A 286,908-nucleotide genomic window follows, 5' to 3' on the forward strand; every position below is an offset into this window, starting at 1 on the left:
GGAATTCTGGTGATAACTTATCCTCAGTGTTGGAGACGTTTTAAGGGTGCAATCTCGGGCCTGTATGGCATGCTTATGCAACACCTGAATTCCCAACCTCAAGTAGAGAAGCTATGATCGGTTTCACTGGGCCCCATATTAAGTTCTTGATACCCCTACCTATGGTATGTGGTAGTTACTGGGGTATCAACAGTGGGAGCATTCCCAGGAAATAAGTATACTTTGGAAGCACCACCCTTTTTTCATCCCGAGTTCTGCCCCAACCCGATACATTTAATTATGACCATTTGGCATAATCGAGGTTGGTGCTTTCTACGAGTGGCTCGCGGTTATCCTGGATAATGTGGTTCAGCCCCATGCTGATGAATATCCCTAGTATTTGAGGTGGGACCATTTCCCCTGAAATTGATAGCCTCCTATGGATGCCTTGCTCATCAGTTGTGACATGGGAGGGATTCACTTTTGCTACAATTTACCCTATAACCAGACCCCCCAGGATATAGCGGCATGGATTAGCAAATTTAGCGGCACAAAAATGGAAATTTAGCGGCACAAAAATGGAAATTTAGCGGCAATTTTGCGGCATTTTATTTGGCCCTGGACCTTGATAAAGTGGCCTCCAGTGACCCCATTTGTCACCCGTCCTTCCTTACACTCTTTCTGCCTCCCATTTCTCCCTCTCTTAGTTGTGTTTTGCCGCTTTTAGCTCCTCTATCTCCCTTCCTGTTACACTCTTTCCACTGTCCCATTCAGCTTTCTGTTTCTCATGCCCCTTCCTTTCTGTGCCTCATTCACTCATCCCCTCTCACACACACACATCTTTCTCTCCTTATCGATATCTCTCTCATCAGCCCAGTCTCTTATCCCCTGTCCCTCTCTCTTTCCATCTTCGGATCTCTCTAGCACCCTGCCTCTCTAGTTCTCTCTTGTCTCCCTCTCTCCCTTCCTCGCCCTCTCTTCTCTCTCTAACTCTCATACTTTCGTTCTTCCAGACACTGTCTTTCTTCCCCTTCCTCTCTCGCCCTCTTTCTCGCGCATTCACCCTCCCTCTTTCTCTCCTGCTCACTCCTCTCTACTTTTCTCCACCTTTCAGTTTCATTCGCCCAGTTTCTCTCACCCCATACTACCCTTTCCTTCTTTCCCACCTCTATGACTTCTTTGCTCACCCCCCCCTCTCTTTCACCCCTTCTTTCTCGTCTCACCTGCCCCATACCCTCAGTTTTCATTCTTGCTCCTCCTCTTTACCTTTGCACTCCACCTTTCACCTTCATCCTCCCAGTTTCTCTCACCCCTACCCTTTCCTTCTTTCTCCATCTCTGTGACCTCTTTTACTCACTCCCCCTTGGACCCCTTCTTTCTCTTCTCACCTGCCCCATACCCTCAGTTTTCATTCTGGCTCACCCTCTTTACCTAGCGCTCCACCTTTCACCTTCATCCTCCCAGTTTCTCTCACCCCTACCCTTTCCTTCTTTCTCCATCTCTCTGACCTCTTTTACTCACTCCCCCTCTCTTTCACCCCTTCTTTCTCGTCTCACCTGCCCCATACCCTCAGTTTTCATTCTTGCCCCCCTCTTTACCTTTGCGCTCCACCTTTCACCTTTATCCTCCCATTTTCTTTTACCCCTTCCCTTTCCTTCTAAACGCCCCACTCTCCCTTGCTTTCACCCCTTTCCTCACACATGTGCCCCCAGCCACTCCTCCTTTCTTTCACCCCTTTCTTCTCCTCACACGTACCTCCAACCCCTCTTTCTCTCTCCCTCCGGTCTGTGATCCTCCGTGCAGGAAGCCGACTGTCTGATGAAAGCTTGCACCACGCAAGCCCCTGACACCTGCCAGAGCCGAGGATAACAGGCGGGGGCGTGAAAAACTAAGCCTCGTTAACAAGTGAAAGGTCTTTAAATGACCTGTGAAGTACTCGGGTGCGGCTGGCAGTTTTGAACTGCCAGCCGCACCCGAGTACTTCACAGGTCATTTAAAGACCTTTCACTTGTTAATGAGGCTTAGTCTGACTCTCTGTGTGTGTCCCGGGAAGCTGCTGACACACACGAGTGGGGGGGGGGGCGCGCACAGCCAGGCATTCTTTGTTTTGCTGTCTCACTTGTTAATATCGCGGCCAATATGGTTTTTATCGCGGCCATCGCGGTAATCTGCCGATTTCGCGATTTTTTCGTGAATCGCGAAATCGCGATAAACTGGAGGGTCTGTATAACTAGCTATTGCCGCAAAGTCAGAAATAATTTGCAGTAGGGCTGGTAGGGATGTGGTGAGGGCAGTGAGTGTCAGTAGGATGCTGTCCATATACAGGTATAGATAGGGCTGAGGGTCTTCCAGGTGGTGTTATTCTCATTATTCTCAACGAATATTTTATCGCTACGCATCGCCGGAAATATTAGCAACGTTTATCTCCAAAGCGATACATTTTCCGGAGATAGCGTGAATATCGCTGAGAATACAGCGATATTCACGCATTAGCGACAAAATGCTCTTAGCCATGTTATCCACCTCCCATTGGATGACATGGCTAAGAACTGGTCTGAGCAGGCGTTAGTTTTTGGAGATATTCGCGCTTAGCGTGAATATTTCCAACGCTACGCCTGCCGTGTTAATAGGCGATAGCGACGTTATCGACTGCTTTGAGTCGCTAACGGGTTGGGTATGCCCACTTTGCATGTCATTAGCGATAAACATCGCTGACATGCAAAGCGGGCCCCAAACCGCTCGCTATCGCCTAAAAGCTGTCGCTAACATCAATTAGAGACAGCTTGCTAATAGGGCGATAGAATTATCGCCGCTTAGCGGCCGTCCATGTTAATATGCCCCCTTGTTTGTTGTTGTCTGCTCCCAGGGACTGAAATCAACTCTGAGAGATGTCTTGATCTGTCACCCTGACCCTCAGTTGGATGTCTTCCCTCACAACTGCTGTCCCTGGGGGCAATATGCAGAATGTAAGCTCGAGAGGGTGCATATTGTGTGGCCTCCACTTCCAAGCATGCCCCTTAGTTGCTTCTGCAGAGCTAGAGGGAGGGTAGAGATGAACCTGTGCCACCAGCGGCGAGCGTTGTACTCTGACCATAGACACTGCCCTCGGCTCTTACAGAGAGGGTCTATTATAAAAGCTATGGGACTCCATGTCCAAAGCCCTTTGGCCCATTCGCTGTTTCTGCCTAGAGTCCAGTCTGCATGGGAAATACCCCACTATGTGCCTAGTAACCAATGCCCTGGTTGGGGACAGGAAAGCAATATTTTCTGACTTTTACCTTTGTGTATGAACCTTTAAACTCACCACCCAATACTGACTGAAGAAGGTGTGTGATCCACAGCAATAGTGCGAGAAAGATAAGAAGCAAGAAAAAAGTAAGAAGTGAATATAGGAAAACTGGCAAATGAAGAAAGAAAGAATAAAAGGAACCTGCAAGGTTGAGGTAGAGAGAAGCATAGGGTGTTGGAAGATAGAGACATGACTCAAGGCTAGGTAGCCATGGTTTTCAGCAACTCCAGCATGCGGCTTACATGCCTGACACGGTCCTCTGATTTCTGCCAGACAGCCCGCTGGAGCTGCAAAGTCTCTGCAGCAGTCCCGACTTTGGGGCACACATAGTAGAATTTGAGCTACTTTTGGACTTCCCACCCGTGAATCTCCATTTCGAATGGAGACTTCAACTATGTGCCCTCCAGTTGGCTGTTTCCTCACCTATGTCCTCTTAGAAGAGTTGTAAAATCAAGAGAAGGACTTGCCGTAAAAGCTCGGGCCTCCCTCCAAATCCAATCTAGCCAATTATATCTGGGCGCCTGAGTTCGGGGGTCTCACCCCCATAGTCTCTTTCGGAGCCTAAAGTAAGTAGTCTCACTAGATATGGGGGACTATCAACCGCTTGATTATGATGACCTATGTTGAGTATGAGGAGGACCCTTCAAGGCTTGTGGTAGAGAAACATTTAGTTGATGGCCTGGACAATTCGGTGCAGGATTCTGTGGATGTATGACGTTACAACGCATGCTTTTACCACGCATGCTGTTACAATGCAGTTTTTACAACGCATACCATTACAACGCATAGCGCTTTGGGGTGCTGGATAGTGAATAGTTTAATTTACTATTCCAACTCCAGTCCCCGTGAACACTAGGGAAGGTTTTGGATAGTAAATTAAATCTATTCCCTATCCTAGAGCGCCCCCCAGCGCAATGCGTTGTAATGGTTTTCGTTGTAAAACCTGCGTTGTAATAGCACTGCGTGATAAAAGTTGCGTTGTAAAGGATGTTTCCCGATTCTGTTAACCAAGCCTTAATGGTGGCACTTCGCCCATTCGTGAGACTACCTAAAAAATACGCTGTGAGCCAAAAGAAGACGGAGGCAATCCACTACTCTGAATTAAAAGTAGGTAGCAGGAGAGGGTCTACGGACCCATCTCAAAATGACTCGGGCTGCCCTCAAGCGACAACCATGCAATAAACCTCCACTAACATATTGGTGGACCATGGCTATGGTGCCCCCGACATGCTTGGCCCTTCGAGCAGGCGCGGTGCGTCCATTGGGGCGTAGGGGCGAAGCCCCACTAAGCCCCATGGACCCACCACGTCCTCACTAGAAGCCAAACACAATTATTTTTAAAAATCGCGCTATCTGCCGGCCGGGAACCGGGAGACACCCGACCTTCCCGGAGTGCGCAAGGGGGGGTGGGGGTGGGGGGGGGAAGGATCGGGCTGCTGCAGCTGCGCAAGTGTATTTTTGGGCACAAACATGCCCGCGCATGCGCAGATCGTTTTCTTGTGAATTCCCCCTTAGAGAGAGGACCAGGGGGCGGGCCGCAGCCCCCGGGGTTACACAGGGCGACTGGGCGAGGAGTCATGGTGCCCCCCCAGCCAATCCTGGCGCAGGATTGGCTGGTCACTACATAGCCCGGTTACATAACCCCTGACGGATAGCACGGCCGACTTTGGTGCTGGGAAACCAGGTTCGAGCCTCTTATCGAACCATAAAAATGTATACATGACTTACTTTGGTGTTAAATTAATAGATATTTTAAAAAACAAAAAAAAATGATGTTCCGACTAAGGTGTGAAATTGGTGTCGAATAAATACATGTTTTTAAAAACAATTAATATTAATCATGTATCATTGGTGCTGGAGTACAGGGTTCGAGACTGGTATTAAACACTGACAAGCTGTGTGCAAGTTATATGGTCATAACAATACATGAATGATGGATGCAGGATGGGTGGATGCATGAATGGATGCAGGATGAATGATGGGTGCATGAATGGATGGGTGGATGCATGAATGAATGATGGATGCAGGATGGATGCAGGATGGGTAGATGAATGAATGATGGATGCAGGATGGATGCAGGGTGGATGGATGGGTGCATGAATGCATGATAGATGGATGGATGGATGGGTGGATGCAGGAATGGATGCAGGATGGATGATGGATGGGTGGATGAATGAATGAATGGATGCTGGATGGGTGGATGGATGGGTGGATGAATGAATGATGGATGCAGGATGGATGGATGGGTGCATGAATGAATGATGGATGCAGGATGGGTGGATGGATGGGTGGATGGGTGGACACATGAATGGATGCAGGATGAATGATGGGTGGATGAATGGATGGGTGGATGCATGAATGAATGATGGATGCAGGATGGGTGGATGAATGAATGATGGATGCAGGATGGATGCAGGGTGGATGGATGGGTGCATGAATGAATGATGGGTGCATGAATGAATGATGGATGCAGGATGGGTGGATGGGTGGACACATGAATGGATGCAGGATGAATGATGGGTGGATGAATGGATGGGTGGATGCATGAATGAATGATGGATGCAGGATGGGTGGATGAATGAATGATGGATGCAGGATGGATGCAGGGTGGATGGATGGGTGCATGAATGAATGATGGATGCAGGATGGATGGATGGGTGGATGCATGAATGGATGCAGGAATGGATGCAGGAATGGATGATGGATGGGTGGATGGATGGATGGGTGGGTGGATGGATGGATGCATGAATGAATGATGGATGGATGGATGGGTGGATGGGTGGATGAATGAATGATGGATGCAGGATGGATGGGTGGATGGATGCATGAATGATGTATGGATGGATGCAAGGTGGTTCGGGCTCGCTCGCTGCGCTCGCTGCGGTGCAATATGCAAATTAGTTTATGCCTCACCACTTTCAAATGTCACCAGCCGCCCCTGCCTTCGAGATCTAAAGACCCGACCCATCATGTCTATGACTCCTCCTCCTCTCACTCCTCACATTCAAACTCCTCTCAGGACGAGCAAGGCTCGAAACAAACAAAACACAAGCGCAAAACTTGCCACATTTAACCTCAAGATCAAACCGACAGTCAAGCAAAGGTGCTGCATTTCGATGAAGAGGAAATAATTCACCCTAGATCCACTGTCTTCTGAGGCCTGAAATAGCAGAATATGTACATATGTGGCTCTGATAAGGCTTCGAAAAGGAGGTCAGAACACATCTACATGCAGAGTGCTCACATCCATCTTTGGTGTGCAAAGTGGCGGACACCCCTAAAGTGGACCCACACAAGGAACTGTTCATACCGAAGTTTTCAAAGGACCCCAAAAAAGGTATAGAAGGCGCCTGGCATGGCTGCCAGGATACAATACTACATATATCATCTCCACTGATCAAGATAATATAATTGTCATACAAAGCCAAAGAATTGGCTACTCTTATTGACACTGATGTCCTAATAGGCATCTCTTTGGAGAAATGCAAATCCATTGTGAGGTGCATTGATTCCAAATTGGCTGACCTAGTATCGATCAAAGCGGGTCCCCTCGCGAACAGACTCCTACTCGGGGACAAACTTGTAAAAGACCTGGGCGGATTCTCCAATGTCAACTTTACAGGTAATGATTATTCCTGACTCATTTGCCACCCTAGGGGGCAGGTTGCAAAAATGTCCTCGCAATTGGCAAATACTAACGCGGGATGCATGGCTGTTAGAAACAATTGACGGTTACAAATTGGAATTTTATGGGAGCCTGAGACAATACTCATCCTCTCTTTTTTTTCCCAAGACGAACAAACCTTTCTACATCAAGGGGTTCCGCAGCGGTCGGCTCTAAGCCCAACCCTTTTTAACATCTATATTCAACCTCTGGCAGCAGTAGCCAGGAACAGAGGATTAGCTGTGGTATCTTAAGTGGATGGCACACAGCTGGTGGTAGTACTATCTAAAGATCCTGGGCAGGGCACACTCAAGTTTAAGGAGGATCTAACAGCCATTGCAGATTGGATGACGGTCAACTGTCTCCAACTTAATGCCAACATATCATAGATCTTGTTGGTGGGAAAAGACATCCATCTGTGGAGCGCTCATTGGTGGCCATCATCTCTAGGTCTACCGCCGGCTCCTAAACCAGCAGTAAAAAATATGGGAGTCTGGATAGACTTGCTCTATCTTTTCAGACCCAGACTAAGGTAGTAGCCGGGGTATGTTTCGGGCTCCTAACCAGGCTTAAACCTCTGCAGGGTTTCTTCGATCCTACCACCCGCCAGGTGATCATTCAGGCCACAGTACTCTCTAGATTGGACTATGCCAGCCCGCTATATATTGGGGCCAATAGGGCACAGATACTGCATATATAAAGGGTACAAAATGCGGTGGTCCGGGTTCTCCTAGGCACACATGTGGAGAAACTTATTCAATTTAAAACCCTCTGTATCACCCACAGTATCATGTTTCTTCAATCTCCCGCCATTCTGTCCAGTCTCATGACACCCTACATACCCACCCGACAGCTACGCTCCATGGACCAGAACCTGGCTGTTGGCCCTCGGTTTAAGGGAGTACGGGCTGGAGGATGCTCCTTCTGCGTATGTGCTCCTAAGCTATGGAACTCCCTTCCCGCCCTTATTAAAATATCATTTAGAATCATTCTCTCTTCCTTAAAGCCATAAAAACGTACCTCTTCCCTGCATAACTGGTTTCTGCGTGTTTCCTGGTTTGTTTTGACAGTTGCATTATAGCGCTGGGACGCCACAAAACTCCATCCCATAACATAACATATAAACTGCCTAGAACTATCAGCAGGTTCATTTGCAATCAAGAGCCTCTCCACACACAAGACGAACTGTTGTATCCCGTACTGAGGGTGGACAATATCTCTGCAGTCCGATACATCAACAAAGTTGGGTATACAATCCCGCCTGTTGGTGGAGATGCCAAGAATTTCTGGCATTTTTACCAGCAGAATCAAATCTCAGTGGTGGAGGAATGCATTCTGGGCCAACATAATGTGGTTGCGGGCTGGAACTCTCGCTTCCTTCAGGATTACAGCGACTGGAGACCCCACCCTCACATCTTTCAGACTGTGAATCAATTTTGGGGTCTTTATTCGATGGACCTTATCTGACGCCTTGCTGGAGTTGTGTCAGAAACATAACGCAACTCCAGCAATGCAGCGGGGAGAGCTAAGAATATAACACTGCGTCACCCTTAAGCTTGCTATGAGGCATGCGTAAGGATTTGACGCAATGGCATCCTAGAAGTGGCGCATTGAAATCTTATAGATTTCACTGCATCACTTCTACAAGGCTTGGATGCGGGGGAACGCCCAACCCGCATACATTATACTTGAATTAGGTATAATGTGATACAGGGCTTTACAAAGTGACCCATCTGCCTCGATACGTCACTTTGTAAATTGGGCGCAATATGGTGCATATATTATGCCGCTGCTACATCACAAAAAGTGACGCAACGGCGGCGCAAAAGTGACACAGAGGCTCATAAATAAGCACCTAAATGTTTAGAAATGCAAAGAAAGAGGAAGGACTATGGTGGCTGAGGCATGTATATAGCTTGATTGGAGGTGGGGGGCGCGGACATGTCATGCATAGTATTCATGGGACATGTCGTATTTCTGTTAATACTGTTTTAATTGGTTGCTTCAAATTTTGATCAATAAAGATGAAAACGTACAATCATCGCCTTTGAGTTATTAATAGAATTGAAAATTCATGATGCTTTAGATAGAAAAGTTTTATGGGGCGTGGCTTGGACGCCGATGGGACCGGCTGCGTGAGCTCTGAGCTCCTTGCACAATCCCTGCAGTAATCCTGTTTTACATCCCTTACCTGACCCTCCTGGCGACGCCCAGTGTGTTGGGGACGATGCAGAGCTGGTCTGGAGCGAAACCGGAGTTTTGCCGGGCTGCAAGCGGAAGTTCTGGCCGATAATCCAGGACGGAGGGGCTGCCGCCGAGGGAAACAAGATGGCGCCGGCCGGTAAGCCCTGAATTTCAGCGCTGAGACTGGTGGAGATCGGCACTGCTGAGAGCGGAGTGCCGCTGCCGATGAACAAATAGCACCGGAGCGGTGAAGCTTTGACAGCGGTCCGGATCGGGACCGCATGCACAGGGTCCGAGATCTACTGCACCCGGGTGAGTCACAGCCCGGGCTAGAGTTTTCCCGGCTGCTGGAGCGGCTCGGGGGCCGGAGACTCGGTCCCGTGAGACCTGGCCTGTGGGAGTGAGAACGTGTTCTCGCAGCTGGGGGAGCAAGGCGACATTAAACACTGTAGTGCCTGAATAGGTGCATGTGAGGCATACGGGCCACAAGGCACAACGCGATTGGGCCAGGGTCCCTGAGTGGGCATATGGTGGAGTGCGAGAGTGCGGCGGACCGACGGAGGGACTGGCGGAGAGGGGGTCACCCTCAGGGCGCAAACCTTTGATGTGGCTCTGGTGGAGCTCAGATTGGCCGCGGTGAAGAGGAAATAGGCAGAGGACCTGGCCGGGATCTGCTGGTGGAGCACCGCGTCGTAGACGCCGAAGTAGGCTCAGGGAGAGACGCACGCCCCAAGAAGGCATAACAACAGGGCGGACAACAGGCTTGAGTTTAGTTGGAGGCTACGGACCGGTGATGGAGCTATTTAGTTGTGGACACGACTGTGCATAGAAGGCGCTGGGATTGTTATTGCGCCGGCATAGCTGGGACCTTGCCCTTAATGTGGCGGACCTGCGACCCCTGAGCACTGTCATTGCATTGTGGATGGATTAGCACGAACTGCTAGCGACGGATCAGCCTAGGGAGCGGTGCTGCCGGCCTTGTTGCTTCACGCTAGGATCTTCTATCAGTGACTGCAATGTGGTTGGGAACCTGTAAATACCGGAGGAGGGCTGGAGGGCCACATTATGGCGAAACCCAAGGGGAAGAAGGATGGAGCGCACCAGCTGTCAGACGCAGAGACTCCCTCCCGGATGGAGCAGGGGGCCCAGGAAGCGCCTCAAGACCCTGGGATGCAACAACAGTTTGATCGCATTTTAAAGGCCATAGCGGACTCTTGCACCGCCCTACAGCAGGACATTGCGCAGGTGGCGACGGGCCTGGGTCTCTTGCGGGCGGATTACTCGAAGCTGGTAGACAGGGTAAAGCAAGTGGAGGGCGTGCTCCGGGAGGTGGTGCCGGCCCAGACTGCGCTGGAGAAAAAAGTGACGGATGCGTTGGAACGTGTCCAGGCGCTGGAGAGGAGAGCTGAGGATGCGGAAAACAGGAACCGACGTAATAACATTTGCGTGGTGGGCCTGCCTGAAAAAGAAGAGGGGACTGATATGGTGCAATACCTAGAGAACTGGCTGAAGACGGTATTGGCCCCTGAGGGACTATCCTCCTTCTACACATTAGAATGTGCGCATAGGGTGCCTGCGAAGCCGCCGCTCCCAGGTCAGCTGCCCCGCCCGGTAGTAGCCCGTCTGCTCCATTACAGAGACAGAGATTTCTTGCTCCAGAAGGCACGCACTGAAGGCCCGTATCAAGTCGGCAACGACGAAGTAACAATATTCCCGGATTATACTCTGAAAATATAGCGCCACCGTGCGTCCTTCCTTTCGGTTAAGAAGGAATTGAGAATGGAGGGACTCCAGTACTCCCTATTGTTCGCAGCCAAGCTGAGGATAATTTTGGATGGAAAAACTCAGGTCTATGATACCCTGGATGAGGCGTGGCCGTGGTTGGAAACTTACAGAGCTGGGACAGACCAACAGGGACTTCAGGTCTCGGAATTTTCGAAAGAACATCAACTCCGCAAATCACAGTGAATACGCCGCAGATGGCGAGGGCTGCAAAAACCATTGACGTCACAGACTGAGGTGGGACGACGAGGGGTACTGGAAATTATATCGGCACTGTCGGGAAACCAGCTGCCCAACTCACGAAAGGGCACGGACTCGGAAAGGGAAAAGGAGAAATCCGACACTAGATATCTGAAACGGACAGCCTCCGGGGACCGACGGTCATGCCGCTGACAGCGGACGGACTACTGTATGAGTAGGGGGCAAGCGCTTTGGGGGGTTGCTGTTGGGGTGTTGGAGATCTCTGATGAGCTTGAGGATATTGTTGTAGCTGCAGGGAATGGGAAGTTGGTTGCTTACAAGGGGCGGGCATTTGGAGATAGCTTTGTGGAGCGGAACTAGACATGGATGAGAGAGCCATGGTCCCTGGAAAAGTGAGCAGGAGGGAAGAGGATTGTGTGCTTTTATAGGGCATTTAGGCGGGATGGGACCAGGAGTTTGCGTGCTCGCCTCTTGGCACCGAGCACCCCCAACTGCCCATAAGGCATGCCTGCAGTGACTACTGGTGGGCTTAGTTGTGTGTTAATTGTTGGTATGGTTTGGATGGGGATAGGCAGTTTTGTTCTAGATCCTGTTCTTGGGGGGGTGAGGGGTTTGGGGAGTTGGGGGTTCTGGTTGGGAAATAGGGGTCACTGGGATGTGTGGACATGTGCGGAGCGAATGGTGGACTTTGCTCAGCTGTAATGGGGACGTTACCTGAATTGCGTTGCATCACTTAGAATGTGAGGGGTCTGCATTCTATGACAAGGTGACAAAAAGTTCATGCATACCTAGTCAGGAGGGGGGTACACATAGCATTGTTACAGGAAACCCATCTTACAAAAACAGAGGGTCAGGCACTGCAGCGCGGATGTACGACATTACAACGCATGCTTTTACCACGCATGCTTTTACATCGAGAGTTTTACAACGCATACCATTACAACGCATAGTGCTTTGGGGCGCTGGATGGTGAATTATTTAATTTACTATTCCAACTCCAGTCCCCGTGGATAGTAGGGAAGGTGTTGGATAGTAAATTAAATATATTCCCTATCCTAGAGCGCCCCCCAGCGCAATGCGTTGTAATGGTTTGCGTTGTAAAAGCTGCGATGTAAAAGCATTGCGTGGTAAAAGTTGCGTTGTAAGTGATGTTTCCCCTGCAGCGCAGGTGGAGAGGACAGGTTTTCAATACATCATATTCGGCATTTGCACGGGGGACATTAATTTGGGTAAGAGCAGGGGTCCTTTTTCAGGTCACGAAACAGACAATAGACCCGGAGGGCAGATATTTGGCAGTGGAGGGGCGGTTGCACGGTAGGGACATAGCGTTGTGCAGTATATATGCGCCAAATGTGGATCAAGCACGCTTCCTTAACCGCATTTCGGGCATATTAGCACATTATTTGACAAGCACTGTGGTGATAGGGGGGGGGACTTTAACTCCATTGTAGACATATCACTGGACAGGTCACACCCTCCACTTGCAGATTCCCCCGTCCGTAGGTTGGCCAAAGGCAGGTTGGAATGTCAAAATAGGTGGTACCTGGTGGACGTGTGGCACAACCACCACCACGAGACTGGGACTACTCCTTCTTTTCGGCGACACACGAACTCCACGTTAGGTTGGACGCAATTTTATGCTCAACGGCGATGGTGCCCACTGTAGTGCACTCTGAATATTTAACTAGGACACTGTCTGATCACAACCCATTATTAATTACTGTGAACTGGATGACAGTAAAATCTGCCATTCCCACTTGGCGATTGCGGCCGGAAACGTTAGAGGATCTGGTTTTCCAGGGGCAAATTGGGGAAGACCTAGAGCACTACTTTACTGAAACTGAAAGGACGGCCTCTACTAGAGCAGTGGAGTGGGACGCCTTTAAAGTGGTGATAAGGGGGCTATGTATTAGCAAACATCTGCCAGGTATAGTACCACTCAGGCGCGTAGGTGCGGGATCCCAGGCTCGTCAGCCCGCTGCTCAAGGGAGCTTTAAAGTTACCAATGGGGGTGGGGTCGCACACTACTCACACACCGGCGGTGTCGCCCCTAAGGACTCCGGTCAATGTAGCAAAGTGTTTGCGATGCATCATCTTTCGATCTTCTGCTATCTTCGCTGTCTTCGCCATCCCTGGACACGTGTTTCGGGGTATTACCCCTCATCAGCAGGGATAGGGCGTGTACTGGGGTTGCCGATGGCTGCCAATATCTGCCAGGTATAGTACCACTCAGGTGCGTAGGTGCGGGATCCCAGGCTCGTCAGCCCGCTGCTCAAGGGAGCTTTAAAGTTACCAATGGGGGTGGGGTCGCACACTACTCACACACCGGCGGTGTCGCCCCTAAGGACTCCTGTCAATGTAGCAAAGTGTTTGTGATGCATCATCTTTCGATCTTCTGCTATCTTCGCTGTCATGAAAGTGCTCTGGTGGCGGGGAGGCAGAAATCGAAGCCTATTTGGAGAGTGTGCCACTTCCGCAGCTGGAAGAGGAACAGGCGGACTCCTTAGGCCGGGACATTACTCTTGAGGAGATCAGGAATGCAATTAAACATATGGCTCGAAATAAAACTCCAGGGGTGGACGGCCTGCCCATAGAATTCTACTCACAATATGTAGATATGCTAGCCCCGCGGTTGTTAGAAGTCTATAAAGAAGCACGAGAGCTGGGTCACCTTCCTTTGTCCATGAGGGAGGCACTTATTATGCCTTTATTAAAACCGGGGCGGGAGGGTACAGATATGACAGCTTACAGGCCACTGTCAATGCTGACCACGGATTATAAAATCCTAAGTCGGATCTTGGCGACCAGGCTCTTGCAACACATGACTGCCCTAATACATGGAGACCAGGCTGGATTTATCCCGTCTAGGAACACGTCTAGGAATATACGACGATTGCTGAGGATTATGGGGGATGACCAGCGGGGCTCACATATGCCCATGATTCTATCGGTGGACATAGAGAGAGCCTTTGATAGTTTGGAATGGCCATACCTATACAAAACATTGGGACAGTTTGGATTGGGTGATGCGTTTGTGGGCTGGACTAAGGTGTTATATTCTTCCGCGGTGGCAACAGTGCGAGTGGGGGCGTTAATCTCGACCCAATATCAAGTGGCACGAGGAACGAGGCAAGGTTGCTCTTTGTCTCTGCTTTTATTTGTTCTAGCAATAGAGCCTTTGGCGGCTAGAGCTAGATTAGGGCAGAGTTTCGAGGGCCTGCGATTTAGAGAGGAGCCGCAGTACATATCACTCTACGCGGATGACCTACTGATGTTTTTGGCAGACACAGAGGGAGCATTGCAGGGGGCAGCTGACTTGTTGTCAAAGTTTGGCGACATTTCAGGACTGAGGGTGAATTGGAACAAGACGTGCTTGTGCCCCGGCGAGACCGAGTGGACTACCGCCTGAGCTTTCTTGGGATGTGCGTTGGTAGCCGGCGTGCCTGACCTTCTTGGGGGTTCGTATTTACTATGAAGCCGCTGATTTGTTGGAGGGGAACATAGCGAGATGTGTGAGGGCTTTGAAGGGTAGCATGACATTTTGGTCGACGCTTCCATTGTCTGTGATGGGTCGGATAGAACTACTGAAAATGGTAGCCCTACCTCGGCTGTTATATTTTTTTAGGACATTGCCCATTTGGGTCCCGTCCTCGGTGTTCAGACTAATGAAATCCATGGTAGTGGGGTTCCTCTGGGGAACTGGAAGGCGGAGGGTGGCCCAAGCGACACTAATGAGACTGAAGGCTAAGGGTGGGCTAGCAGTTCCAGATTTCGAGCTCTATTATTTAGCAGCGCAACTCCAGGTTTTGACACAAGCAATTGCAGTGGAGTTCAGAAGCCCGGAGCACCTGAGAGGCAGGGGAATCCAAAGACATATACTGTCATTTATAGTCCTGCAGCAAAAGCTTACCCTCAGGGATCTCTCGTTAGAAGAGAAAACGCTGAGATTATGTTGGAACCGTAGCCAGCGCAGGGCTGGAGTACTGCATCCCTATGCTCCTGAAATCCCATTGGGGATTGTAACAGCATTATCTCATGGTGGAGACTGGACGCCTCTGATGGAATGGGAACAGGTAGGGATTCAGGTACTGGGGGATTTATACAAAGGCGGCAAGTTACTGCCCTATCAGGCGCTACAAGAGAGATATGAGCTAAGTGGAGGTGGATTTTTGATACACGCGGCTCTGGTTGCTGCAATTAGGGAACACTGGAGGGAGGGATCTGTGGAGCCCAAAACAGCGATGGTATGTCAGTATGTAGCGATGGCGGCAGGGACCTTCAGGGCGGTTACATGCCTTTACTCCAGGATGCTGAATGAGGGACTAAAACCACTAGACATGTTACAACAAAAATGGGAGGCAGGCATCGGGAAGCCAATACCGGAAACTACATGGGGACATATCCTCCGCAGGGCTTGGAAATATTTTCAGGGGCAAGATGCAGCGTGTCCTAGATGTGCAGGGGGAGGGGTGGAGCTGGAGCACATGTTGTGGGAATGTCCAAAGTTAGGGGGTTATTAGAGAGGAAGTGGGGGACCTGTTGAATGCAATCACTGATCGACAGTTAGAGTTTGATATAGCCACATGCTTGCTGCATTGGTTTCACCACACGTTAAAGACGAAGGTGACATTAAATTTGTGGATTTGATGTTATTATTAGCCAAAAGAGAAATAACATTGCGCTGGAAATCGAAGGAGGGCCCCAACAGTAAGAGATGGAAGGTGCAGCTCAACAAATGGGCCAGTAGTGAAAGCGCTATTAGATTCCAGCAAGCACGACGTTCGAACAATGAGAAAGCACCGGAAACGGCGACAGCGTGGGAGATGCTGGTACAATCGCTTATTACTCAGCAGACAGAGAAAGAGTGAATGGGGAGTGTGGCTGATAGAGGAGGTCATGTACACAGCAGTCATGGGATCGCTTGGGTTGCAGTTGGGCCTTGAGTTATAGCTTGTATTCTGTACCTCATGCAACACACACCAGTGGCAGGGGGAGGGGGGGTGGGAATTAGGTGGGGTCAGAATTTGTTTTGTAAGTAGGTTGGATTCACATAGAGAGAAGAGTGGGAATCATGGGTAGTATACAGTGCCACTATCAAGTTGAAGAACTGATGCAATAATCGATTACGTTTAATATGATGTAAAGTAAAGTTCTAGGTATTGACTTGGAGTATAATGGTGATGCTTTGGACTGTATTGTGCATTTTGTTACAGCGCAAGCAATAAAAGATGTTTCTAATAAAAAAATCAGATAGAAAAGTTTTACTGATCACAGTCGGTCCCCGATTCCCTTTCGAGAACAGGAGAAAGCACGTCACACCCAACCAAAAGCCTTAAAAGCACGCAAGCCTTTATCGGTAGGCTCTTTCTCCAGTCTTTGAACCCATAAGTGGAGGTCCCAGTTAGAGGTAGGCTCGGCCACAGATGAAAAGCATGGACTGCTGTCATACCATTGCACTGAAAGGTAGGTAGGGCCTATGTACAATCTGTCACATTACATGCTTCCGAAGGGCAGGCTAAGCCAGTCATGTGACTGACTCTTTCAGAGCCTTATTGGCCTTACAGAAGCACAAGCATGTTGGGAAAATGTCTGACTTCCCTTAATCCTCTAGGCTAGGAAAAGAGGAGGACAGATCGCCATTTAGTGAAGATTCCTTAAAGTCAACTTTTTTAGAAAAGTTACGAAAATATTTTGCATTTGCAGAGACACACCTTGTATTAAAAAAGCATAAACATTTTAAAACAACTGAATCAAAAATAATTTAATGCTGAAATGCAAATACAATACATTATCACACGATCCACGTGCCTTTAAGTGTGACAAAACTGAACATTCATCCAAATCATTAGCCAAACGAAAACATATTTTGTCCGTCGTTTTGAAAAACAGTAAATCATTTCAACTGGTTTACCAGTGGAAAAACAATATTTTAAAAAGTGTAAATCCTGTTAAACATGGTTATGCTCACAGCTTTCTGCAAGGACGATAATTGACCCAGGTTGAACATGAACTTCGCCATTTAAAAACATGCATTGGCAAAGTTAATAGGTCTCAACATTGGGACCTATTAGATTTGGAAATGGTTTTAGGCATGAGGCACAACATTCCAGAAGCTATGCAACACAACTAAAGAATTAAAATTAAAAAAACTTTTGTAGATGAATGCACATTGCATGTGCCTACAAATGACCCGCCACTCTTTTATTTCCTTTTAGTTAAAGATCCAAGTTGGACTGGTCACTAAAAAAAAGTACAAAAGTTTTTTTGGTTTTTTTAAGCGGGTGGGGGGAAAACTACAGTGGTGACGCAACATGTGTGGATAGCAACACAAGAGCACAGGGAGGGGGTGGAAACAACGCAAGGGCGAGGGGCAGAAGCAATACAAGGGGCACTGGGTGGGTCCAGGAGCAAAACAGGGGGTGCAGGTGGGAAGGAAGTGACACAAGGGTGCAGGTGGGAGAATCAAACGGGTGAAAAACAGCAATGCAGAGCTGGTGGGTAGAAATCACCACTAGTATTTTGTTGTAGCCCCATCAGTTTTATCTGTGACCTAAAATATAATTCTAGAGAAGCAACGGGTAACTGTTATGCAAAATGAACATTTAAGCCTTGGTTCCACTGATCTTTTACATTTATTGTCACGGTTGCTCTCTGACCCGACACAATCATACAGATGATACTATTTATATAATTTTTTATCTAAAAAATATTTATAGCATGGCTCTTCTGACAATGGCTGCAAACCGCAGTGCAAAAGCAGTGATGGCAAGAAAACTCCACGCGGAAGCTGTGAGCATATGTAATTGTTGATTTCATTGGCAGAAAAAGAAGAGGGGACATGGATTATAAAATCAGGTGATTGCCACTGACAACCAGTTTCTCAATAGACCTATAAGGGGCAAACAGGTCTGCAACAGAGTTCGAAGCATTCAATGCCTTAATAAATTTCTGTCTTGGGAAATCTGATTTCTCTGTGGAGTATTGTATCTAAGGCATACATGTTAAAACATTGTGAGCGCCATATCACTGTGGCAAGTCTGGGATTATCGCTCCAGCCCTTCCTTCAGCCTCCGACTAGCTGTTCTGACCATTAGGTAGGTTTGCCAAGAGGGCAATAGTGTGCGGAGTCCATAAGGTGATTTGATTTTTGGGATCCGTAGACTCCATATCATGCTTTTTCCTGCGAGGGGGAGCGGATCCTACTGGGCATTGGCACACTTTTGGACTGATGAGGTCTGGGTGCGTCCTCTCTTGTACTCATGGAGTGTGTTTGGCATGTGCATCTTAGAATGTTCGCACATGGCAGAAAACAAAACAAAATCCTCTATGTGCATGTACATTGAGTGTTACTCTGGCCACCCTGCTTCTGTGTCATAAGTTTTCTGTGGATGCACAGGCAGCAGTGCTCGCTTTAGAGGCACGCGGCCTGTGTTGTCAGTGCACCGTCGTTGCCTGGGGATCATTGTTGTTGTCAGCCGCCTTAGCTCCATTCTGATGCAGAGTTCCATTGTTTCCCTGGGATACAGAACCAGCCTTGCTGTTTCCATTTGGAAAGGAGACTCTTTTCTGGGGAAGGAGCAGGATCAGTAGTAGAGCAAGAATGTGGAAGATGTACCACCAGGACCTGCATGGAAAAAACATAGAAACATCAGTGTCACAAGCTTCCAGATGGGAACCTTGGCTCAAATATCAGGGAACTGCTTCCAGTCAAATGCCAGAGCTGTTTCAGGCAAACCCCAGTGAAGCTACTGGCAAATGCCAGACTTGAACAAAATTACAGATAGGGTGCACACAAAAATCCAATGCAGTTCCAGGCAAGCCATGGACAGAGTAACGTCACAAACCTGAGATGGGATAAATACAGACAGACCCAGAGTAGCTTAAAGCAACACAACACAAAATATAAGGGCTGATATAGGAAAACCTCAGAGGAGCATTAAACAGATAAAGCAGCATCAAACTCTACATAGATGTGGGGCAAACTCTAGAGTGGATGGCGACAAACACCAGACCAGATAAAAGAAAATAGAGTCAATTCAGGCAGGACAGAACAGCTCCCTGTCAAATTCAGGAGTGGATTCAGCAAGGACCAGACTTACTTCGAATTAAGCCAGAGATGCTTCATGCTAAACTCAGAACAGTCAGTCAAACCATAAAGGAGCCCCAGACAATTCCTAGATTGACTTCGGGGAAAATCAGACAAAAGCTGGGGCAACGTATAGGAAAACTACAGCGTAGCTTCAGACACGCCATAGTGCTGCTTACAGGCAAACAAGATCGGGATCACTGAGAGACATACTCTGCAAACTCCAGGGAAGGTCCCAGGCTAACCTCACTGCAGCTTTAGATGGATCACATTGAAACAATGTGTTGAACAACTTGACCCCTATGTGAACTGGCCCTCACCTATGCCTGCAAGCCAATAACTGCACTCGGACAAGGAGATAAATAAAAGGTAGCAGGACTGGTAAAGGCAACTCTCCGGATACAGACTGATGCGTCTGTGATCTTTCTTGCGTACAATACAGTGCGCTGGCCTACTACTTTACAGTGGTGATAAAGGATGGGCACTTATTGCAGGACAATACTTTCTATGATCACCTTCTGCCTCACCTCCGAATGCAGCAATCTGCTCGCATGCTCTGGGCCGCACATGATTGCTGGTGCGAACCGGCTCTGCCTGCGAGACCCCTGAAGTAGAGGTTGCCGGCAGCTCTATCAGTCCCGGCCTGTCCACCTCATGGAGCCTGTACGAGTCCAGAAGCACATCACCCTCACCTTCCCACTGCGCTCCTCCTGCACTGGCCCATGAGCCCGCAGCGGCGCTACAGTCCATAGAAAGGGGACACCAGGAAGGTGCAATTTTTCCCTTCAAACTGGAAGGGTGCCCCTGTGTGTCTGCTTCTTGACACAATTAAAATGGGACACAAGGTCCATAAGCTACCTACCTAGGACACCCCAGTGAGGGATTAGGTGTCCCTGCTACATCTCCTGGTTGTCAAATTGGATGGTCATGATGTGAACCAGCAATACTAACTGTGTCAAAGAGAGAACCATTGAGACTCATAGCTGCTTTACCAGCTGAGCTGTAGCACACACATCCATGACTGCATTACGCCTGTTTAGCGAGGCTAGGGAACTAGCTACTGCTGCTCCATGCTGGAAGACCTGAGCGAGCCATCGCAATAATTACTTATGTGCCCTGAGAGAAGCAGATGTGACGGTGAAGAGATCACTCCTGTTATACTTCGCAGGGTAGGACCTCCATAAAGTCTTTGAGAACCTTCCACATACTAGGGCTGTTGACCATGATTATGATGACATTATCGCCACCCTCAATCCCTCAATGCACACTTTTGCCCACAGCTGAACCTGGACTGCCACCAAACTCCCCCAAGCCTCAGGCGAGTTTGGTGGCATCGACGGAGAGTGCGGTGCCTCGTATACCTGAGCACGGTCCAGGTGAGGTGAGGTCAAGTCCCCGGTCATGTTGGATCACGTTGAGCGTCCACTGACAAGGAGGATGTGTATATAACTGTAGGTACAGGTTGTATCGTTCCTACTTATATCTTTTTTCACCCATTTGATAGATGTATTATTGATTTCACGTACACATAACAGTAGCAACTTTCTTTAGAGCAGTGGCCCTGATGAAAGCCAAGGGACTAGTTGCCCGGTAGGCAGAAACATGTTGGCCCGAATTGCGACAGTCATTTGTTCCATACTGTCGTTTGCGCTGTTCCTATTTTTTAATTAGGGGATGTGCCTAGTTCCCATTAAAGTGTTTGTTTAGACTTATCACCCTATTTTAGACTCACCACTTTATTGTATGTTGCACTGTATTTTTACCACTCTTCACTAACCATCATAATCAGACCAACAATTGGAGGCTCATTTCACTGTAGACCGCATCCAGTACTTACTACGACTGTGTGGCATGAGGTCTAGATGATCGAAGGACCCGCCAGGTCACAGTGTGGACGGCAAAATGATAGGACTGATCACCTGGCATGTTTGATGGTTATCCACAAATAATGTGTACTGGATCTGGTTTGACCAGTTTTCCAATTGAGTCTTAGACATCACTACTCTCTCTCTTTTTTCTCACACATGTGTCTCTCGCTCTCTTTTTATTTTTTAGACACTGTTACATGGTGACTGTAGCACCAACTGACATAGCGATAGACTTGCCAGTTTCGCCATGACTATGGATTGGCCTGTCATTGGCATGATATAGTATGAATGGTCTGTCATTGTATATCATGGTATGATATGGAATAGCCTGTCATCATATATTATGGTATGGTTTGGTCTATCATTGTATAGCATAGTAAAGTAAAGTATGGCAAGTCATTGTAAACTAGGGTAAGATATGTCCTGTCATTGTATAGTATGGTATGATATGGCTCGTCATCTTATAGGACAGTCTGGACCCAGCACGTGGATACCCAAATGGGCAATTAGCACACTCTATAAATCCTGTTTGATTGATTGTATAGTATGGTATGGTATGGTATGGCTTGCCACTGTATAATATGGTACGGTGTAGCCTCTCATTGTATTGTATGGTATGTCATTGAATGGTATTTATTTATTTATTTGAAGAGTTTTATAAAGCATGAACATGAACCAAGGGTATCAGAGCGCTGTTCAAAGGAGAACCCATCCCATTACAAGAACTAATAAAATGCCTCAACAAGGTATAGATACAAATATAGTATTTCGCAAAGTTTGTTGGCCAATAGTATTACACAAGATTTGTTTGCGAGGCTCACACTCCTGTTTTTTTTTTGTTTTTTTTAATTAATCTTTTTATTAACAGAAAGAAACCAAAGAAAACATCAGGTGACTTTAACAGTTTTCACACTTGTCAATGTTACCTTCTCAAACTTGCAGAATAATAAATACAAAATATAAGTAAGGGATCATGGGGATTTATGTACCTCCACATCTTCCAGACTAGCCAGGGGCATGCAGATATCTCCTCGGTATCGATTCAAGGCCTCCCATACTTTCCCCCACTTCTCAGGACACCCCCTGGCTGTATAGACCAACCTCTCCCTGAACACGCACCAGTCCAAGTCTTCCGCCCATTTCGCAACCCGGGGGGGCTGAGTGGCTCCACACAGCTGAGCTATGTTTTGTTTTGCAATCAGACACGCCAGCGTAACACATTGTTTCCCATATGTACTCAGATCTGTGGGTTTCCAAACGTTTAGCATGCACCTGCGGGCCTCCGGTCATATCTCCACCCCCAGAACATCTCGCAACACATCATGGATCTTCACCCAGTAGTCATGCACCTCCGCACAGTGCCACAAAATATGCATAAAGGTGCCGAGCCCTCCGCACCCCCTCCGACACTCCCCACTCTCCACTCGTCCCATCCTGACCAGACGAGGCCCCGTAACATACGATCTATGTAAAATCTTCAGTTTCACTAATCTGAGCCTCATCTGTATCGCTACCACCCTAGGAGAGGAGACCGCCTCTCGCCACTCCTCTTCGTCCAGTTCCAACCCACCTGCGCTCCAAGGCGTTCTGATAATTACAAACGGGTCCTCCATATTATTTATGAGCTTTTTAGGTGTCCATCCAACAATCAATCTTCAAGAGGGGAAGCGTCGTGTCTCTGGGGATATGTGTAAGTAGAGCATGCCTAACCTGGAGATAACGGTAATGCTCACTCTCATGAAGGTCGTATTGCTGCTGGAGAGAGTTGAATGTGTGTATTGTGCGCGCCCCCCGCACGTCTTTAATCTGTGTGATCCCTATAAGGTCCCATTTATCGAACCCCTTGGACTTCCACAAACTTCCCAGCCTCTCCGAACTCCATAAGCGGGTGGCAAGCGTAAGCTTCCCCTCCCACTTGAGATATCTATTGGCCGCGTGCCACACTTGCACAACGTGTGCTGTTGGTCCAGCTAGGGAAAACCGCCGAGGTCTGGCATATAGTGCCCTAGTGACCTGCCAGCGGTTCATAGCATAGCCCGGATCCCCAGGGGGCCCGTATATGACATGATTCACTGCCGCAAGCTGAGAAGCCCAATAATATTTCCGGAGATCCGGCAGTCCTATCCCCCCGTCATACCAGGGGAGAGTGAGTTTAGGAAATGCTATTTGGGGTCTACCGTCCCAGAAAAGCTTCCTCTGGAGGGCCTCTACTTCCTTAAAATAGAATGCCGGTACCAGGTCCATTGTGTTCTGGAGTGCATATAAGAATCGGGGAAGGGCCATCATCTTAAATAGCACGGCTCTGCCCAAGAGGGAGAGCGGTAGAGCCTTCCAACGCTCCACGTCTCTCTTAAAATGAGTCAAAGGGGGGCCCAAATTATTAGCGTACCTTAACTTTGGGTCGAGTGTGACATAGATACCGATGTACCTGAACCCTACTGGCTCAATTTGTATTGGGCATGTATGCAGACTTTCTGGCAGATCACACCTGAGGACGAAAAGCACTGATTTTGCCCAGTTAATAGCGAAGCCGGAGTATCTTCCTAATATAGCAAGTATATCCAGAAAGCAGATCAGGGATCCCCTAGGACTGGTGAGGTAAAGCAGGATATCATCGGCGTATAATGAAATTTTGTCCTCCCAGTCCAGCGTCCACTGTAGGCCTCGTATCGATCGGTCCCACCGAACCCACGCCGCCAAGGGCTCTAAGGCCAGAGCAAAGAGAAGCGGAGACAAGGGACATCCCTGTCTCGTGACCCTACCAAGGGGAACGTCAGCAGATTTGCGATTATTTACAACCACTCTGGCTAGGGGATTTGCATACAGTAAATGTATCCAGCTCACAAACTCCGGTCCAAAGCCCATCTTTCCCAACACAGCGAATGGGTAGGACCACTCGACCCTGTCGAACGCCATGGTGGCGTCTAAGGACACCGCCGGCTCCTGGATTGTTAGGGTCTTGCACAGTATCCCGTGAAGTCTGCGCAGATTGAGGGCCGTGTTCCGGCACGGCATGAAGCTGGGTTGATTCGGGTGTATCAAAGTGATGATTACTTTGACCAATCTTGTCGCGAGCAACTTTTCCAGGATTTTAGGCTCAGCATTAAGTAGCGAGATTGGCCTATATGAGGAACAGAGCATCCTAGGTTTACCCGCCTTGTGGATGACACTATGTTCGCCACTCGCTGGTCATACGGGAGCTGACTCCTCTCTACTCTCTATGAACATGGACCGGATAAACGGAGCGAGTCTATGAGCACTCAGTTTATACAATTCTATAGGGATTCCGTTTGGGCCCGTAGCCTTCCCGGGGTGCACCCCTCTGATGGCCTGCTCCACCTCATCGTCCGTGATAGAGGAATCCAAGTACTCCCGATTTTCATTCGATAGCGTAGGCATCTGTATATCCCGAATCATTGCGCTGTTTTCTGCCTCTGTGTATCCTGCCACCAAAGTGTACAGCCCGCTATAATATTCAGAGAATTCATCCGCTACTACTTGTGGGTCCGTGACTATGGTGGAATCCGCTCCCTGTATTTCCGATACCTACCTCGATGCCCACTCCCCCCTCTCGAGTCACACTCCTGTTTTATAGTAGAAGGGAGTCAAGTGGACCTAGGACCATTGTTGATCCCGGGCCTTACGGGAGGATTCTGTTTAGTAGTAGTCTTTAAACTTCTTTCTTGAAGGCTATGGTGGAGGGTTTCGTATGAATCTCAGGTAGAAGAGTACTTCAAAGTCTCGAGGACGAGAGTAAAACTTTAACTTTCTGTATCTCAGGGTTTCAAGACGTAGAGACTCGCAGTCCTAAGGAAGCGACTACCTCCTGATATTGTGCGCTTTTGTTTGCGGTATTATGAAGTATCGCAATGTAAGGGTTTGCATGTGAGACACACAAGTTTTAGCTGGATCCTGGATTTGAAACGGAGCCAGAAAAGAGTCTTGAGAAGAGTGATATGGTTGATGAGTGACATTAAGGGTTGACTTAAGAGGAGCTGTTCGTGATTTTGTTAAACCAGTCAGGGTGGCGCTCCCATAATCCATTCGGATTACCACTAGTCAGTGTACTGCGGTTTTGAAGTCTGTCATTCTGTAGTCTGGTATAGTATGTCCGGTTATTATATAGTATGGTTAGTTATGGTTATAGCCTGTCACTTGATAGTATGTAATGGTATGATCTGTCATTGTATGGTATGTAACAGTATGTTATGGTATGGTAATTCTATAGTGTGTGTGGTATGGCATAGTATGGTATGGCTTTTCATTGTATTGTATGGTATGGCCTGTCGTTGTATGGTATGGTGTGTTATGGTATGGTATGGCTTGTCATTGTATAGTATCATATGGTATGGGCCTGTCCTTGTAGAGTATGGTATGGTATAGTATGGATTATCATTGTATAGTATGTTATGGTGTGGTATGGTAGGGCATGTTATGGTATGGTATGATATGGTCAGTCAATGTATAGTAAGGTATGGCATGGTATGACCTGTCACTGTATAGTATGGTATGGTCTGTCATTGTATGGTATGGTATAGTATTTCATGGTATGGCCTATCATTGTAGTGTAGTAGGATACAATACGGTATGGTATGGCATGTGTGGTATGACTGTTTAATGTATGGTATGTCATCCTTATATAGTATGGTATGATCTGGTTTGTCATTTTTTAATAGAGTATGGTATGACTATGGTAAGGCCTGTCATTGTATAGTATGGTATGATATAGTATGGCTGGGCTGTCATTGTATAGTATAGTATGAAACAGGATGGCCTGTCATTGTATAGTATGGTATGGTAGTGTCTGTCACTGTATAGCATGGCATGGTATGGTATGCCATGGTGAGATATGGCATGGTATGGTATATCATTGTATGGTATGGTATGGTATGATATGGTGTTCCTGTCAGTGTATAGTATAGGATGCTAGTATCATACGGTTTGGCATGGCATGTCGTTGTATTGTATGGAATGTTAGGGCTTGTCATTGTATGGTATGGTATGGGATATTATGATATGGTATGTTATGGCCTATCATAGTATGGTATGGCCTGTCATTGCATAGTGTGATACAGTATGGCCTGTCATTGCATAGTATGGTATTGTATGGTCTGTTATTATATGGTATGGTACAACCTGTCATTGTGTGGTATGGTATGGTATGGCATTGTATGGTATGGTATTATACGGTATGGCCTGCTATTATGAGGATGGTATGTGTAGTATGGTATGGTGTGGTATGGCCTGTCATTGTCTCTTATGGCATGGAATGGCTAGTCATTGTATTGTATGGTATGGTATTATATGGCCTTTCATTATATAGTATGGTATGACATGTCATTATATAGTATGGTATGGTGTGGTCTGGTCTCTCATCATACAATAAGTATGGTATGGCCTGCCATTGTATAGTATGATATGATATAATATGGTCAGGCTCTCATTGTATAGTATAGTATGGTATGCTGTGGCCTGTCATTGTATAGTACTGCATCGTATGGCCTGTCATGTTATAGTATTGCATCGTATAGCCTGCCATTGTATAGTATTGCATCATATGGCCTGTCATTGTATAGTATTGCACCGTATTGCCTGCCATTGTATAGTATAGCATGGCCTGTCATTGTATATCATAGTATGGTATGGTCTCTCATCGTATAGTATGGTATGGCTTCTCATTTTATGGTATGGTATTGTGTGTATGGTAGGCCATTGTATTGTTTGGGATGAAATGATACGGCATGGCCTGTCGTCGTACACTATAGGATGGTATGGTATAGTTTGATATGGCCTGTCACTGTATGGTATGGTATGGCATGGCATATCATTGTATAGTATGGTATGGTATGGGCTGTCATTGTATGGTATGGTATGGCCTATCATAGTAGGGTAGGGTATGGCCTGTCGTATAGTATTGCATGGTGTGGCCTATCATTGTATGGCATGGTATAGTATGGTATTGCCTGTCATGGTATGGTATGGTACGATATAGCCTGTCATTTTATAAAACGGTATGGTATGACTATTGAATTACCAGTCATTGTATATTATGTTATAATGTGGTGTGGTCAGGCGGGCATTGTATAGTATAGCATGTCATTGTATTTTATGCTATGATATGGTCTGGTCTGTCATTGTATAGCATGGTACGGTATTGTATGGTCATTCATTGTACAGTATGATATTGTATGGTATGGCCTGTCATTGTATAGTATGGTGTGGCTTGTCATTGTGTGGTATGGTATGACCTGTCATTGTATGGTATGGCCAGCATGGTATGGTATGCCATTGTATGATATAGTATGACCTGTCACTGTATAGTATAGCATAGTATGCTATGGTATGGTATTATATGGCCTATTATTGTAAATTATGGTAAGGTGTGGCCGTCATTGTATAGTACGGCATGGTTTGGTGTGACCTGTCATTGCATACATTGTATAGTATGTATGCCATATATGGTATGGCCTGTCATTGTGTGGTATGGTATGTATGGTATGGTATGGTACGGGCTGTCACTGTATAATATGGTATGGTCTGTCATTGTCTGGTACAGTATGGCATGGTATGGCACATCATTGTATTATGTGGTATGGTATGGCAATGTCATTGTATTACATGATTTGGTGTGGTATGTCCTGTTATTGTATAGTATGTATAGATATGGTATGTCATGATATCGGATAGTATGGTCTGGTATGGCATGGCCAGCCATTGTATAATATGGTATGGCCTGTCATTTTATGGTATGGTATGTTAAGGTACGGTATTGTTTGACCTGTCACTGTATAGTGTATGATATGATATGGTGTGGTATTGTATGGTATGGCCCGTCATTATGTGGTATGGTGTTGTATGGTAAGTGTGGTATGGCCTGTCATTGTATAGTATGGTATGCTATAGTATGGCCTGTCAATATATGTTATGACCTGTCATGGTATAGTATGGTATAATGGGCGAACAAAGCAAACACAAGGAGACAATGGATGGAGCACTGAAACTTTTCAGACACTCACCCCCAGTCACAGATCTGGGTTGAATCCATCATCGTTCTTTAGCTCACTTCTCTTGATCTCACTTTGCCTCCCCAGTTCAGACCAAGCCATATGCAAATCAGTCTTGACCCTGTCCCAGCCCAAACTGCCAAGCCAAGTCTTCCATGGACCAGAAACGAGCATTCTGGGACCGGTTTCAGGGTATTACCCTTCATCAGTCAGGTTAGCTTGAATCCAGTGGCAAAGTCAGTAAGGGACACATGTCTAGGCATACCCTGCCAACTCAGGGTGAAAAAAGCAATATATAGTGGTATAGTGGGGCCTGTCGTTGTATGGTATGGTATGGTATTGTAGGTATGGGCTGTCATTGCATACTGTGGTATGTTATGGTTGTATGACTGCTGTTTTGTGAAATTTGAATAAAATACCCTTTTAAAATGCGTCATTGCTGTAATACAAGTAATTATTTTGTCAGCTGCTTTCAAGAAATAAACAAAGTGCTTAATTCTATTAAATGCCGCTCAGGAAGAGACAATCATTCAACGGATCGCTATGAAAATCAGCCAGTGAATGTTACAGAATTCACTTTACAGCTAACCTTTGGCCATCCTTAGAGATCCGAACCAAACACTCTTCTCGACTCCCTCAGAGACAATCAAACGCCTTCCTTTGCCACCATGTAGAAGTACCAAGTCCCTCTCCTTGCACCCTCAGCAAGCTGAACCTAGTAACCTTGCTAAAACTTTCAGGGAGCAGCAAGAAGCCTAGACTTAGCACCACCAAGGAGCTGAACCAGGCACCGCCCAGTCAAAGACCAAGTACCATTTCTTTCAGCCCCAGGGTGCAGAACAAAGCACAACTCTAGGCATCCTCAGTGAGTAGAGCAAGGTAACATCCTAGCACCCCTGAGAGATGCATCCCGCAACATATCATCACCGCAAGAGAACTAAACCATCTACCCCTTCAAGCACCCAAGAAGAGCACTACAAAGCCCCTACCTGGCATCATGAGAGAGGAATCCCAGAATAATGGGGACCTCGAACTCCTGGATAATGCTCATGTAGGCTAGGTTAGAGTACTGGCTAGTGAGAGGAGTGTCTAGAAGGTAGGTCATGAGCATGATGCTTTAGATGATTTAGAGCTCCACCAAAGATATGTTATGGAATATCCCTTAATTCGCATAAACTTCCTCTCGCTACTTACCCCCCTTGTCTCTTTATTCTCTTCCTTTTTGTTTTATTTTATTACGTTTCCTTTTGCTTCTGTTCATTCTGGTTTTCCTCCCTCGCCTTTCCTCTTTTTACTTATTTCCCCATTCTCTTTCTCTTGTATATTGTCCTTTCTAATCACCCAGCATCCTGCCATCCCTTCCATTCCTGTATCTCACCTGTAAAACCTGAGGGAGGGCTCCAGGGAGAGAAGAATGAAAGGAGCCAACGAATAGCTGTTGCTGACTTGTGTGGCCATCCAGGTGAGCACGTCGTAGAACCTTTTGTGGACCAGAGAGTGGGTGAAGTGATGCCGGAGATTCCTTCTGACCTGAGAGGGGAGAAAAAAAAGTTGAGAACTTATTGTTGTAGTTAAAAGATACTCTCTTGGTAGGCAGGAGTCCGATTGCCAGTTCATGAAGAAGTTATAGCTTAGGTTACAGGTTAAAAGTTACATGGCAAATACCCCACCAGGAGCAGTATCCTTACTACTCAGCCCACTCTCTCTGACTCTCTTACAGTCAACATTCCATGACATCACACAGTGGCTTAGCAGCAAGTAACAAATAATCTATGGAGAGAATGCATTACATCTACCAGCAGGCTATAACACATCCCCTCCTCTTATAAAAACAACAAAAATACAACAGGAAACATAACATAGCATAGAATACAATCAATAAACGTCACCACTTGCTCCCTGCCGTGGACACTCCCAAGACCAGGGGCATACAGCTAACGCACCCCCCCCCCCCAACTGCACACTTTTGAATATAGGCAGGACCAGGTAAATACATGGCAGGACCAGGGAAAGTCAAAAGGGAGTGTGCAGATCCTGGCTGGAAGAGGGGGAAGGACAGGTCTTTCTTCGTGATGCCCTCACACACTCCGAGGGATGTCATGCTTCATCATCGGGCGTTTGCCCCTCGTCAGGCCGGCGCTGCACTGCCTGACGGGCTCCTGTAAACGGGGCTCTTTATCGGGGATCTTTTTGTAGAAGCCGTTGGGTGTGTGTGGGTGTGGGGGCTGGGTTGTGCAAGGAGGAGTGTGATAAGTAAAATAGGTCTGGAGCAGTCCTACTTGGGTCAAGTTTTACTGTTTTAGGTAGCTGTAGCCTGGTTAAAAGCGGTGTGACTGCCCCTATGTGGAAATACTGTTCCTAAAGGGCTGTCAAGGTGCAGTTGGTCAACTTGTTTCGTGCCCAGTTTGCCCCTAAGAACAATAGTTACTTACCTGTAATCTGTGGTTCTCCAGTATTGGTGTCTTTCATAGATTCACATGCCTGAATCATTCCCCGTCGTCGGAGTGTGAATCCCACGGTACATAAAAAAGCAATAATTTGTATATAAGAAACCAAAACCCTTGGTACTAACCAACCAGGAAGTAAAGTAGCCCTAAGCTACAGTGGAAACATTTCCACACTCATGACTATCCTAGTCATTTTGTATAGACCAATCTACAGCCAATCAGGCGCCAGCACCCACCAGAATGTTCTCCCCAGAGATTCAGGCTCTCAGATTTTCTCGCACAGGAGTGAAACCAGTAATATCGCCTGAGGTGCCTCTGAGGGGAGGTGGGCGGGTGCATGTGAATCTATGAAAGACACCAATACTAGAGAACCACAGATTACAGGTAGGTAACTATTGTTCTTCTCCAGTATTGGGGTATCTTTCATAGATTCACATGCCTGAATCAGAGTAAATAGCAGTACACACCATCCTGCTCATAGACACTTTTTTGCATTCCTATGCATATGTACACTTTGCAAACAATATTACATGAAACATATGCGTCTAGAAGAGCTTAGAGGAGGAGGGAGAACAGAGGCTCACCTTACTTAAAAAGATTGCGAAGCACTGCTTGTCCCACTGAAGTATCTGCATCGCTGGCAGCATCCAAGCAATAGTGCTTGGTGAAGGTATGCATGCTGGTCCAGGTTGCCGCTCTGCAGATATGATGGAGAGGCACTCCAGTGAAGAGGGCTGTTACGGAGGAGACCGCTCTCGTAGAATGCGCTCTTGGCAATGATTACAATGGCCTTCCTGCTTGCTGGTGACAGAGACTAATTGCTGAGGACACCTATCGGGCTATGGTCTGTTTAGATACAGCGTATCCTTGACGTATCCTTCTGTATGCTACAAAGAGCTGATCTGTTTTATGCAATGTAGCAGTTCGTTGAAGGTAAAGTTTAAGACATCTCCTGATGTCCAGGGAATGCAAGGCCTTCTCCGCTCTCGTTTGTGGATTAGGAAAGAATGTCTTTAAAAGCACCGGCTCATTAAGATGAAAGTTGGATGGAACTTTAGGCATGTAGCTTGGATTGGTACGTAGTACCACCGAATTTGAAGTGAACTGTAAAAACAGAGATTTGATGGTGAATGCTTGAATGTCACTGACTCTACGTGCCGATGTTAGAGCTAGAAGGAGAGAAACCTTTCAGGAAAGGAATTTGAGATCCACTTTATGAATAGGCTCAAAGGGGTGACGCATGAGTTGACAGAGCACCACATTCAAGTACCAGGAAGGAGGTGGACGCCGAACAGGTGGGAACATTCGAAAAGGCCTTTGAAGAATTGCTAAATTATTCTAGTCAAATACAGAGAATTAGAGCCATCTTGACGGAATCTGGAGATGGTCGCTAAAAACACTTTCAGTGTGGAATGAGACAAGCCAGACTTAGCCAATTGAAGAAAGAACGGTAAGATCTGTTCTGGTTTCACATCGAGTGGATGTAAATTGGCTGTGAGACACCAGGCACAAAACCTTTTCCATTTAAGTTTATAAGTCTTAATAGTAGCAGACGCTCGAGCATTGGCTAAAACCTCTTTACAATCCTCTGGGATATCTAGATGGGTGAATTAAACGTGTTGAGGAGCCAAGCTGCTAATTTCAAGTAAGCTGGGTCCGGATGACAAATTTGACCCTCTTGCATTGTTAGAAGATTTGGTAGTGCTTGAAGTTGTATGGGATTGCACTCCGAGAGAAGTAGGAGCTCGGTGAACCAATATTGGCGAGGCCACCTGGGCACGATGAGGATGAGGCGGCATGGTTGCTGTTTCATTTTCCGGATGACCCTGGGAACCAAAGGAATCGGCGGTAAAGCCTATGCAAATATCTGAGACCAGTTCATCGAAAGTGCTTCTCCGCATGCATCCTTGTGGGGAATCCAACTTCCAAAGTATGGGCATTTGTGGTTCTGCTTCGTCGCAAATAAGTCCAGGTCGGGATGACCCAACTTTTGAAAAACTCTGTCCAGAATCGGCTGATGAAGTTCCCATTCGTGATTTGTCGCTGTCGCTCTGCTGAGAGAATCAGCGAGCACATTGAACATTCCTGGAACGTGCGTTGCTGACTGATTTATCTTGTGACGCAGAGCCCAACTCCAAATCTCCTGGGCCTCCTGAGAAAGAAGGGCCGACCTTGTGCCCCCTTGTTTGTTCAAGTAATGCATACTTGTTGTATTGTCTGTCCTGATTAGAACTGTGGATCCGTGTATCACCGTCCGAAAAGATTTCAGGGCCAGAAAAATTGCTCTCAACTCAAGGAGGTTGGTGTGCCACTTCTTTTGATGTGTATTCCATTTCCCATTGACGGTCATTTCTTGTAGGTGTGCCCCCCATCCTTCCAGGGAAGCATCCGTGGTGATGGTATAACTTGGTATCTCCGTTAGGAATGAACGCCCTATTTGCAGATTCTCTTTTTGGGTCCACCATAGAAAAGCTTCTCTCATACGGTAGGTTATGGCTATCCTGTCGTCGAAGACCCTGACACTTGAACCCATTGGAGACTGAGTTCCTCTTGGAAAGGCCTCATCCGGAGACGGCAGTTGGGTATGAGAGGGATGCAGGGTGATAGCATCCCTAGGAATGACTTGTACATTCGTACTGAAACGTACTCTTTTTGCCACAAGTTGAGGGCCATCTTGCAAATCTTGAGTTGTCTTTCTTTTGAGACAAAGGCTTGGGTGAGGCGAGTGTCTAATGTTGCTCCTAGAAAATATATCTTTTGTGACGGAACAAGATGGGATTTTTTGAAATTTATTGAAAGCCCCAGAGACTGGAAGAGCGAGCGGCATCTTTGGATATGTACACTTGCTGCTCTTAAAAAACTGGCCTTGATAAGGCAATCGTCTAAATACGGGAAGATTTGAATGCCTTCCAAGCGAAGATGTGCCGCCATGGGGGCTAATATCTTTGTGAATACTCGGGGCGCTGAACGAAGCCCAAACGGGAGAACCTTGAATTGAAAGTCCCTGTCAGCCACTCTGAACCTCAGGAATTTCTTGTGCCTGGGGAGAATGGGCACATGAAAGTAGGCATCTTGAAGATCTAGGGTAGCCATGTGATCGCCTTGGGAAAGAAGCTGGAGGATTTCTTGAAGTGTTAACATCCGGAAGGACATCTTCTTGAGGTATTTGTTGAGGGCGCGTAGGTCGAGAATGGGGCGCCATTCTCCTGTTTCTTTCGTATGAGGAAGAACCTCAAATAGAAACCTCTTCCTCTTTGTAATTGAGGAACTTTTTCGATTGCACCCTTCCGAATCATTATATTTATTTGGGAAAGAAGCTCTTTGAGATGAGCTGGTGGCGGACCTTTTGGAGGTGAATTTGGAAGGATTTTGACAAATTCTAAAGCGTGTCCTCTGGCCACTACATCCAGGACCCACTTGTCCGTAGTAATCTTGGACCAATTTGATAAGTAATGGGATATTCTTCCTCCAACTTTTGACCTTGGTACTGGCAGAGGTGGTGGCAGGTGGCAGTTCTCATTGCCTCTTAGAGGAATCTCGTCCCCGATAGGAGGACTTTCTTTTTCCTTGCGAAAAGTTGTTGCTTCGCTGTCCGTATGTTTGTTGTTTATATGGCTGATATAGCTGGTTACCTTGTGATGATTGGTACGAGCGTTGCTGAGAATATCCTCCTCCATTTGAATAGGACCCGCGTCCTTTTGCACCACGAAAGGACGATTTACGAAACTGCAGGTTTCGCAGCGACCTTGCGGTGTCTGTATATTTCTTTATGGTCTGCAAAGCCTCATCAATGTGCTGGCCAAATAGATATTCTCCATCGTAAGGCATATCTATTATCTTTGCCTGGACTTCTTGCCGGAAGGAAGTTGACTTCAGCCAACCCTGTCTCCTTAGTACTGCCGCGCCCGCCAATTGTCGGAAGCCTGTGGTTGCCACATCCAGAGCTGCGTCAATCATCTCTGCAGAGATGCACTCCCCTTCATGTAACACCTTCTTTGCTTCTGACGTCTCCGGTTCCGGAAGCTTTTCGAGATATGGAGATATATCTGACCACATCTGTCTATCATATTTACCTAGGATTGCTAGGGAATTTACTGCCCGGATTGTAGTCGCAGCTATCATTGACACCTTTTTGCCGATGGAGTCGAGACATCTTCCATCTCTGTCAGGTGGGGGGGGGTCACCTGCGAGGAAGGGTTTCTAGCTCTTCTCTATGCCTCTTGAGTGACAACGGACTCTGTCTTAGCTTGTCCGATAAGGCATGTAAGTGATGTAATGGGCGCCTTGTATTTTTTCTCAATTCGAGGTAAGACTGCGGGTAAAGAATTTGGAGTGGACATGACTTTCAGGCCCTCCTTCCAAATGAAATCTATTATCGGGATTGTCCTCACTTGTTTGTGTGGCTGATCACTAAAGTCATATAAAAAACAATCCTCCTGTTTAGCATCCATAGTAATCTGAAACCTCTTCGTTGCTCTTTCCATTACTAGATGGAATCTTCCAATATCAACAGGTGGAGAGTCCGCAGTATGAGGAGCAGTAGGTGATGGGGTCTGCGTCTGATAATTATCCCACTCCGACAGTACGGATTGATCGTCCACCTCTCCTTCCTCTCTGTCGTCATCAGTGGTGTTACAGACAGTCCTGCATATGGTGGGATTGTGCCGGAGAAGGCGGAATTGAAGAACGTACCTCAGGTACTGGTGTCAAAGGAGATTGTCTTGGGACTCTCAAGGCTGAAGCAGGTGCTTGAGGCATGGGTGTCGCCGGAAGCGACTCTGCCGAATCAGACGGAGGGAACCGGCGGTAATAGTCATTTAACATATATTGTAAAATGTTAAGGAGGTCTAATGGCATATGTGCTGTTGGTACTGCAGCAGGGGCTTGAGCAACTGGTGCAGGAAAATGTTCGTCCTCTTCGTGATCTTCCTCCTGCATCTTTATCAATAGTTCTGATGGACTTCTAGCCACTCGGAAACTGTCATCTCATCAGATTGCTCCTGATTATCATCTTCCTCTGAATCCAGAAGCTGCTCAGGCAACTTTAGGGGTGAAAGAGGCGGTAGGGTAGAGTCTCTTCTTTGTAATAAGAAAGCCCCCGTCAAAGGTGAGGTAAAAGAGGCACCAGGCGGAGCAGCGGACCAAACCTGTAGATCCGTACATGATGACAGAAGAGGCGTTGACGGACCCACCGTCGACGGTATCGTCGACGGGATATTGCATGCTTTGTCGACGGGGCTTTCAATGTCGACGATGTTGTCGACGACGAGGTAAGTTTAATCGACGAAGCCCTTGACGACGATGTAGTCTTCGTTGACGACGAAGCTGTCGACGACAGTAGAATTCTCGTTGATGAGGTACTTGTCGACGACGGTGGAATCTTCGACGATGATGTACTTCTTGTTGACGGTGCCGTCGTCAACGGCAAAGCTGCTTCCGTCGACGAGGGACCCGTCGACGGGATGACTTTCGTCGACGGCCTAATCTTCGTCGACGATGCACTCGTCGACGATATCTTCTTTATCTTCGACGACGAAGGAACGTCGACGCTTGATGGTTGAATCTTCGTCGACGGGATGGGTCTCACTGAAACCAAGACCATCGTCGACGGTGAAGAAGCCAACGACATCAACATCTGAGGCCTTGGCGAAGAGAAAGTAACCGTCGACGTGGAGGAAATACTGTAGACGGGACCCGTCGACGGAGAAGCCGTCGACGATGAGGTCGTCGACGAGGTCTTTTTCTGATGTAACTTTTTCTCTGACAGTCTTTTAGATAGTAAAGACTTAGCAGACTTTCTCGGGGGCGAATTAGGTCCAGATTTAGAAGGAGGGGAGCCTTTTTAGCGGTAGAAGAGGAAGGCAAGCTAGAATCCTTAGCTTTTCTCAACACCTTAGCCCCAGGAGAAGATACCTCTTCCTCAATCTTTCTCTTTCTGGAAGATATAGAAGACCCCGAAGCCAGACTTCCCACCTCAGATAGAGGATCATCCTGGTCCTTAATCTTCTGCAACCATAGTAGAAGACGACCTTCCCTGTCTCTGCGGGTCTTCTGAGGAAAGGTCCTGCAGATTTCACAATCCTTTACCTCATGGTCTGGATATAGGCAATACATGCACTTTTTGTGTGGATCATCTTTAAAAAACTTAAGCTTCCTACAAGACTCACATGGTCTGAAGAGAGATTTTGAAGAAGACATTCCAAAAATAGGAGGAAAAACCAGTCAGGTTGAGAAGTACTGAGCAGAGCTCAGGGAGAATCCCTTTCACATGACGTGCCTTAGAAAATCTGAGAGCCTGAGTCTCTGGGGAGAACATTCTGGTGGGTGCTGGCGCCTGATTGGCTGTAGTTTGGTCTATACAAAATGACTAGGATAGTCATGAGTATGGAAGTTTTTCCACTGTAGCTTAGGGCTACTTTACTTCCTGGTTGGCTACCACCAAGGGTTTTGGTTTCTTATATACAAATTATTGCTTTTTTATGTACCGTGGGACTCCCACTCCGATGTCGGGGAATGATTCAGGCATGTGAATCTATGAAAGACACCCCAATACTGGAGAACGGGTCAATTGGCACTTCATCAGGACCGAGGGAACTAAATGTGAAAGGTGCACTACCATCTGGTATTGAGGTTATGTGTGCTAATTACCAGATACAGTAGGGAGTGCCCTAGTAGACTTGTACTGGGGAGTACTGTAGACCTCTAGTAACACAGTCTAAGGCTGACGGGGAAAACCAGAGCACGCCGTTGCTCCGGTAGAAGTGCAGTCAGCCAACTAGCATTCGTCCTACCCTAGCTCCGGACCCCGTAGAGGCATTACCAGGTAAATACATGGCAAGACCAGGGAAACACACCCTCGACTGCACAGACTTTTGAGAAACATTCTATATGCTCCCCCTCAACTGCATACTCTTGCAGAGCCAGGTAAATCATGGTAGGTCCGGGGAAATCTACATACACTCTACTGCACACACTCCTGGGAAACATACTACACGCTTCCCATCAACTGCATAATCTTGCAGGACCAGGGACCCCAATTTCATACACTCACCTTCTAATGCTTACCTTGCAGGACCAGGAAACTCAAGTCTCACCCTCTACAGCATACCTTGCAGGGCCCAAAGAAAACTTGTTCACCCCCTACTGCATAGTCTTGCAGGACCAGGGATCACTCAACCTCTACTGCATACCTTTTGAAGCCAGGGATAATTACACTAAAGCGTGCCTTCTACTGTGTACCCACACAGAACCATGGTCACATTTCAACCCTCTACTGCATACTCTTGCAAGACCAGGGACATTACACACTCTCACCCTCGACTGCATACGTTAGCAGGGCCAGAGAACAAATAGACATAATATACTGAATGCTATCCATACATAACAGCATTTTCCTGACACACACCACTCAAACTGGAGCAAATTAAACCATACTCTCTGCCGCAAATACAACATGGCATTCAAAAATAACCAATATTAATACACAAAACCCTCCACTCTGGTGTGCAACCTCTCACCCGAACACATCAAAAATACAAAGTCCTCCACTCTGGTGAGTGACATCTCACCTGAACATCTTCCTAGAAATCTGCTTGTAGATCCAACCCACACAGTACAGATGAATAGAAGTGCTCAAGTCAATAGAATTGAGGTGCTTAAGTCAACGTAAACCAGTCAACAAAGGCCACTGCAGCGCCTTTACGAACGTTATCCTTGCTTCATTCAGATAGAAATGAATCGTAATTACTGGCACAACTGCTTCTGAACAAGTCTCTCAATTTAAAAAAAAAGATCACTTCTTCAGTTCACTTTTTCATTACACGATGCAAGAACAGCATTCACTTCTTCATTAAGCAAAGCAGTATTCTTAACCTGGTGCCACCATGCCTTTGTTTACAGAGGTTGCTTGGATACAGTGTTCACGCTTTAAAGTATCACGCGGCACAAAGCTCACAATATCCTATATCGTCATTGCTAAGTGGCACTCACAGGGTATGTCCATGACAAAGCTCGTTCAGTACTCTTGTGGGGTGTTTACTGCCATTGCCAAGTTTTCACACACACGTGCCGACCAAACATTGCCTACAGCGAGTCTCAAGGGAGATGGTGACTCTAGCGTTGCTTTCTCGAGCTGACACCCGGGCTCGCTTCTCTACTCGCGGCGGCCACCTGAGAAGTCCTCTCGCTCCTCCGCTTGAGCTGACACCAGTAAGGTACCAAATGTACATTTTTCAACTCTGTACACATGGAGTTCAGCAGACCATTTATTCAGTATTCATAGCCATTTAATCAGGCACATCAGGTCTGGTTCTGTGTACAGTTAAGCAGACCACCCTCTCAGTCTACAACCTGTCTGATGGGTTACAACACTGGTGGGGTTCTGGGCATCTACTTTTCCTCTTCTTTTGTGTCTTTTTTCTCCAGTGCCTTCAATGTTCCTTCATTCCTTTGTTTCATGAGTTTCCGTACGAGTAGGTTCAGTTTCTGATCGTCACCAGTGTTGCAATTACAAGATACCCTCTTGGTAGGCAGGAGTCAGGTAGTCAGTTCAAGTGGATTAACAAGTTGCAGGTTTAATGAAGAGTTACATGGTAAATACCCCACTAGGATCAGTATCCTTACTGCTCAGCCCATTCTCACTAACTAACAATCTTCTTACAGGTGCACATCAACATTTCATGACATCACACACTGGGTGAGCAGCAGGGAACCATTGGAGGGAATGCATTACAGCTAACAGCAAGCTATAACAGGTGCCCCTTCCAAATACCGAATCACATTGGTATGTATGAATGTTTTGCAATCGAAATGCAGTCACAAAATATTCACACTTTACTACCAACTCAAAGTAGGTGGTAATGCATTCACAAACTGGAAGTGTTCCCCATGGGACTCCTCCCCCTTTGTGAATGTTGAGAAAACATTTTTTAACAGCAAGCAGTGCCCCCACAGACCATTGCCTCCTCTTAAAAATGAAAAAAAAAATTCATTTTTTATAATTGAAACACATCCTGTTTTTCTTTAAGGAAAACAGGTTGCATTTCAACAACAACAAAAATCCCTTTATTCAAAGGCAATCACAGACATGGAGGTCTGCTGACCTCAGCGGGCCACTATCCCTGTGATGCTGTGATTCCTAATGGGTCACAAACTGCGGCCTACCTCATTAATATTCATAAGGTAGGTTGATTTGCAATCCAGGAGCAATCGCAAGTATGAAACAAAAAGTTTCATGCAAAAGGAAAAGTGATTTCAAAATAAAAATTCGGATGAAATCGCAATTTGGAAATCACTATTCCTATTCTTTATAAATCTGGTCCATTGTGCCTTGATTGTGGTTTGTGGTGGTGTAGAAGGTAGTAACGATGCAATTATTCTTTTATAGGAGTCACTGGAGGGGTTTTAATGCCATCATGATGTGGCTGTGATGCCAATCATCCAACACTTAAAGAATGCCAGATGGACATGAATCCATTTCGAAGTAAGGGTACACCATTGTCTGGCACTAAAGTTTGTTAGATTTGGGGTGCTATACAATCCCCTTCTGTTGTGTCTAAGGAACACCATCCCTTGAACCAACCAACTTGCTACCAATGCCCTCATAAGCACTTCTTGTACACTTTCCCTACTACACGCTTAACCTGCTAGGCAGTTGTCTTGTTACTGATCCAGAATCTGCATAAGGCTAAGCAGTTTGGTAAAGTCCTCAATTCTCATCCCATTAAGCCCTCAATTCTTTAAAGCTGCTCATTCACCTATAGAGATACATCATCCACTCCACTGTGGCATTTGGCAAAGATCCTTATCTATTCGCAGGCACTTGTGACACAAAGTTCCATTAGCCAAATGAAAGGCCTGGTCTCTGGTGCTGAGAACTGGAGGAAGATGTTGAGTGACCACTTGGAAGCGATATGTAAGATGGGAAATAAGGAGTTGACTTACTTTGGATTATTGAAAGGCTGGTTATCATTCCATTTCCATTCCACATGTAGCACACATGTCAAGTGAAAAAGTCAATTTCTGACTAATGTGAGATTAGACGCTCTTAATCACACTCTCTGTTAACCAGAATAAAAGTTAATCCATATAAAACAACACTCTGGAGTTAGACGGGAGACAGGAATTTAGTATCAAACAATTATGAAGTTATAACTTTTATACACTTAAAATAGCCACCCCCCCCCCAATGCAATTTGATGGGGAGATTGAAGTCCCACGACTTATTAGCATGCTTTCCTGCAGACAGACCATGAACATTTTAATTGTGAACTGGTTGTGGGCATAAGGTCTGACAAACTAAATCGGGGGAATAGTAGACCTAACCTTTAAGCCTTCAAAGGAGCCCCCCGCCCACCTGAGACAGGTATATATATCCAATCTAAGGCTCATTCATGTAGCCCCATTTCCAGTCTGGTACATCTGTGTGAAAGATTGTTTGGGGAGGCCTGTCCAGGTAAGTCAGATACATGCCCACTGTAAACACACACACCGAGGATCTACTCCAGTTCTCATTATGTGAGACCATAGAGTGACGCCAGTCCAACAGACCAAACATGTGAGTGTCTATAGGATCACTAAAGTAAAATGTCCTCCACCATGTGCTACTTCTGGCAACAGAGCAGTGGTAACTCCAGAGTGAAGAAAAACCAAAGGGCATTATTTACGAAAGCCTGTAACACTTTTACGCGTCCGTTGCGTCACTTTTTGTGACACTACTTGATGCTGCGGTGGTGTAAGTAATGCACCACATTGCGCCATATTTACAAAGTGAAGCATCTAAGGAGATGCGTCACTTTGTAAAGGCATGTGCTACATTATACCTGCATCAGGTATAATGTGTGCAGGGTGGGCTTTCCCCCGTAATAAAGGGTCGTAGAAGTGGCGCAGTGAAATCTATGAGTTTTCATTGCAACATTTCCAGGACTCTACTGCGTCAATATCTTACGCCTGCCTAACAACAGACGTAAGACTGATGCAGGCCCTTTCACATGGGGCAAGTCCCATGTGAAAGGACACATTGCTGGAGTTGTGTCTGTTTTCAGACACACCCCAGCAATGCGCCACTTTTGCGCCTACAAATATTTTAGAAATACTGACGTATCTGTAACTCCTTGCGACATGGAGTGCCGTGCATTAAATACGGTGCATCCAGCCTGTCACAAGGGGGCCCAGTGAAAACTGTTGCATTGCTGTTTTCACGCAGCAATGCAACAGTTTTCAAAAATCAGATCCTAAGTGTCCTTACTAGCCTCCATTCTGGCTGGAGTACCTTGTTCAGCTGAGCTAGCCCTGCCGATCAGTGCAAATCAGAGCATAAAACAATCATGAACCATAATCATATGGTTCTTAAATATAGATATTTTGGTTTACCAGAAAAATCAGTAACTCTTATCAGGAGTGACTGCCAACATGTCTGCTAACATCTGCCATTTCTTTCAAATGCCAGAAAGACTGGAGATCACCCGGGCACTGTATGCGTGACCAGCTAAGGGAGGGGTATGCTTCAAGAGTGGATGTCCTGGCCGGACAATATGCCAGGTTAAATTTTATGTTGGCAGGTCAATAGGTACACTCACCGCTTGGCCTGCAAGGGACATGATTAGTGATGAGAGGAAAGCGAGGTAGTATCCGGGGAACACTCCATGCCACAGGGCAGACAGCAGGAAGGTGGCCAGCATAGGGTGAACGGGGCAGCGTTCATAGCAGATCCTGAGAAAAAGAAGGTGAAAGTCAGCCATTGCCAATCTCTAAAACCTTATATAAATATTCTTCTCTTTTAAACAGACACACACATTTAGGATAAGAGTGGGAGCCGTCGGTGTCTCTTTTGCGTAAATCAGTACAAGCTCTGAGTCATGTCTGATCCGATTACACCTCATCTGGGCAGTGAAACCAGGAGTATGTTACCTCCCTGGTCCAGTCCAATCACCGTCATCAATCTCCTGCCTGAGGCATTATCTTTTGTAACAGTGTTGGGAAATGGGCCCCCCTGGGATTAGTTAGTGCCCACCCTCCCAGTTTAAAACCTCTTTTCTTGAGGGTCACTGGCTTGAGATTATTACTGGTTCTCCTAATTTTCAGTCCATTTGGTAACGTGGAACATTTTTGGATCATACTTCTCATGTACCCTTTTAAGAGATCATAGAGATAAAGGCTCCTCTCTTTTGTTTCCAATGTTCTTTTAGGAGATTTTGTTGACCACCTAGGTAAGGGTGCTGCACAGGGGCCTTATGGCCAGCTACCTGTCTAAGAGACAGTGTTCTACACATGGAGCATACAGACCAGGGACGATTTTTAGATTCATTAATTAATGAGTTCAACCTTTTTCTCCCTTTTGATATGCTTGGTTCCTAGGTTCCTATGCTATCTTGCCCATTTAACTGGTCGAGGATGTTCTACAGTTGTCGCCTTTATTATTGTATCTGCCCTTCTCAGAAACCTTGTAAACTCCATTGAAATACCTATCCTAGCCCTTTAGTGATCATAACCCAATATTGTGTATTCTAGATAGGCCAAATAAAGTCAATAATCTGCCTCATCATGGGAGGGGTTTTCTAAAGACTATGGGGCCGATTAGGATGGCGGACGGACTTGCGTCCGTCCGCCACCCCTGAGTTGGAGGGACCATCCGCATGGGCAGCGGCGGTCCCTCCATAGCAATTAGGATGTGACCGCCACCCTGGCGGTCACATCCTGTATGTTTTACATTGCGGCGGATGCTGCTTGAAGCAGCATCTGCCGCAATGCAAAAAACGAAAGGTGTGCATTTGCATGCACAAAGCGGCAGGCACCGCGCGGTGCCTGCCGCTTCGTGCACGCAAGGGCAGGGGGGTACCATAGGTACCCCCCATGTGCACCCCCCACGCAACCTTCACCCAGGGGGCCCGCAACGGGCCCCCAAAGTGACTGTCCGTATGCTTTTCCACGGCGGTGACGCCGCGGAAAAGCATGACTCACCCTGCATCCTAATATGGCTGGCGGTGTCTGATAGACACCGCCAGCCATGTTATTGCTTTTCCGCCGTGGTCGCCTTCCGACCACGGCGGAAAAGCGGCGGACGGATTGGGAGACCCACCAGCCATCCTGATTTGGCGGTGGGTCTTTCAGGCCTCCTCGGCGGATTTCCCGCATACTCCGGGCCGGCGGTGGCTTTCGCCGGCCCGGAGTATGCGGGAAATCCGCCATCCTAATGACCCCCTAAGGGTGTGGGTCGGCATTTGAAATGCATTAAGGTAAAAGCGCCTGATTTTAACGTCAACATTTGTTTACTATGACACTAGATTTTAAAATTTGTCTTACTGAGGATTCAACTGACTCAAATATACTTATTTTTTTAATTCTAATTTCGAGAGAGCTGGTTGGCCTGCTGGCTGTAACGTATGAATGGTCCTCTATTTAGGTGGTTTGATAGTAAATGTTCTAGGGCACACCAGGAGCTAATAAAAACACTTAAAGCTCCCCCTAGGGATCAAAACAGGGTCTCCCACTTCCGAAGTATCTACAAGGCAGAGGTTAGATATTGTCAGGAAACCCTTAAGGATGATGCTTGGCTTCAGCTCCATCATGTCAGTTGTTTGTCCTATAGAGCTATATTCTGGATGATTCTCAATCGCCCACTTTTTTTCAATCTGAAGAGGCTATATTGTCCTGTCATATCTCTTCTGTGGCCTGGGTTAAGCATTTTAGGGCCATGTATAAAGGACTGGTGTCAGATAATTCTCTTGGACCTCTGTCACAGTTAGTGGGTGCCTTAAATATAGTTTTTTTCCCATGAGAAGGTGTGGGAGGCAATTTGTCAGCTGTCTAAGAGTAACACCCTGGGACCCAATAGGATCCCAACTGATCTAAATGTTTCATAACTTCAGGTTGGGGTGCCTCTCCTTACTCAGGTTTTTAATACATCAGTTATGGGGGGGGTCATTCCTTACCCTGGCCAAAATCGGTTAAACTGCCAGGTTTTAAAAAAGGTGACATGTCTGACCCTGGTTGTTATAGGTGAATATCTTTGATTCACTCTGTCAAAGTTATAGGGAGGTGTGCTTTTAAACGTACTCATGATCTGGGCCGATGATAGCCATGTCCTTGTCAATCTACAATATGGTTTTACACCCCGACTGGGGATACATGATCAATGTTTGAACTTGTATCTCCTATTGAATAAGTATGTGGGGTGCAAATAGGGCTCTGTTCATATGGCATTTATGGCCCTCACCTTAACCTTTGATCATGTGAACAAATACAAATTAGGGCCTATTTTGATGTCACTGCGTGTTGAGCAAGACAGTCTTTTTCTTGCGAGACCTACACGCACATGTTTTGGATGAGGTGGGGTACAATAATGATGGCTCTTGCACTGAGTTTTTCCCATAAGAAGAGGGGTCAGGCAAGGGTGCATCTGAGCCCCTTCATTATCTAGCCTATATTCTAATAAATTGGAATCTGTTTTATTGCAGGGTAGTGTTGATCATTCTTCTTTGAAGCTTGCCAGCCCAAGGAGACTAATCAGCAGGTCATTCTGTGGGAGGGGGTGTTACACCTTCTTCCCGGTCAGGCTTTTGTTCTGTGCCCCCTGAGAGCAGAGGCTCTCACCATAGGAGGTCAGAACAGTGTCTCTGGTGGCATGCTGGCAGAAACCAGCCAGGGAGGACACCAGAGGGTGGTAGGTTTTCAGGGGGCACCTCTAAGGTGCCCTCTGGGTGCCTGTATTGGTAAATCCAACACTTGATTTAGTGTGGGTTTACCAATATGAGATGTTTGATACCAAACATCCCAATCTTTAATGAAGCCATCATGTAGCTGGTGAACTCATTTTCACCAGTGTCCAACACATGTTTTAAAATGGCTTCCTTGGTCACTTGTCCAGGGAGTTATTGGACTGACCAGCAAAGGGGCATATCTGCTCATGCAGGTATGCCCTCACATGTAATATTCAGAACCATGCCTCAGTGCTATCGGGCCTGCTGCAGGGGTGACTCACAAATATTACATGCAGTGTTAGGGCACATAGCACACAGGGATGTATGACATGCCGTGTTTTCACTTTTGTGTGCACCAAGACACGGAGCCTGCGATAGCAGCTCTGCATTTGCTTTGGGAGGGTTACTTTAGAGTGGCACAATTTGTGCTGCTTTCCTTAGGGACTCTCTTTATTAACTCAGGCCCTAGGTACCAGGGGTGCCATTTACTAGGGACTTACAGAAGGTGTTTTGCCTTGCGGTGTGTATTGCCTTGTTTGTTTACTTTGGATGAGCTTTATTTTTGATGCTGTGTTTCCCCCTATAGGTGTGACTGTCCCCTGTTTTCACATTGAGGAGCTTTTTCCTTCTCTTTGCAGTGGTGGCTGGTAGGGGTCAGTGGCAGGGGTGGGGAAGGCATGGGGGGGTTAGCAAATTTATAAAAGGAAAACATACCTTCTGGTTGCCGTAGCCAGCTGCCGCCTCTCCTCGCAGGACCATGGAACAGGAAGCACCCAGGTTTCCCGGTTCTCCGGACTAATCACGACGCTGCTGATAGCAACATTGTGATTGGTCTAAGCGCGGTGGTTGGGCACTGAGAGAGCGAAATGGAGACTGCACATGTTCTTCACCCAGGCTATAACGCAGCCTTGGGTGGAGAACATTTTAAGTGTGCATGACTGTTTGGCCAGCCCAAGACAGCGGCCAAACAGTCAAGTGCACTTTAGGTGCAGCAGCAGCCACTCCTTCTCCCCGAAGTCACGTGACCCCAGCCATGCCCTGCCCTAACTTGGCAGTAACTGGAATATGAAAAATAAAATGATAATAACTTCAGTTATCATCATCTTATTTTTTCCATTGCAGTGCTTTAAAGTAGTGAGGCGACACTCCTCCGCCTTAGCGGAGGAGCCGCCACTGTGTCTTTGGCACCTAACTATCCTCCTCCACATTGCTACCTACCATCTTGTATTAGAGAAAGGACAAGGTGGCATATCTGGAAGGTTGCCCATCTCATTCTCTGAGCTAAGAAGTTTGAACAGAAGTTCAGAAGCTCTGGGGGGTAGAGTACCTTTCTTTGCCCACATATTTTCACCTTATTTCAAAAGGAGAAAGTGCTCTGCCTAATTACATTTGTCCCAGAGTGCCTGCGCCCATATTTCCAAGGCGTGGGAACACTAATCCAGTTTCACTGGCCTGAAAATATGGGGCCTCATTTATGAGAAATGACGCATCGCTGCGTGAAAGCAGCGATGCGTCACTTCTCAGTGCGCATTCCTTGCGACATACCTGATGCGTCATATTTAATATATGACGCATCATGTCGCAAGGAGTTACAGATACGTCAGTATTTCTGACGTGTCTGTAAGCGCAAAAGTGATGCATTGCTGGAGTGTGTCACAAAAGTGACGCAACTCCAGCAATGCGTCCTTTCACATGGGGAAAGCCCCATGTGAAAGGGCTTGCGTCAGTGTTACGCCTGCTGTGAGGCAGGCGCAAGATTTTGACGCAACAGCGTCCTAAAAGTGATGCAGTGAAATCTCATAGAATTCACTGCGTCACTATTACGAGGCTCTTTGCGGGGGAACGCCCCCTCTGCATACATTATACCTGACGCAGGTATAATGTAGCGCAGGGGTTTACAAAGTGACGCATTTGCTTAGGTGCGTCACTTTGTAAATAGTGCGCAACAGGAGGCATGTTTTACGCCACCGATGCGTCACAAAAAGTGACGCATCGGAAGCGCAAAACTGACGCAAGGCCTCATAAATGAGGCCCATGGTGGGTAAAATCACATGTGAAGTGGGTGGCAACTGGAGACGGCCCCAGCCCCTGACTGACCCCTCATAATGTACAAAGGAAGCACAGAATACTCTCCTAGCCTGAAAATAGTATCTCTGCCCCCCAATGCCCTTTCAGATGAGTGCAATGGTACACAGGCCGTCATGCTTTCAACTACTAATTGCTCCTCGCAACGCAAGTGGTAAGTAGGGGCAGATCTGTGCTTGGATTGGGAACGCCAAATGCAGATTTGGACTCCTTAATCTAAGGGCAGGGCTATGGTTCAGCCTGCACTCTTTCTGTCATTTATCTAGGCCTGTGGATTGGGTCAGATTTAAAATGGCTGCCATTAGAGCTTGGTCCTGATGCTGTGAAGTAAAATGCGCTGCTGTTCAAAGTTAATGCAAAATTAAGCTTTCACTCTGATAAGCACTACTACCATTAGGCCGGATTTTTGCGTGGTTAAATGGGTATTTGATGTGCTAATTTTGATTTAGCACCTCGTGATGGGGACTAATTTTCCACATTTGTTTTTGGCAGCTGTGCGCTCCATAAATGTTTTTTGATTGATTGCTTGATGTCAGATTTCAGCCAAAAGACACATTAAAACACCACCACCAACCAAGCTGGCACATAATACAGTAACTAGACAAAACATTAAAATAGTACATCCCACAGTGGTAGATAAAGAACATATACAGTTTCAGAAGTTAAATACTGCACTTGTGTGATTCTCTACATTGGTAAATTAGTTTAACTAGTTTGAGTGATCGCTGTTGGCATTTGTTTTGTGGCTCAGCTTTGTCAAACTTGTAGGCTTCATATTTTATGAGTGAACCTGCCCCCCAGGTGGTAAAAGTTTGAATGCTCTTACTCTTTCAGCCATGCAGAGGTGTGGATATTCCAGTTGTCAATTAACATTTTTAGGCTTGTAGATGTCTGTGAAGAAAAATAATAATATATAATTTGAAAAACAAATATTGGGAAAATTGACATTTAAGCTATGACACCATCAGCAACCAAATACAGGAAGGTGCAATGAGGGCATGTGGTGTACAGGTCAGAGGAAGGGGCAATGTGGAGATATGTGTGCCAACTACTGGAGAGAAGTGTGGCCTAGGGTGGGATCCTCTTCTCACTGTAACAATATTTTCCCGTAGATGGCTGTCTTTGGGGTTGCCAGAGAAGTGTGGCTCAGGGGTTAGAGGCAGCAGACCCGGAAGCTGAGATCGGTCCTGGACCAGGGTTCAATTCCCCGCCTCGGCGGGTCTTGGGCTAAAAATTCCACGGACTCGATAATTCTTGCCCCGGTGCCTCCTCGTCTCACGGGTTCACACTCTGCGACTCTGGGCAATAGCTTGCTTAATCTCCACAACGGCCCCTCGCGGCGGGATGCCTGACTTTCACCTTGTGGATACCCTGCTATCTCACAGGGGAATACCAGGAAGGGTTCCCTACGCAAGCGCCGGGAAACCCACTGCGGGTAGCTGTGCGCTATATAAGCTCAACTACATTTACATTTACATCTCTCCATGTCAGCAGTGCACCATCTTGCCAGACCTGACCCTTCATTTAATTTAGCAGTGCCTACAGTACCCTTTTTTACTTCGATTGTGCCCATTTGGGAAATGAACGGATGAAAACAGTTTAGGATAGCAAAGCCCAGGACCGGAAGCATGGTGCCCAACCATCATGGAATACCCCAGAGAACCCAGAATAGTGCTTTCAGGGGATGAGCACATAAAACGGTGATTTTAGTTTTTCGGAGTAGGGTTGAATTTCCTCTCTAACCCCACTTTCATCTTCTCAGTTCACCAGGCAACATTGGAATCTGTCACTATAGCTGATGAAGCTGGCGTGTATTGCAAAGATGTTCTCAGTCCTTCTTTGTGTAGGGTGCAATGATTTGATCGAAGGAAAACAGGTTTTTATTTTGATCAAATACAGGACTTAATATCGAAAGAAACTGGGGCACGTGTATATCTTTATCGATGCAAGCTGTACACCTGGAGTAAAGCGGCGAAGTTCATTGAATGGGAAAATGTGCTGAACAATTGGGAAATTGAGCAATCTTCCACTCTGCCACCTTATGAAGCCATATAGGTAATAAGGTAATTAAGAACATTGAAAGTTCCATTTTGTCTGCAATGTTAGTGGATTATGTATAAAGTGATAAATGGAGTTCTAGATTGTGAATAAGCTAGGCCATGTTTCCTTGAGGTACTGAGAGACACAACCTGCTGCTGGAGTCTAAGGGTTTGTGTGTGTTGTTCCACACTTGGCTTAAATATTAACAACTTGCTTTATTCCACAAATAGTGATGACAAATGACTACACATTTTGCTCAAGTTAAGGCAATTACATCTCCTTAATATTACTTAGTGATGGAATCTGTTGAGGTTTGGCTGCTAAATTGTTGTTTGTGTGTAAGTTTTAAAGAGACAATGTATCATTTTTTCTATTCCAGCGTCGTAACCTTAGCAAACTGAGGGCCATATTATCAAGAAAGGGCGATACATTATCTCCGGTTTTATCGGCAGGAAACTGCCGCTAAAGCGGCGATAAAGGGGCTGATAATATGCCCTTGTGAATTCCCATAGAAGCCCAGGTTAACACCAGAACCTGGGCTTCTATGGGAATTCTGAAGGGCATATTATCAAGCCCATTATCACCGCTTTAGTGGCAGTTTCCTGCCTATAAAAGCGGCGATAATGTATCGCCCTTTCTTGATAATATGGCCCCAACAGTAGGAAGGTTGGGGGGAAATAGTTGAAGACATTGGAATAAGACTGTTGATAAATTTGACATTATGCAAAGATCTACCTATGCTGATTTTATTTATAAAATGCTTGTCTGATAATAATAAATTATGATAGGTTTCACATGCAGTGGATATATTGATTATTAAAAGTATTTGTTTTTCTAACCAAATTAAACTTTAAATTAAATAAACCATAATGTTCTGTGTGCCACTGCCTTTCAAACTATTCAACAGGCGATGAGCAATTACCTAAATGGAATAAAGAGGTTTTTTTTGTGCTATTTTTTTTTTACCAGCAGTCAATCATCATAGTTAATTTGTATAGCTAACACAAGCCACTTACAAGATATATGCAAGTAGCATAAAGTGTTTCATAGAAAGAACAGTTGAAAAGGTATGAGTACATGGATGAGGATGGAGGTATTTTTCCACCTCACTCTTTTCCAATCAAGAGGAGTGGGGGGGGGGGGGTGTCTGGTGAGTTTTTAGGGCTTGGGCCGGGTTTGTTGGGGGGGATAGTTTTTAAGGGTGGGGTCGGTTTTAGGGCTTAGGGCAGGGAGGATCGGGCAGTCTTTTCAAAAGGGGGCAGGGTTTTAGGTCTCAGGGCAGTGGGAGGGAGTCGGGGTAGTTTGAAGGGTTGGGTTTGGGAGTGTTTTTAGGGGTTGGTGTCAGATTTAGGGCGAAGGGGGTCGGGTAGTTTTTTAAAAGGTGGGCAGGGTTTAGGCCTCAGTGAAGGGATAGTTATTAGGAAAGCACAGGGTAAGTTTTAGAGCTCAGGACGGGGGGCTAGGGTCGGAGTCGTTTTTGGTAGGGGGCAGAGTTTTAGGCCTCAGGGCGAAGTAAGGAGGAAGGGGTAGTTTTAAGGGCAGGGCGGGTAGGTTTTAGGCCTCATGGCTCGGTAAGGGGATATGAGCTTATGTCTAAGGGCCGGGAGGGGTGTTGGGGTAGTGGTGAAATTGCATGGTAAAGGCATTCATGGTAAAGGAATGGGTGGTGAAGGCGCATTTGTGGTTGGGACTGCTTTGTAGAGGCACACGTGGTTCAGCCATGCGTGCCTCTATCAAACAACCACTGTGAAAGCACACTAAAAATCCTTAGGTAACAGGTGGCTCTGTGGTCTAGTTGCTGGTAATGAGATAAATGCAATCTCTCTTCTTTAGGGATGGCCTGCTTAGTGAATCACAACCCTTAACATACCTCGCTTTTGTACTGTTCCACGATTAAGGATTTTGGGTCACATCTGTTGTTTGCTCACTTACCTCAATCTTCAAGATATTGAGGTTGGTGAGCAGGTCCCAGCATGGTTTCCCATCTTTGTCATAGCCGCTGAACCCAAAGCCTGCCGCATTGTTGATGGCATCCGCTGAAAAATATGATTGGCCAAGATAAGTTGGTACTTTACGATGAACCTGCAAGGAAGGGTGTGTAGCAAGATGCCTCATGGACAAGTGCATGTGCCTTTTACCCTTGGAGGACCTGCTGCATTAAAAACATTTGGTTGTTACAGCACTACCAGGTGGGAGATGCTCTGGCTGCTGAAACTGCGGGATGTCAAAGAACAGGGTTTCTGCCACATTCACATCAGAGAATGGAAGAAAGAAACAAGGTAATAATAGTAAATGCAGTTTTGGCCAGGTTCTGTTAGAATCATGCCGTCATATGCAAAATTTTGAACCAATTTTGCAAATTTTCCTTCAAGAATTAATTTCCGACTGCCATTCGCTCACTTTGCTCGATTAATAACATACACAATGTGCGGGATATTTTATTTTCCTACCTACTCTTTTGGCTTTAGGCTTCCCCATGTGCATTCCTGGACCTCAGCCCCCCCCAAAATACACACACACAGCCACACCCTCCCCAATAACATACCTTTTATTATAAGAACCGGCCATTGACCGTAATGAAGTGTGAATTTACTAATCTAACTCCACGCGTGCTTTGATAGTAGAGTAGGTTATAAAGCAGACCGAGGCAAATATAACTGCACTTTTAGTTTTTTGATACACGCACTCAAAAGTACCTAAACACACTACAGGGACCAGTACTCCTATCGCACCGGTTCTCGCAAAGATAGTGTATGTCTGGTTCTGTCAGAATTTCAAAGCCTGCAGGGAGCAGTTTCACTGCTAATCAATCTCTTTATAGGTGATTACTGCATTTGTTATGCATTTCAAGAGTTCTATAAGGCTCCAGTACAATAAACATGTTGTGTCCAGACATCCTGAACCTCTGAGTTCTCACCCATGGTCCAGAGGAAGTAGTACTTGGGCCGGCAGGCAAACATGGACAGATACATATAGCCAAGGCGCTGGGGAAGGTGAGCTGCCGCCAGGAAAGACTCATCCAGGTTGTAGGTGACAGGGAAGGCCTTGGATAAAGTGAGGTGTAGGCCCAGGAGTAGACAGCAGCGCCCAAGCTTATCCATCACTGCGCTCTGAAAACAGCAGCAGAAAGATCAGTAACCGTACAAGTATCTTCATGTATTCTACAAACATCACAGAGTCTTACTAGCATGTGTCCATGCTCACAGGGAGGCTCCATTACAACAGTTCACAAACATACCATTGATAGAGCCAGAGGCCTACTTCAAATGCTGGTGAAACTTGTGTGACATTCAATAGAAAAACAGACTACACACTCTGTGAATATGAACATGAAGCTGTTACTACAAGCATGTTCATAGGGATTGGATGTATATATATATATGTACACACATATATATATGTAATTCTTCCACATCAATAATAATAAGTAAAACACGTATATGTGTTTATGTTATATATATTACTATGCGCATAGTTAGATCCAAATGTGTGGGTATGTCTGTAAATAAGTTTTTTTTATTTATAGGAAAAAAGGAAAATTTCTATATATAACAACATATGTACATATTTTGCACTACATATATATGAATGTCATATTATGCAATAAGTCATAGTATACAATAAATACATCTTATTTATGTAACACACAAGTGGAGGAGTGTGTGAGTATGGCTTCATGTATTTTTCAATGAAAACACATATATGTCACAGTATGCAAATCTGATTATAAGAAAGTATTAGTAAATAATTAAATATAAAAAACAGTCCATATGTCTCTCTCTCTCTCTGTATATATATATATATATATATATATATATATATATATATATATATATATATATATATATGGCGAATCTTGTCACTTCAGAACAACAGATGTCCAAAATACTCTGTAACAAAGAGCCGACCCAGAAAGTGCTGGTGAACGGTGTTTTATTTCGTGAAAGCCAGCGCTGCCGCCATGACGCGTTTCGCCTCCGGGGAGGCTTGATCACATGACAGACAGCGAAAGTAAAGCAGGACTTTTAAAGTGACAATGCATTGGATTGTGTCATGGAAATGAAGGAAATACTTCATATCATAATTGCTGCATATATATACAACGGAATAGTTAGTAGTGCCCAAGTGGGCCACCATGAATCACAAATAAGCAATTTACATATTCTCAATCAAATGTATGCATGAATTCATAAATACAAGATTAAAACATGTAAAACTGGTACAAATTGATCAATGGTAAAACACTGTTACATATATGTACATGAAAAGTAAATTCATCTATGTACAATATAAAGTGTTAAAAAATCAATGTATTCCGATATGTATAAAGAAATATATTGTTTGCGAACAATAATATAAGTATCGAAAAACTAATAGCAGCAAATGGATGACACAATAAATATGTGCAAAAAATAGGGCCCAAGTGGGCAAGTCACAATAGCTGTCACAGGCATATAAAGTGCATGATGTAAAGTGCAAAGTTAGCAATGTGCAAAATGAACTTAATCAATAATTCCAAGGTTAAAATCAGAATCAGTTGTATACTGAGACTAAGAAAAGGGGAAGAAAAATTCATCATATGTACAAAAGGAAACAATTATGCAGGGAACAGCTAGTTAGTTATTGACAAATCCGGACAGGCATAAGCAGGCATGTTTATTAATCCTAAAGACAGGTATAAAGATCTTCCCTATCGTTGAGACCATTAGGATTCTTGGTGTTAAGTTCCAGGATGTATCTGGTCTCAAGGAGACGGAGTTTGGCCTCTCGGTCACCTCCTCTCCTTGAGGCCTCGACACAGTCAATAAGGAAAAACAAAAGTAAATCAGGAACACCAAGATGTTTGTCCTGGAAATGCCTGGCAACCGGATAGTTTTGATCATGCCCAGAAATTGACCGTATGTGCTGGAGTATCCGTTTGTGGGCGGGCAGCTTAGTACTGCCCACATACTGAAGCCCACACGGACACTCCAACACATAAACGACAAATTCTGTTTTGCATGTAAGCCACTTAGAAATGGCCGTGGGATGCTCAAAGAAAGGACTTTTAAAATGAGTCCTATTGCTGCCAAAGCGGCAGGCTTTGCATTGGGGGCAAGTTTTAAAACCCTTCTTTAATGCTGACCAGGTAGTGGAAGTCTTTGGTTCCAAGGTGTTATTGACCAGAGCTTTGGACATTGAGGGGGATCTTCTAAAAGTAAGAATTGGTTTGGTGTCCATCATGTGACCAATTACAGGGTCACTGCGAACTAAATTCCAATTTTTATTAATAATCTTTCGAAGAGCCCCATGCTGTCGATTAAATGTTAAAATAGCTCTTGAGGAACAAATTTGAACATCCTGGATCACAGTGTTGTTCAATTGAGCATTTCTTATTCTGGGTATCAGTGCCTCCTGTCTGCTAACTGAATTGGAACGTATGATGGCCTTGGTTAAAATTTCAGTGGAATAGCCCCTTGCCAGGAAGCGTAATCTGCATGTCTCCTGCGCAGCTGCGCATTCGGCATCTGTGCTGCAGATTCTTTTTATTCGGAGCATTTCCCCAAAGGGAATGCTCCGAATTAAGTGTGCTGGGTGTTGACTATTAGAGTGCAAGATGGTATTGCCCGCACTTGGCTTCCTGTATAGTCTGGTATTAAGCTCAGTGCCCTCCACAAATACCTCAACATCTAAAAAACAGATTGATTCAGTGCTGAAGTTCGCCGTAAAATTAAGATTAACAGTGTTTAAATTAATCAAATCAACAAACCTCCTGGCCTCTTCCTCCCCACCCCTCCAAATCAAGAAAACATCATCAATGTAACGCAAATATAAAACAATGTTGTTAGAGATAAAATCATGGTGTTGACCGACTAGGACCTGTTCCTCCCATAGCCCAACGTGAAGACACGCGTAGCTAGGTGAGAAACAGGCCCCCATCGCCACACCTCTGACCTGATGGTAAATTGCGCCATTGAAAATGAAGAAATTTTGTTCTAGGCACATTCTGGTCATATCTACCAGCATTTTATTGTGTGCTGTTGGAAGAGGTAAGTCTTTATTTAGGTAATGGTCCAAAGCCCTGAGTCCGTCCTCATGTCTGATTGAGGTATAAAGGGATGAAACATCCAAAGTCATGAGTACCATGTTGTCCTCCCAGATGAAATGTTCAATCTTAGTAAGGAAATCAAAGGAGTCCTTAACATAAGAGTGGAGACTTCTAACATGGCATTGCAAAAAAAAGTCTATGTATTTGGACACATGTTCCAAAGAACTGTCAATAGCCGAGATGATCGGACGGCCCGGTGGTACATGGGTGTCCTTATGAATTTTGGGGAGTAAGTACCATGAGGGAATAACAGGATGGTCTTTCTTCAGATATTTAAATTCCTCATGTGTGAGTAGCCCCGCACTTCTCCACACCTGTAGTTTTTGGTGTTGAGCAATCCATGTGTTTTTGACAATCTGTATGTTACTTCTACGGTAACATGAAGTATCATTCAGTTGTAAATCCGCCTGTTTTAAATACATGTCCCTGGGCCACAGGACCACATTACCGCCCTTGTCGGCCTGCTTAACAATGACATTATTGTTCTTCTTAAGTTTCACAATTAGTTGTTTATAACATTGGTTTTGTTTCGAAATGTGAAACTTTTTTCTGTTGATGGCAGTATAAAGATGTTTAATATCACGGACCACACTTTCCTGAAACGTATCCAGATTGTCATGTACCATGATTGGGTGGAAGGTGGATTTGGGCTTAAAAGGTGTAACTCGCTGTTCAATTGGTTCTAGAGGAACATCCCTCAGATTCCCCTGCGAGGACTGGTTTTGCAGATCCCAAATTGTATCAAAAGTGGCCTGGCTTTGGCTGCTGGAAAACGTGGGACTGGATGAAGTTTCAGGTTCAATACTCCTTTTCTTCGGATGTTGTTCGAAGAATTTTTTAAGTTTAAGTTTTCTAGTGAACCTGTAAATATCCATGCGAGTGTCAGCATAGTTCATATTGCATGGAGGGCAATATGAAAGTCCCAAATTAAGTACCGCAGTCTCAGCTGAAGAAAGTTCTACATTCGAGAGATTGACTACTGATTTTGTTTTGGCTTCCGCGTTTTCCTTTGATTGTATTTCCAACGTCCCGGTTTGCCCGGATTGTCGTCGTTTGAGCTTCCGGGCACGGCATTTCCGCCGCTGCCAGCGTTTGTTGTTTGCCCGCTGTTTTTTGGTACACGGGGCTTGTGTGATCTTAGGGTTTCGCGACGATCCTGGCACAAACAGTCGACCTCCTGTGCCAGGGTGAGCTTGGTAAACCCCAAAGCTGTTTCACGATTAGAATCCAGTTCTGGGTCACTCTCCACAGCTGAGGTTAGGCTGGAAAAAGAGGTAGCGGGTAGCAATATACTCTTGGGTCGAAATGCCATTGACGCCTGTTAGACCTGTCTGCCTGTGGGTAGTCCCTCCAACTTATTATTTATTTTGTCCCCTTTTTGCCCCTCATACTTCTTGATTTTTATGTCCACTGGATATTTTTGTGGTGTTGGTAGGGGTTAGATGCTCTTTTGCCCTCATAGTTTTTTTACCTGCGGCCTAGTTGCCTTCCCTGACTAGAAGTAAGGGTTACACAAAATGGTGGTTCTCAACTGCCATAACTGTCACTCCTGAGATAGACCCATAGGAGAACATAGGGACGCTCTAGAACCTTCCAGCTGGTTCTGGAAGCCTGGGGCTAGCCTATAAATGGGTCACCGCTAGGGCAGCCATTTTGAGATGTAAGACGAACCATTGAGAGGCCAGCTAGGAGTCTAGACCACCGGTCAAGGAGGATAGTGCACTGAAGGCGGGTTTATGGTCATTGGGGCTGTTTTCCCCTACTGTTGACACATCCCCGCGAGTGGATCTGACCCGGCTTGAGTCCTCGATAACTGAAGGCTGTACCGGGACCCCCAAAAGATAGGAGCCGCAAGACGCCCCGATTCCCATCTCTCACCTTACCCCCAGTGGTGTTAAAGTCACGGCGGGTGCTGCAGGGGGTTACCACACTTCTGCCGTGCGCACTTCCCAGTCATCGGCTTGCCATCTACCAGTGAAGTGGTGAGGGGGCTTGAGGAAGTCGCTGAGCGGTGGTGTTGCTGGTTCTGCTACTGCGCAGAAAGAGGAGAGCAGTGTTCCCCTTCGCGCAGGCTCGGTGGAGGCGTGACCGTGAGGAGAGTCCTGGAGAGGGAGCGGCATGAAGCGCCAGCCTAGAGGTGAGAGGCGGCAACGTTGTACAACTCCCACGCAGGACCGGAAGTGCAGCGCTTCACAACAGCCCTTCGCGAGTGAACGGTGAGGGGAGGCACTGACAGAGGTGCCGCGGTGTCTCCTTTCCGCGCAGGTCCGGCGGGAGGAGCGAGCACCAGGAAGCGTGGGCGGAGACCTCCCTGTTCCTCGGGGGACCGGCCCTAGAAGCCTGTGCATCCAACAGAGAAGCGCAGGGAGGAGACTGGATCCTCCGGTCAGCTGAGTCCTGTCCCGCTTGTTCCCCTCAGAAGTACGAAGTAAGTGAGGAGGGGAAGGCGGGTCAAGCGACGAGAGCTTTCTGACACACAAGCTAGGTTTGGCCAAAGCGGAAGCAGAGGAGCTGGGTAGGAAGAGACCCCGAAGGAGAAATAACGATACAGTGAGCTGGCTCCAGTGTGTGGGGGAGGTGTAACTCCTCAACTGTTATTTACTCTGGGCCAACTAGAAGGTGGGAGTACTGGAGAGAACCTAACGGAAGCATTGACTGTACTATCCCAGATAGTAGGCAAGGATTCTAGATGGTACAGCGCCTGTTCCTCTATTGAGTGGGTAAACTCAGGAACCTGCCCTCTTAGAATAAGAAGCTTTCCCAAAAGCTTAAGCCAATTCTTAGGGGATTCCTGAACTGAGGATTTAACAGTAGCGGAAAACTGAATGTAAGGGAGGAGTTTAGGGGTACATACTGACTTGCAATTACCCTGCTGGCTAATGACTGCCTGAATTCCTCATTAATATTTACAGTATAGTTTCTCTTTTGCTTCCTACTGAAATGTGATGAGTTTATGAAGTCTTATCTGCTTTGATAATCTAAAAAGTGCCAGAGAAGAATTGCTTTTGTATTTTTGGTGCCAATAACTTCATAAATGTGTTCAGGTATTTATGTGTCAGAGGAACAACCTTGATGTTGATTTAAAGAATTATATGCAACTACAAAACTAATTTAAGAAAGGATAAAGCTTTTCTACTTTTATAAAAAAAAAAGTGTAGTGTCATTTTTGAGTGGATGGATGGAGTGTTACTGAAGGGTGTGACGCAAACTTAACGCATGTTCCCTGGAGTTAGGCCTTCCCGCTTAGTGCCAAGCTACTGTATGTGACTTGGGATTCCCTAGGTCCAACATAATTGGTGTCCAGCAGTGGGATGAAAACTGTGTTTGCGTCTACTCTGAAGTAACAAAGCATACCCCACAGGCCTACACCTGGAGTTTTCTCCTGGCGGACTTCCTAATTACTACTTTTGTTTTTTCTAAATTTATTCCTGGTGGTGGGTGGAGGTGACCCTCAGAGTTTCCTATCCTTGTAACCTACTTCGGGGTGGTTGTCCACACTTTTCACTGACAAGATGGAATTCGAAATGTCAGAGCTGGAGACCTATACTGTGGCACAGCTCAAGGATTTCTGTCAGGAAAGGGGAGTGTTCGTTAGGCGAGGGGCCAAAAGAGAAGAGCTCCGTACTAGTCTGCGAGCCTGGGTGGAAGCGCACACGGAGGGAACGGTAGAGGAGGAGGAGTCAGACAGAAGTACTGTCATTGAGAGGCTTGCAGAATGTCCCCGGGGATGGGTGAAATGTCAATCAGCCCCAAGGTAGCAGGGAGGGCAGCAGTGTGTCATCGAGAAGATTGTCAGAGACCGAGTTAGCTGACAGGAGAGAGGAAAGACAGTTAAGGTGGGAGATGGCCAAACTGGAGATGGAAGGGAGGAGGATGGAACACGAGCTCAAGCTACGAGAGCTCGACCTCAAAGCCCTTAACATCACTCCAAATGGTGGCAGCGAAATCAAAGAATTAACCAGGGAATCCAGACCCTACCTACCTAAAGACATAGTTGCCAGCTACAGCCAAGGGGATAACATAGCCAAGTGGCTGGCTGCCTATGAGGTCTCCTTAAGAGCCCATGGGATCCAGGAGAAACACTGGGGGGGTGGATTATATAAGTATATGCCTCCCACTGGTCGGGACACATTATTGGCACTAGAACAAGAGAAGCAGACCCACTACCCCACCATGAAGATGGCGTTAATCAAAAAGTTTGGGCTAACCCTGGAGAAGTATCGCCAAAAGTTCAGGGGGAGCCACAAGTTAAGCACCCAGAACTGGGTGGATTTCCTGGACTATGCAAGAAAGGCATTGGAGGGCTGGGTACAGGGCAGCGAGGTGAAGGACTATGAGGGGTTATATGACCTTTTTCTTAAAGAGCATCTACTCTAGAAATGTTTTCCCGAGCTGCGCCAACACCTGGTGGATAGCAAGCTGACCAACCCCCGGAAGCTTGCAGAAGAGGCGGACATCTGGGCAAGTACCCGGGCGTCCTCAAAGGGGACTGGAGGGGATTCCCAAAGGGCCGGACAGGGCGCCCCTCAGAAGAAGGAGGGGGGAGATAAAAAGCGGGAGTTCTCTAAAGGTCCCCAAAACAGTTTCCAGGGAAAGGGAACAGGTTTCACCCCTTAGGCTAACCCGCCCAGAAACCCTCATCCTGGCCAAAGCCAGCAGCCAAGGGTTGTCCACTGCTTTGAGTGTGGTGGTGTTGGACATTATAAGGGAGATGTCAGATGCCCAAAGAGACCACCCCCTCCCACCGGAGGAAAAGCCCCGGGAGTAGCTAGTGTAGCGCTTGGGGAGGAGTTTCCCTTAGATAAGGGGGGTGAGTGGGCAGGTGTCACCTTAGTGTCCCTGGGAGATCGGGAGATGGTTCCTAAGATCCAGGTGCCCTCAAATACTGTAAAGTATGGGCAATGGATCACCATCAATGGCCAGAGATGGGAAGCTCTGAGAGACACAGGAGCCAGTATGACTATGGTAAGGAGTCAACTGGTGTCTCCGGAGCAGGTGATTCCACATGTACTCCACCCTGCCGCGATGGCTGACGGCAGAATGGGCCACTACCCAGTGGCCGAGGTTCCCTTTGAGTGGGAAGGGGTTGCAGGTTCACTTAGAGTTGCCGTAAGCCCTGCCGTGCCAGTCGATTGCCTGCTGGGGAATGACATGGAGCACAATGCTTGGAGAGAGGTGGAATACCAGACTCATTCGGAGATGCTGGGTACACCTGACTGGGCCTGTGTAAGCACAAGGTCTGCGACTGCCCAGAGAGGGAGTTCGCCCGGGTTGGAGCCTGGAACAATGGCCCAGCCCGCTGCCAAAAAGGGACAGACCCGAAGACAGGAGAAGCCTGCTTCGGCTTCCACGCCCCATGTGACAGATTGGTCACCTGCGGTGGTGAGCCAGGAGTCCGTGGAGGGGGAAGTAGTCTCCCTGGAGGACCTACCCATCCCTGCTGAGTGGCATGTGGAGGGAGGGCCTACTAGGGAGGAGTTTTGTAAGGGCCAGAAGGAGTGCCCTACCCTTGAGGGACTGAGGCGACAGGCTGAAGCCCAGGCAGCAGGGAACGTTGCAGGACACTACCATATTTACTGGGAGGATGGACTCCTCTACAGTGAACCCAAAGTACCTTTACCCGGTTCATCCCGGACCTTGGTAGTTCCTCAACGATACCGAGCCTTTCTGTTAGAATTGGCTCATGAAATACCCTTGGCAGGACACTTCGGTCAGGACAAGACCTTTGCTCGGCTTGTTCGCCACTTTTACTGGCCTCAGATGAAAGTGGCATCTGACACCTACTGTCGGACATGTGTATCCTGTCAAGCCAGTGGGAAGACAGGGGTGAAGCTGAAAGCTCCCCTGGAACCACTTCCTGTCATTAGCACCCCCTTTGAAAGGGTGGGCATCGACATTGTGGGGCCATTGGATCCACCAACTACAGCTGGTCACAGGTTTATCCTGGTTCTGGTGGATCACGCCATGCGGTACCCAGAGGCCATTCCTCTGAGGACTGTCACTGCACCTGTAGTGGCTAGGGCCCTGATGGGGATCTTCACCCGAGTGGGTTTCCCCAAGGAAGTTGTGTCTGACAGGGGGACCAACTTCATGTCAGCATACATGCGGGCAATGTGGAAGGAGTGTGGAGTGACCTACCGGTTCACTACTCCCTATCACCCCCAGTCAAATGGACTGGTAGAAAGGTTCAACAAGACCTTGAAGGGCATGATCAGAAGTCTGCCTGAAAGCCTGCGGAGGAAATGGGACGTCCTCCTACCCTGTTTGCTATTTTCCTACAGGGAAGTGCCACAGAAGGGAGTGGGCTTTAGCCCCTTTGAGCTTCTGTATGGGCACCCTGTACGCGGTCCTCTCAGCCTGGTGAAGGATGGACGGGAAAAGTCTCCCAGGAAGCCTCCCCAAGATGTGGTGAGCTATATGCTGGCCTTCAGGAGCCAAATGGCAAAGTTGTGGAAGCAAGCTTCTGACAACCTGGAGGCCAGCCAAGCAGTAATGAAGGAGTGGTATGACCACAATGCTCACCCGGTGGATTTGGAGCCTGGCCAGAAAGTGTGGGTGATGGAGCCTGGAGAGCTAAGTGCCCTCCAGGACCGCTGGACAGGCCCCTTGAGGTGTTAGAGAAGAAGGGTAAAGCCACATACCTGGTGGACCTTAAGACCCCTCGACAGCCCCTACGGGTGCTACATGCTAATCGCCTCAAACCCCACCATGAGAGGCCAGAGGTCATCTTAATGATGGTGACTGATGGAGGAGAGGAAGCGGAAAGCGAGCCTCTCCCGGACTTGTTTTCGTCTCAGGAAAAGGATGGGTCGGTGGAGGGAGTGATTCTCTCCCCATCCCTAACTCCGGAACAGCGGGAGGACTGTCGCCAGATACTGGAGCAGTACTCTACGTTGTTCTCACTTGTCCCGGGAAGGACCCACCTATGTACCCATGATGTGGACACAGGAGACAGCCCACCAGTGAAGTCAAAGACCTACCGACTGTCAGACAAGGTGAAGGCCAGCATCCACGGTGAGGTTACCAAGATGCTGGAGCTGGGAGTTATTGAACCTTCCAGGAGCCCCTGGTCCAGTCCGGTGGTTCTCGTGCCAAAAGCCGCTCCACCAGGCACCACTCCAGAACTGAGGTTCTGTGCGGATTGCCGGGGACTGAACTCAGTTACCAAAACTGATGCTCATCCGATCCCTAGGGCGGATGAATTAATTGACCGGCTGGGAGCTGCCCAATACTTGAGTACCTTTGACCTCACTTCAGGGTACTAGCAGATCTCCCTTACAGATGGAGCAAAAGAAAGGTCAGTTTTCTCCAAGCCTGAGGGACACTTCCAATTCTGTGTGATGCCCTTTGGGCTCAAGAACGCCCCTGCCACTTTTCAGCGGCTGGTGAATCAGGTCCTCTCCGGAATGGAGGGTTTCTCCGCTGCATACCTGGATGACATTGCTGTCTTCAGCAGCAGTTGGGAGGACCATTTGCAACATTTGCAAGCAGTTCTCCAGGCCCTGAAACAAGCTGGCTTGACAATCAAGGCCAGCAAATGTCAGATTGGGCAGGGGTCGGTTGTGTACCTAGGTCACTTGGTGGGTAGGGGAACAGTGCAGCCCCTCCAGGCAAAGATTGAGGCAATCATGGCCTGGGAACCCCCCAAGACCCAGACTGAGGTCCGAGCTTTCCTGGGCCTCACAGGTTACTACCGTCGCTTTGTGAAGGGGTATGGCACTATTGTAGCGCCCCTCACAGAGCTCACATCCAAGAAACAACCTCGACGGGTAGTTTGGACTGAGGCTTGTCAGCAAGCCTTTGAAAAATTGAAGCAGGCAATGTGTGCAGCACCGGTCCTGAGGGCCCCAGACTTCTCCAAGGAGTTTATTGTCCAGACAGATGCACCAGAACATGGCATTGGGGCAGTGTTATCGCAACTCAATGAAGAGGGTCTGGATCAGCCGGTAGTCTTCCTGTCCAGGAGACTGCTTCCCCGGGAACAGAAGTGGAGTGCAATTGAGGGAAGCTTTTGCGGTGGTGTGGGCTCTGAAGAAGTTGCGGCCATACCTGTTTGGCTTGCACTTCCTGGTTCAGACTGACCACTGACCCCTTCGTTGGCTAATGCAAATGAAGGGGGAAAATCCCAAGTTGTTGAGATGGTCCATTTCCCTACAGGGAATGGACTTCCGGGTGGAACATCGGCCTGGAGTGGACCACGCCAATGCAGACGGTCTCTCTAGGTATTTCCGCCTTAGTGATGAGGACTCCCAAGGGGTTGGGTAGTTCTCCCCACTTTCAGCTGGGGGGGACGCGTGTTAGACCTGTCTGCCTGTGGGTAGTCCCTCCAACTTATTATTTATTTTGTCCCCTTTTTGCCCCTCATACTTCTTGATTTTTATGTCCACTGGATATTTTTGTGGTGTTGGCAGGGGTTAGATGCTCTTTTGCCCTCATAGTTTTTTACCTGAGGCCTAGTTGCCTTCCCTGACTAGAAGTAAGGGTTACACAAAATGGTGGTTCTCAACTGCCATAACTGTCACCCCTGAGATAGACCCATAGGAGAACATAGGGACGCTCTAGAACCTTCCAGCTGGTTCTGGAAGCCTGGGGCTAGCCTATAAATGGGTCAACGCTAGGGCAGCCATTTTGAGATGTAAGGAGAACCATTGAGAGGCCAGCTAGGAGTCTAGACCACCGGTCAAGGAGGATAGTGCACTGAAGGCGGGTTTATGGTCATTGGGGCTGTTTTCCCCTACTGTTGACACATCCCCGCGAGTGGATCTGACCCGGCTTGAGTCCTCGATAACTGAAGGCTGTACCGGGACCCCCAAAAGATAGGAGCCGCAAGACGCCCTGATTCCCATCTCTCACCTTACCCCCAGTGGTGTTAAAGGCACGGCGGGTGCTGCAGGGGGTTACCACACTTCTGCCGTGTGCACTTCCCAGTCATCGGCTTGCCATCTACCAGTGAAGTGGTGAGGGGGCTTGAGGAAGTCGCTGAGCGGTGGTGTTGCTGGTTCCGCTACTGCGCAGAAAGAGGAGAGCAGTGTTCCCCTTCGCGCAGGCTCGGTGGAGGCGTGACCGTGAGGAGAGTCCTGGAGAGGAAGCGGCCTGAAGCGCCAGCCTAGAGGTGAGAGGCGGCAACGTTGTACAACTCCCGCGCAGGACCGGAAGCACAGCGCTTCACAACAGCCCTTCGCGACTGAACGGTGAGGGGAGGCGTTGACAGAGGTGCCACGGTGTCTCCTTTCCGCTCAGGTCCGGCGGGAGGAGCGAGCACCAGGAAGCGTGGGCGGAGACCTCCCTGTTCCTCGGGGGACCGGCCCTAGAAGCCTGCGCATCCAACAGAGAAGCGCAGGGAGGAGACTGGATCCTCCAGTCAGCTGAGTCCCGTCCCGCTTGTTCCCCTCTGAAGTACGAAGTAAGTGAGGAGGAGGAGGCGGGTCAAGCGACGAGAGCTTTCTGACACACAAGCTAGGTTTGGCCAAAGCGGAAGCAGAGGAGCTGGGTAGGAAGAGACCCCGAAGGAGAAATAACGATACAGTAAGCTGGCTCCAGTGTGTGGGGGAGGTGTAACTCCTCAACTGTTATTTACTCTGGGCCAACTAGAAGGTGGGAGTACTGGAGAGAACCTAACGGAAGCATTAACTGTACTATCCCAGATAGTAGGCAAGGATTCTAGATGGTACAGCGCCTGTTCCTCTATTGAGTGGGTAAACTCAGGAACCTGCCCTCTTAGAAGAAGAAGCTTTCCCAAAAGCTTAAGCCAATTCTTAGGGGATTCCTGAACTGAGGATTTAACAGTAGCGGAAAACTGAATGTAAGGGAGGAGTTTAGGGGTACATACTGACTTGCAATTACCCTGCTGGCTAATGACTGCCTGAATTCCTCATTAATATTTACAGTATAGTTTCTCTTTTGCTTCCTACTGAAATGTGATGAGTTTATGAAGTCTTATCTGCTTTGATAATCTAAAAAGTGCCAGAGAAGAATTGCTTTTGTATTTTTGGTGCCAATAACTTCATAAATGTTTTCAGGTATCTGTGTCAGAGGAACAACCTTGATGTTGATTTAAAGAATTATATGCAACTACAAAACTAATTTAAGAAAGGATAAAGCTTTTCTACTTTTATTTAAAAAAAAAGGTGTAGTGTCATTTTTGAGTGGATGGATGGATTGTTACTGAAGGGTGTGACGCAAACTTACCGCATGTTCCCTGGAGTTAGGCCTTCCCGCTTAGTGCCAAGCTACCGTATGTGACTTGGGATTCCCTAGGTCCAACAACGCCTTAAAACGTGGCCTAATTAGGAGAGGACACAAATGTTACATTGTGTATTTTTTTGTTATTTGGTGTTTCATGTTTTTTCTCTGCCACTGTTTGTTCAGTCTACACTTGTCAATGTTAACTATTTCATCATTGTGTAACTGTCCAAGCGCCCTTAACATTTTGATTTTTCTGTGTGTAATATTGAATTTTATTAAAAATCGTTTTTTCTAAGATTTCTTATGTACATGGTCCTTGTGAAATTAAGTCTGTATAGCCTTTGCTGTGATCATCCACTATTTATTTCTTTCCACTACTCCAGTCAGTATGGAAATATAGCATGGCTCCTGACAAGAGTAAATCCCTTGAACTTAGGTTCCTACACACAATGTTTTTTTTTCTGTCCTTCCTTTTTCTGACTTCTTGCTGAAGCCCAGTTTAGAAGGCGCTATCCTGGTTTGCTCTTCGGTGTCACTGACCCTGCACTCGCTATTTCTGATTTTGAGTGTCAGGAAGTTGAGACACGAAAAAGGTACAGTGCTCTAACAGCCATGTATATTGTCTGTAGTTTCCTCCTTCTGCTCTTCTCCTGGCATCTCATGATCAACAAGCATTTACAATGCAACGGTCTCGCCATTGTAAATGACAACATTTTTATAAATAAATGGCATTGTCATTTACAATGCCAATAGCTTAATCTCTCGCAAATGCCACACACAAACACACAGACCCATACAGACTCCCACACACATACATACATACCTACACATATCAAATTCCTACATCGCGCACATAATTACAAAGCACACATAAGCAGTAATTGGAGCCGATCACACACGAGTTTATGGTGTAAACAAGCTCGACTTTTTTCCCAGTTATCTTTGAAGAGTACCGAGGCACTTAAAAAGATGTTGTACTTTCATGCCCTGTTTAAATGTCTAACGCGCGGAAACTGAGCTCAGTGAAATAGATTGTTGGGAAAGGAGCATAAATAAACTTGAATGGAGAGATTCCTGTTAGCCTTGCGCTGACAGAGGCTGGGAGGGTGAACTGGGCACTGAGGATGAAGTTCTCATGAGGTTTCCCTGAGCGGGGGCGTTGCGGTTAAGTTGGGAAGGTGGGGTGAGGGGAGTAGAAGGCAACCCCCCCGCTATGTACTTGTTTAAGAACAGAACCCACGTTATCGCCTTCGCCCACCCACTGCGTCAATACCTTAGGTAAGCGCAGGTCTGCATTTGAGCTACAGAATGTGAATTTTAAAAAATCTGAAAAGACTCAGGTGAGGAACGCAGGATATGAGCCAACTCTGGTTGGTGCAGCTTTGAGCAGCACAGCCTTCTCAAGGTTCAACAATCGTCGTTAAACGTGATCCGCATTAGCAACGCTGCGGGAACGGAAAGGGTGGAGCTCGGCTCGCCCTAGACATATCTGATAACATCTCTCCTTCCCTCCACGACTTGCCCTCCCAGCCCCAGACAGGATATGGGTGTGGAGGTGCCCATCACGCAGCACAGAGGGAAAAGTTTAAATTAAGTGTAGGGGAGATGAGGTGAGGGCCATGACATCACCCTGTGCTGGCAAAGGAGAATCACCTAACGAGCTCCGAGCCGCGCTGGGCCGTGCCTGATAAGGGGGTGATTGATTGCGACTGTTTCACAGGCCGACCACCAGCTATCGGACACTGAGCAGTGCCCACGCTGCGCCACAACAACCGCACCAGGCAACTATCAGAAGACAAGTAACATTAGACGGCCATTGGCAGAAGAGTCCAAAGTACGGTCACAGTGCGGGAAGTCAGCTGGGCAAAGATTTTTGAAATGGGCCCATAGAGCAGAACAATGGGGTGCGGGAGAGGCTTCAGAGGGGACCGGGATCGGGACCGAGCTGGCACAGACTGACGAAAAAACAGCCCTGGAAAAAAAAAAGGAAACACCCACAATGGGCCCACCTCTGCATGACATAAAAAAGGGGCGGGGCTTAAAAAAAGACAAACGCCCACGAATCTGCTCAAGTCGGGGACAAACACTAATTGACACACATCTCTTCAATGGCTAGCCTCCATTTATGGAGCTAGCCAATGGAAGAGAGAGGCGGGTTAAAGCCCCGTACTGAAGATCAAAAAATGTCGCCTGCACGACACTGCTTGCGCAGTGAACGCCAGGCGAAACCTAAAAAGGAGGGTCTCTCGAGACTGGTTGAAATAATTGTTTAACCCAGTGACACAGTCTAGGGCATGGGTACTCACAAACATTTGCCCAGGGGACACAAAGTACCTTTTGTAGTGTGCCCAAGGGCCGCATTGATGCCAAGAGGGTGGTGGAAGGGTGTCTGGGTGGGTCATGGATTGTGTAAGGAAGTTCAAGAACATGTCAAATAAACGGTAAAGCATTTATTTGCAGGTTAATAAATGATTGCCCATTTATTTAACATTTTTTTTAAATATTAGTGCTAGCAAATAAACAGCAGCTGGTGCTGCTATTCAACAAGGGGGTCGCATTTAAAGGTCAAGAGGGCCGCAAGCGGCCCTCGGGCCGTACTTTGAGTATCACTGATCTAGGTCGTCAAAGGGTATCTGGTGAAATGACCATCTCCGGTGTGTATCCTCACCAACTTTACCCTCCCTGGGCTGCTTGTGGAGCTGAAGAACTTGCATCATGAAACTCAGTTGGAAACTCCTAAAGGGGGTGGGTGGGGAGGGTTAAAGGAGCGAAGGAGACGCTTTCTGGACAGCCTCCCAGTCGTTTATGTAACAAGGGGATGGAGGAGAGATGAGAGAAGGCTTTGATGAGCAAGATATGGGCCACATTTTTCAAGGGCTTCAATCAAATTAATCCCCTTAATACATGCCCATTTAAAAGAACTTTGTGGATTAAAAAAGCAGGGCAAAGAGAAGTAGTTCTATAAGTACCACAAATGCTCCTTTCCATCACTGTGTACCTTAAGCACAAACTGTCTGAGCTCCCAAATACACATTATGCAAAACTCAACCAGGGCTGTAAGTGGTCCGGGTCCTGCCTGTGCTCAGCACAAGCAGTTCTATAAAGCAGGTGCCGAGACGGGTCTCTACCGGGCTCTCCATTTTTGCCCTCAGGGTGTTTTTTTTTTAAACTGCAGCAGCACCACCCTTCACTGACTTTGAGGTAACTTCAAAGAAACTCGTTATAGTTCGTTCACACTCTCATCATTCCAGAACGGAATCCTTTTCAATGTTATATACAACGAAGCCATAGTTGATGCTTATTTATCTTACACAACTAACAATAATTGGCAAAGACAAGGGCCCTGACTTGTTGTAGGTGTAAAGTTTCTTGTTGATTTATATTTCTGGATACAATGACAGAAGCATCAAAATACCACTCGGGCGGCACACATTTTTAGCTTATGCATTTTAAGCCACGCCCTCAATTACCTCGGCCACGCCCCTTTCAGAGACCCCCTAGTTTTTTCATTCCACTTAAAGCCCTACCCTCAACCATTTTTTTGCCTCCTTTACGCCTGCCCAAGACTCTGCCTTGAGTGAATCGTACCTCTCCCACAGTGTCTTCCCCAAAATCTCAACGTTTCTGATCCCAAGTTGCAATTGCAGGGCAACTATAATTTCACTAATGATTTTATTTGTTTTCTTATTAATTCCCGTTTGTTAATGATAAATAAATTCGAATTCATTGACTTCATTCAGTCATATAAACATGACTGTCTTTTTATAACGGAAACATGGACCCGAGAGCACTCTAGTACAGATGTACAGAGGCGGTTCCAGCGGGATATGCCCTCCTCAGGCTGGATCATGGTAATAAATCTGATGAGGGACTCACAGTAGTCTTCCAAAATAAATGTCAGTGTAACATTGCTCCTTTTACATTTGCTCTCTGTGAAGCATTTTCTTTTTACCTAAAAATGTATGACACCTATACCTTTTTAGGCCTACTCGTCTACTGTCCCCCGGGGCCAAAGGCAAGCTTTACTTTGTCACTGAGCTTTTTTTTAGAACCTTTTCTGCTCAAGTCTAATTTCACGATTTTGGGGGACTTTAATTTCCATCTTGAAGCATCTGTTTGCAAGGGCACTGGCCTGCTTATTGACATCAAGGCGAGCAGATGTATGCAATTGGAGCATGCCCCGACTCATACAGCCGGCCATATACTCTTGATCGTATTTTTTCCAACAACTCATGTATTCAGATCAGGAGCGGAATCCAGTTTAGGTGGTCTGACCATCAGGCCGTCTTAAAAGCATTTTAGGCCCCCAGGCAAAGCAGTGCATAGGGCACGGCCTACACAACCGCTCACAGGAATAAAAATATTTAATGGAAAATTTGGGTTAAATTCTGGTTTGCATGAGGCCCCTATTCTCGTGGGGCCCCTGGGCAACTACCCAGTGTGCCCATGCGTTAAGATGGCACTGCTGACAATTACCTATTTTTTTCTCTATTACAGTTCCAGGGCCAAGAGTTCATAGCAAAGCTTCAAATTTGAGCCTTAACGTCACACATGGAGTAATGTTTCTGATACAAACTTAAGTAGGGTGGTTAGCCAGCCACCCCACATTTTATCCGGACGCGGACTTGATGGATGCAGAATGCTCACTATGGCTTAGAATTGCTTTCGACACTGTAGCCCCTTTTAAATCTGTAAATCATCTGGCCTCAGCCACGCGTGCTCCTACATCTCAAACGTAACTATGCAAGCCTTAACCACGCATGTGCATGGTTAAGGCAGGGAGCGGTCTAGCTGCTGGGCGGAAGCAGGAAGATCTCGCCAGCAAGAAAGCCAGAGGACGCGGTAAGGTTAGTGGAGCTGAGCGGGGGGTCGTTTTCAGGGCTGGGGGGTCAGGGTAGTTTTCTTAATTAGGGGTTAGGGTGTTAGGCCTAAGGGTAGTGGAAGGGGTTGGGGTAGTTTTAGGGACAGCATGGTGGAAGGGGTCGGGTAATGTATGTTAAGGGGCAGGGTTTAAGGCCTCAAAGCAGAAGGAGGGAATGCGTAGTCAGGTAGTTTTTAGGGCTTAGGAGAGGGCTGGCTCAGGGGGGGTCACTTAGTTTTTTTAATTAGTTGTTAGGGGTTTAGGCCTAAGGGCAGTGGACGGAGTAGTTTTAGGGACAGCGCGAGGGGTGGGAGGGGAGAGGGGTAGTGTATGTTAACAGCAGGGCTTTAAGTGGGGTGAAAAAACTGGGGGTTCTCTCAAAGGGGCGTGGTTGATGTAATTAAGGGCGTGGCTTAAAAACACATAAGCTAAAATTCTGTACTTAGTGTGCCGCCTGACTTGTAGTTTTCTGTTTCTGTCATTGCATCCAGATAGATGATACAACAAGTAACATCATACCTACAACAAGTCAGGACTATTGGCGTTGCCAATGGTTGTTAGTTGCATAAGATAAATAAGTAGCAACTATGACTTCTATATAATATTGAAAAAGCTTCCACATAAAACCTGATGACACCACAGCAATATTGCTGCTCCTGAGTTTCAAAAAGAGAAGGGAAATCAGAGAGAAAAGGACTCTCTTTAAAGGATTTCCCTTCCCCAACAACGCTCACCTGGCATGACGTCATGCCTGTAGTGACCTGACGCTAGGGACAGAGGACACTAGGACCCTGTGGGTCATGAGGGAGGTGACCAGGTCACCAGACACCACATCCGGTCAGGGGACAGGAAGAGGGCAGTCTGGACGGGAACGAGGACGGGGACGGACATGTGGGAACAGCGTGGAAAGGAAATAAAGAATAAAGAGTAGTGTTTACACCCACCTTGTGTCCAGCGTGTAATTGGATGTATGGTGCCTGCAGCGGGGACATGACAACTGGCGACGAAGGTGGAAGAACTGCCACGCGTGCAGGACATCGACGAGGACGGCCAAAAAGACGCAAGGAGCTACACGGGAGCCCACCCCGAGAGCGTCCAACGGAGCCACAGCAGAACGCGGTAAGAAGCGTTCGAGGCACAGCGCGAGTGCCAGAAATCAAAAGCGCGAGGTCCTTGCGCTCGAGATAGGAGATCTCGCGAGAGCAAGTACAGATCACGGCGCCCATTAAACAGTCAGGCGGGGAGAGCCAATGAGAAGATAGAAGAAACGAAGGGGCCATCGCAGGGTCAGGCGAGCGAGATTTCAAGAGCGAAATCTCGCGAGAAGAGAGCGGCCATTTTGGAAAATAGGACAAAAGGAAAAAGGCCATAGGAATAAACAGGGCGGCCATTCCAGAGTCAGGCGAAGAAGAAAAAGAAGCAGAAAAGGAAAGAAAAGGACAAGGAAAGCCTAAAAAAGGCTTAAAGAGACAAGGAGAGCCTAGAAAAGGCTAAAAGAGACAAGGAGAGGACAAAGACAGCCCAGAAAAGGCTAGAAGAGACAAGGAGAACACCAAAAGGACAAGGAAAAGGAGCAAAAGGACAAGGAAAAGAGGACACCAAAGGGACACAAGAGCAAAGGACAGAGAAGCCTAGAAAAGACTAAAAGAGACAAGGAGAACAACAGAAGACGAAGAAGAATTAAAGACAAGAAAAGGACAGAAAAAGCCTAGAAAAGGCTCAAAGAGACAAGGAAAGCATAGAAAAAGGAAAGAATGGCAGACTCAAAGCCCAGCGCGCAATACAGGAGCCCACTACCGTTCAACTTATCGGAGCCACAGGCAGGAATAAGGTGGGAGAAGTGGATCAGACGGTTTGAAAGATACGTAGAAGATACAGATGTAGCAGACGGGAAGAAACGAGGGCTACTGCTGAACTTAGCAGGGGATGACGTCGAAGAACTTCTGGTGACACTGCCTACTGAAGAAACGAAAACATATGACCAACTAAAAAAATGCCTAACAGCCAAATTCGACCCACAACGAAACATTGACTTCGAACGATACACATTCACGGTTGCGTGTCAACGAGCAGACGAAACACTAGATGACTTCGCGACAAGATTGAGAAAATTGGTGACACATTGTGAGTTCGACAAATTCGATAACGAGCAGGCAATAAGACTAAGACTCATAGAAGGCTGTCGCGACACAGGATTCAGAGCAAGAATACTCAAGGAGCCAACGTCGTTGGAGAACATCCTGTCACTGGCAAGAGCAGAGGCGAGAGCAACGGAGCATGCCAAGGAAATGGAAAGAGGGAAAAACGTTGAAATAGAAAACGCGCACTTCACGACAAACAGAGATCGCACAGGCCGAGGGAGGAATGACTGGAGGGAACAAAAGGAAAGGAGGTCGCGCGAAGGAACATGTTTCCAGTGCGGAATGGGATTTCCTCACAGAGGCGCATGCCCAGCGTTTGGCCAGACGTGCCGAAGATGTGGTGGAAGAAATCATTACGCCAGTATGTGCCATAGTGCACAAGTCAGAGGCGACAAGGAAAGAACAGGAAGAAAACAGGAGTCGACAACAAGACACGTCAGGTATATCGACAACGAAAGGAGAAGTATGTCACGAGGGTCAAGCGAAGAAGAGGAAGAAGAGAAAGTGCAAAGACTATACAACATGTCGGAAGTACAGACAGAGCCAGCAGACAAAAGCAGCCGAAGGAAGACAGACAATGCAAAGATAAGAGTAGGAGCGCACGAAGCAGACTTTATTTTGGACAGTGGTGCGACATGCAACGTCATGTGTGTATCTGAGTACGAGAAAATAGAAATGAAGCCGACACTGAGAGCGTCCAAGGTGAAAGTGTTCACCTGGGGGGCAAAGAAAGAGGTAACGAATTTGGGAAAATTCACAGAGGAACTGAGGTACGAGGACAAAATAAAGAAGGAGGACATTCACGTTCTAAAAGGCGATGCCCCTGGACCATGCCTGATGAGCAACAACACCGCTAAAACGATGGGCCTGATAACGATGACATATAAAAAAGAAAAAGGATATGCCGATAGCAAACAAAGAGAAGAAAGAAAAATTAGTGAAAAAAAAAGCACAGCAAAGGGCGGACGTAGAAAGAGAGGAGCAAGAAGAAAAGTGGAGGGCAGAGAACAACGATCAACACGAAGAGAGGCTGACAGAAAGAGAGCAGATGGAGAACGACTAAAAAGCAGAAGAAAGGATGATGGCAGGAAACGACGACAAAGGAAGGGGTACAAAGGAACGATGAGAATACGTAGAAAAAAGTAGGAACCAGAGACTGGGGAGAAGGGTCGACGAGACTGACACTCTCTCTCTCTCTCTCTCTCTCTCTCTCTCTATCTATCTCTCTCTCTCTCTCTTTCTTTTTCTTTTCTTCATGACGACAATGAGCAGGAGAATGGCACCATGAACATTTGTTTGCAACAAGGGGGGAGATGTAGTGACCTGACGCTAGGGACAGAGGACACTAGGACCCTAGGACCCTGTGGGTCATGAGGGAGGTGACCAGGTCACCAGACACCACATCCGGTCAGGGGACAGGAAGAGGACAGTCTGGACGGGAACGAGGACGGGGACGGACGTGTGGGAACAGCGTGGAAAGGAAATAAAGAATAAAGAGTAGTTTTTACACCCACCTTGTGTCCAGCGTGTAATTGGATGTATGGTGCCTGCAGCGGGGACACGACAATGCCGTAACTTCTCCACTAGTGAGAAGTGGGCAGTGTGAGCAGCACACATCGATGGGCCTGCTGTCATTGCAGTCCGGACAAAAACAAAAACAGAGCCCGATAAAAACCCGTTTCGAGCCCCCCTTTAGAAAGCTGCCAGTACTCAGCACCAGTGAGACCCTGCCCACTTAAAGCCCTGTTTAAGGGTTATTGACAGCACGGGGTGGGAGGGGGTATCCGGGTAGTGTATGTTAAGGGGCAGGGTTTTAGGCATCAGGGCGGGGGAGGGGAATGGATAGTTTTCAGGGAAGGTTCCGGGACTCGGGTGGGGGAACAGGTAGGGTTTTTTTAATCTTAGGGCAGGGGAAGAGGGTCAGAATAGTGGCGACCTTAGCCAAGCATACCCCTTTACCATTCATGCCTTTGCCACGAAATTGTGTGGTAAAAAAATGTGTGGTTAAGACGCATTCGTGGTTGGGGCTTCGTAGTAGAGACGCAAGAGGTTTAGTCATGTGTGCCTCTATCATACAACCAAATCATCTCAGAGGTAAACTTACTGCTCCCTGCTTTTCAGAAGACTTCAGGCGCTGGAAACAAAAGTGTTGCCGGCAAGAATTTTAACAGCAGGCACGTTCTAATACTCTTGAAAGAGTAAAGCATAGGTCTTTAATTCTTCACTATAAACGTGCTGTTCTTGAGGCAAAATCTAAATATTGCTCTTGTGGAAAGAACTGTTTAAACTGTTAGTATGCTCTGCTGTCCCAATAATCCAGCTAACCTCGATGGTTCTCCGTATTTTTGTGACAATTTAGCTGCTCTTTTCAAACCAAGATAAGTGAAATTTACTCAGAATTCGCTGATATTAATACTGATGATCAACTGGACCAAGTCAACTGTACTGTTTCTGCGTAATTCAATATAACATGATCCTTAAAGAAAATCTTGTCTTACATTCCTATTACTTCACGCAAATAGGTAACACTTGCTCTGGTCCCTCCTGACTAGATTACTGCAATGTGTTTTAGCTCAACGCCAATCAAAGTTCTCTTAATAAGCTCCAAGGGGTGCAAAATTCAGCCATGTGGCTGATTCTTGACATTTGTAAATATCAGCCACTTTCTCAGGAGATTAAGAAACTGCATTGGCTCTCAGTAAAGGAAAAGAACTGTGTTAACGGCTCTGTGCCTTGCACACAAGGACTTGCGCAATTTCGGTCCTAAAATCTTTAGAGCTAAGTTTCAATGGCATGTACCTAGCAGGACTCTCTGCTCGGCCACTAGTAAGTCTGTGGTTGTGCCCAGAATTCGACACGCTAGATGGAGTGGCAGATCGTTCTCAGGCCCCACAGCTAAACTTGCTTCACTACATCACACTTAAATACAACCAATCACCTGTCGTTTGGGAGAAGTCTTAAAACATGGCTTTTCACTCTATAACTCTGTTCAGCTGTATGGGTCTTCTGTTCTACTTCTCTCTATTGGGCTGTGAGCATTGAGCACCTTGAAACCTTTGGGTATTTGTGTGCTTCTAAAAATTGCTTTCATTCATTCACACTCACCACCTTTAGTTTCTAGAATGCCTCAGGTGTGTACATTATTTTCTAGGGTACCACTGTAACTAATTCCAGGAATAAATCCCTTGAGGGGGTGGAGTCTAGCAGAAACTCTGAGACTGTAGTTGGCGCTTCCGAAAGCTATGGCTGAAGAAGATGTGAAGGCCAGATAGTTCGAGAGGGCGAAGCTAAGGCTAGCTCACTGTGAACAAGAGGAGAGGCGGCGAGAGCGACAGTAGCCCAGGAGTAGAAATTGAGAGAAATGGAGGAGAAACAGAGAGCAAGGGAGGAAAAACAGAGAGAGTGGGAGGAGAAACAGAAGGAAGAAGAAAGAGAGCTGGAAATTGAAAAGATAGGTCTTGAGCGAGAGTAACTTAGGATGGCAGCAATGACAATTCCATCAGAGATAAGAGACTCTGCAACCAGTTCAGACCAGGTTGTGGCCAAGGTTCAAAAGATTTTGTGCATGTGTATGTGGAAGGTCAGGACATTTTGGAATAGTTTGTGAGCTTTGAGATCACTTGCAAGATGCAGGCCTTTAGTTAGGTGTCTAAGGCAGCTGCCTTAAAAGGGTGCATATATATGTATAAATATATGTGGTTAGTGGTCGCGTTAGGAGTACACCTAACCTGTAAGGATGTGCGCACTCTTTCACTTGGAACGCTCTTGTTCCTACAGTCTCTATTCAAAATCAAACTCTGACAAAACTTTGTGATGAACTTGTTCGAAAATTAAATGTATTATTCTTTGTAATTCCGCGATTCCTTTAATTCATTGTAGCTCATGATGATGCTTATATCAACACCCAATGCATTTTGGGTCTCCAAAGTGACCCTACTTCAGGGGTCTATATAAATCAAAAACAAGAAGCCAATTGATTACCATCAATTCCATTACCAGCAGGTCATAAAAAATAACATGATTGCACATCTAATACATATCCCATTCTGATATTCTGAATACAATTTGTGGCTGCTGTCTGTTCTTCACGCAAATTAATATTGTAACCACAAATTCCAAAAGATGGAACACATAAAAACCTTAAAACATTCAAAAACTCAAAGATACCTTATTAAAGTGCGCATATTATAATACATGAATTAGCCGCATATTTCTAAAAACATCTGAGCAATGTCTTTTGGCACTACAGGAACACCCACACTCATTACTAGCTTCGATCACAGTTTAATCGTTATGCTTAATGATTTGTAATCGAGTGATCTGAATTACATACTCAAAGCGCTTTACAAGCTGACAACTAAATGGAACTTAGTGCAAAATATCTCCTAGAGAATACAAACACAGTCTTACTTGCAATTCATGAGCGGATTAACTCCGATTCTGCCGGCATTTCGCCATTACGCGTCAAACACTTCTACTTCAAAAGAAGCGCCGTGTCATGATCACGTGTTGTTCTACGTCGCATTATTTAAAGGAGCCTCCTCTCTTTTAACCGCGGCGCCACCTTGCCAGCGCGCACACACATTAATAAAGTTATACCTTTCAAAACCAACATTCAATAATAAACGTAACTGTGATATATGCACAAAATAACGAATCATCTACTATTGTGAGTCTTAGTCATTCATCTGTGGATCATGAAAAAATTATAAAAAATTAATGAAACAATTATAAGAAACATGCTAGTTCAATCCGGTCATTAAGCCCCAAGGGTTGTAGGGTATTGAGTTTTTTTATCCAAAAATATTCAGCCTTTAGCAATTGTTTGTGTGGATCAGTCCCCGTGTCAATTCTCACAGATTCCAGTAGAGTGAATCTCAATTGGGAAATGTTATGCATGCATATTATGTTATGCATCTAACCAATGCATGGCCACTGTTGACTTGACGTTCTTAAGTCGAACGGAACTTTTATGTTCTGTTATCTGAACTTTTACTTTTCTTTCAGTTAAACCTACATACATTTTGCCACACGGGCACTTTATGGCGTAGATTACATTTTTAGCATCACAAGTGCTGTTATGTTTCATATTGATTGTGTAGCCTTTCAAGGGATGTGTCAGTTCCTTTCCTTTTATGACATTGTTACAATGGGCACAGTTCCCACATATTTGCATTCCTTTGCCATATGACAGACTTTCTTTTTTAGCTTTTTTTATTAACAGTTCTTTTAGATTTTTCGATCTTTGAAAAGCAAATATAGTTTTTAGATTTCTAATGCATCCTAATTTGGGCTCGTTCTCTATTAAATGCCAATGTTTTTTTATGATGTTCTTAATTCGGTTGGCCTCCGTAGAATGTTTCAGAATACATATATTGAAACTTTTCTCTTTTTTCATCCTCGGATTTAACAAAGTTGATCTTTCAATTTTCTCAACTTTTTCAATTGATTCCTTCACCAACTTTTCAGGATATCCTCTTTCCATGAATCGTTTCGCGAATATTTCAATGGTTTGTTGTGTCTGTATTTCTGTGTTGGTAATCCGTTTGAGTCTAAGAAATTGTGAATACGGTAAATGACTTTTTAATGACTGACGGTGAAAACTTTGGAAATGTAAACCACTGTTACGATCTGTGGGTTTTTGATACACTTTGGTCCTTAAAGTATTGTCTTTCAATTCAATCTCCACATCCAGATATGCTATGCTTTGATGACTGATGTTGTATGTGAACTTGATATGTTGATGACATTGATTCAAATTTCTTATGTTTTCCAAAAGGTGATTTTTTTCTCCATCCCAAATTAAGAAAATGTCATCTATGTACCGTTTATATGAGATAAGATGTTCGGTCCATGTTTGTTCTTGGAGGATGTTTTCGTGTTCAAACTTAGACATAAACATATTTGCATAGGTCGGTGCCCCTGCAAATCCCATCGATGTTCCGTTACACTGCGCATTTTTTTTTTATCCCATTTAAAATAGCTATGCTATAATGCGAAATGCATGAGTTCTAACTGAAAGATCTTATTTGCTCCTGTGCATTCATTATTCAATAAGAACCATTCTAAGGCTTCAAGTCCCTCATTGTGGGGAATCGACGTATACAATGCAGTTACATCTATAGTACATAGAAGCCATGTTGATGTATCATGTCGTGGTAGTGATTCCAAGTGGTTTAGAAGTGCTGTAGTGTCTTTTAGGTATGACTTCCAATTTTAGACCATTGGCTGTAGGAAATGATCTAGGTAGCCTTAGAATGGTTCTTATTGAATAATGAATGCACAGGAGCGAATAAGATCTTTCAGTTAGAACTCATGCATTTCGCATTATACCATAGCTATTTTAAATGGGATAAAAAAAAATTGCGTAGTGTAACGGAACATCGATGGGATTTGCAGGGGCACCGACCTATGCAAATATGTTTATGTCTAAGTTTGAACACGAAAACATCCTCCAAGAACAAACATGGACCGAACATCTTATCTCATATAAACGGTACATAGATGACATTTTCTTAATTTGGGATGGAGAAAAAAATCACCTTTTGGAAAACATAAGAAATTTGAATCAATGTCATCAACATATCAAGTTCACATACAACATCAGTCATCAAAGCATAGCATATCTGGATGTGGAGATTGAATTGAAAGACAATACTTTGAGGACCAAAGTGTATCAAAAACCCACAGATCGTAACAGTGGTTTACATTTCCAAAGTTTTCACCGTCAGTCATTAAAAAGTCATTTACTGTGTTCACAATTTCTTAGACTCAAACGGATTACCAACACAGAACACAACAACCCATTGAAATATTCGCGAAACGATTCATGGAAAGAGGATATCCTGAAAAGTTGGTGAAGGATTCAATTGAAAAAGTTGAGAAAATTGAAAGATCAACTTTGTTAAAGCCGAGGATGAAAAAAGAGAAAAGTTTCAATATATGTATTCTGAAACATTCTACGGAGGCCAACCGAATTAAGAACATCGTAAAAAAAATTGGCATTTAATAGAGACCGAATTAGGATGCATTAGAAATCAAAAAACTATATTTGCTTTTCAAAGATCGAAAAATCTAAAAGAACTGTTAACAAAAAAAGCTAAAAAAAGAAAGTCTGTCATATTGTAAAGGAATGCAAATATGTGGGAACTGCACCCATTATAACAATGTCATAAAAGGAAAGGAACTGACACATCCCTTGAAAGGCTACACAATCAATTTGAAACATAACAGCACTTGTGATGCTAAAAATGTAATCTACGCCATACAGTGCCCGTGTGGCAAAATGTATGTAGGTTTAACTGAAAGAAAAGTAAAAGTTCGTATAACAGAACATAAAAGTTCCATTCAACTTAGGAACGTCAAGTCAACAGTGGCCATGCATTGGTTAGAGGCGGGGCATAACATTTCCCAATTGAGATTCACTCTCCTGGAATCTGTGAGAATTGACACGGGGACTGATCCACACAAACAATTGCTAAAGGCTGAATATTTTTGGATAAAAAACTCAATACCCTACAACCCTTGGGGCTTAATGAATGGATTGAACTAGCATGTTTCTTATAATTGTTTAATTAATTTGTTATAATTTTTATAATTTTTTCATGATCCACAGATGCATGACTAAGACTCACAATAGTAGATGATTCGTTATTTTGTGCATATATCACAGTTACGTTTATTATTGAATGTTGGTTTTGAAAGGTATAACTTTATTAATGTGTGTGCACGCTGGCAAGGTGGCGCCGCAGTTAAAAGAGAGGAGGCTCCTTTAAATAGTGCGACGTAGAACAACACGAGATCATGACACAGGCTTCTTTTGAAGTAGAAGTGTTTGGCGCGTAATGGCGAAATGCCGGCAGAATCGGAGTTAATCCGCTCATGAATTGCAAGTAAGAGCGTGTTTGTATTCTCTAGGAGATATTTTGCACTAAGTTCCATTTAGTTGTCAGCTTGTAGAGCGCTTTGAGTATGTAATTCAGATCACTCGATTACAAATCACTAAGCATAACGATTAAACTGTGATGGAAGCGAGTAATGAGTATGGGTGTTCGTGTAGTGCCAAAATACATTGCTCAGATGTGTTTAGAAATATGCGGCTAATTCATGTATTATAATATGCGCACTTTAATAAGGTATCTTTGAGTTTTTGAATGTTTTAAGGTTTTTATGTGTTCCACCTTTTGGAATTTGTGGTACACAATATTAATTTGCGTGAAGAACAGACAGCAGCCACAAATTGTATTCAGAATATCAGAATGGGATATGTATTAGATGTGCAATCATGTTATTTTTTATGACCTGCTGATAATGGAATTGATGGTAATCAATTAGCTTCTTGTTTTTGATTTATATAGACCCCTGAAGAAGGGTCACTTTGGAGACCCGAAATGCATTGGGTGTTGATATAAGCATGATCATGAGCTATAATGAATTAAAGGAATCACGGAATTACGAAGAATAATAAATTTAATTTTCGAACAAGTTCATCACAAAGTTTTGTCAGAGTTTGATTTTGAATAGAGACTGTAGGAACAAGAGCGTTCCAAGTGAAAGAGTGCGCACACCCTTACAGGTTAGACCAGTAACTACAGATTTGGAGAAGGCACTGTGACTCAGTGTAACGGATGTAGCATCACTACAGAAACCGTGAAGGAACGGAACAACTTAGACAAAAGTGTTGTGTGCATGGAGCACCGGTAGTAATATAAATATATGTGGTTGTCATGTCAGTGTCCTTTGAAACCCGGAAAATTGATCCATGGTTTACTTAGAAGATGACCAATGACTCACCGTGGGCGATGGCTCCAGGGACCCTGGACTGCTTTTCTCCTTGCTCGAGTAGCACCTGCCCTCGATGAAGGATACATAGTCCTTGAAGGAGCAGAGTGGACCAGCCACAATCCCCAGGAAGTTGAAGTGGTAGCTCAAATACTCCAGTGGTCCAGGGAGTCTCCTAGAAAGGGGAATAGGAGAATCAAAAAGCATGAATCAGCAAGGACAGCAGACGGGACGAAAGAAGAAGAAACAGGTCAGAAGTGAAGGATGTTATGGAAGTTTGATTTACAATCCCTGGAAGAGGGTAGAGAGGAAGAAAGAAGATAGAGATATGAAAGAAGAGAAGGTGTGAAGTAGAAAGGATAGACAAAACCTTTGCAGGATAAGAGGAGAACTCAGAAGAACACACCACGGTAAAGCGCTCAGAGAGTAAGAAGGGTTAAAAAGAAACGGGAGTGGGATTGTCTGGGAGGGGAGTGACACAGAGCTGTAGGAAGAGGGTGGGTGGATAGGCTGAGAAACTAAAGGAAGAGATTGTCTGGTGCTAATGCAGCATAAAGTCAAAGACTGAGCATAGAAGGAGCAGGAGCACCAAGTAGAAGAAAACAGATGTATGGGTGGGGACAAGGTATAGAACGAAAGAGAGACAGACTAGGGTGAGGGTTTCGGCTTAAGGTCATCAAGAGACTACAGAAGTGAGAAAAAAGAGGAGCAGGCAAAGAAGGAAAGAGAGTGTCAATGGAAAAGAAAGACTAAGAGAGGACAGGGAGATGACAAAATTATGATGCAGCAGCTGTGACGTTTTAAATTCATGCAAATAAAACTATTTTAAACACATTTTACTATGTTGTAGCTACTTATTGAGAGCAAATAGTCTTTCTAACATGTTTTGGCTGTCTAACAACTATGTTTACCTCATTCCCAGGGAATTGGTGCAGTCTCAATAAACAAGCTGCTAGAATCTTCCTTAAAAGGGAGGAGTGTTTGATAAGATATTGGCTCTCAAGTGTCAGGGAGATCCATAAAGGCTATGTTGGAGCCATGAAGCGTAGTAAATTGTGGTTCATGGAGAATGGTGGGGGCTGTTTAGTAACAGCATCACATACTGCTGACTGTGGAGGAGTAGGGGACCACTCTGACCAGAACCCATCTTCACCCTGGCAGACTTTGTAAAATGTATTCAAAGGTACAGAGACTGGACACACTATGTACCAAGAGTCTAAAGATAAACAGGGAGCTTTTATAGAGAATCTGTCAGACATGTTTTAGGCATGTAACCAGTATGTTAAGGCTAATGTCTAGTGGGCATATCAAAGCAAGTAGAGTTCAACCTGTGCATGGAGTGAGCATTCTCAACAGGGTGGGTGTGATGTAGTGTACATGTTAAATCTAAACCGGCCCCTAGCTACAATTAGTTTCTTAAATAGTGGACATTACAAATAAACAAGGTTGTATATGCACGGCTGACAACAATTCTTTATAACCCTGCGTAATGCTCAGTGATGTTTTGCGGTGAGTGATGTTCTAGTCTGAATGTGGTGTGGTGCCGCTGAGGCTGTCGGCACCCTGACTCTGTGAGAGCCATGTACCGTTAGGGACCTTATCAGCCTGCAGACTTGTCGAAGTGTAGTTAAGGCGGCTACATTGGAGTGTCTGGGCCCCGGATCAGACTAAGGGTTATCGGATTGTGAAGGTTCCCCACCAGGGGGTTAGGCTAGCTAATCTTACCCAGAGTCTAGAAGAGCCATGTGCACTGTATTACCTGTTGCAATGGCAATGCCTCTTTCAGGTTCCAGGCAAGAGGTTCTGAGCAGTGCCTTATTTGTGAAAAAAAATGTGTTGGGGCTCTCGTCCTATTAGCACCGCCTAAAACAGGGCAAACTACAAACCATGAAAGTGGGCAGAGGATGTGGCATAATCGCCAGAGCTGGCGACTTGGGAGCTGGGGAACCAGGTTCTAGTCTAGGCATCAGCTCAACTTCTTGTGATTCTGGGCAAACCACTCAATCTCCCTGTAAATTAACGTGTCCTTAACTGGTGCTCATGGAAAGCGCCAGTGTTGATGATTAAGTGCCGGCGCTGAGCACCGGAAACCACTGGCTCAAATTAAGCAGTGGTTCTGAGGAGCTTCTGCCTCGACATGACTGGTTAGGTTAAGTGTTTCTATACAGATTGGGCAGAGTTTAAGAAGTTGTGATTCCGTTTTCATCAAAGACTTAACAAAGACCCTGGGGGTTCTCCTGTGCCATGCCACCCAGGGTTTCTGGTGCTGCATTTGAAACAGTTTGAAGCTTAAGAAGCAAAGGCCTTCCTATCCAAGGCCTTCCAACACTAATCGAGATATCCAGAGCTCCAAGGACGTCAGATAGGCTGGGGAGGTGTTTCAGAAACGTTAACACCCACACCAAGCTGGCCTGATATAATTTATGGATTCTATAAGCCACAGAAAAATTACAATACCTCCGTTTAGAAACATGCAAATTGAAAAGTGAAAATCCAAAAAAAAACAAATTAAAATCAAATAAATTAATAATCAGCTGTGCTTAAATTATATGTTCTAAGTAATCAACATAGCTTGCAGATTACAGTAATAAACAGTCCAAACCCAAGGATAACATCCTATCTAGGCCTGAACAAATAATATTCGAATGCATTATGAGCTGTACGGAGGCAGGCAGCTTTAAACAAAGGCTTTACGTTTTTTCTTTGCGCCCATGTAACAGGACTCAAAGGAATAGACTGTTTACATTTTTGTTAGTGACGCTATACTGTGAACCCCACTTACTTACCTAATGGCCCGGAGCTTTTGTCCTGGGTTAAGTGACTCTGCCTTCTTGGCTGTGCCTGGAGAGAGAGGAGAGTGGCATTTAGTGAATTAAATTACGAGTGAATGTAGTGATGAACGGAAATCAATTTTACAGCAAAGTACCTCTCGAGCACCCCCCTCATGGTTGTCTCTTATTGACTGTTGGAGGTCATGAAAGGTTTTGGGAAAATGCGAATGCTTTCACTGTTTTGTTAAGCTTAAGAGGTTTATCTTGGTGTATGTGTCCACAAAACACATGGTTCGTGAGCAGCGGTGCAGTGGTTATGGTGAAGGAGAAACCAATGTCAATGGCCCCTGTATGCCCTAAAACCAGACAAACGCAGCCAATTCAAACTTCTCACCACACATACAAAGCCCTACACAACACAGGCATGAATACCAGAACACTTTCACCAACCCACCAGACACCCACGCTCTGCCTCACTAGCACACATTCAGAGCATCCGCAAAAGCAAAATTGGAGGTATCTCATTCTCCTACATCGCACCCAAGACACGGAACAACCTCCCTCAACATATCAGAGCCGCCTCCTATCTTCTTGAGTTCCGTAAGAATCTGAAGTCTTGGCTCTTTGTATAAGCACCTTGGGGAACACACACCTACACATCTACCCAAGTGCCGGCATACCCTCTCGGGTGATTGGTGCGCTATACAAATCAATATAATATTACATAACACCAATGCCCCAATGCACCAGTAAATGATTTCTGCCTGTGACACCACAAGAACTGACCACACTGCATGTTTGAGATATTTGGGACAATATCTGAAATCAGGGGCCTTATTTGCTCTGAGTCAATGCAGAAGGGATCTGTGCTTTCCTTTTTTGTGTCTACAGAAAGGGCGGATGGTGACATTTGAAAGTGGTGAGGCGTACAATTATTGTCCTAATGCACCACAGCGATCGAGCGTAGCCAGCGAACCGGAACAACCTACGGAGGGTTCGGGGGATTCCCCCCCCCCCCGAGAAAATTTTGAGAAAAAGAATGGCAAATGGTGCATTTTCAAGCAAATTTGAGAAAGCAGGAAGGTTAATAAAGCAATTGTCATCTTCTATACTAATATTATAAAGAGAGAGCCCAAACCTTTGAGGCGGGTAATCTCAGGAACCACAGCACCAATCACAACACCCAATACAGCATTGGAAAGGGCAGTTACAGCAGAAGGACATAGGCTATACAGATGCCCACCAAATACATTTGAAAGGTAAAAGAACCTTACGTGTGCGTTGTGCTGTGTGCGTGAACAAGGCCAATGGGCGCTGCAATTGCACGGCAGCAAGGGGTGTGGCCAATGGGCGCGACAACCGGCAACAATCGCGCGGCACATCCCCCCCAAAAAAGTGTGCCTTGAGGGCGTGTGGAAATTGACGTGTGCGTTGGGCCGGGGGCGTGGCCAAGGCCAATGGGTGCGGTAATTGCGCAGGAGCAAGGGGCTTGGCCAATGGGCGCAGCAATTGCTGGGGCTTAGGCGGGGCCAGACGCGACTGATCGTGCCTGCGGGGACAATAACTGCACAGTATCCTGCGTGCTGTCACACACTCAACTCTCTGCATAAACGAATTGACACCAGGCGCACAACATCAACCAGGACTGGAGCCGGGCTCAGGCGGCGGATGACGTGACTAAGCGCGCCTGCTGGGACACTAATCTTTTAACTGACTGCACTTTCCCACACGCGCAGCGTCTCCAGCGCACGCTATCACCCACTCAACTCTCTGCTCCAACGACTTGACACCACAAGCACAACATCAAACAAAACTGGAGCCTTGCCTCAAGCAGAGGATGATGTGATTCGGCGTTCCTGCGGGGACACGAAATTTACAACTGAATGCACTTTCACACACGATTACCTACGGAAGTGGAGTACATACACACTAGAGACATCTGATAATATTTCTTACTCCGAGGTACACACAGTATCTGCACACACATGCCTAACTATTGTGACAATTCATGCTAAAAATGTTCTTTAACGCGAGATTTTAAAATACATTTCCCTTGCCTATTACACACATTCTATTTCATACCCGGACAACGTCGGGACGGGCTGCTAGTTACATTAATAAAGAGATATCATATAAAATAGGTAGCTGCTTATTCAGTATATGTGTTTTGCTCTCCCTGTGCCACCTACTGCCTACACTAGAATCAGAGGGCCCGGGGTCTGCAGGGCCCTCTCCTTCCGCTTCATCTCAGGCATCTTGAGAACTGCTGAGAACGGGTTCTGACACCGGGGTAAGCTCATGGTCAGTTGCCGGTACTTAGCTTTATGCCAGAGAGTCCAACCCTTGGATCCCCAAGAATCTGTCCATCTTTCAAGAGCTGGCACCCCCTCCTAGCTGCGGCCCTGAAGGCTTTTGTTTCCTCCTACCCACATGATAGGATGGGTAGGACCAATGCACCGCAGGGCTGTACCACTGGAAGTTGACCTGAATCTTATCGCTCCCAGCCAGTCCTCAGTATTACCCCCACAGCTGGACCTCTTGGAACCTCCAGAGCATCATAGATGCTCTCAGCAGTCACTTCTCCACAGGAACATACCAATCACAGCACCGCAGGCAATGTCACTCGCTCGGCACACCTGATCATCTCATCCTTCCTCCCCTCCCCTGCGGGTGACTGTTCAGAAGCCTTAACACTTGTTCAAGACTTTTCAGTAAACTCACAGCTTTCTCTGTCTGTCTTATATTTCAAACTTCTGCTCTGCTCCTCTCCGCGCCGGTACACCACATTGGTTTTTGGTAGTCGAGTGCATTATCAAATAAATGTATCAAATGAATACATGACAAAAAAAGTATATATGCTGCAGCCACCCATTGCATTTCACATTGTTGTATTTCAAGGTATGGGCTGCAACAATGCATGGGTAATGCAGGCCGGACACCATGGGGCTCATTTGACATAGTGACGTACGCCGATGATACGCAACTAGTCGTATCTATGAACCAGGCGGACTCCTCCTCTTCTAATTTAAGCAACTGTTTGGCAGCGGTTGCTCAGTGGATGGCCACCTCGCATTTAAAATTAAATGGCGAGAAAACGGAGCTTTTGATGCTAGGCAACTCAGTCATTCCCAGCCCTCTACTGGACTGGCCCTCGTGTATGGGCCCCCCGCCCCAACCTAAGTCCCATATAAAGAGCCTAGGCATTTGGCTGGACACTAACCTCAGCTTTCTGCAGCAAGCTACCACTCTGTCCGCCATATGCTTTGGGCTCATGCGTATGCTGAGAAAGGTGTTACCACTGCTCCCTTTTGAAGCTCGCAGAATAATGGTGCAAGCCATTATTTTGACCCGCTTGGACTACGGGAACTCCCTATATTTAGGGGCCCACACCGCCACAATAAGGAAGCTGCAGGTGACACAAAACGCTGCAGCCCGCCTTTTACTAGGCCTTAACAAACGACAATCAGGTACTATGGCCCTGAGGAAACTGCCCTGGCTTCCCATTAGGGCCAGAGTGTTGTTTAAATCCCTGTGTTTCATGCACAAAGCCATGTGGAAGACTGCCCCCACTATGATCTGCTCCCTAGCGGAACCCTACCTTCCTCACAGATCTCTGCGTTCCAGCACTGCTTTCTTAGCTACTGTCAATAAGATCAGACGCACTAGATGGGGTGGACGTTCCTTTTCCTGGAATGCTGCTAAGGAATGGAATTCCCTGCCCACTCTCCTTCGCAGTGAACCTAGCCTTTTAAAATTTCGGAAGGATCTGAAAACTCACCTGTTCATCTAATCTTTCCTCCCTTCTCATTAGTATGACGGTACATAGCGCTACGAGGCCTCCGGGTTGTTTGCGCTTTATAAAACCCGATTAATAATAATAATAATAATAATAATTTATGAGCTCTTGCGTCATTTTTACGCCGCCACATTTTTTACTCCACTGGTGCGTCACTAAAAGTGACGCACCAGTGGAGTAAAAAATGTGCCTTGTTGCACCACATTTACAAAGTGACGCATCTAGGTAGATGCGTCACTTTGTAAACCCCTGCACCACATTATACCTGCGCCAGGTATAATGTATGCAAGGGGTGCGTTTTGTCGCAAGAAAGAGTCATAGAAGTGACGCAATGAAATCTATAAGATTTCACGCGCCATTTCTTGGACGCTAATGCGTCAAATTCTAACGCCTGCCTCATGGCAGGCGTAAGACTGACACAGGCCCTTTCACATGGGGCTTGCCCCATGTGAAAGTACACATTGCTGGAGTTGCGCCACTTTTGTGACAAACTCCAGCAATGCGTCACTTTTGCGCCTACAGATATGTCAGAAATACTGACGTATATGTAACTCCTTACGACATGATGCGTCATACTGTAAATATGACGCATTATTAGTGTCGCAGGGTGAGCGCAGTGAAAAGTGACGCATCGCTGTTTTCACGCAGCGATGCGTCACTTTTCATAAATGAGGCCCCCTGTGTTAACATGTCCGCTCACCCTGAAACAATGAGAATATGTGCCCAAAAGGCCACTAAATATAAAGAGCTGCGGCAGGAACTCTGCGGCAAAGGGGCACGATTGTTCCTTACTTTATAATCCTAAAGGCCTTGAATGATTGGGCATCCTAATAGCCAGAAAATACAGGGGAGTTAAAACTGGGACACGGAGCAGACCTTCCTTTGCAGAATACAATGAATGAGTAGATGTTGTAGGTACTGTTAACTGTGCTCCCCTCGAGCCACAAAGCACACAGAATGTAGCCGAGTTAAATGGATGTGTAGAGAACGCTTTATGTAAGGGTGTGGACAGCTAATCAATACGATATCCCATTACTTCTCTCAAGCGCCTCCCTTTCTCTGGAAGAATAATGGTGCAATACACGGAATGAGAATCCCCGGTATTTTCCCCTCTTGGAACATGTTTCCTTTTAATTCTCCAGAAACCTGCATTTACTCAAGCAGATCCCGGCGGCGCCCTCTTGAGCGCGTGGCACGACAGGCACCGGTAATGGGACAGCATATAATGAATGGGGCGAGCCTCGGTGCAGGCCCGGCTGAATTACTCTCTGTGCCAGGAAAAAATGGGCCGACGCTGCCCACCGGGCCCACTGCACGCGCCTCGAAGATGTGAAATATACGACGACGCTGCTGAGGGACCTATCTAAGACCTGCACACCATTCCTAGGGCGGGAACCATTGACATTACTACTGCGGAGGGCGGCGTCACTTTATCACCTATTCAATACTGCACGACAAAATATTGCATCCATCATCTCCACTGCCACTGTAATACCATGGTTAATAATGGCTTAATGAAATTTGCTTTCGATAAGTGTTTTCTATTTTTGCATACACAGTTGATAGCATTTGAAGCTATGTGCATTATAAGTAGATATAATGCACATAGCTTCAAATGCTATCAACTGTGTATGCAACATTAAGTTGTATGTACAACTTAATGTTGGGTGAGGGTGACCTGTATGAAGGTTTAACTACCTATAGCGAATAGGTGAAGTACTTTGGGGCATATTACCAACAGTTAGCGATATTTATCGCTAACTGAGCTTAGCGTTAGTTTTCGCCCAATATTATCGCTGAGATAACGTCCTATTACCAACGTTTATCTCAAAAGCAATAATATTGCAGGCGTTAGCGTGAATATCGCTGGAAAACCAGCGGTGTTCACGCATTAGCGTGCAAATGCTGTTAGCCATGTTATCCACCTCCCATTGGATAACATGGCTAAGAACTGGTATTTGCAGGCTTAGCGTTTGGCGATATTCGCGCTTAGCGCGAATATTTCCATCGCTTCGCCTTTCTTGGTAATAGGCGATAGCGAGGTTAGCGACTGCTTTCAGTCGCTAACCGGTTGGGTACGCCCACTTTGCATGTCATTAGCGATAAATATCGCTGACATGCAAAGCGGGCTCCAAACCGCTCGCTATCGCCTACAAGCTGTTACTAACTGGTGTTAGCGACAGCTTGGTAATAGGGCAATGGAATTATCGTCACTTAGCGGCCGAAAACGGACGCTAAAGTGGCGATAATTCAATATCGCCACCCTTGGTAATATGCCCCAATGTTCTTCGCATGTTTAATGGATTTAGTCGTTCTAAATAATCAATGGAGTTTCGGCCTTTCCCTTAATTTCTGTGCGTCAGCCTTCACTTCTTCCTAAGGGAAATTACTGAGTCATACAACTGAACTCCCGCTTCATCCCGCAACTGAACTCTTACTCACATACCCCGTCAGACCTGTAGTCATCCTGTCCTGTCGGTTGAATGCATGAGAATTTCCGCTCACCTTCTGAACCCTTGTCCTCAGTTGTGAACACGCAGCTGCGACAATCAGCGCATGCGTGAGCTCTGGTGGTTTTCGTCACGCCGTTGACACTGATTATCATAGGACCTGCCACAGCCCCAAGTTAGGGAATGAGAACTCCGATTAAAAGACTAAAGGGCTCTAAGGTATAAGCAGCAAAAATGTTGTCACAAACATTTAATTGCAGATACTGTTACAGAGGCACTGGTAGATTTAATGATATGCACAAAGCCACATAGTTTGTTTAAGTAGACAATCCATGATGATAACACGCACATACGATCCATGGCTTCACAAATGGCCCTGAATCACCTCATTACTTGTAAATGAAAAGAGCGTGGACTATCTTTAAAGCACAGGATTACTATATAGGGAGTAAGTACAATGGTGCAGGGACATCGCGGCTCACATGCATCGCAATACTAGGGGGTGTTGTCGCGCGGGGGTGGGGGCCGGGGAATTTCTGAATTAAATATAAAACTTACCTTATCTCACAGCCGGTCCGCGTCACCTCTGCTCCCCTTGGCGCCTTCACGAATGGCACTGGTGTAGACTGGCAAGTGGCAACCCCTTTTAGCCAATTCTGGGGCTGGTCCAGCAGCGCCAGGATTGGCTTAGGGCACGGTTACTACTCGCCCGCCTGCCCATTAGGAGACCGAAGTTTGAGCCTATGGTTAACCCTCGCTCTCCTAATGGGCATGCGCAAGCCGGAGCAGACACTAGTGCGCATGACTGGGCACGGTGCAAACATTTGCTGACCCTCCCCACTCATATGCACTTGTGCTGCTGCCTGGCTGTTGCCCCTGGTCAGTCTGACAATCATGTCAGTCAACATGAGGCGGACCGCCCACCCCCTTCAGACTCTGATGGGGGTGGGCGGTCCGACGTCATGCTGACTGACATGAATGTCAGTTCTCCCTCGGCGTCTTTGAACTTAAGTACACTGATTCAGTTTACTTAAGTTCAGAGACGCCGAGGGAGCTGCGGGCGGGAGGGCAATGCCCCAACGCCCCAATGGACGCACCGCGCCTTGCTCTGCAGCGTATACATTATCTCAAAACATTTCCAAATTAATGCATGGGCTGCAGATAGCTGAGCTCGGAAACAAAGGGCAGTAATTGCTCCTACTTGCCATTTGTCTTCCTAAAAGTGATTAAATAATGTTTCTCGACTCCTGCTGCCACCCACCCCAGCAGTCATTTCACTGCAGCCCCAGCCGGCAGTGCCACTCACCGTCATGGAGCTCGAAGGCCACTTTGGTGATCTTTTGTGTGATGATCATGATGGCTCTGGACAGGGGGAAAGGAAAGGGGTCTCTGGTTAATCGAAAAATCCAGCTTCAAATAAATACATGCGATCTTACCTTTGTCAGAGAGGGAATGTTGACGTCTGGTGACCAGCTTTATAACTGGAGTGCATCTCTTATGCAGGCACTTATGATATAACTAAACATATCATTCTTATGTAAGGAAACTAATGATATTTTACAGGGTGTGAAAGTAGACATTTGTTAACAGAAGGAAATTGCAACATGTATAATTCTGTTTAGTGCAAGGATGCTAATCAGCTGTATAGAATGTGTGGAAGGAAAATGCATGTTTAGGAAGACTGTAAAAGAGGAAATTATCATTTTTGTTTGGGGCACGCATATATGCTGCATTTTACAGTATTTGGAAGGTAAAGAGGCACACAGCTTTAATGTCATGCGCCAGGAACCTAGGATTTTACAGACTTGCACGCCTCCACAAAGCAGGCAGAACGGCCCAGGGAGTTAAAATCTCGCTGCTGTCATCTGCTGCACAAGTTAAATTCTAGGCATGTCTGAGTAAGCCGTCTATCCTATGGAAGCTGATAAACTGGTTATTATTGTATTTGGGAGCATCAGAACCTGTTATTTACAGTGCTTAGGACAAAAGCAAAGGGACAAAGTCTATATATGTAAGAAGATATAACAGTTATGACGTAGGCTCAAGTGCATTGTAAAGGCACTTCATACCATAAGTATAGTGCACTCAGAAGGCGCTGCAGCTTCCTACAGTGGAGACACATATCTTTCTATGGGATGGCTAGTTGTAGTCAGAAGGGCAAAGGTTTAATTTAGATTATTTATATGTGCATTTATCCTGACAATCTGGCATGGATCTGGCACTCGTTGTCCAACATTTGTATTGTATTGTAATGGCATTTATATAGCACTTACTACCTCTGACGAGGCGTCAAAGTGCTTTTTCAGCGAGTAGCATACTAATCCGGAACCCACAAAGTATTAGTGTTGAATTAGTATAGTGAAATATGAAAGTAATTTGAATGGTGGATAAGTTATTCAGTTATTTGGATTGAGAAGAATAGCGGAGGGATAGAATAGGGGAAAATGTTTGCATTAATATAGCGCTGGTTACCCCTGATGTTGTATTGATAAGCTTTTTTGGCGAGAGGCATGCTACTCCGGAACCCATAAAGGATTAGTGGTGAATTAATATAGTGAAATATGAAAGTAATTCGAGTGGTGGATAGGTTAGTCAGTTATTTGGATTGAGAAGAATAGCGGAGGGATAGAAGAGGGAAAAAAGTTTGCATTTATATAGCGCTGGTTACCCCTGATGTTGTGTTGATGCACTTTTTTGGCGAGTAGCATGCTACTCTGGAACCGATAAAGGATTAGTGGTGAATTAGTGTAGTGAATAAGAGTGGTAGATATGTTAGTCAGTTATTTGGATTGAGAAGGATGGTGGAGGGATGTTTTGGTGCTCATAGCAGTAGGAGGAGATTTGGGATGAGTAAAAGGGAGGTGGCGGGGGAAGAGTCAAAGGGAAGGGTTTAGAAAGGCTTGTTTGGGAGATCTAGTAGTAAAGAGATACGAGATGATGTAAGGAGGGGTAGAGTAGGGAAGAGTCTAGAAAAGGCTATTTTGGGGATCATAGTAGTGGTATGGGGTTCTGAGATGAATGAGAGAGTGGATGTAGTGGACATATTGATTGAGGTATAGGGTGAGAAATAGGGTAGTGCATTGGAAAGAGTAGTAGAAAGAGGTTTGCAATGAATATAGGCCCCGTCCTGTTACTCTCAGTACATGTGTCGGTGCTGCTTTGCCATATTAAAAGGGCAAGCGACACTCCATGTTATGAATAGAAATCGCACTGCCCACTAGTGCGACATGAACACATGACACCTGCACTGTCTATCTTTACACCTTCAAATACATATTTACAAGTTATATATATATATATATATATATATATATATATATGTGTGTTGCTGAAGCATCAGATGTCAGCAATTGGAATATGGCACAACACGTTACATGAAAGCATACAGTGTGGATGCCAAGGGGTACTGTGATGTCATAGTGCTATGCCTTTGTATAGTGATGCTGTGGGGGACACGTTTTATAGTGATGCCACAGGGAATGACACCTTTGCTCATTGATGGAATATAGCGCCACCTCGACCCAAAGGTATCAGAGCACTTTACATGAGCACCAGTTGCGTTACAGACAGACATATTCATTTTGTTAGGCACAGGAAGATTAAGTGATTTGCCCAGAATCACAGGATGTTGAGCTACCCTGTCGAGACTTGAACCTGGTGCCCCATGTTCAAGGTCCACGCTCTATATGTTAGGCCACATCTGGGGTATGCCGTTTCATATTGTGAGGACATAGGGTCAGATGTATGTCCGTCTTTAGCGGTCACAAACGGAAAATTGGGCAACTTATTACTGACTCGCAAAGTAGTGTTTGCGAGTCGCTATTAGGAAGGGGCATGCCAAGGGTGTCTCTTCCTCATAGGGAGTTGCAGGGAGATGTACAATTGTCTTGCGACTGAAAATGCAGTCACAAAACAAGTGCAGTTCCCACCTACTTAAGTAGGTGGTATGCCAGTCGCAAACAGGAAGGGGTCCCCAGGGGACCCCAACCCCTTTGTGAATGCATACAAAAATATTTTTTACGAGCAAGCAGTGGTCCGGGACCACAGCCTGCCCTTTAAAAATTAAAAGAAAAATATTTGTTTTTTTTCTCTTAAACGCACGCTGTCTTCCTTTAAGGAAAACGGGCTGCATTTGAAAAAAAAGTTGGTTTATTTAAAAAACAAACACAGACATGGTGGTCTGCTGTCCCCAGCTGGCCACCATTCCTGTGATAGTAGCCCATTTCCAATGAGTCGCAAATTGTGACACGCCTCATAAATATTGATGAGGTAGGTCATTTGCGACCCTATTGGGAATTGCTAAATCACATTCCATTTTGCGAGTTGCAAATAGCGAGTCGCAAAAAATTGCCATTTGCAACCTGCAAAACGGAATGGCTGCACATCTGGCACATAGAGTACTACATCTTGCATAGTGATGACTACTGTGCCACCCCTTCTTGGAGTGATATGATAGGGTTTGTATAGTGAGGTAGGAGGGTAGAAGACCTCCATCTAGCAATCCCATTGGGTAGTTCACGTTCCATAGGACCCGGATCCCCCAGCGTGCTCCCCGCCCGCCAAGACAACCATACAACCCACAGATAAATCATCCACAGAGTTTGAGTGGGTGTAAAACGGCCATGTTTAATATCCACATTTCATAAACATGACAAAACATTTCATATTCATCATTAGATAAATAAATGACACCATTTTATTATTGACATTCCAAGTTCTCATTCTGCAAGATCCTTATCCCCCAGCACTAAGGGCCCATCTGGCTCGCATCTCCCAAGTTGAGCTTCCCACGCAAGGCGCAACCCGCCTGCGCCCTTGAGTGGTGGGCCCCAACCCTCTGGTCCTTGTCCTTGCCCACCCCATGACCACCAGGCTGACCAGGAACCCAGGAGGCTCGTAACCTGTCGCCCTAGCGTCCCCAGCCGGGGGCCACATTCTCCCTGCGGAGAGCTTACCGTCTCTCCCCTCAGTGCTGGCCTAGGGAGTACGCAAGGTGGACTCCCGTCCATTCTGTAAGTCCATGTCACTGTTCTAAGGTCTCTTTACTGCCACAAGGGTGACCCGGGCCATAGGGTATCTCACCTTCATATAGTGATATCATAGGGCCCTACACTATTTTACTGTGATGCTCTGAGGTCATACAGTTTCCTTGAGTAACTCTATGCTATCAGACTTTTGTGTGTTGATGACATAGGTGCTATATCTTTGTCTAGTTATAATCAAGGCCACTGGAATTATGTGACAGTTTGTTTCTAGCTCAAATGGTCCAAAGGTTACTGAAAATAGCGACATGTGTTGCTGAGCAGTGAACGGGCCTTTTCAAAGGTTGACTGCTCACCTTTCTGTTGCCTATTACTATATTTGGGTGTTGAACTGGTACTAATGAGGTGCACCAATGCCAGACAGAGTTAGCAAGCATAAAAATGACAAAATATTGATATTTTCAGCAAAAAAGGTGCCACAGTGCGCCGCACAATTTGGGTTTTTTTGCCGCATAATTTACTCAACCCTGCCACATAATTTAGCACTCTCTTTGCCACATAATTCCAGTGGACCTGGGTACTTTGTATGTAATGGCTTAAAATGGCAGGTGAGAGTCCACACACTAATGAGTCATGTGAAGACCTGATTGGCATGCTTCACTTAATTGGCATTTTGTTGGCAGCAAATTGCGAGAAATCTGAATGACATCATGTTTAGGGCATTCAATATATGAAGTTTTTATCACGCGCTTGTACATACGTTTTGCCACGTCATCATAGTGCCTTAATTAAGAGGTGCTACTCTCAACCAATTGAATGGTAACCCCGTGTGATGGTGTTGGCTGAGCTGCCGGTGACACCACAGTAACAAGTGCTAAGAAAACATTCACTGGAGTACGAGCGCTATCTGAGTCGTCATTAGTGTGATTCCTTCTCCATTCACATTCTATGCATTGATTATAGAGAAGAATCTTTTACGGCACCTGGCCATGAGAGCAAGGAGGTAAAATGCATAGAGCTAGCGGACCAAAGAGGAAACCCTCCTTGACAACCAACACTGAATACTCGCCTGAGGTGGAGAATGACAGCCAAATCTAGGTCAAAATGGTGACACTTCTGCAACACAAGGAGTTCGAGGCTCTGAGTCATTCTGCACTACCACAAAGCTCGGAGTTGAGTGAACTGGGCGACGACCGACCAGACATCAAGTTGTCCATGACTCCGGAGCTGCGTAAAGAGGAGCAGAAAGAAGTCTTCAAATATGAGGAGGACGAGCCCATCGTGATGTAGAGGCCAGGATAGTTCGACAAATGGCAGGATCTCAACACTGAATCTCCCTAGGAGGTGTAGGAAGATACCCGGTGATTTTCTCAGATAGCCTAGCCTTTCCATGTACGATGGACTAATTGAGAGGGCACCAGTCACAAATGTGGTCCAGTTTGAGAAAGTTGAAGCAATCTTGCTTCTCCTAGAGACCCTGAGGCCATTGCAGAATGCAAACCTGTACTTAGTCTTGCTCCCCAGCATACTGCACCAGGGTAAGAAAGCTTTGAAGGGACTGATCACACCCAGTGCAGAATCCCCTCAAAGAAATATATAAACATTCCAATAGACTCCCTATTTATCAAACAAAACCTACTTGCAGATTCCATCACAGTGACGACTGCCAGGAAGAGGAGCAATTCCCTCATGTCAACCAGGCCACCAGCAGAGAAAGAATAGGCTGGACCTCGTAGATGGAAAGAGAAGCAGCAGTGCCATTGAGAATTCTGAACTCCAATGCCATCCTCCACAGGTGTGGCCAACAGCAAACTGAAGAAATGGGAGGGCTCCTACTGCACCCCGCCAGAGTTCAAAAAGAAAGGGTAGTCCGTCATGCAGGAACATCACCAACTCCTTCCTCAAATTGCCTCTGGGTGCAACAGATACCACCAGCAGACTAATGTGCACGGGCATTACTGTGTTTGGGGGTAGGGGGTGGCAACTTATTCATGCCTGAGGTGCAGGCATCCTTCATTAACCCCTTCGACGCTCATGACGAGCTGGGCTCGTCATGAGGTAGCCTCCTCGCACGCTCATGACGAGCCCAGCTCGTCATGAATAATGGGCTTTACAAATTCTCAGCGTGCGGGCGGAAATCATGCCGCACGCATGCGGTTAACAGAACCTTGTGGGAGCAGCAACTCTTCATTTATGATAAAAGGTCAAGTATCTTGTCAAAAAGCAAGCCAGCGTCCACCTTGCCCCCCCATTTTCAAGGGAGAGACAGTGGTGTCTACTAGGTGTACTTCCTAGTACCAAAACAAGACTTGACACCGACACCAATTCTCAACCTCTGGTATCTAAACAAGATCATACAAATGCAACACTTCAAAATGATAGTGCCACATAAATTCTGTTACTAAGGAAAGGAACACCCTAGACCTGAGACACCTACCTACATATAACAATGAACCAGAGGTACAGGAAGTACCAAAGATTTGTCTTGGACTACATACACTACCAGTTCAGAGTTCAACCCTTTGGCTTAAAATCTGCAGAGTTCACGAGTGCCTACCGGCGGCAGCACACCTGGGAAGACTGCTGATACAAGTCTACCCATACCTGGACAATTAGCTGGTAATGGCAAACTCGAAACAAAAATGGCGGTCATCACACACTACAGTGCCTGGGGGGTTCACCATAAACCATGAAAAAATGCCACCACTCGAACAGGACAATGTGGTCCTAGGGGCAACACTGGTCTCAGGATCAGCGTGGGCATACCCAGTCGCCAAGAGGGCAACAGCAATAGCAGATCAAACTCTTCTATCAGAAGGGGAAGTCTGACAGTGAGGACTGTCATGAAATTAATGTCCTCATGCAGCCTCCTTATACCGCATGCAGGACTGCACATGCGAACCATACAGGAATGGTTATGAAATGGATGGTCACAAGCCACAGGGAAATTAGTGTATCTAATGATTGTCTAGGAAAGGTTGTGAAGGAAATAAAGTGGTGGAACCCAACAAATGTGAGTATGGGGAGACCTTCAAAAATTCCTGCTCCCATGATGACCATACCAACGGACACATCCCACAAGGGTCATGGATAAGCTGATGCCCGGAGACATCTGGTGCCCTAGGGGCATCGTAAATTTGTTGTGAGCCACTCTCCTAAATCGAGGCTATTTCAATGGGGCAACAATAGTCCCCAAATCCCAATGAGCACTAACGAGGTAGCAAAGAATTATACACCGCACCCCAGAAAGTTTCCACGGGAAGGGGGTGGGATAAAAGAAATACTAGGTCTTAAATGATTCAGGTTTACCTGCGTCCGATACTACTGGGTTCATGATAGTTTCACCAGATACCAGGACTGCTCAGGATTATTATGCTCTGCAATTGAAATGCACCTGGATATGGGTCAATGCAAAACACTTGGAACAATACTTGTCTGGTTAAAAATCAATGTGCCAACTAGTGCTTAACGCACAACAACTTTCTCTAAGAATGGTCTTCTATGTGAATTACACTGGGATTGATTACACATGGAAACTGGTATTTAAACCTGGTGCATACAGTCTTCTATGCTATGCAGAAATTGTCATGCTGAGATGATTCTGTCCAATAACTCAAGGCTGCTTACGATACTTAGCTCCATCGCATAGCCCATTCCTACTCGTGTACTAAGGTTATATTGAGCTGTTGTGTTTGTACTAGTTGATTCAATACCCATTAGATTCCCAATGTTAGACTAATGTTCTGATTTGTTACCTTTGCCTCAAATTGTAAAGCGCTCTGATATCCTTCGGGATCAAGTTCGCGCTATATAAAACTTTATAAATACATAAAAAATTTGTAAACAGTGAACACGCGCCTAGCGGTGAACAAAGGAGTCCCTTAAGTTCCATACTCCCCAAGGCCATGTGAGGGGAAATGCAGGCGCTTCCGGTGACAGCTCTGGTGATCTCCAGTGGACACCAATGACTTTATTTTCAAACTTTGACCCAAGGCAGTGCTCTAGGCTGACATCCCTTTTACCTTCTTCGAGACAAGAAGGCAAACGCAGTTACGCGCATTTATCATAGTTTTCACCAGTTATTTAATTCCATTATTGTTGAAGGCGATGAGGTGATTTAAATTGCACACCCTGTCCATTTCGGAGAGGAATTCTCAATTCTTCTTCGGTAGGCAATGGTTACATTGATACATGCATAATTAAACAGGCTCGGAGAAAGATCCGAAATTTGAATGCAAGACTTGAGATCGGATGGGAGCCGGGAGCCTCGAACACTGTGATCTAAGTTTGAAAATAATGTAATTGCTCTGCACTGGGAATCATTCGGGATAGTGCAAGGAAGCTGTTTGGCGCCCCCTGGCGGTTTCGGCATTTTTAGCAGCAGGCAAGTGAATTTACTTGTAAGTGTGGCCACCTGTGTATTCAAGCGCCATCCTCTATCTGGCGTTTCTGACAAGACACGGTGCCCGTGACATAATGTGGGCAAGCTGGGTGTTTGTAATTGAGGGGCCTCTTGGCGGGTGGGGGTTGTCTACGAGCGGGCACTTCTGGTAATTCGGTGGACTAGTGAACCCATCGTAAGCGTCTCTGTTTAACCATGTAATAACAGGTTTAAATGCTTAGGGGGGCAGAGCCAACCATTCACCCTTCCAGGGTCGATGCAAAGTGTATCATTGACTAAGTACCTTTAAACATCTGATAATGGCGCCAACAATTTCTTTCTAGGTGAATGTGTGCTTAATAAATCGAGTGCCCTGTTATGCTGTGCGTGCGAGTCCAGCCTCTCATCCTTTCTGAGGTCGATAAAATGAGTACCGTTGAGTTGGGTAACAGTAAACATCTGTTATTCGGCGCCAAGCTGCCTCTTACAAATGCACGTTATGCTTTAGGTTATGCCTGAAGATGTACAGCTGGTTAACACCTCTTTTGATGCCAAACACGCGGCGCAGGGGCGCAGTCGGGCCCTTTCCTTGAAGGGGAGCCAAGGTGCACGGCAGCAGCACAGTTAGCACGCCTTGTGCTCTGACCCCGCTGATAAGGGGGCTTCACCCTCCAAGAGCTGGGGGGGCTCGCGGCCGAGGGTCCCGGGGGTCAGCACGGAGTGTGCTGAGCTCACCTGTGCCAGAGGACAAGGGCAGGGCAGGTCTCTGCTGAGGAACAGAGTGTCTGAGACAAGGTCCCGGCCCTCCCGCTTCAGGGGGTTTCTCGGAACGCACTGTGAGACCAGCAGAGGTGTTAATAACACGACGCCCTACCCCACAGGCTGGGGCCACCCAAGCCTTGGGAGAAGGGGCCCTCCGTCGCGAGGGATGTTATTACAAGGTGCGGGCCCCGGCTCACATAGGTTCTGAGTAATTTACTAATCTTTGCTAATTCGCAATACATGTTCTTGAGCCTAAATTGGTTTAAAACGTCGATGGAAATGTATACAATTCACAAAAAATAAAAGGCCATACCGCAAGTCCGGAATTGGCTCATTCCTAGGAATTCAAACATATTTTTTTTACATTAGTTTCTTCTTCCAGACAAACTTTTTAACCCAAAAGTTCACTTTTTTTGTGCAATTTTGTATAGCGCTAACTCGGCCCGAAGGTATCAAAGCGCTTTACAGGAGCACCAGTTGCTTTACAGAAGGACACATTCATTTTTAGGCACTGGGAGATGAAGGGGCATATGTATGAAGCCCATTTCCCGTTCGGAAACGGGCCGATTCTCAGAATTGGCCCATTTGCAAACGGGAAAAAGCTTTTTGGGATGTATCATCCCAAAAGGTCCTTGCAAAATAGGGAATCACAAAATTTGCGATTCCCTATTTTGCGAATGCATTTAAGGAATCACAGATTGCGATTCATTAAATGCGATGTAGAAAGCACTCAGGTTGTGCAATTTCTTCTTAAGAAATCGCAAATTACCACCAACTTCAAGTTGGTGGTAATTTGCGATTTCTTTGAAAAATGCACATGCTGTGAATCTGGGCAAATCCCTTAAACTCTCCGTTAATGAATGTTTCCTTAACTGGTGCTCCTGAAAAGAGACGGTGTTGAGGATAATTTGCGGGTGCTGAGCACCTGAAACCACGGGCTCAAATTAAGCAGTGCTGGCAGCGACTACACAGTGGGTCACTCTGGCAAACCATGCTTGGAACAATTCACCAGGAGTCATTGTTCATTAGGTAGTGACTTCTTATTCATAGGTAGTGATTTCCTCTGCTTTCTTGGAATATTGCCATACGCCAGTAGATTCTGGAGTAGAGTGGCTTTGAGGCAGTGGCGGCTGGCACAGGTAAGATCGGTAGGCAGGGTGGGGGGAGATCGACAGACACTGGGATAGGTAAAATGAAATAAAAGCACTTACCTTGCACTCAGCACATCACTGAGTTGGCGATCCGGCAAGTGCAAGGTAAGTGCATTTATTTAATTTTACCTATCCCTTTGTCTGTCAACTCCCTCCACATCCTGCCAAAACCGCTCTTACCTGTGCCAACTGCCACTGCTTTGAGGACTTATCATTATCAGTTAATCCAGCTCCAAGATGACATAGTAAAGGTTGCAAAAGTCCAGGCTTTGAGAAGAAAGACTCTGAGGGTGGCAGCCCCTATTGGCCAAGAAGTAGAAGGAGTTGCTTGCAAACAATTGCCTAGTGGTAAATTAGTCTTCATGCCACCTGGGCTAATCTAAATTCTGAACTACTAAGTGAGGCTGAAGAAATTACTGACCCAGCCTATTACCACTCTTTGTTGATCCCTAATATGGCCTCCCAGCGGTATGATGTGGACGGGAAGTTGATAAACTTCCTGCTTTCTTGAAGACTGAAAACCAGAATATAAGGTCACCAAGCAGAGGATCCTTGGGTAACAACCATGGCTGCTTGGGGGATGGGTGTGATTTTGCACAGTCGTATGGCCCACAACTTCACATAGCTTACTTAATTTGAAACTTCGAAACCTTATTAAACTCAAAGTTTCTCAGTTTCTTTTAAAGGGAGTCCTTTGCGTTAGCTGAAATCTAAACTCACAGCTGCTCAAGGAAGAGAGGTTAGCAGGTGGACACCTATGTCCAGCAGCCATATTCAGCAGTCCCATGCAGTGCTTTAAATGGGCCGGTACTGTCCGGCACGGAGTACCAGCACTTTTTTATTTTCGGAGGGAGAGTACTGGCACTTCTCAAGAGAAATGCTATACTTTTAATTGGAGAGTACCGGCACTTCTCGGAAACAAGCAGGTTCTCTGATACAGAGTACCTTCACTTCTATCTTTCCATTTAAAGCCCCATTTCAAGTCCCATGCCATCAGAAGTCCTGCCCTTAAGGGAGCAAAAACTTTGGCTCCTAGAGGTGTTGGGTGACCTATGAGAAACATAGGCGGCTTGCTGTTGAACAGTGGGTGTCTAGTCACTCCCGATCTTTGTCAAACCAAGTCCTGAACAGCAGTGGTATATTAAACCTCCACCTCAGAGCCCTACTATATAACAGTCGGTTGTATGATGTTACAACGTGATCAAAATGATCGAGGTACATCACAACGCATCTTTTACAATGCAAGTCGTTACCACGACTTGCGCTGTAGGGTGCTGGACTTAGGAATAGTAAGATTTACTATTCCAACTCCAGCCTACGTACAGTAGGGAAGGTGTTGGAATAGTAAATTTACTATTCCTCAGTCTAGAGCGCCCTCCAGCGCAAGTCGTGGTAACTACTTGCGTTGTAAACGATGCGTCGTAATAGCACCGCGGTGTGTTGACCGCGTTGTGATGGATGTTTACCTAACACTCTACCACTCCCAATCTTGACACTATCTGCAAAAGGATGGCACAACGGAATGGGCGAGACATCTGGCTGCAGGAAATTATCACCTTTGGCCTACCCATCAAACGAAGTTAGTGAGCTCTGCCTGCTTCTGTCAAGTGGAACTTTTCTGACTTCCTGGAGGAAATAAGTAGCTTTGTCCCCTTCAACAGTGGTTGGGGCTCAAGTCTTTCCGTACATATTTTACACTTTCAACAGCTGAAAGCCCTAAAACAAGAAAATGCTTAGTTTGATCCCAGATGAGAGAGCAGCCACTATCCCACAACCTGTGCATGCAAATGGAAAAATGTGACTATTTACATGTGCCAGTTCCTAAGGATACTTTATGTTGACAAGAATGGATGCGCCACAGTATGTGCCAGAGTCTGCGGCACTACAGAAAACTATGCTTCTGCCATAAGCCAAGAAACAGTGGGCTAAGATAATACAAACAGCTGTGCCCACTGAGACCATAAAGTGACATGCACTAAGCTAACAAACCTTCTAACTGACCCTAATATTGAATTAAAATTTTCGGAAATAATTATCTTTGAAAAGTAAGCGTCACCTGAACTCCACCATTTGACCCTGTTGCTAACTGAACAAGCATTTGAAATGAAATAAGTCTCGCATTTATGAGAGTTTGAGCTATTGGCATTGTAAATGACAATAGCTTAAAATCTCGCAAATGTGAGACCTATTGCATAGCAAATATTTTGTTTTTTCTTTATAAGCGCTCCATGCCGTGCTTTCAGGTTAATAGAGGCCGCGTCCGCTTCTTTAGACAAGCCGCGTCTAAAGAAAGGTCTGCAACCGCTATTACAATGAAAGCACAGTATGGGCTGTCTGTGCATTTCATATATGGCAAACACCACTAACAATAACACTATTGGGACCTTATGCATGTCGTCTGCGGACATTTAGTAAACAAAGGTGGCAAATTAAGTTCTGTACGTAGAGGGGCGCTGCAGAGTGTAACTAGGAGATATGTGATGTTCACGAGATGCATAAAGTTAGCGACCTCCTAATTCATTAAAGAGCATCCTCCAGAAGCCTGGAAAAGAACCAAGTAAGGAATCAGTGACGACAAAGAGTCCTTCGGCTGGATCAAATGCAGTGGGACCCGTGAGAGCTACCTAGTTTTCAGCCGAGATTTGTGCTTGTGTGCCGCCATCTTTAACAAGTGTTGGTCAATGGCGGGTGTCCTCATTAGGTAAGGAAGAAGGAGCACACAAAATGTGCTCCAGGAGTATAATCTCTGTCCCCTGTGCTAAGCACTTGCCCCTACCTTGAGGCATGCTTGATTGACACTTGCATTTCAGTAAGGCTATCTCTTCCCTGCCAATCATTTCGGAAAAAGACATGATGAGTTTATTTATGATTCTTGATTCCACGTTGATATGAACTGAGATGTATGGATTTGTCACCTAAGTGATGAACATGTATGATGACTATTTCCTTGAATTTTGGCTAGGCTTGTGTTACACAAGTAACATTATATAAAACACACAGGTTACCCCATTGAGGATGTCGCACCTGAAGGGGTAAAAGCTCACACTCCACCGGCAGCAGCAGTATCAGCCTGCCCTACGATTCCCAAGACGTGACTGCCAAACGCGGTTCGAGCAATGTGTTGCTATTGATCACTGGCTTTACTCAAACAAACGGGGACAGCGGATGGTTGCGGAAACAAACTTTATTGAAATTAAAGCCCCGCCCACTTGGGCGTCAGCAAAACATGGCCTCATGGTCGTTGTAGTTTAGGCCCATTGTTGCTTGGACTCTGTTCCATTCATGCCCGATTGGGTGCCGCAAACCCCGGTTGGGTAGTTCACACAATGTCTTACCACAGTGGGCTGGAAAAACAAAAAGTTGCTTTTACCTCTGCCAATACATCCCGGCAGTCAGGTCCCCTTCCCTCCTGTCAACGCTCATCCTTCCTGAGCGCTGTGGACCCGCCTGACCAGAGGCAGGACATCCACACGACCGGATTAGCCGCATACCATCAAAAACACACAGGTTACCCTATATATATATATATATATATATTCACGAGCAAGTGTCCCAAGTAGGGGGAGCGTCTCTTAGCTGGCGCTGGCAGCGAGGATCGGGACAGCCTCGCTAAAAATCACTTTAGCAAAATTTCTTCATTCAAGAAGACGCCGCACACCACTTCAGTTTGGATTTCGTTTCTTTATTCTCCTGTAGGTTTTTCCCACCTAAGTCCCTGGTCACGGTTTATAAACATTTGTCCTTTCTTTATGTTGCGTATTTATACTGATAACTCCACCTAGTACATTAAGATGCATTGTGGGAACAGTAGACAATTTCAGTTGCTCGCTATTTTTACTAGCTTTATCTTTGTGTTTGCGGGCTGCTTGATGGTGCCTGGCAATGATTTAGGGTATTTTACCCCTGGGAATACTCCTAGGGCAGAGGTCTTCAAACTGTGGGGCGCGCCCCCCTGGGGGTCCGTGGATGGTTTCCAAGGGGGGCACGAATGCCTCTGCAATTACATGTAAATGAAGATGGCCTGGAACTGCAGCCTTATTTATCTGCTTAATTTCCTGGATGTCTTCATTTACACGCATCCTGAAGTGCTGTGAAGGAGGTCACCGAGTATCAATAAATTGCCTAAAGGAAATTAATTAACTAGTCTGAGTATTTAGTTTTTCCGCTGTCAGCTAACTACATATGAAATAATGAGCAAACGATTCCCTGAAAAATAAAATCAAGTTGCATTACACACAGTCTATCATAGGCTACTTCAAAATCATGCAGTGTTTGAAATAAAAACACTTTCCTACAAAATATAGCCTTTAGTCATACATGATCAGACGGTCCCTAATTTAAGCATTTTCTGAAGTATTACACCCTTACAATACCTCTAAAAAAATAATTGTCACTTTGACGCATTAAGAAGGGCCATTGGAATTATGTGGCAAGAGAGGACTAAATTATGCAGGAAGAAAAGGTAAATTATGCAGCATAATCTGTCACATTTTGGGGTTAGCTTTATTTCATTTTAGTCATGGTAACACTGAGGTGAAATATGATACCTCTTTAGTACCAATTTGAGACCCAAATATATCAATAAGCAACTGCAAGATGACCAATCAGCTTTTATGAAGAGCCTTCTACTGCTCTGGAACATGTCACCAGCCACGTTTTAAGTCATTGTTGATACCTTTGAACTAGAATCACATTTTTTCATTAAAATCTGCAGATTATGCAGCAGATGATGGGTTATGTAGCAAATGTGGTACATCCATAGCAATGAAGAAAACACTTCTGCCTCAGAAACGTATAATTCCAGTGGCCCTGGAATTAAGTGAGTAATCAATTAACGGTTGGTAAGAGGATGTAGTGTAACAGCCTTCTTTGCATTAGGGCCCACTATACACTTGTCAGTGTTGATTTGGGCCTCAGCGCAATAGCCCATAGGAGGGGAAAAATTAATGCAGTGGAGACACCTTTGTTTGGCCTCAGAGAGATGGCAGATAAGGGTGTGTGGCTAGATGGGAGTCCATGGGCCTCATTTATGAGGCTGTGCGTCACTTTTACGCCACCGGTGCGTCACTTTTTGTGACGCACCAGTGGCATAAAAAATGCAACTTGTTGCGCCATATTTACAAAGTGACGCATCTAGGTAGATGCGTCACTTTGTAAACCCCTGCGCAACATTATACCTGCACCAGGTATGATGTATGCAAGGGGGGCGTATTGACGCAAGAAAGGGTCTTAGAAGTGACGCAGTGAAATCTATTAGATTTCACTGCGTCACTTTTAGGACGCCGTTGCGTCAAAATCTTGCGCCTGCCTCACAGCAGGCGTAAGACTGACGCAGGCCCGTTCACATGGGGCTTGCCCCATGTGAAAGGATGCATTGCTGGAGTTGCGTCACTTTTGTGACACACTCCAGCAATGCGTCACTTTTGCACTTACAGATACGCCAGAAATACTGACGTATCTGTAACTCCTTGCGACATGATGCGTCATACATTAAATATGACGCATCAGGAATGTCGCAAGGAGTGCGCACCTAGAAGTGACGCATCGCTGCTTTCACGCAGTGATGCATCATTTCTCATAAATGAGGCCCCATGTTTTTAACAAACGGCAGAGGAGACTGCCCGCCTTTGCCAGGCAGTAGCTAACATTAGTGAACCAGGGGTCAGAGGGGCTCACTTAAACACAATAATGACTGTTTCACTTTAAAAAAGGTGCATGGGAGTTTATTTTCTAACATTAGGACCAAGGGCCCTATTGCAGATAAAGGAAGACCACATGTGGTAGCTCTTTTTTTTCTGAAAGGGCCTGTTTTAAGAATAGAATGATGGTCCGGCATAGTGGCGAAGGGGTATAAGAGTCAGAGGAGATAGCCTGCTACTCAGGACTGAAGTTATCATTTGTGCAGTAAGTGTAGTTGCTTTGAGGTCCAGTAGTGCGAGGGGCTCACAACACCTCAATTATAGGGGGCAGTATTTTGGAATCAATAACTGTTTTTGTTTGTTTCATTTGCTGTTTTTGAAGTCTCATAATTAGTGTGGTTCATGAGCTATCGAAAAAGTACTCCTGAAATGATTTCATAATCCATGCCCCCTACTCTCAGCCCTCTCCCTTCCACTCACCCAATCCTTGCCGTAAAGTTTTGGAGGGCGGGCTTGACATTAAAACATTATGCTTAGGGGGGCTCAGAGCAAAAAAGTTTGAAGACCTCTGTCCTAGGGTAAGGTAATGCCTGTAACATTGGCGTATAGTACGTCAAACATCAATTAATGCTAGCGTGTTATATTGAAAATATGCTTTAACATTGTTGACTAAGTGTCATTATGTGATTTGAGGCTGAGTGCCTTAGTAATGCTATCCCAATTATGCATGCACCATGCTTACAGCCCACCCACACTCTGATAACCAATAATTTAATTTCAACTGTTTTACTTCTATCGCATGTATTCCTATTGTTTCATTTGAAAACCTCTTAAATTCCAATTTTACGTCCTTTGTTGTTCAAGTACATCATATGTTTCAACAGCATTTAGTAAATTTTTCAGTAATTAGATGTTAGTTGAGCTGTGGGATTGTCAAAGATGCACATGCATCTCTTCATCCCCATTCAATCCCATCGGGGTTCTGGTTTTAAATCTGATTATTAATTTTGATTTGAGACGTCTCAGTTTGTTAATTTGATCACCACCTCGTTCATTTTCATTTATCATAGCTATGCCTGCATATTTGACATCCTTCCAGGTTTTGCCAGGATGAGTTTTTAACATAAGTGTGGCTCAATGGTTAGAGCGGCAGACCCTGATGCAGAGGTCTAGCCCGGGACCCGCCTCGGTGGGTCTTGGGCTCAAAATTCCACGGACCTGATAATTCTCGCCTCGATGCCTATTCCAATCATGGAGTCCCACTCTGCAACTCTGGGCAATAGCTTGCTTAATCTCCACAACGGCCCCCACAACGCTAAGGATGCCTGGCCTCCACCTTGGGGGTGCCCAGGAGTGGACACCTCACAGGGAAAGCCAGGATGGGTTCCACAGCGGTATTCGTACAAGCGCCTTGAGACCCTTGCGGGTGAGTAGTGCGCTATACAAGTATCAATTTACATTTATATAGAGCAAACTCGACCCGAGCACCAGTTATGCTACATAAGGACACATTCATTTTTGTTCGGCATGGGGAGATTAAGTGATTAGCCCAGAATCAAAAATGTTCAGCCGACACCGAGACTCGAACCTGGTTCCCCAGCTCCAAAGTCAACAGCTCTTGCTGTTACGTCACATCTTCTCCTTACTTACTAGAAAGAATTTTCCACACCTGCCAACATTTTGTGACCAAAAAGAGGTAGGATTTTATCAGGCTATGAAATGGCTAATTACCACAATGATGACACCCCCGCCACGCGCACCTCCACAGCAGATCCCCTTTTGCGACTGCCTCTTTTGAAAGCTTACCCCGTGATCTCGGAGGACTCCTTGTCGTCATCCACATAGTACATGACCTGGACAGCCACGAGGCAGCACATGGCAACCGCAAGCGAGTATCTGCAAAGGAACCAAAGAGAGTAAGATTTGACATGCCCTTGGGTGTACCCAGAAATCAGGCAGCTCGTATGCCTGCTCTCTCTTCGGCCCACAAAGCGCCTACTCCCCATATCTCACATGGCCCAAGACTCATTTTGTCCTCTCAGCACATTTGACGTTCAAAGCTCCTATGCCCATACGTCCTACTTACCCACAGCACCTTTTCACCCACAGTTATAACCAATAACTCTCATGGTATCACATCTCCTATATGCCCTAATTCATATACCCCAAAACAACAAGGTCCCCTTTGATTCTCTGCCACCAAACATGTATGCCTCTATACCCCAAACCTAAATATCACCTATGCCTGCATGCTTATTTAAATACATAGTTCATGTCACATATGGCTCCTTTAGCCTCCTAGCACCTATGCACCATAGCTCATCTGCCCCCCATTGCACCCATGTCCCTCACAGGCCCGCACAGTGCCTATGACCCATGAGTCATATGCATCATGGCTATCATGCCTTCACAGTTCATATGCCCCCCAGCAGGCTTTACATCTATTTATTTATTTGCATTTATTTATTTTGTAGCATAATATTTTAAGTATTTTTTTTACAATAGTGACAGAATGCAGCGTCTTAGGTGGGTAGGTGATTAACAGCAAACCTGGGTTCAGAGCAAGTGTGTGAGTAATCCCGACTGTGTCTGAGCATCACCAGCAAGGACATACTTACAAATATAAAATTAAATCCTATAAAAAGTTCACAGGCAAAAGAAGCAGGCATTCATGGGAATGTACGTATTTGCAAGGTGCATAGGCTTCAGGAGTGTAGATTTACCCTGTGACTTCCAATGGCAGGAGTTGGTTCTTTAGGGCTGTTTAAAATTCCTGGTGGAAAGGCTTACCCTATTGGTTGGGGGAAATGTGTTCCAGTGGAGGGGACCAAGTAGGTAGAAGGACTGGTGTCTCAAGATGGCGCAGGGTGGTTTGAACGAGGTAAGCAGATTCTGGGTGGCAGGTTATAACTTCTGATTCATCTTGTAGAATGTGAAGGGGTGAAAGGTAGGTCAGTGGTTCTAAGCCACGTGGTTCTAAGCCACAGGCAGCTTTCAATGCAATTGTTAATAACTTGGAAAGGGCAGTGCTTAATTTGTAAATGAATAAGTGCCAGGGCTATCATCAGAAGGCCACTGCAGCTTGCACCGCTCAGTGCCCCTGCCAGTGCTGCCAATGATAGTAACAACACAGCTACTAACCACCACACTCTTACAAGTGTGACAATTCAGACTATTCCATCCCCCTAAGCTATAAGAATGGCTTGGGCGGCAGGTAATAGTAATTTTTAATTTATATTGAATTAATAATTAACTGTTGTTGTGGTCATCATTAGCCAGACAGCACCACCTTGTGGCAGACTGGCATAAGTGCTGGGGTTCACAATTAAGTGCCAGTGCCGAGCACTGGAAACCACCTCCTCATATCAAGCACTGGTAAAAAGCTCTTTTTTGGCAAAGGGCCATCATGCCAGGTGGTGGTAGGAATAGGTGGGAGTGTGCCTGGGTGGATCGTTGAATGTTTTGTGGCAAAGTGTAAGTCCTTGTCCAGTGGGGTGAAGACATAGTGAGGGAGGCCTTAAAGCAGACTGTTAAAAGTATCCAGCTTGCAGAGGAGGAGAGAACGCTGCAGGCCATTGGCTGTGTGGAAAGAAAGAGTGGACATATGAAACATACATTTAATACCTGGTACCTAGCTGCAGTTGCATTGATCATGGTGAAAGATTCCAACCACATGGTATGGTTAAAGAGAGGGCCAAGGTTTCTGGCAGTTCAAGTTCAAGTTCAAGGATTTATATAGCGCACTACTCACCCAGAGGGTCTCAAGGCGCTTGGGGAGGGGGTTCATTATTTATCGAATAGCCAGGTTTTAAGTTCTTTTCTGAAGGAGATGTGGTTCTGTGTAAGGCGGAGGTGAGTGGGGAGTGAGTTCCAGGTTTTGGCCGCCAAGTAGGAGAAAGATCTACCTCCCATGGTGGATCTATGGATACGCGGAACTGCGGCGAGGCCTTGATTGGAGGATCTTAGTTGGCGGGGGTGTGTGTTGAAGGAAAGTCGAGTGTTGAGGCATTCGGGCCCTAGTTCGTAGAGGGCCTTGTGCGCGTGGGTGAGGAGACGGAATGTTATTCTCTTGTTAACGGGAAGCCAGTGGAGGTCTTTCAGGTGGCTGGTAATGTGATCTTGGCGAGGGACGTCCAAAATGTGTCTCGCCGATGCGTTTTGGATACGTTGGAGTTTTTTTTTTAATTTGGCTGTGATTCCGGCGTAGAGGGTGTTTCCGTAGTCTAGTCGACTCGTAACCAGTGCGTGGGTGACGGTCTTTCTTGTCACGGTGGGGATCCAATGGAAGATTTTTTTGAGCATACGAAGTACGTTGAAGCAGGAGGATGAGACGGCGTTGACTTGTCTTGTCATCGAGAGGGAGGAGTCTAGGATGAAGCCTAGGTTACGTGCGTGGTCTGTGGGTATGGGTGCAGGAGGAGGCAACAGGATGTAAGGAGGGATGCTGATGAGAAGTGGTGCAAAGACCCTTGCAGCAGAGGAAGGAAAGTGTTGTACTTCAACCTTGAAAAAATTCAGTACAAAGGACTGAAGGGAAATCCAGTGTTGAACAGCTGGGAGAGAACCCAGCATGGAGGAGAGCAGCAAGGAGAACAAAGTTGGAAAAGAAAACAAATGGGTGCCATCTGTGTAGAGATGACAAGGGAAGCCAAAGGAGGAGATGTTGCCACCAAGGGAGAGGGTGTTTGGGAAAAAAGAAAAGAAGACTGTCCTAGGAGCGAGTATTGCAGACCACGCACAGCTGGCAGAGCAGTGGGTGAGGGTTTCCTGGAAGCCCAGGTAACTGAAACCGAAGAACCAGAGATACAGGAGGAGGCCCAGCTCCTGGCAGGACCAGTGATGTCCAGAGCATTTAGGGACAAAAGTAGGTTAGAGTGATCCACTGTGTTAAATGTGAAGGAAAGGCAAGGGCATGTAGATGGATACTAGCAGACTTCGATGGGCTGGTGTGATGGAACCAGAAAAATGTGTTCATGACGTCGCTGCGGAATGCATGGACGTCAGGCTGAAGGGGGCTGAGGAGTTATTAGAGGACAGATGCAGAGTGAGACAGTCAAGCACAGGATGCTCCAACCTTTAAGGGGGGAAAAAGAGGGGAGATAGTGGACGGTCGTGAGTGAGAGAAGTAGGGTAAGTGAATGTGTTTTTTAGAGGCCGTATTACCACTGCTGACTTGTAGCCCTGTGGGTTGGTGCCAGGGATGGGGAAGGGCTTGAAAACAGAGCAGAGCTTCAGGGGAGACCACGAGAGATTTCACAATTTCAGGGATTAAAGGAACAGAAGAACACAAGAAGCTTTGTCATGTGATCAGAGTATAGAGATATTCATTGTTTCTCAAGCAGTATTAAGTTGGTGAACTGAGTTGGAGTGAACCTGGGGAGTAAGGTGAGTGTAAGACAGGGCTTAAAGTGGGCCAGGTCCTGCCGGTGCTCAGCACAGCAGCTCTAAAAGGCAGGTGTTGAGACGGGTCCCTATCGGGCTCTCCATTGTTGCCCTCATCCTCAGAGTGGAAAAAAAGAATATTAACTCTGCCGCAGTACCACCCATCTCTGCCTTTGATGTAACTTCAAAGAGACTCGTTATGGTTCTTTCACAGTCTCATCATTTCTGAACACTCTTGAGTTTTGTTTAGCGCCAAGGTATTGGAGCACTTTACACGAGGCCTTGTTACATCACACAAGGACACATTCATTTTTTGAATCGCAGGGTGTTGAGTTGACACGGAGGCTCGGGCCTGCTTCCCGAGCTCCAAAGTTGGCAGCTCTACACGTTATCCCACAATCTATCCCACTAGAACTGAGGCATTTTAAATATTATATAAAACAAAGCCATAGTTGTTTCTTTTTTATCTTATGAAACTAACAACCATTGACAAAGCCAATAGACCCGGCTTGTTGTAGTTGTTATGTTACTTGTTGTATTATATATCTGTATGCAGTAACAGTGGCAACAATATACCAGATAGGCAGCACACTATGCTTAGCACAGATTTTTAGCTTAAGTGTTTTTAAGCCACGGCCTTAATTACTTCAGACATGCCCCTTTGAGAGACCCCCAGGGTTTTCCTCCCACTTAAAGACCTGGTGTAAGAGATTGGAACAGTTTTGGATGAGGTTCAAGGTTGTGTGCAACACACATAAGGGGGGAAAGTGCACCAGAAACAGTATGGATCACAACCATGTGCTAAGACATCCTAACAAGATGATGATGATGAAGAATGTGGCATAGGTGAGAGACGGTGCTGTGCTGGTGGAGGAATGCTGGGAGGGAGGTCAGAGTATATTTCCTTTTGGAAAAGAGGGGGGGGGGGGCTCGAGGTGGATGGTGCAGGAGACATATTGACCAGAATGTTCAAGATGGCGTGGATAGATGGCGACAAGTCGATATGTATGGGTTGACGAGTTGGTGAGGGTGTCTGAAATTTGTTTTAGATCCAGCAGTTTTTATTGAGTGTGTGGATGAGGACGGTATGTTGAGGAGTGAAATGTACGATAGGAGCTGGGAGACCTAGGTACCCTGTGTGCTATTGTCAAGGTTTATATTCAAGTCCATGAGTATGCTAAAAGAAGTGGTAGTTGGGATAGAATCAAGGGCATTATCAAGGGCTCCAAAGAATGGAAGAGGTGTGGCACCGCGGCCAGGGCGACTGACTCTGGAATCTGGGGATCATGGTTCGATCCCCGGTGCTGGCGGCAGATTAGCCCAGCACCATGTGACTCTGGGCAATAGCTTGCTTAATCTTCCCGATGGCCCCCAGCGCCTATAGACTCTTACGGGTGATTGTTCGGGCTTTACAAATGTGGATTATTATTATTATTATAATGGCACCCAGAATGTTGGCTCTAAAAGGGGCACTAGCTGAGTTGGCATGATATTCAAATGAGGATGGGGAGCAGACAATATATTCATACCCCACATACCCGAAACATTCTATGCCCCATAACCATTATGCCTTCAAACATCTATGTTGACATAGCTCTAACCTGAAAAGCTCCTATACAGGAACTATGACCGCCTAGATGGAGTATCTTCATGGAACCCACATCCCTCCCAATTCACCTATACATCCATAGCCCATACACATTCACTGCCCCTTCCTCTCCACACAGCTGCTTCTTCCTCACCAACTAAGCCCCCACAGCTTAAATGCCCATGGCCCACATGCCCCTCATACTGACTATGCCATTATAAGAGCTATACCCAGTCTGGTGACATAGTGGACTAATGTGTCCATGGTAGGGGCCTTTGTTTGACCTCATGGTCTCAGGTTCAAATCCCCATGGGTCCATTCACCCTTTCATCCTTCTGAGATCAATAAAATGAGTACCATTGAGTTGGGAAACAATAAACATCTGTTATTCAGCACCAAGATACCCTCGGGTGAATGCGCGCTTTACAAATACACACGTTGTTACTCCCATACCTCAAAACCTCGATACTACCTATGTCTCCACGACCACATAGCTCCCATGCCTCTACGTGTTGACAAGGAAGCGGAGCGAGCTGATGACTGTTGTGAACATCCACAGTGATGCGAAGATCACCGGCTCGAATCCTACCAAAGCAGAATTCGCTTTCTGCTCCTCTGAAGTGGCAAACTGAATAATTTTAAATCTGGTAATAACATCCGTTACTTTACAGCGCTTATAAACTGCAGAAGTGCTGTATGCAGCACTTTATGAAGCAAGTTATTATTATCATCATCATAGCTATATAGAACCTTTGCCGTCATGGCTTGCACACGCGTGTCCCCTATACTTCAATTTTTCATATAACTTCATGGTTCACATGTAATGTTTAATGAAATGGAGCTCGTATAAGGACTGAGACATTAGAAAAAATAGACTGCCCGTTGAGTACGACTCTGTCAATATCAGGGACATCTCAGGGGTCCTCTCCATGGACACTTGGGTCGAAAGTGATATGCGTACGTTTCGTGGTGAATCGATGCCACTGAAAATGGCCTTTTTTGTCTGTTATCTTAAGAATCTACTTTTCCCTTGTCATAGACAGGCGCTCAAAGAATGCACTGCACCCACTCCACCTACCACTGTTCCAATCTAAGCCCAGCCTAACACTTCCCAGGCCTGCCTAACTCTGAGCTCCTCTTTAATACCTCAAACGCTATCCTCCCATCCACATCAACCCATTCTGTGTCTTTTGCTATAAATCTTTCTTTGCTGGTGATCATCAGACACCATGCAGAGTGTTGGGAACAGTGCTTCAATTAATCTCAGCCACTAGTAAGAAGTCTGGGCCACACGTTAGTCCCTTGGTTTGAGCTCTTCTGTACCATTACAAAGACCTTACATATGCAAATCAGAGATTAATTCAAACATTCAACCCATCACTTTTTGTACCATCCAAGTGATCTTCCAAAGTAGGAGTGGTGTATCCATATGTTGATCCTGAGCTTGCAATGTAGGCGCCTTGACGCCCATTGGGCTTAGTCCGCGCATGATAAGACTCCTTTCATTTCATTTTCATTTCATTTCATTTCATTTCAATGCCATAGGATTCAAGCTGCAAATCAGTGTTGATGCCAAACAAGGCTGAGACTGGTCTGGGGTTGCTGACATTCCCACTCAGTGAGAACATGGCCTGGCAGTTTAGTCTGCACTGTCCTTTGATTGGCAGCGGATATTGACCGGCATGTAGCGCCTCTCTTTAAGTAGTGCCACAGATGCGCTGAAACAATGGCTGGAATGCAGCCCAGGTGATTACTAGCACTTGAAAGTAATCCAAGCATCCCACCAAGAGGTTTATGTGCGATCCCAAAAACGAGAAGGTACTCAAACCTTCTGGAACTGTGCTTACTCAACTTCAGGCATCAGCCTTTTGTTTACCAAAAGCTGGCCTCGTCCCGGGTGTCACAAACGGACTTAAATGTTGTTCAGTAAACACTTCATTGAAACTTCTTCCTAAACGGCGATGTGAGTCCACACCACTCCCACACCCCTGTGACTACCACCAGCTCTACACTGTTTCCTTCACATCCACTATGCAACACCCTGGTGTGTGCCGTGACTGCAGCACCACACCAATAATCGCCAAAGCAGCTTTCTTCGCTCCACACACGAGCACCGGATCAAAATAATATTGATTTCACCTTGAAGTTGAAAGAAAATTACAATCAAGCTTTCTTAAATTGTTTCCAATTAATTTTTGCTCAATACCATTAATAATTGGTAATGTTTAGTTTTGTGTGATAAAATTGGCTTTTTAAAATTGTTGGTTGGTAAAATAAAAACATATTAGGAGATAATTTGCGAGGGGGACCCTGACATTTTGACTGCTTTGGGACTTCCACAGGGTTTCATCCGGCACTGGTAGCGTGGCACTTATACGATACATAGATGACATGTACAATAGAAGCAAGCATTTGGGGCCACCAGGCACTTGTAGACAGACCTTTTAAGTGAACAAAAGAGATGAAACAACCATCTAATTCAAACAGTCTGACTCAAACACACTGTATTGCTTAGGAATAACCCTGTGGGTAGGACTTAGAATCCAGTACATGGCAGGGATAGCAGCTACAAACGTCAGTTAGGAACATTTGTAGATTATGTGGTTCCAGTGTCGTCATTTCCTGTGCCAGTACTGGTTCCGGTGCCCAGCGCTCTGAGGGTCAGCCCTCCAACTTCATGTGTTGTGCTGTCCAGGGATGATCTTCTCGACTCTCACCTTTGTGAAAACAGGGCTCCTGTGCTAAAGATGTTTCATTGCCTTAGGAAGGCTTAAGAAAGGAAACATGCTCCTGATTTACGAAGAGTTTTGTTATGGCTTCAGACCGCCTGGAGACAGTCTGAAGTGTGTCTTTTCTGCACCAACTATCTTATTTTTTTGTTTAAAATGCCTTTAACCAAGGAGCCTCCTTTCAGGCCTATTTTTTAGGTCTCGCCTAGGCAGCGCGCATGCGTTGCTCTAGGAGGGCATTTGGCCATCGAGCTTGACTTTTCAAGCACTGCACTCATGCTTGTGGCGGCATCCACCTTGCGGGAGCGAGCAGCGGTGCCCCACAAGCACGAGTGCAGTGCTTGAAAAGTTAAGATTGCTCTCCCAAGCACGCGCGCACACACCACTCGCGGGCTCACCTCCTGCTCCCCCTCTCACAACCTCTTCCTCATCGTAAATCACTCCCTCCTTCTGGCCCGACTTATTTCTCTGTTTCCCCAACCATGCACCCCTCTGACTTTGTACTTGTACTTTTTTGTAAGCTAAGTCTGATGCCCCCCTTTACCACTCGACTTTTCTATCTTGCCAGAGATTACTAAACTGTCTCCTCCTGCTCCCAGTCCCATCTCTTTCTGGGCACCATACCCTGAATATCAGCCCTTCTTTACTCCCCAACATATAATAGGATACCAGAACACACCATGTGACAAACTGCAGCAAAATTCGTTTTCTACCCTCATGAGGAGTTCTCTCCTCTGAGACTGTAGTGTATTTCTCACTTTTCCATTAGACTGTGCCCTGGCTAGGTCTGTGGTTTTCTGCCTGTTGCCCGTGCCTTTAACTTAATGTGGTTTTCATTCCTACGACTTTCAAAATGTTATCTCCGTGGCATGTTTAAATCATCCCCCAATAAAATTGTCAAAATGTGTACTCCACCTGTAAAGCAATTTGTAGTTTTTCTAGACTACATCCACACTATATAAACACAAAATAAAATAGGCATTTAAATAAACTATTTAAAGACGGTATGGGTGGAATAAATTGCTAGAAAGACTAACTTTTGATAATCCCCAACGAGAAAACGTACAGTTTATTGCAGCCGTGACACTTTCACTTGTCGGTTACACTGGGTGAAAAGAAAAACACATACATGCAGATGTAGCCCTAGACACTCATGCATTGGAGTGAAAGAAATGAAAGGTGAAAAACAAAGTGAAAGACATCATGTGGCAAAAAACATCGGCTTGACCGAAACCTGCCTCATTTGTGCACAAATATCCCAATTTCTGTAACAGAGCAGATTGAGAAATTGAACTACTTTCTCCTGGTGAACACACTAGCAGCTATTTGCTTGGGATACGACTTACAGTGTCTCTGTAGAATAGCACAAATGTAATGAAAACTTTAAAGATCCAAGCAGGGTTCCAAAACCTTGGTTCTCCTGCACAGAGCTTGTGCCATCACACAGAGCGCAGCAAGGCCTACTAAAAGCTTGTTTATTATAGCATTTGAAGTAATGAGCAAGGAAACCTGCTTGCAGGTAGAGACAGAACTGTGATACAGGATTAGTCTCGCACACTTAGGGTTCAGAGCCGCAGGAATTACAAGTGGACTTTTATGGCAGCTCCTTGCATGGGCACGTTAAGGTGCTGTTTGCACTGCATAAGAGAGCAGGTACATTCGGCTTCGAACAGTTAATTATTAAGTTACACAAAAATGTCTATTGTACCGTGGTTTAAAAGGAAAACAGCAGGCTATGTAGAAGTCCAGAAGTGGCAAACAATGGCTTATTGATCCTGACACAGCTGTCCAAATGTCAGCTAATTGGCAGGTGATAAATATATGTTTTTCCAATGCAGTGTTTTTTTTAATGCACAACTTTGCACAGCATTTCACCATCTCAATGCACTTTGAACAAGCATTGGCATAGCCAATAGGTTTCACCTCTGGGACCTTATAAGTGTTTAGTTATCCAGTACAATATTCTTGGTGCAACAACATCAAATTTTCTTGGGTGACTTTAATCCCCACTGGAACAATGCAAATGATCATGGAGTAGGCTGTCTTAAGGAGTTTTTGTCAGAACAGGAGCTATCTCAATTCTGCGACAGCCCAACTCATAACAAGGGAGAGGCACTGGACGTCATCATTGCAAATACTAACATCGTCCTACTAGAATCCATCACCCCATGCGACTGGACTGATCATCACTGCATCCTCTTCTCCATCAATATCGAAGTAACTCAAAAAAGGGGCCAACCCTCAAAAACAAAACAATGGAAAAGAAACTTACAAAACATCACCTTGGTAAACCGATGCAACTCCGCCCTGACCCACATGACGGACATGACTGATGTACATGACCCCACAACCTTCTACAATTCTACTTAGCTTGAAATCCTGGACTCTACGGCGCCCCTCCAAGAAAAAAAGTCTCCTCCAAAATTTCCAAACCTTGGTTCAATGAGACCCTGAACTTGTAGCGACGCCAGCTTAGAGTTGCGGAGCCACTATGGATATGCACACACCACTGATAACCTTGATCACCTTAGAAGGTTAAGGAACTCATACAAAAGGAAGATTCTTAAGGCAAAGGCAGACTTTTTCAGAACCCAGCTGAACCAAGCAATCAACCGTCCCAAAAACTCTTTGAAATCGTCAAACAACAAGCATGCAACATGACTAACTCTAGGGAACTAAATGACCTGGCAACACCTACCTGTGATGTGCTTGCCAATTTCTTCTGCGAAAAGACTAAGGCCATCGAGCTCGACATCCAATCCAAGAAGGCTCTCCCACAATTTATGGTCCAAGATACTAATTGTGGTGCACGACTCAAAGTCCATTCTAATATTCCAGGGAAAGTCACAAAAAATAATGCCTCATGGCCGAACTTCTCGCCAATCTCGCAACAAATAATCAATAACACTCTTCAAGCAATCAACCCCTCCAATCATTTCTCTGACCCCCTGCCTCCTGCCCTATTCAAAATGTTAAAAACAACTATTCTACCGCTATGGGCTGAAATTGTAAATGCCTCTCTAAGACAAGGCGTCATTCTGGACTGCCTTAAAATAGGGCAGGTCACACCTATACTAAAAAAAGCTGATGCCACCCCATCTGATCTTAACAACTATCGCCCTATATCCAACATCCCCACATTGGCGAAACTGTTAGAGAAATGTGTACAAATTCGATTATGCAACCATATTGAGAATTACAACCCGTAGACAGTCATCAATCTGGCTTCCGCCAAGGTCACAGCACAGAATTTGCACTCACTCACATTATGGACGACATACTAAAAATGCATGACTGCAACGAGTCATGCCTAATAATACTTCTTGACTTATCCTCCACCTTCGATACGGTCAAGCATGACAACCTTTTGTCCCTATTGGAATGAAGGATGGTCCTCTCGGACACAGTTTTGCAATGGTTCTCCTGCTTCCTAAATAACAGAACACAAAGAATCAAGATGAAGAACTCACTATCGCAACCCTCCGTGGTCACCCTGGGTGGTCCTCAGGGATCAGCCTTATCACCCATTCTTTTCAACCTACTAATGGAACCGTTGGCGAACGCACTGAAATCAGCAAACATTCTATATCACCTGTATGCGGACGACACCCAACTGTATTTGAAAATCTCCACTCCAGAAGACTTCATTTTCCTCAATGCTATTCTACTGAACACGCAAAGTTTGCTCACTAACAACCACCTCATGCTCAATACCAAAAAAAACGGAATTCATTCTCATCTCTCCACCGAATCACACACCTAAGACTGACCTATGGTTAAAACACTTACCCTCCTTTGACCGTGCTCCCCTCATTCTTGACTCAGCAAAATCCCTAGGAATCCCCATAGACAAACACCTGAATATGCAGTCGCACATCTTTAATGCCACCAAGGAAGCTAATTACAAGTTGAGTATACTAAGGAAACTAAAAACTCTTCTTCCCTCATGCCGGCCTAAAAATGGCAGTGCAAGCCCTAGTGCTACCAAGACTAGACTATGGAAGCACCACTATTTGCGGTCTCCCCAAATACAAGCTGGCTCCACTGAGGGCATCACTTAATGCTGCGGCTAGACTGATATCAGGAATAAAAAGAAATAGCCACATCCTTCCGACCCTGAAAGCCCGGAACTGGCTGCCTTATGAGGCAAGAATACACCTAAAGGTTGCCTGCATGACCCATAAAGCACTACATAACAATACAACCAGTTACTTAGCTCTAAAGCTAGAAAGGTCGGGAGGTTGCAGACAACTTTGTAGAGCGAGTACTTTACTTCTGAAACCACAATCCTTCCATAAGAAGAGAACTGGTTGCAGAGCTTTCTCAGGGATTGCACCAAAGATTTGGAACTCCTTACCTCCTGTGGTGCGTGGAATCTCTTCCTTTACCGCATTCAAAAAAGAAGTAAAAATACTACTAATGAACAAATTCACTTCCTAAGTCTTAATTCTAGGCTGACACAGAGTCACTTAATCGTGCCGCATATCATTGCCTACCTCTGATGGAATGAATGAGATTATTATATGTATGATTATTACCGCAGCCACTTAATGCTCAATAACTGTATTTAGTGTAAAGCTTAGTTGGCTTCGGATCTACTATATTATCCATATACTTCACACCCATGGTGAATCGAAGGAGTATATTGTATGTATGTTTATTAGCACAACCACCTAATTCTCAATAACCGTATATTGTGCAATGTCCTGCTGATTCCGGGCCACCTATGTGTGTCATCTATGTATTATACATTTCTTTTGTACATGACACGTTTCAAATGCTTGTATACTACATCATCTGCTTATGTTTTATACTGTAAAGCGCTCTGATACCCTCTTGGGTCATGTTCGCGCTATATAAAACTTTATAAATAAATAAATAAATAAATAAACTGTTGCATGGCTAAACACGTATATGGTCCCAAAGGCGAGACCTGTTGGCTATACAAATGCTTGTTCTAGATTGAGACAGTCATAAACCACGAAAAAAACAAAAAAAACGTAAGTAAATCATGGTCGAATAAAATACTGCCTGCTAAAATAGTTTTCATTTACTTTCTTTAGAATTACTCCCAATTTTCTCTGAATTTCGCAACTTCTGCTCTGCGCTTTCCTTGCAATACAGACGTTGTCCAGTTCATTATCACGACTGACCATATCACGAATGGCCACACGATGGCACTGTCGACCTATAATGTTCTTATTGAAGGTAACACTTGTTAATTGCAATCTCAGGTTCAGTTTTTACAATTCACAAACTAAATCGACACCGTGCCTCCGCTCCCTCGCAGGTAATTCCAAGGCCGCACAGTCTTGGTGGCACCTTATGCCTATTTGCCCCACCACCCTAAACATCCTGTCTTTTCATCTCACTTTTGCAAGCTATTTTTCATGCCGCTTTTCTTCATGTTTCATTGTTTTGTGTATTTCTTTTACTCCTTCTTTCGCCATTTTCTGCCATTCTTTCTTGCTCCAGGTCAAATTCTCATGGTGAAAAATAAGTATCGACCCCAAAATAAGTGCCGGTGCCAACCACCTGCAAACACCAGCTCATAGTACTAATTGCGGAAATTAAATAAATCAATACTTTTTCCCTTTGTGAAATGGAATATTCGAAAACGGGAGAGGGTTAAATAAGCATGAAAGACATATTCCACCGTTAAAAGGGAACTTTGTGACACGGACTGGAAAGTAATGGAACTGAACAAGACAATCTCTTCCCCTCGGCCCCTCCCTCCCATAACCCTTCACCCCCTCAGGCCGACTCACATGTGCACATGCTTCCGGTCAGCAGTGAGCAGGATTCCATAGCAAAGGAGCACGTCGCCCACCAGCAGAGCCGTGTACCTGCAGCAGAGAGAGAGGGAGAGAGATGAATTAGCGTTGTTCCTCACTCATAACCAGAGGTCGAAGTGGGGAGGATCTACTGAGAACAGCGTTCCTGAGCTCTTTTGTGTGTACAACAACAGTTCCCATTATTTCAATTTAAAAAACACAGATCTCCCAGAATGGCACTCAGGGCCACAGATCCCGTAGGTTTTAATATTATTCAACAGCTGCTCATCAGCCCTTACCAGGAGCCGAAGGCGGACAAAAATCTTGGGGGCATATTATTAAGCAACATCGTTAACATTATCATCGCTTTAGCGGCAGAAAACTGCCGCTAAAGTGGCGATAATGGGCTTGATAATACGCCCATGTGAATTCCCATAGAAGCCCATGTTCTGGTGTGAACATGGGCTTCTATGGGCATTCTCTACGGCATATTATCAAGCCCATTATCGCTGCTTTAGCAGCAATTTTCTGCCGCTAAAGCGGCGATAATGTTAAGACCGTGCTTGATAATATGCCCCGCAGTGTTTTAAGGGTCTAATGCTGAGATTCATTCTACTGAGCCCTTGCTTCCTTCACATTGTCTGTCCATCTTAAAACATGCGCAGAGACCCGAGTGTCAAGGTAGGCATTGGTTCTAGGGTGAACCTATGGTTGTTCATTCTTAGGTCAAGGTGGCAAGAAAGCCAGGGGCTAGGAGGTGTTGGGGATGGCAGCCTCCCTGAGGTGCGAGTGCTGTGCATGAGGCCTCGGGCTCTAGGCACAGGTGATGGCTCACCGGTTAGTAATATGTTCATTGGCGCACCATGAAGAGCGGTTCTTCCAAGCCACAGGGAGGCAGCAGCGGCACCAGACGAGGAGGAGGGTAAATAAGGAAGTCTGAGGGGTTAAACGAGCAGGGACACGGATATTAGTCCATGAAGAGATAAAACATGAAGCGGTGCTGGTGCCAGACGCAGACGGGTACATCTATGCGCAAGATGTTGAGAACGAGTTCATTCAGAGCTGAGGGATGTTCACGGGCAGCGGGAGATAGGGTAGTAGGGCCTGCGGGCTCACTCTCAGTGGAGGGCGCCCCTAGACCCGCAATCCACCTGTGCAGGGTTTAAGAGTTTTATGGCTAATTGTTGTGGCTTGGACACAGTGCTTTAAATGGAAAAAAATAAGTGCAGCTACTCATTAAAATGAGCTAGAGGTGTGGCAAGTGGGCAGGGTTAGGGGGCGGGGCTGCGGGAAGATATAATTATACATAATGACTTCTGTACCAGTTGCAGCACATACCAAAACACATGAGACATGTGTTTATGCCAACAAAACAGATTAACTCATTACACAAAATGAAAGCCAAACAGTGATATGTTAAACTTTTCTTGTTTTGTAATATTTTCTATTTCTTAATGCCATCCTGTTATTTGTTGTTGTTTGGCACAATACTATAAATTCTCAAGCGTGCACACACACATGCTAACGCGGGATTTCTGGCCTATTGCTGTTAATCCAGATCCCAATTCAGGTCGACTAAATCGTTGGTACCTGTCATTGAGTAAAAGGCAATCCACTACTAGGTTAATCAAGGAAGAACTTACGCCACTCTAAAGAACCACTTACCACTGGAAAAGGTTTAAAAGTTTATTATAAAACCAAAGCTATCTGGAGATACAGACATCTCAAAATGAGGTTCAAAAGATAAACAGGTGTCAAGATAAACATAAAATCTCTAAATGCTCGTAGTCGACAGAATAGAATTACCAAGATCAGCTCAAAGGTCATTAAAGTTGCGAGAATAGCTACGAGTTGAAACTTTAGAGTCATTTACAGAAAGGAAAATACAGGTTAGGCTGTCCCTACACTAGACTAAGTGACATCCCTACTTAACAAGATCTTTACCTAAAAAGGTGTCTGCCGTGGTGACTTCCAAAGAAGATCACACACTTCCCTTAGTCTTTGTCTCAAAGTCGAAGTCTTGCAGTTCCCTATCTGCCTACCCATCCGCTCTCTTAGGTTCCTCAGATCGTCTGCTCTAACTCCACCCAGGGGTGCTGTCCCTAATACAAAATCACTTTTCCAATAGGAACGCCCCTGGAGACGCCTCTCACGTGGTGCTGGTTCTGGCGGCAATTTCCATGCTGGTACTCCTCGGGACCCTTCGTTAAAGTTGACCTTGCTTCCCAGGCTTCTCTCCGGCAAGACGGTACCCCCTAGAAATTCCTGAAGACTCCTACAGGCCTGTGCCTGGCTCTCTTGAACAAAAGTCTATTCATCACTTTCCTGATAAAACCCCCTCGCACCTGCAAAAGACACTTTCTCTGTGGGCCCCAAATTCCGGCCTCCACCATATCTTGAAGTCGTAAACCATGTAACAGGATTCACAGTTAGTGTCTAGCACGACTTTTCTCTAACTAGCACATACAGATCAAAGAAGCAACTTTATCTATTTAGGCCTACTAAATTACATGAAACGGGCCTCTACACTAAGCACATTTAATTTCTTTGTTTAAACAGTATTCTAACTAACACACATTACTATAATGTAACACATCTATTTAAAACATTTCAATTCTATGATTAATAATACTTTGCAGTAAAATGACATTAGAATCCAAGTTACTTAAAAGTGTAGCAGGATCTTTCGTTTCTTGTGAAATGCCATGTGGCCTACACATTTCCATGGTTTGCAGAATTACATTTCTTTTTCACACAGCCACATAACCTGAGACTCTAACATCATCCTAACATTTCTACAAATCTCTACATTAGTTTTTCACACTGATATATGTATCCCTATTCTAATTAAACACTCATATATATATCTTCACTCTATAGGTTTGACACTCTTGTGTATTCTATTCTAAACTAATACAACGTGCTTGTAAATATGGTGCACTTCTACATTTTTTTCAGATTTGTGCTCTCTCAATCCCCCCTTTGATGACTTCCAGTAGTCATCATCATCACAACACCCTCTCTAAGGTATAGAATATCAAACTGAAGTCGTTGCAATATTCCCTCGTTTCATCTCCTCTAGAGCCCTCAGACTCCGGTACTGATTCTCCTGCATCGCAGCTAATCTCCTCCCCTGCTCTCGCATGGATCTCTGCAACCTGTTTGCTCTATACCATTTGTACAGTCTCACCAACCCCCACAAAGCGATTACACAAATCACTATTATAATGATAGGTTTCAATATGTACCAAATGATATTCTTTCCCAGGTTGGCAAACCAACCTCCAACTTTACCCATTCCTTGACCTACTTTTTCCCATACTGTTACCTTTGTCAAATCCTCTATTTCATGGTGTATTTCAGTAATGTTTCGAATGTACTTTTCTAGAGGTTTTGAATTGTCTGGAATGTAAGTGCAACATTCCTGGACCTTCAAATCCTTACAGACTCCTCCCTCTTTGGCCAACAGAACGTCTAGAGCAAGTTGGTTCTGAAGAACCATTGCCCTTATCGATTGCATCTCTCCCTCCACCAGCATTAAAGATCTAGCAGTACTGGCGGATAGTCTATCTACAACTGTTGCCAATCATCTTATCTTAACATCATTTAGTGCTATCCCCAAAATAGGAAACATAGCACCAAATACATCTCCAACTACCTCCTCAGCGCTTACGTCCCTTCTTCTTCTAGTTTTTTTCCCTCTCTTTTTGGTTTCTAAGTCCTCAGCATGGTATATTTTGGGAAAGACAATTGCTAAGTAACATGATCCATACCAATTATCTGGTAGTTTTACGTATGCATTTCTCCCACAGACAAAATATACATTTGGGATCACCTGCATTTCTTTCAAGAAATCTTTAGAGTAATACTCCAGTTGGAAAGCATGTTCACAACTGACTTCTCCCACAAACACATTCTCATAACATGTTTGACTTCTGTGTATACACAGCTTTCCCCTTTTCTCTCGGTCTAAAGCTATTGGACCATTGCTACCCTTTCTTTGGTGTGCCCTTTCTTCCTCGGTCCAATCTGTTTTCCACTGTCCTGAAGATTTTAAAATCCTTTGTCTCCTGTATCGATCATCCACCTGCCCTATAAACTTTTTCTCAATTTCTGACACTTTACAAGTCAAATTATTTCTTCGGGCATGTGAAGTATCTAATGTCCTCCATGGAAGGAAACATTTCTGTAACCTGTCTTCACTCTTGTAATAATCCCATTTATTGAGGTGCTTATAATTTGGCACCTCTGGCAATATCGAATCAAAGTTGGAGAAGTAATACTCAAACCCCTCACGTTCATAAAATATGCTCAGCAACAAACTACATGAGATTCCATAGGTCAATGGAAGATGATGATACCTGATGCCTTCATCTACAGAGGCTGGCAACTGCATGCAGACATAGCAGTTCTTCGCCTCCATGACATCAATGTATTCTAAAGCAATTTGGCATAAGCATTTGATTTAAAATTCCCCTGTGATTCGTCTGCATGTAATCTCTTAATCTCAGCATCTAACAAAGCTTTCTCTTTCGCTGTGTTTTCCCCCTGTTTGCCAGCCGTAGGAGGCTTCTGTGTTGATACACTCTTTGCTTCCTTTTCTGTTTTCACATCATTTTCATGTCCCACTACATATGATACAGTAACCACTAAAACTATAAGAGAAATCACTACCACTAAAAGTGTGCCTATTATGCATTTTGCCCTGCGGTTCGGGTTGCCAGCCTCCATGATCTCAAGACAGTGTAGCTCTGGTTTTTCTTTCGCAGTACAAAGTCTCTTTTCTTTGCTTCTTCAATCTTTCGAACCACACCTGGAAGCTGAAAATCCCCTCCGCAAAACAGTCTCTGAGTTCTGTAGCAATAGACAACCTTAGTCCTTCTCCATCCTCTAAAATGGAAATCCCTAATTTCTTCTTCTTCTTCTTGACGTTAGGTTATCTCTCAATCTGTATTTACAAAGTTCTTTGCAAAGTCTTTAGTAATCCGAAATTATGCGTGTTCCAACAACTCCCACCACTTGCTCGAATATTTCCAAACGAAGAAGGATTCCCTCAAGTATTGGACACCTTGAACAGCAACACGGAAATTCAACTGTGTTTAGGATCAATTCTCTTGTTCCGCTCAGAAGAGGAGGATAGACGATGTTGAGTGTCAGCAGCCCTTCGACCTCCACTCCTGGTATCAGCAACTCTACTTCCACGGTTATAATTGGGTCAGTTCTGGTCAGGGTCACTTTCCTCACCCTCCCAGTTCTGCGTGCTTCGGACATCTGTAGCGAGGTAGGTCCACTCAGGAGTAGCGTATCTTCTGCAAGGCACTCGCACCCTCCTTGATCTTCTCGGACCTTCCTGTTCTTGTCCTTGTGCACTTTCTTCTGGATCTGAGTCTTCGGATATAGGAGCAAGAGTTTCCTCTCGAGCTGGCTTCAAGCTTGGCCTCCTTTTTCTTTCAGGCCAGGTAGCTGCTCCACGCCTTGTTCTCCTATTTCTTGTCCGTTCACTCGGTTCTTGATCACTCTGAACTTGTTCTGTCTCTGAGTTGTTTTCACAGCAGCTTTCTCCTTCTGTGGCAACTTCAGTTTCACTGCCGTTCTGTCTTTCTTCTTCTTCTGGATCTGTGACACTCCCAACTTCTTCAGACACCCCCACAGCTTGACTGATCCCCTCTTGTGATTCTTCCTCCACAACTGGATTTTCGTCTGTGAGAGGAGCTGTTTCTTCAAGGGGTGCTGGAACTCTTCGAGTATGGGAAGCGTGGATCCAATTTGGCAGCCCTCCGCACTTCACGGCAGTGTTCGTCGTTAAGATGATCTGGTAAGGTCCTTTCCAGCGCACGTCTAAGCAGTTCTTCCGGACGTGCTTCTTCACCACTATCCAGTCACCTGGACACAGGTCGTGGCATTGATCTCTTGAAGATGGAACTTCTGCGGCCTGTACCTGAAGAGACACAGAATGAATGGCGTCAGACAACCCCTTGCAATAATCCAGGATCAGGTCATCTGTAATGTTCAACAATGCGGTTGTTGGGACAGTTGGAAGTCTCATTGCCCTCCCCATCAGCACCTCGTGTGGAGAGAGACCTGTCCTCCTGTCGGGTGTGCTACGCATGCTCATAAGGACCAAAGGAAGAGCATCAGGCCAACTTAAGGAAGTTGATGAACATACTTTAGCAATTCGACATTTCAGCGTCCCATTTATCTGCTCCACGATACCTGAAGCCTCTGGTCGATAGCTACAATGCAATTTCTGATCAATGTTCAATGCAGAGCAAAGCATCTTCACAACTTCGCTGTTAAAATGTGTTCCTCTGTCCGATTCCAGAGAGGCAGGCACCCCGAAGCGCGGTATCAACTCTCTAAGCAACAACTTTGCTACTGTGAGTGTATCGCACCTGCGTGTAGGGTATGCTTCAACCCATCTGGAAAATATGCATACTACCACCAGAACATACCTAAGGCGGTTGACTTTTGGCATTTCAATAAAATCCAATTGCATTCTGTTGAAGGGCCCCCCAGACCTCCCAATGTGACTCAGTGTAACTGGTGTTCTTTTCCCTATATTCAACTGCTGACAAGTAACGCATCGCTTACACACTGCTTCTGCTGCAATCCTAAATTTTGGGCAATACCAAGTCTGCCTGAACACCCTCAGCATGGCATCTCTTCCCAAATGCACTGGACCATGTATCTGTCGTGCCATTGGACTCGCTAACTCCTCGGGTAACACTGCCCTTCCATCTGCTGAAACCCAAAAGTCCATTTCGCTTCTCACACAACCTGCTGTTTCCCATGCCTGCTTCTCAGATTCAGGTGCATTGTCTTGCATTTGTTTCAAATCTTCCCAAGTATCAACAGTTTCTAACATCATGCTTAGTTCTGTCCTTTCCTGAGCCCCACCTACTTCCACCTCCGTGAAAGAATAACCATGCTCCGCACAATAGCGGGCAACTTCGTCTGCATATCTATTTCCCTGTGACACAAAATCTGTATTTTTCGTATGAGCTACACATTTCACAACCGCAATTGCGGCAGGACCCTGTAATGCTTCTAACAGCAGTCGTACAAATTCTCCGTTTCTGATTGGCGAACCAGAGGAGGTCATGTAACCCCTCTGAGACCACAATTGCCCGAAATCATGAACTACACCGAAACCATATTGGCTATCAGTATATATGGTGACTCTAATTTTATTACCTGCTGTACAGGCACGTGTCAATGCAATGATTTCTGCTACCTGAGCGGAGTGTACTCCTTCCAAGCAAGCGGCTTCCACAACTCCAGTAATGGTGCAAACAGCGTAAGCTGCTCTCAACCGACCAGTCTCTTAAACATGAACCATCAACAAAGAAAATTTCATCGGGATCAGTCAGTGGCTCATCCACAATATCTGGTCTGGGCTTCGTGCATAGTTCAGTCACATTAAGGCAATCGTGATCTTCACAGTCTTCGCTTTCTATGTCATTAGGAAGTGGCATCAGAGTAGCAGGATTCAAGACAGAGCACCTCTTAAGGGTCACGTTCTCTGCAGCAAGAATAACTTGCTCATAGCGCGTAAGCCTACTGTTAGTCAAGTGCTGGGTCTTGGTCCTGGTCATTAACAGTTCCACAGAATGAGGTACATACACCACTAACTGGTGTCCCATCACAATGCTTTCACAACGCTCAATGCTGACACCTGTTGCAGCAACGGATTTGAGACAGCCGGGCAACGCTGCGGCTACTGGATCTAAGGTAGCCGAAAAGTAAGCAACTGGTCTACGGGCATTTCCATGGACTTGCACTAAAACTGACAAAGCACAGCCCTCCCTTTCGCAGCAATAGAGGGAAAATGGCTTCTCATAATCCGGCATCCCCAGAGCCGGAGCACGACACAAGTCATCTCTCAGCTGTAGGAACGCCATCAAGCACTCATTGTCCCATGGTACCGGATCACTCACCTCCTTGTGCGTCAGTTTCTGTAAGGGTTTTGCTTTCAGTGAAAAATTAGCTATCGGCAATAACCAACCATTCCTAGAAACATCCTGACTTCTCTCTGTGTTGTAGGCGAGTTCATCTTCATGATTGCCTCTATTCTATCTGGTGACACCTTGCGCTTTCCCTTCTCTATCCGATGCCCCAAGTACTGTACTTCTGTCAGACAGTACTGCAATTTGCTCGGGGACACCTTGTGTCCATTTTCAGCTAAATGATTCAGCAAGGCGATGGTGTCTTCCTTGCAAGCTTCTTCTGTTCCTGACGCAACAAGTAGGTCGTCTATGTACTGGACCAGAACCGAGTTCTGGGGCAGTAGCAGACTTTCAAGATTTTTCTTCAACAGCTGATTGAAAATTGATGGGCTATCTGTAAATCCTTGGGGGATTCGACACCATGTTAAAACGCGATTCTCCATTTTAAAAGCGAAGAGATAATGGCTCTCTTCATCTAATGGGATTGAAAAGAAGGCCTGACAAAGATCTATCACTGTGAACCACTCAGCTTGGAATGGTATCTGAAACAGTATCACTGATGGATTCGGTACCACTGGACAACATGAAACAACAATGTTATCAATTTTTCAAAGATCCTGTACTATTCTAAATTTCCCACTAGGTTTCTGCAAACCCATAATCGGGGAGTTGCATGGACTTCCCACGATTTCCTTCAGTATTCCCTGTTGAATCATAGAGTCGATCACAGGTTTTATTCCTGCAATCGTCTCTTGGGACAGCTTGTACTGTGGCGTTCTGGGATAATCGACATTTGGTTTCACTATGATCTTTACTGGCTCTACCCCTTTGACCAATCCTATCTCTTCTCCTGTAAAATCCCATACTTTGGATGATACTGCCTCGCGTAGGTCCCAAGGAAGGTCCTCCACAGTCAGAGTAGGATACAGTTCTATGCATGTTCTTGAGTTCACAATTTTGAAGGTAGCGTCATCATCTGTCGTCTCTACCTCTACTCCCTGAGGTGTGCAGTATATGGTACAGTTCAATTTGCACAATAAGTCCCTTCCTAACAGACACACAGGGCTAGAATCACACACCACAAACTGATGTTTATTCATGTAGTTTCCGATTTTCACTGACACTGGTTCCGTCAAAGGGCTAGTCATTCTCTTGTTTGCGACTCCTACCACCTGAATTGTTTCCCCCGACATTGGTAGATCCGGAACCACTGCTGATCTCAAAGTTGATCGAGTAGCTCCCGTATCCACCAAGAATATTGTAGGACACCCTGCCACTTCAGCCTCAACAAACGGTCCTCTTTGATCCACTTCCAGAACTGCCCCGAGGGTACAGTCCTCTTCTTTGCTTACACGTTGTCCCGTCAAGGGATCAACGTAGTAACACTCTTCTTTACCTGTGAACAAAGGCATTTGTCTATAGACCTTTCCTCCAGTCGTAATCTTTGGTGGCTGAGGGAACTGAGCTCGTGGAGCCGAAGTCCCCCCTTTGGCCACATTACTTTTTGTCACTGTCACCCTTTGAACTGGGACCTCCTGAACTTCCTCCTCTACTTCTATCTCTCCATTTTCAGGGTTATAGGGACACTCGCGTCTCCAATGCCCCACCTGGTGACACTGATGACACTTTGTCGTTTTCTTCAACGTAGCAAGGTCTATTCTAGGTCTCGGGTTTTCCTCGCTGTCTCTATTCTGTCCGTTTGGTTTTCGTCCCATTGTCCCTGTTCCCAGTTGGCGCTGTCCACCCTTTCCAGCTGACTGCATCTGTACTACCATCAATTTTTCCTTTAATTTCTTTGCTTTGGACTCTATCTCATCACTACAGTATCTTGCGTATCTTAAAATCTCATCCAATGGTTTATTTTGCCAACAAATTAAATGCTGCTGAATCATCAGACAAATATCAGGTCTCAACCCCAAAACAAACTTTGATACAAATTGTCCTATATCCTTGGGGTCCATTACATCTAGTCCACTGTATTGTTTGAATGCTTTCAGCAATCGCTCATATGGACTGTCTCCTTTGGTTCTTGTCTTGTTCGGTCTATTTTTACCCAATCAATGTCTTGTGGCGGCACCTTTTCCTTCAGCCATGTCATTACCCTATCGTATTTCAACATTACAATTTCAGACGATCCATTTGTAGCAGCATTCCTTTCTGGTTCTACCGTTGGCCACTCGACACTAGTCTTGCATGCTGTCCACAAATCTCCTGGCACCACAATGTCAAACAAGGTGTTCAAGTCAATCCACAATACCTTTGAGATTTTCACAAACCTTTCTAACTGCTTGTACCACTCAACCGGATTGTCCCTTAACTTCGGAAATGAGTTGGTAAATGCAGCCAAATCTCCTCTACTCCAGGGCACATGTACATAGTTCCCATTCGATATTTCTCTCAAAGGAAATGCCTCCATCTGCATTACCCTTCCTTCCGGAGACATCACACTCATGCTCCTTCTGACCGTACCCCTTTTGGACCACCTCTCTTCCCATTTGTCCAGATCTCTCCACGCTCTTATTCCTGTTATCAGCTCCCTTATGTGTGTTTTTAATCCTGTAGTTCTCTTCTCATCTAAGTCTTGGTCTGAATACTGCAACCTATGGTTACTCTGTAATGTCTTTGTTCTGGACAAATCTACCATATACTTCTCTGCCAGTTCAGACAGTTTCTCATGAATTGCTCTTGCCTTTCGGGTAATATCCTTTGCTATAAACAGTAACTCATCTTGTTCGTACAAGTCAATCCTTTCTAAGGCTAACGTCCCATCTATTATCTCGTCCAGATCATTTTTTAAACTAGTGACATCGAGTCTTTTGGCCTTTACTGCAGCTTTCAGTATGCTAGCTCTAGGGGATCCATTCACATCTCTCCCATCCCAGCTCCAAGTCCTACGTCTAGGCTCAGGCGAGTTATGGGGAGTCCTCCCATGTTCCCATCTCTCCAGGTCCCATGCAGTTCCATCCTCTCTGGGTGTATGGTGAAACACTTTCCCATTTCTCATAATCCCACAAGTCCCATCCTGCATGGTTTCCCTAGATACATGGTAAGACATTCCGTTATTCCCCCTTTCTTCGTCATTTGCCGGTGGTCTCTGATCTCTCGACCCATGGCAAGATCCTTCACTGTTCCCCATGCTCCCACGACTCCAGTGCTGTACATTATCATTAGGTGCATGGTGAGTACATCTAAACCTATCCCTGTATTCTTGTGTCCTTCGGTCTCCCTCACTGGTAATGAGACGAGATGTTTCCCCACACTCCATACTTCTGCCTCTTTGCTCCTGCTCATTTCCTCTGTCTGTATGACGTATGACTCCTCTACTCTCCTGACTTTTACCGTCCCACTCCTGACTGCTTGCGCTAGCCCCGCAGTGAGACAATGTTCCATCGCCTCGACTTCCCCACTCAGCCCCTGTTCTTGACCTGTGGGCTGGTGCTTCTGTGGACACATCCCATTCTCTCAAGTCGGCCCTCAGCTCCTTAAAGGACTTCGGCCGTGGTCCCCTCAGGTCCATCGGTCCTCTCTGACCCCCCTGTTCTTCTGCGGGACCCACTGCTGAATCAAATGGGGTGCTCCACGTCACTGGTCCTGGCAATTGCCTCCAGGCATTTGTCATGTTATTTCTCCTTTCCATTTCAACTCTTTCTCTGTCTAACCGCATCTGTTCTTCCTCTCTGTCTCTCTCGGGGTTGTAAATCGATACTATAGGACCTATGGTAACGGGTACTTGTAGAGCGTCTGGCAACCCGTAAGACTCAACCTTCTCAGTGATTGGCGTCTTCTGTACCACAAATCTTCCGACTACACTCTGTACTGTACTAGGTTGAGGTGTTTCCTCACCTTTGTTAGGTGTCCACTCCGATATAGGGAGTGGTCTATACCCCTCTATGGCGGCCCCACCTCCCCTTGGGAGTTCGTTACTTTCTGTCTCCCCAACGTTCGGAGGCGGTCTATCTATTAGCAGTCTGTTTATCAAGTTGTCCTCCGACTCGCTCTCCTCATCCTCTTCCATGAGCCTCTTTTCTCCTGTCACCTCTCTCACTGGGTAGAACTTATCCACCTCAATAGCCTGTACCCTCCATCTCTTGGCGTCCGCATCCCATTGGGCATCTCGCACTGCCCTTACTGATCGCTTCAACCTTTCTTGGCGCCTGTTCAGATTTCTGTCGTGTGCCGCCCTAATCCACGCATTAATGGCCTCAAACTGTGTTGGTCTAGGCGAAGGATTCAATGAGGACATAATTGCTTTCAGCCGATGCAAAGCCTCTAACCTAAACGTTCCATACTTAGGAAACGTCAGTTCCTCATTCCCTTCCGAAATCTTGCTCCATTCACTAATCCATAGTATAGTATGCAAGCCAACATTCGTTGCCATATAGTAAGCTGGTGTACCCTCTGGCGGTGCCTCTTCCCCGTAATAAGAGTCCCTTCTTTTTCTCTTAAAAATCCCTCTCAAACATTTAAAACACTTCATGTTCAAAACCTACAGAATTTCTATTTTCTCCGCGTTTGTTTACTTCCTAATGACAATCCACCAATCCCAGCACGGTTCTCGCTAACTGCCCTATCACAACGCGGCTTTTCACTGACGTCACACCAACCGCCCTATCACAGCACGGCTTCTCACTAACCGGCCTATCTCAGCGCGGCTCTCGCTGACATCACTCGTCCCCCTTCGCAGCAGTTCCCCTCCTTACTCAGCTCGTCTCCACGGTCATGCATGCGTCCCATTCATACTCTGAAAAATGATTACTTCCGTCCAAGCGATCACTTTTCTTGACTGTACGTCCACAGTCTAACTGTAATTGTCACCTTACCCGACGAAATGTCTTTTCTTGTACGTCCAGACAATCGCCTTCTCTGATAGGTTACTTACACACAGTAACTTTCGACCAGCGTCCGTTACTCACACACTCACTCTTACACTCCCCCTATCTCGGTCCTGCGGCGGTCAATGGTACCTCATGACCTCCTTACTCTGGTCGACAATTACTCTGGATGTTCGATACACCCGAACCACTTAAGCTCTACCCCGAACTTAAGATTTTACCAGGTTGCGCGCGCTCACAACCTTCTCACAATCACACTACAGGCATTCAACTCCGCATGACATTACAATACAAATACAACACAAAACACCGCAATCTGTCCACGCATGACCCTTTTTATACTCACTCTCGTCCGATACTGCTGCTTTTCTCTCGCACCGTCAGCACCTTCTTCGGCAGGCCACCTCTCGATCTCTAGGGACCTTGGGGTAAACTAACCTAGTCTAGATCACCTTCCTCAAGAAGGTAACCATCCTCACTCTGCTACCAACTGCTAACGCGGGATTTCTGGCCTATTGCTGTTAATCCAGATCCCAATTCAGGTCGACTAAATCGTTGGTACCTGTCATTGAGTAAAAGGCAATCCACTACTAGGTTAATCAAGGAAGAACTTACGCCACTCTAAAGAACCACTTACCACTGGAAAAGGTTTAAAAGTTTATTATAAAACCAAAGCTATCTGGAGATACAGACATCTCAAAATGAGGTTCAAAAGATAAACAGGTGTCAAGATAAACATAAAATCTCTAAATGCTCGTAGTCGACAGAATAGAATTACCAAGATCAGCTCAAAGGTCATTAAAGTTGCGAGAATAGCTACGAGTTGCAACTTTAGAGTCATTTACAGAAAGGAAAATACAGGTTAGGCTGTCCCTACACTAGACTAAGTGACATCCCTACTTAACAAGATCTTTACCTAAAAAGGTGTCAGCCGTGGTGACTTCCAAAGAAGATCACACACTTCCCTTAGTCTTTGTCTCAAAGTCGAAGTCTTGCAGTTCCCTATCTGCCTACCCATCCGCTCTCTTAGGTTCCTCAGATCGTCTGCTCTAACTCCACCCAGGGGTGCTGTCCCTAATACAAAATCACTTTTCCAATAGGAACGCCCCTGGAGACGCCTCTCACGTGGTGCTGGTTCTGGCGGCAATTTCCATGCTGGTACTCCTCAGGACCCTTCGTTAAAGTTGACCTTGCTTCCCAGGCTTCTCTCCGGCAAGACGCTACCCCCTAGAAATTCCTGAAGACTCCTACAGGCCTGTGCCTGGCTCTCTTGAACAAAAGTCTATTCATCACTTTCCTGATAAAACCCCCTCGCACCTGCAAAAGACACTTTCTCTGTGGGCCTCCACCATATCTTGAAGTCGTAAACCATGTAACAGGATTCACAGTTAGTGTCTAGCACGACTTTTCTCTAACGAGCACATACAGATCAAAGAAGCAACTTTATCTATTTAGGCCTACTAAATTACATGAAACGGGCCTCTACACTAAGCACATTTAATTTCTTTGTTTAAACAGTATTCTAACTAACACACATTACTATAATGTAACACATCTATTTAAAACATTTCAATTCTATGATTAATAATACTTTGCAGTAAAATGACATTAGAATCCAAGTTACTTAAAAGTGTAGCAGCATCTTTCGTTTCTTGTGAAATGCCATGTGGCCTACACATTTCCATGGTTTGCAGAATTACATTTCTTTTTCACACAGCCACATAACCTGAGACTCTAACATCATCCTAACATTTCTACAAATCTCTACATTAGTTTTTCACACTGATATATGTATCCCTATTCTAATTAAACACTCATATATATATATCTTCACTCTATAGGTTTGACACTCTTGTGTATTCTATTCTAAACTAATACAACGTGCTTGTAAATATGGTGCACTTCTACATTTTTTTCAGATTTGTGCTCTCTCACACACACAAAAAGAAACAAGCACACATGTGCACAAAAGCATTCCACACAGTCCCCTTAAAAAATCTCCTGAGAGTGTCCTGATTCTCTCCCTCTTTCTCTCACAGAAGAACAGGCAAACACAAGCAAACAAGCTCACAGCCATATGCAAACACTCACACAAAGTCTCAGGTAGGATTAAAGCCATTTTAAACTCCTTATCTCACATGGCTTTCTTAATAGTTGCTGTCAGCCTGCTGCCTCCATACCTGCGTTTGCACAAATCCACACAATAGTGTGAATGTGATTAACAGAACAGGGCCGAAATGGGGTCTCCACTGTCAAACACAATGTGATGTTGAACATGGGGATATCAGGCAAAAAAGCCCACCCTGAATAGTTCAGCCGCAGCTCAGCTCAGGAGTACAGTGGGCCTTGGCTGTCAGATAGGTTCCAATGCTGAAACCCTAGTGCCCACCAGCAGTTGCAGCCAATCCGCCTATCTTTCATGCATACCAGTACTCTCCTCACAGTAGAGAAGTACAGTACTTATAGTGATAAAAATGAGAAGTGCCGGTAGTCAGTACCTGTAAGAACTGGCCCAATTAACACACTGCCACTGCCCTTTTCGCTACATCCAGGCTCTTCTTGTCTCTTGCTGGTTCCATATTCTTTACATCCACATGTCTGCTCCACTTGCCTCTCAGCTTTACCCAGCCTCTAACCTTCTCTTGCTATTTCTGTCTCACTTACTCCCACTTCTGCCTTACTCTCTCCACAAGTCTTTTACATTTTCTTACTTTTTTTCTCTACTTGCCTCTAGCTCTCCCCTCCATGCTGTAGTCATCCCCCAAGTTTGCCACCTGGCCACCATTTTGTTCTGCTATATTTCATTATTATATATATATATATTCACACACACACACATATATATATATACATTCACAAACATATATATATATTCACATATATAACTATATATATATATATATATATATATATATATATATATATATATATATATATATATATATATATGTTAACAACAAATGTACCAGATTTTTGATGTTATACAAATGTGTGTTAAAATACAATTTCTAAGCCCATTTATGATTTCAGAACTCATCAAATATCTGCCATTTTTATCTGAAAAAGTGGCAATCCTAATTTCACCTGTCACCTCACTTCATTACATTCCTCCCACCCCCCTCCTTCGCTGTTCACCTTGTCTTTCCCCAAACCAAATACATCACCAGTTGTCATGGGAGCTCATTCTTGGTGCCCTGCAGGTTCGCTGCTATTCATTACCCTAAACGCAGGGCTAACTTCACACCCATGAACCCATTACCCAGGTCTGTAATCATGTAAATGCAGCGATTAGTGTTGGAGGGGCACACAAAGGGAAGCAGCTACAGTGCTGAACAAAAACATGAAAAGAAAAAACCTGACTTTGCCGAAGGTGGACTGTCTTGCGCTGCCACTCACTTTACTAGGGCCAGTGCCATACCCTATGGCAGTGGTTCCCAAACTTTTTCGACCCATGGCCCCCTTGACCTATTGCCTGTTAGCTGCGGCTCCCAGTTATGTCACTTTTCTTGGCGTGTGGGGAAATGTAAGCCTGGCCTCAGGTGTACTTCAGTTTTTCTTCCTGAAAATAATTGGGATGATGCTATTAGAAACACAGATGTAATCCTATCTTATCCACTGCAGAGCCCCATGGAGTGTCAATGACTTATTGGAGGGATACCGGGTTCTTAGATAAGGGAACTGTGAAGGAATGCTTGATGCTAGGCCCCACCCTTAGCAATACTAAATTCTAAAAGGTATATGCGTGGGTGCTACATGTTATGGCTGCTGGTAAACTGTTTTATGTGCCAGATGCTGGAATCATGGAAGGAGGTTTATGCAAATGTTTTTGAGTGAAATTATCGAGTCTACCTTTCCATATGAGTGGTTTTAGAGCTGATCTCCTTTAAAGAGTTTGTTTTCACTCCTCCCAAGCCCCTCTCGTGGCTTATTCTGTCACTGTGCCCTGTCACTGTGCAATACACTCAGAAAACACACCCATGCAAAGTCACTGTCACTTTCATCCCATTAGATCCCAGTACAACAGCTAAGGAAATAGCTTGCAGCCAATGCGTTTTAACACCCTACTTATTTGCCATGATATGTAGGAAGGCCAGCCACAAAAACATAAATGCCAAATACCTTTAAATGTCCTGTGTAGCATTTATAGTGAGGGATGTATGACATTACAACGCATGCTTTTACCATGCATGCCTTTACAACGCAGTTTTTACAACCCATGCCTTTACAACGCATAGCGCTTAGGGGTGCTGAATAGTGAATAGTTTAATTTACTATTCCAACTCCAGTCGCCGTGGATAGTAGGGAAGGTGTTGGATAGTAAATTAAATCTATTCCCTATCCTAGAGTGCCCCCCAGCGCTATGCGTTGTAATGACATGCGTTGTAATAGTTGCGTCGTAAAGGCACTGCGTGGTAAAAGTTCCGTTGTAAAGGATGTTTCCCATTGTGTCACCATACTGGTGCCGTAATCAAGCACTTCCTTTATCTGCAACAAATACTCATCTAACCTCTTCTACTTTTAAACTCCAGGCCTTGAAGCCTTACCCCATGCATTTACGCTATGAAAGCATCTTCTTCAATGGCAGCATCTTGCATCAACATCTGCATATCACAGAATGAAATTGAATGCAAATCCCTGCCAATCCTCAGCAACAAACATGATACACCCACTGAGCATATCCAGCCAATTTAAACATGTATTTTATTGTGAAAGGCCAGAAGTAAAATAACAGAACCACCATTCTTTCCAGCACTCCTGATTATGGTGGGACACTGTTTAACCCAACATCACACAGTTTTACATTTCCACCGGCCAAAAAGATCCCCCTGTTCAATAAAAGCACAACAAAGACAATACCTTCCCGGGATTTTATCTAAACCTCCCTCTTATCTCTTCCCAGATATTGGCATATATGGACTTGAATATTATAATCAGATTAACCAGCGGTTTCACCTGCTGTTCAGTGGAAAAGAAACAGAAGATAAAAAAAGCAGACATTTTCTAAGAACATAGCGGTTTCAGCAGATTCCCAAAACCTGCCTGCCCCTCTACCCTGCCCCCCATAGCACACCTCGGGACGAGGTAAACAGCTCTGGCAGACAGAGAGAGAATAAACATACTGCATACCTCAGTGAGGAGTGTAGTGAACGTGGACTTGGCGCTGGTTATGCACATCACGCTGGAAGATGGTTAGTAAACGCTTCCTGGTTCAGCAAGTGTCTGAAGTGAAGTCGAAACTGCCTGCGCTTTGTTCAAAGGCATTGCCTTTTTGAGCGAAACTATTTTTTCCACAGCTAAGCTTTTATTTTTTGCATCGAGCTCCATGCAGTGGTTCACAAACTGTGTGCTTGGTGCGCGGCGCCCCAGGTTAGTTTCGATGGCGCACAGGGGTGCCACGGCGCACAGATTGGGAACTCCTGCCCTATAGGACTGATATAGTGACTGGAGGCCTCAACTCATTTCACACACCTGACGGAGGGGTGGGGTAGGGGCGCTAAAGCACTTTCATCGCTGCACACCATATTGACAATGCAGAGTCTGTTAATCACAGTGTGACAAGAGTCTACTCAAACCCCTGCAGTTTGGGAAGACTGAAATGGGCGCTGCTAATCTTCAGCAGCAACTCTGCAATGGGGCGGATACTTCACGGCTCATTTACTTGCAAGCTGCTCGGAAGCCCTGCCCTGCCCTGAGCCGGAGGAGATGCTTAACCTGAGCCTGCCGTCGATCAGGGTACCGGTACTCTCCCGGTCTACAGAGAAGTGCCGGTACTGACGGGCCAAAAATTCGGAAGTGCCGGTACTCAGTACCGGGGAGTACCGGTCCATTTAAAGCACTCCTTGGACAGAAAGGGACGCGAAGATTGGCTGCGTTTCTACATGAACCGTGGCAAGTCGCTTGAGATGGTGGATTCTAGAGGGCGGGTAGGTCCAGGATAGACATGAGGAGTGGTAAGTCCAGGATGACGGAACAGAGCTGGTAGGTCCAGGAGGTGAAAAGGGTGCCAGTAGGTCCAGAAAGTGGACGAATAGCCAGTAGGTCCAGGATAGAGAGGAGGGAGGCGGGGAAATGAGGGAGGAGGGCCAGCTAGTCCAGGAATGGGGAACCTGCAGGTCTAGGAGGGGGGCTGCTAGTTCTAGGACAAGGTAGGACTGAGCGGCCTAAGATGCAGAGAGGACTGGTAGGTCTGGGTGGATTTGCCAATAGGTCTAGAGCAATGGTCACTCTACAGACTTAATAATGCCGCGGCCCCGCTCCCCCAATGTGGGAAAAAAAACATCGCCCCCCCTTATAATTTTTCACATTTATTTTAATAAATTGTATCTATTAAAGGTATCCACAATGTGGGGCTGAGGGATTTGAAGAATATTTGGAGTCCATTCCCATTCATCTAGGATATAAATCACAAAAGATATTAGTGATTGCCCATTACAGAGCATAATGCTTCTTTTGGCCACATCCTAGAGCCCCCCACCCCTTCCCCGATCGCCTGGGGCCCCCCTAAGTGGCTTGCTCCCCAGTTTGAAGACCTTTGGCCTAGAGGATGTGGGTGGCGTAAGCACGGTCAGCAGGCCCTGGATAGAATGGATAAATGACAGCCTTGCCCTAGGGTAGTTTTGTGTAGCATGTTTGGCATTACAGCAGCCTTTTTATAGTCTGTTATGTCCATATACCGTTGACCGCACAGGCTTGTCTACCATGACTTACCATCCGAAGCAGAACATGCAGATATAGAGTCCAAGGAGCGTGGCCACTGCATGTCTGATGGCGGGGCTCGTGTGCACGGGGTGCAGGTAGCGTCGAAAGAGGACGGCTGCGCAGAGAGCACTGAACTGGCAAATCAAAAAATCCTTCTGTGGAGGCAAGCCAAAGAAATACCTTTAAACAACGTAAGGTTGGCAAAACAAGGCAGAGAAAAATAACAATGTTTTTGCCATGCAGCATGCCCTGTGGTGACATCCATACCTATTTGCGAGACAACTTGCTGTACAGAAGGCTCGGATACCGTCTAGCTAGGTGTAAAAACTGTTTAATTAGAAGGGATAACAAGATCTCTCTGATATGCTATGGTCAGCATGGGTCAAGGGCAGTGCTTAATTTGTAAAATAATAAGTGCCAGGGCTCTGACCGGGAAGCACTGCAGCTTGCACCACCCACTGCCCCTGACATCGCTGCCAATCGTGGTACCAAAACAACTACTAACCATTTCTCTCACCTGCAAGCCTGACAGATAAGATTGTTCCAGGTCCCTAAAGCTAAAGGAATGAGATTAGTAATGTTGTATGTATATTGTATTCATAAACAGCCGTTGTTCTGCTCCTCTCTAAATTAGATGAGCAGCGACACCATGTGGTAGATAGTCATAAGTGTGGTGTTGACAATTAAGTGGCGATGCCGAGTACCAGAAACGACCTGCTCAAATTAAGCACTGGTCTAGGATTTGTCTAACCTCCAATCAGATCTCCAACATACGCAACGGTCAACGAGTGAAAATCCAGTGTTTAAGGAACAAGTACAGAAAACAAAATTACAATCGAAATAAATACTAATCCCAGCCCCAAAGCCACACAATAGTCACAATATTTTACAACACCCCTTATCACTGCTGTCCGACCCACCAGCTGCCTGTGCACATGTCTGCATGTCCTGCTGAAGACCACTGAAGTGATGAAACGTGATCGTGATGTTTAGGATTCTCAACATGGTTTTCTGCTCAAACACCACGAAAGACGTCTGACCGAGCAGGCAGGCATCCGATCACTGACTCCAGATGCAATACAACATCTCCCACCCACTGAACGTTTCATGACCTCACAATACCATAGGAAGACATCCTTCCATGTCAATGACATCACAGTATCATAGCAACCCATCTCCCTGCCCTCAGCTTGCAGGCCTATAGGCAATAACTACTACACCTTCCCCATGTGTTGCTCAAGTGCAAAGGGCACAAAGGCAATTTTTGTGACAGCAAAGTATTGAAAACCACTTTAGATACAAGTTTGTGTTTTTTTGTAAAGAGAAAGTCTTTTGGGCTGAACATCGAAGTATAGCTGTACTCCATTTTAAATGCAATGCTTTCAACCATTACTTCAACATAATCAAATCCTACACCCACAGCTACACGGACCAGCATGAGAGCCCAAATGTGCCGCTTTTGGACTGGCACGTTATCCAGGTTTAGGTAATGGGGGAGCCTCATAAAGGCCAGGAAATAAGTCGAAGTAACAAGTGGGGAAAAGCTTTACTTCCCATGGGGAAAAAGAAAATTCTCAACAAGAAAAAAAAAACATTTTAAAAAGTAGTTTCGACCATTAGTATTAGCATCTGCGTTCTTTATCACTGCCAAAGTACATATTTGCAGCAAAAAAAAGAGTGTTACAGCTGGAGGGATTTACCCTCCCTCCAATACATTTTAGATTGAAAAAGTTCAGAGAAGATGGCCATGTATGCTAATAATGTAATGGAAAACACAAGTAAAGTACCATTTATTTTTTGAGCACGCAGTTTTACTATGAAAGGTTTTTCGACTAGCACGTAATTTACATCATGTTTCCTAATTTTTGGTTATTTGCTTCCACTAGAGAGAATTCAACCAAAATGCAGTTCAGTCAATAGGATTTGACTTATCTGTCTAGATCAGAAGTGCCCAATGAAGGTCCAGAAAGGCCTATTAATGCTACATTTTCTGCATTCCGACAAAAGATTTACTTACAAACAGTGAGTCTAATGGGAGCATATTCACCCTGTCAACAATCATTCAGAAAATCTAGCACATAAGCAGTTCTTTTTAATCTTCTTTGGGAACCCCTGACGTAGAGCCACATGTTTACCTTACTAAATGCAATTTGCATGTAAAATACCATGTCATCTTAAACGTCTCTGATATAGTTCAGGTACAACCTACCTCCAAAGTGATAAGATTCTCACCAACCTTTTCCAGTCATCTAAAGATTGATGAAAACAGGTTGGCCTTTCACCACAAGCCGCGGTACCTTGGGATCCAAATGGGTGATTAGCCGCGCTCTGTAAGAACCCTGATTGATTGATTGATTGATTGATTGGTTGAAATACGGGGCTTCTAAATGTCAGGACATCCCTAACTTCTAAATCTACAACGTCATCTCACCACTTGCAATCCTAACACAGTTAATCTTTATTTTGTTTTTCATAACCACACCCAAATACACCAGACACATCCCTGTCCAGCCCAACCATAATGCTACCAACATGGGCTCAGAACCAACACAAGTATCAACCCCAAATGTACAAGTCCCTTCACCTCATAAGGTATTAACCTGTGGGAGTCCTACATTTCTCACACCACATCCTCACCACCCAAACTATCCACACTGATATACTCACCTTCACCGGACAGTTCACACATTTCATTCAGGTGGACATGATACAGTATTACCCTGAGATGCTGAATGACCCCCCCCCCCCACCAAAAATGTCGCCATCTTGCATGAAAACTACTGCACACCATCTCAGTAACCAAATGCTCGGGGAAACTCTCACTTCCAAATAAACAGGTATCATCTCCTGCACAAATCACACCTCAAATCCCCTGGATCAGTGCTGCACACATCTGAAAACATACTCATGTCACCAGTGAGCATGGCAAATGGCCCTATTCACTCAAAAGCCAGCTCCTCCCAAACAGTATCCAGAACCTGATATGACATAATAGTTGGATATATACAACTTCTAACTCTCATTACTGAAACACACCGGACGCTCCCTCCCATTAAATTCAAGTTCTCCTTTTAATTCCTGTCCACCCAGAAACTCTCTCATGATGTTTGGTCAATCTCCTGCCCAGATGTTCCTCACAGACCAGGCCAACAATCTTCTATTGCTAACCAGTCTCTTACCATCAGGAACACATAAGTGACCTACCAACAATTCCACCCAGACCACCAGGCCATATTGATTCACCACCTGATCAACTGCTTTTACAACCTCCTAATATCACGCCCTTTGCTCTTTTCGGATCTTCATCACATGCCAAATCAACCAGCCACTGCTTTTCGTTCAGAGCCTCTACGATGTTTCCGTGGGATGAGGCCACATATAAACCACCCTCAACATCATCAAACGAACTTTCATGCAGCCTTGTGAATGGCAATCATGGTAATCAAGGTGTAACCATGTACTTCTCGCCTGCAACATACAACCGATGAAATGAAACTCCTGAAGATCTGGCAACCACTCAACCGTGAAAAGTGCTGAATTCTGTTTCTCCTGATTTTTACAAAGTTGACATTTATAGTCATTCAAAGCCAGGGGCTGGTTTCGAGGCTGGGACTGGCGAGCCTTATTATTATCACTCCCCAACATTCGACAACCCAAAATAATTCAACTGCAAAGCCAGACCAATAGTTTTATGTGAAAAAATATATCGAAGTATTTTAAAAAATCCCATTGTACGTTGGTCCCAATAGAACATTTTCATATTGCAATTAATAAAATGATCCATTCGCGGCCCCCAACTGGCATGTCATGTTTGAAGCAGGGAGCATGTCCTTAGACAGGGAAGTCAGGTAATGAAAAAATAGAATTCTCTGAATGAACTGCTAAAAAATGTGATAAATAAAGGGACAAACACCAAACTGCAATTCTATAGAATTGCATTTTGGGTTTACCAAGAGGTATTTGGAAGAGGAGTGTCCCTTCCAAATACCAATGTGAGTAGTATGCATTAATGTTTTGCGACGAACTACAGTCATAAAACATTCATTTTTTACCAATTTTATCAGGTAAAAACAAATCTTCGTTAAGAGCAGGCAGTGGTCCCACGAACCACTGCCTGATCTTAAACAAGCATTTGCAATGCAATAGGTCTCGCATTACTGTAAGTTTGTCCTATTGGCGTTGCGTTATTATTTGCAACACCAATAGCTCAGACTTTCAGTAATACGAGACATATTGCATTGCAAATTCTTTTTTTTCCTGCCCAATAACAAATGAAATTCGAGCAGCCTTAGGAAACTCCCGCCATGGCGATGTAAAAAAAAGTTTCCAGATTCCTTGTCACATCCTAAAATCGGAAACAGGGGATGGCACTTATTATATAGACACTCTGGAGATGAGCTGTCCATAAAACAAAATACACTGGTCAGGTAGCTCAGAGTGTTCTGCTAAGCATCGCAGAGAACATAGTGTAACTGTATGCCACAGATTTAAAAGGCAGACTAACGTTCAATTGTTATTATTTTAGCTTGTAGAGCGCACAGCTACTTCCGACGGAGGTGTCCTGGTGCTGGCAGCGGATGCAGAGAGGTCGTGGCAGGTGACAATGTGCTAGGGAAGGCCAAAAAGCAAGATCTTCAAGATCTTCCTGAATTCATATTCTGACTTGCCCTTCCAAAGTGCTCAGGCATGGAGTTCCAAAGGAAAGCAGTTCTGACGGGTAACGATCGGCCACCTAACCTGGCTTTTGCAAAGCGAGGAGTGACTAGGAGTTCCCGATGATTGGACCTCAAGACCCTCGTCTGATGGTATTTTCGGAGTCTTTTCTTCAGGTATTGAGTCTCTGGTCGCTCTATAGGCGAGAGTCAGTGCCTTAAATTGTATCCTCCCTTTACCTGGCAGAAAATGTGGGCTGAGCAGATGGGGGAAATGTGGTATCAGAGTGGCTGTGTTCTTTATAATTTGTAGTTTTCTGATCAGGTAGGCTGGCAGGCTCAGGTACAGGCTGTTAGCATAATCCAGATGAGACATGATCAGAGCATCGACCACCGCTTTCCTGCAGTCCATGGGTAGGAAATGAAGAAATCTCCGTAAGGACTTCATTTTCCAAAAGCAACACGAGGAGACTTGGCCTATCTGGGTCTTGCATGAGAGGTGGAGTCAAATTTGAACACCAGGTTTCCAGCAGTGGAGACAGGAAGAGGGGGAGGATTGAGTTCTGATGGTCACCAGAGGTCGGCTTGTGTAGGGGACGACTGATTAAAGAACAGAACCTCTGTTTTATCAGTGTTCAGACTCAAGCAGTTGTCAGTCATCCAGGAAGATATGTCAATCAGACACTGTTTGAAGTTGGTAAATGCTGCCTCAGAGTGATCCCTGAAGGAGAACACAAGCTGAGTATCATCAGCATATGAGACAACACTAACACAGTGCTGTTCTACTAGTGGGGCAAGGGAAGCTAAGTAGATATTAAAAAGAGTCAGGCTCAGGTCCGAGCCCCGGGGGACTCCGCAAACCAGGGGGCGGGGGATGAGATATGGGGGCAAAGGAGAATTTTCACTCCTAGCTGCCTGAGCCTGTCTAAGAGGATCGTGTGTGACACCGTGTCAAACGCTGCAGACAGGTCCAGCAGCACTAGCATTACTCAGCTACCCTTCTCCATGGTCTCCCGTATTGTCTCTGCTACTTCAAGCAGAGCTGTCTTTGTGCTGCATCCTGACCTAAAGCCAGACTCAGAGTCATGGAGTAGTTTGTTGGACTCTAGGAATTCAGATAGCTGTTTCTGCACGTACTTCTCAAGGATCTTGGCTAGTGCTGGAAGGAGTTTTTCAGTTCTGCTGGATCTGCATTCTCTTTCTTGAGGATTGGCTGGACCAGTGCCGTTTTCCAAATGGACGGATAGATGCCTGATTTCAGGGATGAGTTCCAAAGCAGGTTTAGAGAGGGATTGAGTAGTGGTGGATCGAGTAGTTTAAAAAACCTAGCCGGGTAGGCATCCATTGGAGAACCGGATTTAGTTTTTTTCAACTATTTCAGGGCTAAAAGGATGGAATTCCGACCATATACCCAGGTGCCGGGGGGTAGGCAGAGGTGCGGTTTGCGGCTCAGTCAAGGAAAATTAAGAGTATATAGCTTGGATTTTCTCCTGAAAGAAGGCCGAGAGATTTTCAAAAAGAGTGGCTGATGGAGCTATGGTGCTTTTCATTGTCCCTGGTTTAATGAAACCCTGGACAATTTTGAAAACTTCTTCAGCAGAGTTGTCCGAGGATTTAATTTGATTAGCAACATAATCCCTGATGGTGTTGCACTGTAGCCTATGAAATTGTTTTAGTGCTGCTCTGTGTGCACTCTTGGACTCTGTGTTGTAGCCATTATCTAGATGGAGTTCTGGTGTGAACCAGGGGCTGAGGGTTTATGTCTCGCCAGTTTCAAGGTTCTAATAGGGGCTATTTTGTCAAGAGCTGACGTGACCCAGAGGTTAAAAGTGGCGTCGTCGCCGTTGGGTTCCCCAGTGAGCAGCATAGGGGTGTTTAGTAGTGCTGGGCTCATAGCTCCAGGTGCGACTTTCCTTCAGTTTCTTCTGTCTTCGAATTTTATTCTCACAGAACTTTTACAACTGGTAGTGGCCAGGGTAAATGGTATGAGACTGTGATCCGATCATGTGAGGGGCATAGGATCATCTGTTGTTAAAGTGTGGAAATTGGAAAAAATGAGATCCAGCATGTGGCCTGCCACATGAGTTGGGCTAGAAACCTTTCCATTAAGGTTTAACCCCTTAAGGGTGTCAGCCAGCTGGGAGGCCAGAGGACACTGATCATTGTCCATGTGGACATTAAAGTCACCCAGGACCAAAAAGTTTGTATATCTCACTGAGACATCTGTGATCAAATCGCAAAGCTCCCAAAGCTCAGTGGGTTTAGAATCAGGGGGTCTGTATACTCGCCTTCCAGCAATAGAGAAAGTGGAGGAGATTTTGATACTAAAGGACATTGCTTCAATCAGTCCAGTGCGTTCCATCCTTTTGTGTGATATCTCCCAGCTGTCTCTCATGATCACAGCAAACCCACCCCCCAGTCTATTGCCAGCTTGATTAACCGTGGTAGTTTTATAGCCCTCCGGGTTGGCCAGCATTTTGTCGGGGTTGGAGCTATATCTTAACCAAGTTTCTGTAAGGAATATGAGATCCCAAGAATATGATTCCAGCGTTAGCCAGACATCATCTGCATGTTTGGGAAGGGATCTGCAGTTTATTAAACAGGCTTTGATAGTTGAACCGGGAATTGGGTCTGTGTTGTTAAAGGTATAGCCGTGTCAATGCTCTTACACGTACTTTCCAAGATCTCTCTATTTCAAGGTTGAAGGAGCATGACTCGCAATGTGGCTCTTGGCCATGTAGCTCTTGTTTCAGTGTACAAGGATCCAAGCGCGTAAGCCCAGTACATCCTTCTAAATTTAACTCATATAGTTGTTCTCTGGACCAAACAATTCTTGTAGGTGTGTTGTAACGAGCAGCATGGCTGGCGCTGGACGCGGGCCGGGTGCGGACGGGCGCAGATGGGAAACAGCCATTACAACGCAATGAAAACAACGCACTACCATTACAACAAAACTTTTACAACGAAGGATCCATTACAACGCATGCCATTACAACGCAGCTGCTATTACAACGCATGCCATTACAACGTAAGTATGGGTAAGTATTTAATTAAATTTTAACCCCTACACCATCCAACACTTACCCTACTATTACACCCCCCTAGAGTTAGAATAGTAATTTTAACCCCTACACTATCCAACACTTACACTACTATTACATTCCCATTAATTAAAAAAAAAAAAAACTTACCCATACTTACGTTGTAATGGAATGCGTTGTAATAGCAGCTGCGTTGTAATGGCATGCGTTGTAATGGATTCTGCATTGTAAAAGTTTTGTTGTAATGGTATGCGTTGTGAATGTATGCGTTGTAACGTCATACATCCGCGCAGATGGGCTTGCCTTTGGCGCGCCAGCGGCGCATCCACTGGCCCATCAGCTTTTATTTAGAGCGATCGGCAGAATAACTCCGCCCTCTCCAAGCTCGAAAGTGGTGTCAGCTGTGTGGTAATGTCAGAACCGCAAAAAACAACAAGTGATGGACTGAATGTGGATCAATGTCACACACTCCCCCAGTCAAAAGATCTGGGCCCAAATCCATCGTTTTTTTGCACTCCACACCACCCTGGGTCAGATAATGGCTTCATGCAAATCAGCTCTGACCCTGTTGCCCCATGGGAACAGTCCAGTCCGAACTACAACAGCCATATCTTTCCCAGACCGGAATCAAGCATCCGAGGACCGGACCGGTTTCGAGGTAACACCTCTCTTCAGCCCGGCTAGCTTGACTCCAAGTGGTGTGGAGTGCCTGGGACCCACGTCTGGGCATCCCCAGCGCACTAAGGGCGGCAATTGCAAAAAACAACAAGTGATGGACTGAATGTGGATCAATGTCACACACTCCCCCAGTCAAAAGATATGGGCCCAAATCCATCGTTTTTTTGCACTCCACACCACCCTGGGTCAGATAATGGCTTCATGCAAATCAGCTCTGACCCTGTTGCCCCATGGGAACAGTCCAGTCCGAACTACAACAGCCATATCTTTCCCAGACCGGAATCAAGCATCCGAGGACCGGACCGGTTTCGAGGTAACACCTCTCTTCAGCCCGGCTAGCTTGACTCCAAGTGGTGTGGAGTGCCTGGGACCCACGTCTGGGCATCCCCAGCGCACTTAGGGCGGCAATTGCAAAAAACAACAAGTGATGGACTGAATGTGGATCAATGTCACACACTCCCCCAGTCAAAAGATCTGGGCCCAAATCCATCGTTTTTTTGCACTCCACACCACCCTGGGTCAGATAATGGCTTCATGCAAATCAGCTCTGACCCTGTTGCCCCATGGGAACAGTCCAGTCCGAACTACAACAGCCATATCTTTCCCAGACCGGAATCAAGCATCCGAGGACCGGACCGGTTTCGAGGTAACACCTCTCTTCAGCCCGGCTAGCTTGACTCCAAGTGGTGTGGAGTGCCTGGGACCCACGTCTGGGCATCCCCAGCGCACTTAGGGCGGCAATTGCAAAAAACAACAAGTGATGGACTGAATGTGGATCAATGTCACACACTCCCCCAGTCAAAAGATCTGGGCCCAAATCCATCGTTTTTTTGCACTCCACACCACCCTGGGTCAGATAATGGCTTCATGCAAATCAGCTCTGACCCTGTTGCCCCATGGGAACAGTCCAGTCCGAACTACAACAGCCATATCTTTCCCAGACCGGAATCAAGCATCCGAGGACCGGACCGGTTTCGAGGTAACACCTCTCTTCAGCCCGGCTAGCTTGACTCCAAGTGGTGTGGAGTGCCTGGGACCCACGTCTGGGCATCCCCAGCGCACTTAGGGCGGCAATTGCAAAAAACAACAAGTGATGGACTGAATGTGGATCAATGTCACACACTCCCCCAGTCAAAAGATCTGGGCCCAAATCCATCGTTTTTTTGCACTCCACACCACCCTGGGTCAGATAATGGCTTCATGCAAATCAGCTCTGACCCTGTTGCCCCATGGGAACAGTCCAGTCCGAACTACAACAGCCATATCTTTCCCAGACCGGAATCAAGCATCCGAGGACCGGACCGGTTTCGAGGTAACACCTCTCTTCAGCCCGGCTAGCTTGACTCCAAGTGGTGTGGAGTGCCTGGGACCCACGTCTGGGCATCCCCAGCGCACTTAGGGCGGCAATTGCAAAAAACAACAAGTGATGGACTGAATGTGGATCAATGTCACACACTCCCCCAGTCAAAAGATCTGGGCCCAAATCCATCGTTTTTTTGCACTCCACACCACCCTGGGTCAGATAATGGCTTCATGCAAATCAGCTCTGACCCTGTTGCCCCATGGGAACAGTCCAGTCCGAACTACAACAGCCATATCTTTCCCAGACCGGAATCAAGCATCCGAGGACCGGACCGGTTTCGAGGTAACACCTCTCTTCAGCCCGGCTAGCTTGACTCCAAGTGGTGTGGAGTGCCTGGGACCCACGTCTGGGCATCCCCAGCGCACTTAGGGCGGCAATTGCAAAAAACAACATGTCAGAACCGCCCTTCACACAAACGACACCTGCAGCGGTGGACCAGGACGAGGGGACAGAGTAATATGGCTGAGCTGTGCAAATAAGCAGTTGGTGGTACGTTTTAAAAGAATCTTCCTGTAAAAGCGTCTAAAGCATTTTCTGTAAAAGCGTCTTATTTAAAAGCAAGTGAAAGCGATTAAAACATTACATCTAGAAAAAGTCTCTGTGTAGCACGAGCGGCAGCAGTGGCATCAACAGCCCTACCTCTAATGAAAGGAGTGCCACTGGCGTAAGTGAGAACATGTGATATGCCAGAGTGCCAGAGTTGCTCAGTTTGCGGCCTGTATGCTATTTAAATGGTCATTGGTATATTACTGAACCAAAAAAAATCACAGTGTACGGGGAATAGAATGAAGGTTCTGCACATGCTTATTTAAGGTTGTTTTATGCAATTATCGCAGACTGGATGCTGACTTAATTCACCTCGTACTCTCCAACTGTCTGTCATTTACATAGCGCGCAGCTGTCAGGAGCGCTGCCTAGAACTGCAACTGCAGCGCTTTAGGAAGGCATTCATATTACATTTTGTACCAACAGTGGATTGTCAGCATCTTAGTTCGCGAGAGCACACTAGGGAACAGAGCGGTTCAAAGGCTAAAGGTCAGACAGACTTAGTCCAGGTCGGTGTCTTCTGCACCCCACTCCTTAATCTGAACAAGAATTTGCAATGCAATAGGTCTCGCATTTATGAGAGTTTAAGGTATTGTCATTTACAATGCCAATAGCTCAAACTCTTGTAAAAGTCCGAGACCTATTTCACTTTAAAGAAGCGGTCTCATTGTCCGGGGCTGCTTGAAAGTGAAAGCGCGCATGGCGAGGAAAGCACATTGTGCCTGTAGTAGGAGAAACCCCTTTTATAATTGGAGTGCTTACAAACTAAATAAGACATACTGTGTCGCAACAGAAGTAAAAGGGCCAGTCGCCATGGGAGGTTACAAATGCAGACAAGGCGGTACCAAGGAGGGACTAACAAATCTAATAACGAATCGCAAGCCAGTGTTTACGAAGGACAATGACACAAGCCAATGACAAATATGAGCAGAGAGTGGGCCAGGCCTCAAACCCATACTCCACTACTGCATGCCTTGCAGCAGCGCAAGCGCTGGCCAGGCTCGACCTAAATATGTTCCACGGGCTATGGCTCAAGCAAAAGAAAGCCAGCGCCATTTCTCGTGCCAGTAGTCAGCCATAAAGGGCTGCCAGAGAAGCCGGACACTTCACTCCAGACCGAAAAGAACAATTGACTGATGTAATGTGAAAAGCACACCTTCTCCTCTGCACCGATACATTGACATGCATCGAAATCCCAGGACAAGGAGCTTTTATTTCTTTTTGAAGATCCGAGTTGGATGGTAACCAAAAATTGAAAACAAGTACATATGCCAGCTCTGGGAGTAATGGAAAGCACCCCCTAGCATCACCGCTGCTCACACAAACCAGGGGCTGGCATTACTGGGATGCCGTGGCTTTGAGGTGGGGGCCCTAGGGGGTGAACAGCTTAGCAGATTTGTTATACAAAAAATAAATAAACCTAATTAAAGTTAAAGCACGACGTAGCGGAGTGCGGGCGAGTGCTTTTGTACATATAAAGTATCAAATAATGCAACCTCCAAAGCAGCTGTATGTAGCCAAGGCGGGGGAGAGGGCTGCTTGGAAATTGAAATGTTTCAGCAAAGCTCGTCGTGCCTGCAGTAGAAGAAACTCATTAAAGAAAATAGTGCTTATAGACTAAAAAAGACGTATCATGTAACAACCCAAGTAAAAGGGCCAGTCCTCATGGGAGGTTACAAATGAAGACAAAGCGGTACTAAGGAGGGACTAACAAGCCAAAAAACTATCCAGAATCATGTACGAAGGACATTGGCACAAGCCAATGACAAATATGGGCGGAGAGTGGGCGGGGCTTCTAGTCCATACTACAATATAGCATGCCGCAGAGCAGCGCATGCGCTGCCCAGGCTCGACCTAAAAATGAATTTGAAATGTTTCGTTGTTTTCTTTTGAAACACATCCCATTTCCTTTATGGAAAACGTGCTGCATTTCAAAGAAAAAAAGAATATTTTATTTAAAAGCATTCATAGACCTGGTGGTCTGCTGACTCCAGCCCTCCCTGTGATTTAGCATTTCTAATGGGTCGCAAATTGTGACCTTCCTCATTGATATTCATAAGATAGGTCGATTTGCCACCCACTAGGAAACATTGAGTTTAATTTAGAACTTTCATAAATTAGGAATAGTGATTCCATATCTGTGATTGGCAGAAAATCGCAATTAGGAACTCGCTATTTCTAATGTTCATACATCTGGCCCTAAGTCTTCAAACTCTTTGTGCAGGTTATGTTTGACGATGAACACGCTAACAGTGGTGGTCTGTAATCTTCAAATAATGTCTTCAGATTACCTATCACTCTCATCAAAAGCACCAACATCTTTTGGGATATGGTTACTAGTAATGGATTGAACTTGGTTAAACAGTGCACTTAGCCTTGAATCGATATAAAATCATGTTAGTTACCCAGAGCAGATGCCCCTCCATCATGGCATTACCAACTTGCCTTGGGCGTAGGTTATCCACCCCAATAGTAGTCCTCAATTACGTCACAGTTCACACCCTCACCTGATGCTTATGTCTGCGAAAGGTTAAACCAGAGAGAATGATTTTCCAACCGCTGTCTCAAACTTGAATTAAATTCTCATTCTTGCCACTTATCAGTATGTCGCCCTCAAGGGTAGATGTATAACTAGTCTTCCAGAACAACACCTGCAACCCCAGCAAGACTCTCCGAGAGGAAGCCAAAACCAACGCTACGCCGCACAATGAGATCCTCAACTGTGCTGCTTGAAATGGCATCAAACATTGGTAATGGTTAGGACTTAGAGCAAATCCATCTGATCAGAGGTGGTTGTGAGGAATAGGGTGGTAACCAGTCCGTCAGACCTAGCATATCTGAAATATTTACCTGTGGGTGCCTGTACACGCAATCAGACACACTCTAATACCAAAAATGTTATTTGCAGAAACTACATGAGGACAATTACTCAAAATCTCCAATTCTTTAAGTCACTCCCACATCACTTAGGGTAGCATTTTGTTTTTTGAGTTTTATGTAGCGTGAACTCGACCCAAAGGTATCAGAGCGCTTTACATGAGCACCAGTTGCATTACAGATGGACAGCATCACTCGCCTGGTAACTCAACTGCTCTTGTGGAGATACCAGGGGATTATGAGACATTCCCTAAGAATCTTTTATGAATGGAGGAATAAGCAGCAGAATCAGAAATACCAGACCCGATTCTGCTGGTCTCATCACTGACCTCAGTCTCATACCTCTGCTTTTAGCATCCATAGTCTGTACAAAAGCCGACTCCAGGGAGTTACTGCAGACCTTGTAATTCCAATGGCGCTGATAGCTCCTGTTATCTGGAGAATCGGAAGCAGGGGCGGGTCCTCCGCTATGGCGGTGGAGCATCGCCCCACTGCTTTTAAGCAGTGAGAAACATAAAATGACAATAACTTACAGTTATTGTCATTTTATTTTTCCTGTCCTGCTGCTTTGTGGCGGGCGAGTGGGCGGGGCTGCTCAGCTCTGTGAGCAGGGCAGGGGTGGAGTGGTTAGCCCACTTCTAAGTGCGCAATGACTGTTTGATCAGCCCTCTCGGGCATCCCAAAACAGTCATGCGCACTTTCCTGTTCTCCATGCACGCTGCATTACAGCCTGCATGGAGAACATGTCCACCCCTCCAGCCCCTGGCTGAGCACCGTGTCAAAACGCTACCATTGCAGCATTTTGATTGGCTTAGGGGAGGGAGCCTGGCTGCTGGCTTCCTGTTACTGTCAGAGACAGGAGAGCAGGAGCACAGAAGACGCAGGACCAGGCCGGGAGGTAAGTTTTCTTTTTTAATGTCTGACCCCCGCTACATCCCGCGCGACACCCGAGCCTGACCGCCCCCCCGCCCCGCACCTGCTGTACCTAGGAAACAACACTCTAGTACAGCTGAATCTTTTAACAAAATACAGTAACACAAACTCTTCAAGCTACTCTGAGCTTATTGAATTACACCTATGGGAACGTAATCAGCACCTTCTCTTTCAGGATACCTTCTTCACAGATTTTGAAGTCTGTGTTACCATGCTTAGTGATGTCTTTATGTCTCCTTTCTTAAAAAGTACCTCCCTCTAAAGCCCCATACAGTTTCCCCTTATTAGTTCATCCGTTGAAACAAAGTACACATCACAATACCCCAGTGACCTTGGGGGGATTTAAATCCCACTCTTACTGAGTGGGGCATGCAGTTACAATATCCTTTTCATATGCCTCTACATTCAAAGAGTGCATAATGCTTCAGAACAGGGTAGGGCTCACTCGTTTTCTTGTTTGCTGCAGCTTTTGCCTCCTAATGATTTACTGCTTTATTATTGTGAATTACGTAGCCATCTTGAAATGTTACCTGTCTACAGAGACTGTAAACAACAATTCACTTTGAAAGAATGTGCTTTCTGCCCTCTTGGGAAACCACCAAAAGCATGCATACCGCTCTGAAAACCTAATTACACTTTGTTCTGAGAACGAAATAGCTGTCAGCTGAGATATATTTTATAGGCACACTGGAAGGACGTTTAAGTAAAGGGCACGATGTAATGTAATGAAATTGCATTTATATAGTGCTTACTACCCATGACGAGACGTTGAAGTGCTTTTTCTGCGAGAGGCACGCTACTCCGGAACCCACAAAGGATTAGTGGATGAAGGAGGACCCAAATAGGTTCAAGGCTGGAAAGAGACCTTTGATAAAAGTTTGACTACATGGTCCACCTGCCTCCTTACCTTCATAGATCACTAAATAGGACACTACTTAAGAAATGCGAACATAAGGACTAAATGGATTGGTATGTATGGCACATACGAGTATGGTGAATGGAAGTTTCACAACTTAATGCACACAAACAGGATACTAACAGGATCCTTGTGAGGTCCTGATGAAAGCCAACTAGTCTGGTGAGGCATTGGTGTGATGGCTGAAGCATGTTGACCCAGAAATATTGGGGATACCAATGTTCATAGTGCATCCGCACCTATTTATAACTCTGTCAGAGTGCCCTTTGAAAATGAAAGTGAGAGAGCACAAATCTGAAAAATGTAGAAGTGCACCATATTTACAAGCACGTTGTATTAGTTTAGTACAGAATATACAAGAGTGTCAAACTTATAGAGTGAGAACATATATATGTGTGTAATTAGAGTAGGGATACATATATCAGTGTGAAAAACTAATGTAGAGATTTATAGAAATGTTAGAATGATGTTGGAGTCTCACGTTATGTGGCTGTGTGAAAAAGAAATGTAACTCTGCAAACCATGGAAATGTGTAGGCCACATGGCATTTCACAAGAAACGAAAGATGCTGCTACACTTTTAAGTAACTTGGATTCTAATGTCATTTTACTGTAGAGTATTATTAATCATAGAATTGAAATGTTTTAAATAGATGTATTACATTATAGTAATGTGTGTTAGTTAGAATACTGTTTAAACAAAGAAATTAAATGTGCATATTGCAGAGGCCCGTTTCATGTAATTTTAGTAGGCCTGAATAGATAAAGTTGCTTCTTTGATCTGCATGTGCTCCTTAGAGAGAGGTCGCACAGAGCACAAACGAAGACATAGTTTACGACTTAAAGATATGGTGGAGGCCGGAATTTAGGGCCCACTGCAGACGTGTCTGTTTGCAGGTGCGAGGGAGCCTAATCAGAAAGTGATGAATAGGCTTTGTTCAGAGACGCCTGGCTTAGGCCTGTAGGAGTCTTCAGGAATTTTAGGGGGTACCGCCTTGCCGGAGAGAAGCCTGGGAAGCAAGGTCAACTTTAACGAAGGGTCCCGAGGAGTACCAGCATGGAAGTTGCCGCCAGAACCAGCACCACGTGAGAGGCGTCTCCAGGGGCGTTCCTATTGGAAATGTGATTTTGTATTAGGGACAGCACCCCGGGGTGGAGTTAAGGCAGATGATCTGAGGAACCTAAGAGAGCGGACGGGTAGGCAGATAGAGAACTGCAAGACATCGACTTTGAAACAAAGACTAAGGGAAGTGTGTGATCTTCTTAGGAAGTCACCACTGCTGACACCTTTTTAGGTAAAGATCTTGCTAAGTAGGGATGTCACTTAGTTTAGTGTAGGGACAGTCTAACCTGAACTTTTCCTTCCTGTAAATGACGCATAAGCTACAGCTTGTGTCCATATTAGCAACTTTAATGCTTTTTGAATTTGTTTTAGTGATATCTTTCTGCCGACTAAGAGCATTTAGAGAATTCTTGTTTGTATTGATTCCTGTATATCTTTTGAATCTTATTCTGAGATGTTTGTATCTCCAGATAGCTTTGGCTTTATAATAAACTTTTAAACCTTTTCCAGTGGTAAGTGGTTCTTTAAAGTGGAGTAAGTTCTTTCTTGATTAACCTAGTAGTGGATTGCCTTTTACTCAATGACAGGTACCAACGATTTAGTCGACCTGAATTGGGATCTGGAGTAACAATAATAGACCAGAAATCCCGCGTTAGCAGTTGGTAGCAGAGGATGGTTATCTTCTTGAGGAAGGTAATCTAGACTAGGTTAGTTTACCCCAAGGTCCCTAGAGTTCGAGAGGTGGCCTGCCGAAGAAGGCGCTGACGGAGAGAGGAAAGCAGCAGTATCGGACGAGAGTGAGTATAACAAGGGTCATGCGTGGACAGATTGCGGTGTTTTGTGTTGTATCTGTATTGTAATGTCTTGCGGAGTTGAATGCCTGTAGTGTGATTGTGAGAAGGTTGTGAGCACGCGCAACCTGGTAAAATCTTAAGTTCGGGGTAGAGCTTAAGTGGTTCGGGTGTATCGAACATCCAGAGTAATTGTCGACCAGAGTAAGGGGGTCATGAGGTACCATTGACCGCCGCAGGACCGAGACAGGGGGAATGCAAGAGTGTGTGTGTGGGTAACGGATGCAGGTCGGACGTTACCGTGTGCAAGTAACCTATCAGACTAGGCGATTGTCTGGAAAAGACATTTCGTCGGTTAAGGTGACAATTACAGTTCGGCTGTGGACGTACAGTCAGAGAAAAGTGATCGCTTGGTCGGAGGTAATCATGTTTCAGAGTATGAATGGGACGCATGCATGACCGCGGAGACGAGCTGAGAAAGGAGGGGAACTGCTGCGAAGGGGGACGAGTGACGTCAGCTAGAGCCGCGCTGAGATAGGCCGGTTAGTGAGAAGCCGTGCCGTGATAGGGCGGTTGGTGTGACGTCAGTGAGAAGTCTCGTTCTGATAGGCCAGTTAGCGAGAACAGCGCTGAGATTGGTGGATTGTCATCAAGAAGTAAATAAACGCGGAGAAAAATAGAAATTCTGTAGGTTTTGAACATGAAGTGTTTTAAATGTTTGAGAGGGATTTTTAAGAGAAAAAGAAAGAACTCTTATTATGGGCAAGAGGCACCGCCAGAGGGTACACCAGCTTACTATATGGCAACGAATGTTGGCTTGCATACCATACTATGGATTACCGAATGGAGCAAGATCTCGGAAGGGAATGAGGAACTGACGTTTCCTAAGTATGGAACGTTCAGGTTAGAGGCGTTACATCGGCTGAAATCAATTATGTCCTCATTAAATCCTTCGCCTAGACCAACACAGTTTGAGGCCCTTAATGCGTGGATTAGGGCGGCACACGACAGGAACCTGAACAGGCGCCAAGAAAGGTTGAAGCGATCAGTAAGGGCAGTTCGAGATGCCCAATGGGATGCGGACGCCAAGAGATGGAGGGTACAGGCTATTGAGGTGGATAAGTTGTACCCTGTGAGAGAGGTGGCAGGAGAACAGAGGCACATGGAAGAGGATGAGGAGAGCGAGTTGGAGGACAACTTGATAAATAGGTTGCTGATAGATAGACCGCCTCCGAACGTTGGGGGAATAGAAAATAGGGGACTCGCAAGGGAAGATGGGGCTGCCATAGAGGGGTATATACCACTCCCTATATCGGATTGGACACCTGTCAAAGGTGAGGAGGCACCTCAACATAGTACAGTACCGAGGGTAGTCGGAAGGTTTGTGGTACAGAAGACGCCAACCACTGAGAAGGTTGAGTCTTACGGGTTGCCAGACGCTCTACAAGTACCCGTTACCATAGGTCCTATAGTATCGATTTACAACCCTGAGAGAGACAGAGAGGAAGAACAGATACGGTTAGACAGAAAGAGAGTTGAAATGGAAAGGAGAAATAACACAACAAATGCCTGGAGGCAATTGCCAGGACCAGTGATGTGGAGCACCCCATTTGATTCAGCAGTGGGTCCCGCAGCAGAACAGGGGGGTCAGAGAGGACCGATGGACCTGAGGGGACCACGGACGAAATCCTTTAAGGAGCTGAGAGCTGACTTGAGAGAATGGGATGGGTCCACAGAAGCACCAACCAACAGGTCAAGAACAGGGGCTGAGTGGGGAAGTCGAGGCAACGGGACAGTATCTCACTGTGGGGCTAGCGAAAGCAGTCAGGAGCGTGAAGGGCAAAGTCATGAGAATAGGGGAGTTATACGTCCTATTGATGGTAGGGATCAGCAGGAGAGAAGTGAGAGAAGTACAGGATGTGGGGAGACGTCCCGTCTCATTCAAAGTGAGGGAGACCAACGGACCCAAGAATACAGAGAGAGGTTTAGATGTACTCATCATGCACCTAATGAGATGTACAGCACTGGAGTCGTGGGAGCATGGGGAACAGTGAAGGATCTTGCCATGGGTCGAGAGATCAGAGACCACCGGCAAATGACGAAGAAAGGGGGAATAACGGAATGTCTTACCATGCATCTAGGGAAATCATGCAGGATGGGACTTGTGGGATTATGAGAAATGGGAAAGTGTTTCATCATACACCCAGGGAGGATGGAACTGCATGGGACCTGGAGAGATGGGAGCATGGGAGGACTCCCCGTAACTCGCCTGAGCCTAGATGTAGGACTCGGAGCTGGGATGGGAGAGATGTGAATGGACCCCCTAGAGCTAGTGTACTGAAAGCTGCGGTAAAGGCCAAAAGACTCGATGTCACTAGCTTAAAGTCTGATCTGGATGAGATAATAGATGAGACGTTGCCCTTAGAAAGGATTGACTTGTACGAACAAGATGAGTTACTGTTTATAGCAAAGGATATTACCCGAAAGGCAAGAGCAATTCATGAGAAACTGTCTGGACTGGCAGACAAGTATATGGTAGACTTGTCCAGAACAAGGACATTACAGAGTAACCATAGGTTGCAGTATTCAGACCAAGACTTAGACGAGAAGAGAACTACAGGATTAAAAACACACATAAGGGAGCTGATAACAGGAATAAGAGCGTGGAGAGATCTGGACAAATGGGAAGAGAGGTGGTCCAAAAGGGGTTCTGTCAGGAGGAGCACGAGTGTGATGTCTCCGGAAGGAAGGGTAATGCAGATGGAGGCATTTCCTTTGAGAGAAATATCGAATGGGAACTATGTACATGTGCCCTGGAGTAGAGGAGATTTGGCTGCATTTACCAACTCATTTCCGAAGTTAAGGGACAATCCTGTTGAGTGGTACAAACAGGTAGAAAGGTTTGTGAAAATCTGAAAGGTATTGTGGATTGATTTAAATACCTTGTTTGACATTGTAGTTCCAGGAGATTTGTGGACAGCATGCAAGACTAGTGTCGAGTGGCCAACTGTGGAACCAGAAAGGGATGCTGCTACAAATGGGCCGGCTGAAATTGTAATGTTGAAATATGAAAGGGTAATGACTTGGCTGAAGGATAAGGTCCCACCACAAGACATAGATTGGGTAAAAATAGACTGAACCAGACAGGAACCCAAGGAGACCGTTCATTAGTTTTATGAGAGATTGCTGAAAACATTCAAACAATACAGTGGACTCGATGTAATGGACCCCAAGGATATAGGACAGTTTGTGTCAAAGTTCGTTTTGGGGTTGAGACCTGATATTTGTTTGATGATTCAGAAACATTTAATTTGTTGGCAAAACAGACCATTAGATGAGATTTTGAGGTATGCAAGGTACTGCAGTGATGAAATAGATTCCAAAGCAAAGAAGCTAAAGGAAAAATTGATGGTAGTCCAGATGCAGTCAGCTGGAAAGGGTGGACAGCACCAACAGGGAACAGGGACAATGGGACGAAAACCAAACAGTCAGAATAGAGACAGCGAGGAAAACCCGAGACCTTGAATAGACCTTGCTACGTTGAAGAAAACGACAAAGTGCCACCAGTGTCATCAGGTGGGACATTGGAGACGCGAGTGTCCCTATAACCCTGAAAACGGAGAACTAGAGGTAGAGGAAGAGGTTCCAGAGGTTCCAGTTCAAGGGGTGCCAGTGCCGAGAATCAAGGTGGCCAAAGGGGGGACTTCGGCTCCACGAGCTCAGTTTCCGCAGCCACCAAAGATTTCGACAGGGGGAAAGGTCTTTAGACAAATGCCTCTTTTCATAGATGAGGAAAATTTTTACTACATTGATCCATTGACGGGACAACGTGTAAGAGAAGCAGAGGACTGTACCCTCGGGGCAGTTCTGGAAGTGGATCAAAGAGGACCATTTGTTGAGGCTGAAGTGGCAGGGTGTCCCACAACATTCTTGGTGGATACTGGAGCTACTCGATCAACCTTGAGATCGGCAGTGGTTCCGGATCTACCAATGTCGGGGGAAACAATTCAGGTGGTAGGAGTTGCAAATAAGAGAATGACTAGCCCTTTGACGGAACCAGTGTCAGTGAAAATCGGAAACTACATGAATGAACATCAGTTTGTAGTATGTGATTCAAGTCCTGTGTGTCTGTTAGGAAGGGACTTATTGTGCAAGCTGAACTGTACCATATACTGCACACCACAGGGAGTAGAGGTAGAGACGACAGATGATGACGCTACCTTTAAAATTGTAAAGTCAAGAACATGCATAGAACTGTATCCTACTCTGACTGTGGAGGACCTTCCATGGGACTTACGCGAGGCAGTATCATCAGAAGTATGGGATTTTACAGGAGAAGAGATAGGATTGGTCAAAGGGGTAGAACCAGTGAAGATCATAGTGAAACCAAATGTCGATTATCCAAGAACGCCACAATACAAGCTGTCCCAAGAGACGATTGCAGGAATAAAACCTGTGATCGACTCTATGATTCAACAGGGAATACTGAAGGAAATCGTGGGAAGTCCATGCAACTCCCCGATTATGGGTTTGCAGAAACCTAGTGGGAAATTTAGAATAGTACAGGACCTTCGGAAAATTAATAACATTGTTGTTTCATGTTGTCCAGTGGTACCGAATCCATCAGTGATACTGTTTCAGATACCATTCCAAGCCGAGTGGTTTACAGTGATAGACCTTTGTCAAGCCTTCTTTTCAATCCCATTAGACGAAGAAAGCCAGTATCTTTTTGCGTTTAAAATGGAGAGTTGCGTCTTAACATGGTGTAGAATCCCACAAGGGTTCACAGATAGCCCTTCAATCTTCAACCAGTTGTTGAAAAAGAACCTTGAAAGTCTAGTGCTGCCACAGAACTCGGTTCTGGTCCAGTACATAGACGATCTACTTGTTGCGTCAGGAACAGAAGAAGCTTGCAAGGAAGACACCATCGCCTTGTTGAACCATTTAGCTGAAAATGGACACAAGGTATCCCCGAGCAAATTGCAGTACTGTCTGACAGAAGTTCAGTACTTGGGTCACCGAATAGAAAAGGGAAAGCGCAAGGTGTCACCAGATAGAATAGAGGCGATAATGAAGATGAACTCGCCTACGACACAGAGAGAAGTCAGGATGTTTCTAGGAATGGTTGGTTATTGCCGACAGTGGATAGCTAACTTTTCACTGAAAGCAAAACCCTTACAGAAACTGACGCACAAGGAGGTGAGTGATCCGGTACCATGGGACAATGAGTGCTTGATGGCGTTCCTACAGCTGAGAGATGATTTGTGTCGTGCTCCGGCTCTGGGGATGCCGGACTATGAGAAGCCATTTTCCCTCTATTGCTGTGAAAGGGAGGGCTGTGCTTTGTCAGTCTTAGTGCAAGTCCATGGAAATGCCCGTAGACCAGTTGCATACTTTTCGGCTACTCTAGATCCTGTAGCAGCAGCGTTGCCCGGATGTCTCAAATCCGTTGCTGCAACAGGTGTCAGCATTGAGCGTTGTGAAAGCATTGTGATGGGACACCTGTTAGTGGTGTATGTACCTCATTCTGTGGAACTGTTAATGACCAGGACCAAGACCCAGCACTTGACTAACAGTAGGCTCACGCGCTATGAGCAAGTTATTCTTGCTGCAGAGAACGTGACCCTTAAGAGGTGCTCCGTCTTGAATCCTGCTACTCTGATGCCACTTCCTAATGACATAGAAGGCGAAGACTGTGAAGATCACGATTGCCTTGATGTGACTGAACTATGCACGAAGCCCAGACCAGATATTGTGGATGAGCCATTGATCGACCCTGATGAAATTTACTTTGTTGATGGCTCATGTTTAAGAGGCGATACTGGTCGGTTGAGAGCAGCTTATGCTGTTTGCACCATTACTGGAGTTGTGGAAGCCGCTTGCCTGGATGGAGTACACTCCGCTCAGGTAGCAGAAATCATTGCATTGACACGTGCCTGTACAGCAGGCAAGAAAATTAGAGTCACCATATATACTGATAGCCAATATGGTTTCGGTGTAGTTCATGATTTCGGGCAATTGTGGTCTCAGAGGGGTTACATGACCTCCTCTGGTTCGCCAATCAGAAACGGAGAATTTGTTCGACTGCTGTTAGAAGCATTACAGGGTCCAGCCGCAATTGCGGTTGTGAAATGTGTAGCTCATACGAAAAATACAGATTTTGTGTCACAAGGAAATAGATATGCAGACGAAGTTGCCGCTATTGTGCGGAGCATGATTATTCTTTCACGGAGGTGGAAGTAGGTGGGGCTCAGGGAAAGACAGAACTAAGCATGATGTTAGAAACTGTTGATACTTGGGAAGATCTGAAACAAATGCAAGACAATGCACCTGAATCTGAGAAGCAGGCGTGGGAAACAGCAGGTTGTGTGAGAAGCGAGATGGACTTTTGGGTTTCAGCAGATGGAAGGGCAGTGTTACCTGAGGAGTTAGCGAGCCCAATGGCACGACAGATACATGGTCCAGTGCATTTCGGAAGGGATGCCATGCTGAGGGTGTTCAGGCAGACTTGGTATTGCCCAAAATTTAGGATTGCAGCAGAAGCGATGTGTTACTTGTCAGCAGTTGAACATAGGGAAAAGAACACCAGTTACACTGAGTCACATTGGGAGGTCTGGGGGGCCTTTCAACAGAATGCAATTGGATTTTATTGAAATGCCAAAAGTCAACCGCCTTAGGTATGTTCTGGTGGTAGTATGCATATTTTCCAGATGGGTTGAAGCATACCCTACACGCAGGTGCGATACACTCACAGTAGCAAAGTTGTTGCTTAGAGAGTTGATACCGCGCTTCGGGGTGCCTGCCTCTCTGGAATCGGACAGAGGAACACATTTTAACAGCGAAATTGTGAAGATGCTTTGCTCTGCATTGAACATTGATCAGAAATTGCATTGTAGCTACCGACCAGAGGCTTCAGGTATCGTGGAACAGATAAATGGGACGCTGAAATGTCGAATTGCTAAAGTATGTTCCTCAACTTCCTTAAGTTGGCCTGATGCTCTGCCTTTGGTCCTTATGAGCATGCGTAGCACACCCGACAGGAGGACAGGTCTCTCTCCACACGAGGTGTTGATGGGGAGGGCAATGAGACTTCCAACTGTCCCCACAACTGCATTATTGAACATTACAGATGACCTGATCCTGGATTACTGCAAGGGGTTGTCTGACGCCATTCATTCTGTGTCTCTTCAGGTACAGGCCGCAGAAGTTCCATCTTCAAGAAATCAATGCCACGACCTGTGTCCAGGTGACTGGATTGTGGTGAAGAAGCACGTCCGGAAGAACTGCTTGGACGTGCGCTGGAAGGGGCCTTACCAGATTATCTTAACTACGAACACTGCCGTGAAGTGCGGAGGACTGCCAAATTGGATCCACGCTTCCCATACTCGAAGAGTTCCTGCACCTCTTGAAGAAACAGCTCCTCTCACAGACGAAAATCCAGTTGTGGAAGAAGAATCACAAGAGGGGATCAGTCAAGCTGTGGGGGTGTCTGAAGAAGTTGGGAGTGTCACAGATCCAGAAGAAGAAAGGCAGAACGGCAGTGAAACTGAAGTTGCCACTGAAGGAGAAAGTTGTTGTGACTACGACTCAGACACAGACCAGTACCAGGGTGATCAAGAACAGAGTGTGAGGACAAGAAATAGGAGAACAAGACGTGGAGAAGTTAGTTGGCCCGAAAGAAAACAGAGGCCGAACTTAAAGCCAACTCCAGAAGGAACTCTTGCGCCTATATCCGAAGACTCAGATCCAGAAGAAAGTGCACAAGGACAAGAACAGGAAGGTCAGAGAAGATCGAGGAGGGTGCGAGTGCCTTGCAGAAGATACGCTACTCCTGAGTGGACCTACCTCGCTACAGATGTCCGAAGGACGCAGAACTGGGAGGGTGAGGGAAGTGACCCTGACCAGAACTGACCCAATCATCACAGTGGAAGTAAAGTTCCTGATACCAGGAGCGGAGGTCGAAAGACTGCTGACACTTAACATCGTCTATCCTCCTCTCCTGAGCGGAATAAGAAAATTGATCCTAGAGACAGTTGAATTTCCATGTTGCTGTTCAAGGTGTCCAATACTTGAGGGAATCCTTCTTCGTATGGAAATATTCGAGCAAGTGGTGGGAGTCCTTGGAACACGCATAATTTCGGACTACTAAAGACTTTGCAAGGAACTTTGTAAATACAGATTGGAGGATAACCTAGCGTCAAGAAGAAGACGACGAAATTGGGGATTTCAAATTAGAGGATGGAGAAGGACTAAGGTTGTCTATTGCTACAGAACTCAGAGACTGTTTTTGCGGAGGGGATTTTCAGCTTCCAGGTGTGGTTCGAAAGATTGGAGAAGCAAAGAAAAGAGACTTTGTACTGTGAGAGAAAAACAGAGCTACACTGTCTTGAGATCATGGAGGCTGGCAACCCGAACCGCAGGGCAAAATGCATAATAGGCACACTTTTAGGGGTAGTGATTTCTCTGATAGTTTTAGTAGTTACTGTATCATATGTAGTGGGACATGAAAATGATGTGAAAGCAGAAATGGAAGCAAAAAGTGTATTAACACAGAAGCCTCCTACGGCTGGCAAACAGGGGGAAAACACAGCGAAAGAGAAAGCTTTGTTAGATGCTGAGATTAAGAGATTACATGCAGATGAATCACAGGGGAACTTTAAATCAAATGCTTATGCCAAATTGCTTTATGAATACATTGATGTCATGGAGGCGAAGAATTGCTACGTCTGTATGCAATTACCAGCCTCTGTAGATGAGGGCATTAGATACCATCATCTTCCATTGACTTATGGAATCACATGTAGTTTGTTGCTGAGCATATTTTATGAACGTGAGGGGTTTGAGTATTACTTCTCGAACTTCGATTCGGTATTGCCAGAGGTGCCAAATTATAAACATCTAAATAAGTGGGATTATTACAAGAGTGAGGACAGGTTACAGAAATGTTTCCTTCCATGGTGAACCTTAGATACTTCACATGCCCGAAGAAATAATTTGACTTGTAAAGTGTCAGAAATTGAGAAAAAGTTTATAGGGCAGGTGGATGATCGATACAGGAGACAGAAGATTTTAAAATCGTCAGGTCAATGGAAAACAGATTGGACCCAGGAAGAAAGGGAACACCAAAGGAAGGGTAGCAATGGTCCAATAGCTTTAGACCGAGAGAAAAGGTGAAAGCTGTGTATACACAGAAGTCAAACATATTATGAGAATGTGTTTGTGGGAGAAGTCAGTTGTGAACATGCTTTCCAATTGGAGTATTACTCCAAAGACTTCCTAAAGGAAATGCAGGTAATCCCAAATGTATATTTTGTTTGTGGAAGAAACGCATACGTGAAACTACCAGATAATTGGTATTTATCATGTTACTTAGCAATTGTCTTCCCCAAAATATACCATGCTGAGGACTTAGAAACCAAGAAGAGAGGAAAACAAACTAGAAGAAGAAGGGATGTAAGCGCTGAGGAGGTAGTTGGAGATGTGTTTGGTGCTATGTTTCCTATTTTAGGGATAGCACTAAATGATGTTAAGATAAGAAGATTGGCAACAGTCGTAGATAGATTATCTGCCAGTACTGCAAGATCACTAATGCTGGTGGAAGGAGAGATGCAATCGATTAGGGCAATGGTTCTTCAGAACCGACTTGCTCTAGACGTTCTGTTAGCTAAAGAGGGAGGAGTCTGTAAGGCTTTGAAGGTCCAGGAATGTTGCACTTACATTCCAGACAATTCAAAGCCTCTAAGCCTCTAGAAAAGTACATTCGAAACATTACTGAAATACACCATGAGATAGGGGATTTGACAAAGGTAACAGTGTGGGAAAAAGTAGGTCAAGGAATGGGTAAAGTTGGAGGTTGGTTTGCCAACCTAGGACAGAATATCATTTGGTACATATTGAAACCTATCATCATAATAGTGATTTGTATAATCACTTTGTGGGGATTGGTGAGACTGTACAAATGGTATAGAGCAAACAGGTTGCAGAGATCCATGCGAGAGCAGGGGAGGAGATTAGCTGCGATGCAGGAGAATCAGTACAGGAGTCTGAGGGCTCTAGAGGAGATGAAACGAGGGAATCTTGCAACCACTTCAGTTTGATACTCTATACCTTAGAGAGGGTGTCGTGAGGATGATGACTACTGGAAGTCATCAAAGGGGGGATTGAGAGAGCACAAATCTGAAAAATGTAGAAGTGCACCATATTTACAAGCACGTTGTGTTAGTTTAGTACAGAATATACAAGAGTGTCAAACTTATAGAGTGAGAACATATATATGTGTGTAATTAGAGTAGGGATACATATATCAGTGTGAAAAACTAATGTAGAGATTTATAGAAATGTTAGAATGATGTTGGAGTCTCACGTTATGTGGCTGTGTGAAAAAGAAATGTAACTCTGCAAACCATGAAATGTGTAGGCCACATGGCATTTCACAAGAAACGAAAGATGCTGCTACACTTTTAAGTAACTTGGATTCTAATGTCATTTTACTGTAGAGTATTATTAATCATAGAATTGAAATGTTTTAAATAGATGTATTACATTATAGTAATGTGTGTTAGTTAGAATACTGTTTAAACAAAGAAATTAAATGTGCATATTGCAGAGGCCCGTTTCATGTAATTTTAGTAGGCCTGAATAGATAAAGTTGCTTCTTTGATCTGCATGTGCTCGTTAGAGAGAGGTCGCACAGAGCACAAACGAAGACATAGTTTACGACTTAAAGATATGGTGGAGGCCGGAATTTGGGGCCCACTGCAGACGTGTCTGTTTGCAGGTGCGAGGGAGCCTAATCAGAAAGTGATGAATAGGCTTTGTTCAGAGACGCCTGGCTTAGGCCTGTAGGAGTCTTCAGGAATTTTAGGGGGTACCGCCTTGCCGGAGAGAAGCCTGGGAAGCAAGGTCAACTTTAACGAAGGGTCCCGAGGAGTACCAGCATGGAAGTTGCCGCCAGAACCAGCACCACGTGAGAGGCGTCTCCAGGGGCGTTCCTATTGGAAATGTGATTTTGTATTAGGGACAGCACCCCGGGGTGGAGTTAAGGCAGATGATCTGAGGAACCTAAGAGAGCGGACGGGTAGGCAGATAGAGAACTGCAAGACATCGACTTTGAAACAAAGACTAAGGGAAGTGTGTGATCTTCTTAGGAAGTCACCACTGCTGACACCTTTTTAGGTAAAGATCTTGCTAAGTAGGGATGTCACTTAGTTTAGTGTAGGGACAGTCTAACCTGAACTTTTCCTTCTGTAAATGACGCATAAGCTACAGCTTGTGTCCATATTAGCAACTTTAATGCTTTTTGAATTTGTTTTAGTGATATCTTTCTGCCGACTAAGAGCATTTAGAGAATTCTTGTTTGTATTGATTCCTGTATATCTTTTGAATCTTATTCTGAGATGTTTGTATCTCCAGATAGCTTTGGCTTTATAATAAACTTTTAAACCTTTTCCAGTGGTAAGTGGTTCTTTACAGTGGAGTAAGTTCTTTCTTGATTAACCTAGTAGTGGATTGCCTTTTACTCAATGACAGGTACCAACGATTTAGTCGACCTGAATTGGGATCTGGAGTAACAATAATAGACCAGAAATCCCGCGTTAGCAAAAGTAACCCTCAGGACACCCTAGACTATCTTAAATCTAAGATCCCACCCAATAACCAAAGAGCTCCCTTGGCTATCACTGTCCAGGTACACTAGGTGTCTGGACGAGGACTCTGTGATAAAGCATACCACTTGGAATCCCCGTAGGTGAGAGTCCTTTTAATACCATTGGGTAATCCCCTTTGGCTGGTATGGAGGGGCAGGCTAAGCATGACAGGAGTTCCCTCCTGTTATTTTTGTATAAGTACAAGGCGGCCTGACTTCACAGATGAAATAAAGACGAAGGGAGACTTCTGGGTCAGTTTAGGGCACAAACTGCAAAACTCAATGAATGAATGAACACAGCTAATACACAGGGCAAGATGTTTAAGCATAACTCGCATGAGAAGAACCATCACCAGAAGTATGTTAAATCAAATACATTTAGGATACTGTTTATTTATCTCCCAAATGCAAGCAGAGTTGTCTAAATTTGTGAAGGATTTGGAAAAAGCACAACTGCTTCCTTTGCAAATGCAACATTCCACGAGCAAGTGAAAAAATAATAACGAACTGCCAAATACAATAGGGCAACCAAGAAATTCCAATAATTTGACTGTCACAGGGCTAACTCATTCCATATGCAAGTGCCACTGTATAAAACTGCAAACTATATTGAAGAACACACAAGTGACCCAAAGAAATATGGAATCCACACAAACATAATAGTACAATATTACCCTCTCAGAATCCTGTAGGAGCAATCAACAGCAATAATAACTTGATTTGTATGTAGCATCTTGTAACACACTTCTGTCAGGTGTTGCGATTATTCCAAATTAATGTTACTCAAGTTAGCGACCTCATAAGGTGGAAGTATGATTTGGCCTGGTTGGAGTCCAACAAGTGACTTGTGGATCATCAGTTTCCACTAGCCATTGTCTAATTCACTGGGCCATTTGCCAGCTCTTGGATTTGGAAAACTGGCCAAATTACCCCAACAAATATGGAGTTTTCAGAAGAATAATAGCACAATGTGATCCTACTCAGACCTGCAATTGCCCTAATCAACTAAGGCAAAGGATTTGCAAGATTCACACAACCGTCCTTACAACATCATGTGGATTGCCAAAGGAGGATGTAGACTCAATTTATGGAGTTTCAAAGAAACTCCAAGTGTTATGGTGCGGCGTCAGTGGCGGCTAGACTGTACCGAGGGTGGAGGGCCAAAAAAAAAAACCTAAATAAAATCACTTACCTTGCTGCGCGACGTCTTCCTCCCTCGGGTGTCTTCCTGGAAGCTCCCTACGCAAGAAACTGCATTACCCAATTCTGGTGGTGCTCTAGCAGCATGAGAGCAGTGCCAGGATTGGATAGAGCATGCTCTCACACCACTCCTAAGAGCACTGGATGCCTACACTTTCTCTAATTCAGCTGTCTAAGACACCTAGGTTAGAGAACTTCAAAATGCGCATGTCTAGCTGCCCGTCCCAAGACGGCCGGCCAAAGAGACATGCATATTTGAAAGCGCACAGCTCCCTGCTGCTGCCACTCAAAAGCGCTTGACCAGCCCCATCCTCACATTTCGGAATGGGTGGCTGAAAAATAAACCGGTAACAAATAAACTTTATAACCCTTTTATTTTTCAGCTCTGGGGCTTGCTGGGCAACGTTTCTCCACTCAAATGGAGGAGCCACCCTTTCCTCCTTTTTGCAATCTGGTAAAATAGCAGCCTGGGCAGGATATCCTACCTTGCGATAGGATACATGCGAAAGCTCTCAGCACATGCTCAGTCCATATGCTGAGGCCTGCTCATTATGACATGCTAACTGCATGGCTAAGAAACCAGGAACGAAAAGCTTGCAGTAGAGTCAGGATCAATTACCTACAGCAAGTGAGACTCTCTCTACACGACAGATGGAGAGAACACCGGATCATGCTAGAGTTACTTATAATGAAAAAAATGGCTTGGATCACTTATGTTCAAGGCATATGCCTTGAGAATTTCACCTTAAATGAAGTTTGTTTTTATGGGGCAACAGTCTCCATACCGCATCACTGAACCACAATAAGATAATATGCTTGGAAAAAAGGTGGATGTTGTGCTGTGTATCGTCTGTTGTATATTGCAGGACTCTTGCTTTAATGATAAGTTGTTTTTACATTTCCTTCTGTATGTTATCCATATTTATTTTTTTCTCATCATATTGCCATTAGTTTGTATTCGATTTTATGTTAAAAAATGAAGGTGTAAGTTGTATACTTCCACATGTATTTATAATAATTATGACAAATGTGATCTCTCTCTATAGTGTCAATAGCATTGTAACGCTCCAAGTAGGTAAAAAACACAGGCCTGGTATTGGTAGCACACGTGCACAACACAGCTTGTTAACCCTCATTGTGATTCTCGTCCCTTTTTTAGGTCTGGCCTGTCGATGCGCATGCGCATCGAGCTTGCGAGCCTATTGCGGCTTAAACAACCTTTAACTAACAAGCAAGGAATCGTGGCGATTCCTTGCAGTGCCCGTGACTTTTAAGCTCAATGCGCATGTGCATTGAGCTTAAAAGCGCGTGCACATCAGTTCCCTCAGCCGCAATCGCCGTCTGTTCCCTCAGCCGCATTCCTCCGACACCTTTTGAAGTGAAGCTTAGCTTCACTTCAAAGGCCCCGGCTTCTTCACACCCACATGCCGCTCTCCCCGCTCCGCCCCCTCCCCTGCCCGCCGTGTGCAGTTCTCCTCCACCCCCTCCCCACAGCAATGCCCTCCGTCTTGGTTTTTTTTTTTTTGCATTACCATTACCATTCTATGATTTAAACACATTTAATAATGTGAGGAACATAATTCAAATAAGGTGAATCACTGGCACATAGAGAGTTGGTAATCTATGATGCTCGGTCCACAGCCTATTTTTATGCAGGCATTTTCAAATGCGAGACGTTTATTAAAGCAGAATGTGGTGCGATAGCACCGTCGACTGAGAGCTGGCTTCTGAGGTCTGTGCACAATCTTTTCGTGTCACACAAATTTAAATCCTGGCAGGGTCGAGTCAGCATTTTATTCTTCTGAAAAGCTCAGTAATAAACCCTGGAGCCTCGTTCAGCTAGTGGTAAAAAAACACCCATCATCGTTGGGCTCTGTTTTATGTTTAACTAAAAATCCCACAAATGTGTAGGCTTTCACCCTTTCTGCTTTGTTATGAAGTTTGTGTTTATTTCGGCTATTTGTTGTCATTTCTAATTCAATGTTTTTGGGCGTATGTTGCCTAAACATGCCTTGCCATAGACAATGTTTTGTTGGGGAGGGGTTCTGTGTGCATTCCAAATCCGTGTGAGTGCGCGAGCTCCTCATAGCCTATCAGCGAGTTTGTCGGTACGAGTTTTCTTCCATGTCTGTCATGCGGTTTCCGAGAACAAGCTCTCTCGTCTTCTTCTAGACAAGTCCCTGTATTTTAGCACATATTTAGTTCTTTACTTGAATTACATCACACCAGTTCCACTTGTTATGATGCTCCAGGGTGCGCGCGCCATTTTGAGTATGCAAATTCCGAATTTCCTTCTGCGAGGGGTTTGCTGAAATACGTAAAATCCCGTTGCAATGAAAAAGAACGAGCCGAGTGCCCGAGAACGTCTCATGGTTGCTACTTTTTCTGCACAGCTGGATACATCGGAGCCTAGCACGCAGAGGCGATTACATATTTTGTAGCGGGAAACACCTCCCCCGTGCCCCTTTCAACTGCAGCATCCTTACGCCTACATACAGCCGTGGGCTCCAATTGCAGAGCACTTCATTTATTTATAAGGAGAAGTGGAATCCATATTTTTACATATAAATGTACCTTTTAATACAAAACTCCAGATTCATTATATAATAAACTCTGCTTGTTGCCTTCTTGCATTTTTTATTTAGCAAACTCTTAAATGATATCATGCTTTACGTTTGCACCTACTGCTCTATAACAATGCACCTCAGTGTAAACCAGGGACCCAAATGCCTACTGTGAATGCATTTTTGTGAAACTCTTTTGTAACTACGATGAGCCAAAATATAATTTAGAAGGGTGCTTCACATCTCAACGCTGCAAGATCTTTGTATGCGTCTAGAATCATGCATTTTTAAATGTAAACCGGATGCTCTACAACGCGTGATTTGCTTCTATTGAAAGCCAACACACCTTGCATACACAAAATATTCACTTATTCCAAATTATTAAAACATTTAATATAGAAGATATACATGCACTAAATACCACCAACATTCTTCATCTCATTCTTTAAAATCGTATTTCCTTGGGTTTGTTGTACAACACTGAGTGACAATCAAACATTTCAAAGTCCAATAAAAATTACTATCAAATGCAAAAATGCCTTGAACATTTTTTGTAAATTGAGAAAAGACAAATAGACAAATTAGCTTTTCAAATACATAAAGACATTAACAACTTCCCCAAAGTATTTTTTGCTTAAACTACTGCAATTCAGCATTGTAAAGACAAGAGGGACTTATTTCACAGGGGGTCACACAATGACTAAGCGGATCCCTAGCTGACTTCTTCAACATTATGAACATTTGAACGGTATTTCCTTTCCGGTATTTCCATATGAACGGTATTTCCTGCCTCTCGGAAGCCCGGCGAGGACCCACAGGCGGCCGTTGTACATTTGTACCCTAAAAACCATCGTGTGAGGGGCAGGGATCCACTTGTGTTTGCACTTCGGTTGCCTTTGAAAAGAAACGCTGTCACCCTCACTCACCCTCAACACCTCACCCTCACTCACCCTCAACCCCTCACCCTCACTCACCCTCACCCACCCTCACCCACCCTCACCCTCACTCACCCTCAACCCCTCACCCTCACCCACCCTCACCCACCCCCACCCACCCTCACCCTCACTCACCCTCAACCCCTCACCCTCACCCTCACCCTCACTCACCCTCAACCCCTCACCCACCCTCACCCACCCCCACCCACCCTCACCCTCACTCACCCTCAACCCCTCACCCTCACCCTCACTCACCCTCAACCCCTCACCCTCACTCACCCTCAACCCCTCACCCTCACTCACCCTCACTCACCCTCACTCACCCTCAACCCCTCACCCTCACTCACCCTCACTCACCCTCACTCACCCTCACCCTCACCCTCACTCACCCTCACTCACCCTCACCCTCACTCACCCTCACCCACACTCACCCTCACCCTCACTCACCCTCAACGCCTCACCCTCACTCACCCTCAACCCCTCACTCACCCTCAACCCCTCACCCTCACCCCCTCATTAACCCTCACTCTCACTCACCCTCACTCACCCTCAACCCCTCAGCCTCACCCTCACCCTCACCCTCACTCACCCTCAACCCCTCACCCTCACTCACCCTCACCCTCACTCACCCTCAACCCCTCACCCTCACTCACCCTCACTCACCCTCACCCTCACTCACACTCACTCACCCTCACCCTCACTCACCCTCAACCCCTCACCCTCACTCACCCTCAACACCTCACCCTCACTCACCCTCACCCACACTCACCCTCAACCCCTCACCCTCACTCACCCTCAACCCCTCACCCTCACCCACCCTCAACCCTTCACCCTCAACCCCTCACTCACCCTCACTCTCACTCACCCTCACTCACCCTCAACCCCTCAGCCTCACCCTCACCCTCACTCACCCTCAACCCCCCACCCTCACTCACCCTCAACCCCTCACCCTCACTCACCCTCAACACCTCACCCTCACTCACCCTCAACACCTCACCCTCAACCCCTCACCCTCACTCACCCTCACAACACATATTGTGTTACAATAGGTGTCACATTTGCGAAAGATAAAACTATCTAGAGATGTAGCATAATGACCAGAGCTGCCATATAAGTCACGTAAATACAAAACATGTTGCATTCCAAATGCTATAGGTGTCACTCATCCATTTGCAAAACGAAAAATGTCAAACTCTTCTATTGCGAGACCTATTGCATTTTCAATGCTTGTTTACAACTCTCTGCATTGTTGCATGAATTGAAGTTGCCCGCATGACATGTAGGGTCATAAAAGTTACGCAACACCTGCCCAGTTTAAAAGCAAAACCCAGCAGTGGGTGTCACACATGGGCCCTTTTCTGATTTGCCTTTTCTCCATACCCGTGTATCCCTCCCAACCTCCCTTGGTGCTGTGACTGCATCCCCCCTCCAACCCCACTTAATGGAACTCTGCTTTTCTGTATATAGAGATAACTCTAATCACTAGTATATGCAGTAGACCTTTGTACTCTCTACCATTCCTTTGTGACTCTTAGAGTATATCCATTCGTACCCCTTCCCTATGTATATAGAGATAACTCTAATCACTAGTTTATGCAGTAGACCTTTGTACTCTCTACCATTCCTATGTGACTCTTAGAGTATATCCATTCGTATCCCTTCCCTATGTATATAGAGATAACTCTAATCACTAGTATATGCAGTAGACCTTTGTACTCTCTACCATTCCTATGTGACTCTTAGAGTATATCCATTCGTATCCCTTCCCTATGTATATAGAGATAACTCTAATCACTAGTATATGCAGTAGACCTTTGTACTCTCTACCATTCCTATGTGACTCTTAGAGTATATCCATTCGTATCCTTTCCCTATGTATATAGAGATAACTCTAATCACTAGTATATGCAGTAGACCTTTGTACTCTCCACCATTCCTATGTGACTCTTAGAGTATATCCATTCATTTCTCTTCCTTGAGTGACTTTACTATTTGTACATTTGCAATTTTTCTTTCTGTTTGTAACTCTTCCTTGTGTGACTTTACATCTTGTACATTTGCAATTTTTTCCGTTTGTATCTTTTATGTAATGCATGTAAATCCTTAGTCCTTATGTTTTGCAACTGGCTCTTATGTAAAGCGCTCTGACACCTTCGGGTAAAGTTCGCGCTATATAAAAAACGCATTAAATAAATAAATAAAAAATAAATACTGTCAATATGCACAGCCATTTCTCTCTTAGCCGTGACAGACAGCATGGAGAGACATTCCATGAATAATCAATTGATGAATTTGCCATTAAAAAAAATATATATTGACAGGGAAACATACTGTTTGTTTTCTGTCTGATTTTATATGTAAAATGTCCGAAAACCCGGAGCCTTAAGTACAAGTAATGACCGAACGCCAACAAGAAATGGTACATGGGCTTGTGAAATAAATAGGCCGAAGTGGACGGTTAACCCTTGAGCACTTCATACGCTTCCCAAAGTTTGCAAAGTAAAAGAAAGGGAATGGGAGAAAAAAGTATTTTTGAAGTACAGTTTGTCGGAGAAAAGCCCTGCAAAACCTACACTTGGTGGGAGAATTTTACAACAAAAAAAACACTCACAGAAAACTACTAAAGTGCACACACTTTTCGAGTTCATGAAGCAAAAAAAGTTGTAAACTTTACCCAAATTAAATGGTGAAAGCGCATCTTCCCCGCCCAGAATGAATGGTACCCAGATGGCCCTCCTACAGCTAAGTTCTTGATATCAGACACATCCTCACATGGCTTAAGTCAATCTTTCCTCTTTGAGTGTGAATTTTAGTTAAGGTCCTGAAGCAGGCTGTGGCGCAGACACACTTAAGGAGAGGTGGCGGCTCTAAGGAGAGCGTAAAGTGGTGAGCATCGGTTGAGACATTACTTGCTGACATATGAGCTGTCTGCATTGTCAATCACTAAACATCCCAACATACACAGGGAGGAAAAAGTCAGGTCTATGGTGCACCTCACATAAGGTTAATGTGGGTAGAGATTACAGAAATTGGCCCGGAGTGTGTTAGCATAGGTCTTTGTACTACTAGAGCAATTCGATATCGCAAAAAGGAACTGAGGTCCATTTGTAGGAAATTGTGATTCCCAAAAAGCGAATCCCAAGAAATCGCTATTTGGGAAGCACTATATGGAATGTAAGTAACCTGCGATTTCCTAATAGCGATTCAGTCGGATTTGCATTCGCTATTAGGAAATCGCAAATTAGCAAATTGCGAAAGTGCAATTTCCTAATAGAAACTCACAAGATTTACACATATGGGCCTATCCCTGTACCCAGGACCTGCCCAGTGGGCACTTAAGGCAGGGGTTCTAAGCACAGGACATGGTCAAAGTCAATGCTTTGCATCCATTGTGGATACTGCGGGCAGAGATACAGGGCCTGGCTAAAGGACATTGCCATTGTGTATGGCAGGCATGGAACAAACTATATAATTACAAAACACTTTTACTGTACAGAGGGCGTAAAGGAGATGTTGTTGGATCATATGCTATGTAGGTAAAGAAACTGTAGCAAGCTTTCTAATAGTCAAAGTTAAACATTCTAGGATTATTACAAACACAGGGTAACCACACTGTTTGCCAGTATAAACAAAGAGCACTAATTAATGAATTTCATTTATTTAATTATATTTTTTTGTCATTTTAGTTTTTTTAGATTTTCAATATTACATACATATAAATCAATCTAGAATAAATAATTAAATACATTTCCTATATACATTCACAAGAATCAACATGATGGTCAAAACCTAAAGTTGAGATGGTTACATCTACAGCCTCAATGCACTGCTCATCACTACACACCCGTTATCACACATGCCATGAGAGGGTACCTCATATGTGAAATCACCAGTGACATCATGCAGGATGTGACCAACAATGCCATTGTAATCAAAATTGTTACATTAAAATTGAGATAAAGTAGTTCCATATCTATGTTGAGGGGCCAATATGTGTGTGTCTGAGCTCGAACCATACATTATAAACTGGTAGGTAACTCATATCCAGAGAGGTACATAATGGCAGATCATTTCCAGGAAATATATAAACATTCAGGTGCACAGGTTTATACCCAGATCTTACTCATGGAAGAACGCATACACACAGAGTTGAGTATTCACAAAGCAAATAATAAGAGTTCCACAAACATAGAACCACATCCACATCCACCCATCTCCAAATCAAAGAGATCTAAAGATAAACAGACCCACGTAGTCACGGACAACAACACAAACATAATAGACACTCCACCTAATTTCCTTATGACAGGCAGAATCAGGAAATGCATGGTTACAGTATATTTTCTCATAATTCTGTTGTTTTTATCCATGATGATGGCCCAAAATGCATCTCTAGTTATATTACGAGAGGTTTCAGCAGTGAGCAGTTTGAGGCCAGGACCACTATGTGAACTTTTATATGTCAGTGATCACTACATTAAAACGACCTAGGGGGACTGTTTATGTATGCACTGTCCGGCCAAAGCGTCATGCGCACTTTAGGTACTGCCACCACTCCTCCCCCTGTGACGTGGGGAGCCCAGCTCCACCCGCCTGGCTTCATCTGCAAGCTGAATACAAAAAACAAAATGATAATAATGAACATTATTATCATTTTCTTTTTTGTATTTAGCTTGCACCCGAAGCAGAGGGGTGACGCTCCTCTACCTTAGCGGAGGAGCCGCCACTGACTCAGAAAAGGAAGGTGGAGCATTTGTTGGAAGCAGCTTCCATCCAATGAGCAGAGGAGGATGAACTAGAGAACTGAAGCCAGCCCTCTGATCAGGATGTTCAGGCAGAGATGGGTCCATGCATATTTCATGGGTCTGCCCTAGCAGTGCTCAGAAGTGTTTCCCCATAGATGGGGTGGGAGTTCTCTGTTTCCATTCTTTCCCTCTGCCACTAATCGCTAATTCTCAGCACCTTAATGAGACCTAGGGGGGCGACTGTCTGTGAGCTCAGCTCAGCCTGTATTATGGGACCAGGAGGAATGCTTCTCAGCAGGCACTCAGCCCCGGCCCCCATTGGCCGGCCAGATCCCCTCCCCTGTAACAGTGGGAGCCACTGGCACTTGTACTAATCCCAACGAGCCCTAAACACATGGGGTGGGAATCAGAGGAGCTAGGGGAAGTGTTTGTCTGTATCTTGTAGATTCCAACTTACTCATTCCAAACCCCTACATTCATACCCACTGGGTCCTAACTCATACTGCCAAAGTGTGGAAGACATGATGTGACATGAGACTGATCAAGAAACCTCACTGAAGTCTTCTTTGTGTGCACCCCCAGAAAGTGGAACTACATTCCGCCTGTTAATGTTTAGACAGGGGGAGACCTTTTTTGAACCATTTTGGGTGTCTTTTTAATGTTTGCACCTGGTTACCATCAGATCCAATTCAATAGTAATTGCAGTTTTAAATGACCTTCTGGCAACTAGTCGCAAGTAGGACATTTGCTGCACATGCGGTTATCGAATCGCAAATAGGAAAAACAATTTTGCAATTTTCCAAAATGCAATCACATTTTGCGATTCTGCATATGCCCTTCGTACATATTGAAAGGCAATTTTGTTTTTCTTTTTAACTGCCCGAAATAGCGATTCGGACTGTCAAGAAATGCAATATTGGTTCGTGCATATGGACCTGAATGAATTGGAAGAACAACCCATTATCCAGACATAAAGTTATCACATGTGCATATGAGTGTGGCACCAAGGAAATGAGGAAATGTTTTTTTCAGTGTACCTGTGCAATATTACTAATACAATATAACAAACAGGTGCATTAAAAAACATATACAGGAGAAGAGCACCTTAGCTGTGCACTGCCCAAGAGGGTGTGCTGGTTCACCACTGTTGGGCCTGGCCCTTTCTGCAGGGTTATCCCTAAATCTTTTGCCTTCCTAATGTGTTTTTATGACTTCATTTTAGCTGATTTTTGAACTATGGGAACTTTTGCACTGCTGATCAGTGCTAGAGGTCAAGTGCTCCCTGTGTAAATTGTGATAAGGTTTGGTTATCCATGACTGGCATATTTGATTTACTGGACAGTCCCTAGAAAAGTGCACTGTGTGTGCCCAGGGCCTGTAAATCAAATGCTACTAGTGGGCCTGCAGTACTGACTGCGCCACCCACACGAGTAGCCCTGCAAAGGATAAGAGGACTGGTCTGATGGTTAGAGCTGCCGACTTTGGAGCTGGGAAACCAAGGTTCAAGCCTTGGGGTCGCGTCCACATCCTGTGATTCTGGGCAAATCACTTAATCTCCCTGTGCCTACTGAAAAAAAAATCACAAAAACAAATTAACGTGTGTTTGTATAATGCAACTGGTACTCATGTAAAGTGCACCAAAACCTTTGGGTGGACTTCGCACTACATAAATCTGCAAAACAAAAAGAAACATACATCAGGCCTGCCACTGCAGTGTCTGTATGTGCAGTTTTAAGCTGCCATTTCGACCTGGCAAGTGCACCCACTTACCAGGTCTGAACTTTCTGTTTTATTACATGATAGACACCCCTAATGTAGGCCTAAGGTAGCCACATGGGCAGGGTGCAGTGTATTAAAATGTAGGAAATGTATTGTTGTGTTTTACATGTCCTGGTAGTTAAAAGCTACAACATTTGTTTTTCACTACAGTGTGGCCGATCTCTGACACAGGTTAGCATTGAAGCTGCCGTGTAACATGTTACAAGGGTATCTTCCAGTTGGGAGCTGGTAGAAAATTGGTGTCTCTGGGCTCACAATTTAAAAATACATCTTTTAGTGAAGTTGGCTTTCAAATTTCAGGTCTGAAGATGCAACTTTTAGAAAGTTACCAATTTCTTACTTTAACCATTCTGTGCCTCTGCTTGTCTCCGAATACACGTCTGGGTCAGGATGACAGTTGGTTGTTTGTGCATTCACTCTAGACAGTGACACAAAGGGAGCTGGGGTGTGCCCTGCATATCCTGAAGCCCATCACCAGGTTGATGGGCCTTCCTGAGCTAGAGTCGTGGGAGGAGTTGACACTAACTCCTGAATAGGGATGTGCCTGTCCTCACACAAATAAGTCTCCATCCCCTGTTTTGTGTCTGGAGCCAGGCCAGGGAAAGGCAGGGTCTTGTGTACTACAAAGACTTTTCTTTGACGTTTGCCTACTTCAAAGGCAGAAATGTGTACAAGTACTTGAACCTCTGACACATATACTCAGATCTCTTCTGGGTTTGAGAAATTCTGCCAGGAGGAAGAGCTGGATTGCTGTCAGGAGGGTCTGCCACTTTGCTGTTTGCTTTGCTGTATTGGTCTGCTGCTTGCTGCTTATCTCCTGGGAGTAAAACGATTGGACTTTGCTTTCTATATCCTGCTTCCAAGGTTCTCCAAGGGCTTTATTTGAGCTTGCCTCTGGTAAAAGAATTCTCAGGGCCATCACAGGCTTCCCCTGCAATCACCTGGAATCTACTGCTATGAGTCCTACTCTGCCAAGTGGTGCTAAATCCAGTTCCTGGACCGCTGGAAGTGAGTTCTGGTGATGCAAAGAAGACAACCCACACATCGAGTCCAAACCTCGTTCGGAATCGGCACAGTACTGCCAAAACTCAACGCATCGCCGCTGCTGGCACTGACACTTCAGTGCCAGCAGCGGCGATGCGTTGAGTTGAGTTAAGTCCGCGCTTGATGCAACAACCGCGGCTTACAACGCAGGCCCCAGCTTTTCACAGCAGCACCAATGAAGAACTGCTGCTGTGTGAATCTTGAGCACCGGATCACCAAAGTCCGTGACGCATCGCCCCTACTCTGACGCAGCTCCTGCTTCAACAATGTGGAATCGACGCATAGCCACTTGACTTTCAACACATTGTCCCTGGGCTCCTAGTTCTTCAGTGGCAACGCACTGCAGTAATCAACTGAGGTATCATGCCACAAACGATGCGTCCCTTCCCCTGCCTAGCAGTAAGGAACTGACACATCACCTGCTTTTTCAACCCTTCAGCTCCCCTGCGCCTCGCACCGTCTTCGATTTTGATGCATTTAAGGTACTTTGTCCTGATCAAGCGCATCCATTGATTTTTAAGAACTACAACTTTATTTTAGATTTGAAAATTCATATCTTGACTTGTGTATGTTGGAATTTTGTAGTTTTGGTCTTGTTTTATTCAGATAAATATTGGCTATTTTTCTAAACTGGTGTGGAGTCCTTTCTAAGTGTTTTCACTGTGTTACTGTGTGTTGTGTGTACAAATAATTTACACATTGCCTTTGAGATAAGCCTGACTGCTCTGTGCCAAACTACCAAGGGGGTGAGCAGGGGTTATCTTAGGTGTGTGAGTCACTTACCCTGACTAGAGTAGAGGTTCCTACTTGGACAGGGTGTACACCACTGCCAACTACAGCCACCATTTCTAACAGCGACCAAGAAAGAAAAACAGAAGGCATACTTGTCAGCATTCTCTGACTGAAAAGAGGTAGTATTTTTCAGGTTTTAAAGCCAATATTTGGCATAATGGAATGACATCTAATTGCCTTCAGCAGGGCAATAATATCACAGGAAGTCACACAACGTTAAACGGTATTTGGGTTGGAGAAAATGGTCATATAGCTTCTGACCCAGAATACATTAAATAATATAAATGATGTGACATGCATGAATGTGCTTTCATTATAGTGGCCAGGCACATATAACTAGTCTAAAAGTCCCCAGTATGTGGTACAAAATGTACCCACAGGTCTTGAAGTTCAATACCACTAGTAAACTGCAGCATCTATTGTGCTATCCATATAGTTGCAGTGCAAACATGGCTTCAGGCCTACCACTGCAGTCTGACTTTAACAGTGCAAAACATGCACTACAACCTGTCAAAATTAGCCCTTTTTGACGGGTATAACCCTTCCTATTAATAAGTCACCACTAAAGGCAGGATCTATGGTATTTAAACGTGGGCATGTAGAAATGTAATGGCCTTACAGTGACTAGCACCCAAAATCTATTTTCACAGCGGCAGGCCCAGCTGACCCATGTATAAAACCAGATTACAATTAAAATAATATTATTATATCTTGGTAAATGGACCAGATAGAGCTTGAAAATTATTAAACCATTTTTTTTAATAACAATTAAAAATCCCATTTATGGTGAAGCAAGATTTTTAATAAATAGTAAGGAAATGTGATATTTACTAAATTAAATTTTCCATGCCTGAAGTTCCTGGAGGCTAATTTGCATTGGCTCTCCAATGTCTCCCAGCCAGCAATGAGCTACAGACAGGTGTGAAAAATATTTCATAAGCACACAATAGCCAGACTGAATAAGCAGAAATGACTCCTCTGAATTACACAGGATATGAAAGGATGGGGATATGGACATCCTTTTTGACACTACAGTGTCAAATCCTGCTTGAGTGCCAAATCCTGCTTGACATGTCAGCTGGTTTCACATATGACACTTGGTGCACACTTCTAAGGTGAGAGAACAGAATGCCCTGACAATTCCTGTGGATCCACTGTCTGGTTGGTGAAGGACTCTGCTTTTGCTGTACCAGGTCCCAAGTTCAGAGGGGCTGAACACTTTCACCATCTTGAAAATTCTCAAAGTGGGTAGGGTTGGCCTGGGACGTTTGCACCATAGGGTAGGGCATGCACAGGAGTCATTCCTGCCCACTAGCTAGTGCCAGGCATAAATGTTTTTTTACAGACACCCACTTCAGAACACCCTGGACCTGTGGAAGGTCAGATGAGGACGGGACCTGCTGTATATGACCTGAGAAAAGCCCTGACGGACTGGACCTGCTCTCTTTTGTACCCACGCCAAAGAAATGGACACCAAGGGTCATAAGGCTGAACTCCTGCTTAAGCTACAGGGATACAGCAAGCAGCAAATGACCTTTTCATGGAAGTACCCAGCTGACCAGCGGCAACTGGACCTTGACTGGAACCTGCTGTTGGCCTCTGCCTGACACTGTGTGGGTCTCTAAGTGCCTTCCCTGAGGTCCCTGGGGTCTTTAGAAGTGTACAGCGGTGGTGGATTGGGACTTAAAAGTCTAAGGGCCTGATTTAGGTCTTGGCAGACGACTTACTCCATCAGAACGATGAAAAATATCCCATCCACCGAAATATAAATCCCATTATATCCTATGGGATTTATATTTCGGCGGACGGGATATCTGTCACTTTTGTGATGGAGAAAGCCGCCCGCCGAGATCTAAATCAGGCCCTTAGTCAGATTATAAAATCTTTGACCAGGATGAACCTGGTTGGTGTATCCGGACTGCGCTTCGTCACAGTGAGCCTCAAATCCTGCTGTAACCATTGAAAATCATTGGTGCTTTTTTGGCAATCTTTCTGTCTAAAACCTTGAACATTCATATCTACAGTTCCCCTTATTGAATTTTTGTCATTCTGGTGTAATTTTGGTTATTACATTTTACTCTATTTATCTAACTCGATTTGGTATTGCTATTGTTTTGCATTTTACCTTGACTGTTTTGAAACTGCATAAATACTTAACACATTACCCTAATTTAGCCCTGTCTGCTCTGAGCCATAGCTACTACATGGTTGAGTTCAGGTTAGTTTCGTGATTTGCATACCTGCCAACTTGAAGAACAATCTCACTGTATGAGGAGGGGGTGGGGCCTTGAAGGGGACGGGGCCTAGTGCCGAGAAGTACCTAAGAGGCACATTTGAACCCCATCCCACCCCATCCCACCCAAAGCCCCTACACCCCACAAAAAAAGCTGTGGCTGGTGCCATCGTCCTGCGTTGTTTTCACACACCCTAATTCCCTTAATAGACGTCGGAGTTTAAAGCCTCGGAAAAGGAACTGGTAAACCACTATTTACAGGGGTTTTCAGCTTGTTATCCCTGCCACTGTGTGATTTTGGCTCCTCACTGGGAGACCGTGTGATGGGAGCCGATTTCGTGTGTCACACAGTGACATCTTGTGAGTTAGCAGGTATGGATTTGGAGGGTTCATTCTTGCAAGGGTTGTGATTGTTCCTTGATGTGGGTATCCAATATATTAGAACGTTTCAAGTTATGTGCCATAAACCTATTGTCAAGAAGGCTCAAAATCTTTTTGCAGCTATGGACTAGAATTTTGCCGCACATTTTTACGTTTGGATTTTTTTTTTTTTAAACAAATTTCAAAATTTGGTGCCTCGTGGGTTTTGTGCAGTTTTACAGAAGACACATGTGTCTAGTAAAACGAAAAGGCTAATTTGATGCACATAAATAGCATTTGAATGTGCTTAGAGCAGAAGAGGAGGTGCTAATTGATACCTCTATGTGATTATGTAGTCCAGAGATTACAGTTAATGAAAGCCACCAGAATGTGTGCCAGATTTTTACTAAATTTATACATAGAACATTTTCATATTTGCAAAGTGCAGGAAGAAAAATGAGGATGGAAGTGCATGCAATGGAAGCCAAATGTGACCAATGTTTTTTTTTTATATTATGTGATAAAAAGGGCCTAAACGGATGTGAAACTGCTGCTGTCCTCCCTTATTTGTGCCCAAGGTTTTCCAGCTAGGGGCGCGCGGAGGGGGCCAATGGCCTACTCTGACTGTCGAAGGCAAGGCGGTTATTGGGCATGGCACACGGGACAAATTTCAATCTTTTCTTTCTATCCTTTGCATTTCTCTGCTTCTTTACTCAGTTATTTCTCGTCTTTCTCGGGGTCTCTCCACCCTTGTTTTCTTAATTATGGCTTCTCTTCACCTCAGCTCTACCCCAATCTCACAGGAGTCTTTCTGCTTACTTTTCAGGAGTACCACTTTCAAGCATACCCTTTTCCCCATCTTCGTGCCCTACTTGTTTGACCTCTCCTTCCTGCCTATTTTTTTTCTTTCTTTTTTATTCTCCACTTTCCAACTGAGCCTGGCCAGAGTATTCCTGAGTATTTTCGGTACTTTCACGTTACTCGATGCAAAATTGCTAAAATAATGTTTTTTAAGTTTGCTATAATTTAAAGTAAAAGTAAAGTCCACATTTGTAAAGCGCACAATCACCCGTAAGGGTCTCTAGGCGCTGGGGGGCCGTCGGGAAGATTAAGCGAGCTATTGCCCAGAGTCACATGGTGCTGGGCTAACCTGCCGCCGGAGCCGGGGATCGAACCGTGGTCCCCAGATTCCAGCGTCAGTCGCCCTGGCCGCGGCGCCACACCTCTTCCATTTAGTGGAATTACACTACAGAAAACAGTTACGCCCACTCTCCGCCTCTCTGGTCACAAGAGTCGATCCGCCCATTTTGTTATTTCAGTGTCCCCAAGTTCCTTAATCCTCGCTGGGTCATGAGAGATCGAGTTGACACATGTTGGTTTAGTGCCTCTTGCCTGCCGGCATTAGATCAGCACTCTTCCTGAGTGCTGATCTAATGCCCTTTCCTTTTGACTCGTAGTAGATAAAAATCACACATGTACATTGTGCCAACTGGCACGGGCAATATTCATCAGGGATTTTTATCTGATGTGATTTTGACAATACAGAAGTTATTTTCATATAACCTTGTGCGGAGTGCCTTTTGTGGGGGTGCCTAGGATGTTGTTGCTGTTGTGTGCTGGCTCAAATGCTTTACACATTACCTCCGAGTTTAGCCTTACTGCTCGTGCCAAGCTACCAAGGGGGTGAGCAGGGGTTATCTTGGAGTGTGACTTCCTTGCCCTGACTAGAATGTTGGTTTCTGCCTGGCTTTGGCGTCAGCCTTAGCCTACCAGAAATAGCCAGTTCTAACATTGTTGGTCAGCGGTGCGGATTTGGACTTGTGTTTGCGCAGTGCCACAGCGACAATTGGCTACATTACAAAACTCTGCATTTTTTTCTAGATAGTCACATGTTTGGGATTATTGTTTGTGATTTTGTTTTTCCTCAAGAGTGTCATTCTCAGATGGTGTACCTGCGCTTTATGTTTAGTGGCAGATGAGAGAAAATGACACAGTGGGACACCAGTAGAGGGGGAGGTTCCCATAGATTAGGAATCCCTTGCTGGGTCCAGTGGCCAATCCTTTTCCTGTCCCTGTGTGGGTAGATGGAAGAAAGGGAGTGTGGAGGAGAAGTGACTTGCTTGGGAGGGAGGTTATCCCCTGAGTGTAGTGTGTGTGTCTGGATTCCCCAGTATGGTAGGATCCAGTGGTGGCAGCTTAAATGTGTCCAGTGCGTGAAGTCCCATTCCCAGTTCCCAGAGTATGGTGCCTGGTGCTCAGTAAGAGGGGTACAGGTTGAGAGTCAGGGGCAGTGAGGAACTGTCTCGCCGGTCTGGAGGGGGAGTGTGTGGATGAGTGCTGTGATGAACTGGAGGGGTTGGTGTGAGTTTTTTTAAAGGAGCTTGCACGGGAGGTGTACCTCTAGTGGTGTGCAGGAGGTCCTGCAGAGGCACTGGACAAGAAGGTGGATGTCTGGCGGTGCGCTAGATGTCTTGCAGAGGCATTAGGGAGTGATTCTAAAAGTAGTGGCTTGTGTATCTGATGATCCTGTGTAGGTGAAGAGGTTCATGTGTAGCCCAGCTAGGTCCCATTAGGATGGTAGGGGTGTAGGGGCTCACGTCCTGTCTCAGTGGAGGCGGAGTGAGTGTGGGACGGTGTGTCCCACGTTGGCCCGAAACCCTGTCTCAGGGCCTGGAGGGTTCCCTAAGGGAGCGCCAGGTCAGGGGCCTAGGCTGTACTTACAGGTCATTTGAGGAGGATCTTCCTGTGTCTAGAGGACGGGGAGTGTCTGCAACCAGAACTCCGGCGGTCCTGGTGTTGGGCTGTACCGCTCCTAAGTGGAGGGTGCAGAAGTCCTGGTTCGCTGGGCATTTGACCGTCCAGAGTGCTTGACCATTTTTGGGGCCTCTGGAGGTTGTTCCCCGAGGAGGGGGGAGGCCAGGTTCAGGTTCAGCCTGACCTGGAGGGAAGGGCATCTGTAATCAGTGTCCTGACCTGGTGTTTGGCTTTTAGGGGTACCGCTCCAAGGTGGGAGGGTGCAGAACTCTGGAAGGGGGTGCAGAGGGACGGTGTACTTCTGACCCCGGTGCAACCTGAGGGTTTAGATCCTAGGTTGAAAGATTAGGAAGCTTCTAGGTCAAGAGGAATCTCTACCAAAGTGGATCAGCTGAAGAGACTGAGGGGGCTGCCCTTGCTGTGTGATCTGGGGCTCACCTGCAGTTTGTTGTTTCCATTAAGGTGGAGGAAAGGGGATTTTGCTGTGTGCTGTGTCCCCCCACCTGCTTGAAGAGGGACTGTGCTGTGTGCTTTGTACCTCAGAAGTGAAATAGTTTCCAGGTGGTAGACCAGTGACGGAGTGAGGTCCTGATCTAGTAGGAGAATTGTGTTCTGGTGAGTGCTTCCCTGTGAGGGTGCGGAAACCCAGAAGTAGAGGTAGGGTGGGGCCTGCTTGCCCGTGACCTCTGGTTAGCCTGAGGGTGTGGTCCCTAGGTTGAAGGATCAGTGGTAGTTGTAGCTACACTGAGAGAGAGAGTGGAGAATTGCTATTGTGTGCCAGGGGTTACGGCCCCCGCTCTGTGGATTGGTTAGGACCTGCAACATTTGGATGGCCTAGAGCCTGGTCCTGGCTGTGGATAACTAGTGTGTACCAGTGGGGTATCCTAGTTGGGTCAGAGAGTTCTTGTTTGGAGGAAACCATGTAGGTTCAGAGTGGCGAAAAACCGGAGGGTGTCCCTGCCGTGCGGGCCCATGTCCGTGTTTTGTCGCCCAAAGCAAGGAAGCCCATCAGTGGAGTGATTGGTCTACCCTGCGTTTTGGCTGGAAGGGGGTTGTGTTGGACCTGGCCCTTTTGGCAGGTTCGCCCAAAAACTTTTTGCTTTTTCCTAGCCTGTTTCTGGAACCTGGGTTGGTGATTTTCAGACTCTGCGCACTTTTTCACTGTGGTACAGAGTAAAGTGCGTGTGCTCTCTGTGTATGTGTGGTGAGTGACCTGCCCTCCCATAGGAATGAATGGGGAATTGGTATGCCCATGGTTGTTCCTGATGTGTGGGGAGTGCAGGGTCGAGTTTGATATGTGTGAACTCGTGAGATTGAATGCTGCGTAATGGTGTATGCGGCATGGTTGTGTCTAGTCTAGAAGTGCCACTTTTAGAAGTTGTCATATTTGTGTAATTTGTGCCTGGCGTGTGATTGGCTGGTGACCCTGGCCCAGAGTGCCTGGGCCTGTTTGTGGATTGACTGTCTGGTTTGAGGGTGACAGGGGCTGCAGAGCCCCCAGGAGGTTGTCTGAGTCAGCCCGTGGATGAAAGGCAGCATCTGCTGCCAGGGAAGTGGGAGGAGATAGCACCTGATAGTGAATGAGGCTGTGCCTGCCTGCCACAATGTTGGCTCCACCTCCCCGCTGGGCGACTGTCACCTCTGTCCCTGATACTGAAAGGACTTCCCGATAACCAGTTCTAGCTGGTTCTCACACTGCCTGCACCCTTTAGACTTCAAAGACTTTTCTCTGTATAAGAAGGGGCTGTGTCCCCTTCCAAAATGTTCTTGTTTTTGGACTTGAATCTTGCCAGGGGCGTGCTGCTGCTTGGGCCCAGGGGGATCCCTGGGCCTTGCCCAGCCCCTGGACACCTGATGGACTTTCCTAGACTTCTGGGGGACCCCTCTGCCTTGCCTGGGCTGATTGGGGGGACTTTGCTTTGCCCCTTGGAATCTCTGGGACCTTTGGCAGCATGGAGAAGCTGCATTTCCTTTCAGATAACTTTGTCTTGCTTTTGCCAGGGCTTATTATAGCCTAAAGCGCCTGGAAGCACTTTGGTTGCTGTTCTAGCGCTAGGAGCGCTGTGGATTGGCCTTTAGCGCTTTATGTACGAGTGCCGGTGCCCACCCGGCACCTTTATTTAATTATTTTTATTCATGGGTGCCACCCCATTTATGTAATTGCCTAACGGGTGCTCACCCCGTTTCTATTCTTATTTTGCCAACCGAGGGTGCCCACCCCTCATTTTGCCACTTTTAATCACCGCCACGGCCCTCGCGCCGCGACCAGGAAGTCAGGCACCGTAGTGCCTGATGTGGGGCGGGACTTCCGGTTCTCGGAGGAAGTCCCGCCTGCTGCCGCGCTCTGATTGGCCAGTCCAGCCGGCTGAGGAGAGGAAGATGGCGGCGGCCGCTGCGGGGCTCCCGTGACCGAGAGGGAGCCCCGAGAGAAGAAGAGGAGCATGGGGGCTGGTTGTTGGGGCTCCCATGTGCTGGAGGGAGCCCCGGGAGAAGATGTGCAGCCTGTCGTCCTGCGAGGGGGCGGGAGGCGCAGTGCCAGTGCCTGCCCCTCCGCACTGCTCGAGTGGAGCCCCCGCCAGGAGAAGAACAGCCCGGTGAGTCGAAGGGGTGGGGGGGCTCCGTGTGGGCTACTGTGGGTGCCAGTTGAAGGCACAGTGACGGAAAAGAGCGGCCCCACTTGACAGCGGGCCGCTCCAACATTTGGGGCATGATTTTAGGAGCTTGAGAGCTCCGCCACGGCAGGGGTATATTCCGGGCGGTCCCAGATGGCAGAGGGGCCGCCCCAACGTTCTGTCAATGGTCCCTGTGGCCCGTGTCTTCCCCCAGTTGTTTCGAGAGCCACAGAGGCTCTGGGGGGGCACATTATTGTTTGAGTCCAGAGGGGCTCACCGCCCACCTGATGTTTAGAGCCCAGTGAGGCTCTTGGGGGACACGAGTGTTTCAGAGCCTGTGTGGCTCCAACGTTCGGCACAATGGGGCGTGTGTGATATGCCCAGAGCCTGTGTGGCTCCAGCATTTGGCCGCAGTGTGGTGTAAGAGCCTGAGTGGCTCCAACGATTGAGCGCAGTTTGCTCCTAGGGTCAGTGAGGACCCTGTCGCAGTTTGATTCCCAGATGCCCAGCAATTAGTGGGCAGCTGCACCGTTTAGGTCTTGAGATGTTCCCAGGTGCCCAGCAAGTAGTGGGCACCTGCACCGTTTAGGCCCCTGACAGTGAGACACAGGGCGTCCTAGCCCCAACAAGGCCAGTTGGCCTAGGGACTGCCACAGGTGGTGGCTTATGTAAGGTTTTGCGCAATTGTGTGGTTTTTCCTTGCACCTCTGAATGTTTTAGGCATGATGTGTCTTTGCGCTATTGAGTTGTGTTTTCTGTTCTGGCACCTCTGAATGTTTTTAGGCATCATGTGTTTCCCTTTACTACACCGCTGAATGTGTTTTCATGCATCATGTGTAATGTGTTGTGCTTATACCCCTAAATGCTGTGTGATACTTAGGTGGTTGTTCTTTTTAGTACAGGTGGTCCTAGCGAGGTCCTGGTTCCCTGCGTGACATTCTCCTAAGGTGTTTAGGGTTGCGTAGGTGGTACTTACCTGTTCCCAGTAGTTACTGGATGTGATTTATAACTGTTATTTTGTGATATTCTTTTATTCTAATTTCTGACAGTATTTCTATTTCTAAAAGTGTTGATTCTGGCAGTGGCCCATGTGGCCCTGTCCTGTAAATAATCCCTGATGAATATTGCCCGTGCCAGTTGGCACAATGTACATGTGTGATTTTTATCTGATGTGATTTTGACAATACAGAAGTTATTTTCATATAACCTTGTGTGGAGTTCCTTTTGTGGTGTGCCTAGGATGTTGTTGCTGTTGTGTGCTTGCGCAAATGCTTTACACATTACCTCCGAGTTTAGCCTTACTGCTCGTGCCAAGCTACCAAGGGGGGGAGCAGGGGTTATCTTGGCGTGTGCCTCCCTTGCCCTGACTAGAATGGTGGTTTCTGCCTGGCTTTGGCGTCAGCCTTAGCCTACCAGAAATAGCCAGTTCTAACAGTCAGCATATACTTTGTTTTTTTATGAGTGATTTTAGTCAGTTTCCTAGCAGCATGGCTACTGCCATCTGCAAGCATTTTGAGGCACAAGGTGAGGGTAGGAGATAGGATATACAGCAGTAGGAAATCAATCACTTGCAAACAGTCACAGAGCACAAATATGGACGGTCACAGATTAACAGATCAGCAACACAGTGAGAAAATATCGGTAAATATATGCAGGCAGTCACAGTGCAAACATGCATAAGAACCCAGAGAGCAAATGTACCGGCACAGGTAAGAGCGGTGAGACGACGTCAGGGAGGGGTAGGCGAGAGTCGACAGATGGCGGGAAAGGTAAAATTAAATTTAAAAAATACATAATACAACTTACCTTGTGCTCGCCGCATAGCTGACTTAGCGATGCAGCAAGTGCAAGGTAAGAGGTTTTATTTATTTATTTAATTTTACCTATCCCATTGAAAGTCAACTTTTCCCCCTCCCCCACACACCCCTGCGCTCTTACCTGTGCCGTCACAGAGCAGCAACACATATAAACTCACAGAGCAGACACACAAAGCAGTCATAAATAACCCTTAATTTCAAGTTACACAGAAGGCACACTTCTAAAATTGTAGACCTGATAGGCTGACATACAAGAAGTTATTGAAGTAGCACAGAAGAAACCACTGAACATCTCAACACACAGGAAGCGTCAGAGCAGAGACATATACAGGAAGTCTGATCTCACAAAACAGAACACACTGGAAGTCCCAGCACACACACACAGGAAGTTGAGTATAAACAGGAAGACAGAGAGCAAACTCACATACAAAGTCTTAAAAGCAAGACGCTGGACATCTAATAGTATCAAATGGAGGCCTGGGGGTCTTAAGACAGTTGGGTTAAAGGTTTCACAGTGCACATGTTTGTCTGGCTGTCTCAAGACGGCCGGCCAAAGGAACATGCACACTTTGAAGAGTGCAGATACTGCTCACCCTCTACCCTGATGCTGTCATTCAGCAGCGGCCCTTCCCGTGTCCTGACACATAGTTCAGGATGGGAGGATGATACATAAAATGGTAATGAATTACCACTTATTTTTCATCTCGGGCGTTGGGCGGATTTTTAAGTGGGGCGATGCTCCTACACTCAAATGTTGGAGCCGCCCAGTAGCAGTAACACCTATGTGAGCCGTAGAGTAAAACCCCGTTGAGGAGTCATGAAGCAAATATACACTGGAAAGTACAGAGCAAATACACACAGCTTGTCACAGAGCAAATACTCCCAGGAAGCCATAGAGCACGTATGTTATGTTATGTTATGTTATGTTATATTGAAAGATTTGGGTGTATTATATGGTATGACTGTGCAGCTTTACTGTGGAATACATTCCCCAAAACTGTCTTTGGTCCAGTGAGGCTCATTTGAACAACCTTAAGTTCAACCCTGGGTAGCAATGGCTTTAAACAGCTAGGTTTGAACAAAGTAACTTGGTGTAAAGTATTTAACAGGGCCAAACAATGAAATAAGTAGGCCACACAAAACGAAAGAAACACAACTCCAATTTATAAATATCAATAATATTTGTATGAGTTCTTGATGAGCATAATCCCCATTCCAGGGATTCAGATTTTTGAAGGTTTTATCACTTTATCATGTTTAGTGTTACCCAACTCAATGGAATCGACCTCAGAAGGATGAATGGTTGAGTGGACCAGCCAAGATTTGAACCTGTGACCATAAGGTTGAACACAGGCCCCTACCGTGGACGTATTAGTCCACTAAATCACCAGACCTGGCCATTTAGAAGTTGGATGATCTTTCCCGCAAACTCAATGTGAAAATCTACCAAGGACTTGATCAAAAGGAACAGCACTGATCAAAAACTTGCTGACATTTCTCCAAACTCTTTTGACCACTACCCGCGGCCCATCACAACTCTGACTCAGTGAACCAGTTAAAGTGTGACAATGTGTCACAGATCAACAAGAAAGCAAAATTGTGATGTAAAAAAATTATAGTGAATATGGAGAAATGAGGCTGAAGCGCCAGATATTCAAAACACCACTGTCACATCAACTCTGACATCCAGAGAGGAACGGACAGCCTTTCTCTTCCGGGTGGGCTGCCAGTGATGATGTCATTTCCAGTGCGCCAAAGGCCACTCACACTAAACCAATAAAAGTCTTGACTTATAGAGCAGCATCAGAGGGTCTAAGCGTGTCCGGCTCAGAAAGGACCTGGCCAACCTTGTCCCCCTGATGCCCCCGCCATCTCACCTACAGCAAGCTTAGTCGCCTGTGAGCACCTGAAGGCTCTGCTTTCTCACCCCTAGGCTCAGCGCAGCCTGATTGACCTGCATTTCAAAACCGGCCCAGAATCACTGAGGTCAGGGCCACACCAGAAGGGAGAGAGTTTGTGTTGAAGTCCTGGATCGAGCAGCAACTTCCTGGCTGAATAATTGTATTGTATAGTATTGTACTGTAAATGCGCTTACTACCACTGACGAGGTGTCAAAGTGCTTTTTCAGCAAGTAGCATGCTACTTTGGTACCCATAAAGGATTAGTGTTGAATTATTATAGTGAAATATGTAAAGTAATTTAATCGGGCCTGCCTTGCTTGGGAGGGGCGCTGTCAGGGCCCTAGGGTGCTCTTAGCCCTCTTCTCCTTCCTCGGTGTGGGAAGCCTCTAAGGCAAAAAAGTAAGTAGGGCAGGCTGCCCGGGGTTCACGAAGGAGACCCACTAAAAGGGTGGCCTATTTAGTGCCACAAGAGGCACAGGAGGCAGCCTCCCAGTGCTTGGGACCCTCAGGGGTCCAGGTATGTCACATCGCTTCCGGGGAGGGGAGGTGGCGGGGTATGAGGTACATATACCTCTCCCCGCCCTCTGGACACCCTCTTTGCCCACTACCCCGATGCCGTTTTCCTCACTACCGCATACCCGGCGTTCAAGCGTGGCGTGGGGGGTTTTGTCTAATGTATTGTTTTGTGTTGCAGGCAGAGTTACAGGGTGATCCAGAGATTGTGAGGTACATACGGGTATCCTCTGCTGGAGCACACCAAGGGTGCAAAGGCCAAATATCCACAGGGAGGTCCTCGCGTTGGACCCTGGAGGAGCGACGGTGCCCCATTAGTCCTACGGGCGATTGTGGACCTGAGCAACTGGGGGTAGCCTGGCAGGCTCCACCCCCTTACGGGGCGTGAGCAAAGGGGTGGGTGGTTGGCCCACCAGTGGGAGGGGTCTCCCCTCCCCAAAAATATGGCAAACACTGTTGGGCTGGGCCACGGTGTCATTTGGCTCATCAGGTGGCAGGCGGCGAGGGGCTGCCTGCCTTGGGATCGCCCGTAAGATACCCACCAATGTTGGCATATTTGTAATGCTAATAAACCTGCAGCAATTTTCTCCACAAAGAATGTGTCTTGTCTAGTTATTGCTCTAGGAGAATGCTGTATGGGGGAGGGTAAGTTTTTGCCGATATTGGCATTATATGGGTTGGCTGACAGGGTTGCCTTGAGGGAGCAGGATGTGGCTGGGGGTGGCTGCTAGGGAAGAGAATAGTATTTTTACTTCTGTGCCTTTTGAGAGGTGAAGTACATTTTCCAGAGTTGATATTGCCAGTTTCTACTGCACCTGCAGTGCTTTTCTTTACGCAAGCTGATTTCCTTTTTTAATTTCACCACTGTCTTAATATTGTCTTTGATTATACAATTCACTCAGTGAACTGAGTGGTTTATCACACTGGAGGTGTTGCTGACTACTACTTGGGGACATAGTTCCCAATTGAACAGGCCGAGGGTACCGAGACATCAGCACCTAAAGCGATGATATACGATTCGGTTTGTGTATTCCTAGGAGCTGTTGATGTAGCGAATCAATATTTCTACCCCTGCTTCTGCCCTCAGCCCACTGTAAAGCACCCCAGGATAGGCACGGTAGTAGACTGGGGGTTCCCCCAAAGATGCCTTCCCCCTTACAGAAAAAGGCCTGGCCGCAAAGGCCCTAGCCCCCAAATGGGCAAATAAAGAGTTTCAGGCCCCCCAGATATGGTCCTGAACTCCGACAATGATGTTCCTGCCTTTAAAGACCGCGTTTGAGTACAACTGAGCCAGGACCTCCTCACCAGCTGAATGCGCCGAGCACAGACACACAGGAAACTCTCCCAAGATGGCTCCTCCAGGGGCTTTTGCTCATTTTATGTAGCCTACACCAGGCCCTCCTTGGAGCATGAGGGTGGTCACTGGCCTCAGCAGCCGAGCTCCCCCCTGGGCGCCAACACCTGCGCTTACCAGCAGCAGTGGGGCTTTGAAGAGTAACCTTTTCCATTTGAGTAAAATTACCCCGCTCCGGTCTCCATCCCACCCATGGTAATCATCGAGTAACCAGTTCTCTTGTTAACACCCCTACTCAGCCCAGCAGTTGCTTTGGCACAGATACCCATGAGATGGCCTCAAATGTCCATAAGGAAGGAGCGGATGTGGAGTGTCCGTTGATGGGTCTGCCGCCAACACACATCCTCAAGCGCTATCCACGACAGAGAAGGCTGCGGCAATCCAAGTAACAACAATGAGGGGGGGACAGCGTAGAAGTGAGCAGGCAGTACTTACTTCCTGAACCTAGGTGAATGCTGTGGCATTTATTTACAGAGATTAAAGAATATAAATGGAAGGGTTGGTCTATTGGTGCGTTTACTGTGATAGAGATAGATAGATCTGATAGACGAGGTACTGAAAGAGGGAAACTAAGGTCAGTAGATCATTAACAAACTAGTTACAGGGATGTAATGTGTTTGCAACATTCCTGATGGAAAAGAACCCGGAGTTAGGTTTGCAATTATTTTGTAAAAATTCTAATGTAATTGCTGCTCCTATGATTCTTAGGTGTGCCAAGATACTGTGTGATAGCAGGTTTAGGATGTTAAAAGCAAGAAACCCAGACATGCAGTGGCGTCAGACGCAGATTGTAGTTGGATAAAAAAAACTCCAAAGTCACAATTGTCTAGGATTGGTACATTCCATTCTGGGATTTCCCACAGATGGGGGTGGTAGAAAAGGGACCTGTTGGGCTTTCAGTCAGAAGGCCTGCATTAAATGTCCTGCAGCATGCAAATACAATTATGTTTGCCACTTTTGTGACCTGACGTCCTACCAAAAGCTCAAATGCCACAAGAAATCAAGAGCTAATGAGTCTCTCTCATCCTGAGCTACCAGTTCATCCCTCGGTTTCATGGAGTTTTCCCACCAAGGCTCTATCTCCTTTTGTCCTGAATAATTTTCTTTACTGGTTGTTGCACTACAGAGGCAGGCAGGCAACTCAGATGTTGCTCTCTGTTTTTCCTACAAATCCTTAAATGACCAAGTTCCTGCATTCCTGAAAAACCGACTCAGCTGTTATAGGGCATTAAGATCAGCCTCAGCCCTATTTGGGACAATATCTAAATTCAAACGTGCGGCATGGGCTGGCTGCAGCTTTGCGATGGGTGCTTCTACTGCCTGGAACAATATTCCACTCTCTATCAAATCTTCTACAAATCTTCTGACCATCAGGAAATCTCTGAAGCCCTGGTTATTTAATTTGGCATACATTCCTTCCATTCTCTCACTCTGTAACCAGCGGCAAGACCCCCTCGGCTATTTGTGTGCTAAATAAATGCATTTAGCATAACATTTAAATCATTTTTTGGGATGGCTTAAGTTCTTTGCAAAGGGTATCAGTGGAAATGTACCCAAGAACTGGCTTTCTTTGCTTACATATGCCATAATTGCTAGGTAAACGATTGGTAATAAGATGTCCTGGAGCAGTTATTATACTCATTTCTCCACCCACTTTTACAGGTAAAGGAATCCCCTGTGGATTGTGGACAAGATAGAATCTGACCTTTATTAGACTTCTACACAATCTCTTTTACCCAGGTGGTGCCTCAATTTATGATACAACTGACCCTTCATCGTGCTATTTTCACTATGCCTTGCTTGACCAGGCTGTGGAGAAATTTCGGACATACATTTAGGGAAATTTAGGACATAAAAGAGGACACTGGTGGCAAAGTAAGACATCGACTCTGCCTTCCGATTCTTACCTGTCCACCGGGATGATTTCAGACTGCCAGGTTATCAACTCGAAGGGAAGTCTTTCTTTCACATGTGCATGCCAATGGGCTGTGCAATGTCATGTGCTTCCTTCGAGTGTTTTAGTCCCTGGAATTGGTGGTCAGAATGATTACAGGTTAAAAACAGATAATTATTTCCCTTGATGACTTTCTATTCTTGGGAGCAAGTAGGACCTAGCAGTGTGCGGAAAGTCTAAAGGTTTTCATTTCACAAATTCAAAAGTTGAGGGTACCTGCAGCATTCGAAAAGCGAAAGGTCCAACAACAAAATTATCTTTTCTAGGCATCGAGCTCAACTCAGTCCAGAGTCTATGATGGTTGCCTGACGATGATGATGTGAGGCTCTTTAGTGGATTTGTGGCCACTTGCCTGCAAGCCATGACAGTCGCTTTACATGTGTTACAGTTTTTGATAGGCCAGTTAAAGTTTGCCTTATGTATTTTCCTCCTGGGTAGACCTGCTTCCAGTTCTTTGAGTGGGCAATGTCAGGGCTCTAGGTTAGGCACCACACCGATCTTAACATTTGGAATGAGTTATTTCAGTATTCTCTCCGACATTCAAATAATGTTTTTGTTTTTGACATTCCCCCTTAAAACAGGCAAGAAACGTATTTTGTTCACCAATTCAGCAGGGAGAGTGGGTTCTGGTGCCATCTTGAATGGTCAATGGTGCATGCAGAAATGGCCTGTTCAATGGTCCAGACCCGGCCTGGTCAGAATTGTCACTTTTCTGGAGTTGACCCCATTCATTGTAGTACTTTAAGTCAGGTCAGACCAGTTTATAAACAAAAGTGTCTTTTTTTGGTCATAGAATGTATGTGGTGGAAGCATTAGGCAACAAGATGGCTGCCTACCTCGTGGTCCTGCATCTCCTGTAGACAGTGGTGCTGATGAATTTGAAGGGGAGAATGACATTTAGAGCAAATGTACACTATGAGTAAGAAATAATGCTGTTGATGCTTTGTCTCGTTCTAAACAAATGAATTATGTGCCTCCCACACAGATGCCCTATAGAAGATGACCGGTTTCCTGATGGATCTATGGAAGATTAGTTGCCTGCTATATGTGTTAATAGTATCTTATCGATGATCATCCCCATTTTGTACTTTTAAGTGAAACCCATATTCGTTTTCAAGATAGAAAAATATTAGAACAAGGGGGGTTTGAGCTAATAATATGTACTCCATTAAATGCATCAATCCGGGGGGTGGCTATACTTAAGAAAAAATCACTTAAGGTAGAAGTTCTTAGAGCTGCTGCTGATAAAACTGGTAGGTGGGCAATTGCACAATTAATGTTATCAAACCGTAAATATATCTTATGTGCAGTGTACGGATCAAATTATGACGATGCGGCAGTCTTTGACCGACTTAATATTGAATTACTAGATTGGGAGGGGGAGCTAATATAAATGGGAGATTTCAACTGTGAAATTAACTATGCAAAAGATACTACGAAGTGCACCCCCTCACAACATATGCGTAAAACAAGGGCTGCCATTTTAGAACTTGCACGCATACATAACTTAAAAGATGTTTGGAGAAATCTCCATCCGACATTGGCTGGATATACTTACTATTCAATACCGCATAAAATGTGCTCCCGCATTGATATGGCTTGGACTACGGATAACATACTTAAAGGTAGTAGAATGGAGATCTGTCCTAAAGTAACTTCAGACCACAATCCCATTCTGTTCGGTTTTAATATCTTATCTAAGAAACAGGAACCCAGGCTATTTTCATTTCCAAGATACTTATTATCCAATTCCCTATTCATCAATCTGCTGAAGGAACATATAAAAGAATTTCTGGAGTTTAATATTGACTCAGCCCTACCTATTACTGTATGGGATGCTTGCAAAGCACGTATTAGAGGTTTTGCCCAGCAATTTATTATTCAACAGAATGCTAATCAAAAAGAGGAGATACAGGGCATTACATCTAAGATCAGGGCCTTGGAAGAACACTTGGCTGAAATTACTAAGCAGGAGGATGCAGGGTTAATTACTAATTTGAATAAAGCAAGGCTGGAACTTAAATTAATTACTTTACGCTGTGAGACCAAAAAAAATCTCTTCGGGATCTTGTTAGTACTAAGCTGCACAAGTATAAATTATCACAGTATGAGAGCGGTGATAGAATCGACAAAATTCTCGCCTATAAGGTTGCAGATGATAGAGCTACCTCTTTAATTAAGAGCATAAGAGGAGCCGATGGAATTAATTATACTCTACCCGAGCAGATTCTGCAACAATTTGTTAAATATTATACTAAACTCTATACCCCTGAGAATTTACCTTCGATTGAATCTATTCAAAGGTACATTAGAAATAATTGGTTAATAGAAACAGATGCAGAAGCGATGGAAAAATTGGAAGAAGATTTTAGCCTTGCTGAATTGAAATTAGCTATCTTTTCCCTTCCCTCCGGGAAAGCTGCTGGGGATGATACACTTCCAATTGAAATATATAAAAGTTGTAGTGAGGAGTTTCTTCCTTTTCTTTGCTCAATTATAAATCAAATAGGGATAACTAGTAAGACTCAGAGTTCTTGGAATACTGCTAAAATCATTTTCTTTCTAAAAAAGAATAAAACACCTTCAGAGTGTGGGTCTTATATGCCCATTTCCCTGATTAATTCAGATGTCAAAGCATATGCTAAATTAATTGCTACAAGATTATCTCCTCTTATGCCCAAATTAGTTAGCCAACATCAACACGGTTTTGTGGTAGGGAGAGACACAACATTGCACGTTAACATGGCTATCACTGCTTTTGATGTTGCTGCAACGAATTCCTCCCCACTCGGCATGGTATTACTCGATGCTGAGAAAGCATTTGACCGAGTGGGGTAGGAATATCTTTGGGCTACTCTTAAAGAAATTGGTTTTAAAAAACACTTCCTAAGGAAAATACAAGCACTTTATGATTGTCCAAATGCTATAAAAGGGTACGATAATTTGCTGTCCTCTAGATTTCCAATTTTAAGAGGGACACGTCAGGGGTGTCCCCTATCACCTCTTTTATTTGCTCTTGCTATGGAGCCCTTTATTAATGCTATACAATCCCAGGAACGTATAAAATCATTTCACTTTGGCACTAATTCACTTAAAATTACAGCATATGCCGACGACTTGGCGATTTATGCAACAGATGTCGCAGAAGGCATGGACGGAATTATTAAAGAAGCTGACGCCTTTGGTGCAGTGTCGGGCTACAAATTAAATCTAAATAAAACACAAATCATAGTTAATTATAAACCACGGATCCCAGTCGCTGGCATATGCCACACAGCTACGTACTTAGGTATTAAAATTACATCCAACATCAAGTGTATTATTGCACTGAACTATGATGTTTTATTAAAAGATACTAGCATTTTTCTTAAAAAATGGCATAAGGTTCCCCTAAACCTTATTGGTCGAATAAATCTCATCAAAATGAACATTCTGCCAAAGTTTTTGTATTTATTTAGGTGCATTCCTTTAAAAATTACCAAATTATTCTTTAGAAAACTTGATGGCATTCTAGGCAGCTTTATATGGGGGTTTAAAAAAAACGCAGATCACTATCTACTTTAAAGTTACCATTCAGTAAGGGTGGCCTTAACTTTTCAGACTTTAGAACTTATTTTTTTGCTTCATTTTTGGGACGTCTGCAGAGCCTTTTTAATTCCAATAATCCTTATTACTTTCACCAATTTATGCTTGGTACCGACTCTATTCAATTCCTTGCTAGAACCAATGACCCAAACTATTTTAAAAGAGTCAGGTTTAAGACCGCCAAAGACATAATAAATATATGGAATATAATACTGGTACTCAACAAAACGTCAATCTTTCACCCTGATTTAACTCTCTGGAACAATCCGGGTTTAGCAGGTATTTTTAGTGACTTAGGGTGCAGGAATTGGTCCCACTTAGGCATAATCAAACTGGTCGATTTATACGGCTCCTCAGGTTTGGTAGAGTTTGAAACACTTAGGATACTATATAAACTACCAGGGCACGCGTACTTTAAATACATACAAATCCGAGATTTCCTTATTGGAAAACTAAAGCTTAAAAAGATCTCAGATTCAGATTTTTGGAATTGTATGTATGGAGGAGGCGGGAAGAACAAAGCTATGATCAGCCTAGGGTATAAATGTTTCAGTCAATATAAGATAGATGACTGCCCTAAATTGGCTCAGAAATGGACCTTAAAATTTACGACCGGTATTTCATCAAACACTATTTTCACATTTTTAAATAATATTGATACTTTAGTTCATTCATCTAGTTTAAAAATCCAAGCCTATAAGACTATATGCCAGCTTTATTACACCCCGCAACAATTTTGTAAATGGTCTTCTAATAATGTTCACAATGATCTATGAAATGCCCAAAATGTCAACTACAGGCTGCTGATTTAGAACATATGATTGTTTCATGTCCGGTTTTGTTTTCATTCTGGGATAGTTTAGAAAACATTCTGAAACAGAAACTATTAATTGACACATCATTACGACCTGAAATGATTCTTCTTGGTATTCAACCTACTATTTTCCCATTTCGAGATGTTGTTTTTATTTTGTTATCATGCGCAAGATTGGTTATTGCAAGGGCATGGATTTCGGACCAACCACCTCATGTGAACGAATGGTGGTTTCTGGTGAAGGAGATATATGATATGGAATTATCTTTAGCTAGGAAAAGGGCTGATAAAGCACTTAAGAAAATAGACAGAATATGGGGATGTCTTTTTACTTGTTCAAATATGAATTGATTTAATTAAGGGTCTTGCCTACCTTGATATCTTATTATTTGTCTCTTAGCTAATATATGATTTTGCTCTGATTACTTGATGTGTTTTTTTTCTTCTTTTCTTTATATGTATTACTCTTTGTATTTATTACGAAGAAGTTCAAGACACAGTATGTACTGATCAAATGCATTCTTGTTTATACTTCTCCTTTTGTTTTTCTTTTTTATTAACTATGAGCTGCTTGTGTTATCAATAAAAAAAGGTTTAAAAAAAATAGTATCTTATCGATCCCTTAAAGAAAAGAGGGTGTATGATTTTGATTTCTATAACTTATTGTTTTTTGCAGGGCAAATTAGTTTGATGACATTTTTTCATTCAGGACACTTGCGGCTTTCATTGCGGAGGTGAAGTGGCATGTTTTTACATACACAGATTACATCTTTCTGCAGTATTATTTTTTGCAAAATTATGTTTGGTTTTATAGTTTGCAAAATAGTTTGTGGTGGCACAGGTTTTGTATCATATGATCCATGGTGGGCTGGAAAGAGAATCTGTTTTCATGTTTGACATGTGCAAGCCTCTATACATTATGGACATAGTAGCTCTTGCTCAGAAGCTACAACAGATATCTGTACATCCACGTGAGAAAAACTCCTTCTTAAAGCAGCATACGCTAGCCTTCCATGGGTCATTAGCATCAGAAAACTGGCTATCCCCCCTAAACAAGGTCATGAAGTTGGAGGACATACATGTGACAGATGAGATCACAATCCAGCTGCCCGGATCAAAAAACAATCTGAAGGGCAGGATTCATCTGCGGGGTGCTCCAGGCAACTGACGGGCCCATCTAAGGCCCTTTTGGAGTACCAGAGAGTGGTCCCCCCTAACAGTTTACACATGGTGCTCCATTAAGTAACGAAAAGATACCAACATGTCGTTGTATCCGTTCACAAAAGTGTGCAAGGCCACCCACCCACCATTGGTTGGAATGTTGAAAGTTTTTCACTGCAGTGTTTTAGGACAAGAGCTTTCACGTGCATGGCCGGCTCGGCTCTGGGGCCTAGTCATGATATCATTATGAGCGATTTATTCACTCCAGTTTGGTGTGACTTTCCAAGTCTATGCTCTGGCACTTTCATATTTTTCCTTTTCATCTGGTCAACTCATGGCAGTTGTAAAGATGGTGCAAGTCATCGGGCAATCTTTTGTCAGGAGTGCGGCCCTGTGGAAGATCCTGCTCCGGGGCGTCACTGGGCAGCACGTGCCGTGATCTTTTGTCTACGGTCGGGGGTCTCCAGTTGTCTGGCTTGTGACGCGGCTTGTTAATCTTGAATATCCGGCTAATATATAGGCTCACTGGGACGGAATTGTGTGGGAACTTTTTTTCAAGCACTAAACTGGATTTCCTGGACTCTGCCTCTGGCCACTATCGCCTCAGTGATCAGGGTAGGATTGGGAACAATATTAGGCCTGAGCACCCAAAAAAATGTGGCCCACATTTATGGATACTGGCCTTTTATGAAACATTGCTTAGTACTGGGATGTTTGTAAGAAATCTCTGATAAATTAAGCTTTCTAAGCCTGTGGGGCCAGTAGCATTGGCCAAGATTTGACGCATTACTAGACACACCATTATTCCACTGCAACTCACCCACAGGTCTCCTCACCTGTTCTTCGGGCAGATACATTTCTCTGCTTTGTGTGCCTGAATGTGTTAGTCACCTATTGGTGCCTTAGACTGTGCCCCCTTCCCCTTAAAGATCCCTGAATATTTAGTATTGCATCATGCCATGAGTCAGCGAACCATGCGCTTTCTTCGAGTCTGTAAGCCTCTGTTCACCCTGAATCAGGGGTCTTCCTCATTTGGTTGTCACTCAGTAGCCTCTCTGCAAGCGATGTCTTTGGGAATTCATACAACTTTGTACTTGATGTCTTTTGTATTGTGGGTAGAGACTTGATTTGAATCTGGAAAAGCTGCAGGAATTCACTCCAAATGCCTTTCTTTCTGTCTGTCTCTACACCCCTTTCTTACTCGCTGTGTGCACCTCTCTCGTTCTTCCTATAATTTTTTGCCCCTCTCTCTAGTTCTTCCTTTTTCTCTCATACTCTACTTCTATCACTCTTCTAGGTGTCTCTCATTGTACCTATGTGCATCACTCAGTCTCTCACATTTCACATCTCTCTTTTCCTATATTTCTCTCTGTCTACAAATCCCCTCCTCTCTCTCCCACTCCTGTCTCCCCTGCGGACTCTTTCTGCAGTTATTTGTATATTTCTCCTTCCGTTATTCCTCCTGTCATTTTGTATCTCTCCTTGACGTTTTTTTTTTATTTTTCTGTCTTGCAAACCTTTCACGTTTTTTCCTGTGTTGCTCCCTTCAGTCAGCTCTTTAACATCCCTCTGCCTCTTGGACTTCTTTTTACTATAACTAGCGTTATATTCTTATGTGTCCCCGTTATTGCTTTGCTGCAGACAGTAACAGAAAATCCTCCTGTGCCTGCAAGCAGTGTTTAAACCAACGGAGAATCCACAGGTGGACTTTCCTTTACCACTCTATCCCTTTGATGGAGGAAATTCCACTAGTGGATTGCAATCTACATTTAGCACTAACTTCTGGAATGCCAACAATCTCTAAACTAAGCCCTAGACCGAGGGAGAGAATTAGGATAGTGCATTTGAGGTAGTAAACATCCTTCCCTTTTTCTCATAGACCAGGAAATGTTTGACACCCCCTTCTGCCTTCCTCTCCTTTCCATAATTTCCTTTGTCATTCACGTTTTTTGTAGTTTTATATAGCGCAAACTTAGACACATTTACGCTTGGACACGCTTTACATGGACATATTCCTTTTTTTGGGCACTGGGAGATTAGGTAATTTGCCCAGAATCACAGGATGTTGCGCTAAGGCTGAGAATCAAACCTGGTTCCCAAGTTCTTTCCTAATTCAACAGCTCTGGCCATTACACCACATCCTCTACCACTTTCCTGTCTCCCTCTTCTCCACTTTCATTTTCCAGATTTCTCTCTATCTTTAACAATTTCTGCCCTTCTGTCCAATAGCATCAATTACTACTTCTCCCTTATCTCTTCCCCCACGTCCTCCATCTGCCTGCATGTCTAACACACGTAACCTCTCTCCTCTACCTTTTTCTTCCTTATCTTTTGATTTCCATTTCCTTTTCCCATATTTTTGTAATTTTTCTCCACTCTTCTGTCTCACTTCTCCTTTTGTCTCTCTCCAAATTGCTCTACTTGCTCAATCCATTTTGTTACTTTCCAGCCATGTGTGTTCTCTGTTTCCTTTGCCATTTTTGCCCCGAATTAACGTTTTTTTCACAATAGTGTTGTCAAAAACATTTTTCTTTTTGTTCATTTTGGTTGTTTGTGTTATTTTTTATTTGCATTCGGTGCTGAAGCGGAGTCCCCTTCTAGTTTTTAAGATGTTGCGGTGGCAGCGGGAACCTGTGGCTCATCTGTCTGCTGCAGGAAACAAATGTAGAGCCTCTCAGATGGCCACCACATGTTATCTGTCTACCCGCACAGCCCCCTAGGGCCGAGATCGGCAACCCTTCCCTGAAAAAGGCAAATGGCTACTTAGCACACAATGAATCAAATAAATCACATAACACACGGTTTGGTGGAAAGCAGCTTGCTGCAGATTTATTTCATAAATGAAATATGCCAACGTGGTGGGTTAACTTACGGGCGATCCAAGGGCAGGCAGTGATGAGTAACCAAGGCTACATCCCCACTTGACGAGTCAAATGGCACCGTGGGCTAACCCATCAGTGCTACAATTTTATTTAGGGAGTTTTTTTCCCCTTAAATGCTGTGGACCACCAGTCCAGGATTATTACTCACAAATGTTTAGGGGTGGAGCATCACCAGGCAAGACCCCGGTGGTTCAGGTTTGCTACTGCCTGAGGGACTAACGGGGCACCAATGCTTACATCCCATGGTCCTGCTGTAAAGACTCTTAGGGGTTTGCCATAGAGCACCCATGCTGTGCTTCCTGAGATGGTACCCTTATGTACCCAAACTGCCTCCGAATCGCCTTGTAACTCCGCCTGCAACACAAATAAACAATTAACCTGCTCACAACATGAAGCCACTTTGGCCGCCGTCACGCTGGGTAAGGGATAGGGTGGGTGACAGAGTGGTGAGCAGGGAGAAACAAAGATGGCAGCAACTGTGTGGGGCAGGTGGTATAAGTACCTGGCCCCAGCAGGCCAGGCACCGGACATGATGCGGGGTGAGCACCGGAAGTAAGGTCCTGCAGACTAGCCTGATGGTGCGTGTGCCAGAATGTGGCACCAAGGGGCCGCCCTCTTATGAGGGTGCACTGCTTGTACAGCGGGCAGTGGCATTTCACCCCAACCCCAGGTAACATTAGTGCTGGCTCTGATTCACAAAAAGAGAAGAGCCACTCCCAGTGACCTCACTGACACACTGAGACTCTGGACAAGACGAAATCCACCGCATGCTGTGTCTGCTCAATTTGCTGCATTGTCCTACCGCACAAGACAATGAGCCAGACATTCTCTGTACTTGGTTATAATGAGCTCCGATCTTCGCTCTAAGGTTACAGCACATTTTAAGGTCAAGCACCAGCGGCCAAGCCGGCCCAGGCAAATACGATTTTAGCTACAGCTGAAAAAAATGGCCCACCAGCTGCCCTTTGCCTCAGGCCCCTCGGCCAATGGCCGACTACCCATCCTGCCAGACCGACGCTGTCAGTAATCCCCAGGACGGTATGGTAAGTAGATGTCAGAACCAGGGTGAGGCAGGCTTCCATTCACAAGCCGAATCAGGAATTTCCTGGCTGGCTGAAAAGAAAAGGATATTTGGAAGCAGACCTTGCGACCTCATCAGCGAGAAGTATGGTCTGTGTGCATCTTTCAGTGTATAGAACACTGACAGTCCCCTTCACACCTTGTTCTCATTTGAGAGGTCCTTCTGTTGTGTGGGGAGCCAGAGATTCAGGAATGGCTGCTGTGAGGGAGTCAGGGCCGGCTTTAGGGCAGTGGGACCGGTGCAGCCACACTGGGCGCTGACCTGGAAGGGAGGGAGGGGGCGCTGACCTCAGGCGAGGGCGCTGTGTTTAGCAATAACTTATGATTTATAAGCAGCTGATGGGGAGTTCCTTGTGTGTCCAGATTTCAGCCAGCAATAAAAATGTCAAGATAACTCTGGTGATTATTGTTCCTGCTACAGAGAGAGATCGTAGTTTTGTCTAAAGTCAGTTTTGACTCGCCAAAAAGTAGCACAGGGTTTAATACGCCTGCTGCATAGAACACATCTGTATTTAAAGTGGATAGCTGTGTGGATTAGTAGGGCCAGCCTTTACCAGCGCTTTAAAACAAATGAAATGTATGTGAGAGAAGGGCTATGGAGAGATGCATGGCACATTAGCAGGGTGGCAGTGAGGGAACCTGAGGAGGAGGTCATGGGGTGGGGGCGTGCCAAGAAAGATTGGTGTACCAGGTGACACAAGTGCTAAATTATTATTTATTTATTTATTATTTATTGCATTTGTAGAGCGCATCTATCACCTAAAAGGCATCCTGGCGCTTGCAGACTCAAGACAACACAAGGGCGGTAGCGGACTAGAGTTTAGGGAAGAGAAGTGTTTTCAATCTCCTCCTAAACAGGAGGAGATCGGAAATGTGTCTAAGCTCAGTCGGAAGTAGGGGAAGAATTTTTCTCAGAAGTCTGATGACAGCTAGACAGCCAGCTACTAGTTTTGATACCTGCGCCTCCAGAGAAAGCTCCATATTGAACATAACACCTAAGTTACGCACAGCCTTCACTGGCTGTACCGCTGAGGAGAAGTCCCCAGGCCAGAAGTTACAGGGTAGAAGAGTTTGCACCCTAGGCCTAGGGCAGTATAGCACCTCAGTTTTCTCCGCATTAAATTTCAGTGAGTTGGCTTTCAACCACTCCGCAGCATCCCGCAGACAATTATGAAGTTCTTCCAAGGAGGTCGAGTTATCTCCCTCCGGGGAGAGAATCAGCTGCGTATCATCAGCGTAGTTGACGATTTCGATGTTATGTTTCTTGATGATTGCAACTAAGGGCCTCATATAAATATTAAACAGCACCGGGCTGACTGCTGAGCCTTGGGGAACGCCATGCAAGATGGTAGAAAAGGTGGATTGGAAGGGAGGGAGGGCCACCACTTGTTCCCTGTTCTTGAGGAAGGACTCAAACCACTCCAGGGCCCTGCCAGCAACCCCCCTCTCTCTCAGCCTGTCCAACATGATGGCATGGTTCACCATATCGAAGGCGGCAGACAGGTCAAGCAGTATCAACACACCTGCCTGACCCCTGTCTGCTCGCCAACGAAGCTCATCCAGCACGGTCACCAAGGCCGTCTCGGTACCATGGGCTGGCCGGAAGCTAAACTGCACTTCCTCCAAGAGCTTGTATTGCTCGAGATGTCTGGAGAGAGTTTTGCTGGAAAAAGTAGAAGCAAGATGGGTCTAAAGTTCTTGAAGCACTTAGGATCAAGGGTGGGCTTTTTCAGTAAAGGGGTCACCACCGCCCTCTTCCATTGCGAAGGAACCACTCCAGTGGAGAGCGACTGTTTACAAACAAGCCGAAGCGTCAGAAAAAGCTCATCCTCAAACTCCTTCCAGATTTTCAATGGGAGCGGGTCAAGTGGAGACCCAGATGTAATAACAGATGCCACTCCCCTAAACTCATCTGCAGTCAGCTGCGGAAATTCCACAAGGGACTGAACTCCTCCCTGTTCGCAGACTGCTCCAAGATTGTAATGATGAGAGGGGGGGTGACTTGGCCCTGCTTCAGAGGTCTATCACACTCAGCCAATACAGAGGGGTCGAAGCTATTGACTCTGGATTGTTGCTGATCCACCCCCAAGTCTTCAATGATCTTATTGATTTTATCCTGGAAGAATCCAGCTAGATTCTCACACAGTTCCTGGGAGGGGGGGGATCTCATTCTTGACACAGTCCGGGCTGATAATGCTATTTAAAATATTGAAAATACTGCGGGAGCTATTCGGAGCATGGGTAATCTTGTTGGAATAATATGATTGCTTTAGCTCTATGAATCACTTTCTTGTATTCTATCCGTTTTATTTTCCATGCCAGCCTGTCCCTGTCCAAGTACGCCTGTCTCCACTTCCTCTCCGCTTGCCTGCAAACCAGCCTCAGATTTTTTAGGCAGTCCGTGAACCAGGGAGATGAAGGTTTCCCCTGCTCCTATGAATTTTTAAAGGAGCAGTGGAGTCCAAGACTGAGACAATCTTTGAGCAGAGAACGGCATAGTTCGTCTCAATCTGCAGGTCCAGGGAGAAACACTCATCAACCCTGAACACAGGGGTCTCACCCTTTTGCCGGCCAAGGGACTTCCAATCTCTGCTCACATATTCCCTCACAAGGCTAGATGTCCTAATAGCCGAGGTACCTGATTTCAGAAAGAATTTAATTAGGTAATGGTCGGTCCAGGCCATGGGTAGAACATCGCCCACCGTAAGGAGGTTGGTCTCTGAAAAAATCAGGTCGAACCGATGGCCCCCTATATGAGCAACCTGGGAGACTCGCTGGAAAAGGCCAAGGCCCTCACATGAACGGGTCAGATTGTAAAGACCTACGTTCAAGGTGCCATTCAGCCAAAGATTAAAGTCTCCAAGGATTACCAACTGGCTATGTGTAGCAGACATGTCTGTAAGCAGTTCCAGCAGCGACAGCTGCTGGGATGCGGTAAAGACCCCAGGGGGTCAATAGCAAATAATGCCTGTTGGGAGGTGTCTATGTGCGTTCTTGATCGTGAATCCAAATAATTCACAACCATCACATGCATCAAGCTCAAGGACGTGCAAATCCAGAGTGTCTCTAAAAATTACACCCACCCCACCACCCTTCCACCAACCCTAGGTCTATGCCTAATTTTAAAACCTGCCGGGCAGGCATCCTCAGCGTCAACCTCACACTCAGGCACAGTCCATGTTTCCGTCATGCACAGAAAGTCCAGTTCATGGGCATCAAACATCGATTGTATTTCAACCCTATGTTTAGGCAAGGATCTCACGTTTAAAAGCCCACCAACTATAGTGTCATTCCTCAGCAAATCTGACATAGGGAAAGCCGTGTTAGACAGCAGCAGAGACCCCCTGTCAGTACCCTGCTCACCAATATTGGTTAGTTCATCACTGGTGTAGCGTCTGCGATCATCCAGGGTGGCTGGCCCACGCTCCCTCCCCAGAGGGGCAGCATAACTGGCGCTGGGCGCATCCTTGGCGCGGACGGGCACAGACGGGCACAGACGGGCTTGCCTTTGCGTGCCTTTGGCGCGCCAGCGGCGTGCTCGCTGCGCTCGTCCGCTGCGCGGGCGCCTCAGTGTGAGCATTTATAGGAGCCCCGGAGATGTCCAGCCAGGTGATTCAGTAATCACTAGTCTACGACCTCACTTGATCCTCCTCACCCAAGATGGCGGCCAAAGTCCCTTCCTTGCCCCAAACAGTGGCTCCTAATGATCGTTAAGTACAGCTACTTCGAAAAACAACAGCGCGGTAGGCACAATAATTAAAAATTCAACCCCCCACAGTAAAAAGCAAATTAGTGCAACTTACAATAAAATTGGGATAAAATTCTGAACTTAATTTAGAAAGCTATCTGTACTCCCGGCTCACGCCTCAGGAGTCTGGTGGCTGCGCGGGCGCCTCAGTATGAGCATTTATAGGAGCCCCGAAGGTGTCCAGCCAGGTGATTCAGTAATCACTAGTCTGCGACCTCACTTGATCCTCCTCACCCAAGATGGCGGCCAAAGTCCCTAAAGCCGGCCCTGCAGGGAGTTGTCACAGTTAAAAGCGCATCCTCAACCAAGGGACCCTTTTTTCATCACACTTAAAAAACTTAATGCCAAGAACCGTGGACTCTAATGTACCCAGGTGCTTTGGCTGGCAGATGGGGCTGGTAGGGCTAGTCTGCCACACCAGCTCTACTGCCCGTCGGGGTACGGGTCGGGAGGGCAGGTGAAGGCAGGTGAAGCCTGCCGGTTAGGAGGTATTAGTGCCCATGACCGATCCTCAGTGGGTGCGTAGGGCTGCATGGTTTAAGAGGGTCTTGGAAAGGGTGCACTCTGTAATTTGCTCCACGGTTGCACAAAGGTTTTTTGCCACGCAAAGGCATCTGCATTTATGTTACACAGGTGTAATATGTCTTGGTGTTAAATATGAAATAAATGCAATGGTTGTGCGGTGTGCTGAGCACTCCTTGCACCTTGGCGGCCTTTGGGCTTCAGCAGGAATTACTGGAGTCTTTGGGTATGCTACATGGCTGCTTTTTCCTGTGATGCACACTGAAATGCACAATATAGGTCCGAGCTGCTCCTAACGCTCCCCAGCCCCTCATGGTGGCTCCACAGCACCCTAGTTGCTTCCTTCATTTTCAACCTTCTTAACTCTGCATTTTATGAGTATGAACATCATACGCTGTGCGTGAGAAAGCTAACCTCCATTGCCAAAGTTGTAGGTAGGCACTTTAAGCTAGTTCTGTCCATTGCGGCCTGCAGCTCTAGGGATGGTATTTTTTGTAGTTTCATTGTGATCAGTCTAGCTGTAGACCTACAAGTCCCAGCATGCATAGCGAAGCTGACTAAAAACAGTACTGGGTGCAAAAGGGCCAGTAAAGAACTATTAATGAAGCACAGGGGTGTAGGAGACACTATGGGCCTCATTTATGAGAAATGACGCATCGCTGCGTGAAAGCAGCTATGCATCACTTCTCAGTGCGCACTCCTTGCGACATACCTGCTGCGGCATATTTAATGTATGACGCATTATGTCGCAAGGAGATACAGATACGTCAGTATTTCTGACGTATGTGTAAGTTCAAAAGTGACGCATTGCTGGAGTGTGTCACAAAAGTGACGCAACTCCAGCAATGCGTTCTTTCACATGGGGCAAGCCCCATGTGAAAGGGCCTGCGTCAGTCTTACGCCTGCTGTGAGGCAGGCACAAGATTTTGACGCAACGGCGTCCTAGAAGTGACGCAGTGAAATCTCATAGATTTCATTGCGTCACTTCTACTAAGCTTTTTGCGGGGGAACGCCCCTTCTGCATACATTATACCTGACGCAGGTATAATGTAGCGCAGGGGTTTACAAAGTGACGCATCTGCTTAGGTGCGTCACTTTGTAAATAGTGCGCAACAGGAGGCATGTTTTACGCCGCTAATGCGTCACAAAAAGTGACGCATCGGAAGCGCAAAACTGACGCAAGGCCTCATAAATGAGGCCCTAAATTTATTGGTGGGACAGGGTCCGTCTCCGGTCCCAATAAAAACTGTCAGTCTTCTTCACATCGCTGGCTCCGACAAACATGTACAATCAAGGAGTTTTGAAGTGAAATAGTGATATTGAAATGAATTATTTTTTATACAAAGGTCAGGTGCGGTTTTATCAAACACAGCCTAATGTACGGTAGCTCATGGACTCAAGGCATAGGCCAAACGCAACCTGGAGGTCACGGTTTGAATTTCTGCAGGATCTGATTTTCATCCTTTGAAGGTTCATAGCATGAGTGCTACTAGGTTGGTATAATATTAACCCCCTGTAATTTTCTGTTCTATTTGGCAGTCAGAACATGGCTGGAAGCGATTCATAAGGAGGGACAGGACTCTTTATGTTTGCAGTTTTATATAGCGGGAACTTGACCCCAAAGAAATTGGAGACCTATACATGAGCACCAGTTACATTACACAAGACAAATCCGTACTTACTAGGAACTGCATACCCCTGTGATCTTGACTTACATTACACAAGATCACATTAATTTTGTTTCTTTTTTTAGGCACAAGAAGATTAAGTTATATGCTCAGAATCACATCCTGGTTCCCCAGTTCCAAAGTTGACATCTCTGGCCATAATGCCACATCCTCTCTCTTAGACAAAACACAACAAAAGGTATTTTGAGAAACAGGTAGCTCTCCTAACTGGATTTATGGCCAGCAGAATACATCTAACTCGCCTAACTGCACGCTGATATTCCAAATGTATTGACTCTAAGTGATCTCAAGTGGTTGAAAAGACTTGTTGGATATTAAACAAAACGCACTAAATGTGGCTCAAAGTAGAGAGGCAATAGGAGCTCAGAGAGACCCCTCAAATATGTGTCTGAGTTTTACATGGAGTTGGGAGCCTTGAAATAGATAAATCTCAGTAGCGGCTCCTGGAGGGAGTGCTGCCGGGTGGGGCAGGGAAGGAGCAGGGTGGGGGGTAGTAAACTACAGCATATGGCCGAACAGAGGTAAGTAAACAAATAAATAAATTAAACAAATTTCATTGCGCGCGCTCCATTGCCAAGTGGGATGCAGTGCGTGCAACGAAATTTGTTTTATTTATTTACTTACCTCTGTTTGGCTGTACTCTGTAGTTTACTACCCCCCACCCTGCTCCTCCCCGCCCCTCAGCACTCCTTCCAGGAGCCGCTACTGATTATATCTTCTCCCTTATATGGTCTTTTTTCCTTACAGTCTTGGGTAATCAGGGAAGGCAGCACCTCATGTAGCTCACAAACCTGCAGCAAATGGAATGGGGCAGTCAGGCCTGTGCACCATGAAGTGGAGCAGTCAGGAAAGGAGGGGCAGTGTATCATGCCACCATGGTGTGTGTTGGGAAGAAGTGAGGTTGTTTGGGCCCATCTGCTTGTTCTTTTCAAGGGTTGCAGAAGATCAGTGAGGCCAGGCCTGGGCATCTGTAGACATAAAATGTATGTGCCTTGCTGGGGCTGCTGATGTGCAATGGGAGGCCCAGGGAAGGTGTAGGGTAGAAAGTGTCTGGTGTTCTCTGGTTCTGACAAAATAGGGGGCAATCCCTTTGTAGTCACATCTCTGACCCTGCCGCCACATTGTACTCAGGATCACAGTTACCATAATTTTCATATACACAAAATTCAATCTCTGTCTCTTTGTGGGGGTGTGAGAAAGTGCCATCTTTTTTGCATGGTATTCCCTCACTTTTTGCTGAATTGCTGATGTGCTTTGACTGAGTGTGCCCTGGGCTCCTGCCAATCAGGTGCCCAGGGCCTGTGTTCCTTCCCTTAAATTGTATTGAAGCTTAAACCCAATTGGCATCTCTTGCCACGTGTCAGCACCTGGTAAATTGTACCCCATGTACCCAGGACATTGTGACCAGAGAAGACCCCTAAGGGCTACAGCACTTATTGTGCCACCCTTAGGGGCCCTGCACCCTGACACCCACACCATGCTTTTGCAGACTGAGTGTCCTGGTGCAGACCTAAAACAAAGAGTCAACATGGCACACATTGCTGTGTGCCATGCCCACAAACCCACTGCCCTGGCATACATCAGTCACCCCTCTAGCTGGGTGTCCTATGCCAGTGATGTGGGCACAGGTGCATGAGCCCTGTGCCCCTACAGTACCCAGGACCATTCCTGGGCACTGTAAGTGCAGTGATGTCATCAAGAGTATATGGTGCTGGAAGGTTGTCATTACGAACTCCACAGCACCATAATGGCTACACTGAAGACTGACACGTTTGATATCAAACTTCTCAGCACATTAAACCCACACTGATGCCAGTGTGGGATTTAATGTAAAATGCACTACAGAGGGCATCTGAGAGATGCCCCCTGAAACCTAACCTACAATCCACATCTGGTCTGAGAGGCTGCCTAGGCTGCCACACAGCAGACATGTTGCTGGACCCCTGGGTGGAGAGCCCCTGCTCTCCTGGGCCTGCAACAATGCACATCCTCGGCGAGGTGCTAGGCCTCCTCCCCCAGGATGGGCTGTGGGAAGCTTCAAAGCCATACCGCCTTTGTGAGCTTCTCCAGACCACTTGCTGTACTCAGAAACTGGCCACCACCAGTTCTGACCTCAACTCTGGTGGAAAGACTGGCAGGAAATCCTACGTGAGGAAAGGGGGCATGCCAGCCTGTGCCAACTCCACCCCTCAGGTGAGAGAGGCGAGGTGAAGCATAACTCCGGCCATCTTGAAGATGGGGAGCCCTGCCCCATCAGAGATAGAATCCTGCCCCCCTCCCACATAAGAGAAGCAGGATAGGGGGTGTACTCACCCCAGGACAGGGACTTATTGGTCCCTGCCCTTCCCCTGCATGTAATGCCCCTAAATGTAGTATTTAGGGGCACCCTGAACCTTCCTTCCTCAGATTCCGATTTTGAAACAAGAAAGAAGACCAAGAAGTAGAAGACCTGCTGGGCAGCTGCTGACAAGAGGACGACACCAACTGACATGGCCCCGGCCCTACAGGCTTGTTGATCCTTGAACCTGCTCCTGCTGAATTTCAGCGTCTCCTGCGGACAGCAACCTCAAGAACCCCAGAGGACCTGCCTGTCTTGACCCTCTTAGAGACTTGGACTCCCACAAGCAGTGGCTCTGCTCAAACAGCAATACCCCTGGTGCCAGCCAGGAACCGTGAATCCAGCCCACTCTGCACCCGCCGAGCCCGGCCTGTGCCCAAGTGGATAAAGATCCTGAGGACGTCCCCCTGGCGATTCTGACCTCGAATCCAGAGCCCACGGACCCTCCTCGACGACCCAGGCGACACCTGCAGACTCAGAACCAGGGACTTCTCCTACCGCGACTAGCATAGGGTAAGATTTTCCGATGTCCAAAAACACCCCTGCACCCGGTGCCCCCCGACCTCCTGTACCCAACTCCGGGGTGCCTACCTACCCTTCAAGATCCCAACTTACCCCTCGAAGTGTTGGCTGCTCCAGACGATCCACCGTCCCCGAGCCTGGAGCCTTTGTTCCCTTTTCAAGACCTCCATTGAATAACATTGAGCGCCCGACGGCTCAAAAGCACCCTGCACCAAGCCGCCCGAGTGCCCTTGGCAGTGCAATCCTTGTCCTATCCTACTTCCTCATTTGCTCTGAGCAAGTGACCAGGAGCCCAGCTCCCACAGCCGCGTGGCCTGTTAGCCAGCAGCCACCAACCGAAGGCCCCCTGCCTCTCATTGGTGGAGAAGCGTGGCTCAATGGTTAGAGCGGCAGACCCTGATGCAGAGGTCTTGCCTGGGACCAGGGTTCAATTCCCACCTCGGCGGCTCTTGAACTCATTTTCCCCAGACCTGATAATTCTCGCCTCGGTGCCTAGTCTAATCATGGGTCACACTCTGTGACTCTGGGCAATAGCTTGCTTAATCTCCACAACGGCCCCAGCAGCGCTTGGATGCCTGGCTTCACCTTGGGGGTGCCCAGGAGTGGACATTTCACAGGAAAGCCAGGACGGGTTCCACAGCGGTATGAATACAGCGCTACGAGGCCTCCGGGTAGAAGTGCGCTATATAAATACTATACATTTACATAACATTGGGCCTAACTACCTCTGCACCCAGCTGCCCCTGTGCTGCTGAGGGTGTATCAACTGTACCTACCTGACCCTTGGAAACCCCTGAGTCTATGCCCAGAACCTTAACTCCGCCAGTCGAGTACTTACCTAAAAGCCGATAACTCACTTTTCTTCCATAGGCTAACATCGACTGGTTCCACTTGGAAATTCTTCTAAGTGTGGAGTTTTGGAACTTTAAAATATTCACCTAAAATCAGCCGAACAACGAATTCCAATTTACTCCCCTGTTATCAGGAGAGACCTCAGTGCTGCACCTTTTAGCACAGCACAAACCCTGAAAAGTAATTTTAACCGTACTTACAAGTAACCTGAATTTTCTTCCATAGGAAACCATTGACTGTTTTTCTGTGAAATTTCTTCTGTCGATTTTTGCAAACTACAAATATTCCTTAAAAATCGTACCAACTACCAAAACGTAATTACTTACCTGTTTTAGATAGAGGTCCCAGTGCTGAACCTAGGAGTCAAGTACTGGATTACAAAAGTAACGTGAACATACTTTACCTCCGTTATATATAAAGGGTCCCAGACCAGAACACAGTTCTTGATTTTGAACACACACTATTTAAATGAATTTTTGAAACACACACTAAATGAAGGTGAACAGTGTTTTTAATTCACTGTACCAAGTAAACAATGAATGTTGAAAAATCAGACATTAAATATACATGATTCAATGCGCCCACAAAAGGAGGGGGAGAGGGGAGGTGCAGGAAGGGGGATGTATTTCACTAGATTTTACATCACTAGTTAACATTCAGGAACAACAACATAATACATAGTTCAAAACATAATTCCACATACATGAAAGGCATGGAACATGACATATATCATAGCAAAAAGTTCTTGGGGAGATACTCCTATAATGATCAGTATATCAAACTGGGGTTAGGAGTTCCTTATTGTAAGGTGTAGATGTCTACGTTTCGACCCCGATGGTGTAGGACAGTGGATCCTTACTGCGTGGGTCTTCGTCAGGACGTGATAGGTGAAGGGGAAAGAAGGGGCGTTTAACTCTGCGCAAAAGAATAATAATAATTGTTACTCAACCGGTCTCAAATGAGTCCCGACACAACTACACAAAGGAGGACCATAGAGTCCATTTTTTAAAAAACAAAAATCAAAAGATCAAAAGAAAGGAAATGGTAGGAGGTTCATACCAAGTGAGAAATACTGGGTGGGCTAAAAGCTAAATAGTTATCTCATGCCACAGATCAACAAAAGAACTGCCATATGTGACTAAACACCTAAAAAGCTTTTTTACCACTGTGACCCAATGAAACAGGTAGGATTAAACTGGAAAAGACTCTTACACGTCAGGGCATTAAATACCTTCGTCAGATAAATTATGCACAAAAAGGGTTGGGCTACCACGTGTGCAGTCAAGATCTACCGTATGCTGAACAGAATTAAAAATCACATTTGTAAGCAAAACCCAAATGGGTGTTCAGACTAAAGTGAGGCTACATAGATAAAGGCCCTACCTCGTTGTAAGCACCGTTGTAAGCACCACGTGTTAAGTCAGGGATCAAAATGATTACCGGCCGCATCTAAAGGCAACGGTAAACAGCGTGTCAGTAGCACAGTCACATTCTCCGAAGAATCCATGAAGACTCAACAGCTCAAAACTCACCAGTGTGGGTTGTACACCGTGCTGAGCCGGCTCTTTATCCACAAATTAATTAACACACGTTGTCAAGCTTGGCTCCGCATTATTGCACTGCAAAAAACATTGATAGGCATCTTAGGAAAACGCCCAGCGTTTTTGGAAATAACACAGTGTTTTAAAAGTACGCCTTGCTGCTCCCAGCCAGGGGGAAGACTCACCCGCATTAGCGTTTGAAGGGCCAACCAGCCTTATTCCAAAAAGAGACCTTTTTTCAATTGGGGCGCGTTGTCACAAAAGCGTCTGCAGAAAACAAATCTGCAATATACAAGGTGAAAAAGCTACTTAAGGAAAAAGCCCAGCGTTAAAAAATACGCGATGGCTGCTCCCAGCCAAGGGGGAGACTCACCCGCAATATTGTGGAAGAAGCCAAACCGGGATATTTTATCTCCGACCAAATCAGGGAAAGCCTCGATGATATTTACAAGCCGCGTGTCACCATCTGTAGAGACACGGAGAAAAAGACACTTAAACAGCCGCCCTTCGACTGACAAAAACGCACGATTACAGAACGCCAGGAGGGAGACCAAAAGGCAGAGACTCACCCGCGCTGCTGACGGAAAATTCCGATAGTGGTGCCTGCGCGCCGCGTCTCCTGGAAACAGGAAGCGTTGCCCCGGGAGACCGAGTTATTTACTATCATGTGAAGACAGACTCGGGTCAGACTCATAAAAGCTTCATTTGAGCGGGGATTTCATCAGGAAAAATAAACTCAATCAATGCTAGCGAGAACAGCCAAGGTCAGGAATTAATGAGCATGTATACATCTAAATTTATACAGTACATCGGTTAGGGCCCATTGGCAAAAACGTGATACTAGCACTGGACCTACCACGCAGGGCGGTCAAAAGGGCTACTCACTCCCTGCAATCCCACCTTGTTAAGAAGTGAAAAAACATTCTTGAAGCCCATACAGATTCATCTCACCCACCGGAGGGTCCGCATATATTATAAATGTCAGACATGCCAGACTGGTGACAGGGGGCGTCAAAAAAGCCGCTGTACATACCTAAATAGGTAATTAAATGGCGCAAACCTACCTAGCAAGGCGGTTAAAGCGCTCTATTATTGAAATTGAAACATACAGGTACATTGCACATTTGTAAGACAAATACTGCTTATTGGGTAGACATACCATTGTATATCCCTAGGCCATTGATGTACTTGCGCGAACCTGCCAGGCACGGTGGTTAAGGCGCTATGTAGCCCAAGGGTAACATTTAGAAGCAAAAGACACATATTTGAAACATCTTAATCCACAACTAAATGTTGAGGCACATTGATGAAGCATACTAGCAAAGATATTTCATAGAGTAGCCATTTGGGCGAAACTGCTTTCGGACTCATTAAGACCCCCTCGCACAGAGTCAAAGAACCGGATCCATTTAATTTCTCTCATATTCAGAATGGGTTCAATGCTCCCACCCCTCGGACCCAGTTTGGCCTGCTCCAAAACTAACCACCTCAAACTCTCTGGTGGATGGCTCTTTTCATTACAATGTTCCACCAGGGGTGCGCCTGCAACCTTGCATCTCACCCGGCTGCAGTGTTGGAAAAAACGCACTTTGGCTCGTTGCTGGGTTTGACCCACATAGATCAATTCACAGGGGCATATAATGCAGTATATTACGTCGGTCGAATTGCAATTCGTGTGCGATTTTAGTGGTACTTGATGTTGACCGTGGCTAAAGACCTTAGTTTGGATTGTCGCAGGGCATGCTTTGCATGAGCCGCATCGGTAATGGCCCACAATGGGGGGCAGGTTCCACATGGTTGTGATGGTAGGTGCATCTTTGGTCGGCAGGAAGGAGCGAACCACAACGTCCCGAATGTTCTTAGCCTTCTTAAAGGCATGAAGGGGCAATGAGTTACACCCAAGATCTTCTGATATCAAATTCCAATATTTATTGATGGTTTTTTTCACCTCATTGCTCCTTGTGGAGAAAGTTGTCACACAGATGAGACGCTCCTCCTGGTTCACCAGTTCTCCACAAGGAGCAATGAGGTGAAAAAAACCATCAATAAATATTGGAATTTGATATCAGAAGATCTTGGGTGTAACTCATTGCCCCTTCATGCCTTTAAGAAGGCTAAGAACATTCGGGACGTTGTGGTTCGCTCCTTCCTGCCGACCAAAGATGCACCTACCATCACAACCATGTGGAACCTGCCCCCCATTGTGGGCCATTACCGATGCGGCTCATGCAAAGCATGCCCTGCGACAATCCAAACTAAGGTCTTTAGCCACGGTCAACATCAAGTACCACTAAAATCGCACACGAATTGCAATTCGACCGACGTAATATACTGCATTATATGCCCCTGTGAATTGATCTATGTGGGTCAAACCCAGCAACGAGCCAAAGTGCGTTTTTTCCAACACTGCAGCCGGGTGAGATGCAAGGTTGCAGGCGCACCCCTGGTGGAACATTGTAATGAAAAGAGCCATCCACCAGAGAGTTTGAGGTGGTTAGTTTTGGAGCAGGCCAAACTGGGTCCGAGGGGTGGGAGCATTGAACCCATTCTGAATATGAGAGAAATTAAATGGATCCGGTTCTTTGACTCTGTGCGAGGGGGTCTTAATGAGTCCGAAAGCAGTTTCGCCCAAATGGCTACTCTATGAAATATCTTTGCTAGTATGCTTCATCAATGTGCCTCAACATTTAGTTGTGGATTAAGATGTTTCAAATATGTGTCTTTTGCTTCTAAATGTTACCCTTGGGCTACATAGCGCCTTAACCACCGTGCCTGGCAGGTTCGCGCAAGTACATCAATGGCCTAGGGATATACAATGGTATGTCTACCCAATAAGCAGTATTTGTCTTACAAATGTGCAATGTACCTGTATGTTTCAATTTCAATAATAGAGCGCTTTAACCGCCTTGCTAGGTAGGTTTGCGCCATTTAATTACCTATTTAGGTATGTACAGCGGCTTTTTTGACGCCCCCTGTCACCAGTCTGGCATGTCTGACATTTATAATATATGCGGACCCTCCGGTGGGTGAGATGAATCTGTATGGGCTTCAAGAATGTTTTTTCACTTCTTAACAAGGTGGGATTGCAGGGAGTGAGTAGCCCTTTTGACCGCCCTGCGTGGTAGGTCCAGTGCTAGTATCACGTTTTTGCCAATGGGCCCTAACCGATGTACTGTATAAATTTAGATGTATACATGCTCATTAATTCCTGACCTTGGCTGTTCTCGCTAGCATTGATTGAGTTTATTTTTCCTGATGAAATCCCCGCTCAAATGAAGCTTTTATGAGTCTGACCCGAGTCTGTCTTCACATGATAGTAAATAACTCGGTCTCCCGGGGCAACGCTTCCTGTTTCCAGGAGACGCGGCGCGCAGGCACCACTATCGGAATTTTCCGTCAGCAGCGCGGGTGAGTCTCTGCCTTTTGGTCTCCCTCCTGGCGTTCTGTAATCGTGCGTTTTTGTCAGTCGAAGGGCGGCTGTTTAAGTGTCTTTTTCTCCGTGTCTCTACAGATGGTGACACGCGGCTTGTAAATATCATCGAGGCTTTCCCTGATTTGGTCGGAGATAAAATATCCCGGTTTGGCTTCTTCCACAATATTGCGGGTGAGTCTCCCCCTTGGCTGGGAGCAGCCATCGCGTATTTTTTAACGCTGGGCTTTTTCCTTAAGTAGCTTTTTCACCTTGTATATTGCAGATTTGTTTTCTGCAGACGCTTTTGTGACAACGCGCCCCAATTGAAAAAAGGTCTCTTTTTGGAATAAGGCTGGTTGGCCCTTCAAACGCTAATGCGGGTGAGTCTTCCCCCTGGCTGGGAGCAGCAAGGCGTACTTTTAAAACACTGTGTTATTTCCAAAAACGCTGGGCGTTTTCCTAAGATGCCTATCAATGTTTTTTGCAGTGCAATAATGCGGAGCCAAGCTTGACAACGTGTGTTAATTAATTTGTGGATAAAGAGCCGGCTCAGCACGGTGTACAACCCACACTGGTGAGTTTTGAGCTGTTGAGTCTTCATGGATTCTTCGGAGAATGTGACTGTGCTACTGACACGCTGTTTACCGTTGCCTTTAGATGCGGCCGGTAATCATTTTGATCCCTGACTTAACACGTGGTGCTTACAACGGTGCTTACAACGAGGTAGGGCCTTTATCTATGTAGCCTCACTTTAGTCTGAACACCCATTTGGGTTTTGCTTACAAATGTGATTTTTAATTCTGTTCAGCATACGGTAGATCTTGACTGCACACGTGGTAGCCCAACCCTTTTTGTGCATAATTTATCTGACGAAGGTATTTAATGCCCTGACGTGTAAGAGTCTTTTCCAGTTTAATCCTACCTGTTTCATTGGGTCACAGTGGTAAAAAAGCTTTTTAGGTGTTTAGTCACATATGGCAGTTCTTTTGTTGATCTGTGGCATGAGATAACTATTTAGCTTTTAGCCCACCCAGTATTTCTCACTTGGTATGAACCTCCTACCATTTCCTTTCTTTTGATCTTTTGATTTTTGTTTTTTAAAAAATGGACTCTATGGTCCTCCTTTGTGTAGTTGTGTCGGGACTCATTTGAGACCGGTTGAGTAACAATTATTATTATTCTTTTGCGCAGAGTTAAACGCCCCTTCTTTCCCCTTCACCTATCACGTCCTGACGAAGACCCACGCAGTAAGGATCCACTGTCCTACACCATCGGGGTCGAAACGTAGACATCTACACCTTACAATAAGGAACTCCTAACCCCAGTTTGATATACTGATCATTATAGGAGTATCTCCCCAAGAACTTTTTGCTATGATATATGTCATGTTCCATGCCTTTCATGTATGTGGAATTATGTTTTGAACTATGTATTATGTTGTTGTTCCTGAATGTTAACTAGTGATGTAAAATCTAGTGAAATACATCCCCCTTCCTGCACCTCCCCTCTCCCCCTCCTTTTGTGGGCGCATTGAATCATGTATATTTAATGTCTGATTTTTCAACATTCATTGTTTACTTGGTACAGTGAATTAAAAACACTGTTCACCTTCATTTAGTGTGTGTTTCAAAAATTCATTTAAATAGTGTGTGTTCAAAATCAAGAACTGTGTTCTGGTCTGGGACCCTTTATATATAACGCTATTGATCACCCAGGTCCCACTGACCACATGGGTACAACCCCCCCTTGTATAACATACTTTACCTCCAACTTGAATTTCCTTCCATAGGATAACATTGGTAATTTCAACTGAGAAAGTTTCTGTCAACTTTTAAAATACAATAATATTCCTTAAAAATGACTACTGTAACCAAAACGCTTTTACGTAACTCTTTACAGCTCATGTCCCGGGACGAATCTAGGATCCAGTCCTGTGATTAGAAAAGTAATCTACAAAGTAATTAATTGCATTTAACCAGAAATTCCCATTGAGCTCAATGTTGCATTGTGTTGGAAATTGTGTTGCCTATTGCAACAAACTGTAACTATTGCATTCAAAAAGTCTATTGTCTATTTGAAAAGTGCTTAACTAAAGTAACTCATCCTGAGAAAGTCTATTTTGATACCTTGTTGGTTCTAAAATAAAACAACTATATCTTTTGATACAAAATCATTGGCCTAGAGTTCAGTTCTTTAGTGTGTGAGACCATTTGCTCAGTGTGTACTGCGAATGCTTTACACTGTCCTCTCGTACTGCCTTATTGCTCGACCAAGCTACCACTTTAGAGAGTAAGGTTATATCTAACTTTAGCCTCTGCCAAACCTCTGGGAACTGGGGACTCTATACACCCTGTACCCTACTTTGGTCCAGTATATATAGAGCCACTTTCCTACAGGGGGACCTCTGTGACAGCAACCTCAATGTGCGATCTGCAAGGCAGTCATAATTACAAGAGGCTGGGACAGAAAACAGGCCTGGGCGCCAAAATTAAAGTGGCCCAAGTAGCGAATCAGGTAACTAAAAAAGTGGCCCACTTTTGCAAATTGCTGCAGGACTGCACTTGTAAAAAAACATTGCATATATTATGCAAGGTATGGCCAGGGCCGCAGGAATTATGTGGCAGGAAAGGGCCAAAATATGTAGCAGAGTTCAGTAACATATGTGGCATGAAAAAGCAAATTATGCAGCGTAATGCCGCACATTTTGCAATGGTATTTCATTTTTTTGACATTTTACAATTCTTAACAGTGTCCGAGCATTGGTTGTAGATCATTAGTACCAGGTTGATATCCAAATACAGCAATATGCAACAGAAAGGGGACCAGACAATTTTTGCAGGGCCTTACTGTGCAGCAACACATGCTGCTGCGTTTTTAGTAACTTTTGAACCGAACCGTCTGAGCTACAAGCAATATTTTTCCCCTTAAAATCTGCAGATTGTGCAACAGATGATGGATTATCTGGCAAATGTATAATTATTTGAAAAACGCTGTGGCTCCACCACTGCATAATTCCAGTGGCCATGGGTATTGCAGACCGCATGCATATGTGCTTGGCGCAGGTAATGTTTGTGGTAATATCAGGGAAATCAATAGTAAAGCCAGCCCACCAGACAATAAAACTTGCTCACAAACAGCCATAAAACCAGCCAAACACCAACCTGTTGCGCCGCTAGATTGCCCTGCGTGCCAGCCTTACCCTCCCAACACACCGAAGCAGGAAGCCCTTACTATTAAACTGCAGGACATAAAAACTCCCAGTTTCACTAGTTTGGTTTGAACGTGTATTTTTTCTCAAAAAGGAGTACATGATCAAACATTGTATCTGTTTGATAAACACGAAATGCTTTCTTGGGGGCCTCTTGGTGCACTAAAGTAACTGACAGCCTAGACTGCAGTTGCCCCAAGGCACAGCAAACACGTTGCTCGGGGCATGTGTTGACAAAGCAGTTCCATTAAGTGGCAAACCTGCTTTAAACAGGTGTGGAGCAGGTTTGCTTTCCCATGTATTTCCGTATTTGAGGTGAGTTGTATAAAAAAGATGCATCACCTTATCACAGAAGAAATCAATTAGCCCCCAGCACCTCCCTTTGCCAGGAGGGTGTGAACTCCTACACAGAGGCAGGGCAGAGGCCTCCCTGCTGGGCCCTTGGCCCAGGGTAGGAGGAGACGCATTCTATGGAGAATGACAATGGGCTAAATGGGGACCCTGCCCCGAACCTGAAAAACAACATCCTACATCTGACCTCGGGAATTAGTCCTTGGGCACCAGGGAATAAATCCGACCCTGGCTGAAGGCCGGTCAGCAGGTCGAAAGCAGCAACCAGGGCCGTCATCCGATGCGGATGTCAACATGGGAGTGCGTAGGAGTTTTTATGTCCCCCGAAAACTTCTCCCCCGTGTCCCCTCCACTCCAAAATCTAGGGGAGGGAGTGCGGGGAGTGATAGATCCCTTACACTTCCTATTCCTATCAACGTAGGAAGTCAGAGCAGTCACAACAGACACACATGGCCATACACGAGCAGTCACCGAGCAGGAGCTCACACAGACGTGCAGGCGCACACAAACTGGCGGTGTTACCAGCAGCATCGAAGACTGACAGCCCGTCTGGACTTCATGAAAAAATAGTATTAGACAGAGGGCGTCTTAGAGATACTCACAGGGTCTCGAGGAGACCCACCCATAGGTCCCCGACAGACGCTCGTAGTCTTTACGGTCTATGGGGGCGGGCATTTCTAGTGTCCTGCGGATCCTGCTTTGGAGGTTTTTATGGGATGGGGAAAGAGAAGAACAACCCCCCTCCCCCCTTCTTTTTTTTTAAAATTCAGTTTTGGTACATGCACTCTTCATGACCGCTGGGTTTGCCCTAGTTGCCTCCAAGTTATGAGCACGAGGGGCAAATATTAGTGTGTCCCGACCATTCAATCATTGGCCTCTATTTAGAAACAAGACCCCCCCCCCCCCGCCCCCCCACACACACACATTCTTCGGACAGGAAAGTCGCGCCATTTCCAGGGAATTGAAAGGTTAAGAGACAGAGACGACCGCAGACATGACGCCGTGCCAGCCCCTCCGCCTCGCCTCCTCCTGCTCTTCCTCTTTTCACCTCACCTGGTCGTGCCCGCAAGAACTTTATCTATTTTGGGAGTCGCTGGGACGCAACCCTCCGCGCTGCCAGCTGTTCCTCAATGCCCCTCCCTTGCCTACATGTTTGTTGTCCCTGGCCCTTCGGATTGTGGCAAGCCCTCAGCCCAACCTCCTATCTTCTCTCATTTGACCAGCCCTCTGCCTACCATCCTACCCACTCTCACGTGACAACCCCTCCAGAACCCAGTTTGTCCGCCCAGGTTCCCAGTCACGTAGCAAGGGTGACATGAACTATAGCTTAAGTGAAGAACAATGGTCCTCTCAAATCACTATTTCACACAGCATTTTTGTTGGGGGGGGGGGGAGGGAGTTATATAGCGCTAACTCAACCTGAAGGTATCAGAGCGCTTTACGTATGATCACCAGTTGCTTTAAACACGTACACACTAATTTTGTTATGCACAGGCAGATTAAGTGATTTGCTCAGAATCATAGGCTGTTGAGCGTCCCTGCCGAGACTCGAACTCTGTTCTACAGCTTCGAGCTCGATCGCTGTAGCCGTTAGGCCATATCCTTGCATGGTAGGGGCATGAAACGCCCCCGGTACTCCTGGGTCCCGGTGCTACTGCAGCTGCTGCGCCATTGATGGCTACGCTATGCAGTTGTATCAAGATGTTGCCCCATCCCGTACTTGAACACTCAGCAGAGGGCACTGTGGTGCCCACAATTCCGACCGGCCCCCGGGTACACCCCCTGATGGCCCTCCTCATCCGCCCCCTCCAGAGGGAGTCCTGTTTGCCTCACCTGCACCTGCCCCTAGAAGTCGAGGCTTTTAAACCCCCCAAAACACTTGTGCCCCACCCCACCCTCCTCACCTGCTTGTCGGGCAGCCCTCTAAATTCCCGCACCAGGGCCAGCAGCATTCCCGGCCCCTCCATCTCGGCGGCGGTACCCGAGCTCCCCATGGCTTCGCTGTGCGCTCCACGGCCGAGATAAGGCGAGGAGTGACGCACCACACCTGGCAGCCGCGGACGGCACACCCTGGCCCAGCCCCCGCATCCCAGAGCACCCCGGACACCGCCCAGGGTACCTGTGGACAGGGCAAGGGCAGGGCGGGCGCAGTACGGGCGGACGCAGGGCACGACACGCCCCCTTCCTGCACAGCACAGACGGAAAAAAGTTCAAGCCTCTTTCAGACACGGAGCAGGCCAAGCTTCATTCACAAATACAGGCAACCAGGACAACAGCAGCTACACCCTCGGAAAGGTTACTCGGAGCCAGAAACAGCAGCAATGCAAGAGATTCGCTCACACAAGGAACAAGTAAAGGACATGCACCAGCAGCAATGCCACCAGATCATTTTATCACATACAACATACAGGGCCACTGGAATTATGCAGTATGAGAGGGCCAAATTATACGACAAGAAAATGCAAATTATGCGGCACATTTGGAATAGTATTTATCCATTATTTTGTCATTTTTAAAATTGTTAACACTGTCTGGTCATTGGCTGCAACTCACTAGTACCAGTTTAACACCTAAACACAGCAATACGCTACCGAAAGGTGACCAGCAAACCTTTGCAATGAGACTTTCTCTACACAGCAATGTGTCGCTACGTTTTTAGTAAATTTGAACCGTTTGAGCTAGAAACACGTTTTTTTGTTTAAAATCTGCAGATTTTGCAGCAGGTGATGGATTGTGGCAAATCTATAATTATGCAAAAATTGCCGCAGCCGCACAATCCCAGAATTCCAGTAGCCCTAGTTATATGTGGGCAAGCCTAGCAAGGCTTGAGCCTGGCTCAGATCGGATGCCTGACTTGAGAGGGCATGAGGTGGGGGGAGGAGCGTGTGCATGGCAAGTGGCTTGATAGTCAAAAAAGAGCTATACTGGCTTAGACTTTTCCCTTTTCCTGCCTTACTGGCCGGACTGGAAACCAAAAACAGCCCTGGCAATTTTAGAGGACCAGCCCCCATCTGCTTTTGTTACTGGGGGCTGATATAGAAGCACCGCGGCAAAACCGTCCCCCAGTAGCAACAAGCATTGGCATAGCCAATAGGTCTCGCCTTCGGGACCTTGTAAGTGTTTAGTTATCTAGCAACAACATCTTGGTGCAACTACATCAAGTATTGCATGGCTAAACACTTATAAGGTCCCAAAGGCGAGACCTATTGGCTATGCCACTGCTTGTTTTGAGTGAGTGGCTCGTGCAGGTACGCCACTGTGAGGTAGAGATTCTGCGTGTGCTTTTACAGGAGCCCCTGTGACATTGCGCCTCTTCAAAATGTATCTTGGGTCTGGTGTAATACTTCTAGCCCCTATTCCCGCACCCAATGCATCCTTAAATGTCCCATGTACAGCCAGGGCTGACACTCCTATTACCCCTGCCGTCCACTGACACTTTACCCATCACGGGTGGTGGTGGTGGTGGACGTGGTGGTGGTGGAGGATGTGGTAGTGGTGGACATAGTGGTGGTGGACGTGGTGGTGGTGGACGTGTTGGTGGTGGACATGATGGTGGTGGATGTGGTGGTGGTGGACGTGTTGGTGGTGGACATGATGGTGGTGGATGTGGTGGTGGTGGATGTGGTGGACATGGCGGTGGTGGTGTTGGACGTGGTGGTGGTGTACATGGTGGTGGACGTGGTAGTGGTGGATGTGGTGGACGTGGAAGTGGTGGTGGTGGATGTGGTAGTGGACATGGTGGTGGTGGTGAACGTGGTGGTGGTGGACATGGTGGTGGATGTGGTTGTGGTGGATGTGGTGGTGGTGGACGTGGTTGTGGTGGACATGGTGGTGGTGGACATGGTGGTGGACGTGGTGGTGGATGTGATGGTGGTGGACGTGGTAGTGGACATGGTGGTGGTGGTGAACGTGGTGGTGGTGGACATGGTGGTGGTGGACATGGTGGTGGACGTGGTGGTGGATGTGATGGTGGTGGATGTGGTGGTAGTGGACGTGGTGGTGGTAGATGTGGTGGTGGTGGACATGGTGGTGGTGGACGTGTTGGTGGACGTGGTGGTGGTGGACATGGTGGACGTTGTGGTGGTGGTGGATGTGGTGGTGCTGGTGGATGTGGTGGTGGTGGTGGACATGGTGGTGACGGACGTGGTGGATGTTGTGGTGACGGTGGATGTGGTGGTGCTGGTGGACATGGTGGTGGTGGACGTGGTGGTGGACGTGGTGGTGGTGGACATGGTGGACGTTGTGGAGGGGGTGGATGTGGTGGTGCTGGTGGACGTGGTGGTGGTGGTGTTGTGGTGGTGGTGGATGTGGTGGTGCTGGTGAACGTGGTGGTGGTGGACAAGGTGGTGGATGAGGTGGTGGACGTGGTGGTGGACGTGGTGGTGGACGTAGTGGTGGTGGACATGGTGGTGGATGTGGTGGACGTGGTGGTGGTGAACGTGGTGGTGGATGTGGTGGTGGACATGGTGGTGGATGTGGTGGTGGTGGACGTGGTGGGGGTGGACCTTGTGGTGGAGGACGGTGGTGGTGGACGTGGTGGTGGTGGATGTGGTGGTGGACTTGGTGGATGTGGTGGTGGTGGACATAGTGGTGGTGGAGGATGTGGTGGTGAACATGGTGGTGATGGACATGGTGGTGGTGGTGGACATGGTGGTGGACGCTGTGGTGGTGGACATGGTGGTGGATGTTGTGATGGTGGTGGACGTGGTGATGGTGGAGGACATGGTGGTGGTGGAAGTGGTGGTGGTGGACGTGGTGGTGGTGGATGTGGTGGTGGTGGTGGACATGGTGGTTGTGGACATGGTGGTGATGGACTTGGTGGTGGTGGACGTGGTAGTGGTGGAGATGGTGGTGAATGTGGTGGACGTGGTGGTAGACGTGGTGGTGATGGACATAGTGGTGGTGGATGTGGTGGTGGATGTGGTGGTGGATGTGGTGGTGGTGGTGGACATGGTGGTGATGGATGTGGTGGTGCTGGACGTGGTGGTGGTGGACATGGTGGTGGTGGACATGGTGGTTGACGTGGTGGTGGTGGACGTGGTGGTGGATGTGGTGGCGGTGGTGGACGTGATGATGGTGGACGTGGTGGTAGTGGATGTGGTGGTGGTAGACATGTTGTTGGAGCACGTGGTGTTGGTGGATGTGGTGGTGATGGACGTGGTGGTGGACGTGGTGGTCTTGGACGTTGTGGTGGTGGACATGGTGGTGGACGTGGTGGTGGACATGGTGTTGGTGGACGTGGTGGTGGTGGACGTGGTGGTGGTGGATGTGGTGATGGTGGACGTGGTGGTGGACATGGTGGTGGTGGACGTGGTGGTGGTGGACGTGGTGGTGGTGGATGTTGTGGTGGTGGAAGTGGTGGTGGTGGATGTGGTGGTGGACATGTTGGTGGTGGATGTGGTGGTGAATGTGGTGGTGGTGGATGTGGTGGACGTGGTGGTGGTGGATGTGGTGGTGAATGTGGTGGTGGTGGATGTGGTGGACGTGGTGGTGCTGGATGTGGAGGTGGACTTGGTGGTGGTGGACGTGGTGGTGGATGTGGTGGTGGACTTGGTGGTGGTGGACTTGGTGGTGGTGGATGTGGTGGTGGTGGACATGGTGGTGGTGGACGTGGTGATGGTGATGGAGATGGTGGTGGTGGTGGACATGGTGGTGGAAGTGGTGGTGGTGGACGTGGTGATGGACGACTAGTGTGTAGGAGGATGCTGGCAGAATGCGGAAGGAGAGGAGGATCTCAAAGGGGGCACATGGGAGAGCAGAAAGAGGCCAAATATTAGAAACAAACAAGTGCTGAAGAAAAAAAAAGCAGCGACGGAAGAGAGGTAGTGATGGGTGGAAGTGCGTCACGATGTAAACAAGTGGTCTTCGCTGTCTTCACTTTTCAAGCACTCGCACTCCTGCTTGTGGTGGCATCCACCTTGTGGGAGCGAGCAGCGGCCATGTTTGTAATTAACATGGCCGTGCCGCCGCTCACTCCCACAAGGTGGATGCTGCCACAAGCACGAGTGAGAGTGCTTGAAAAGTGAAGACCGATAGCTAAAGGCCCTCTTAGAGCAGCGCATGCGCGCTGCCTAGGCGAGACCTAAAACCGCCTCCACCAGTTCAAAATCGTCCCCCCACCCTTCCAACCTCCCAGTAAAATGCCCGGTGCCACTACGGTCTGTCCGGCCCTGCTCAGCTCGTGCTTGGGTTCTTAGAGCTAATTTCAAGAGAACAAAGGTCCAGAGCAATTGGGAGGATATACAATATTAATAACAAGACAAACCGTGGTAGGCTGCTGTATATTTATCCAAGCCCAGCCGGACAGGGATTTTATTTTCAAAACAATAGTTAAATTTGGTGTGATCTTATTGCATAGGCAACATTAGACAATTAGAGAGCACAGTCCTGTGCTTCACCTCAGAACAGAGAGAGGAGGAGTGAGGAATAAGGAAAAGTTGCAAGAAAAAGGAGATATCGCAGGCAAGAGAGAAATGAGCAAGCTGGACACTTTTAGATCAGTGTTTACAAGTGTTTTGCCAGAGTAGTTCATACAGAATTTAGTACACATTGGTTACACTGTAAAACTACTGTACAAGGTCGACGTTTCGATCCCGTGCTCAACGGTACAATGGGATCATCATCAGGACTTTACAAAGTTACTATGCCTGGAAAAAACAATGGTGCGCCTCAATAGTATGGGGCAGCGTTTCTGTGATCCTCAATGCATCGGGTGGCCTCTGGGGTGTAAACAATGTTCTTAATGGAGACGGTCTCGTGTGGAACGATCTCCGGTGGCTCAGTTCGTCAGTTTAATGTGCCGGCATCCAGGTGGGCAGTGAATCGAACAAGGTAGTTGGGAACTGTTGCATTGGAGACCAGCGGTCCTCGAGGTAGTGGGATCCGCGGCGTGAGGGAACGATGTCCACGCGTACACATCTAGCAGGCGCTGGTAGCCCGGTAGTGGGTTCTTAGAGCTCCCATGTTCACCTCTGGCTCGTCTGTTCCTATTAGTTTTCCGGCTTGCTCACCTCTACGTTGTGTAGATTTTATTTAAGCTGCCTTCCACCATGTACCCCTGCTGGTTTACACAGGGCTGGCTGAGCCACCTGCCTCCTCACAATGTATGAAGATAAAGAAATTTATATGCAACTTCTGCTTCATTAGAAGTTCCCCGGCACTGTAAAGATAATGAAGTAGGAACAGAATTACACCTCACAGAACAAAAAGGTCTTCAGCTGGGCCTTGAACAGACTTTCCCTAGAGGAAGAGCGAAGTTACAATGGTAAAGCATTTGAGAAACTGAGAGCTAAGAAAGAAAAATATCTGCTCCTAGAGCTTGCTTTCCGAATTTTAGGACACCCAGCAGATTATGATTGACCGAACGGAGTGCCCTGGAAGGGAAGAATGTTTTGAGTTTGTCTTGGATATGGTTGCGGCCATTCTGATACAATGCTCTCTGAGTGACCATAAGTGTTTTAGATTTGATTCTGGAGTTAACCGTTAGCCAATGCGTTGCTTAAGTCCTTGCTTAATAGAATGCATTTTTGGAATGTTCAGTAGGAGCAGAGCTGCAGCATTCTGTACATGTTGAAGTCGAGTCAGCAGATTCCGAGGGGCTCATAGACAGAGTACATTTGCATAGTTTAACCTGGAAGTAATTAATCAATGTACAATACTCTTGCTGTGACTAGTGGTAGATATTTTAAGAACTTCCATAATGTTTTCAAACGCCCAACACAAGTGACAGCAGTGACCTGAACCTTTGAGGTTTAAAAGATAAATCTGTATCCATAATCACTACCAGATTCCTAGCAACAGTTGGAGGGATGGGTGCTGGCCCCAGCTCAGGAGGCCAAAGTCTCATAGCATCCAGTTGAGGAGTGCCAAACATCAACATTTCTGATTTATCAGAATTGAGTTCGTGGCAGCTGTTGTGCACCAAGGCAGCCCTGAAAATCGCAGACTACAGAATAATTAAGCTGTTGAATAGCCAACATAAGTTGTGTGTCATCTGCATATGAAACGATGTTCAAACCCCAACTTTGCACTATCGGGGATAATGGATCCATATAGATGTTGAAAAGAGTAGGGCTTAATGCTGAACCCAGGGGGAAACCTCAATTTATGGCTTTTAACTGGGAACTGAACAGCGAAAGGAGTACTGCTTTCTGCCTGTTGGCTAAGTAGGAGCAAAGCCACTGTAAGGTTCCACTCACTATTCCTGCCTTCTCCAATCTCTGTACAAAGATTTTATGGGTCACAGTATCAAACGTGGCACAAAGATCTAAATAAATACCCACCGCTTTACAACCCAAAGCAACATAAGACTGCATTTCCTAAACATAAGCCTGAAAGAGGATATTTTAAGCCCCCTGTAAGATGCGGAACAGCCCCGGAAGCATGGAATTCTCTGCCCCTCACCTTCAGGAAACACCTACCATCAACATCTTCAAGGCCAAACTCAAATCCTTCCTAAATGATCTAGGGAAGTAAAAGGTACATCTCGCAGTTAAGTTATACCCTCTCATCAAGGTTGACCTTCCTCATCGCCATTTCCCAAAGAAGTTCCTGGAAGTAAACACTCTCAGTGTGGAGTTGCACCTGTTTGTGTTTTTATAGGGATACAGCCCGTCGACCTGTGCAAGATATGCTTTCGTACTGTGGATTCAGTGATACTATGTGGGAACTTGGAAGCATTGTTTGGCTCACTACTGTTCATAAACTGCATCTAAGCCCTTGGAACCTTTTACTATTTCCCCCAGCTTTAATTGACATGTCAACCATCTTGCCTTCCTTGATGTACACTCACTGCACTAATTTGAGTGACATTTGAACACTGTATTCATCCTACTTTCTTCAAGGATGGACTCAACTGTCTGAAGTATGTGATCTCAAATAACAGACCTGCCAACTTACATGGTGCCACAGAGTGTCAACGTATCACTGTGTGTCACATATTGTTGACTCCCTACACACAGTCGCCCGGTGATGAACTGATATCGCACGGTGGCAGGGAAGGCAAGCTGGGAACCCCTATACAGAGTGGGTTTCCAGCTTGTTTTCGGAGGCTCTATGGAACCGATGTCCACTAAGAGGTGTAAAAATGCCAGAGGCCATTTGTGGTAGCTTCTGCAAGCTTTTGTTTTTTGAAGGTGGGGAGTTGGTGGAATGAGAGGACAGAAGTGCCTCTTAGGCAGTCCTTTTAATGAAGCCCCGCCTCTATAAGGTATCACCACCTCCTCATAACTGTTTTTTTTAAAGTTGACAGGCATCTAATATAATGTTTCCAATTTCTGTTCAGTGCTCCAATGCTCATGAGGCCTAGTCCGCCCATAGAAAGCACATGCATAAATTAATAAAACCCAGATCGGGTATATAACTGTCATCTTTTAAGTAGGATTTCCTTGCTTTTTTGGTGTTTGTGCTGTGTCCAACATACTTCTGTTGCAAGACACCCAGGGGCTTATTTATGAGAGGCTTGCGCCGCCACAGTGTCACTTTTTTGACACTCCAGTGGCGTAAGCTCCTATCACTTTGCGTAGCTTTGCATGGCCTCATAGAAATGGAGTAGGACAAAGCAGCGCAAATCACTGCCTCGCCTTAATTCTCGTCAAGGAGGTGTTCCATGAGCGTTGTGGTTGGTTTTCCCACGCAGCACCTATTGATTTTGACTCTGCCCCAGATTTACTTATTCATGTAATCCTGGAGCAGTGCCAAAACCTTATGCCTCCCCAGAGCAGGCTTTACGAGGAGAAATATTTGTATTTCTCCTCGTTTTTTCTTCTTTCCTGCAGCACACATAGAAAGAGGAAATCGCCTCTCTGGATTGTTTTTCTTCAGTAAGGTGCCCCTTCCTGCACAAAAACAATCCTGCCTGCAACGGAGGCCCCCTTGCACCATGGTGCAAGGGTGCCTATGTAGACACTAAGCAGCAAATTGTGCACCAGCACAGGGGGAAAACAAGAATGCACAGTATTTCATAAATACTGTGCATTCCTGCCCTTACACATCAGCGTAGGGCAGCACAGCAAGAAGATTTGCAGCGCTGCCCTTAGCCAATGCCTCATAAATGAGGCCCGCAATGTCCTGTGTGTGCGGCTGAAGCAGAGGGGACCAGCTATTGCCTGCAGTAGCATTATTGTGCTGAGAAACACTGATCACTCATGCAGTGGCGTAGCATGGGCGGGGCCACAGAGGCAGGTGCCCCGGGCTCTAAATTCTTAGGGGGCGCAACATTTTAAAAGAAAACAAATTGGTACTACTCATTTTTTTCTTTTAAAATTTTGCGCCAGGAAGTGCTAACAGTCCACGGGTTAGGGGGCGCAATAGTTGCCATGCCCCGGGTGCTCGCAACCCACGCTACGCCGCTGCACTCAGGTGGCTCAAACAAGGACGGGTGGATGTAAAGCCTAAAGCGGCCCAACAGGGTTTCCGTCCCTACCACCAGTGGTGGTAAGGACTTTTCTAACAAAGTAGACAGGAGGAGGAGCAGCACCGAAGTGCAGGTCCAAAATACACTTCTGAGTGGACTTTTACTTGTAAAAATTAAAATGAAGGGTAGTTACAGAGCCTGCAGGGAAGAGAAACAGCAAGGGAGCACCACAACCTCTTTAATAGAACATTTCAGTGAGTGGAGTTTAGGATGTTAAATTTTCAGAAGACCAGGAGGGAGCTTTTAAGTATTATTACGCAGTAGTGATATTTTGATTTGCTCGAAAGAGGTTTATTTTCTACCGCAAAACTTTTAAAACGTAAGGTCTCACTCAAGACATTCTATCCCTGCCATTAACTAGTTTTTGAGTCTTCTGTAAGTGCTGGTGTGCAGATTTCTTGTTACAAATAGTGAAATATAATTATATAATGATATTCACTTTAAATGTTTGCTTTGTAAGGATAATAATTTGTATTAAATAAATACACTAAATGACTACGGACTTTAATGTAGCCCAGAATTAACCCAATAGATTTAACAACTAGGCACCCCCCCAACAAGCAACGTGTAATACTCTAGGGGGGACAGCCCCTAGTGTACACTGTCTGATCACTAAAACGTGGTTGAGGATATTCGAGCAATAAAAAAACACAAGTCAGTGTTGCATTCTCGGGCCCCGATTCACAGAACTAACTTAAGACAAAATCCTAAACTTACTACCATTTTGGTATTCACAGAAGGCACTCATTTTGGTATTCACAGAAGGCACTTACTCATTTCGGTATTCACCGAAGTTAGGAGTCCTAACTTTAGGACTCCTAAATGCCTTCTGTGAATACCGAAAGTTTTAAAATTAGGATTTTTCTCAATTTAGTAGTAGTAAAGTTAGGACTCCTAACTTTAGGACTCCTAAATGCCTTCTGTGAATACCGAAAGTCTTAAAATTAGGATTTTTCTCAATTTTCTCAAGGCTGTTTTGCCTTTTCCTAATAGCGAATCGCATGGATTCGCAATTTGGCAATTTGAAAATGGTTACTTAATACATCTGGCCCTTAATCTCCCCGGGCCTACAAAAAATTAAAAATGAATGTGTCCTTAACTGGTGCTCATGAAAAGCACACCTTTGGGTCGAGTTCGAGGTATAAGCACCAGTGTTGGCGATTAAGTTCCGGTAATGAGCACCGGAAACCACTGGTTCAAATTAAGCACTGATACATAAACTGCGGGATTTGGAAATATCTACGGTGAGATGCGCGTCTTGACTGAAGCTCAGTGTCCCAATGTTAAGCATGTTGGAAACAGCATTTTATGCGGCGAAGGTGGAAGGGTCCTAGAATCTGTGAGAAGAGTTCAGCGCAAGAGCTTGGCACGGGTTAAAGGCTGCCATCACAGCACGGAGAGGCCTGAAGTGAACGTTGCCCAGCGGCGAGGGAGTGACAGGGCCCAGCCCCAGTGACAACGCTGCTGTCAAGTACACACATTCTAAATATAAATAAAATGCAGTCGGACTAGAAAAGCGGCCCGCCCAATTGGCAATCCGCGAAGCTTGTGCCGGGCTCTCCCGTCTTGCAGTCCTGAGGTTCTGATGTGTTCGCCAGACCCGCGAGACTGAAATTTTCCAATTTCGATTATAGGTATATCAGATTTAGGACAGAGATTTCTCTGGCTGGTGACCTGAAGCCACGGCAGGTGTGCAGAACCTCTCACAGGGCTTGGCGGAAGCTGGGAGGTGACATCATCTCGCTCCACTCACCTTAATACTCTGAAAAGTACAACCTGGAGGAGACCAACTTTGCTGAGACCGAGTCCAGTCACAGCCAGACAAACTGTACAAGTACTTCGTGCACCGGATGTGACTAGAGAACTGCCGTATGCTTCTATTCTTTCCTCCAGTCAAGAGACAGAGAGCCAGGAGGCTCAGGAAGTTTGTCTTCCAATTACGTCACTGTGAGACTCAGATAGAATCATGTCTCTGTTTCAACCATGAGGCTGGAGGCATTCATGGTGAATATAGCCAGGTCTGCTGGGATTATGCGGCAGAAGAAGACTATTATGTGGTAAGGTTGACTAAATCACGCCGCAAGAAAAGGCAAATTATGCGGTGTAATGTGGCACATTTTGTGACACTGAACCTTCATTATATTGTCATTTTCACCCATGCTAACACTGTTTTAGCAATCTTTCCACCTCATTAGTGCCACTTTAACTCTCAAATACAGCAATAAGCTGCTGAAAGTTGACCAGTCAACCTTTTGAAGGGCCTTCCATTATGTGACAACACATGTCACTGCCTTTTTTGTAACTCACGATCCATTTGAGCTGGAGTATTTTTGTTGTTAAAATCTGCAAATTACGCAGCAGATGTGGATTAGCTTGCAAACAAGGCAGGTCGCAAATTATGTGAAAAATGCCACAGCCACAGAATCGCATAATTACAGTAGCACTGTATATAACATTCCTTCACCTCATAGAACTTGAGAGACCCATGGTATATTAGCTGGCCCTCTGTCTTGATGCTATAGAGATTTGTGGTGCATCTAGTCTGTCCTCTAGGAAATGTGCCTTTACAACGACAGTCACAACATTGCAGTATTTTTTTTACTTTGCTTTTTGTTTTTATTTTAAATGCAATTTTAGTGCTGTTAAAAAAACGACATTTTGTCATTAAATCAAATAAAACCATTAAACCAATTATGTCATTTAACATTTCATCAGTGATGTAATATTCGATTTCATAAGCAATGTATGGAGGGGCGCAAGTTATAGTTAGCTCAGTAAACTTTAACTGGTGATTTTTTTGCTTAAAACCATTAGTTTTGACCTTATTTTAACATCACCTTAACCTTTGTTTTCTTCAGTGAAAACAATATATATATATATAGTCACCAGTCGCTGCCGCTGCAGGTAAGAGCGGCGGGGCCGGCTGGGGGGATTTCGAGAGACGTCCACGAGTAAAAATGTATTATTTATTTAATTTTCCCTTGTGGTCATCTCATGAAATACACCCCCACCCCCAGCCAGTCATACCGCTCTTACCTGCAGCGGCCGCGGCTGATATTCACTGAAAAAACAAAGGTAACAGGGATGTTATAGTTAGGAAATAGAATAAAAAAAAATTAGAAATTCACCAAAAAAACAAAGGTTACAGGGACATTATAGTTTGATTCAGATTTTCTAAACACAATACATACAAATTAAGCAGGTATAATTATCTCAATTAACTCTAACGCGTGCCCTAAGGTAACTATAACTCATGACCCACCATGCAGTTTTCTCATCAATAATTTCACGGCAAATGTTGCAGTGATATCATCAATGATCTCATAAAAGATGTAATGAGTTATGTGGTATGTAGGGTAAGTAACAGTGCATGGCGAGGGATTAAGTTATATTTTCCTTATGCCATGAATTATAGTTACTTGAGATAACTATAACTTTAACTACTGAATTTCTATGGTTTTGTGTGTATGAAATCTGAATCTAAATACAACGTTCCTGTAATCTTTGATTTTTTAGTGAGTTTCTAAGGTTTTTTAAATTCTATTTCCTAACTAACTATAAAGTCCATGTAATCTTTGGCTTTGTCAGTGAATTCCTGCATTTTCAATGCTATTTTATAACTATAACGACCCTGTAGCCTGGGTGTATTAGTGATTGTGTGGATGTTTAAGTGGGTGTGTGATTGTATGGTGGGTGTGTCAGTGCATGTGTGAGTGGCTGCATGGGTGTGTACATGGATTTGTATGTGGGTGTATGAGTGCCTCTGTAGGTTTGTGAGTGGGTGTGTGAATGGCCGTGTGAGTGTGTAAGTGAGTGTGTGAGTGGTTTTCTGGGTCTCTTAGTGGGGGTGTGAGTGACTGAATGGGTGTGTAAGTGGGTGTGTCAGTGATTATGTGGGTGTGTGAGTGCATGTGTGACTGTGTGTATGGATCTGTAAGTCAGTGTGTGAGTGGTTTAGTGGGTCTCTGAGTGCATGTGTGAGTGGCTGTACAGGTGGGTGTGTGAGTGGTTGCATGGGTGTGTATGTGGGCATATGAGTGAGAGTGTGAGTGCCTGTGTGTGTCTGTGAGTGGGTGTGTGAGTGGTTCTCTGAGTGGGTGTGTGAGTGGCTGTATGGGTGCGTGAGTGGGTGTGTGAGTAGTGTTATGTGTCCCTGAGTGAGTGCGTGAGTGTTTGTGTAAGTGTGTAAAGTGGGTGTGTGACGGATGGGTGTATCAGTGGCTATGTAAGTGGCAGTGTGGGCCTCTGACTGGTGTTTGAGCAGTTGTATGGGTGTGTGAATTGGTGTGTGAGTGGTTTTGCTATATGGGTGTGTGAGTGGGTATATAAGTGGTTGTGTGCATATGTGAGTGGGTTTGCAAGTGGCTGCATGAGTGTGTACATGGCTGTGTGAGTTGTTGTGTGGGTCTATGTGCTGGGGTATAAGTGTTTTTCTGGGTCTCTGAGTGGATGTATCAGTGACTGTATGGGTGTGTGAGAGTGCGTGTGATTGATTTATGGGTGTGTGAGTAGGTATCTGGGGGTGTGAGAGAGTGTGTGAATGGGTCTGCGATTTGGTGTATTTTTTTAAATTGGGATCTGGATCCAAGGAACCATCATGGATTCACATGAGGGTGGTGTATGAGTGTCTGTACGGGTGTGTGAGTGGATATGTTAGTGCTTGTGTAGGTGGACGTATCAGTGACTATGAGTGTGTGACAGGATGTATGAGTGACTGTATGGGTGTGTGAGAGGGTGTATGGATGTGTGAGTGGGAGTGGAATGTCTAGGGGTGTGAGAGTGTGTAAGTGGGTCTCTGAGTGGGTGTATTTTTTTAAATTCGGATCTAGACTCACAGATCCTTTGCAGATTCACATGCGGGGGAGTGTGTGAGTGTCTGTGGGGGAGTGTGGGTGTGTGTGTGAGTGCCTGTGTGGTCTGTGAGTGGGTGGTGAGTAGTTCTCCGAGTGGTGAAAGCCAACCCGCCTGATTATTTGTGTTTTACACTAAACAGACCCAATAGGAAAGGGGGTGGCCTAGTGGTTATTTACCATAAATCAATCAGGGCATCCTTTAACCCATTGATCAATCTTGGATTTGAAGCTCTTGACTTTTGCTTCTACCTATCACACCATTTTACTTTCAGAGGCACTCTATTATACAGAGCACCTGGACGTAGAAATCTATTTGTCAGGCAAACTGACCACATAATGGAAAGTGTATTAAGTGCAAATGCTCACACAATACTGGGAGATTTTAACTTTCATTTGGAAACACTTCATGACCCTGACACCTCTAATCTATTAGACTTAATGAGCAATGCTGGTCAAAAGCAGCTGGTGATGGGCGCCACACACAAGGCCTGCCATACACTAGACGGCATCTTTTCAAGCAAAACACAACTATGTTTTAAAGGCACTCTGCCAGTCACCTAGTCAGACCATTTGGCTGTACTATTTGAAATCAGCACATCCAGCCGTCACTCATGGAAACCTGGGAAAAAACAACCGGTTAGCAGAGCATGGAATAAAATAAATTCAGAGGAACTACACAAGACGTTAACTGCGACAGCTCCCTCCTTCGCCACAGATCTGGATGAGGCGACACAAGCATATACCAAATGGCTAGAAGCAGCAGGAGACAGGCTTGCCCCCAAAAAACTACTCTACCCAAATATGGCAAGACCATCCTCTCCATGGTGCTCTCAAGAACTCAGAGACCAAATACTGAGCTGCAAACATCTAGAGAGAAACTGGAGGAAGGAATACAATGGCAGTGATAGAAATAAATACAAACTTATTATAGCTCAGTACAAACAGCTATTGTTTAAAACAAAACAAGAGTTCTTCACTAAACGTATAAATCTTGTGAAAAACTTGAGCAAAGAACTATTTAAAATGGTCACATCGGTAGCACTCCCAGCTACTCCTACTATCACCGCTAGTCAGGAACTATGTGATAAAATTGCACAATTCTTCCTGGTCAAAGTGGAAATATCTTCTCCACTTTCATCAAGGCCACATACAAAGCCACTCCCTCCCAGACTAATGCAAGTCAAGATTCAAGATTCAAAAATACTTTATTCGGTTAAAAACAAGATAACCATGAAAGTAGCATGAAAGGTACAATTTACAAGAGGTAGAATGAACTTTTTTTTTAAAAATCACGAAAAAGAAAAGAAAAGCAACAGAATTGAATTCATATATACAATAAAAACGATCAATCTATTTGAATTGATTTACGGCACTTAAAAACTAATTTTAAAAATTCTGCAATTGAGGCAACCATAAAAACAGTTTCCATTTTCTGGCACTCTGTGAATGCTAGGCGGCATCTATATACTTTTAAATCCTTGAGGATAGGGATGATAAGTTTCTTTCGAGGAAGAGTATAAAATTTACAAAAGAATAATATATGTATATCGGATTGTTGGGATACATCATCACATGGACAAAGACATAAATCCTTCGACCAACAATTCATCACGGGGAACGATAATGTCCTAAAGACAATATTCAATCTAAATCGGGTCAAAAGATAACGTTCATGATTGGACATGTACAATGAAAGATATGGCTGCAATTTTTCTCCACATAGAATGTCCTGGTGGATAGAAACAGTCTAAACAGACTAATGCAAGTCAATTAGAAACTAATAACAGGGAATTGCTTGACAAATTCTCTCATGTTACACCTACACAAATTCTAAACCTAATCAAGACAACGAAATCAGGGTCGCCTAACGACCCCTGTCCTATCTCTCTGTTGAAACTAGCTCCGGAACCAATTGCCTCGGCACTGACCTCTGTTGTAAATTCCATGTTCTCTCAGAGATATTTTGCTCAGAAGCTGAAAAAACGCCTCTATATTGCCTCTACTACAAAAACCCTCTCTGGATCCTAGAGACCCTATTAATTACAGACCCATATTGAGGCTTCCTTTTCCAGCGAAAGTGGCAGAGAAAATCTTGAATGCACAACTGAGCATGTTTTTCATTAAATCACAGGTGCTGGACCCATCGCAATATGGTTTCAGAGCTGGGCACAGCACCGAATCAGCCCTTATTAAATCTAGAGGACATCAGGACTATACTTGACAAAGGTGGCAAAGCAGTGATGATCATGTTGGACCTCTCTGCGGCCTTTGATACGGTCCATCACGCTTTATTGATGGACCGTATGAAGGAGATTGGAATCCAGGGTGCCGCCTGGAAATTGCTAAAATCCTTTCTCTATAACAGAATGCAAACAGTCACGGTTAGGGAATTTTGCTCAAAACCCTTTGCCCTGCCATGTGGAGTGCCCCAGGGCTCCTCACTAAGCCTAACGCTTTTTAATACTTATGTCTCATCACTGGCCCCACTTATTGAATCCTTTGGTTTCTCTCTAACCTCCTACGCCGACGACACCCAAATTGTGGTGTCAGTATTGCCAGGAGTGTTGATGGAAACAGCAACAAGGCTTAAAGAATGTATGTTAGCTATAGGCGGCTGGATGGCGCAGAACTGTCTTAAGCTCTATTACGGAAAAACTGAAGTGGTTTTATTTGGCAACGACCCCACCTTCTGGACTCCGGACTGTTGGCCAGATTATTTCAGTCCCCTTCCTTCCCCAAGGAATAAAGCAAAAAACTTAGGGGTTTGGATTGATAATAAACTCAATTTTAAAGACCAGGTGAATGTGGTTATTTCCACCACCGCATAAACCCTTAGAGCATGTATTAAAATAATACCCTTTCTACCCAAAGACAGTATACAAACAGTAATCACTTCACTATCCCTGTCTAGGTTAGACTACTGCAACGGGCTATACCTTTCCATGCAGGAGGGGTTCCTGTGCAAGCTGCAACTTCTGCAAAATGCAGCTGCTATACTGATCACTGGTACATCAAAATTTGCCTCGATCTCGGCTCAGATCAAAAAACTCCACTGGTTGCTGATTAGAAAAAGGGTACAGTTTAAGGCTGTATGCCTGGTTTATAAAGCCCTACAGGGAACCGGCCCGGAGTTCCTGAAGAAGAAATTTCAATGGTACATACCAAAAAGAGTGCTACGGTCATCTGAAGCAAAACTAATATCAGTACCCAGAGTGCGTAAAGCCAGTTGGGGAGGTAGAAGTTTTGTAACATGTGCAGCAAAGGCTTGGAACGACCTACCGCTGCAGCTTATGTCTATGACAAATCTTCTCTCCTTTAGAAAAGCTTTAAAAACCTTGCTTTTATCCTCCTAAATCTCTGTGTATCATCCTCTCCTCTTAGGGTTCAAAAGGACTTCACAGCGCCAGGACACCCACGGGTAACAGTGTTTCTACAAATAGCAATAACATAACATAACATAACAGGGAGAAGGATCTTGGTCTAGAAAGCACGCTTTTGTTTATTTGGTGTAAATCCATTCAGTAGTTTTTGAGAAATATCCAAATTTACAGATATCGATATTTGGGAATTCTGCCATCTGATTGGCTGAGGCTTTACGAGCACAAGCTTGCTGCTTATTGGCTGCGAGCGGTACGAGCGGTTGCAACTAGGAAGTGTTGGCCGCCATTTTGTGATTCCGTTGAAGCGAGTAAGGGGAAAAAAAGAGGGAAATAGGAGGGTAAGAACATTGTAAGCTCTGTGGGGTGTTTAGGGTGTGCTATAGAGTGGGTGCGAAGCGAAGTATTCACCCCTACTGGTGTGTAAGTAGTGGGTTATGGAAATTAAGTGAGGTATTGCTTATAGTCTGTTGCTGGTAAGGTGAGGTGGTGCCGGACTCAGGGATTAAAGCGTGAGCGCAAACTGTGAGTCTTATGCTGTGAAGTCATGTGCCGTGGCCGCTGCGCTATACTTGTGAAAGTAGTGTCAGCATGTGTTTATACCTACTAGGACGAACTACTGACCTGTACTGGTGTAAAAGTCCTGGGTACGGAAAATATGTGAGGTATTGTCTAGAGTCTCATGGAAGGAGGAAGTGTTGGCTGCCATTTTGTGATTCCGTTGAAGCGAGTAAGGGGAAAAAAAGGCAAACAAAGTGGGAAATAGGAGGGTAGGAGCACTGTAACCTCTGTGGGGTGTTTAGGGTGTGCTATACAGGGGGTGCGAAGTGAACTACTCATACCTACTGGTCTGAAAGTGCTAGGCTACGAAAATTAAGTGAGGTATTGCCTAGAGTGTGATGCTGCTAAGGTGAGCTGGTGCGGGACTCGGGGATTAAAGGGTGAGCCCAAGTTGTGTGTCTTATGCTGTGAAGTCATGTGCTGTGGCCGCTGCACTACAGCTGTGGAAGTAGTGTCAGCATGTGTTTATAACTACTAGGACAAACTACTGATCTGTACTGGTATGAAAGTCCTGGGGTGCGGAAAATATGGGAGGTAGTGTGTAGAGTCTCATGCTTCTCAGGTGAGCTGCTGCTGGACTCGGGGAAGAAAGCGTGAGCCCAAACTGTGTGTCATATGCTGTGAAGTCATGTGCTCTGGCCGCTGTACCACATCTGTCCAAGTAGTGTCAGCATGTAATTATAGCTACTCGGAGGAACTTTTGTTTCGAACATTGTAATTTGTGTATGGTGCTTAGGGGGTGCTATATAGGGAGTGCAAAGGAAAATTTGTGTGTATGAAATGAATTTGGTATTTGGAAAGTGGAAAGCACTGACTCCTATGGATCTGATGGCGCTGGGGGCGTAAGCTGAGGTGCTGCTGGAGTTGGGGGATAAAGCTGATGAACTACTGACCCCTATTGTGAACTTTTAATGTGCACATGCTGTTAAATGTTTGATAAAATGTTGCAAAAGTATATCATTAGGTTAAAAAAATATTGATGAACTTTTAACCAGCAGATGTCTTGAATGTTACAGAAAGTTTGGTGATAAAAAAGGTTCAACTTGTGATCTGTACGTGGTGCAGAATATTAAGTAGCTTTTTGTATGGAAAATTCAAAATTAACCAATGAAGATAAGTTTTGGAATGTCGTTGAAGGAATTAATTATTCTGATTTTTTCTTTACATGTATTTATGTGTGGAGCGACAGAGAAATTGTGCCATTACTTGTTACATTCTTGATGAAAGCGGTGCTTTACATGTAGTGTGTGACGAAGAAAGAATTCCATGCCTGTGTGATATTTGCTATCTGCATACCGACTACAAAGGTGAGTTAGAAATGAACAAGGTGTGTTATGTGTTCTGTAGTAGTGATTAAGCATTTGAGGTGATGTTTTTAATTTTGAAAGTATTTTTTATTTCAACGTAATATAGTGCTAGTAAAGTGTGGTGTTTGATATTGGTTATACAATCTGCATAAAATTTGAGCTGTTGTTAAATAAGTACTTTATACATGTTTAGGAATTTTTCACAGAGAAGAAGTGTAGTTTGTTATCTTTATAGGACTGTATGGTTTTGAAAATGAGGTACAGCGTTAATTTGGGTTTGTAATGTATTCGGGGAGATAAACAAAATGTTGCACGTTTGCAAATTATACTTTTTGTGGAAATAGTGGGGTGGGGGTGGTGGTAGGAGATGTATGTGTTATTAAGTTAAAAGCGATAAAACAAAATCCAGAAATGTTATGTGGGCAGGTTGTGGTCTCATTTTTGACACTGAGAGGTAGATTTGAATGTAAGTCAAAGTAGGTTGTTGTACTGTGAGCCAGTCTACAGTGTTTGGATATTACATGGAGAGGAGATAGAGATAGGAAAATTGATACGTTCCTTTTACATGTACGCATAGTTTGAATCGTGATCCCAGGTTGAGATATAATATGAACATGGTTTCTGGTTTGCATTTGGGTATAGTTAATAGTTTTTATAGTTTCTTAATAGTGATTAATGAAAAGGTAGATATACTAAAATATACGGTAGTAAAGGTATTAATTATTGTCTGTTCTTATGGAATAGAAGTGGTTGGGGAGTTCTATTTGATTTATTTTGATACTATTTGTTAGGCTGTGTCCCTGTGCTGGATATATATAGGTGTTGAAGTGGTCCGTGTTTTACTGATGCTGAGCTTCACCATCCCTTTTGAGACACTCGTCAATTTATTCATTCCATTTAATATCTTTAATATAGCTACAGTAAAAGGACGGTATACCAAAGGTTTGTGAATTAGAACTTTGTTTACTCTCTCCATGCCCTGCTATACACTCTACAGAGTGTTTAAATGACTTTCGTAACATATAGATGTCTAGCTAGTAAAGGTGGTGTAGTTCGACTGGGCCCATTTATAAACCTTGCTAAGGGATGGTTTATGTTTTAGCCGCCAATTTGCATGTTTGAATAGTTTTTGCTGATAAGTGTTCCGGATTTTTGTTTTTGACTCCTTTCGGAGAGGTCTGAATAGTGAAATCCCGTAGGAGAATGCCATTTGCTAGCAACATTGATAATAGTTTTTTAATATACATAGATACCCATGTAGAATAATGGATTATATATTATATGTATAGGAAGATTTAAATAGTTTCCCCTTGTTCTCAGTGCGAAATTGCTGAAAGGTCGAAATGTCTAATTTAGGTAATATTTCATGGATGCAAGCACCCCCCATATATCAGCATTACAAGATGTTCTAGATGCTGTCTCTTATCTGAGGAACTTGACAAAGCACAATATATGCGAAGGTGAACTAAGAGCTTTTCCCTTATTGTGGCCATCTATTATATATACCCCCACAAGTTAAGTTTTGAGGTTTAAATCTGGCGGTAGTTATGTGTGCAGACAAGTATTAATCGCACCTATACGATAGCATAGCTCACTTTATATTTCTTTTTTATTTCCCTTAATGTTTGATTTTTATTACTACATCATTATTGAAAAACATTTGATTCTCTTCTTCGACCACCCGAAATACATGTTTTATCAAAAATATCCACATTATCACGTTCATTACGTGGTCTGCGGATAGGTTTGATATAACCGAGCTTTTAGACCCGTTATTATTCCGGGGTCTCTTTAATTGTGTTGTAGATACTAAGGAGCAGTCCTTTTTCTGTTTTGACTGTTTACTTTATGTGAGCTGCAGTGTGTGTGTATGTGTGTATGTATACTTGTAAAGCGCACTGTTACCTCGTTACGTGGTGTCCTGGCGCTGTATACCGCTGGGGAACCCGTCCTGGCTTTCCCTGTGAGAGGGCACCCCAAGGTGAAGCCAGGCATCCCCGGCGTTGCTGGGGCCGTTGTGGAGATTAAGCAAGCTATTGCCCAGAGTTGCAGAGTGGGACCCATGGTTAGCATAGGCACCTAAGCGAGAATTATCGAGTCCGCGGACATTGACCCAAGACCCTGCCGCATCGGGAATCGAACCCTGGTCCCGGGCCGACCTCTGCTTCAGGGTCTGCCGCTTCTAACCGGTGAGCCACACTTCTCCACACGTCGCGCGCTTAATGACGACATGATGCCACACAGCTGAAAGAATTAATTTAGATTACGGTTACTATATATACACGCCTCCTTCCAACGTCAGTTACACCATTTCTGGACGTTTGGAGCCGCTGTGTTTTCGTTTCTCGCCGTCAGATGTTTATGCTTTTTCGTGCATCATTTTAAGAGGTGAGAGTAATATGCCGCTCGTGTCTGCTAAGACTCTGTCAGATAATGTTTTAGATTAGCTGCTTTCAAAGCCTCAAAAAATTAACGTTACTAATCTCCTTGTAGCCCCTTCAGGAAACTAAAAGTAACCTTCCATATCAGGAACAGCCAGAAGTCTATCGTCACATCGATATCTATACAGGTATTTCTATAACATGCCTACTCCAAATATTTTTTATTAATGCTAAGACGTAGTTAACTAGATAATATAGGACACTAAAAGTTTTTTATAATTGTTTCCTCCAGGGACCTGTATATATATATATATATCGTTCTCAGTACTTCTAACCCTGTACTGCTGACGGCGAGAAACGTGCACCTTTCAATCCATTTTACCAGGTACTAGTAGTGAAACTAAACAGAATAACCCAAATAAATAAACTAAACAAGTTCGTTAATCACTTACCTGTTAATTTTTAGTTTATTTTTTTTTATCTTTTCCTTTTGGCCTATTTAGACCCGGCTCCAAAAGAATGACTGCAATTTTAATATAAACTTTTATATCAGAGAAAATTCAGGCTTTGATCCTCTTTATTCGGATATTCGATACAAACATCCGTCCATGGTAATTATTATTTTTTGTAAAGTTGGTTTTCTTCCTTCAGACTGTATATATAAAAGTGATTATCACTATGAAGTGGAATCTAGTGGAACTAAGTTGTGATCTCTTTACATCTCCAGTTTCTACTTAGTTGCCCTTGTGAACATCTTTTCCACCATATGAATGCAATGCTCTAAAGAAGGGCAATCATTTGAGGCAGCCCACTTTCCATCTTATATATGGTTCTGGTAGTATATGAATAAAATCATTTTGCGCTAACTAGAAATAAACGTTAAAAAGTAAATATAAATACTCCTTTGATGAAAAGTTCGTCCCTAGTTAAAATATAAATACGGACAGATGTCACTAGGAATTGATAATCCATCATTTCAACATCTATTTGACATAATAATAATCCTACAAGCATCTTCTGTGTCTGACGCAACAAGGAGATCGTCTATGTACTGTACCAGAACGGAGTTCTGTGGCAGCACCAGATTCTCAAGATTCTTCTTCAATAGCTGATTAAAGATCGATGGGCTCTCTGTATACCCTTGAGGGATACGACACCATGTTAAGACGCGGTTCTCTATTTTGTAACGCAAAAAGAATTTGGCTCACCTCATGCAATGGGATAGAAAAGAAAGCTTGACACAAATCAATCACAGTAAACCATTCAGCTTGGAACGGTATCTGAAACAGTATCACTGATGGATTCGGTACCACTGGACAGCATGGAACAACTATGTTGTTCACCTTTCGCAAATCTTGCACAATCCTGAACTTCCCGCTAGGCTTCTGCAAGCCCATGATCGGGGAGTTGCAAGGACTGCCCATGACTTCCTTCAAAATTCCCTGTCTAATCATGGATTCGATCACAGGTCTTATTCCTGCAATAGTCTCTGGGCTCAACTTGTATTGAGGTGTTCTCGAGAACTCAGCATTCGGTCTTACTTGAATCTTAACTGGCTCTACCCCCTTGATCAACCCGATCTCTTCTCCTGTAAAGTCCCACACTTCCGGTGAGACTGCATCCCTCAAATCCCAGGGGAGTTCCTCCACAGTTAAAGCAGGATACAATTCTATACACACATGCGTATTTGCAACCTTGAAGGCAGCATCATCATCATTCGTCTGTAATTCTACTCCGGGGTACAGTAAATGGTACAATTGAGTTTACACAGGAGATACCTCCCCAACAGACACACAGGACTGGAATCACACACCACGAATTGGTGGTTATCCCTGAAACTTCCGATCTTGACTGGGACTGGTTCTGTCAGAGGGTTTGTCATTCTTCTGTTTGCAACCCCTACCACTTGGATAGTCTGTCCTGAAAGGGGCAAGTTAGGGACAACTGCAGACCGCACAGTAGACCGGGAAGCACCAGTGTCAACCAAAAAGGTGGTGGGGTGTCCAGCTACATCGGCCTCTATGAATGGTCCCCTCTGATCTACTTCCAGCACTGCCCCGAGGGTGCAGTCCTCCTCCCCACTCAGGCACCGTCCTGTCACTGGATCAAAGTAATAATACTCGTCCCCTTCAACTATGAAGGGCATCTGCTTGTAAACCTTGTTCCCTGTTGTAATCTTTGGTGGCTGGGGAACCGGGGCCCTAGGGGCTGAAGTCCCCTCTTTTGTCGTCTTTAATTTAGTTACGGTGACTCTCGGTTCCGGAGGGGCTTGGACCTCCTCCTCCTCCTCTTCTTGTACTTGATTATCTGGGTTATGGGGACACTCGCGTCTCCAATGTCCGATCTCGTGACACTGGTGACATCTTGTTGTCTTTTTCAGAGTCGCCAGGTCTATCCTTGGCCTTGGGCCCTCCTCGTTGTCCCTTTTCTGTCCCCCTGATTTTCTCCCCAATGTGCCATTGCCTGACTGACCCTGTCCTCCCGATTGCATCTGCACTAACATCAGTTTATCCTTAAGCTTCCTTGTCTTGGAGTCTATCTCGTCACTGCAATACCTCGCGTACCTCAAGATCTCGTCCAGAGGCTTGTTCTGCAAGCAAATTAAATGTTGCTGTATCATGAGACAGATATCAGGTCTCAGTCCCAGAACAAACTTGGACACAAACTGCCCCATGTCCTTTGGATCCATCACGTCCAATCCACTATACTGTTTAAAAATCTGCAAGAGCCGTTCATAATACTCATGGACCGTGTCCTTTGGTTCCTGCCTAGTCCGATCTATCTTCACCCAGTCAATGTCCTGTGGTGGTACCTTAGTCTTCAACCACGTGATCACCTGCTCATATTTTATCATCACCTTGGGTGAGGGTCCATTAGTACTAGTATCTCGGTCTGGCTCCACTGTGGGCCATTCGACACTGACTTTACATGCTATCCACAGGTCTCCTGGAACTACAATGTCGAATAGTGTGTTTAGATCAATCCACAGTACCTTTGAGATCTTAACAAACCTCTCTACCTGTTTGTACCATTCCACTGGACTCTCTCGCAACTTTGGAAATGAGTTTGTAAAGGCAGCCAAATCTCCCCTACTCCAGGGTACATGTACATATCCCCCGTGAGCTACCTCCCGCAAGGGGTACGCTTCCGCATGCATCAACCCTCCTCCCGGGGATGTCTCAGTAGCGCTTCGTCTAACACTCTTTCTCTTTGACCACCTTTCCTCCCATTTGTCCAATTGGGTCCAGGTTCGGATTCCCACAATCAGTTCCCTGATGTGGGTTTTTAATCCGATCACCCTCTTTTCTTCTAGGTCTTAGTCTGAGTACTGCAACCTATGGCCACCCTGTAATGCTTTTGTATTTGTCAAATCCACAACATACTTGTTTGCCAATTCAGACAGTTTCTCATGTGCTGTCCTAGCCCTTCGAGTGACATCTTTCGCCACAAACAGCAGTTCATCTGGTTCATAAAGTTCGATTCTCTCTAGTGGCAATGTACCTTCCACAATTTCCTCCACTTCTGATTTTAGTCTCAACACATCAATCCTTCTTGCTTTTGTTGCCGCCCTCAATGTTCCTTGGCTAGAGTTTCCATTAGAGTCCCTCCCGCCACCGTCCTGACTCACTCGTCTGTTTTCTTCAGGTGTGTTAGGGGGAACCCTTCTGTTATTCCCAACCCTCATGGTCCCATTCCTGTCTATTTTCTCCAGGGGTGTGGTGGGGCACCCCCCTACTTCCCACACTCCCGCGCTCCCATTCCTGCCTGCTTTCACTAGGCGCACAGTGAGACGCCCCCCTGTTTTCCTGGGTTCTATTGTCTACATCATTCCTCGACCTGTTGCTCTGGGTATCTACAATCGTATCCCAAGTTCTCAAGTCAGGCCTTAATTCTCTAATGGACCTTGGCCGGGGTCCTCTCAAGTCCATCGGTCCTCTCCAACCCCCCTGTTCTCCAGAGGAATCTGCCGATGCTGCCAAAGGTGTGCTCCTTTCTACCGGCCATGGCCATTAGCACCATTCGTCCGCCACATTACTCCTTCCTTCTCTAACACTTCTCTCCTTCTCCGTTTGTAGCGGACCCTCGCTCTGTGTCTGTTCTGGATTGTATACTGATACTATGGGACCTATGGTAACAGGCACTGTAAGGGCGTCTGGCAATTTCTGAGAATTGACACCCTCTTCGGTGTGCACCTTTTGTACCATGAACCGTCCCACTACTCTCGTTGTGGGAGATGGTTGGGGTGCCTTTTCTCCTTCTGCCGGGCCAAACTTGTCCCCTATGGAGCTCAAACAGCTCTCCATTGGGACACCACCGTCTATGTCGGGGTTTTCCTTGCTCCCCGTCGGTGCTGACCCCCCTCCCGTCTCTGGATTATATGGAGGTGGTCTCTCCGACAACAGTCTCTCTATCAGGCTGTCGTCTGTCTCGCTGTCCTCATCCTCGGTAGTCCTTCCCTGCGCGTCCCCTTCCTTGACCAACAAGGGGTACAACCTGTCCCCTTCGATGGTCTGCACTCTCCACCTCTTGGCTAATGCATCCCATCTCGCATCTTGAACCGCCCTAACTGATCTCTTCACCCTTTCCTGTCTCCTATCTCTGTTTCTTTCATGGGCTGCCCTGATCCACGCATTCAATGCTTCAAACTGCGTTGGTCTGGGCAAGGGCTGCAAAGAAGTCATAATCGCTTTTAGCTGATACAGCACCTCCAGTCTAAAAGTTCCATATTTAGGAAAAGTCAATTCCTCTTTTCCGTCAGTCATCTTGCACCAGTTCTCAAGCCACAATATGGTATGCAACCCAACATTCGTAGCCATATAATAGGCTGGGGTATCCTCGGGTGGAGCCTCTTCCCCACCCCGAGGTTCTAACTTCTTTTCACCTCTAAAGCAATCTCTCAACACCTTTAAGCATTTCATGATAAAACGGCAACTTTCTTTGTTTACAGCGCTCTTTTACTTCCCGATGACAATCCACCAATCCCAGCGCGGCTCCTCACTAACCGCCCTATCCCAGCGCGGCTCCTTCTGAAGTCACTCGCCTCCGTTTCGCAGCAGTTCCCCTCCTCTCTCCGCTCGTCTCCCGGTCACGCATGCGTCCCACTCATACACTGGAAATGTTCACTTCCGACCAAGCGGCCACTTCCTTGACTGTACGGCCACAGTCTAACTGTAATTGTCACCGAACAGGCAAATGTCTGTCCACGAACGACCGGACAATCGCCTCACTGATAGGTTACAGACACACGGCAACTTCTGACCAGCGTCCGTTACCCACGCACTCACACATTCATTCCCCCTATCACGGTCCTGCGGGCGATCAATGGTACCTCATGACCCCCTTTAACAACGGTCGACAATTACTATAGGTGTTCGATACACCCGAACCACTTAAGCTCCACTTGAGCCCAAGATTTTCACTGGTTGCGCGCTCTCACAACCTGATCTCCTCACACACTACAGGCACTCAACTCCGCAAGACAATACAACACAACAGTACAACATATCACCGCAATCTAACACGCATGACCCTTTTTCATACTCACTCTCTTCCGACCTGCTGCTTTCTGCCGCACCGTCACTCTCCGTCAGTTTCCATGGAAACCTCCGTCCGCGACTTTCTGGATACTCGTCATTTGTTCTCTATGGGCCTCGGGTAAATCTCACCTACTCTAGATTACCCTCACTCCAGAAGATAAACCATCATACTCTGCTACCAACTGAGAAGGCGGGATTTTCATTCTAGAGTCTCTTACCACTTTCCAGAATCCCGTCACAGGTCGACTAGACCTTTTTATCTGTCATAGAGTGAATTAGGCAAACTATTTACCAATAATCAATACTTTCAACAATTCCCATTAGCTTCCCCAAAGAACCACTGACTAAGAACCAAGTTTGAAGATTTATTACAGAACTGAAAACAGCTGAAGATACAAACACCTCAACACGAGGTTCAGAAGATAAACAGGGACTAATACAAACATAATCCTACGGAAAAGTCTTAGACGACTTATGAATAATACGAGAATCAATTCCAGAATCATCAGGCTAACAAAGATTGCTGTAACTTGAGTTTGAGTATGCATTGAAAAGAAAAAGTCAAGTTAATCTATCCCTACACTATACTAGGTGACATCCCTACTCAGCAATAGCCCACCCTAACAAAAAGGTGTCAGCCGTGGTGACTTCCAAAGAAGTTCACTCACTTTCTCTTTAGTCTAGAGATCCTCAGTCCTAGCTCTTTGTCCATCCAACCGCTCTCTCTAGCTCCTCAGCCCATCTGCTCTACCTCCACCCTCGGGATGCTGTCCCTAATGCAAAACCCCACAATACTGGCGACACGCCTTCAGGTACTCCCCTCGCGAAGGTGTTGCTTTCCAGAATTTTCCATTATGGCGCCCTTCCATCCTTGTCGGCCCAAACGTCCTTGGGTCCCAGACTCTCAGTCGCTTCAAGTGGTATCTTTAAATTCCTCGGCTACTCCTCCATGTCTGAGTCTAACATCCTAACACTCATACACAATGGGCCCTTCTACTCTACTGTCTACTTGATCCGGCACCTGCAAAGGAAATACATGAGAATCGGCTCACACATTCTTTAACGTTGATTAATTTTAGCCAAAGGCCGCTTTTACAAAACAATTCTACCATTTAATGCTAAGCAAAACATTTCCAGTCAGGCCTACACGATTTCCATGGACTGGACCTCTGCACGTTTTATGGGCCCAACATCCTTCATGAACAATCTTTTCGTTCTTTAGGCCTCCAACCTTAAACCAAATACATTTTCTACTTTAAGCACGCTTGTCACATATATATATATAATGCAAATATGAATTTTAATATAGCAGACCTAAACACACAATGGTGTTCTATTTAAACAGCATCATTAGTGTTTCAAACGCTTAACATTTGTTCGGCATGTAGTTCTAGCATCAAATACTTTAGTGCTCAACCCTACATTGCATTTGAACATGATTAATAAACCCTTTACATAAGCGGGTGCTGGCTACTTATACATATGGTGCACCCCTACAATTTTTCACTTCAGTTTAGCGCTCTCTCACTGACTTAAGAGTGCCAATGAGTATGCTTGTGACAGGCATAGATAAAATGGGAGAGTGTCTGCATGAGGAAGAGAGACACAGACCGAATGACAGAGAAAGAACGAGAGAGACTGGGGTGAGAGGAGCATGCATTTGTAACAGAAGTTATAAACGTATGGAAAGGGGGGAAGGAAGGGAGAGTGAAAGAGAGGGAGAAAACAAGAGACAGAAAAAACAGCCATTCTGTGGATCAGTAAGTGATGTAAAGATATTCCATAAAAGAATTTGATCCTTCTTATGGGATGCAATATATGGCCAAAATTATCTATGTGTGATGGTAAGACCTAAACGTTTGTAGTGCATATTTATGGCTTACCATTTCCTGCAATTAATTAAATGGATGTATGAAAATACAACGCATGTCTTTACCACGCATCATTTAGCACACATTGACTTTACAATGCAATGCCTTTACCACATATATACCTTTACCATGCATCATTTACAATGAATTTCCTTTACAATGCAATGTGTTTACCACACACGCCTTTACTAGGTATATACTTTTACCATGCATGCCTTTACAACACAATATAATATATGGTAAGGTACAATTATTTTACATTTACATTTTTTGGTATTGTCTCAGAAAATACTTATTTGAACTATGCCATATCCCATATAACAAAATAACATATCTCTCTCTCTCTCCGCCTCTTACTTTACCTCCTCTTAATTTATGTTGCTATCAGCTTCATTTCCATCTTTCTTTGTGGAGCTCTATGTGTCAACAGCTTTATCTAATGACAAGGTGTTTCAAGGATCGATAAAAAGTCTAAAGTTTTCCTATTGCAACAATATATATTTGCTGATAGAGGGTGGCAGCAAGCAGTCACATATGAAGCGTTGAAATGCATTTTTGCATCGTATGTCATACCTATGCTTTCAGGCTGTTCAATAGAATGGTACGTATAGCATACTGATTACGATCCCTGACTATTTGAAGGGCAACTAGTTAAGTCTCTGCTGTTGGTCCTTTGTCTGTAAAAAATTCTACTCAATCACAAGGTATATCAACAACATTATGTCCACTCAGTGGTAAGTCTATAGTTTTCATTTTGCAAAACTATAACAACATTTTTTGTTAAGAGAATAGAGATAGCTTGTGGTCAGAAGAGGCTGTGATTGAATACCATTTTTGTATTGTATGTCAAAGCTATCTTTTCATGCATTTTAATAGTATCTTATTTGGAGCCTAATGGCCATGTTCTTTTACATTTAGTCTGTAGATTAAGGGTTCAAGCCCCGCGCTCAGTATAGTTCTGAGTCAAAGTATAGTTCTGTTCAATCAAAGGGTAAGGAAGAATCTTTCTTATATATTTTAGGGGTGGATGAAAAATTTCGCTCTGGTGGGAGAGTTCTGAGAGTTTTGCCAACTCTGCATTCTGCTTGGAATGAGGAGTTCTGGCAAAACTCTGCCAACGATTTAAAATTTGCGTCTCCTAGTGTGATTATCAGGTGCTAGAATGCCTCCCGGTGAGTATTCTCAACACGGGCGGTCGCTCTGCAGGTTGTGAGCGTTCACGTTGAGAAAGGGTGGTCGCTGCAGATTGTGACCATTTGTGTTGATAACGCAGCCACTTGAGTAGAAAATCTCCTTGAGCAGCAGAAAGAAGCAACGCCCTCTAGTGCTTAGCGTGGCACAGTTTGTGCTGAGTTATAGCACGGAACAAGCTCGCAGTGCTAAAAATATGTGCTGTGTGCTGAATCCCATCCCCTCACGGAACTCTGTGGAGTTTTGCTAAGTTTTTATGTAACTCCATGGAATTCTGCAGAGTGAAACTCTGTGAGTTCCATCCACCCCTAATATGTACATATTTTATAATATAACAGGTTTCATTTTGCACCAATATAACCACATTTATAGGTCTGGACTTTGGAAGAAAATAATTACCATTACTATACACACGGATAAAGGATTTTAGTTGTCTTCAGCCACTGCTCTGTTAAAGTGTCATCACATGCTGCTTCGCCCGCCAAAGTGTACATCGTAGGGCAATACAGGACTCTCTGCACACTGGTAACAGGCTGATGTGCATCGCATCCTGCACATACATTATTATTACTTTGCCATTCCCAAATAGCTATCGCCATCTTGGAATAGTAAGCCAAAGTAAAAGTATACCAAAAAACAATTCCAAGATAGCTGCCTGGTTTGCGCACGCACTGATGGCCATTGTAAGGAAATGCTTCTTTTTTGCATGATCATCCACAAACTCTTAGACCAATGCTGCTGGTTTGTCAACTCTGAGAGGGCACTGAGCCCTGCCAAACAGGCTTCAGTGCCATGCTGTGACTCTTAAAAAAGTCAGGGGAGAAAAGGTCATCCCGATCACCCCTTCTAGAATTATTTGGTCCCACCCCAGAGGAATATCAACAGAAATTTGGGGGCACACACAAGAAGGCAACACAGGTAGAGGTGGACTTTGCAGATCAATGAATCAAACAGGATTTGTAATGTGCAGCTTAAAACCATGAGTGTATCATGGTGCTGAGGTCTGATGCTTTGAGAGGTACAGTTGGATAGATAGGTCTTGAGTCCCTTCCTGAACTCTGAAAGAGACAGGGGTGGCGCCTCTGCTATGGTGGAGCAGCGTCACCCACTGCTGAAAGGCAGCAGACAAAGGAAAAGTAAAATGACTAACTATTTTATTGTCATTTTATTTTTCGCTTCCAGCCACGGAGTATAGGGCGGGCCATGTTGCATCTCACACAGCAGGGGGAGGAGGCGTGGTAGGCACTGAAAGTGCGCATGTCAGTTTGGACGGCCGTCTTAGGACGGCCAAACCGACATGTGCACTTTGATACCTTGGAGATATCAGCAGGGCTCAGGAGCACAGGCTCCCAGTCCCTGCTTGAGCATAAAACCGGCCCGCTCTGCCCAATCCCAGCCCTTCTCTCATGCTGGGAGTTATAACACGAGAGCAGTGCGGGGATTGTGTGGGGATTCTGGAAGCCTGTGGTCCTGGGGATTGCAATGCCGCGAGCAGCGCGGCGCAGGAGCTGAAGATTGGGGACAGTGCGGTGAAGGGTAAGTGTACATTTATTTTTATTTTTTTCCCTGTGCTGAAAGTCGGAGCAGAGCCATATAGAGGAGCCTGACTGCTCTACCCAGAGTCCAAGTAGTTGGGGAGCTGTCACCACAGGAGGACCGGGGACCCTGCTAGACGAGAGGGGCAGTTTCAACTCCTCTGCGAAAAGGAGTAGATCACCCACGCATTCAAGGTGAGCGGGGTTTGGCTGAGGGGCAGCAGGGGCAGCCTTACAGACCCCCTGATCAAAGTTTGGATGCTTTGGTTGTTTTTGTTTAATTTGCTGCATGTTCAAATTCTATTATACACAATCAAAGGAACAATAAGATAGCACCGCGGGTTGTGTGCACACTGCAGCACACTGTTTGTAATCGGCAGATCACAGGTGTAGGTGCTTAAGAGTTTCTCATGACTGCTGTCAAGATTTGGGATTGCCTTGCAGATTACAAGTTTCAATTCCTGAAAGACGTTTTAGGGTTTTAAATCCACTGCCACAGAAATCTGACTGTAATGTGCGCGCCATGTCTTAGAATCCCCGCGTGTCTACTTAGCTTTTCCTCTGCCAATGACAAAAGGGCTCTAGTTAGCCATTTTAATATAAATAGCACCGCTCAGTCTCTTAAACACCTGGACAAAATCAGTAATATTTACAAGGATAGGCCTCTTCGGTCTCCAAATGGTTGGATTTAGCAGCCCCCAGTTTGAGCAACAGATGTTCTTCCGTTACGCAACTGAAGGACAAAGAAGTCAAAATTGTGCCCACAGCGACACTGTTTCTTATGATACTGAGAACACCTCTGCTGTCAGTGCTGTGCCCAAGAGGCCACACCTCGGGCTTGCATGAACACCTTAGGGCAGATTTACAAGCCCCTGCGCCACATTTGCATCACTTTTCCCATGTTAAAAATAATGCAAAAGTGGCGAAAGGGGCTTGTAAATCTGCCCCCTTGTTTCCAGAGTACTCACTAGTCCTATTAAAAAGTGGATAGCAAAAATGTACCCAAATAAGATATTAAATGACATGCCTTTAACATGCCAATTTGTTTGTGTTCCAATGTGATTGTCTTTGAAATGCCACAAACCTATTTTCACGTTGTGTATAATTAATTAAGTTGTATTGTATTGAATTGTAATTGCATTTATATAGCGCTTAGTACCCCTGACGAGATGTCGAAGCGCTTTTTCGGCGAGTAGCGCGCTACTCCGGGACCCATAGAGGATTAGTGTTGAATTTGTATAGTGAAACATGCAAGTACATTTTAAGTGGTGTATAGGTTAGTCAGTTATTTGGATTTGGAATGATAGCAGAAGGATAGAGGAGGACAAAGGTTTGTATTTATGTAGCGCTTGTTGATGCACGCTATTCAGGAAGCCTACAAAGGATTAGTGGTGAATTAATATGGTGAAATATGAAGTAATTTCAGTGGTGGATATTAGTCAGTTACTTGGAGTGAGAAGGATAGCGGAGGGATAAAAGGGGAAGAAAGATTTGCATTCATATAGCACGTGTTACCCCTAATGGGTGTTGAATCGCTTTTCTTGCGAGTAGCACGCCACTCCGGAACCCATGAAGGATTACTGTTGAAAATGAGTATAGTAAAAAAAAATAGGAAGTAATTTGAGTAGTGGATATGTTATTCAGTTATTTGGGTAGTATATTAGTATAGTTTAATATGGAATTTGAGAAGTGAACATGTTAATTTCGATTGAAAAGGATAGTGGAGAGATAAAAGAGTGAAAGATTTTTTTTTATTATTTTTTTTTTAGGTCTTGGCAATAGGAGGAGGCTTTTGGATGAGTAAAAAGGAGTTTTGGGTATTGCTAAATGAGAAAAAGGGCAGTATTTCTGGCCCTAGTCCCGACGAGTCTCGAACAGGCTCTAACAGGGAACTACCCTTGTCCTCTCCACCCTTAGCCTCAACGCCCGGGCTGAGACGCCCTAAGCCTGGCCTTTTTTATAGCCCTAGTAATCAGGTGACCCATTCAGCCAATGGGAACCATAGCCCCAATGCCATCCAATCACAACACTAGCCCTAAAATCGAGAACCAATAGGAGACCAGGACCTTACTGCCAATCTTAGCTCTAGTCCAAGCACCCAATCAGTTCAATCTCTACATCTAATAAAGGCCTTAGCCCTACCAGTAGTCCCAACCCAAGTCAAAGCAGCCAATGGTACAGGTAGCCCTAGCCCCTACTTACAAAAGAGAGCCTAACCCTACTCTTAGTCCCACAACTAGTCCAACAACCAATCACACCAGAAGCCCAAAATAGCTACTTCCAATTAAAGGTCTAACCCTAGCCCTAGTCTCACCCTACACCCAACAACCAATAACATAGGAAGCCCTTGTCCCTACTTCCAATAGAAATCCTCACCCTAGCCCTAGTCCCAACCCTACAATGATTGAATCACAGACCCAGAAACCAATAAGAACCCTCAAGTACCCAAACAATGAGGACATTAACCTTAACCCAATAGAAACACCAGATACAACCACCAATCAGTGTACACATGTGCCAACCACTAGCAGATCATATAAGGTCCCAGCGACCTCAGACAAGGTTTGCTGGCCAGGGAGTTGGAAGCTGCTTCTCTTGTTCAGAATCTCCTAGGAGACAGACAGGCTCAATCCACACTTTGGACTTCTGCAGGTAAAGGCATCACTAACTAGAAATCTAACAATACTGTTTGAATAAAACTTTACTCCCCCTGCTGGCCAAAAAACGAAGTGCACAGGCCCCAGCAAACACAATTTAAACAGCTCACAGAAGCACCCTCTGATGTAGAATATCCCTGTTGCTGGGGGAGAAGGCAAGGGGGCTGGCCTCACAGGCTTGTGAACACAAAATGGTGGCTGGGGGTGCACTGTTATAACACACAGGTCTTAACACAGAGCAAAGGAGAAATTTGAAGGGAAAACAGATTTGTCACCAAGGAATGAGAGGGACAAACTACAGAGGTCCAATGCTATTAGTGAACTAAGAGGCAAGTCAGGGGTCATGTGTACCCTATATGTGGGCCAGAATCTTATTATGCATAGATTAAAAGTACACTACTATATATCAATTTTTTTTAAACATCCTTCTCGCTGGTTCACCGAAATTGGCTAACCAGTCTTACGCCCTACCACTTTCCAAATCCACCAGCTGCCACTGGAAAGAGAGGATGTGGTCCGAAGGTGATGGGGAGGCAATTCCAGAACTTGGTGGTGAGGTAGAAGAGGGGGTGTCCTCCACTGGTGCTTTGGCAGATGCAGGGGCTGTGAGCAAGGGAGGTGGATAGGAGGTGTCTGGAGGGTAGGTGGAAGTTCATGCGCTGGTTGATGTATGCTGGTCCTTGATTGTGGCAGGCTTTGAAGGCGTGGATCAGCATCTTGAATTAGCATCTCTTTTGAATAGGGAGGCAGTGGAGTTGCCGTAGTCCATCTGGCTTGTGACCATGACTTGGGTGATGGTTCAGCTTGTACTGACTGGGAGTCATTTGAAGATTTTCTGGAGCATTACGGGTGTCACAGAATATAATGCATTTGCAATAAGGAGGACAGGAGACCTGCTGCATTTGCAACTGAGTAACACCATCCACCAAACTCTACATCAGGCCCTTCGTAAGGTACAATTATTTGAAATGTATATTTTTGGTTTATTAGGACAGACCTTAAATCCCCTCTTATTTAAAAATTGTATTCCCCTTTTTTAACCTTACTATTCTATATCTCTCTCCACCCCATAACTTTAAAAACATCCTTACCACATAATACCTCTACCCACCCCCAAACCCTCAAAAGTGGAGAAGTGTGGCACAATGGTTAGAGCGGCAGACCCTGATGCAGAGGTCTGGCCTGGGACCAGGGTTCAATTCCCGCCTCGGCGAGTCTTGGGCTCAATTTCTTCGGACCTGATCATTCTCGCCTCGGTGCCTATTCTAATCATGGGTCCCACTCTGCAACTCTGGGCAATAGCTTGCTTAATCTCCACAACGGCCCCAACAGCGCTGGGATGCCTGGCTTCACCTTGGGGGTTCGCAGGAGTGGACATTTCACAGGGAAAAGCCAGGAAGGGTTCCACAGCGGTATGCGTTACAGCGCCAGGACACCCATGGGTATTAGTGCGCTTTACAAGTACAAATTACAAAATGCCCTTACCACCAGCCGCGGCCCATTAAGGTAAGAGCAATGGGGTGGATTTTGACAGGTGATGATGAGGGAAAACAAATTATTTAATTTTACCTCATTGTTGTCTTCTGAAATCCCCCTCAACTGGCCCCTCTGCTCTTACCTGCATGGGCTGTGTCTGCTTACCACCCTGTGCCCCTATCAGCCCCATAACCCTAAAAATACCCTTACCACCCTATATCCCTATCCAACCCTAAACCTTGAAATGCTCTTGCCACCCTATACCTCTACCCACCACATAACCCTTAAACGACCCTATAAACTTACCCACCCCTAAACCCTAGGGTGCACACGTACTTACCTTGCATTGTAAAGGCATGCTTGGTAAAGGTATACATGTGACCAAGGCATAAGTAGTAAAGGCATTACGATGTATAAGCAATGTGTGGTAAATGATGCATAGTAAAGGCAATGTGTGGTAATGTCTGCGTTGTAAGGCCCTTTCCTTCATTAACAGCTTTATATGTCAAACGTAACTACAGGTTAGGTGTTTAAGTGCATTGTGACCGATATTCCAGCATGGCCACACATGTTGTTTGGCACACTTACTCTAAAACAGCCACGGCCAATAAAGGTAAGAGCGGTGGGGCCGGGTGAGGGGGGATTTCGAGAGACGACCACAAGGGAAAAATAATTATTTATTTAATTTCCCCTCGTGGTCGTCTCTCGAAATCCCCCCTCAACCGGCCCCATTGCCCCACCGCTCTTACCTGAAGCGGCCGCGGCCGCAGCTGCTCTAAAAGGCAGTAGTGCTCAAGGGTATCATTTTGTGACAAACAAGCTCTCAAAGAACATCTTTATTTTAGAAATACAAAAAAGAATGCCCAGTGAATTGTTTTCATGCGCATGAGGCTCATTGTTCGATTTTAATGCCTGGGACCGCAATGCAGAGCTTGTCGATCATGGGCAGAGAGATCTAATGGGCACCCAGCCCTAAATAGGACAGACTGTCACTGTGACTTGGTGGTCCTCTGGTTGATGGGCCACCATTCAATGATTTCTGCTGTCCAGTGGAAGCCCGGCAGTTTCCCTTACTTTAAATTAGTGATTTGTTGGGGGTGTGCTTCTGCCATACTTTGGTGGAAGCCCATATCTACCAAGCTCAAAATGTCCGCCTTCGTGTTCACCACTCCAACTCTTGGACTTCCTTCCCTCATGCCTGTCTTAGCCCTAGTGGGCAACTTTCAAGGCTTTGGCTCCCGGGTGGAGCACTCCCTGCAACTGTTGCAGAAGCTGCCATTAACAACTCTTCATCTTGTGGAGTCTTCTTTCTAGAAAGACAACCTCAATCCTTCGCCACTCCTGACTTGTCTATTGGGCATGAGGACATAGCTGCATAAGACACACAAGGTGGATGTAGCAAGAGGTAGCACTGAACATATCTAGTTCCTTTGAGTTACACAGCAGGGAAAGTAAACTTCACATATAGGGTGCCTGAGCAGTCCATCATAGAGTCACTGTTTGGGCTTGACCAGCCAAGGCTCTGAACTCTCTGAGAGCTGAGAGTGTAAGAGGGATAGTTAGTTCTCTTAAAGAGACATCTGCGCCATAGTCATGCTACTCTTCCGGGCCATCTGGTCACATAGGTGATTTCATTAACTGTGGAGGGCCGGCCGCAGCATTTGGCCAAACAGCTCATGGCGCACTGGAAGCCAAGTGGTGATTGCCCACACTTGAATGTATGAACTCAGGGCCTGCCATCAAGGAGCCCGGACTAAGCACACTCTGGCTCTGGCAGTGGAGAAGCAGGAGGAGCAGGGTCAGGTGTTGACTCAAATAAGAATCTTTACTGATGCCCCTGTGTTTGTCTATGACAGACACACACACAACACATGCACCTGATGTGGTGTTCCTCTCCTACTTAAAGGGGTCACCAGTGGCATGATGGAGCCCACCGTATATATTTTCAACATGTTATGGGCATCCCCAGCAATAAGGTCAAGATGTTACTCATCCCTGCCATAGTGGTGGTCAATCCTTGAAAACCAATGAAAAGTGTTTGTCAAAATCATATGTGGCATCTTTGGGGTTATGGAGCCCATTCCAAACCTAATGGTGATCCTGGCAAAATTATGCCCTTCCTCTGCATTTATATGTATTTTTGGCATTATTGAGTCTGTCCCTTGGCTTTAATGGTGGTGGCACTTGCTTATAAATGGGCATGAAAGGCAGAGTATTTCCATGTGTATCAGGTTAGTATGCATGCGTATTGGGCTAATGTGAATGCTCAGGAAACTGAACGCTGTGTACACAAAGGGAGTGACAGAGGAACAAGACTTGATCACATCCTCCTCAGCTATACATAATCAAACTACGAGTGGCCGGGTCACTATAACTTGGTTTGGGGAAAATTCCACCCGAATCAAAAATGATTTTGGAAATATCACCTCACCCACAACTCATGGTGGCATGCTGCTTCATAGGCCATGCTCCACAACACAGTACATGAATATCACCATGGCGGACTCAACCATTGCTGGGAGTTCTTAGATAAATAGATATTGGATAATCCCAGTGATCCAATTGAAGATAAAAATATCTTGAGATATACCAAGTGGTTTTACCTATATTATAGGCACCTCAAATATGATTAAAATCACCATTGTTTCATATATCGGATGAAATATGATGCCTCATACACCCGTTTAGCCAAGCCAAGACATGTTTCAGCTATTTGTAAAGCCCATTCGGGTCTCCGGCCTTCGTCAGGGCCACTGCAGTCCCTGCCTAACTGACAATGCATTCCATGCAGTCAAATGATGCCTAATCGTCTCCTCTTTCTGGATCTCTTCTGTAAGAGATGAACCTGTGAGGAAGACAGTTACAACACAGGGAAGAGAGAAGTAATGAGTGACTTGTTCTTTAAAAAGTAGACCACTCAGCCACCTGCATAGGCCTTGCAGTACAATCGTCTTGTATGTTGGACACAAACAGTAGTGAGCCCCATCCAAATCTCTGTTGAACCAAACTGCTGGGATAGTGCAAAGTGTGCCAAAATCACTGCAAACCAATCCTAAAACACATTCCACTTGTGGGCATGCATAGGTGTGAAAATTCATGCACACACTAGTGTAACATGCGCTTAGCCTGTGCTTAGGGTGGTTTCAACTATTACTGGTGAGAACAAGGTGGCAGGTGGCCCTCCCTTGTAGTCAAACACTGGAGATAGTGGGTGAGCAATGCAATCTGTTGCTGGAGACACTAAACACCTTTAGATGAAATGTACAGTGATTTTTAGGCAAGGCTCACTCATCATTCCAACTCACTGCACTCAGTGATCTGTGTCTCATTACAGCAGAAGTGTGGTATGAAGTATTATACAAAACAATGTATTAATTAAATTGACAAGCTGATGTTTGACAACCAAAAATATGCTTGTGTAGAGGAGCTTCTTCCTTTTTATAGCCACATTTTGTATTTCCATCGCTAAAGCTGTACTTTTCCTAGGTCTCTGAGCCTAACGTAACTTATCTTCCTAGCCTTTCCAAGAAGATTCTCAGTCATACCTTATGACAGTGAATTTATTTGGACCGGATACTATTGAAAAGTGAATGGTAATGGAACCTAGAAGTGAAACACTATGCTACATACATTTAGCAAATAATAGGCCACGCCAAATGTGTAAACCTGTAACTTCTGACACAATATGGCACTTCTACCATATGTTTTCAAGGTTTTCTTGGGGAGGGGTTGCATGGCAACATGAATTGATGAAGATATTGGAATGTTTATGCAACTTCGGAACCTAAGGTCATTGAGACAATGGATGAAAACATTGCACTGAAAAAAGGAACTATTTGTGCCCTTCTTACCCTGTCCATTGCATATAACAACGTAGGCATCACAAACTGATGGATGGTAATGTCTGAAATAATCTGAATCACTGGTAATTACTCTGGGAACATTCAATATCATCTTACGTGTATGTAAAATTGTAGAAAGTAACTGATCATATTTAAACTATGTTTTGTACGTATTTTAGTGATGCACTGGTGGTTAGGATTTGGCGCTCTAACCTATAGTGGATATAAATAATGGATTTTTGGGGGGTGGGGGGGAATTTTTTTTAATGTATTTAATTCATGTTGATGCACTTTTGTGGCTGTTTTAAGTAGCCGAATAAAGTTTAGGAACCGAACCGATCAGATCACATTCAGGCAAGCCCTGACCCTGATCCAATAATGACAGTCCAGCCCGTGCACCTACACCACTTCCTCCTGATACATTAATACTGTAGAGGTGGCAGAGCCTGCATATGACCATTCACCTTCCCTGTGAGGGTCCCAGAAATGATATCAGTTTGTGAATAATGCAAGAAACGAGAGCAGAAAATAAAGAATTATTGGCACGTAGGACCACAAAGCCCATGTACTTTGCCTTCTCCTCTACCTGTCTGATGCACACAACTGATTGAGCGCAAAGCTTACCAAGTTTGGCTTCACCCTTATAACAATCATATCTTATTAGGCCCATTTCATCATCAACCCTCAGTCTCACAATGGTCACTATGAATTCATACATGTCTACAAAGGATGGTCCTCCGATGGATCTTTTTGTCGAGCTGATAGGGACTAGAATACTAGGAAACATGAACAATTATTCTATGTGGTGGACCTTGAATAAAATAATTGTTACCTCAAACCTAAACCCAAACCTTTCTCAGCCACATATAAAAATGCCTTGAGACAAGAAGTACGACCAAAAGAAAGAGACAGAATCGATACAGATACTTCTAATTCCTCGTATTGCATTGACAAGTCAAGAAAATACACTTCAAATTAGAAATTTCAAGACAAAGTATTATTACCAGTAGTCTCACAAAACAGAGCATTATTAGACAGCTGGATACTCCTCTGTGGAGAGAAAACAGGATAAATTTGAGGTTTGGTTATTAATCATACAAACCAAAGCAAGGCTGATAGTTTCAAGTTCGTCCTCAGTTGGATCTGGTCAAGTCTGATCTGCCGCACCATGTGCCACAGTCTGAGTCAGATAACCTCTCAGCCAAAAGGTTATTTCCCTGCACACTTTACCAGCCGGCAAACTACAGGATTCGAGGTCGTATATAGTTCAGTTCGTTAAAGTCTATTCCACCCAGTGTGGATGGAAATGGGCATAGAAAAGACAATAGGGATGAAAAGTCTGTCCGACAGCATGCCAGGCAGTAAAGGAAAATGACAGCCTGCCCCCGACTCCTACCCGCAATTATACTTCCAAATGTTCCAGGTTTACACCCCTTAACGTATCAATTCCATCAGTTAATGGGGTTCTCATTGATTACTCATAGTAGGCTGTTGTGGGGTGATCAATGAATCACAAATATCCATAAGAATTAAATCATCCTTTTTGCCAATTTCATTTAGATTCATTAAGTTCAATGGTATTACCATTTCGTCACTTCCACAGAAGTAGGGGTAACTTTACTTTACTCACAGTCTGTCCGTTGCTAGGCCCTTTCCCCTGGGTTTGCAACAACACTTACATTTCTATTGATTATGCTTCTTAGCGAGAAGTGAGTCCATTGTTAACTAATACAGAAATTAAACTTCACAGAAAGTTCTCATATGGCTTAGGTGACTGTCTAACATGGTTTTTCTTTAACGCAGAGCAAGAGAAGCATTTAAGGCCTACATGAAAATTAGCTGAATCACTACCACTTAATTTTATTTTAAATCACATATTTCTTAAATTCGATTCTCTCCATTCTGGTAGTTATAGTTTCTTTCAGGTACTACATATCAATATTAGGTACGACTAAAAACTTTTTCTTGAGCATTATTTGTACTTTATCATTTTCAAAGCAAATTATTAACCTGTCACTCTCAATACATGTGTTATTGTACAAACATTACAGAAGCTCAGATTTGCACCATGTCAAATCTCCCTAATTTAAGCAATTTTGCATTTCAAGAACTTCATCATGTGTATATATATTTCAGGTACGGTGCACATTTTGAATGTTATTATCACAAAACTCTCCATGTTAACCATATTTTATTTTCTCACCACACGTAAATGCGTTCATGTATGGTTCTCATTGCATCTCTTTATTTTGTTGACATTTTCATATCATCATTTTAGAACACTCTGCATGCTTTTACGACGCAACATGCATTCTCATGTTTTTTCGACTTAGCGGTTTAACATGTCCTCATCAAGAAATATTTGTTGTAATGATCTTTTACAGGTGAGACTTGATAAAGGTAGATGTCAGATAATATCTATACTCCATCACAACATTGTGGACTCTCCTCAGTTTCCAGCCTGGTCCCTGTTCTCACACTGAATATTCCCATGTCCAAACCTTCATGAAGCTGTTACTGATTTAATTCCCTACTCTACTGCGGTAATGTATTTCCAAATTCAAGCCCTTGTGTTAAGAACTTTATAGTGTATCTTCTGAGTCTCCTGCCTCCTACAAGCCCTCTCTCAACCCCTTTCAATCTAAAGCCACACCTTCACTGTAATGTGCTCGGCTCCTGATACAGGATATAAGCATATTGAGGGCAAAAAGGATCACTGGTTAATAACATACCTTGGAACTGTACACCGTGGAGAACTTTCACTAATTGTCTCGGCTGCATGTTAAAATTAATTGATGGAATCTATATGAATGTGACTCATATTTAGAAGGAATTGTATAGGGTATTGTAATTATAATAATGTTTTATATCTTACTTTTATGATTTTAAAATGTCTAAACTCGAATAAAGTATATTCTGATTCTGATATATTATATCCCTGAGGTACTCAAATGTTGCCTTCATATCCTCCCTAGCCCTGTTAGCCTAAGCAAGCGCAACTCGCGGATCCTCTCGTCATTTGTTAAGTTGCTATTGTTGTGGCTTCACAGGAAACTCCTGTTCATTTGACTAACAAATTTAATATAGAAATGTAACAAACCAGCCTATGCAAATATTTGATTTGGCTTCTGTAGTTGGAAACTTCCTGTTTGGCATAGTCAGAGGTTTCTCCGGTTGTATGTCGGAACTACGAGTTCCTCAACATTGCCTACCTTTACAACCGGTCTCTACAATGAGTGAGTCTTAACCACGAAGTGCATTGCCCTGCATTCCTTTACCATTCATTTTTTGGCGAAGGCATGCTTGGTAAATGGCTATCCATGGTTAATGTTACCACCCCCTCCATCTTCCCCGGAGCCCTAAATGCACCCCCAACCTCTGAAAAATTACCCTGAACCCCCTACCCTCTAAAAGCTACCCCGATCCCCTCCCACCCCCTAAAAACTATCCCCGAACCCCGCCACCCCCTAAAAACTACCCTGAACCCTCCCACCCACTAAAAACTACCCCAAACCCCCACCCCCTAAAAAATGCGCCCTACCGCCCTCACCGCCTAAAAACTACTCCAAACCCCTCATACCTGTCCTGTTCGCTTTCCGGATCTCCTCTCTCCACGCCCATCCTAAACAGTTGACCGAATTTGCCATAACCACGCACATGAGTGGTTAAGACAAAGTCATTGTTCGGGGAAGTCGTCGTTCGGCTTGCGGGCTTCCGGAACTCGTGGCTTTGGCCTCGTTGTTTCGGATGTTTCCCAGTTTCTCCTCATATCTGAGGTAAAGCTGCTCATGGCCTGGCAGCAGCGACGATTTACAGCTGCAGGATGTCCCTGTTGGGTGGGCAGAAAGTTGGACAGAGAGCCTGTAACTTAACCCATGAACTTGGGCTATTTACCCTTCACACCCAACGAAATAGACTCTTTGCTCCAAAATAACTATGCTACATCTAAGGTTGGAATTAAAGGTCACAGTTTACTTACATATGTAGATTCAAAATCTTGAAGCAGGCAGATGCCAATACTTTACCATTTATAAAATTGTAATCAATGTTCGCAACAAAGTGATCTGAAGTTTAAGCAGCCTCTTTGTCTATTGTTTAGGTTTTTTGTAGGGCTGCTTCCCATTTGCAGATTCTGGGGGCCTCATTTATGAGAAATGACGCATCGCTGCGTGAAAGCAGCGATGCGTCACTTCTCAGTGCGCACTCCTTGCGTCATGATTGATGCGTCATATTTGTAATATGACGCATCATGTCGCAAGGAGTTACAGATACGTCAGTATTTCTGACGTATCTGTAGGCGCAAAAGTGACGCATTGCTGGAGTGTGTCACAAAAGTGTCGCAACTCCAGCAATGTGTACTTTCATATGGGCAAGTCCCATGTTGTTAGTGTCTGCGTCAGTCTTCCACCTGCCATGAAGCAGGCGTAAGATTTTGACGCATTAGCGGCCAAGAAATGGCGCAGTGAAAACTTATCGATTTCACTGTGTCACTTCCATGACCCTTTCTTGCGTCAAACCCCCCCCTTGCATACATTATACCTGGCACAGGTATAATGTGACGCAGGGGTTTACAAAGTGACGCATCTACCTAGATGCGTCACTTTGTAAATATGGCGCAACAAGGCGCATTTTTTACACCACTGGTGCGTCACAAAAAGTGACGCACCGGCAGCGTAAAAGTGACGCACAGCCTCATAAATGAGGCCCCAGGTTTCTTAACTTCACTGCAGTAGAGTTTGACCAACATAGCCAAGTTGGTGCTGAGCTTTGGGGTGCAACATCCATGCCTGACATGAGGAATCCCTATTTAACGGATTCTCCAGCAGGCCCTGCCGCTTGACATGTCGCGGCCCTTCCAGCTTGTCAAACGCCCCCACAGACTTCCCTTATAACCATGGCATTTGATCATCAGAATCTGGATGCATTGCATTGCGATGTTATCAGTGGCCTGTACCCTATCCTTCTTTAGGCGCGGATGGGAACTGAAATAATCTTAATTTCCTATGGTATTGCCTTCTTGCAAGGGTCCTCTCGAGTAGACTGCAACACAAGTCATGACGGGCTCTTTGAAACAACTTCCCTTCACAATTACCCATGTCTCCAGTGAAGTGCTCTATGTCCCTGCTCAACCATATTCACATCTCGCTAATTACATCGTCCTGCTATGTTTACTAGGAACATTTTCTTGCCTAATCTGGATAAGTGTACCCCATTCTGCGAGCAGTACACCGGTATCCTCTATTTAACTAACCTCTACCCTAGGGGTCTCCAACCCTTTCGGTAATCTGAGCTACTTATCTTCAATGGAAACCACCCTGAGATGCTAATATTAGTGATATAATAGTGACCACCCCATCCAACATTGTCAGCAGTGATCACATCAGTGTATTAGGCAGGGTGTCCAGCACTAATGTAAAAAAAATACTTTGAGAATTTAAAATGACTGTACATGGTTAATACGTAAACACCATAGCTGCAATCCTCCTGCCATTAATGTAATAATATGAGTAATAAACCTCCCAAACTCAATAATCGCTTTAAAAACATTTTGAAAATGCAACTTTTTTTTGCTAAACATCAGCTTATGAGTTTTGAAAATAGACACATTTGCATATAATAATTCAACCAAGCAAAAGTTTCTATATTAGTAGGCTTGGCTGAACACAGGAGCTACTCAGAGGTAGCCAGAGAGCTACTGGTAGCTCACGAGCTACTCGTTGGAGACAGACACCTTCCCTATATATTCCACCCATTTTGTCTGCAGAATTCACACACTGCAATATTCAACCTTTTCCTTGACTTCTCAACAGAGCTGTGGGAGTTTGCACTTCTCCAGTCACAAGTAGGTATGCTCTCGGACAACATAAGCGTAGTTGTGCCATTTACCCAGCAATATCTATCATATACTGCTTTCATTTCTTCTGAAGTTCTTCCCATACCTGTTAGATCCTTCCCTCCCAGGTGCAGACAAGAATGCCTGGACTGTACTGGTCAGCTCTCTTTGTGGCTTCATGTTGGCTTTTTAATACTCACATTTGGTTTCATCCATTGTCACTTCATCGCCTTCTGTTCCTCACTTTTTCCCTCTTTTACCTTCCATGCTTGAAACTGTTTCTGCCATTCCTTCCTCTTATGTTTTCCTCTCTCCTTTATCATACATTATCCTTCTCATTTGCTTGCTTCCCCTCTGTCTATAATTTTACTCTCCTTAAAAATATATATTTTCTTTCCTCTCTTGTTTATCATTTCCTTTTATTAAGTTCATTGCCTTGCTTCCTCTTCCCTCCATCTCTTGTTCCATCCCTCTTGCATCTGCTCTCTTCCCCCTCTCCTGTTTTGCTCCCTGTTCATTGCTTCCCTTTCTCTCTCCTACTCTCCCATCTCTCTCTCGCCAGCCCATCTTCCTCTCCGAAGCATAGAACAGCTCTTGGATTTTTGTGCATACTGGAAAGCAAACTAAGGCACAACGTCATGAAGTACTTTTCCAAAAAAAGCACAGAGATGCAGTCAATACTCCATTGTCTTGAACTGGGGTCAATGATCCAGACGACACACACAGAACTAGACACAGTATGCAAATGTGGTCTGTAGAAACAGGCCCTATATTCCATATGCGGTCCCCAGAGCTAGAGGCAATGCTGTAGGTGTGGCCTACTGATATGCCAACTTTCAGCCGCGGGCCGTGGAGGGAGTTACGGTGGGGCAGGGAGGCGGGGAGGGGGAGGGGCAGGGTGGAGGGACCTAAAAACCGGCATATGGATAATTGCAGGTAAGTACACAATTTAATTATTAAAACGAATTTCGTAGCGCGCACAGCATCGCATTTTGCAATGCAGGGCGCGCTACGAAATTCGTTTTAATAATTAAATTGTGTACTTACCTGCAATTATCCATATGCCGGTTTTTAGGTCCCTCCACCCTGCCCCTCCCCCTCCCCGCCTCCCTGCCCCACCGTAACTCCCTCCACGGCCCGCGGCTGCCAACTTTTTTATGCACAACTGCTGGACACAGTACTGCAGATGTGATCTCCAAAGCAGACAGAATGTCCATATTATGCCTCTATTGGGGCGATGTAGCCCAGATATGCCCTCCAGGCATTTTTTTTAAAGTTTCATATAGCATGAACTCGACCCGAAGGTATCAGAACGCATTACATGATCACCAATTGCGTTACAGACCGAGCCAGAAATGCTGCCCTTTTTCTCATGAAAAAAAAAAACCTTCACTCTTTTATCCCTCCACTATCCTTTTTTCTATAAAAATTACAGACTAACATGTTCACTTCTCAAATTCCATGTTCCATATTCAACTATACTAATATACTGCCCAAATAACTGAATAACATATCTACTACTCAAATTACTTCATATTTATACTATACTAATTTTCAACACTAATCCTTTATGGGTTCCGGAGTGGCGTGCTACTCGCCAAAAAGCGCTTCAACACCCATCAGGGGTAACAAGTGCTATATGAATGCAAATCTTTCTTCCCCTTTTATCCATCCGCTATCCTTCTCACTCCAAGTAACTGACTAATATCCACCACTGAAATTACCTCAAATTTCATCTATCCTTCTGCTATAATTCCAAATCCAAATAACTGACTAACCTATCCACCACTTAAAATGTACTTGCATGTTTCACTATACTAATTCAACACTAATCCTCTGTGGGTCCCGGAGTAGCGTGCTACCCGCCGAAAAAGCGCTTCGACGCCTCGTCAGGGCTAGTAAGCGCTATATAAATGCAATTACAATACAATACAATACACATTCATTTTGTCAGGCACGGGGAGATTGTGTGATTTGCCCAGAATCATAGGATGTTGAGCGTCACTGTCGAGACTGGAACCCGGTTCCCCAGCTTCCAGGGCGACTTGTCTAGCCGTTAGGCCACAGACAATGAAGCCTAAACGAGGCTTCAGAAACGGACAAAAAACAACAGATAAGAGTCGCGAGCTCGGTACACAACGCTCCCCTCCTTGACCTCGGTTCAGGACAAAAATATAAGCAAAGAGAGTTCCCGAAAAGTCCCCGGGGATGACTCACGGGGAAGGCATGTGGTTTTTCTGGAGTATAAACAGATGCAAAGAATGAGCTGCAATCGCGGGCACAGCCACACCTCTGGGGAGTGTCAGCTGAGGCTGCTGTAGTGCCAAGAAGACCGGCCGGCCACGCCTTACATACTTACCAAACGTGTCCTGTGCGCGCCCGTCTTTGTTTATTGAGAGCCGGGGTGTGTGTGGGAGAGGGGCAGAGCAGAGGAGTGTCACCCCCGCCCGCCCCCTGTCTGTGATGAATCACCCTGCCTCTTGGAAAGGTCAGTCAGACCTCGGCATACTTGTAGTGATAGACGTTTGTGAAGCGCGACGGACGGCTCTCGGTTGCTCAAAGGTACAACAGCATAAAGATAAAGAAATAAAACAAGCATTGGCAAAGCCAAAAGGTCTCGACCATGTACGACCTGGCTTTGGAGTGGAGTCGCATTGTGAGGTGTGGAGTGACATTGTGTGGGGAGGCGTGAATGGCACAGTATGGCGCGGAATTACATTGTGAAGGGCGGAGTGGAGTGACATTGTGTGGTGTGCAGTGGAGTGGCATGGTGTGGAGTGGAGAAAAATGGCATCGTAGTGAGCAGAGGAACGTGTAGCAGTATTGAGTGGTGAGGCATTGTGCGCTGTGGAGTGAAGTGGTATTGTGTGGTGTGAAGTGAAGTTGTGTGGTATTGATCGGAGTGGAATGTGATGCTGCAAAGTGCTTCAACATCTCATCAGGGGTAGTAGCACTGTATAAATACAACTACAATTCAGTGGAGTGGAATGGAGTGCCAGTGAGCTGAGCAGAGTTAAGTAGCAATAAGTTGCATTGTATGGAGTGGAGTAGAATGACATTGAGGGGATTGCAGTAGCATTGTGTGAGGTGGAGTGGAGTGGCATTGTGTGGAATGGAGTGGCATTATGTGGCATGGAGTGTAGTGAAACTATCTGGAATGGAATAGTGTATTGTAGAGTAGAAATGTGTGGCATATAGTGGAATTGAACTGAGTTGAGAGAAGTGGGATTATGTACAGTGGAGTAACATTGTGTAGCGTGAAGTGGTGTGGAATTGTGTGGAGTGGAATAGTATGGTATACAGTGTAAATGTGTGGCGTGGAGTGGACCTGTGTGGCACAGCGTGGAGGAGACTTGTGTGGCATGGAGTGGAATTGTGTGGCGTGAAGACGAATTATGTGGAGTGGAGTGGAATTGTGTGGTGTGGAGTGGAGTGCAATTGTGTGGGGTGGGGTGGAGTGGAATTGTGTGGAGTGGAGTGGAGTGGCATGGGGGAATTGCTTGAAGTGGACTTGTGTGGCATGGAGTTGAATTATGCGACACAGAGTAGACTGAAATTGTGTAGAGTGGGGTGGAATTGTGTGGCGCTGAATGCAGTGGAATTGTGTGGTGTGGAGAGCAATTGTGTGGAGTGAAGTGGTGTGGTATTGTGTGGCGTGGCGTGCAATTGTGTAGAGTGACGTGGCATTATGTGGCATAGAATGGAATTGTGTGACACTGAATTGTGTGGCATGGAGTGAAACTGAGTGGTGTGGAAAAATGTAGTGTGGAATTATGCGGCATAGAATTGTGTGGCATTGAGTGGAACTGTGTGGCATGGAGTGGAATTGTATAGGTTGGTTTGGAGTAGAATTTATGGAGTGGAGTGCAGTGAAATTGTGCGGCATGGAGTGGAGAGGTGGGGGATTGTGTAGCATAGAAGTGTGTGGTGTGGAGTGGAATTTTGGGGAGTAGAGTGGAATTGTGTGACTGTATGTGTAGTGACATTGTGTGGTGTGGAACTCTGGCATAGAGAGAAATTGTGTGTAGTCGTATTGTGTGTCATGAAGTGGAATGGAATTATGTAGTGTAGGAAGATGTGGCAGGAAGTGTAGTTGAATTTTGTGCAATAGTGTGGAGTGGCTTTGTGTGGTGTTGAGTGGAATGCCATTGTGTGGCATGGGTTGGAGTGGCATTGTGTATCATGGTGTGGAGTGGAGTGGCATTGTGAAGTATGGAAAATTGCCTAAGTTGCCACTGAATTGCCCTATAGCGCTTCAAAGCGTCATGCCATATGAATGCGATTATAATTCAATATGTTACCTATTATCTATGCAAACATCCGTTGCCTTTGACTGCCTCAGACATAGTGGTTAAGAAGCAACACGGAGAACCGATGCGTGGAAGGGGGAAAATGCATCATGGACAAGGGGGGTGAGAGTAAGAAGAAATAGTACTTCATACACAGCACGAGCAGAAGATGGTCACTAATTAAAATGAATCAATATGTACTTCGTCCATGCTCCACAGAAAGAAACGGAAGGGACACCAAGCACGCACTGGCCAATTGGGATGCAGCAAAGAAGAGTGAAAATGATGCCAATGAATGGTAAGCAATGGGTGGGCTCCAAGTCTAATATAGTAAACAATACCTCTCCCACCAGACAGCGCTTGCGCTGTCAGGAGGCCAAACTTAAATAGGACTAAATGAACTGCTCACACCTGACATGTTTGTTTGTTGCTAAGACACAGTCCCAAAAAGGCAATGCAGTCAAAATTCTTTCACAGCTGGTGAGAAGCCCTGCATTCCTGTAATACACACAAACCGGGGGGCAACGTTTTCTAAAATTGCAAGACTTCTGAAACATCACCAAACCTCTGTATTCCGCTGCACTGACCAGAGATGGGTAGGCCTACTGCTGTCACTGAGAGGCTGTTAGAAAATAAACAGAGTAAAATACATGCCTACTCTGGTTCTGAAAGGCTGCAGAGTTGGGAAAGAATTAGTAACACATCAGGCTCACCTGTGAAAAACATGGAAGAGGCAGGGATGTTATGTTATATTACAATCATTTATATTGTGCATGAATCACACCCTAAGGGGTATCTTGGCACAAGGAGCCTCTTGACAACATGCCGCCATCACTGCAAAAACTATCCCTAGAACAGTTCAGTTCTAAGTGATTTCCTAAATTTGAGATGATCCGTACAGAAACGTAAATTAATAGGAAGGGGATTCCAGTAGAGACGGACTAGATAGGAAAACGATTTTCCCCCCGGAGCGAGACTTTTTATTAGGGGTGGGCAGAAAACTCCGCTCTGCCAGCATAGCAGATAAAGCTAGCCACCCCTGCTCCCAGGCCCAGTCCCTGCTTCTGAAAGTAGCCAGGCCGGGGAGAGCCTCCCTGGGCCCCAGTGGACCCCCTTCCCCAGCACCCGGACCCTTGGTTGGCTTGCAGGATGGGGGGCTCCCGCACCCCGGGCCCGTCGGACGGTGCACGAGCCCCGGGCCCGGTCCCAGATTCCGAACCCTAGCAAGGCGGGGGAGAGCCTCCCCGGGCCTTGGCGGACCCCCATCCTGGAAGCCAGCCGAGGGTCCGGGCGCTGGGGACGGGAGTCCGCCGGGGCCCGCCGGACAGAGCACGAGCCCCGGGCCCGGTCTCAGCTTCCGAACCCTAGCCAGGCCGGCGAGAGCCTCCCCGGGCCCCGGCGGACCCCCGTCCCCAGCGCCCGGACCCTCGGCTGGCTTCCAGGATGGGGGCTCCTGCAGCCTGGGACCCTGGTACGCAGCATGAGCCCCGGGCCCGGTCCCAGCTTCCAAACTCTAGCCAGGCCGGGGAGAGCCTCCCCGGGCTCCGGCGGACTCCCATCACCAGCGCCCAGACTCTCAGCTTACAGAACTTTGGGGAGGGATAAAAGTTGGAGTTAGCTTGGCCGCCAGCCCACAGGGCCATCTGGTCACCCAGCCCACAGGGCCATCTGGTCACCCAACCTGCAGGACCATCTGATCGCCCTGCCCGACTTGCACGCTCAGGAGGTTCCTTCCCCTGGGTGGCTGCTGCTCGCCTCCCTGCCTGACTTGCACGTAAACAGTGGGAAGGGGAGGCCCGGTTGGCCCAGGCCATCTGGTCATCCTGCCGACCCGCAAGGGATGGTGGCCCCCATCCCCGCACCCCGGTCGGGCAGGGACGGGAGGGAGAGGCCCCCGTGGCGGAGGGCACGTGGTGGAGGCGGCCTCTCACGGGCACGTGTTACCCCCTCTGCATCCCTCCCACCGGCCCGGCAGCAGAGGGACCCACCCCTGGGTGTGGTGGAGGAGGGCATCCATGGGCACCCACGCATGGAGAGACAAAAGCTTGGCTCAGAGGATGACTTTCAATAGATCGCAGCGAGGTAGCTGCTCTGCTACTTACAAACCCCTGACCCAGAATCAGGTAGTCTACGAATGATTTAGCACCGGGTGCCCCACGAACATGCGGTGCACTAAGGGCGATGGAGGCGGCCCCCCTCGTCCGTGCTCCAGTCCCCAAGTGTATTATGGACAGGGGGTCCCAGACTTAAAAGGACAGATATAAATTAGTAGAAAATATTGAAGCATGGAATCAAAAGGAAGAAAACAAATTTAAAGTACCATGTTATTATTCACAAAGTACTCACACGAACTTTAGTCAAAGATTATATAGTATACAGCAATACTCTTAAGTTTTTCAAGTTATTTAAGCCCACATATAATGGAGAAGTGAGGGAAGGGTAGTGCCGTGAGGGAATTCAGTGAAAAAAAGGGTAAACAGTAACACAGTTCTTATTGGTCAAGCAGAGAAAATGCAAAAATCAAAATTTCTCTATACAGTCTTACAATGGTCCCATGAAATCAGGGCCACATGAGAAAATAGCAAATGTCATTACACATCTTATACATCAAACAACCCATATAGCTGTACAATTCTTGCTGGTGATGGGAGTTGATAGGGGACACGGAAGGGACCGTAGCAAAATGGCTGTTTGCTTTTCCAGATCGTGATTTTTTCCGTGTGAAATACCTATTGGCTAGGTAACGTCCTTCTTGTGACCACCGAGTCCCAGACGTACACCGATCAAGAACACGAGTGGTCCGTGCTTCCCCTTGGTTTCCAATCGCGACTTTCACGTGTTTTGGATGACTTCGATCTCCAATAATACCTAGTTTCTGACGCACGATCATTGAGGAGGTCTGCACACTGTCCCCACTGTCCTGAAGAAGACCCACGCTGTAAGGGCAAGCTTCCCTACATGATATTGGGTCGAAACGTAGACTCCTTCCGTGTCCCCTATCAACTCCCATCACCAGCAAGAATTGTACAGCTATATGGGTTGTTTGATGTATAAGATGTTGTTGGACCCGGTCCTTTGGGCAGGTTCACCCCGTGACTTTTTGCTTTTTCCTAGCCTGTTTTTGGAACCTGGGTTGGTGATTTTAGGCCTCTGCGCACTTTTTCACTGTGGTACAGTGTAAAGTGCGTGTGCTTTCTGTGTATGGATGGTGAGCGCCCTGCCCTCCCATAGGAATGAATGGGAAATATGTATGCCCATGGTAGATTCCTGATGCGTGGAGAGTGCAGGGGCGAGTTTGATATGTGTGAACTCGTGAGACTGAATGCTGCATAATGGTATATGCGGCACGGCTGTATCTAGTCCAGAAGCGCCACTTTTAGAAGTTGGCATAATTGTGTAGTGAGTCTGCTGGCACGTGATTGGCTGATGGGCCTGGCCCAGGCATGCCTGGGCCTGCTGGTAGATGGACTGTCTGGTGAGTAGGACGGGGTCTGCAGTGCCCTGTAGGAGGGGGGTCTGAGTCAGCTGTAGATGAAAGGCCCCCATCTGCTGTCACGGATGGGAGGGAAGAGCTCTGGGGGCGCCAGGCTGTGCCTGTCAGCCCACCCTGCTGCCTCTCCCTCCGGATGGCCCCCTGTCACCTCTGACCTGAGGCTGACAGGAGAGGGAAACCAGATACACCCAGGGCTTAGGGCTCGCTTACACAAAGACTTCAAAAGACTTCAAAGCCTTTTCTGTGTATAAGAAGGGGCTGTGTTCCCTTCCAATTTGTTCTTGTTTTCTGACTTGAATCTGCCAGGGGCGTGTTGCTGCTTGGGCTCAGGGGACTCCCTGAGTCCTGCCCAGCCCCTGGACTCCTGATGGACTTTCCTGGACTCCTGGGGGACCCCTCTGCCCTGCCTGGGCTGATGGGGGGACTTGGCTTTGCCCCCTGGGAAACTCTGGGGCCTTGGCAGCATGGAGAAGCTGCATTTTCCTGGGGAGGAGCGCTGGAGCTGTACTCCTAGCGCCTGGAGGCGCTGTGCTTCCCCCTGAGCGCCTGGGAGCGCTCTGCCTGTTGTCTAGCGCTTTGGAGCGCTTCATTTTCCCCAAGCGCTTGAGAGCGCTCTGTCTGGACTTTTCCTAGCACTGAGGAGCGCTTCATTTTCGATTATAGCGCTGGTAGCGCTCTGCTCATTTTCCCTAGCGCTTAGAAGCGCTCTATTCCCATGGCCGGTGCCCACCCGGTATCTGGCCCGTAGAAGGAATCAGCCCCCGCCTGCCTGCCTAAGGATCGGGCCGCCGCGACCCGGAAGTGACTGACCGGCCGGCCAATCCTGTCGTGGCCGGCCGGAAGCCCCGCCCCCCGCAGTCGGCGGGAAGGAGAGGAAGAAGGCACGGGAGATGGCGGCGGTGGAAGGGGCTCCTCTCGGCTGAGGGAGCCCCAGGGAGACGAGGCGGCCGGTTGGCAGGGCTCCCGTGTGCCGAGGGAGCCCTGCAGAGACAGGAGGTCCGGCCGAAGAGAGGAGCCGGGAGAGCAGCGCCGGCGAAGGAGAGCCCAGCAGAGGAGCCCCGCCGAAGACAGCCCGGTGAGTGAGAGGGCTGGGGGCTCCGTGAGGCTGCTGGCGGTGCCGGTGGGGGGGCACCAGATCCAAAGCGGTCCCGAATGGCAGTGGACCGCTCCCACGTAGAGATGGAGGTACGGGAAGGGCGGCCCCGGTTGGCAGCGGGCCGCCCCAACGTAGGATGGAGCCCCAGAAGGGTTATGGGGCATTGCGGGCTTTGAGCCAGCGAGGCTCCAACGTCCAGGGGGCATTGGGTTGCCAGCCCAGCGGCCGCATCAAGGGGCATTGTGTTCTGAGTCCCCTGAGAGGGACTCCCCGCCCCCAGTAGTGCGAGCATCGCCAGGAGGAAGCCCCGAGGGCTTCAAGGGCGACTCCGGTTGGCAGCGGGTCGCCCCAACGTGACGCCGAGCCTGTGTGGCTCCAACATGGGGGCATTGCCTGCAGAGCCTGTGTGGCCCCCGCCTGGGGGGCATGTGATGCCCAGAGCCTGTGTGGCTCCAACGTCTGTGTAGTGTTGCCCAGAGCCTGTGTGGCTCCTACAGTTTGGCGCAGTTTTGTCTCCTAAGGGCTAGCGAGAGCCCTGTCGCAGTTTTCCTCCAGCTACCCAGCAATTAGTGGGCAGATGCACCGTTTAGGCGCAATTTCAGGAGAGAGTCCCTGTGTGGGACAGCGAGGGCACAGTGGTGCCCGGCCTTCACAGCTGCGCAGCACTTAGTGCCAGCTGCAACGTTTAGGCCCTTGTGAGTGTTCCCAGGGGCCCAGCAAGTAGTGGGCCCCTGCATCGTTTAGGCCCTGACATTGAGACTCAGGGCGTTCTAGCCCCAACAAGGCCAGTTGGCCTAGGGACTGCCACAGGTGGTGGCTTATGTAGGTTTTGCGCAATTGTATGGTTATTGCACCTCTGAATGTATTTCCTTGCATCATGTTTTATTCCTGCACCTCTGAATGTTTTAGACATCATGTGACTTTTGCGCCACTGTATTATTCTGGTACCTCTGAATGTAATGTTATTGCATCATGTGCTTTATTCTTAACACCGCTGAATGTGTAGGTTTATGCATTATGTGTTTTTCTTTACTACTCCTCTGAATGTATATTTATGCATCATGGGTAATGTGTTCTTCCTTAGACCCCTAAAACGCTGTGTGCTACTTAGGTGGTTTTCCTTTACTACTCCTCTGAATGTGTTTCATACATCATGGGTAATGTGTTCTTTCTTAGACCCCTAAATGCTGTGTGATACTTAGGTGGTTGTTCTTTTTAGTACAGGTGGCCCTAGTGAGGTCCTGGTCCCCCTGCGCGACAGTCTCCTAAGGGGTTTAGGGTTGCGTAGGTGGTACTTACCTGTTCCCAGTAGTTACTGGATGGGATCTATAACTGTTACTTTGTGTTACAGTGAAGTTTATATACTTTCATTCTAATTTCTGACAAGTATTTCTATATCTGCAAAGTGTTGATTCAGACAGTGGCCCATGTGGCCCTGTCTTGTAAATAATCCCTTGTGAATATTGCCGTGCCAGTTGGCACAATGTACATGTGTGATTTCTATCTGATATGTCTTGACAATACAAAAGTTATTTTAATATAACCTTGTGTGGAGTCTCTTTTGTGGTGTGCCTAGAATGTTGTTGCTGTCGTGCGCTGACGCAAATGCTTTACACATCGCCTCCGAGTTTAGCCTAGACTGCTCGCGCCATGCTACCTAGAGGGTGAGCAGGGGTTATCTTGGCGTGTGACTTCCTTGCCCTGACTGGAATGGTGGTTTCGGCCTGGCTTTGGCGTCAGCCTTAGCCTACCCGAAATAGCCGGTTTCCAACAGATGTGTAATGACATTTGCTATTTTCTCATGTGGCCCTGATTTCATGGGACCATTGTAAGACTGTATAGGGAAATTTTGATTTTTGCATTTTCTCTGCTTGACCAATAAGAACTGTGTTACTGTTTACCCTTTTTTCACTGAATTCCCTCACGGCACTACCCTTCCCTCACTTCTCCATTATATGTGGGCTTAAATAACTTGAAAAACTTATGAGTATTGCTGTATACTATATAATCTTTGACTAAAGTTCGTGTGAGTACTTTGTGAATATTAACATGGTACTTTAAATTTGTTTTCTTCCTTTTGATTCCATGCTTCAATATTTTCTACTAATTTATATCTGTCCTTTTAAGTCTGGGACCCCCTGTCCATAATACTCAACTACCCAGGTCCCTTTGACTTCTTTTGGGTGTAACCCTGTTTACTACAACACACCAGTCCCCAAGTGAGCGGCTCTACGCACCGGCCCCCCGAGAGAGGCCAGCTATCCCAGGCCAACCGAGGCTCCACGGCACTGCAGTATCGTCACGGTTTAGGGGGGATTCTGACTTAGAGGCGTTCAGTCATAATCCCACAGATGGTAGCTTCGTCCCATTGGCTCCTTAGCCAAGCACATACACCAAAAGTCTGAACCTGCGGTTTCTCTCGTACTGAGTAGGATTACTATTGCAACAACACATCCTGAGTAGGGTAAAACTAACCTGTCTCACATCGGTCTAAACCCAGCTCACGTTCCCTATTAGTGGATGAACAATCCAACACTTGGTGAATTCTGCTTCACAATGATAGGAAGAGCCGACATCGAAGGATCAAAAAGCGACGTCGCTATGAATGCTTGGCCGCCACAAGCCAGTTATCGCTGTGGTAACTTTTCTGACACCTCCTGCTTGAAACCCAAAAAGTCACAAGGATTGTGATGCCCTGCTTTTATGGTCTGTATTCATACTGAAAATCGAGATCAAGAAAGCTTTTGCCCTTCTGCTCCGCGGGAGGTTTCTGTCCTCCCTGAGCTCGCCTTAGGACACCTGCGTTATCGTTTGACAGGTGTACCACCCCAGTCAAACTCCCCACCTGCCACTGTCCCCGGAGCAGGTCGTGCCCGGCGAGTGCCGGGCACTTGGAGCCAGAACCGAGAGCCCCACGGGGCTCGGCCCCCTAGCCTCACCGGGTAAGTGAAAAAATGATAAGAGTAGTGGTATTTCACCGGCACCCTGAGGGCCTCCCACTTATCCTACACCTCTCATGTCTGTTCACAGTGCCAGACTAAAGTCATTCTCAACAGGGTCATCTTTCCCCGCTGATTCCGCCAAGCCCATTTCCTTGGCTATGGTTTCGCTAGATAGTAGGTAGGGGCAGTGGGAATCTCGTTCATCCATTCATGCGTGTCACTAATTAGATGGCGAGGTATTTGTCAGTCAGTCAAAATAAAGTTTATTTAGATCATTGATCTTTAAACCGCAAAGAATACACATTTTTTTTAAATTCTTAAAATAAATACTAAAACAGCATTTCATTCCCTTGAGAACTATGAAATTCCATATCCTACACCACAGGTATATTAAAAACAATTTCATACAGCGACTAAAAAACATTCAAACATCCCATGAGAAAATCGACTTCACTAAAACCTGTTTTAAGATATTAAAAGAATAAAACTTAATTCTCTATTCCTCATTACTCTACCTGACTTTCCATTCCCTATTCCATGAACAACCTTTTAACAGCCTGAATAAACTTTGCCACCGCTATGGTGATACATGTCTGTGAGGAGCTCAATTGCTTGCAGACGGGACCCAATAATATATTTTACAAATATCGGTCGTAAAAACTGTTTTCGCTGGACTACTAATTTTTGGCAATCTATTAAAATATGCAAGCAATTACATTTTATACCAATCCTGCATGTGCATCTGCCATCTGGACCCAACAATTCCTTTTTTATTTTGTCGTTTGACCGAGCAGGATTAATCCCAATTCTCACCCTTAAAAGTTCCATTCTAAGCCCCTGATTTTGTAGGGTGTCTAAATAGGGATACCAATTTTCTTTCCTCCAGCTATTTATCATAAGTTGCACAGACTCTTTTTTTAACAGATACTTCATATCATTTAATTTGGACAATTCCTTCCCTAGGAGTTTAAGCTCACTGTTTGATTCTGCAATATGCAGGGACTGCGGGTCCATTTGTTCCAAATCTGAGGTCACAGAAGCTGCACAGGAATGGCAGCTCTCCTTTTTGAGGTCTTCCTTTACATTTGGCATAATGGCATGCAATATTGTTGTATTCGGCTTCTGTGTCACATTTTGAGCAGTACGTTTTAAGATAGAAGCCTTTGTGCTTGTTGGAGACATGTTTTCTCAGTTCTTTAAAAGTTCCCACTATGTCTCCCCACAAG

General features: G+C 45.7%; 1 protein-coding gene and 1 pseudogene across 1 annotated transcript; both read right to left on the reverse strand.

Annotated features, from left to right (window-relative positions):
• Window positions 1-16,845: 16,845 nt before the first annotated feature.
• On the reverse strand, window positions 16,846-229,080 carry LOC144823769 (membrane-bound glycerophospholipid O-acyltransferase 2-like). Its single transcript, XM_078682581.1, has 13 exons — window positions 228,932-229,080; window positions 142,273-142,418; window positions 122,781-122,858; window positions 109,120-109,209; window positions 91,705-91,760; window positions 84,168-84,222; window positions 81,394-81,556; window positions 52,243-52,435; window positions 51,258-51,361; window positions 48,112-48,176; window positions 42,081-42,213; window positions 29,436-29,587; window positions 16,846-18,723 (listed from the first exon to the last, which is right to left on the reverse strand). The coding sequence occupies exons 1-13, from the start codon at window positions 229,019-229,021 to the stop codon at window positions 18,534-18,536; spliced, it is 1,515 nt and encodes a 504-aa protein (XP_078538707.1). The 5' UTR covers window positions 229,022-229,080; the 3' UTR covers window positions 16,846-18,533.
• A 55,947-nt stretch (window positions 229,081-285,027) lies between these two features.
• LOC144825550 (28S ribosomal RNA) overlaps window positions 285,028-286,908 on the reverse strand; it is a 6,248-nt pseudogene continuing 4,367 nt past the window's right edge.

This window comes from Lissotriton helveticus, chromosome 3_1 (assembly GCF_964261635.1).
Source record: "Lissotriton helveticus chromosome 3_1, aLisHel1.1, whole genome shotgun sequence".
Taxonomy (NCBI): Eukaryota; Metazoa; Chordata; class Amphibia; order Caudata; family Salamandridae; genus Lissotriton; species Lissotriton helveticus.

Coding starts and splice junctions, on each gene's coding strand:
- LOC144823769 (XM_078682581.1), bottom strand. CDS start 229,021: ATGGGGAGCTCGGGTACCGCCGCCGAGATGGAGGGGCCGGGAATGCTG. Junction 84,223..91,704: donor GGCCTTCGAGCTCCATGACG/GTGAGTGGCACT, acceptor CTCTCTCTCCAG/GCACAGCCAAGAAGGCAGAG. Junction 81,557..84,167: donor CAAAAGCTCCGGGCCATTAG/GTAAGTAAGTGG, acceptor TCCCCTTTCTAG/GAGACTCCCTGGACCACTGG.